Raw genomic sequence first — 277,890 nt, 5'->3', positions numbered from 1 at the left:
CGGAAAACTTAGCGATTTTATGGAACGTTGGCAAAATGACTTATTGTTTGAAACAAGCTGTTTCTTGTCCCTGATCGGTTGTTTGGTTCCCGGGGAAGCCAGCCCGAGACCATCCCCCTTTCTGAGAAGTGAAGGCTTCAACTTGCCAGTGTTGATTTGGGCGGGTGTCATTCCCTCCTTGTGACTTGTTTGTCCTAGCTGGAGGAGCGACCGTGCACAATCTGTAACAGGTAGAAGAATATGGCTCCTCCTTATCATTTTATGTACCAGGTATTTTATTACTGAACTAGCAGCTAGCATTTTTCACCTTTAAAAAAAATCGTGCCAACTTATAATCATATTGTGTACACTTGAAACGGTGCTGTTTGAGAAGGTTGTGTATTTATACAGTATCAGTTTATGAATTAATCTTGTCTACAACTTTGCTACTCTGGCCTTCTGTCTGCACACACCCTGTTTTGCAGTTTGAAAACATTTGTGATGCCGAGATGAAAAGCAGGGCCGAGTGCAGGATTAGCTCACCGCTGCTCATTTCAGGGCTCCCAGGGCAGGAAGCGCTTGACTCCAGCTGGTACCTCTCACGCTAAGTAGAAGATGGAATCTTTGGAGGGCTGGAAGGTTCCACTCCCTGCCAGTTGATGGGGGGCCTCTGGCTTGAAGCGTGAGCAATCCTCAAACCAGAATAAGCACTTGGAAACTGAAGGGTGGGGGTTCTCGTGTGCTTGGGGACCCCCGTGAGTCCAAGCTGTGCCTGCTCTTACCCCTTTGCCAGCCCTCCTCTTCTTGTACAACATGTTTCTAGCATGCAGGGGCATGGTATCATACCAAGAGGTATCACAGTACACCCCCATCTGAAATGAACTGTCTACAGATCCCAGGGGTGTGTGTACGCGGGGCACTAGAGGCCGGACTGCTTTCACACGCATAGCTAATCCCCCCCACCCCCAGACTTGAGCAAGGGCAGGCAGCTCCTCAGAGCAAGGCGAGTGCCCCCACCCCCCAACCCCTTTGGCCTAAAAGCAACCTTCAAACTCCGTAAGAGCAAACGTAGACCCACCCCCTGGGAATCTTCCGATTTGACAGGACCTAAGCTCAAGCGGCCTTATAAAATTGGGTGAATTGTTTTGTTAGCGTTGCTGAAACATATTGTTCTGCTTCAGTTTTTAGCTCAGCAGGAACTCGGCATACTCTCCCGCTGTGTGGCTCCACCCTCCAGGCTTTAGAATCTGTATCTGCCAAACCAGAAGAGACAGCTGGTGCAGACGTCAACTCAGCTACTCACTTTTTTAGGAGTGGGGATCTTTCCAGGTGTCAGGCCCCCGGTTTTAACACAAGGACCCCCACAGCAGTGTGAGACCAGAAGGGCTGTGCTCACAGCAGTTTCATACCGATAGCCAGTCTGCTGGAACAGACTGTGTTGAAGATAGACTTCGGTGAAGGCCTGGATATCTGCAAAGGTAGCAGGGGCCAGCGACAGAGCACTTGTAGGGGGGAGGGGAGCCCTGGGTCTGATGCCTAGCACCCCCAAAAGAAACCAGGAGATTAACAGTACTAATTGGGCAACCATCATTCTAATGTACTTGAAAAGTAGCCTGTCAGAAGCAGAGCAGTGGTACAGGCTGGAGGGCCCTTGCCTTGCACCCGGCAGACCCGGGCTGGATCCCTGGGTGCCCCCCGAGGGTGCCAGGAATGAGCCCTAAACCCTGCCAGGTTGGGGGGGAAACCAAGGAGGACAAAGTAGCCTCTGCTGAGGACGTGGCTGCTGCAGAATGTGGTCTTGCAACTGTGAGGCTGGGTTCAGACCCTGCCCGGACACCGGAGCTAAGGCATCAACAGAGGATGAACAGGTTTCGTTTCTCTACAGTTCTTACAAAGCTAAAATTAGGACCAAAGAAATCCTATCTTTTAGAGCCAAACAGATACTACAGCAGGTAAGGCCACTGTTCCTCGTGGCGGAGCTGGGTTCAAATCCTCCGCACTAGATCTGGTCCCCCAAGCATCCCCAACAACTTGCCTTACAAGTTTAAAAACTAAGGGACCAGACTATAGTACAGCTGACAGGGCGCTTTCCTTGCACGTGACACACCCCGACTGGTTCCTGCCCGTGCCCCCATCCCATGTGACCCCCAGAACTGCAAGGAGTAAGCCCTGAACGTATGGCCCAAACCTAAAAAAATATCAAGATTCCAAGGCTGGAGCACACACTTCAGTCACCAGTGGCCCAGGCTGTCTTTATCACTGCACATGGTTACTGTTACCCCAGGTATGGTCCCCCCAATCATCTGAGCAAATGTGCACTGTGATGAAACTTCAGAGGCATGTGCTGCATTATCTGTCTGGCAAAAACCAAGTGAGGGGGCTGGAGAGCAGTGCAGTAGGGGAGTCTCTTGCCTTACGTGTGACCAACACCACCAGCTGGTTTCCCTGCAGTTCTCAGTCCCCCGAGCAGAGCCACAGTAGCACCTGTGTACAGTTACACCCCCCCCCCACAAATAAACACCAAATGACAAGAGGCCAGGGACATGGCTCCAAATATGACCCCTGGAACCACGTGGTACCCCAAGCACTGATTCACAAGTACCCCAAACCCCACAGGGTAGGCTCTGTGACCCAAAGACCGAATCCAAATGCAGCGAGGTGTGAAGTGTCCAGAGAGGCGCCTGCTTTCCTGTGGCGGCACAGCCTCCAGCTGCCTGCGCTTCCCGGCGAGCCTTCACCGGTGGCTTTCGATTTCATTGAATTCTCATTTTCCATTAATTCCTTCTCAAGGAGCTCCAAAATTAAATTTTATTTGCAAGAAATCTGTAGTAAGTCAAAGTTAAACCACAAAGGGGAAGAAAGTTTCATGTGTCCCAAGTTTCAGGGTGAGACAATACAAGAGTTAAGGCGCACACTTGGCGTGTGGGTGACCCCAGTTAGAAGCGCCCGCCCCGGCCCCCAGATGCAGTACTGAGACCCTTCTGCAGAGAGCTGCGGGGAGTGGAAGCTCCGGGGCACCATGGGGGGAGACCCACGGAGAGGGGAGCAGTGCTCGGCGCCAGCCTACTGAGACTGCTCCCCCCGTCAGCATCAACAGTGTTCGGTCTTGTTAAGGCAGCTTCCCTGGGTCGCCACCCGAGACGCCTCAAGCCGCAGATCCGTCTCTCAGCATCACGGCAACTTCACCCCAGAACAGAAGCACTGTCACACGGGAGCCGTTCCTGACATGCGGGGGCAAGGGGGGAGTGCAGGGAGGTGGGGTAGAGTCTGCCAGGCCTTGGGACGTCCGACTCCCCAAGTACAGAACTTGGGAGAAGACAACGTCTGCAGGAGGGCCTGGGCACTTTCTCACACCAGACACGTACCTGCAACTCACCAGTCTTGTCTGCCATGTCAAAGATACACTGTTTCCTAGTAACTTAAGCCTCTGCACATTTCAGGTCCAAGTTCTTTAACTTGATAAAAAGACTCCCGTTTGCTTGAGGTACAAGTAAGCAAGTAAATGTTTGCTTCCCTCACAGGCTACATGACCAGAAGAGGCTGCATCTGGCAAGGACTGTATTATGTTCCCTCTCATCCCACAGGACACCATCAGGCATTCTTGCTGCTCAACCTTAGGAATCAAGTGCCTGCAAAGCCACTGGAACTCGCCACCTCCATTCTGGGAAAGTGCTATTTCCCTAACGCACCCACCGTCTGTGCATCTGAGCACAGAGAGGATAAACATGGAAGCACCGGGGTACGGGGTCCCTTTCTGAAGGCGGGTAACTTAGTGGAAACCACCCTAGTCGCATCTGCTTTCTGTTTTAAGTTCTGTTCTTTGATACTACATACAGGCTTTGAGACACTGGCACTGGTAAAACTCAAGCAAAAAACTTGACTGAATATGCAAGCTCACTATTACAAACAAAACACTTTCTCTAGAATCACAAATCAACACTAAAATTCTGTAAGTATTTTATTTATCATTGAAGAAAAACCACAGCAGCAAGTTCTGTGTTGGCTTCAATATGACCAGAGTCCATCTTTTTAACATAGCTACTACACTCAAAAATTGAAGGCAACACAGTCATTACTACAAATTACTTGTTCAAAGAAATCTATTCTGGAGAGAAAGAAAATTAGGAAAAAGAACTTAAAACAATCCTCCAAACCACACATTTATAAATATTGTCATATTTAAAATGTTTGAAAGGCATGAATTCTCCATTAATGGAAAAGCAGTTTGCTATTGGCAACAGAAAAAGTTCAGCAATAGTTTACCAAATGCTTTTCAAATTTCAAGGCTGAATTATTTTGGATTCACACTCCAGCAGTAGCCTTGTCACTACAGTGAGCTGCAGCTTGCTTTCTGCTCGCCTTCTCGCAAGCCTGCAGAGAAACCCACTGTATTCAAATGTAATGTTTACTGCAGTTAAGAGTGAACCTAAAAACTTTCTCAATTTATAATAATACCTCACACTATACAGAGGTATGTTTCAATTGCTAATGGTGTGAAAATTGTTTCAGCGCCCTGCTTTTAAAAGTTCTCAAATACTTTTCTAAAACAGAACCTTACCTCATTCCAAATTAATATCAAATATTTTAAAAACAAAACAAAACAAAACAAAAAAAATCAGTCCTATGCCGAGATACAAGTGTGTCACCCATAACCTGAAGGGTTCACATTTCAAATTTATTTTTTAGTTTTTCTTTTTTGTAAACAAATGATTGATGAAACAATGCAACACCTTAAATTCCAGAAAACGGCATGGTATTCCAACCTTCTGTGGGTACGGTGCATGATCAATCTATTATATAGGATTAATACAAGTTCATGCTTTTTGTGTTATGGAGAGAGAACATTAAAAGAATCCAACTGAGACTGGCTGAAGCACAGTATAATAATCCTCGAATGTAATCAAACCTATGTAAGACATGAGTCTGAATCCACTATCTCGAGACTTAACGTCGTACCGTGGTCCATCCTTCTTCATCAGTCTCATTTTTAGTACGACGAAGAGATTCCCTATCTTTGTCACCTCTCCAAGAGGCCTTCTCTTTGTCACCACTTTCTCGGTCTCGGTCTCTCTCCCGGTCTCTCGTGACAGCTGGGGGAGGAACGCGACGAGGGGGGTCCCGCTCTTCTGTCCGGTCATCTTTCCTATCATCAGCGCGTCTCCAAGAACTGACTAGAATGTTGAAAGAAAAGGAAAAAGAGAATTAAGCTCCCAGTGCACTCTACTGGCTGAGATAAACAGAAGTGAACGAAGTCTAACACCCACAACTATTCAGAAATCCTGTAATACAAAAGCAAAACAGAAGCTCTTCCACAGAAACCCAGTAACTATCCTGAATCATTTTCATTCAATTATCTGACAAAAAGTATTGCCACACAAAACGTCAATGGCCCGGGAAGCAGCCCTATTGCAGAATTATTTTAAGACAAGGTCATGATTATCTGGCTGAATGAGAAAGTGAGAAGCAAAAGGCTCTCTGATTAATGTTAAAGAGGCTTAATAATAAATTACCCAGAAAAGTATTCCCAAGGCCAGGGACATGGCTCAGCAGTGTAACATTTACCTCACATGGGTGGCCTGGCTCTGATCCCCAGCACCACCAAGAGTATGATACACTTATGACCCACTACATAGAGGACATGTTAAAAATACTTCAGTGTTCTTTGAGTTTAGTCACCAGGACATGACTTCTAAATAACTCCATTATTTCCTTAATCACGTGCATCTAGCCAATCGATTCTAAGATACTCAGAACTATAGATGTGCTAACTCCCGAATGTGGAATTCTGGACAGTGAGTTTACTGTTGTTTTTGTTCCCACAAACCCCGCTCTTCTCAGAGGAAACGCAGCTGTCCGCCTCGGACATCTCCCGTACCTTCCTCGCGCTCAGAGCGGAGCGGAGGGCCTCTCCGGTCCCTGTCGTCTCGTCGGTCTCTCAGATCACGGCGACGGTCATCCCTATCATCGCGGCGACCTGAATCTCTCCAGCTTGAAGCTTCCTCGGCAGGTCCTTTCCTCCAGCCACCTTCATCCCTAGGACACCAAAATGACAAGTTGCACTGTCAGAGGCACACAGCAGGCACACGTGACCAAGTCCAACGGGTGCCCGGAGGGAGAGGCCTGGGTGACTCTCCTGACTGGGCCAGAATCTGAAACCCGATCCAGTTGCCTTGGCCCCCATGTGGTCAGTCTCTACGGAACCCTCAGGAGTGCTGACCACCTTGATGTATTTGCTCAGCAGCCAAACACACCAAGCGAGTGACTGCGCAAAGCCCCTCTCTGGAGAGGACACTGCCAACGCTCAGCACTCACGGAGTGACGAGACAGGCTCTGCTCAGTGGGAGAGCACAGCGCCTGTCCCTGGCTTTGACCCTCGGCACCTAAATCAGAGAGGTGCCCGGGAGACCATGCAAAGGGCCGGAGTGCACGTTTCTGGCATGTGGGAACCCTGGGGTCACTCTCTGCACTGCAGGTTGTACCCTCCCACCCCCACCCCCAGCCAGAGTTGGAAGCACACAGGCCGTAGTGCCTTGTAAGTGCTCAAACCTGGGCCGCCGGAAGCGATCCTCTCGGTCCATGTCTCGCTCTCTGTCCCGCTCTCTCTCTGGCTCCTTGTCATTTTCATCACGATCTTGATTATCTCTTTCTTTATCTCTATCCCATTCACGTTCTTCAGGTGGTCTTGATTCTCGAGGTGGACCCCAACTCTCTTCTCTGGCTTTTTCTTTCTCTCTCCATCCACCTGTTAAAGTAAAAATTTTTCGGGGCTGGAGCGACAGCACAGCGGAGAGGGCGTTTGCCTTGCACACGGCCGACCTGGGGTCGATTACCAGCACCCCATATGGTCCCCTGAGCACCGCCAGGAGTAATTCCTGAGTGCAGAGCCAGGAGTAACCCCTGAGCATCGCTGGGTGTGACCCAAAAAGCAAAGTAAATAAATAAAGTAAAAAATTTTCTAATCAATAAACAGTGTTGTTGACTTCAACCCACCATTCTAAACTCAACTCTTGTCACCTTGACACTGAACAAACAAAAACGACCCTCCAATCTCGTGTAAAAAAAATACTGAAGGTGGGGTCACAGTAGGTAGGTAAGGCGTTTGCCTTGCACGCCGCCGACCCAGGTTTGACCCCCTAGCATCCTAATGGTCCCCTGAGCACCACCAGGACTAATTCCTGAGTGCAGGGCCAGGAGGAATCCCTGGGCATGGAGGAAAACCACCAACGAAAAACAAAAAGCTCCTTTACAGCTCATTTCACACGCTCCTACTCAGGATTTCTGTTGTTGTTCTACCACACATGCAGGAGAGCTAACAGTAGTTTGGGTGCAGTCCGCCTGGAGAGACTCCAGGGTAAGTCTACGAAGACAACAATACACAGAATCCAACTAGAAGAAAAGGGTGAGGAACAGGGCCGTGTCTCTACTCAGCAGCCCAATTCCAAGTTTCCTGACATCTTACAAGACCTTTCAACCAAGACTCTCCCCCTGGCTACAAGGACTAAGTCTCCTGCCCCTTCCCACCCACGCAATCCTCAAGACAAAGCCTCAGAGCCTCTGATCGATATCTCTCTTAGCCATAGGATGCAGAGAAGTGAAATTTCATAAATATGAAATTTATGTTATGTTACCAAGCATAACAAAATTGCACTTATTAAAACTCTTCCATCCTACTAGTAGTTGTAAAGGTAGGAAGCTGCTTATTTTTGAAGACAATTCTGACAAAAAAAAGAAAAATCAGGAATGGGCCAGCAGCTGAGTTCAAAGTGGAGGTTCAAGAGGCAGGAAAACCGAAGAACAGAAGTGGTCTCCGGTAGGAAGCTGGCGCTTGGCTGGAGGGGGGGTCAGGCCCAGGAGGGGACCGCTGGCCAGGGGAAGGGTGATGCCACAGAGGCAGGCTGGGGGTGGGAGAAAAAGGAAGGATATGGGTGAAGTAGAAACAGATGGAGGGACGGTGTCGGAACACCGCACACTTGAATGTGCTAACTCTGTACCTGTAGTTCAGAGGTACAGTGAAAGTAATCTCCAGCTGGCTCAAACCCCGGAGCAGCACCGGACCCCACGCAAAGCCAGCAAGTGTCCCTAAGTAAGCCCACCCAAGACAACCGTCAGGGAGTTACTCGGGGCTCTCTGTGGAAACAGGGCCGGCCCCAAAGCGCCTCAGACACCTCGGAAGCCGGCCTCCTGCAGGGGGGCTTCCTGAGAGTAACCGCCAGCCCCTCATGGCCCGTCTGCGTCTGCCGTGCACCGGCCGCTCACCTGGCCTGACGAGGGGCCTCCAGGGTCCGGGCCTGCCGTCATCGCCCCTCCTGGGCCCCCGGTCGTCGTCCATGTTTCTCCACGGCCCCCGGTCGTCGTCCGCCCCGCGCCTGGACATCCGCTCGTCGTCCATGTTCCTCCAAGGGCCGTGGTCGTCGTCCAGCCCCCGCCGCGGCCCCCGCTCGTCGTCGGCACTGCGCCAGGACGGCCGCTCGTCGTCAGGGCCTCCGCGCCGTGGGCCCCGCTCGTCGTCCAGCCCCCGTCTCGGTCCTCTGTCCTCATCCGCCACGCGCCAGCTCCGCTCCTCGTCCAGTCCCCGGCGCGGTGGCCTGTCGTCGTCGTGGCGCCAGCTGGGCCGGTCTTCGTCGCCACCCCGCCGGGGCCCCCGCTCGTCATCGGCACTGCGCCAGGACGGCCGGTCGTCGTCCAGGCCGCGGCGGGGAAAGCGGTCGTCGTCCAGGCCACGCCGGGGGCCGCGGTCATCATCTAGGCCGCGCCGGGGGCCGCGGTCGTCGTCTAGGCCCCGTCGGGGGACGCGGTCTTCATCGGGCCTGAGCGCAGACTCCCGCTCGTCGTCGTCGCCCGGGCGCCGAGGCCTGTCCTCGTCTCTCCTGTGGGGCCGCTCCTCGTCCCGGCCCTCTCCGCGCCGCCACTCCCTGCGGGCCGCGAGCAAACGGTCAGGGGTGTGTCACTCACCTCGGCTCGTGCAAGCCTCGTGTGTTCCAACTAGACAGCCACGCAGCTCCTGGGTTAGCTTCTGGATTAGCGAACGGCTTTAGAAGGACATACGCACCATACCTCGACCTACCTGCACGACTTTTCAGAAACCTATCACTAGCAGTCCCTGGACGGAGGAGCTGACCGGAAATTCAGAGGGAAAAGGTGCAAAGGGCTTGCTGCCCTAACACCAAGAGTACCCCAGGAAGGACTACAAAAGCCGGGGCGGCAATTTCTCAACAGTCTCCAAAGTCAGAAGTTACAGCATGGAGGTGTGAAGGTGTCATGGTGGTGGGATTGGTGTTTGAATACTAGATGTAATCAAATATTGTGAACCAACTTATAAAATAAAAAAAAAAAATTGGGGCTGGAGCAATAGCACAGAGGGTAGGGCGTCTGCCTTGGACACGGCCGACCCGGGTTCGATTCCCAGCATCCCACAGGGTCCTCTGAGCACCGCCAGGGGTGATTCCTGAGTGCAGAGCCAGGAGTAACCCCTGTGCATCGCCAGGTGTGACCCAAAAAGAAAAAAAAAATTAAAATGCTACAGCAGTATTAAAGTCAACTATAAACACATTTAAATTGTTAAACACACATAGTAATTCTTCAGTGCTGTCCTTTCCCTACAAAATAAACCAAATCAGAAACCACTCAGCGCCCCAACAGGGAGCTGTGGAAAGCTGCCGTGGTTCCCTGCGCCCCACTTACTTCTCCGGGGGTCCTCTCCGCCACTCAGAGTCCGCCTCGGGGCCTTTTCTCCAGGTGCCTTCCGAGTCCCAACGGGAGTCCTGAGTGAGCAAACAAGAGGCACTCATTGGTAACCTCACAACTACTCGCATCAAACATTTCTGCACGTGTATCTGCACAATCTTAAGGGCGAGAGCATAACAGCAGGTAGGGAGGCGTTTGCCTTGCACACAGCTGACACACAGCTGACCCAGGTTCAATCCCAGTCACCCCAGGTAGTCCCAAAGTCTATCGGAGTGATTCCTGAGTTAAAAGACAGGAGTAAGCCCTGACTGAGCATTGTACAGTGTGGCTCCCCATTTCCCCTCAAAACATAAATGCTTCTATGCTTAATCTGACATCAGGATAGTGGGATAGTAAAATTTGAATTCTCGTGCACTACTGACGGCTTTACAAATTATCAAAATACCACAGGGAAAAATTTGGTAGAATCTCCCATGCAATCGGTAAAATGTCCAAAATCAAATGTTATAAGAAAGTCAAAACTGGGTGATCAACCTTCCACTATATGGTATATAAGGAAAAGCAACCAAAGGAAAACTGACCCAGCACTGAGATGACCTAAGTGGGTAGGATGGTGGTGGACGAACACTGGGATGCGGTAGCAATCACACTGCATCCTAAGACTTATAAATAAAACTGTAAACCAATGCTAATTTCATTTTTAAGAGTTTCCAGATTTTCTCTGAACAAGGCGAGCTATACAACACACAGCCGTACAGAGCAAATGAGATCTCCACAGGAAGGATGACCAGGACTTCCCTCTTCACAATACTGCTCCCTGGCACTGCACAAGGTCAACCGGTGTGGTCTGGCCCTAAAAGCCCAAAATCAAATGGCAAGGTATGAGGAGATAAGGCTAATACCCTAGTCCAGGACAATGTGCCTAGTTTAACCAAGAACACTTTGGGTCCGGAGACAGCGAGTAGAGTGCTTGACTAGTACACGGTCAACCTGAATTCGATCCCCAGCCACCCCATAGGGTAACTGAGCCCCACCAGCTATGATCCCCAAGCACAGAGTCAGGGGAAAACCCCAAGCACCACCAGGTTTGGCACAAAAACAAAAAGCAAAATTAATCCTATCACCTATACAATACGGTCGACATTGGAAGCTACCTATAGGATCACCTCAAGAAATTAGATACAACCGTTGGATGGGCTAACCTAGTCTCAGAGCAGGACACGGAGCCTGTGAAATGAAGGCCGTCCAAAGGAACCAAAGCCAAGACCAGAAAGGCAGTGCAGCTGGCAAGGTGCTGGCCTTGGTTCCGTCCCCACTCAGCATCAGCCCACAGCTCACGGCCGGCAGAGCCAGACCCAGCACACAGCCCTGAGGGTGCAGCCCAGCTGCCTCGCCCATAAAAAAGAAGAGAAGTTAACAAGTTTACTTTTTCTCTTAAAATACGGAGCACAGAACTAAGTATTCCCACAAAGCTAAAAAAATAACTAGAACCCCAAGTCGGTGACTCCTAAGAAGTTCACTCCTTAATGTCAAGTGTCTGGGCAAAACCCCTCCAACGCCGATGAGTAGGAAGCAACTGGAGGGGCCCCCTCTTGAAACGGGCACCTCCTAGGAGGAACCTGCCCTCAAGAAGCGAATCAGCCCCGTGAAGCGGCACGAAGGCCAGGGCCTGAGCCAGACGACAGAGAGGAACCCAGAAGCCACGCCCACACAACGTCCAGAAACAGGGACAGTCAAGTCCTCACCTACAGACCCACTGCATCCCATCCATACCCATCCTGTCAGTCAGTCAAGAAGAATTCAACCAATGGCTTTACCATACGAGAAACGCAGACCCTTAAGAAATTAAAGAAACAAACTGAGCTATTTCTCCCAACGCAGCCACTTTAGCAGGGCTTTCCCCGCACAAAAACCCGCAGGCTCGAAGCACATGGCTGGAGTGCTCTGGGGCCTGGGTCAGCTCACCCCTGGCATGCACAGCCCCAAAGCAGAGCTGGGGACAGTCTTGAAGGCCCCAGCCCCATGCTTTTATTTTCCATTTTTTTTTTTTTGGGGGGGGGGCTCAGTCGAGAACTATATTTAGGGCCAAAGAGACAGGAATTAAGGGGCATATGGAGTTAAGGAGTTAGCCCTGAGCACCACTGGCTGTAGCCCCCAGAACAAAAGGGTGGGGTGATTTATTTAAGTGGGTTCCTCAGGGCCCACTCTTTACCATATACATCAGAAAGCAGTCTTACTGAACTGCAAAAGGATCGAGGTGGAAGAAGCAAGAGAGAACTTTGGGAGGCAAGAATAGATAAAGGGGGAAATGACCCTAGTTTAAAGAAATTTGACTTCAATGTTATGGAATTCATTTGAGAAACTCTATGTTGTTCTTAGCATAGCGATCAATCTTTTCCTTAAAGGTATGCGAAACTAATTCTGGTATTTGATGTTTGAAAGCTGTTAAAGAGGAAATAGCTTTATTCATTGTTTTTTCATTTATTCAGTAGCCATCGATTTGCTCCAGTAACGTCTGCATTCTGAGACTTCTTATTACTGTTTTTGGCACATCAAATACACCACGGGTAGCTTGCCAGGCTCTACCACTCAAGCAGGATACTCTCAGTAGTATTCTTTAATATTTTGGAACAATTTTAATCAATTTTGTTTCTTCAGAAAATTGAGACTTTCAAATGTAATAGTATAAAACTGGTACATGTATTTGATGTTTTTATGCTAAACTCTCTGTATCCAGAATTAAATTTTTTGTCTGTTTCTTATTTTGTAAATATCTGGGAGAGATTTAATAAAAGATTGTCTACTAAAAAATAAAGAAATTTGATCTGCCTAAACTATATATACTGAATTCTCTGAAAGGATAAGAATTCCAGCTTCGGGGCTGGAGCGACCACAGCAGTTAGGGCGTTTGCCTTGCACGAAGCCGACCCGGGTTCTATTCCCAGCATCCCATATGGTTCCCTGACACCGCTAGGGGTAATTCCTGAGTGCAGAGCCAGGAGTAACCCCTGAGCACTGCCGGGTGTGACCGAAAAACAAAAAAATAAAAATCCCAGCTTCCAGAAAGAATAAAAAACACTGGGGACCAGAGATGGTACAGTGGGCACCTGCTTTGCACATGTCAACCCAGGTTTGATCCCTGCCGCTACAAATGGTCCCCAAGTCTTGGTAGAAGTGATCTTGAGCACAGAGCCAGGAGTAAGCCCTGAACATTGCCAATTGTGGCCCTGTAAGAACATACATACAGACAGCATCTAAAGTAGTCTGAGCCCTTTGGATCCGGCTGCGGAGCGAACATGATGGAAGAGCCCAAGGGAGCGCCCTTGGACTCCAGGCAGCCCACTGAACTAATTCCGGCATGGGACCAGAGACCCCACGGTGCGCTGAAACAGTGGGACCCGGGCATCCCCCAATTCTTTTAACCTGTCTCTCTCTCTCAACTCCTCCCTCCTGAGCACAGCGCAGGATCCTCGGTTTTCCTGAGCGCAAAATGGAGCCGGCGATCCAGCTGAAACAGGACGCTTTCGCGCGCTTGCGAGAGACCCCAGGGGGCGGGGGCGGCGACCCCCGCCCACAGCAGATAGATATTTAAACCCACCTCCCCCACGTGTGCTTCCCTTTGGATCCGGCTGCGGAGCGAACATGATGGAAGAGCCCAAGGGAGCGCCCTTGGACTCCAGGCAGCCCACTGAACTAATTCCGGCATGGGACCAGAGACCCCACGGTGCGCTGAAACAGTGGGACCCGGGCATCCCCCAATTCTTTTAACCTGTCTCTCTCTCTCAACTCCTCCCTCCTGAACACAGCGCAGGACTTCTCCATCTTATGAGCACCATAAAAGGGTAAAAGTTTGTAGTGATGTTATTTCTGGTTGTACTTTCCCTGGACTTTATACAGAAACCCAAAACCGCGCGGCCTAATGTCATCTTAGCATCAGCAATATGTAATGATTCGCTTTTAATGGGTCGGACTTTTGTGGGAGATCCTAACAAGAATAGTAAGTCTGTTGCTGAAATATTGAAGGCAATCAAAACGGTAGCCATCTCTCTAGACTAAACTAAGCTATATCCCCACGCCAGCTGAGAAGAAATTTTCTTCTTTCTCGGGAAGAAACGCGGCGTGTCGTCAACTACAGTGTGATGTCCATTAAGCAAACAGACCTGGTGGCGTGGGAATGGGATATAAGGGGAAAAATTATGTACATGGAACAGTGGGACGCTGGTGGAATCTCGAGCCGGAGCCGATACCAGCGCAAGACCTTCGGTTCCAGAAACTGCTTCCAGACACTCTACTAGTCTATCAACTAAGCCAGAGCCCCACGTCTGCTGATGACGGGAAATAACCATCCTTTTCGTTTTTTTCGTTTTTTTTTTTTTTTTTTCCCCTTGTCAGGCAGCGTGGCGATTACTAAACAGGCGTGAACTCGGTGGCGCGGGGCAAGGGGGAAAAAGAAAAGTTATGTAACAAACAGCGGGACTTAATATCTCTATATTCTTAGCAGTGGAGAACTATCAAATGCCTCCTTGGCAATAGGACTGCTTTTCTTTTTTGGGGGAAACCCCAACAACGGTAGTGAGTTGTGTGTTGAAACATGGAATGTAATCGAGATAAGGCATAAATGAAGTGAAACTTATCAAGTACAAGGGTGGGGACTGGGGAGGTGGGAGGGGACGGCAGGTATACTGGGGGGGTTGGTGATGGAGGATGGGCACTGGTGAAGGGAAGGGTGTTTGAGAATTGTATAACCGACATAATCCTGAGAACTATGTAACCCTCCACATGGTGATTCAATAAAATTAAAAAAAAAAAAAAGTAGCAAAAAAAAAAAATTTCTACTTCTGGGGCTGGACCGATAGCTCAGTGGGTAGGGCATAAAAAAAAAAAAAAAAGGTAGTCTGAGTTGAGGGGCTGGAGCAATAGTACAGCAGGTAGGGCATTTGCCTTGCACACGGCCAACCCAGGTTGATTACCAGCATCCCATGGGGGTGCACGGTCCCCCGAGCACCGCCAGGAGTGATTCCTGAGTGCATGAGCCAGGAGTAACCCCTGTGCATCGCCGGGTATGATCCAAAAACAAAATAATATAAAAAAAAATAAAGTCGTCTGAATTGAAATTTCTAAACTCCCTTTTAGCCAAAGAATAAGAAAATTCCAAACACATGTAGGAAAGCAAACTCAGGCCTGAAGTTCTAAGGGAAAAATCTGAATTGATCAAAACTCTATTATGTTTTACTCTAGAGAGAAAATAAGGCCAAAAGGCAAGCATAGACCTTCTAGGAAACAAGTAAGACATATGAAGTAAAAAGTAACTCCACAGAGGAGGAAAAGGGAATACAATTTAGAACTTTTGTGACAGGCCAGGGGCTACAGCAGATTTCAGCACTGTTCCAGTCCACAGCACAGAGCTAGAAAGAGCTCGCAGCACTGCCGAGGGGGCCAACAATCACAAAAGGTAGAGATGGACAAGGGGCAGAGCAAGCGGCCAACTGGGGTTCAACCCCTGCACCCCATACTGTCCCGAGTCCTGCCAGGTGTGATAAAAAATACATGCCTCCCACCCCCAACTCCAAAAAAATAAGGCTTGATGCTGAATGAGTCCCACAAATGTTACAACTGGGAATATGGCTGGCAGAGCAGCTGCCTTCATGTATGAGACCAAGTTCAACTCCTGACACCCACATCTGGTAACAGGTGAGGCAGGCAGACACAACTCACCCTATAGCCAGTTATCTGACCTTAACCTAAAAGCCAAGCAGTGCCCTGTGTCACTAGCCCACCCTCCCACTGTTTTTATCAGCAAATACATTACAGGTCTATAAAATCCCAGTTTTGCAAAATCTGATTTTTCCTCCCTTATGAAGCTCTGTCCTTGAGAATACAAAACATACCTGGTCACAACAGGGTTTGGCCCAAAAATCAACATAAATGTCACCATAACCAATCTGAAACACGTGCTGTGCAGAGAACTGACAAATGTCAATGAATTCATACTCACTTTTCTAGAAAGTGGGTCTTCACCAAGTCGCCGCTCCTCCTCTCGACGCCGTTCCCGTTCCTCAATTTCCAGCTCCCTTTGGCGTTTTTTCCTTTCTACTTCTTCCAATTTCTTGACCCGTTCCTGATATTCCCGCAACTCTTCCTCACGTTTCGCACGCTCAGCTCGCTCTCTCTCTTCCCGCTCTGTACAAACAGTCGTGGTCATAAAGCGAGGCCCCGGGCCGGGGAGACAGTACAGTACTAACACGCTCAGAGTGGGCCCGAGGTCAACCCTTAGAATGGCACAGGGGTCCCAAGCACTGTCAGGAGTGATTCTCGAGCACAAAGCCAGGAATAAGCCTTGAGCATCACCAGAAATGGCCTCAAAATAACAAATAAGGAACAGAGCTGGAGCGATAGCACAGCAAGCAGGGTGTTTGCCTTGCATGCGGCCAACCCGGGTTCGATTCCCAGCACCCCCTATGGTCCCCCGGGCACCGCCAAGAGTAATTCCTGAGTGAAGAGCCAAGAGTAACCCCTGTGCATTGCTGGGTGTGACCCAAAAAGAAAAAAAAAAATCAAATGAAGAACAAATAAGCAAACCAAAAACATTAAGTGTGATTCCTATCCCCATCTTTTCCCCATGTCCAGGTGTAACTTTGTTACTAAAAAGGCAATATGTAAGCCCTTAAGAGTTTCTAAATAGGGGCTGACCCAGGTCAAATTCCCGGCACCCCAAACAGTCCCCTGAGCACTGCCAGGAATGATTCCTGAGTGCAAAGCCAGGAATAACCCCTGAGCATGGCCAGGTGACCAAACAGGAAAGAAAAAAAAATATAAGACTTTCTAAATAATCAGCTACAAGGTAGGATACATTTTAAGAAAGTCTTATGTTATTTACCTTTAGAAATAATAGTAATGAGGGTCTGAAGCAAGTGATTATACAGTAGTGGCAGGGCACAAGCTCGAGTAATTCCTGAGTGCAGAGTCGGGAGTAACTCCTGAGCATTACGAGGTATGGCCCAAAAATCAAAAAACAAAAAATATCTGTCTACATATACAGAGTATCTGGGAGGCTGGCAGAGTAGGGGGCTTGCCCTGCGCGTGGCTGCTCTCCGTTTGACCCCCAGCATCCCATCTGCAGATCCCTGAGCCACCAGGAGTGATTCCTGAGGGCAGAGCCAGGAAGAGAGTGAGCCCTGAGCAGAGCCAGGTGTGACCCAAAACCCGGAACAGAAAAATAATAGTATTAGGGGGCCAGATGGCTCAACAGGCAGAGCACACGCTTTGTATGCCAGAGGCTAGGGCCACAAGAGAGCATTTGCGGGCACCACAGGAGGGAGCCCTGAGCCAGAAGGAAGACTGAAAACTGCAAGGTGTGGCCCAAAAGCCAAAAAAAAAAAAAAATTAAATTAAATTAAAAAGTCCAAACAGTATTGGGCACGTGCCTAGCATGCAACCACTGCTGCGACCCTGACCCAGGTTCGAATCCGGCATCACCCGGGACAGACCCTGAAATAGTCCAAGTTAACAGTATTTTTCAGAGAAAAAACTATTATCAAGGATTATCAAGGTGTGAACAGTCTGGTGCGAATGGAGGACGGGGCTCTTCACACAGTAAAGAACTCCAGACAGCGGGGAGAACGCGGAGGCCGGGCTGGACGCATCGCTGCACTGACTCGGAGCCGGCCAAGGAGCCCCCCGCGCCCAACCCGGCCGCCTGGGGCTGACCTTTCAGCATCTGCTCCTCGGCCCGCCTCTGCTCCTCCTCCTCTTTCTCCCGGTAGTAAGTCACTCTGCGCTCTTCTTTCCGTTGCCTCTTACGTTCTTCCAGGCGATTATGTCTTTCTTCTGCCAGTCGCTCTTCGAACTGCTTAAGTTTTTCCTGCAATTGAATGATTACCAAAGATAAAACTTGAGAAATCAACAGGCTCACAGGTTTTGCGAAATTTAATTCTCTGAGGGGTGGAGAGTGAACCCAGAGCTTAATGTGAGACATATGCTCTACCACCGAGCTACACCCCTGGCCCCAGGATTTTTATGTCTTAAAAAAAAAAAAAAGCTTCGAATTTCTTGGGGCCAGAGATAGTGTAATAGGTACAGTGTTTTACCATGCGCGCAGCTGACCCAGGTTGAATTCCTGGCACCCCGTATGGTCCCCCAGGCCACCAGGAGACACCCCAGAGCAAAGAGCCAAGAATAGACGCTGAGCACCGCTGCGCATGATTCCAAAACCCACAAAGAGTTGCAGGTTTCTTGTAGCCATAGGAAACAACCTTCAAGTAATGAGACAAAACTTCTACATCAGAGAGATGGCTCAAAGGGCCACGGGAAATGCTTTCCACAGGTTTGTTCTCAGATATCATATGGGTTTCAGAGGCAGTTGAGGGACCAACCCTGAACATCAGCCCAGGTAGACCCCAAAACTAAAAATAAAAACCAGAGTTCTGAAGACCATAGGTGGATATAAGCTAGGAAGCCACGTGCCAGGCAGACAGCGTAAGTCCCGGCTGGATTCCTGACCACATGGTTCCCAAGCACTGCCAGAGTGGCGCCCACAAAACATCAAAATGGACAAAAATAAAAGATTTTTTGGTAGACATATACATTGCAATGCCAGGGATCGTACCCATGGCCTCACACACTGAAGGCAGGTGTTCTACTGCTGAACTACATTCCATGGCCATTATCATGAGAATTCCCAAATAACTGGACATTTTCCTCACAAAAATATTTTTTTAAGTTACCAACATCATTTATACCCAGAGCTATTTTATCTCAGAATGAAGTGCAGTATTACTTTAGAATTTGCCATAGATGCTTTTTAACTTACTCAATTAATAAACAAAAGCTTGGGGCCAGAGCGATAGCACAGCGGGTAGGGCGTTTGCCTTGCACTCGGCTGACCTGGGTTCAATCCCCGGCATCCCATATGGTCCCCCAAGCACTGCCAGGAGTAATTCCTGAGTGCAAAGCCAGGAATAACCCCTGAGCATCGCTGGGTGTGACCCAAAAAGCAAAAATAAATAAATAAATAGACAAAAGCTTCTGTCAAAAGCTAGTTTTAGTATTCTTTCACCTGGAGAATTCTACTTATAATTTTCTCCTTATAATACATGGCTTACTAAAGAGAAAGGATAAAAAATTTTCGTAGAAACTTTTGATTTGGGGCTGGAGCGATAGCACAGCGGGTAGGGTGTTTGCCTTGCACGCAGTCGACCCGGGTTTGATTCCCAGCATCCTGTATGGTCCCCCAAGCACCACCAGGAGTAATTCCTGAGTGCAGTCAGGAAGGAGTAAACCCTGAGCACTGCCAGGTGTGACCCAAAAAGAAAGGAAAAAAAAAATTTTTTTTATTTCTACACAAGAGCCCAGACAGCAGAGGGGTCAAGGTGCTTGCCTTTCAAGGGCTCAGCCCAGCTGGATCCTAGCGCCACCTAAGGTCCGAGCCCTGGCACGACCAGGAGTCACCCTGGGTAAAGGACTAGGAGCAGCCTAGGCTTGGTTGAACACTCCACTCTCCCCCAAACGAAAATTAACTATCATCTGAGCAAGAGATCGACAGGTTTGATCACCAGCACTGAGCAAACCCCAAGCCTTGCTGCCAGTCTGGCCCCGAACAAAAACCAAGGGGCCAAATACAGCAGTCAAGAGCTTATCCAGGCAGCCAACTCAAGTACACCAGATTTAATCGATGGTACCGCATACAGCCCGGGGCCTTGGAGATCCGCCCAAAGAAACCCCTATATACAGCCGGGTGCACCCCCAGACCAGTAAATGTATGAAACTGAGTTAATAATGAACAGCTCCCGCCTAAATGTGTCCCCAAAAGCACCAACTTCACCTCATAAACAGATTGCCGTGCAGCCTTGAGTCGCGTTACAAATAAATCTCTGTCTTCCAACATTCGTGACATCCGGCTCTTATGCTCAAGAGCTTTCTCACGTTCCAGCTGCATGGTTGTGATCTGCAAAGACATGACACAAGGGTCAATGTCAGAACATCTATCCGTCTACTTATTGACCTCAAATTCCTGACAGACATTTGTAAATTACAAGTAGGGTCTCCCGGCAGACAGGGGCTCTGCCTCGAGGACACACCCCCACCCCACCCCACTGCCTACATTCTCAGAGCTACAGCCAGGGACGGTCTGGGAGCCACACAGGAATCAAACTCAGGGCCTTGCACCTCTATCATTTGAAAACTATCAACTTCGCCCCAACGTTTGGATGTTGTTATAAAAGTGAAGTGGTAGGCTGGGGGAGGCTCTGCACAAGGGGATCAGAGCTCAGCTTTAAACTGTTCAGTAACAAAAAACATCAAACATCATGTAGTTCCGTATATACGAACAGTCCGAAATACACAAATCGAGACCGAAATGTAGCCAGTGACTGCCTGTCAAGTTGCTAGAGAACAAATGGGAAGTAACCACTGCTAATTGGCACCAAGTCTGGGAGGTAAAGTTCTAAAATCAATGTATTACACAATCCTCTAAATATACTATAAACCTCAAGGTGTATGGAGCCCCAGAGCACTGCCGAGAGCAACATTTTGAGCACTGGAAGAGCTGTCCTTCAGCACCTCCAGACACGGCCCCAAACACCACAATCAAGTACATACTTTGCTTCTATAGCATTGATAACTGTATCGGCTGTTCTTTGCATCTTCTAACTTTCATTTTCTAAACCTTTACCATGAAAATACCTCCCACTGATCTGTTAGCACACACCACTAACAAAATACAAACTAAAACCATTTTACTAAATGTACTGAATTATACCTTACAAACTGAGCAGTATCGAGCCCTGAAAGCTTACCCTTTCCTCCTCCTGCTGCTCCCACAGGTCCATGTCCTTTATTCTCTGTTCTTCGTAAGCACTCTTGATCAACGGGATTTCTTCCAAACGTTTGGCTCTTTCAAAATAGTCAATCTAAAGGACATGAAAACACAGTTTTAAAAGAAAAGTTTCTCTACTAACTTAGTATGTTAAAAGTCTATTATGGGGGGTGGAGTGATAGCACAGCAGGTAAAGCATTTGCCTTGCACGCAGCTGACCCAGGTTCGATTCCCAGCATTCCACATGGTCCCCCAAGCACAGCCAGGAGTAATTCCTGAGTGCACAGCCAGGAGTAACCCCTGAGCATCGCCGGGTGTGACCCAAAAAGAAGAAAGAAAAGTCTATTATGGAGCCGGCAGGACACAATGGCTAGGCACTTGCTATGCATGCAGGCCATCTGGACTCATTCCCAAAGCCCCACAGTCCGCCGTCGCCCCATCAACAAAGCTAGTTCTGTGAACCCTAAACACAGAGCCACAGCAAAGGTATTTGAAGAAATCCAAATTTCAACCCGATTTGAGAAAAACAATTCTCCTAGGCCTAGGGGTAGCACAGGAGGCTAACACAAATGACTGTCCTACGGGAGTGCCAGGTCCGAGCTTCAGCACCACTGGGAGTGCCCCTCCCCCAGCAGTAGCCCAGAGCAATGCCACTAGAGTCCAAAATCCCAGTTTTTTTGAAGGTTACTGGTGGGGTGCAAGAGACAACACAGAGTAGAGCATCTGCATTGCAAGCTGCCAACTGGGTTTGAGCCCAGCACCCCCTGTGGTCGCCCAAGCCTGCCAGGAGTGATCCCTGAGCACAGAATCAGGAGTAAGCCTTGAAAACAGCCAGGTGAGACCCTAAAATAAACAAAAATTTTTAAATAAAGTTTAGTGGCCCTGGGGTCCCAGACACTGCAGTGTGACCCATTTCTTAGTGAAAAATAATGAAGTCAAAGATCAAGTGCGGCTTTGCGTGAAACATAAGGCCTTGCCCACGTGAGGCACTGGCTTCCACACTCTTTACCTTCTTCTCTTGATTCTTCAGGCGTTCCTGAAGTTCTTTCTTTTCTTTCTCCAGTTGTTCAACCTGTTTTGCCATGATGAAATCGGGATCCAATTCCTCAAGATCCTGAAAATAATGCAAACACATCATCATTAATGTATTCTTAACTGTCAACCTGGAGCACTGTTTTCTAAAATTTAATACAATTTTTGGTTACCTGCTGATCTACATATGTGAATGTCATCCTGGTGCTCATCGATTTGCTCGAGTAGGCACCAGTAACGTCTTCACTGTGAGACTTGTTACTGTTTTTGGCATATCGAATACACCACCGGTAGCTTGCCAGGCTCTGCCATGCATGCGGGGGGGATACTCTCGGTAGTTTGCCGGGCTCTCCGAAAGGGGCAGAGGACTCGAACCCAGGTCGGCTGCATGCAAGGCGAATGCCCTACCCGCTGCACTATCACTCCAGCCCATGTGAATATTATTTTACAATAACCTATCTTCATTTTTAACAGAATTATAGGTTAGGATTTTGTCTTATTATGTCTCACTCCTCTAATACACAGCTGCATTTCAGCTGCAGAGAACTTGAGGGCCAGAGCAGTAGCCCAGCGATAGGGCTCCTGCCTGGCACAGCCAACCCAGGTTCCATCCCCAGCATCCCTGGTCCCCTGAGAACTGCCAGGAGCAATTCCTAAGAGCCAGGTATAAGCCCTGAGCACCGCTGAGTGTGGCCCAAAAACCATAAAAAGGGGAACAAATTCTCAATTCAAATAACTAAGAAGAGCCAGCTATACCAAAATGAGCGTAAAAACCCTAATAGCTAACAACAAGTAAACAGAAATAAGCACTTAGAAGAGAATGCGGCAGACTGAGTCCACGCACATCCTGCTACCTACTTCAATGTCAATATCTTTGAATGCTTTGGCACCCAGTTCTGTTTTCTTGATCTGCTCCAAGCGCTCACGGACTGTTTTCTTTTTGATCTGTTCATGTTCCTGTAAGATGCGCTCCTTCTCTCTCTCCTTTGCCTCTTGCCGCAGTCTCTCTTCCTCGGCCTTCCGAACTTTCTGAAGTTCAGCTTCCCGCTGCTCCAGTTCTTCTTTCTCACGCTGAATATTCAGGCTCTCGAGGCGCTCCTTCCTCTCTTCAATTGTCTGCCGACGGGCCAGGATGCGCTGGTGCTCCTTCCGTGAGTTTTTAAGGTAAGCGGTGACAGCCAGCTGGTGCTGCTCTTCTTTCTCTTGCTTCAAGGAGAAATGCATTTTTAAAATGTGTCAGTATTAAGGTATTCAATTATTAGCTCCTGTTAGGCCAGGAAGATAGTACAACAGCTAAGGTGCTTGCCTTGCACAAAGCTAAGCAAGGTTCAATCCCAAGTACCCCTGAGAGTTCTCTAAACCCAGTCAAGACTCACCAAGAAGTGACCAAGCATAGACCAAGAAATGAGCCCTGAGCACTGCCAGGTATGGCCCAAAAACGAAAAATTACTAGTTCTCAAAACAGTGCTCCCTGAAAGCCTCTATTAACTATGTCCCTTTTGTCTTTAGCAAACCTCCTTTCGAGCCCTAGCCAAGGAGAGAGACAGAGGTACTTGTCCTGCACAGAGTAGACCCTGATCCAATTGCCAGCAATGCAGGAATGTCCTTGTCTTGCACACGGCCCCCCAGGAGAGATCCCTGAGCAGAACCAAGTGTGAGAGAGAGGGGGCCTACCAGTATATGAGCAGGCTTGATGACTTCAAGTGCTTTGGCAAGAACTGAGGACATGGCAGTCAGCTGGTTCCGTATCTGCTCGGAAGGCATGCTCTGCAGATGCGGGCCGATAGGGGCATCCTCTCGAGTAGCATAGTTCAAATCCGATCCAAAACTAAGGGTCCGAGAGGTGTGGTCGATCCGAACCTTGAAGAATTAAAGAACCATTATACACAAACATGAAGCCATTGTACAAACTGTCTACTTAAAAAAGGTTAACTGAATAAGAAAAAACAAGTGTTCAGCAGTCTATTGAGCCATCGTCCCAAAAGTTGGGAGGAAAGGACGTGTGTTCATCGAGCCCTTGAAACCCGACTTCTCACACTGTCTATCCCCTCCAGCACATACCTGCAAGTCGCAATGCCGGGCTGCATCTACTATGGCCCGTTCCAGTTGGAAAGCATCAACAAAAGGAACCAGAGAAGTCAAACGAGAAAACTCAATGCTCTGATAAATTTGTGCCACCTGCATAAAAGACACAAGGTCAGTCATATGGCTATTTATTCAGTACTTTTCATGTGCAGTATTTACAGACACACACAACTTTGCATCAGAGGCAGGAAAAAAAAAAAAGGTATCTCAAAACATTTTTATCACGGAGCCAGAATTCTAATCCAAGGACACGAACCCCAAATCCTATGCCTCAATCATTAACACTACCCATGATCCTCAAATACACCCGAAAGGCCAGGTATGTGTGTGGAAAGTTCTGATTTGTGGAGATGTACCACTCAGCTAACTCAGCTGAAACATCTGATGAAACTGTCTGAAGGAGACTGGCAGTATTACTATTTAGTCATACTGCTAATTAGCCTTCAATTATAATGTAGCACATGAGAAATAACACTGCTCACAAGAACATTAGAAAGCAGGTCAATGAAATGTGCACAAATTCCCAAGTGAACATTTAAGAAAAGTTCTTCTGGTAATGCCTAATGTTCGCAGGAGAAAATCTTTCATTCACTATTATTGCAAAGATTCATAAATACAATGCTGTGAGGAGCTACCAACTGTAGTATAAAAAGCTTTAAATACAAAAACTCTGTGGATTTCACTTCTTATGCTACAGAAAAGTCATAGATGCACGTAATGGTACATGTATGAAGGGTGCTCACAGCTGCATTTCCTAATAGCAAAAAGCCTAAAAAGAGATTTCAATTAGTAATATGAAAAATGAATCTTGGTATCTTCGAACAGTGAAAACCCACACAGGTTTAATTTTAAAGAGATGGCAAAGATATATTACTAATAAGGGCAAATGCGCAAACAGTATGCATAAACCAAAGAGGAAAAGTCCTAGATTATGTATAATAATCCTGCTTTCAAAATAAATCTTTTCAAGAAAATCTCTTGTCAGGGGGCCGAAACAATAGTACAGCAGATCGGGTGTGTGCCTTGCATGCATCCAATCCAGCTTTCATTCAGTCCCTGGCATCCCATATGGTCCCCTAAGCACAATCAGCAGTGATTCCCGAGCCAGTGCCAGATGCAGTCCCAAATACAAAGAAAACTAGGGTTAGTTTTTTGTAAACAAAACTATTAAGATACATGGGACTGTTGCTGCAACACTGTGCAACTTTGTAAAGCACAGCAGCTTAATTTAAAAAAAAAAATTATTTTTTAAGAAATGAGGGGGGAAAAAAGGGAGAAATTCCAGCACTGTGGGACTGGGGGTATAATCCAAGGCTGGAGTGAGTACTTTGCAAAATGGAGCCCCAGGCCAAAGAACTGCACGGTCCCCTGAGCACCATCTACGAGCAGCCCCCGATGGGCTGCAGCATGTAAGGTCCAAGCCCAGGAGCACAGCATTCATGGTTCATCTGTACCTGCTGCAGGAGTCGGAGGATGGTGTTATTCTGCAGTTGGGGAACATACTGCTGCAATTCTGGTTCCTTTTCAGGTTGTTCCCGAACCCAATTTAGAACCTATAAAATCCATTAAGTTGAAACAATTACTTTCTGTACAGACAAAGTAATAAAAACAGCTAAAAAGCTTTCCAAATGTCTAGTATTCAAAAACATCAAACAATGCCAAGAAACACAAACGGACTGTGAAGCAGCTGTTACTTGTCTGAAGGTGACTGACAGCGATGGCTACTAAGCCAAGCTGCTAATTTACCTCCACAAGTTAGTCTGGCACATCAGAAATATCTTTCTTCTTACCATAAAGAAAAAAGACAATGAAATGTGCACTAGCGAATGTAAGTGCAAACTACGCCACAGCAGTTTTAGTGACAGGCTAACAAAAGTTCTAACCAAGACAACAGCAAAGCTTTACCTTTGTGACTCTCTCACAGAGTTTCAGTGGGTTGAATTCTACTTCCAGCCAATTGTACAGGTCTTTCACTTCTGGGACCACATACTGCAGAACATTAAATCTGACCTACGGGAAGCAAAATGAAGAAACTTAACAAGTGGAATTCTGAACTGAGTATAAATTAATTTAAAACATAACACTGGGTACAGTAGAGCAGGAAAGACACTTGCCTATACATTGCTGAACCTAGTACCACAAATGATTCCCAGAACACCAAGAGTAATTTCTGAGCACAGCCGGATGTGCCCCGCCCCAAACAAAAACTGGAAACTTTCTTGGATCAACCACCTTCAAATTTGACCCTTTTGAGGGGGCTGGAGCAATAGCACAGCAGGTAGGGCATTTGCCTTGTACGCGGCTAACCCGGGTTCGATTCCCAGCATCCCATATGGTCCCCTGAGCACCGCCAGGAGTAATTCCTGAGTGCAGAGCCAGGAGGGACCCCTGTGCATTGCCGGGTGTGACCCAAAAAGAAAAAAAAAATGACCCTTTTGATATAGTGCAATCTAAAGGACAACTACATCCAATAGTATACATCTACCTAGAGTGAAAAAGATCCAAAAACTCAGAAAATTAAAAACTAAATCAACAGAATAGTTTTAAAGAACACATGGACAACAGCCTACTAAATAAACAGCCTTCACAAGTTAACTATCATCTTCAAAATACACACACATTTGAAGAGCAAGGGAGATGCTTCCATGCTTACATGTTTGAGCACACGCTGTACCCAAGACCACTGAACAGCACCTAACACAGCTGGCGCAGATGCTGGGCATGGCGTGGGTGGCCCCAGAATACCATTAGCCAAAGCCAAGCCAACCCAGGAGATACCGCAAGTTTTTCACTGCTTAAAGCAAGACCCCAGGGTGAGCTCAGTGCTTTACCGACCTGCCACACAAGCTTGAGGTCACCGTGGTGTGAGCACATGCAGCCAAGCAGGTCCCCAAGGGCTGTGACACACCCCTCCACCACCCGTGCCGCAAGTGCTGCACTAGATAGCGCGAGAAGGAGAAGCGCATAATCTGCTCTGGGTTTAAGCCCCAGGACAAGGTCCCTTCAACACAGAACCAGAAACAGTTCCTGGGTACTGATGGGTTTTGCCCCAAAACAAACAAGCTCCATTCAACAAATGAATCTCATGACCTCATCAAAGAAGCAATCAAAACAGTGAGAAAAAAAAAAAAAAACCAACCACTGTTTAATGGTATGAGTTTAAAATACACAAATATAAGGTATATTCTAAGTGGGGCTGGAGCAATAGCACAGCAGTAAGGCGTTTGCCTTGCATGCAGCCAACCTGGGTTCAATTCCCAGCAGCCCATATGGTCCCCTGAGCACCGCCAGGAGTAATTCCTGAGTGCAGAGCCAGGAATAACCCCTGTGCATCGCAAGGTGTGACCCGAAAGGAAAAAAGAAAAAAAAAAACAAGATTATTAGTTCGGGGGGAGGCAATGAGAGAGTGCAAAAGCTAAGGTGCTCGCCCTTCACACGGCCAACCTAGGTTCAATCCCTGGCACCACATACGGTCTCCCAAACCCCACCAAGAAATGATCCCTAAAGACAGTCAGGACTAAGTTCTGAACTGGCACGGTGTGGGCCCCAAAACAACAAAATCCGTGATATTCTAAGTCAAGTAATGAAAACTCTTAGAGCTTAGTTATGGGAGTTTACTGAATAAAATTTATCCTCTCATTTATCAACTTAAAACGCTGTTACCCCTGAGGTCCGCAGGCAGCTCCAAAGGCTAAGTGCTGCTTTGCAGGGGACCCAAATCCAAGCCGCAGTACTGCAATAGTCTCTCGAGTACCACCAGGAGCATAACCCAAGCACCCAGAAGGAGCCTGTGATAACCTCCAAGTTTGGCCAAAAACTCGTTTTTAGAAATTTTCTATTTTAATCATGTGTGTGTGGGCCTCCTGGTTCTGGGATCAGGAATCTGTCCTGGCTTTGCCCCGAGGACCGTATGTATTACAGGGGATGCTTCTATATCTCTAACACCAAAAGATTCTACCTTAACTCAACTTCCTTTCACAGAACAATGCCGCTTTGCATAATCCTCCTTGAAAGGAGACCAAACATTTGTATGGCAATTGTAAATTGCAAAACTGACCTATAAACTAATCCTATTTTACTATGCTTTAACCAAGAAATGTAATTAATTCAAATGATTTTGCTTTCTAGTTACACCAGCGACTCAGGATTTACTCCTGGCCGAGCCCAGAGGACCAGACACGGTGCAGGGACTTGAGCCTGCCAGCCTTACCCACTGTACTGCTGCTCTGGCCACTCAACCTTCTATCCATGCTTTACATGCTTAAAATGAATAAAAAGTAAAGCAAATGCAGGAGCACAGTATGACTGGAGAGTAACACCAGCACAGGCATCCCACAGAGACCGGGTCGGAAGGTGCAGGTCACAGTTGGCATATCGTATTCCCAAGAAATGAGACTAAGTTTAACTCCAACACAAAATGGGTGCATGACTGATATCCAGAAATATCTGAGTATATTTTCCTTCTGTCTTTCTTGGAACGAAGTTAGTGTGACCATACAAATAAAATTACACGAGCTCTAATTTCATCCCTATCAAATTATTCCAGTGAATTGACTCACAACTCCTTCAAATAGAGAATGGGCTAAAATAGGTTATATTTGACCAGAATTAATGACTTTATGATTTAAAATTGGATTCAGGATTTTGTCTGTTTCCGATGAAATTTTCTCATGGTGCTCTCAAGCTAAACAGATAAAGCTCTGCAATTTTCAGGAGAGACCCAGGGGGTGTGGACGTCCACACCCAGCAGTGCTCAGGGTTTACTCCTGGCTGTGTTCAGGGATGACCCCTGAGCAAGCGAGGAAGACCATAATGTGGAGTCAGGGATCAATCAAACCCAAGTCAGCCATTTGCAGGGCCAGAAGAGAGTACAGCTGATAGGGCATTTGCCTTGCACGCAGGCTACACAGGTTCGATCCCCAGCATCCCATGATTCCCTGAGCACTGCCAGGAGTGACTCCTGAGTGCAATCAGGAGTAACCCCTGAGGATCACTGGGTGTGACCCAAAAAGCCAAAAAAAGAAAAAAAACAAAATCAAGTCAGTCACTCTTAAGGTACTTGCTCTCCAGCCCAGGGCCTCTGAGCTATCAAAAGCTGGACGTACGGGTTTAAATATACCTCTTGGGGAACGGCTCATCTATTCAACAGAAATGAACCAATAACTTCTCAAGGTCTACAGTTTGATCTATGGGCACAAGAAGAATTGAAATTGAGTATTTTGACTGCTGACTCAATGCTCTCCCAACACTGACTCCATCAGTACAACAGCCCAACTCTCACATCAAAGGTATATATTCAATTACTAGCAAAGCACTCATTGTGTAATTATCCTACCAGGAAATAATGGATAATCCTTCCAATGTTCCCATTCCTTCAGTTAAAATACAAACCTCTGAAACGTAATTATTGGCATTGCTTTCTATAGACAATGTATTCACTTCATCTAATCTGAATGTAATGCCACAAAATCTAGTTCTCAAAGTTGAACTATGTGTAGTGGCAACGTGGAGAGAAAGCTAGGAGGAGAATGTCCAAGAAAGTGGTCCTGAGGCTGGCGCGATAGTACAGAGGGTAGGGCATTTGCCCTTGCATGTGGCCAACCCGGGTTTGATCCCTGACATCTACTGTCCCCCAAGGACCACTAGGAGTAACTCCTAGTGAGTGAGGAGCCAGGAGTAAACCCTGTGCATCACTGGGTGAAACAGCCACCCACCCCCACCCCAAGAAAAGAAAAGAATGTGGTCTGGAGAAATACTCGGGCCCCCTCCCGGCCCAAGAGGTCGTGTGGTGCTGATACCTACCAGGGATGGGGGCCGGGGCATAACCCCTGTCAAGTATCCCGGTGATGTCTTTTTTTTTTCTCCCCAGTAATATCCACAACATCACCAGCTAACCGGAGGAAATTCGCCTTGACTCAACACTGCTGATTCAAATCTGGTTTCAAACTCATGCACGCATCAAAACTCTTCACAAATGCACCAGAATTCCCAGTGCTAAGCTGTGAAACCTGACCAAAACATTTTCTGTTCCAAGTTACACTGCGGTGAGAGATATAGCTCCACGAGCCAGACCCAGGCTTTTCCTGCAGGCGTTAGGCCCTCAGCATGCCAGAAGCACCGTTCATCAGAGAACCAGGACTGTTTCCTAGTGCTACCACGTATATAACCTCAGAAAAACTAAAATCCTTAAAGCTCTAAAAAAAAAAAAGTTCTAACTTATACCAACCATATCATTTATAAGACCAATTCGTGTTGGTGGGGCCTGAAGTCCCAGCAGGGTTGCAAGGCGACGCTGCTTTTCAACTATGATGCCATCCATGTCCAGGAGCCGGGCAATGTCCGTGCGTTCAGGAGTAATAGGAATGGAAAGAGTGGCCAAGAGAACTCTCGTCGACATTCTGCGGGAGACAAGGTTGGGAATGCTCTAAGACGTGTCGCAGAATATGCCGGTAACACCGTCATGGTAAACTGTCTTTGCAAAGAGCGTTCATCACAGCACACACTTAACTAAGAAAAGACACTGCTAAAAAGAACAGTGAGGGAAAAGACAGCTTCACCCTTCCACTTACTACACCCAGTGTTTCCTAGCTGTGGAATCAATGGCAGAATGAACGCTTTTGTACACTGCAGTCAATGGCTACTGAGGATAAAATACAGCTAAACAGATTAATACTCACTATTCCAATATTCTCTAAAAAGGTGAATGCAGAAAGGGACTGGGGCTACAGCAACAGTACAGTGGGTAGGGCATTTATCTGGCACACACTGAGCAGGATCTGGTCCCCAACACCATCTGATCCCCAAGTAGAGCCAGGAGTTAAGCCTTGAGTATGGGAGCGGATGGCCAAAAACCAAGTAAATACAGCCACATGCAAAGTAGTATCAAATATCCTAAGTATATGATTTTATAACCATAAAAAAAAAACCTCTATGGAAGCATTTTTCTTAATTGTCTAGCTTAATTTCTAAGACTATACTGAACACCCTATCACTGTCATCATGTTGCTCATCGATTTGTTCGAGCGGGCACCAGTAACATCTCTCATTGAGAGACTTATTGTTACTGTTTTTTGGCATATCCAATACGCACGGGTAGCTTGCCAGGCTCTGCCGTGCGGGTGGGATACTCTCGGTAGCTTGCCAGGCTCTCCGAGAGGGGCGGAGGAATTGAACACGGGTCGGCGCATGAAAGGCGAAAGCCCAACCGCTGTGCTATCGCTCCAGCCCCGAATACTATATACACTGACACAAAGCTCAGATCTTGACACCTTGTCCTAATAATTCTTTATTCTCAGTGAACTTCTGGTTAACTGGACCCAAAAGAAATGCAATTGTGGGGCTGGAGCAATAGCACAGCAGATAGGGCGTTTGCCTTGCACACGACCGACCTGGGTTCGATTCCCAGCATCCCATATGGTCCCCTGAGCACCTCCAGGAGTAATTCCTGAGTGCATGAGCCAGGAGTAAACCCTGAGCATCAACGGGTGTGACCTAAAAAGCCAAAAAAAAAAAAAAAAAAGTATATATAGCAGTTGTAACTTCCACACCCCTATATTCTTACCTTTGCATCTCTTCTTGTGTAAGATTCTTTCTCATTTCTCTAGACAAATGGTAAAGACGATGAAGGGTAGAGGCATGGAAAAGAGCATTTCCAGATTTCCAAAACACAGTTGAGACTTTATTATAGTAATTGGCCATCAACTGAGGCTTAGGTGGCTTCTTAGACAAGTTGAACAGCCCATGAATATCTTCCACAGCTTTGAATGCTTCCTAAAATTAATAGTATTATAGTCACAATCATTGGAGTCTAAGCAAACATCTAATTCTCTTAATGAAATCTCAATGCTTTAAGAATAAAAACAGGGGTTGGAGCGATACCATATCGGGTAGGGCATTTGCCTTGCAAGCGGCTGACCCAGCTTCAATTCCCAGCATCCCATATGGTCCCCTGAGCACTGCCAGGAGTAATTCCTGAGTGCATGAGCCAGGACTAACCCCTGTGCATCGATAGGTGTCCCCTCCCCCACCAAAAAAAAAAAAAGAATAAAAACATAGGAGCCAGAAAGAGTACAGGATTAGGGTTCTTGCCTTATATATGGCCAACGCCAGTTTGGGTCTCTGACACCACCATACAGTCCCTAAGCAGAGCCAGAAATAAGCCCTGAGGAACGTTGGGTATAGCCAAAAATATATAAAAAATAACACAATGGGGAACAAACTTGTCTTGCACATGGTAGACCCACATTAAGATCTCTTGCACCCCATATATCCCAAAACCCCACAAATAAAAAAGTATGAAAAGACATACAATACAATCAGGTTTATTTTGTAGTGTTAAGATAGTGAATGAAAAGACCAGAAAGATGAGCACATGATCTGCACGTAGGAGGTCCAGGTTCAATACTTAGCAGTGCCTGGTTTTCTGAGCACACACCAGAGTAACTACCAAGCACAGGCGGAAGTACCCAGCAAGTGTGGCTCAAAATGCCTTGCCTGCCCCTAAGCAAAGACACTTTCAAAAAAAAGTAATATCTTGGGCCGGAGCGACAGCACAGCGGGTAGGGCGTTTGCCTTACATGCGGCCGACCTGGGTTCAATCCCCGGCATCCCATATGGTCCCTCAAGCACTGCCAGGAGTAATTCCTGAGTGCAAAGCCAGGAGTAACCCCTGAGCATTGCTGGGTGTGACCCAAAAAGCAAAAAAAAAAAAACACAAAACAAAAAAGAGTAATATCTGTTCAGTAGTAAAAAAAATGCCAAGTAGGCTCAGAAGAAGCCAGGTGCCACTGGGCTGTCTCCAGGCCACATAATCCCCTAATGAGTTCCTGGCCCAAGGCAATGACCCATAAGCACTTATCACTTCTATCACTTGAAAAAATTAAGAGTGTTCAAGCAGGCCCCAGCCGCCTGGATACCGAAAACCAACCCGGTCAGCCTCCCCTCGGAGGCCACAGGGTGGGCGCTGGCAGCTTCGGTGACCAGATAACCACGGGCCGATCCAACGCCCCCCCCCCCCACATGGCGGCGACAACCCATTCAAATGTCTGCCTTATCAACTTTCAATGTGGTAGTCCCGGTGCCTACCATGGTGACCACGGGTGACGGGGAATCAGGGTTCAATTCCAGAGATGGAGCCTGAAAAACAGCTACCACATCCAAGGCAGGCAGCAGGGGCACAAATTACCCACTCCCGACCCAGGGAGGTAGTGACGAAAAATAACAATACAGGACTCTTTCGAGGCCCCGTAACTGTCAAGAGTCCACTTAAAATCCTTTAATGAGGATCCACTGGAGGGCAAGTCTGGTGCCAGCAGCCATGGTAATTCCAGCTCCAATAGCGTATAAACATTTAAATAAAAATTTAAAAAAGAAAAAAACACCACCTAGTGCCTCTCTCTCAGATATTTAAGAATAAGTTTAGGTCTTTGTTCATTTCCAAACTCTCATTACCAATACTCTAAAAAACTTTAAATGAGGGGGCTGGAGTGATAGCACAGCGGGTAGGGTGTTTGCCTAGCACGCGGCCGACCTGGGTTCGAATCCCAGCATCCCATATGGTCCCTGAGCACCGCCAGGGGTAATTCCTGAGTGCAGAGCCAGGAGTGCAGGAGTGACCCCTGTGCATCGCCAGGTGTGACCCAAAAAGAAAAAAAAAAAAAAAAAAAAAAAACCAAACTTTAATTGGGGGGGCTGGAATGATAGGACAGCAGGTAGGGCGTTTGCCTTGCACACAGTTGACCCAGATTTGATTCCCAGCATCCCATATGATCCCCTGAGCACCGCCAGGAGTAATTTCTGAGTCGAGAACCAGGAATAACCTCTGTGCATCACCGGGTGTGACCCAAAAAGCAAAATAAATAAATAAATTTCAAAAAAAAAAACTTTAATTGGGGCTGAAGAGACAATACAGCAGGTAGGGCACTTGCCTTGCACACAGATGACCTGGGTTCAATTCCCAGCATCCCATATGGTCCCCCTGTACCACCAGGAGTAACTCCTAAGTGCAGAGCCAAGAGTAACCCCTGAGCATCGTTAGGTGAGGCTCCAAAACAACCACCAAATTACCGCCATAGAATGAAAATGGAGTAAGTGCTAGAGATAGTACAGCAGGTACGGCTCTTGTTTTGCACTCACTGAACCAAGTTCAATCCCAGCACCGCATAGGGTCTCTCAAGCATCACCAGGAGTGATCCCTGAGCACAGAGCCAGAAATAAATCCCGAGCACAGCCAGGCATGGCCCAGAAACCAAAAAATGAAATGAAATGAAAGTATGGGTCAGGGATGCAGTTCAGTGGTAAAATCATTTGTGATCTAAATTAGTCCTGGTTTCAATCCAACACCACAACAAAACAATAAAAAACTTTCTGACAAGCCCCAGTGTTTTTGTTATCACAGTAAAGACACAACCTTCCTGTGAAACTGCTACTGGAACACAAACAAAGAAATAAAAAAGAAAAAAATAAACACCAAATACTGAATGGGGGAGAAGTGACAAACCCCCACAAACCAGTAACCAGTAGTTACCACCTACCTGCCATAACTCCATACTGATAGCACTGTCCAGCTGAACAAGCCTGGTTTCCAAATGCATGGACTGGCTCTCTGGATTATTGAGGTTGATTGCAGTGCTTTGGTTATGGTGGCGTTGAATCTGCGACAAGTGCATTCTCAGATTGTCACACAGTTTACGGAATTCAGCCTTTCTGGTATACTGAAGGCAGAATTTGAAAGCTAAAAGCATAATTGTAAAATATATTAGGTACTTTCCACCACCAATCTCAGTATTTGAACAGATTTTATTTCTATATGTTAAGGTAAGCAATTTTTTACAAAACTTATCAAATCCATCAGTTTTCTAGAAATCATCAGATGAGCCCTAACTCAAGATAAGCCTAAAACACCTTTTTGAACCTTGACTAAAAAAATTAAGGAAGTCAAAACCATCAGTTCTGGCACCCTAGGCCTGAAAGTGATTCTCAAAGAGTTTACAAATACCAATCATACAAATCTGGGTCAAGAAAAAACTCACTTTTCAAAATAACCACCTCAAATTTTAAAACCATTTTGAAACCAAAATTTCTGGTCTGGGGGCCGGAGACAGTATAGTCGGTAGGGCATTTCCTTTGCACACAGCTGACCCGGGTTCAATTCTAGGCACCCCATATGCTATCCCAAGCCCCACCAAGAGGGATCCCTAATCAGAGCCAGGTGTGGCCCTCCAAAATAAAAGACCAAGTAGACGGACGGTTCAAAGTGTTTGTGCAGCTGCTTTGCAGGCTGGAGGCCCAGCTTGATTGCCCAGCGACACTAGGTCCCAAACAGAGCTGAGAAAAACCCTCAACACCACCAGGAGTGGCCTGAAACAAGAAAGAAAAAGATCATAGGAACCCAAGGACTGGCAAGAAGGGCATCTGCCTTACAGTGCCGATGACCACGGTTCAATTCCTGGCATTTCAGGGATAACCTCTGAGCATCAGTGGATGTGGCAAAAAAAAATAATAAATACAGGTACTGTTAAGGTAGCTTATCCAAGAATATACAGTAACAGAGTCAAAAGCAGAACTTAAACTTACCAGAAAGGAACAACTTTCCCAGTCACCATAAAAGTCCTAAAACTTTTAGAAGTCTTTTAGATATAGGGCCAGAGAAACAGCTCAGCATGCAAGGCACTTGCCTTGCACGCAGCCGACCTAGTTTCAATTCCCAGCATTTTAAGCCTCCAAGCATTGCCAGGAGTGATTCTAAAGTGCAGAGCCAGGTGTGGCCCCAAAACAGAAACAAACAAAAAAAAACCTTTTAAATATAAATATATTTTTTGGCAAAGTGTCCTATTAAAAATCAATTGTCTAGGTGTAAGAAATAGTAGAGCAAGTATGGTGCTTGCCTTGCATGTGGTCAACCTAGTTTAATCCCCACCACTGCGTATGGAATTATAAGCAATGCTGGGGTCACTCCAGGTCAGAAAATCAGATTCCTGAGCACCTCCAGGTGTGGTCCAAACCCCTAAAATCCCAAATGCTTATGCCATAATTTTTGACTAAACATCAATCAAATTAAACACCAATCAAAGAATAAAAACTAAAATACAAAGTACTATAAAAAAGATCGTTAAATGTAGTTAGTAACTGCAAAACCCATTCAACTTTTCAAATCGGTTATTATTTTACCTTGCTGGGCAATATCATGGTAGAGACGCTCCACTCTAGAATTGTTCCTAAGAAGGTCCAAACACTGCCTATATGATTCCCACAAGAATTTAACCCATGGAGTTAAGAGTAATCTGTCAGTTCGATCCTGAGTGTCTTCACCACTCACAGCACTTAAAAGAACGCTGCAAAAACACAGAAACAAACATGTTAAAAATCATCTTAGACATGGTGTCCCACTTCACCGTATTTAAAAAAAAAAAAATCAATACTTTAAACTACAAGTTCAACTCCAACATCTATTCAGACTATCATTTAGGGGCACACAGTTTCCAATCTATAGGTTGTAATTTCTTCTACAAATTTTAAGTAACAACTTTTTGGTTAAATTGTAACAGATGTTTCTAAGTGTTTACTTCAAATGGAGAGAGAAGTACTTTAAAAGAAAAACCTTTACTAGCACTGGAACCCACATACCTCTCAGGAGTTTGAATATTATCCAGATCTTCTATGTCTAAAACCATCTGCTGGGATTCTTCTTTTGCAGCTTCAGTTTTTTCCTCTGCCAATTTCAGATATGCCCTAACAACATCTTCTAGAGATTTGATGTTTACCTAAGGGCCCAAAACAAAACAGAAACTTAAAAACTTTCCCCAAAGAACCAGAAAGTATTTTAAAAGCAGGGTTTATTAACTATGTAACAGATTTAAGGCATTTCAGCAGAAGCACCCACAGAAACATAAAATCCGACCCTGCGCATACCTGCTGGCAGATGTTCTTATACTGGTATAACCCTTCCTTAGCCAGGTGGCTCTTGCGAAGATCCACACATAGCTCCAAGTATTTCAACATAATCGGCTCGTGTATTTTCTGCCATGTTCTATGTTTCTTACTTTTCATAACATCATAAAGAACATCCAGAGCAGGTTGTTTTTTGCCAACCTCAAGAAATTCTGTAAAGAAAGAATTAAGACCAGTTAATTATGTATAACCTTCAACAGTCCAAATCTTGCTTTTTTAACTGTTTTATAATTTCACCTTTATTCTTAACTTCTAAGGCTCTACTCTACCAAAATTACCTAAGGTAAAACAATGAAAATCTCAAAATGTAACTTAAGTTACAGACACTAGAGCAATGACCAAAGGTATCTTCCCCCAACAAAAACACAGAAAGTTCAGTATGACTTCAGTCACACATTCAACTAAAGAAAGTTCTTCTTGTCACACCAGCCTTGAGACAAAATCATATTCCCTTTGCTCCTTGTAAGTGGACGGTGTTGGCTCTACCTCGGATCTCTAGTCTGAGCAAATTCTTTAGTGATCCATGTGTCTGAGTCTTGGAGCCTACAGCAGTCTCAAGATCAGGTGGTGTGAAAGCTCAAATTGGTTCTTCACTACTATATTGTCTTTTGCCTTTCCAAAGACACATTCGGATTAACATGTAGCTATCTAAAAAAAATTAGTTCACTGGAATCAAACTAGCTCTAATTTAGGAGAAACTATCACTTTGTCTTCTAATCCATAAGTGTGAACTGTGTATCCATGTCCAAAGATGAGAAAAAAAATTAAAGCCTATTTTAGGGCCAGGATTACAGTATAAGCAGATAGTGCATGCCTTGATATAATGCATAGCATATAGCATAGTGGGTATGCCTTGCACGCAACTGACTCAGTTCCTCTCCTGACATCCCATACGGTCCCTTAAGCCCGCCAGGAGTGATCCCTGAGTACAGAGCCAAGAGTAACCCCTCTGAGTATCACCAGGTATGACCCCAAAACCAAAATATATATATAAATAAAGCTTATTTTAAAATTGAGAAATCAGGGCAGAGAAACACCTGCTAATGGGAAATACCTCCCAAACACTGCAATGTGATCCCAAAAGACCCCAAAATTGGGGCCAGAGACAGTCCAACAGAAGGTGATTTGCGGCTGTCTCAAGGTCAAGCCCCCGCACGGGTAGAAGTGACTTCCTGAGCACACCGCATAATCCCTGAGCTTCACCAGGGTGGCCCCTCCAAAAAAGGAAACAAAGCAGAAGACCCGACCCTCAACTACAGGCCATGAAGTACACCAGACTGCAACCCAGAGTTCCTGCGGGAAAGTGTAAGTTCTGCCCACTTGACCTGACCAAAACCTTTTAATAGTTTATGCTAAGTCACATGACTACACTCAACATAAAACTCAGTAACTGTGGGCCAGAGAAGCCGTAATGCCTGGTCTCTGGCATGACAGATACCCAGAGCTGAGCCAGAGGAGCCCTGAGCAATTCAGGGTATAAAGCCAAAATAATTTTCTTTTTAATATTTTTTCAATAATTGACAATTTTCACAACAAAGTCTTTCTACACATTTAAAAAATCTGAGGTGTGGGGCTGGAGCAATAGCACAGCGGGTAGGGTGTTTGCCTTGCACGCAGCTGACCCGGGTTCAATTCCCAGCATCCCATATGGTCCCCTGAGCACCGCCAGGTGTGACCCAAAAAGCAAAAAAAAAAAAAAAAGAAACTGGGGCTCTAAGACACTAGGTTCAAGCCTCTAAACACCACATCCCCATTTTGCTATCTCTGCTTTATTTTGGGGGAGGGCTTGTTTTTGGTTTTTGTTTTGTTTGGAGGCCAAACCCTATACTCAGATCACTCCTGGTCTCACTCAGGAGACCCCCGTGGGGTGACAGGCCTCATGAAAGACAAACACTTTACCCTTCTTTTTTTTTTAAGTTTTTTGGGTCACTGTCAGCCATACTCATGGGTTACTCCTGGCTCTGCTCGGTGAACCATATGGGATGCCGGAGACGGAACCCATGTCGGCCATGGTTAAGCGCCCTACCCATTGTATTATCACTAGCTCCCCAATTTTATTTCAAACAGCTTTCCTCCTAGAAAAAAAATATATTTCGACAAGATATGTATATATATAATATTTATTTTAGGGCCAGAGCAATACAGTGGAACTGGACCTGCTTGCAACTGACCTGGGTTCAATCCCCAGCATCCCATAGGGTCCCCCAAGCCTCACCAGGTGTGATGCCTAAGACAGAACAGTTAAGTCCTGAGCACCAGAGTGACCCCCCAAAATATATATATATATATATCTTAAAAATAAACATGCCTAAAACTGAGCTACCAATAACTTTGTAAATCAGTTAACAGTTAATAAAAAAAAAATTAAGTGAACATATAGCACTATCTCCCAGATGATACTGTGCTCCAAGAACAGTATTATAAATAGGCAAAGGTATAATAGTCACAGACTTTAGTAATTCTCTATCAATGATTTCTAACTACATCTTTCAGGAATGTTGCATCCAAACATTCCTTCCTCTAAATATTCATTTAAAAAAACCACAAATATTCCAACTAGAAGAGAGAGAGAGATTGAGAAAGGAAATTATAACAAGCGAAATCACAAGACTATAGAAATAAGTGTATTTCTTAAAAGCTGGGGCTGACAGTCATAGTGCATATGCTTTGTATTTAGGTGAGGTCCTGGTTCAGTTCCACGTATAAATAATACCAATAATCCTCACTAACAAAATCAAATCCCTTTTCAATATTCCAAATCGGTGATCTGAGTATGAATCCTGCCATTACGGCACACCTTAGGTAATAGGTGCTTCTAAGTTTACCCTTCACATTACCAACATCACTTCCGGGGCAGCAGAGCACACCACCCCCCAGCTCTGCACACTGGTCTCAGCATGAGGCGTCGTGACCCCAGAGCAGAGTCCTGAGCGGCCCTGAGCACTGTGAGCTGTGGCCCAAACCCTCCCCCAAATAAAAATCACTCCAGCACTAAGATACCTTATTTCTAATTCCCAGTATTTTATTGAGAACTTAAATCTTACACTAATAGCTAAGCACGATCAATGTGCTCGTAACAAGGACAGATGCAAAGCTGGTCTCAGGAAGACAATGATAAAATACTACGCTGCCCAAGAGCACTTCACAGTAAGAAAAACCTCTTATTTCAAATGGGAGAATGTGGTGGCTTAATATCACTCCAGGGGGAAAAAAAGCCTGTTTAGGAACACATGGATTTTCACTTCCTAGACAGCCAATCATATTTATGATTCCAAAGAGCAAAATTTCAAAATTTCAAACTCTTGAAATACTTATGTTCCAACCAGTCAAAGCAAATGAATGCATTCTTTATGAAAATGTAGGATAAACACCCACCATGATCAAGGAGGAAAAAAACCAGAAGAATGTTTTTAGAAAGGGAAGGGACTGATCAAGATAACCTGGTGGTAAAAGTGGGTCTTTGCCCTATTATACAGGTAGTTCCTATGATTTACGAAAGTTTCTAGGGCTGATACGAACTATCACACGCCAATGTCTCTGTTTTAATAAGGACAGGCTCATTCTTAGGTTGCTGCTTTTGACACAAAATACAAAAACCTGAAATTATAAACCATTTTCATGAAGTGGCCTTTCCTAGTACTTTTCAAACACAGCGAAGATAACATGTGTCTAGCTCCAAAGGTTTACATCAGTCCTTCATAGTTACTAGTCTTTGTGCAAGCTAATATGTTACACAATTTACTGGCTTAATAACAACTTGAGGCCACAGGTTGTATAGTTAAAGAGGCTGTTTCTGAGAGTCAGAAGCAACCAATTTGGCACACCAAACAATCATCTGGAAAAGGGATTTTGTCCAAAAGATTCTGACAGGCAGGGGTATGAGCCCACAACTCATCTTTCTGAGTAATCGCAAGTTGCCAAAGTTCTAGACTCTCCTACTTAAATGTATTGCGATTTTATTAAGACAGATCTAAAAAGGTTCAGGAGCACAAGAGTTTAGGTAAAAATGTAGAAAAAAATGACACTTGCAGAGAATAAAAAGTTTCTTAGGGGGGGGTCCTGAGCCATTTCTCTGCTCCCTCTGAGCAGGTACAGGAGTTTCATCCCGGGTGGCACGACTTTTTGGTCCGACAATGGAATCAAGAGGAGCAAGTACAATCTTTTTGAGGGGTACCTTTTATTTATTTAATTTTTTTTTGCGGGGTGAGGGGGAGCTACAAACACAGTATTATCCTTTTTTCTTGCCCACTTGAACTTCCGGTTACTTCCTCCCAACCGTCCTCCAAGAATCACATTAGTCTATTTCAGCCCAGGAGCCGTGAAAGATGGCAGGGCGATTGCGTCATGGCTGATAGCCTCAGTTTAAGAAGTTGTTGAGACATTATGCTCCTAGGACCCCAGAGGAGCGAGGAGGAAGGCTGTTTGCAGACCCCCGTGCCCGTCGGGGCCGTGCAAGCGCTCGGGCCCTGGGGCAGAACCGCCGGGCAGCGCGGAGGGCCAGCAGCTATCAGGGACGGGCACGGCGGGCAATTCTGTCCGCACAACACCCCTCCTCCCGCCCCCCCCCCAAAAAAAAAAGTCTTTCCAACCCAGCCTCCAACGACCGAGTGCCCCGACGCCCGGCGGGGCCGTGTGCACGGCGCCCGGGCGCCCCCCCAAGCAGGGCCCCAAGCCTCTCGCGGACGGCACCGGGCGGCGAGAAACGGGCGGGCGGCGGCGCTGCGGCCAGAGAAAAGGAAGAACGAGGAGGAGTTGAAGATAAAAAAAAATGCAGCCGCCGCCAGGTTCCCGGAGCCCCGGCCGGCGTGACCTTGGGCGGCCGAGCCCGCCGCGGGCGTCGGGGTCGCAGGGCGGGCGGCACCTGCCAAGTTTCACCCCGTCGGAACCCGCCCGGCTTCCCGGAACTCGGGCGGCGGGTCGCGGGGGTCGGGGCGGGGACCGCGGGCGCCCGGGGAGAGGAATGTGGGGCGGGGGCCGACCGGGCGGCGGCGGGCGGGTCGCGGGGGCCCGGGGCGGGGGTCGCGGAGGCGCCGGGACGAGGCCCAAGGCCCGGGTCCCGGGGCGGGGCCCGGAGCGGGGGTCGCGGAGCCCGGGGCGGGGGGGCCGGCGGGCGGGCGGTGGGGGCCGGGGCGGGGGTCGCGGAGGCCCGGGGCGGGGCCGGCGGGCGGGCGGGCGGCGGGGCCGGGGCCGGGGCGGGGGCCGGCCGGCCGCGGGAGGAGGAGCCGCGGCCCTCGCGTGCTTTGTCCCCGGGAGGGAGCCATGTTCCTTCCGCCCCGGCGCTCCCAGATGGCGGCCGGGCCGCGGCTCGCAGCGGGCGGACGCGGCGCCCGCGGCCCGGAGCGCCCGGCCCGGCGCGGCGCCGGCTGACGGGGCGGCCGGGGCGGCGGTTCGCGGGCGCCCGCGGGTCGGGGCCCGAGGGGCCGCGGCGGCGGCGGCAGGAAGCAGGCCCGACCCCCCGGCGGCTCACCGTTGGCGCGCTTGAGGGCGTTCTCGGGCCTCTGGAAGTAGGCCGGCATGGTGGCGGCAGGCGCGGTTCACCCGGCGTCGGCGAACTCCTCGGGGGCCCGGAGAGCGGAGCCGGGGAAGCAGCGCGAGGCTCCACGCGCCGCCAGCAGACGCCCGCGCCCAGCCGCCCCGAGACGGAAAGGAAGGGCCACGTGACCGCGCGCCGCGCCGCGCCGCCGCCGCCCGGGCCCCGGATGTAGGGGGCGGGGCCGCCGCCCTCGCCCCGCCCCTCCGCGGCGCGCAGGCGCGCTGGCGTCACGCGCGGCGGCTGACGTGGCGGTGGCGGCGGCGGCGGCGTTGGACCCCGCAGCCCTCGCTGGCTTCCGCCGCGGGCACGTTGGGAGACGGGGCCCGTCCCTGTCCCCGCGGCAGTGGGGCTGGGCAATGGTGAGGTCGGGGTCCGGGCGTCCCCCCGGAGGAGAGGCAGGCGTCCGCACCGGCGCGCCTTCCCCACGGCAGTGCCGCCCGGGTCCCGCGTGCCCCGGCCGGAAGGACCTGGCGGGGATCCGGGGAAAGACCGAATTTAGCCGCTGCCCGAAAGGGGCCGGGGAAGGGCGGCGTGACCTGGGGGGATGGGGCGAGCACGCCGGGCTCCGCGGGCCGCCTAACCGCCTAGCTCGCTGCCATCGGGAAACCCAGCTCGAAAATTGCCCCGGGGGAAGGGGGCGTGCCATTTCACCTCCCCCCAGAAAGTGGGTTTGGACCCCGAAAAACTTAAAGGTGGGTACCGCAATCCGACTGAGAGCGAAAGCCCCCGCTGCAGAAGGGAGTTGCATCATACTTGAGAATACGTGAGCGTGCGCTCGCGCTTTCCTCGGGCACAGATCTCAAGCCTTTGAGTGCAAGGAGTGTTGGTGGGAAGAAACAAGCTAGCAAGCCCTGTTGCTGCAGACTTTTTTTTTTTTTTTTTTTTTTTTTTGCTGGTACGAGGGAAGGCAAACCCTGTACTGAGCCACAGATCTGATCTTTTATTTTTAACACTTGCAAAGAGTAATTACACCTAGAACTTGAAAGCTATCTGATCCAAAGCTAATTACTTAAGTCCTGTATCTGCAATGAAGATGAATTTAGGAGAAAATACAGCCAGCAACAGTGGGAAAATAAAATCTATGACACGTCTTGTAATGCTAGATGGAATATGTGAATTCAGAGTTACACAGTAAAGCAGGAGCATATAATATACATCGTATACCGCCGTGAGCGATTGCCCCCCACTTCCCTAACCCCTCACCCCAAACATTTTCCTACTTAAATTTATCAATTAAGGTTAGCAGAGAGCTCAGTAAGCTGGATGGCATTGAGGAAAACCTGGTTCCTGTCCCTGTCCCTGTCACCACATGGTCCTGAGTACCTCTCATACCCGGAGTAGACCCTGAGCACCAATGGCCCATGGCCCCAAAACAAAATAAAATTAATAATGTATCACAAGGAAATTTGAGGAGCTAGAGAGATAGTACAGGGGGTAAGTTCTTGCCTTGAACGCAGCCAACAGGGGTTCAATTATGACACAAAGTATGGTACCCGGAGCCCCACCAGAAGTGATCCCTGAACATTGCCAGGTGTGCTTCTCCCCCCTCAAAAAAAGACATTTGGATGGCAAAGTGCAGATATAGACCCCCTCCCCAAATACAACTTCTAAGGAAGTTTGCTATAAAATTAATCTCAGAGTTCACCTTCTAAAAGCCTAGACTTTTATGTATGAACTTAACGTCACTCAAAGGAGAGCCAGACAGGGATGGGCCATAAGTACTGAGAAGCTGAAGGAACTGTTTTATAGGGCAGGATCAAGAGGCTCCTTTATGTACGTAATAATTAAGTCAGAATTACAGAGCTACATCCGAGCAAATAAGCTTTTAAGTGCTGGAGATAGGAAACTAGTTAGTAGGTCATGGAGCCATGCAACAACTAAAAAAAGAAACCTGGCCTAAATAAAAGAAAAAGCTTCAGGGTCCCAGTGATAGTGCAGCAGGGAGGGCATTTGCCTCGAGCAGGGCTGACTGGGCACAATCTCCAGCATCCCGCCTGGTCCCCAGAGATGCCCAGAGCACAGTCACATATGCCCTCACCACCCTAAGAAATTAAACGGCCAGGGGCTGGAGCGATAGCACAGCGGGTAGGGCATTTGCCTTGCACGCGGCTGACCCGGGTTCGATTCCCAGCATCCCATATGGTCCCCTGAGCACTGCCAGGGGTGATTCCTGAGTGCAGAGTCAGGAGTAACCCCTGTGCATCGCCAGGTGTGACCCAAAAAGAAAAAAAAAAGAAACGGCCATAAGAGAAGAAAGAGAAGAAAATCCAACACCCTCACATTGCCATACACGTGGCTTAAGTGGTCACATGACCTCTGTTTATTAGACATTATTTGTGAGACCTACAAATTGGGTTTGTGTTTGTTTGGGTTTAGCCACCAGACCCTGCCTCAGGGGCTACTTCTGGCAGTGTTGGGAGATCCGTGCGGTACCAGGAATAGACCCTGGACCTCCCACGTGTAAAGCATGCACCTCAGCGCATCGGCTCATCTCTGGCCTTTTTTTTTTTTTTTTTGGCTGGCTTGAGTTGTTCTATCAGACTTAAAAAATGTGGAGGTAGTGGGGTGCGGTGCTGCCAGCAGGTCAACCTGTGCCCTGGGGGTGAGTGCATCAGCAGCCTGATGGAGTCTTCAGGCTTCCTGATACCCCCAAAATTGCCACTGCACCTCTGGCCAGACCCAAACAACTCTGGACCAAGTTTCCCAAGAAATTAAAGGGCCAAAAGTTAGGTACATGGGAGCCACGCCCTCAAGCCACCTCCTCGAACCACCCAGCTATACAAGCTCATTTATCGGCCTTGATTTAGAGACCCATAAATAAATCTCAAAAGAGATCAAAAGTTATAGTTAATCTCGGGTCCGAGTGCGGCTGAACAGACCAGGGTGAATCGGAGGGGTGTGGGTCAGCTGGTGCCTGCCCAAGCAGAGCCTCTGGCAGCCACCTGCATAATCAAAAACACTGCCAGGGCCCCCGACCAGACTCCATCATCTCCAGACGGACCTCACCAAGATATAATCTGCTGAAAATTCGGGTAAACAGGTTTTGTGACTAAAATCTCAGGTTTTCTCAGGGTCTGTGAGCTACCTCCCCCCACCTCCCCGTACTTCCAGAAGCCTCTGCAGTCACATCCACATCTCTAAGCCGCCACCCAGTTAAAAAGGCTACTCCAGCCTTACCTTCCCAATAAAAATAATGAACGCCCTAAACAGATGCAATGACCTTTTCATACCTGTACTGCAAATCATAGTGCACAAAAGGAGAGAGAGAAAGAAAGAAGAAAATTGCCTGCCATAGAGGCAGGGGAGGGGGGAGGGGGAAGTGGAGGTTTGGGGATGGTGGGAAGGAGACATTGCTGGTGGGAAGTGTACACTGGTGGAGGGAAGGGTGTTGGAACATTGTATGCCTGAAACCCAAACATGAACATCTTTGTAATAGTCTATGTCACGGATAGCCAATTAAAAATATTAATAAAATAAAAAATAAATTTGGAGGTAGAATGAAATCCAATATCTACATCTTGGTTCTTTGCCTCTCAAATCAAAGTACACAAGAAGCATCTGGTAAAATAGCTAAAGACCAATTAAGTGCAACAAGTCCAACTATTTAAGAGTGTGGTATCATCATTATGAATGAGTAAAGTTATAGTATCACATCCAGAGTAAATTTCCCCATTCAGAGCCAGAGAGGTAGTACAGTGAGTGAGGTACTTGCCATTCATACAGACTGCCCAGGCTGTGTAGTGGGTACCTCAGAAGATTCCCCAAACCCCTACCAGGAGTGATCTCTGAGGAGGTCAGTAGTAAGCCCAGAGTACAGCTGGGTGCGGCCCAGAAACAAACAAAAAGTTGTAATAAATTCAAGCAACAGATACTCAGTGCCAGTTAGCAGGCTAAAAGTTAGATGCTGGGTATAAAAGAAGTAAGATGCCGGCTTTCAAGGAGTAGATGATTCACCGGTGAAGAAAGACGAGCACACAATGAACCAGATACTATCTATTCTGGCCGAGAGAAATGTCTAATTACTGCTGCTGGTTAATGCTCACTTAGTAGAACGCACGCAAAACTGAATATGCTAGAAACTCATTTAGAAAGTGCTAAGGGGGGCCGGAGCAATAGTACAGCGGGTAGGGCATTTGCCTTGCACGCGACCAACCCGGGTTCAATCCCCAGCATCCCATATAGTCCCCTGAGCACTGCCAGGAGTAGTTCCTGAGCACAGAGCCAAGAGTAACCCCTCAGCATCACTGGGTGTGACCCAAAAAAGGAAAAAAAAATCAAGAAGACTTGAGAAACTTAAGTAAAATGTCTAACAATAAAATATAAACAAAATTAATAAAACGTAAAAAAAAAAACCTCCCCAAATGTTAAAAAAAAATGTGTTAAGAAGGGACCAGGCTTGGGGCTGGAGCAATAGCACAGAGGGTAGGGCGTTTGCCTTGCATGCAGCCGACCCAGGTTTGATTCCCAGCATCCCATATGGTCCACTGAGCACTGCCAGGGGTAATTCTTGAGTGCAGAGCCAGGAGTAACCCCTGATAATCACGGGGTGTGACCCAAAAAAGAAAAAAAAAAAGGAACCAGGCTGGTGAATATTTTTTCCTGCTCAAGCCACTGGTACAACATGACTAGATGATGTCTCTGATAGAGTGTTTTCCTGAGTTCCCCAGCACCGACCACCACAGTAGCCTCCAAGCCCCACTCCCTCACACCCATTGAGTGGATAAAGAGATTTTTTTTTTTAAATGTAGTTAGGAATGCAAGAAAGTACTTTATAATACATATTTGCAACATATTGCAACTTAAAAAAAAAAACCCTAAAAACTAAAGAGGTAAGCAGCTTACGTTTCTCTCCGCTGACCCAGATTTGATCCCAGGCTCTACAACATATGGTCCACCAGGCCCACCAGGAGTGGTCCCTGAGCACAGAGCCAGGAGTAACCCTGAGCATCCCCCAACCCCCAAAAGTAACGTGTTGAAGCTGGAGAAATAATAGACCAAGTAAGGCATTTGCCTCGCAAGCAACAGGCCTTGACTCGATCCAGGACACCTCATGTGGTCCCCCAAGCCCTGAGCACAGCCAGGTATGAACCCCAAAACTACAGAAACAAAAGTAACATGCTTTACAATTTCCAACCTGTTCTGGCATTTTTTCTGCAAATAAAGGTATTTAGAAGGGCTGGTCCATTTCTGCCGCCAACTAATGCTCAGGGTGACACATTCATTCCTCCAGCCCTTTGCAAGGGTTGGTCACAAGCTGGCAGGAGAGGGAGGCCATGGCAGTGGTCACACCCATCTTGTCTTCTTGGAAACTGCAATGCAGGGAGAGGAAGACCCCAGTCACCAGAACTCTAGGGGAGGGATGCAGTTCCACTGCCCTGTCCAGCCTTCACAGTCCCTCCAGCCCCTTCCCACCCGCTCTGGTGCCATAAGCAGCCCACTCCCACCTGCAGCCAACAGTGCTCAGGGCTCAGTCCTGGTGGTACTCAGGACACTGGTCATATGTAGTGCTGGGGATCGGACCCAGGCCGTGTGCACCTTAACCCCTGTATTATCCTTCCAGACCCGATAACAACCAGTTTCTCTTCCAGGTTGAACTTCCAGATTCTGGGATCAAAGGGATAGTACAGCAGTCAGGACAGTTGCCTTGCCACAACTGACCCTGGTTCAAACCCCAGCATCCCAAATGGTCCCCCTAAGCCCTGCCAAGAGTGAGCCCCAAGCACAGAGCTAGGTATCAACCCTGAGCACCACTGGATATGGGTGGGGGTGGGGGGACGAGGGAATGACAGTTGAGTGTTGGAAGTGTTGGGTTATTCATTTAGAAGTTTGAGGATGTTTTTGTGACTAGAAATATGCTATAGAAAATAATTCATCTATCAATTAACTTATTACCACTATTGTTATATGTTGCCTTGCTCAAAAATTGTGGTTTCTGAGCTAAGAGCTATAGTACGATGTGTAAGCCACTTGCCTTGCACACAGCCAAGCCCTGTTAGATCCCCAGCACTGCACCTGGTCCCCTGAGCACTTCCAGGAGTGATCACTAAGCAACACTAGGTTTGGACCCAAAAAACGAGTAGATAAATATTGTGACTTTAAATAATATGTTCATGATAGGCGTGTGGTGATTTATTGTATATATTGTGTTTTCATATATGTGATTATATTAATAATTAATAATGTGATTATAATAAATTAGAGATTAACGATGAAGGTTTATTGCATATATTGTTTTATATATAATAAAATACAATTAGCACATTAGAGATCAACAATAGTAAGTAGAATATTTTAAAGTCATCTAGGTCGGCTAAAGAGAGCACAGAGTGCTGAGTGCATGCTTTACAGGTGGGCGACTCTGGTACCTCATGGTCCCCACAGCGTTTTGGGGAGTGACCCTGATCTCAGAGCTGGGAACAGCCCCCGAGTACTGTCAGGTATTGCCCCAAAAACAAGACAGAAACGGAGCCCCTGGGGTGACTCACGGGGACTAGAGCCACCTGCCTTCCCAGCTGAGGCCGAGAGGGTCATCTCCGATGCCATGTACCCGTGTAGGACATGGTCTCGGCGGCTCTGCTCTTAAGACCCCTGACTGGAGGCAGAGACATGGTACAAAGGCTAACGCACTTGCCTAGATGCTGCTGCAGTCGCAACCGTGGTTCGAATCCTGCCACTGCACGTGCCTTTAGAGCACTGCTCGGTGTGGCTCCTAGCACAGGCCTAGGAGTGGCCCCTGAGCACCACCACATGGGCCCCCGCATACACACTTAAAGAAAAGACCCGCAATGCACACAAAAGCGCGTACAGTTTTGACTGCAGCCAAAGTTTGCAACCCCTAGCAGGCACCACAGCTAAAGATGCGTGAGCACTGTGGCTGGGAGCATGATCCCCAGCACACACACTGGGAGCACCACAGCAACGCTTAGCAAGCACTGCAACCAGAATGTGTGTGAGCACCAGAACTGAAGGAGACCGGGCCTCGGCAGACACATGGCCAAGCATCGCAGCCAAAAGAAATGCAGCTTCCAGGGGCTGGAACGATGGGACAGCAGGGAGGGCGTTTGCCTTGCTCACAGCCAACCTGGGTTCAATCCCCAGCACCCCCTATGGTCCCCTGAGCACCACCAGGAGTGACTCTGAGCACCACCAGGTGTGGCAAAAAAAAAATATATATATATATATATATACATATATATATGCAAAAAAACAAAGAAATGCAGCCCCCAGTGAGCATTCAGTGATGAGCAGCACTGAAGGCAGGACTGCCTGTCCTTAATAATCGCAGCAGCGGCAACAAAGGGAATGAGGGAAGTCAAGAGAAAGTAATAACCCCAGCACTATGGGGCTTGGCCCCAATTTTGGCCGGGGGGGTTTGGGTCACACCCGATGATACACAGGGGTTATTTCTGGCTTTGCTCTCAGGAATTACTCCTGGCAGTGCTCAGGGGACCCTATGAGATGCTGGGAATCAAACCCAGGCCGGCCGCATGCAAGGCAAACGCCCTACCCGTGGTACCAGAGCTCCAGCCCCAGGCCCCAAATTTTTGAAAAGAATAAAAAACAAAACAGAAAAATTCAAATGATGAATGCAATGAAAATTGCATGAATCATCTCAAAATATCTTTGTTCATGACTTTTTTTGTGCTGAACACCACAGCCCCCAGGGTGCTCAGGGCTTACTCCTGGCCCTGTGCTCAGGAATCATCTTTCTGGTGCTTGGGGGCCCATATGGGATGAGGCAGCCCAAATCCAGGTCTGCCTCGTCCAAGGCAAGTGACCTCACCTCTGTGCTCTTTCTCTGTCCCTTGTGTGTGATTTTTTTGGGTCATAGTTCAGCTAAGCAAACCTAGAAAAGCGAAACTGCAGATAAGCCAGGGGCCACTGTTGTTCAGGCAGACTGAGCCCAGGAAGAGTGACCTTGCTTGTGTCTGCCACCCCTGCGTCCCGCGTACCTGCCAAAGCCAGGCAGACTCAAGCTGTGCTCTCAAATTCGAGGTGCTCTCGAATCTGCTGGGGAGAAGAGCGCGTGGCTGCCCACATGAACAGTCGGCATCTATAACATAAACCAACATCCTGCTCTATTTGCGTGGACATTTAAAACTCCAACAATGTGTGTCTTCTTTAATTATGGAGTATTTGCCAGCTCCCCAGAGTTCTAAATGTACCTGGGTCTTTGGCACACAAAGATGAAAGAAAAAAAAATAACCAAAGCTTCTCATTGCAATGGTTCACTGACAGTTTCAGATGTCAGCGCCCCCTTTTCTCCCACCTTCACCTCACTAACCGTGCTAATAGTCTGAGCCTTGGCTGTAAAACCTTTTCTGCAGCCAGGAAAGTCAGACGGGACCTAGTTGCCCTTTGGTCTGTGCCACTATTGATTCTTTTTTTTTGTTTTCTTTTGTTTTTTTGTTTTTGGATCACATCCGGCTGTGATCCAAAGGCGCGCTTACTCCTGAGCCCAGTGGGCTCAGGGGACTATGGGATGCCAGGAACAGCAACTCCAGATCGGCCACATGCAAGGCTGTACCCTCTGCACTATCGCCCAGGCCCCTGTGCTGTTATTGATTCTATGACTTGAGTGCTCTGCTGCCCCTGAAATGCAACCAAGGGGTGACTAGATCCTCACAAACCTGGGCCCTGGAGAAGGAGGGGGTCAATGAGCAACTGACTCTTCCCATTAGCTCCTTCTAGAACATTCTCTCTCTTCCTTCACCTTACACCATCAGACTCTAAGCCCTGGTCAAATCTGTCGTGCCTCCTTTGCAGCCTTAGATGACTGGAGAAAAATGTGCAGCTACATCGACAAGTACCACCTTCAGCCATAAGCCCCCACGAGTACCTTGTGGCCATCCGGCCCTGTCACCGCACTTCTCTAAGCCCCCTCCCGTCAGACCATTCTCTTGCTCCAGGCCTGTGCTCTCAGCAGATGGCCTCACGCAGCAGCAACGCCACTCTCACAGCAGCTAGAAGAGGACCTGGGCTTCCGTCCATCTCCCTGCCCACCTGCCCTCTGCTCGCAGACTCCGCCTGTCTCCTGGTCCTGTCACTCAGGCGCCTGTCGAGGTCAGCCCACAGCCCTTCCAGCTCCTCTCACTCATGGCTGCTCCCTCCATCCCCATCCTGTGGCATTAAATGTCCACAGTCACCCTGATCCGATTTTCTTCCTGCCTGGTGACAACTCCCTGGGCTCCTTTGTGGTTGTCGCCTCATCTCTCTGACCTCTTTGGTCGGGAAGTCCCAGCTCTCAGCACCAGGACCTCTTTCTTCACGCCACGCCACCGTTGGTTCTAACTCATGGCGAGGCGTCACTGGAGTGCTCACATGTCACAAGACTGCATCTCCAGCCGGGGCCCCTCCTACAGCCAGCCCCACACCTGGACACCTCGCAGACTCTTCCATGAAACGCCTGACTCCAGCATACACCCAGTTCCAACGCCGCAGACCATACCCCCTGCTCCAATGCGTCCACCTTGCTCTCATCTTCCCAGTGGAAACTCTGCCAGCCCAAGTCTTCCAGTTGCTCAAGCTAAAAATACCAGCGGCATCCTTGATTCCCCTTTTTGAAGTTTTTGTTTGTCTTTAGGGGACACATGTGGTAGTGTTCAGGGTTTTCTCTTGGCTCTCTGCTCAGGGGTAACTTCTAGTTGGGGTCAGAGGACCATGTGGGATGCTGGGGCTTACACTTGGGTCACCACAGGCAAGGCAAGCGACCTACCTGCTGTGCTGTCTTCCCATCATTTTTAAGATTCTGGCTTACTAGAGGCTGTTTCACCATCAGTACATTTTTATTATGAGGTTTTTTCACACTATGGTGTTTGGGGGCCCGGACCACCCTCTGCGGTGCTCTGGGGCTATACTGTGCTAGGAATCAAAACCAAGATTTCTCAATGCAAGGCATGTATTCTATCACTTGAGTCAAATCCCAGCCCTTCTGAGGTGGTTCCTTTATTGTCTACCCCTGAAGAATATAGAAAATTTGCCAACGGCAGAAAATTGTGTTTCTTTTGTCCAATTTCTCTTTTTTTAATACCTGAAACAGTGTCTGACACAGAATAGGCACTCAATAAAATTTTATTGCATTTTTTAGTTTGGGAACCATACCAGTGGTACTCAGGGCTTCCTCCTGGCTCTGTGCTCAGGGATCTCTCCTGGCAGACTCAGGGGACCATATGTGTTGCAGGGATTGAGCCCAGGTCAATCCCTGCATGTAAAACAAGTACCCTCCCCACTGTGCAATTGCTCCAGCCCAAGACATTTGTCTTTTTTTTTTTTTTTGCTTTTTTTGTGTCATACCAGGCGATGCACAGGGATTACTCCTGGCTCTGCACTCAGAAATTACTCCTGGCGGTGCTCAGGGAACCATATGGGATGCTGGGAATCGAACCCAGGTTGGCTGCGTGCAAGGCAAATGCCCTACCCGCTGTGCTATTGCTCCAGCCCCGACATTTGTCTTTTTTGAGGGAGAGGGGACACACCTGGCAGAGGGTGGGAGCTACTAGCAGCTCTGTGCTTGGTTGTCACTCCTGGGGGTGCTCAGGGAACTTCATGTGGTGCTAAGGATTGGCCCCAGGTCTCTGGGTAGCAAAGTGTTGTTTGGAACCCGCCTCCTGGTCCAATTCCTCTCTGTGGCCCAGGCAGCCCGGGATTGGATCCCCTGCAACACGCCGTCTCTGTGTCCAGTCTTGCTTGTGGTTTGGGGGTCACACCCCGGGTGCTCAGGGCTCACTCCCAGCAGTGCTGAGGACCGCACAGCTCCAGGGACAGAGCCTGCTGCTCCTGCACACAGAGCGTGCACATTTGCACTTTGACCCCTCATTCTTTGTGTTTGTTTCTTTGACTTTGTCTGTTTTTTTTTTTTTTTTTTTTTGGAGGGGGGACTTCCCCAGCCGTGTTGAGGGCCACCAGGACTACAGGGAGCTAGAGAAACCACACAGGCTAAGTGTTGCCATGTACGCCAGGCACGCCCTATAGTCCTCTGTAGTTTCATTGTTGTTTTAGAGTGATGCTCTGGGGCTATCCCAGCAGTGTTTGGGGGACCTTGCAGCGCTGGGCACCAACCCCAGGGCTCCGGCATGCGAAGCTCGTGCTCCAGCCCCTCTGAGCTGTCTCTGCAGGCCAGCCCTCCGTGTGCGTCACCACAGCCCGTGCTCAGGAAATGTTTGTTCAGTGTTTCAGTGCAACTGCGTGACCAGGTCTGAAAGCTCAGTCTTGGTCCCTGACCAGAGCCAGAGAGTAGCCCAGTGGCCGTGCCCAGGCCGAGTCAGATGAAACTTTTGGAGTCTGCAAATTGAAAGCAGGAAAATTGGAACGCAGATTCAACTGAGAATTTTTTTTTTTTAACAAAAACTGAAGCTGGAGCGATAGTATAGTGGGTAAGGCACTTGGTTTGCATGCAGCCAGCCTGAGTTCAATGTCCTGTACCCATGTGGTCCCCCAAGCCATCCAGGATTGATCCCTGGGTGAGGAAAGAAAGAAAGAAAGAAAGAAAGAAAGAAAGAAAGAAAGAAAGAAAGAAAGAAAGAAAGAAAGAAAGAAAGAAAGAAAGAAAGAAAGAAAGAGAGAGAGAGAGAGAAAGAGAGAAAGAGAGAAAGAGAGAAAGAAAGAAAGAAAGAAAGAAAGAAAGAAAGAAAGAAAGAAAGAAAGAAAGAAAGAAAGAAAGAAAGGAAGGAAGGAAGGAAGGAAGGAAGGAAGGAAGGAAGGAAGGAAGGAAGGAAGGAAGGAAGGAAGGAAGGAAGGAAGGAAGGAAGGAAGAAGGTAGGGAAGGTGGGAGGAACAGAAGAAGGGAGGGAGGGAGGGAAGGTGGGAGGGAGGGAAGGAGACATACAAGCAAGAAAGCCAACCTGACAATATTCGGGTTTTTTTCATTGTACAAAATTCCTCTGACACTCAGGCATCTTCAAGCTTAATTTTATGTCAGTCTCCCCGAGAAGGCCGGGGAGGAAGGGGGACACTTGTGGGAACTTGCACATACACTCCTCACGCCCTTGTCACGTATACTGACCTGCTCTACTCTACTGCTTGGGGATTTAGGAGCTTGGTCCCAGAACTGCCCCGACCAGACAAAGGAAGGCAAAGCCAGACTGTGCTCAGTGTTTCGGGCGTGGTTTTCAAACAGGCCCCTCTGTGAAATGTGTAAAACGTGATTAGAGGCGCTTGGAAGCCAGGGTGTGGGCTTATCAGCCTTTGTGGAGATATTGCACCTTTCATGTAGTATCTTCTCCTGGAGCAGCTGATGTGGCTCCTTAGTGAGCTCTTCCCCAGCCCACCCCCCACACACACACATAGGGTTACCCTAAATGGAAAGACATCCCTCCTTCCAATACTCAATGAGTAGCCACCACTTGTATCATTTGTCATCCCTTCAATCTTCGATTTGCTTGAGCGGGCGCCAGTAACATCTCCATTTGTCCCTGTCGCATGTGAGTGTAGCCCAATGATACCTGCTCACTCCAGGAACAGGAAGAGCCTCAAGCCATTCATTCAGGGTTTTGACGAAGAAGTCTGCCCACCTCGTTGGTGGGTGGCCACGCGGTCTTTTGACGTCCCGTGGAATCCAGTCAGTAACAGCTCTAGTTCAGTGGTCATCTCTGAATCGCATTACGTGTCTGGCCTATCTGATTTTTGATGCCTTGGCAAACGAGACAGCATCCCTGATTCTTGATAATTGACGGAAGTTGGAACTCTGGATTCCTTCTCTCATTTGAGTGAAAGGTGATACTCCTTGCATGGCTCTTTTGATTCCTCTTTGGGATACCCAAATAACATTCTCATTCTGTTTGCGTAGGGCCCAGGTCTCTGAGGCATACGTTAGTGCAGGAAGAACGATGGAATCGAAAAGATGTGCCTGAAGCCAGAGGTTCTTCGTCCTCTTAACCACTTCTTCGACACTTTTGAAGGCGTTCCACGCTACTCTCTTCCTCCTGCACAGTTCTGGCGCCAAGTCGTTCCTCATGTTGAATTCTCGACCCAGATATACATAGCATAGCTGCTGCATTCAGAGATGTTCGTTCCATTGAGAGCAAATGGAACGTCAAGAACTATTTTGTTTTTCATGAACATTATTTTGCTGAGATTCAGCTGCAGTTCGACCTTTCCACACTCGCGGTCGAAGTCGGCCAGCATTTGTGCCGCTTGGCTAATGTTTGGCGTTATGAGGACGATGTCATCAGCGAAGCCCTACCCGCTGTGCTATCACTCCAGCCCACACCACATTTTTTAATGGAGTTCAAAGTCGGAGGCAACCAATCTTAGAGAGAAGTTTTTATTTTTACAGAGATTTATATAAAATCACACAAGGCAGGGGCTGGAGCAATGGTACAGCAGGTAGGGCGTTTGCCTTGCATGCGGCTGACCCGGGTTCAATTCCCAGTATTCCATATGGTCCCCCTAGTACCGCCAGGAGTACTTCCTGAGTGAAGATCCAGGAATAACCCCTGAGCATTGCTGGGTGTGACCCAAAAAGAAAAAAAAAATAAAAGGACACAAGGCTTAACTTCTAACAACATTTTCAGCAGTTTTTCATACCAAACAATACAAAAATTATTATATTGGTTCTGTGTCAGGGCAGGGATTGGGATTCAGGATGGAAACACCCGAAATAAGGTGGTGGGAAGGTGTAATGGTGATGTTTGGTTTTTGAATATTAAATGTAATGAAATATTGTGAACTACTTTATAAAATTAAAAAATTATTTTAGAAGAAGAGCTGCCCCCCATGCCCTGACTCCCCCTCCTCACCCCTATGGTTTTAGCTCATTGCCCTCTGATCTCTGACTAAATTCAATGGTGAAAAAAAGAGGGAAAGAAGAGCTACAGTGTTCCCCGGGCCCTGGGGGTCAGACTGCGTGTGGAAGATGCCAGCGTCCTTTAGGGGGTTCTCAAGTCATCATCGATGCCAGCCCCTCTCACTCGTTCCTGGAGAGCCAACGGTGAGCCAGCTCTGTCTGAGGAGCTCTTTCTTCAGGGAATTCTGCAGGAGCTTGTCCAAGGAGAGGTGCTCAGCAGGGGGGTACTGTTTGCACCTGAGACCCTGGGTTAGACCCCCAGCCACACAGAAGTCCAAGAAGAAACGACGAGCCTGTGGGTCATGTCAGCTGGTGTCTGGAGCCTTGGAAACAGGGAAGGCTCCTGTCGGTCCGAGGATGCAGGGTGCCTGACAGAGCCCGCACTCCCCGTGCCCATGGAGGGCCGGATGCAGACACCCGCGGCCTGCTGAGGGGCTGGCTGCATGCTAGGTGCAAAGAACCTATGTGACTGTCCCCTCTCCCCCCGAGAAAAAGCTCAGGCACAGGGCAGGGAGCTGACTCACTGGACTGACTCAGAGGGCAGGCTCTGCGCGCAGGAGGCCTGGACTCACTTCCTGGTGGCACCACATGGTTCCTCCAAGTGCTGCTGGGAGTACCCCAGAGTCAGGGGAAAGAGCTGAGCAATGCCAGGTGTGGCAAAGGCAGAGGAAGACCGACGGGACAGACAGAGTCAGAGAGAGAGAGCTTCGGGCTGAATCTTCTGAGCTTGAGGGGGTCACAGGGTCTCATGGAGCTGTCTGCCATCCGCTGGAGTTCAGCTCATTCTAGGACCAGATGAGCAAATACTCTGCATAATCCCAGCACTGTGGCCCCCTGAGCACTCCTAGAGCGACCCCTGAGCACTGACTCTGGAGTAACCTTCCTTACCCAACCCCCAGTGCCTCAGAGCATGGCCCCAAAGTAAGGACCTCCTCTGTGACTTCACTGGGAGCTTTGAAGCCTCTGGGCATCACCTCGAGTGTCTGTTGCTGCAGTTCGATCTGTCATAGCCATGAGGAAAGTATAGTTACGAGCTGACTCCCAAGTCCCCTAACCACCGACTCTGTAGGCAGTCTTGGGAACCCCCTCCTCAAGGCTCTCTTAAGAGATAAATAAGCAGAAGGATTTTTTCCATTCAAGCCATTGGGAGAGGCACAGAGGAGAGGCCCCAGGATAATTGGAGTGTGAGTGGAAAAATCGGGGGATGGGGTGAGCTTTTGCATCCATGATGAGCTCGGTTGGACTGCAGCTTAGATCTGCACACACGCTTTCTGTCTGTAAAGAGAGCAGCAGTCTATACTATGGCTAAAGTTTGGGAATGCTCCCGCCCTCACCCTTCACATTGATGAACCAGTCTGGCTGGTCTGACCCGCATCACACCACGCCCAGCCAGCAGTGAGCCCAGTGGTGAAATGGGAGGGCAGCAGGAGGAAGTATTGATTCCAGTCCTCCCAACCACCCAGAGGTAACCAGCCCTGAGCACCACAGGGGGAACCCCTGGCACTGCCTAGGTGACTGGGGGAGCTCCCTAACACCCTCCATCTCTCATCCCCTCTCAACATCTACTTTGTGGGACCTGAGAGATAGTACAGTGGGTAGGGTGCTTGTCTTTTTTTTTTTGGGGGGGGTCACACCCAGCAATGCTCAGGGGTTACTCCTGGCTTTGCACTCAGGAATTACTCCTGGAGGTGCTTGGGGGACCATATGGGATGCCGGGGATTGAACCCGGGCGGCCGCGTGCAAGGCAAACTCCCTACCCACTGTGCTATCGCTCCGGCCCCTTGTCTTTTTTTTTAATTAAAAAAAATTAGGGTGCTTGTCTTGCAAGCTGCCCACCTGAATTTGATTCCTGGTATCCCATGTGGTGCCCTGAGCCTGCCAGGAGTGATCCCTGAGTGCAGAGCCAGGAGCAAGCCCAGAATATTGCCAATCCCAAACAAAAATAAAAAGTATCTGATTTGCAAGGAAAATGGAGTTTGACTGAGCCTGCAGTCTTAGTAAAGGGCAGGGTGGGGAGACCCTCATGCCAACCAGGCCAGTGACTCAGTGCGAGGACCTGAGGATCCAGTTGCTGCTCAGGCCCTGGGGTATGGGAGATTACTCGGTCATCCAGGCAGTGCCAGGGGCTCCCAGAGACGCACCCAGCAGTGCTCAGGGATCAAGTGTCAGGGACGCAGGACATGCACCCTCCCCCTGTACTGTCTCTCCAGCCCCCTATCCCACATTCCTCCTTGTTTAATGGACAGTGGCTCCACAAGTCCACATCCACAGAAAAGTGTCTCCTGTATCTGGGGCTAAAGTCGTCACTCTGTGAGGTTCAGCAAATAAGTACTATAAGGTGCAAGAATCTGGGCTCTATGGATTTAACAGGTCTCCTTCTTTTTTTTTTTTTTTTTGGCTTTTTGGGTCACACCCGGCAATGCACAGGGGTCATTCCTGGCTCATGCACTCAGGAATTACCCCTGGCGGTGCTCAGGGGACCATATGGGATGCTGGGATTCGAACCCGGGTCGGCCGCGTGCAAGGTAAACGCCCTACCCGCTGTGCTATCACTCCAGCCCTTCGTTTTTTGTTTGTTTGTTTTTGAGTGTTTTTTGAGCCACTAGTGATGCTCAGGGCTCAGTGCTTCAGGATCACCCCAGGGGACTGTGCACTGACTCAGGGAACATTCAGTTCTAGGGCTCAAACCCCTGTCTCCTTCATGTACAGCCTGTGCTCCAGCCTGTTGAACCATACCTCTGGCCTCTGCTTTCTCCATTTATCCTATTTGCATGGGTCATCAAATGTAAAAACACCATTGGGGGTCAAGTGTATCATTTTACATACTATTAAGGAAAATAAACGTTCCCAATTATAATGATAGGGTGCATCTCAATAGCAGAGATAGGAATAAGAGTGACTTAGCACACGTATGTCTACCTCATTCTCCTTAACAATTTCACAGAATCCTACAGTATAAAATATATAACTTTAGCTTATACAATGATAAATATATAATTTTAAGTAATTTTCATTGTTGTGGGGGGGTAAACATTGGGCTACACCCAGAACTATTTAGGGCTTACTCCTGGCTCTGCACTCAGGAATCATTGATTTTTTTTTTTTGCTTTTTTGCTTTTTGGGTCACACCGGTGATGCATAGGGGTTACTTCTAGTTTCGTACTTAGGAACTACTCCTGGCGGTGCTTGGGGGACCATATGGGATGTTGGGAATCTAACCCAAGTCAGCCACGTGCAAGGCAAACGCCCTACCCACTGTTCTATCGCTGCAGCCCCTCAGGAATGACTCTTAATGGGGCCTTTTGGACTACCTGGGATGCTAGAGCTCTGACCTGGGCTGGCTGCATAGAAGGCAAACACCCTAATGATTGTACTGTCTCTCTAGCACCCCCACATTCTTCACGGTTACCAGTGACACAGCACAAACAGCCTCATACAAGAATATTTGTGTGCATGTGTATTTTCTAGAAATAAATGAGAGGGGGGTTGGGGAGACAACAGGGCAGGGCTCTTGCCGTGCCTGCAGCCAAACCCGGTTGGATCCCTGGCACACCACCTGGTTTCCAGAGCCTGCCAGGAGCAATCCCTGAGTACAGAGCCAGGGTAAGCCCTGAGCACAGGTATAGCCCCAAAACACAAACTCAAGAGAGAGACAAGAGGAGAGAAACCTCAGAGAAATAGGTTGGACATGGCCTATACATTGAATTAATTTCTCTGTTACCTAAAATAGAAACCCTCTGTTATTTTACTAACACAACTGATTTACTCTGCAACGCCAGATGAGGGGCAATTTGGGAAACTAAGGCTGCAGCAGGCCTGTACCTGCAGTCCTATCGAACCCAGTGATCAATACTATTGTTACGGCCCCAAATCCCGGAGATCAGAACAGCTTATTCTCCGTGTCTTCTCCCCATAGCCTCACCCCTACTTGGTTTACATTGCAGACAGGGAACCACCCCAGAGGGGCTTTTATCATTCATCCCTTGGAGCCGGGGGTCTGCAGCCCACCATTTCTTCCTGTTCTCTACTAGGAAAACGCCTCTGGAGGTGCAGGCAGGGTGGTTGGTCTGAGGACAAATCTGCCACCTTTCAACCTGCCGATGTGCTGCCAATAAAGCTCATTTTTTTTCCCCCTCCACGGGGGAGAGGGTTGAGGTCGCGCCTGGCAGTCGTGGTCAGGACTGCCAGTGGTCAGCAGCGCGTGGGCACGAGCCTTCATCTCTACGCCCCCTGTCGGCCCCTGAAGCTCCTTCCTGCCTCTTGAGCACTGCGGAGCCGAACTTTCACGATCAAAGAGCCACAAGCCAAAGGAGGGGAAACCAAGGCGGGAACGGGCTGCTGCTTTAGAGGGCACGGGGGTGGTGGAGAAGGCGACTTCCGCCGGAAGTGTAAGACGGCCGTTTCCGGTTGGGGCCTGAACCCGAGAGCGCGGGGCGGGGACGGCACTGCGGCAGCGCGCCCCCTGCAGGCCAGTCTCGGTGCGGGTTCCTGAGTCAGGGCTGCTGGTGCAAAGCCCCGCGGGCTGCGGGGGGCGTTGACCGCCTCGCTGTCCGCAGGTGAGAAGCCCCAGATCAAGGGGAGCCGCCTTCTCAGGCCGCTCTTTGGCGCGCGGGTGGCTTCTAGTCCTGCATGAACTCATCTCTGGCGTCTCCAGTTGTAAATCCAAACTTCCTGGGGCTGGAGCAATAGCATAGCGGCTAGGGCGTTTGCCTTGCATGCGGCCAACCCGGGTTCGAATCCCAGCATCCCATATGGTCCCCTGAGCACTGCCAGGAGTAGTTCCTGAGTGCAGAGCCAGGAGTAACCCCTGTGCATTGCCTGGTGTGACCCAAAAAGAAAAATAAATAAATAAATAAATAAACGCTATTATTTAAAAAAAAAATCTAAACTTCCTCTCGCTTGGTGGAGGGGGCGGAGCTCTGTCCACACAGTGCTCCATCCAGAGCCAGGTTACTCCTAGCTCTGTTCTCAGGGTCCCTCCACTGCAAAGCACGAGCTCCCGCCCTTTCAGGAATCTCTCCAGCCTGGAAATGTCCTCCTAAGGACACCCATCAGGTTGAGTTTGCTCAATGGGCTCATTTTGACTCCATCTAACCCTTTAAAGTCCCAGTCTCCATTCAAAAGCACATTGAAACTCTGAAGAACCAGCGATACATTTATATTACATATATAGCACTCAAGTGGCATATATATGTAAATGTTTTATATATGCACATATTTATATGGACTGGAGCGATGATAGCACAGCAGGTAGGGCGTTTGCCTTGCACGCGGCCGACCCGGGTTCAGTTCCTCCATCCCTCTCGAAGAGCCCAGCTAGCTACCGAGAGTATCCCGCCTGCATGGCAGAGCCTGGCAAGCTACCCGTGGCGTATTTGATATGCCTAACGTAGTAACAACGAGTCTCACTATGGAGATGTTACTGGTGCTCACTCGAGCAAATTGATGAACGACAGGACAACAGTGCTACGACAGTGCTACAGTGCTACATATTTATACATGTATACATATATATACAGTTTTGGGGGCCACATCTGGCATGCGGAGGGACTGCTTCTGACTCAGTACTTTGGGGATCATACAGTGGCAGGGATTAACCCAGCCCTACTCCACTGAGCATCTCTCCAGCCCCTCTGTTAGCATTTGGTAGATGATCACCCTAGTCGGTTAGACTGAGAATAGTGCTCGCCAGTGGAAGCAAGTACTCACAAGACAATAATGTCTTATTTGGTAGTTAATGGGGGATTCAGGAGGAACCATTTTTCTTGTCTTTGCTACTTCCGGAAATTCTTTGTTTTTGTTTTGGGGACACATCTGGCTGCGCTCAGGGCTCACGCCTGGCTCTGCACTCAGCAATTAGTCCTGGCAGCGCTCGGGGGACTATATAGGATGTCCGGGATCAAACCAAGCACCCTACCCACTGCATTATTGATCCAGCTCCTGCTTCCGTAAATTATTGATCCACACGCTAAGAACTATGAAATGTGATTACAGGTGGGGTGTAAGTGTTCCAGGAGGCTTCCAAACAGATTCTGAGCCTGCCTAGCTGCCCCTAGTGCCTCAGCACGTTCGGGGAGAACTGGAAACATGAGCTACTGCTAGAGGCCAATCTATAGCACAGTGATCATCAAGGGTCACTTGATCATCATAAATGTAGTGTCAACATGAACACAAAAGTCACTTGACAGGTAAAATTATAGACCTAGATCGTGAGAGGTTTGGGTAAATTATTTTGTCCCTATTGGTTTGAAGGGGTACATTCATCTGTGTTCACAACTTACTACTCATGGCTGTTTACTCAGGGAACACTCCTGGTGGGCCTTGGGGACCTTATGTGGGTGCCGGTTCAAACCCAGGTCAGCCATGTGCAAGGCAAGAGTGCCTTCCTTGCCATATTACTGCTCCATTCCCAGATACATTTTTAAAAATAAGATTTTAAAGAAGAGGGGCTGGAGCAATAGTACAGCGGGTAAGGCATTTGCCTTGCACGCGGCTGACCCGGGTTCGATTCCCAATATCACATATGGTCCCCTGAGCATCTCGAGGAGTAATTCCTGAGTGCAAAGCCAGGAGGTAATTCCTGTGCATTGCCGGGTGTGACCCAAAGAGCAATAATAATAATAATAATAATAAATAAAAAATCTTAAAGGAGAAACAAAATTAGGGCCAGAAAGGTAGTACAGTGGATAAGGCACTTGCCTTGCATACAACCAACCCAGGTTGAATCCCAGGCATCCCAAAGGTGTCTAAAGGCTGGAAGGAGTGATTCCTGAGTGCAGAGCCATGAGTAAGCCCTGAGCACAGTCAAGTGTAGGTAAAACACCAAATAAGTAAAGAAGTAATCTAATACATTATTAAATAAAAATAAGTAAAATAAGAAGTAAAATTAAGCAAAAAGAGCAAGTTACAAAGAAATCCAGTTTGCGGCCCATTGGGAGGGGTACTGTGACTCATGATATGACACCTGTCTGGAACTCCAAACTCCACTGTGGGCACGTGAACCCCTAATGTGGGCGCACACACCCCCACTTGCAAGCTGTACACTCGAGGCACTGCATGAGATGTAGTCCTGTAGACCCCAAGGACCCTCCCTGATTAGTTTTTCTGTGATTTGAGTTGGTCAGATTCCAAACTGCCAGAGTCCTTCCATTATTTACATTGCAGCCTAAATATGCCCTCCTCCGAGGAGGCCTCCTGACACCCACTTTTTAATTTGTATTTTGGGGCGTGGTTTGGGCCACACCCCATAGTACCCAGGGCTCAGGGATCACTCCTGACAGTGCTTGAGGGACCAGATGTGATGCCAGGAATCAAACCCTGCCCACTGCATGCAAGGCGAGGAGCTTACCCTTGCACTCTCTCCGGCCCTCTGACACTCACTTGCACACGGTACTTACTGCAGTGATTCCTATTACACTTATTGCAGTGATTCCTATTACACTTATTGCAGTATTCCTATTACTCTTACTGAAGTGATTCCTATTACTCTTATTGCAGTGTTCCTATTACTCTTACTGCAGTGATTCCTATTACTCTTACTGCAGTGATTCCTATTACTCTTACTGCAGTGGTTCCTATTACTCTTACTGCAGTGATTCCTATTACTCTTACTGCAGTGATTCCTATTACTCTTACTGCAGTGGTTCCTATTACTCTTACTGCAGTGATTTCTATTACTCTTATTGCAGTGATTCCTATTACTCTTATTGCAGTATTCCTATTACTCTTACTGAAGTGATTCCTATTACTCTTATTGCAGTGTTCCTATTACTCTTACTGCAGTGATTCCTATTACTCTTACTGCAGTGGTTCCTATTACTCTTACTGCAGTGATTTCTATTACTCTTATTGCAGTGATTCCTATTACTCTTATTGCAGTATTCCTATTACTCTTACTGAAGTGATTCCTATTACTCTTACTGCAGTGGTTCCTATTACTCTTACTGCAGTGATTCCTATTACTCCTACTGCAGTGATTCCTATTACTCTTACTGCAGTGATTCCTATTACTCCTACTGCAGTGATTTCTATTACTCTTATTGCAGTGATTCCTATTACTCTTATTGCGGTATTCCTATTACTTATTGCAGTGGTTCCTATTACTCTCACTGCAGTGAAGGCTCGCAGCACCAGTGACTGAGGAGGAAGTGGCAGGCTGGGAAACGCCTGCCTGGGAACGACCAGCTCCTCTTGTAGGGCCCCCAGAAGGGCTCTTAATACAGAAAGAAAACAGGGAAGCACGTTTTTAGGCAAACGGGAGGCGATCCGCTCCGGAATGAGCAATAACATCACCTCTCAGCTGCTGGGGGAAGGGGTGGGGACAGAGACAAAGTAAAGGGTAGGCTCCAGGGAGAGGTAAACTGTGGACAAACTGCCCTTGTCTTCCGGGGCACGGACAGTGGTCCTTGTTTGCTGATCCCTGGCCCGTTTTCCTACGGGCTAACCCCAGGACTGCTTCGGCGTTGTTTCTCCCAGAGCGGGTCTCTCCTCCGCCGGAGTGCTCCCTCGTTATCGGACTGAGTCCTGCAATTTTCCTTTGCTCGGCCGGGGGCCAGGCGGGATGAATGATTAATGAGCGGAGACTCTCTCTGCCTCGAGTCTCAGGACACTCCTGCCCCGGAGCAGGAGCGCGGGGCGTGCCGAAGGTCGGAGGGGAGGCGCGGAGAGCGGCGGGAGCGGAGAGAGGACAGCGCGGCGGCCCGAGAGAGGGACGTTGCGGGGCGGGACGGAAGGACTCGGGGCGCTGGGCGGGAGCGGCGGGACGTCGGAGGCTGCAGGAGGCGGTGGGAGGGGCGGGGCCTGCGTTAGGCGGGGCCCGAGGAGGGCGGGTCTAGGAGAAAGAGGGCCCAATGGAGAGCCGGCCCGTGAAAGCCGGGGCCAATGGAGGGCGGGCCCCGTCGCAGAGGCCTGCGGTGGGCGGCCCACGATAGGGTGGGACCTGCGGTGGGCGGGACCACAGGGGGCGGAGCTGGGCGCGGGCGGCGGCGGCGGCGGCGGAAGATGGCTGCGGCCGAGGCGGCGGACCCGCAGCTGATGCTCGGAGTCGGGCTGATCGGTGAGGACCCGGGCGCCCCCCGTCCGCTCCACCTCGGCCCGGGCCCGGGGCTCGCCCTGCCCCGCCGTCCCCGGCGCTTCCCGCGGCCCCCTCCACGCTGGGCCCGGGCCGGGGCGGCGGGGTCCGGCCACCCGGTGCAGGGGCTCGGCCCGCGCCCCGGCCCCGCCGCGGACTCGCACGTGCGGCCGGGCGCGCCCTGGGCGGCCCCTGACGGCCGCGGAGCGGGGCGCAGGCGGGGCCGGGCCGGGGGCCGCGCCCGGGTCCCCCCGGAGCGTGCGGGGAGCCGCGTGACCGCGGGGGCCGCCCCGGGCGGAGGAGCAGGTGGAGGCCCCGGGGGCGCGCGGGCTGCACGCCTGGAGGGCGCCGAGTGAGGGTCGCGTCCTGCTCCGCGTCTCCGTGCGGCAGGGCCGTCTGCACAGTGGCCTTCGGGGGCTCCGGGCTGGGTTAGGGGAATGAGGGTCCCCGCAAGTTACGCCCGGACCTTTGGGCAGCCGCTGCCCACGTCCCGGGCAGTGTAGACCTGGGAGAATGTGCTCTGCAACTGGCGGGGTATCCCTCGAACCACCTCCTTAGACCCCCTGAGCTCTGTGCACCGTCACGTAGAGTTGAGCAAAGTAGCGCAAAGTGGCAAAGCGTGCTGCTCTTTTTCTAAAGACTTTTATTATTATTATTATTATTAATTATTTTGCTCGAGCAGACACCAGTAATTTGGCTTTGGAACCACACCTATCGGTTCTCGGGGCTTGCTCCCTGCTCCGGGATCATTTCTGGTCGAACTTGGGGGACCGCAGTGGGGGTGGGGAGGATGGAACCCAGGTCTGCGGCAGGTAAGGCAAGTGCTTAATTTGTGTACTAGCTCCGCCCCAGCCCCAGATTTTTGCTGCAGGTCCCTTCCTGCTCAGTGCTGGGGCCTCGGGGGTCGGGGGAGGGACCATGTAGTGCTGGGGGTCGAACCCAGGACACGTGCAGGCAAATCCTCTAGCCCATTCTTGCTGCAGCCCATCTTGCTTGCCCTCAACACCAGTTTTTTCTTTTAATTTTAAAAATAAATCCTCGATGTAATTGTAAAAGATCTTCCCAACCAGATTAAATTAAAAAAGGATGTGGGGGCTGGAGAGATGATAGTACAGTGGGTGCTTGGCTGGCCTGGGCTCGATCCCCAGAATCCCGTATGGTCCCCCGTGTACCGCCAGGAATGATTCCTGAGCGCGGAGCCAGGAGTGAGCCCTGAGTGTGGCTGGGTGTGGCCCCCAAACCAAAAATAAATAATGAAATGATAAGCTTCTGAGAATTTAGAGGGAAGACGTGTCAAAGGTGGAAGGTCAACATGTCATTCAGGCTGGGTTGTAAAGCTTTTTACTCGGGGCACCTAAGCCTTGATCCTGAGAGCTAGATCCTGGGGCCAGGAGAGGTAGGTGGGCATCTCCCCTGCTTCGGGTTGCTTGGTCAAGTGGGGTGTGAGGACTGACTCCCTGCCGTGCTTCTGAATCAATTCACGTCCTTGCTGCTGTTTGACATTCTCAGTGACCATCTTTCCACCGTAGAAAAGGACACGAACGGGGAAGTTCTGTGGGCCTGGTGCTACCCGTCCACCACCGCGAGCAAGCGGGCCCTGCTGCTGAGGAAATGCTGCCTGACGGACGAGAGCAAGCTCCTCCACCCCTTCGTCTTCGGTCAGTACCGCCGAATGTGGTTTTACATCACCACAGCCGAGGTGCCGGATTCTTCAGTTCTGAAAAAGGTAAGGCAGCAGAGGGGCCAGGGGCCGGCCGTGCTTTCGTGGGGCAGGGAGGGGGTACCCAGGGCTGGGCGTGTGCCGGGCATGCAGGAAGCCCAGGGTGGGTTTCACTCCTGGCACGGAGTGGGGTGGGTGTCCCCTGTCCCCAATCCCAAATGTTTAAATAAGAGCATTTCTCTCTTTTTTAAAAAGTTAATTATTTTTATTTTTTTGTAAATAGCATTTCTCTTTTTTTTTTTGCTTTTTGGGTCACACCCGGCGATGCTCAGGGGTTACTCCTGGCTTTGCACTCAGGAATTACCCCTGGCGGTGCTAGGGGACCATATGGGATGCTGGGATTCGAACCCAGGTCGGCCGCGTGCAAGGCAAACACCCTAACTGCTGTGCTATTGCTCCAGCCCCTAAATAGCATTTCTCTTAACTCTTGCTTTGGGGGCCACACATGGTGGTGGTCAGGGCTTACTCCTGGGTCTGTGCTCAGGGATCATGCCTGGCAGGGCTTGGGGGAATCCATGTAACATGCCAGGGTTTGAACCCAGTCAGTGCTGTGCAAAGCAGGCACCCTACCCACTGTGCTCTCTCTTTTCTTCAGTCCCTCATTTCTTTTTGTTTCTTTTTTTCTTCTTCTTTTTTAATTTTTTTGTTTTGTTTTTTGTTTTTGGGCTGCAGTTGGCAATGCTCAGGGTTTACTTCTGGCGCTGCACTCAGGAGTCACTCCTGGCAGGCCTTGGGAGACCACGTGGGATGCCAGGGATTGAACCTGAGTCCGAAGGTGCAAGGAAAAAAGCCTTACCAGTGTACTACCTCTCTGGCCCCTCCTGGCCCTCATTTCTGAAACTTCTCACTTTTTTTGTTTGTTTGTTTGTTTCTTGGGCCACACCTGACTCCTGGCTCTGTCCTCAGGCATCACTCCTGGCAGCCTTGGGGGGGATGATGGGGGTTCAACCCAGAACCGATGTGCACAAGGCAAGCACACCTTCCCCACTGTATGTCTCTCCTGCCCCTCATTTCTATATTGCTTAGTTTTGGACATCAACGTTCTTAACATGTTTTTTGTGTTTCATTTTTTTCTTCTTTTTGTTTTTCGTGGTGTGGGAAATAGAACCCAGAGCCTCACGCGTGCAAGGCGAGTGCTTTGTCACTGAGCCTGCTTCCCCGGTGCCAGCCTTGTGGTTTCTTTGCTGCGCTCAGGGATCACTCCTGGAGGGGACCAGGGGACCACAGGGGGCGCTGCGTTGGGTGCGTGCCAGGACAGCGCCCGGCCTGCTGTCCTGTCTCTGGCTGCTGTGCTCTTCTTTTGTGTCCTTCACACAGAGGTGGGTACGGTATGCCGAAGCTCGCACCCTTCATTGCGGTGCCAGGGTCGCTCTTGGTGCTATGGCGCAGTGCTGGCCGCCAGACGCGGGGCCGTCAGCCTTGCCAGGGTCTGCCAGGGGGCTGCACCCCTGGGCCTCTGAGGATGTAACCCCGTGCTTTGCTTCTTAGAAAGGTTTGAGTTTTGGGCCGGGGAGTGGGTACAGCGGGTAGGGACTTTGCCTTGTACACGGCCAACCTGGGTTTGTTCCCTGGCACCCCATCTGGTCCCCTGAGCACTGCCAGGAGCGATCCTATGCATTTTCAGGTATGACCCCCCCCAAGACAAAACCCCCAAAATTTTGAATTTTGTCTCCTGACTAGGCCATGATTATCAGAAATTGCATCTATGATCATAGGGGCATATGCATACAAAGAATTGAATCTTATTTATAAGCTCCTAGGGCCCTTTAAGTTTATAGCAACCTATAGAGAATTGATTATTTCAGGAGTTGGATGATTTTCGTGATAGGAATTTGACTGAGACAGTTATGTTCATTTTTAAATTATTTTTTGCTTAATTACTGAAATAGTTTCTAAATGAGAAGGTCTGGTACAGCGACTCTGGTTTTATTCTAGTGCACTGTGGGAACTTCATTTGTTTGTTTGTTTTGGGGGTCACAGCTGGGTGTGCTCAGGACTTATCCTGGCTCTGCATTAGAAAATCTAATTTCTGCTCTGCTCCTGGTTTAGTGTATCTCCTGGCTGGCTCAGGGACCCAATGGAGTGCGGGGGAATTGAACCCAGGTTGACCGCATGTTCAGGCAAAGGTCCTAACCCTCTTCACTATCACTCCGGCCCCTAAAAAGTGTTCATTTAATGGTATTTTAAGTAGCCTTAAATAGCCTTTTCAAGGTATTCTTTTGTGTTTCTTTTGTGCAGGTGACTCATTTTTCTATTGTTCTGACCGCCAAAGATTTTAACCCAGAGAAATATGCCGCCTTCACTAGGATATTGTGTAGGTCTGTATGAAACTGTATCCAACACTAATACGCAAACGCTCCCCTCGGCCGCTTCAGGGCTCGTCTCTCTCCCAAGGAAGCACATTTCAGCCACTGCTGGCCTTCCAGAGACCGTTTTAGAAAGAGGAACTTTTCTCTTCTGCTTAAGTGATACTTCAGTGCTTTTTTTTTTTTTTTAAGTTGGGAAAATGGTTGAGGGTGGGCAGAAAAAGCAGCGGCTTGCATAATTCCTGTAGTTCCTGAACTTTTTTTTGGCAGGAGGGTGTGGGGAGGGGGGGTCACACCTGTCAATGTAGAGGTTACTCCTGGCTCACGCACTCAGGAATTACCCCTGGCGGTGCTCAGAGGACCATATGGGATGCTGGGAATCGAACCCGGGTCGGCCGCCTGCAAGGCAAATGCCCTCCCCGCTGTGCTATCACTGCAGCCCCTCCTGAACTTCTTTCAGTCTGTTACTTCTACTCACTTCCTTGCCAGTAAACAGAAAACCTTCCTTTTTCTCTTTTGGCTTTTGGGCCATACCCAGCAGTGCTCAGGGCTCATTCCTGGCTCTGTGCTTAGGGATCACTCTTGGTGGGACTTGGGGGACCTATGTTGGGTGCTGGGGATTGAACCAGGTGCCATGTGCAAGGCAAGGGCCCTAGCCACCGTACTATCCCTTCGGCCCCAAGGTTTACCGTTTCTGCAGCCCGCTCTGCTAAGGCAGACTTGGTCCTTCCTAAGTGAAGTCGTAGCTGTGTGGCCCCGGGGTGGTGCTGGATGCTGAGGAGCGTCACCCTGACTCAGGAGATGCTCTGGCTGCCAGGCCGGGAACTCAGCACCCCGCGGGGCCATCTGTGAGCTGACAGGGGGCTCCTGTCATTGCACTGGGCCGGGGTTAGATTACTCAGCTGAATTCTCGTGAAATATTCAGGGGCCCAGAAGGCACAGTTGCTTTGGACCCCGCTGCCTGCCCAGGAAGAAGGCTGGAGGCGGGGGATGGGGAGTTTCTCTGCATCTGCGGTGTCAGCATTATCGCATTCCAAAGTGGCAGTGCTAGGAGGACTCGGCCACGGGCCGCCACTTCCTCTGCCTCCTCCTCGCTGCACGCCTGTTTCCCCTTGTGCATGCACACGTCGGTGGGCGCTATTCCCCACCTCCAGCCACGAGGCGTCTGCATGCACAGGCCCAACGGCGGGACTGGGCGGACTGGAGCACATCAGGGGCCCCTGAGCACCTCCAGGTCTGCCATCTCAGACCCCGGCACCAGCTTTCACCCACACCCAACAACTGCAGTGCAGAGTGTGTGTGGGGACGTTCCCGGCACCCAGGGGCAGGGCTCTCCCCTTCCCTTGGGCCCCCACGGCTATGGGAGAAGGCCGTTCCTTCTGAGGGATCCAGGTGCTGCCAGGACCCCTTCGGCACGGGGTCCTAGTGTCCTGCACATTGTCAGGCGGGGGGCGTGGGGAGTGATCCTTCATGGCCCGAGGTTGTCGATTGTCGGTCCCCATCCCTTCCCCCCAATCTTTGTCTCATCTCTGGCACCAGAGAATGTTTCTATTTTGCTACCTTTGGTTTGTTTGGGGGTTCCGGTGGGGGGAGGGGGGCTCCAGGGACCCGACGTTGCTGGGCTCAAATGTGAGGCTCCTGGCACGTGAGCAGGTGCTCAGCCCTCCGGCCTCTGTCCGGCTTTTCAGTTGCCGTTGCTGGTGCTGATGTGAGCACGGAGGGGAAAGGCAGGTGCTAGGGAAGGGGATGCGGTCCGGTCCCCCGTCCCCCTCATTCCCAGGCTCCCACCTTTTGGGTCACCAGTCGCCAGGGCTCTGGGGACTGTTTTCTTTGGACCCGCCCAGAGAGGCACGCGACTGGGTTTATGGGTTTGACTCCTGCCTTACATATTTGCTTTCACACTTATTGTTCAATCTGTGCATTGAAATAGTGAAAACAGATAAGACTGGGGAGGTAGGGGCCGGAGCTAGCACAGCGGGGAGGGCGTTTGCCTTGCACGCGGCCGACCCAGGTTCGATCCCTGGCATCCCATATGGTCCCCCAAGCACCGCCAGGGGTAATTCCTGAGTGCAAAGCCAGGAGTAACGCCTGAGCATCGCTGGGTGTGACCCAAAAGGCAAAAAAAAAAAAAAAAAAAAAGACTGGGGAGGTAGGACAGTAGTAGGGCACTGGCCTTGCACGCCGCTGGCCCGGGCTTCACCTCCAGTACCTCAGAGGGTTCCCAGGGCTCCAAGCACTGCCAGGTGTGACCCAAAAACAAACCAACAAAAAAAATCATTGATGACTGGGATATAGGTAAAAATATTGGCTTTCCCTCCACTTACCTATACTAAATGTAAGCATTGAGTATCACTGTATCACTGTCATCCCGTTGCTCATCGATTTGCTCGAGCGGGCACCAGTAACGTCTCCATTGTGAGACTTGTTACTGTTTTTGGCACATCAAACACGCCACAGGGAGCTTGCCAGGCTCTGCCATAAACATTGGGTAATCTGTAAGTAATGATTTTTATTTACTTCCCAGTTTTCTATCCCATCAGCTACCGAAAGACCCAGTTGTGCTTCTTGAGCACAATTTGGATTCAGTTACTCACAGGAAGGGGCTCTCAGGGAGGGGCAGAGGGGGCCGTCAAGAGGGAACTTACCGCCAGAAAGGGAAGGAGTTGGATTTCTTAATGACCCAAGTGCAGCATCCTCTGGGGGCTCCGGGGCTGAGTGGGGGCCGACACCTGATTCGCTCCTTCCCCGGGACCACGGCAGTTGTCACGACAGTATGCTGCTAGTGCGCGTCAGGCGTCAGCGGCCCAGTGGACAGCGGCCGGGAGCATGACGGGGCCCCCCAGAGTCACCCGGGGGCCAACTCAGAGAGCCGTTCCACGGGTCTCTCGAGGCTTTTTTTGTTTGTTTGACTTTGGGGTCACACCCGGCGGTGCATAGGGGTTACTCCCGAAGGTGCTCGGGGGACCCTATGGGATGCCGGGAATCAAATCTGGGTCGGCCGCCTGCAAGGCAGACGCCCTCCCCGCTGGGCTCTTGCTCCGGCCCACTCTCAAGGCTGCTTTGCCGTGCTGTGAACGCTGTCCCCACCCACAGTACAGGCCGTCCTGTCACGCACAGACCCGGGCTCAGGCCCTCCCGTCGGGCCCCAGCTCTGCCCGCGCGTCTCTCCCCTGCGCTCCGGGCTCCGGGCTCCGGGCTCCGGCGAAAGGCGAGCGCTCGGCCTCCTGTCCCTGCAGGATGTATGTGAAGCACGGGACCCCGGTGCGGATGATGGAGAGCTACATCGCCGTGCTCACCAAGGGCGCCTGCCAGAGTGAGGAGAACGGCTCTTTCCTCAGCAAGGACTTCTCCGCCCGCAAGGCCTACCTGGCAGGCTCCGTCAAAGGTGAGCCAGGCGCTGGCAGGGAGGAGAACTGAGCCCCTAAGCACCATTCCCCAGCCCGCCCAGCCCCGCCCCGCCCCAGCCCCCAGCAGCGTCTTCCCACAGGTTCTTTGCATCTCGGGAAAACTGCTTTCCGGGGCGGGCAGGAGGGAGGGGAGTTAACTGCATCAGCCACTGATGCTCTTTTTAATTAATTTTTTTTTTCTTTTTGGGTCACACCTGGCGATGCACAGGGGTTACTCCTGGCTCTGCACTTGCTCAGGAATTACCCCTGGTGGTGCTCAGGGGACCATATGGGATGCTGGGAATAAAACTCGGGTCGGCCGCATGCAAGGCAAACGCCCTACCCGCTGTGCTATCGCTCCAGCCCCTAGATTAATTTTTGGTTTCACTAATTTTTAGTTAATTTTTGAGCATCTGGGGTCACACTGGCAGAGCTCAGGGCTTACTCCCACCTCTGCACTCAGGAATCTCTCCTGGAAGTGCTCAGGGTGCCCTATGGGGTGTGGGGGATCGAACCCGGGTCGGCCTCATATAAATCCAGCACTCTCCCCTCTGATTTCCACAGTGTCGGTCTCCTGAGACCTGGGCAGTCGCTTCCTTCTGCAGAGCTCAAGCTCCCGACCCACTTCTCTTTCTTTTTCCCTGAGTGGGGCGGGGCGCGGTGGGCCAATTGAGCCATGCCGGCGGTGCTTGGGGGCTACTCCTGGCTCTGTGCTGAGGGGACGGCCCCTGACTGATTTGAGGCCGCTCTCTGCAGTGCTTAGCAGACCGTGGGATTCCCTGGGTGGAACCCGGGTCAGCCGCACTCGAGGCAAGGGCCTTAACTGGGGCCCCTCAACTCCCTGCTCTTCTCTTGCTGGAAAGTCCAAAGTGACAGCCCACAGCTAAGCCACCACCTGGAGTTCAATGGGGGTCTCAGTGACACTGTGTCATCCTTGTCCCCCTTTTGGGTCACACCCAGCAGTGCTCAGGGGTTACTCCTGGCAGTGCTCGGGAGACCATGTCGGATGCCGGGGATTGAACCCGGGGCGGCCGCATGCAAGGAAAGAGCCCTGCCTGCTGTGCTATCACTTTTTTTTTTTTTTTTTTTTTTTTTTTTTTTGCTTTTTGGGTCACACCCAGCAATGCTCAGGGGTTACTCCTGGCTTTGCACTCAGGAATTACTCCTGGCAGTGCTTGGGGGACCATATGGGATGCCGGGGATCAAACCCGGGTCGGCTGCATGCAAGGCAAACGCCCTACCCACTGTGCTATCGCTCCGGCCCCTGCTGTGCTATCACTTTGACACATCCGGCCAGTCTGATTGACAGAGTCAGGTGTCTGTCACCTGGCCGCTGGTGACAGACACCCGCATTTCTCATCTGCTCTCTGAAGGAAAAAGCCCTTTGTGTTTAAACAACAAAGATTCTGGGGCCAGAGAGACAGGGCAGCGGGTTGAGGGCTCGTGCCTTGCGCAGGATCCATCTGAGCTTGCTCCCCAGCACGCCAGATGGCCCCGAGCACTGCCAGGAGTAATTCCTGAGTGCCACCAGATGTGGTCCAAAAACAAACACAAATTTTTTTTTGGAAGCAAAACCCTATTTTTTTCTATCTGATGTAGTGACGTGGTAATTCCTTTATTTTAAGACATTGTATCCCAGTTTGGAATGGAAACCGTTATCTTACATACCGCACTGATGCTCAAGAAAAGGATCGTCGTCTATCACCCCAAAGTAGAAGCCGTCCAGGAGTTTACAAGGTCTGGTCCCCGGTCATTACAGCGTCAGCTCCGGGGGGCTGCCTGGAAGAGGGGCCTCGAGGTTTCCATGTGCCAGGTTCAGTTGTTCATGGGGTGTTAAGTAGCGCGTGTTAGGCCAGGGTTTGGAACCTCATCCCCGAGCTCAAGGCTTACTCCTGGCTCCGGCTCTGGGACCCTCACCCTCCAGCCCCCCTTCCCTGGGGTTGGAGGGAACCTTTTTTTTTTTTCAGGGGTGGGGGCTGGTGAGGAACAGAAGCTCTTCCAGCTCTGTGCTCAGGGGTCGCTCCCAGCAGCGTAGTCACTGGACCCCCGTGTGCTAAGCAGGGGCTCAGCCCTTGAACTGTCTTTCTGGTTCCTGGAGGAGGCCCAGACGTTCCCTTGCTTGGGTTAGACGTCCGGAGGTGTGGGCACAGTTCCCCGTCCTGGAGAGGGGAGAGGGAGGCCGGGGGCCCGTCAGCGGACACTGATGATGGGGCCGGACCCCTCGCTTGGCTCCCCAGGACTCTGCCTGCCCTGGTGTGGCACCGGCAGGACTGGACCATCCTCCACCCTTTCGTGCACCTCCAGGCGGAGGAGCTGGAAGCCCTGCAGGCGTGCACAGGTATGTGTGTGCACACACGTGTATGCATGTGTGTGTGTGCGCATGTGTGCATGTTTGTGCATATGCATGTTTGTGTGTGTGCGTGCACAAACTCTAAAGGGCAGTTCTGAGCATTCCTTATTTCTTTGGCCAACAAATTCTTTGCCAAGTATTCTTCCACTGAGCTACCGCGACTCTTAAAATGTTCTTCCTTTTGGGGGTGGGAGCAGCGAGGACCTCCCCTGAGATGCTCATGTCGGACAGTGCTCGGGGCCTGCGGTGTTTGGGGGTAGCAGGGCTCTGCCTGGCGCGCTGCCTGGGACAGGGCCAGGGCCTGCTGTGTGTGAGGCCTGGGCTCTCGCACTGGTGCCCCAACCCCAGTTGCAAGTTATTTTGGTGTTCAGGGGCCACACCTGGCGGTGCTCGGGGGCTGTTCCCAGCTCAGTGCTCAGCGCTCAGTGGTCACTCCCAGAGTGCTGGGGGGATCAGGCCCAGGCTCTGCCCCTCCAGCCGGGCTCCAGCCTGCCTGCCGGGTCCCTCACTCAGCAGCTCGTGTTCAGCTGGGGAAGGTCCCATCCGGAAGTCTCCGTAACGGGCTGGAGAGATAGCCATGGGGCTCAGGGCGCCTGCCTTGCACTCGACCTACCAGGGTCCCGTCCCCAGCAGCTCATCTGAGCAGCGCGGGCATGGCCCCCACACCGACAGAAGGGAAGAATCCCTCCGGCTCCCACAGCCCGTCTCTTGGGCCCGGAGGGCAGGAACCGCGACGGAAACACTTTCCCGCAGCCTCCTGCCGGGTGCTTGAGTCTGCTCTGGGAACGCATGGAGTTGGGGGGGGTGGTTATTTCTGGGGGCGCAGCACCTGCCCTGGTCAGCTGAGCAGGGTAGACCGTGGTCGGGGGCTGCGGCCCAGCCTCGCTCTCTCCCAACCCACGCCGGGTGTCCGTGTCCCGCGTAGGCTACGTGGCCGGCTTTGTGGACCCCGAGGTGAGCCGCCGATCAGACCTCTACGACGTGTTCGTGAACCTCGCAGACCGCGAGATCTCCGTCGCGCCTCCCGCCAAAGGTGAGAGCAGAGCGCCGGGCGCCTTCGGGCTCTCCTTCCCCCTCGCCCCCCTTCCCTAGCTCTGCCGGCTCCGAGTTCGGGAGTAAGACGGTGACGTGGGCGTGGTGCCACCGGCTTCGGGGTCGTTCCCTCTGTCACGGCCTGCTCCAAGTTCCCGACTGTTCACACAGCCTGTTCTTCCACCCCCCAGAGGCCATGACCATGGGCAAGCTGCACAGAGAGGTCGGGCAGTTCATCGTGGAGTCCGCCGAGGACCCGGAGAAATCCGACGGCGAAGTCATCCAGGTACCCGGGGCTCGCCATGTGCCCGTGGGGACAGAGGGCGGCAGAGCACGGTGGGAGATCTGGGAGAGGTGCCGCGTGGCCCACGGCGACCCGGGGAGACTGAGCCACAGCTTCCCGTCCGCCCGTGTCTGTCTGGGCCCGCCGTGCCGCTCCAGGACCAGGCCTCCCTCGGGCCGCGCTTTCTGTGGGAATGAATGCGGCACTATGTGAGGTTTGGATTTGGTGTGGGGGCCACACCCAGCAGTACTCGGGATCGCTTCTGGCCGTGCTCGGGGGGACCCTGCGGGGTACCGGGATCGAGCCCGAGGGCGCAGGAGCTCAGAGTACACGCCACCCCACGGGTCCCGGCTGCCCGCAGGGCGAGGCAGGGGCCTGCGCGCTGGACTGTCCCACGGCCCGTGTCCATTCTCTCTGGCTTCTCTTTAGCCCGTGTCGGGAATGTGGGTTTGTTGTGTTTCTCTCACACTCTGCCCGCTTCTCTTCCTTGTCATTGTGTGTCCAGGCCCACAGCTTGGTTGTGGTGCTCATGCACTGGGCGCCGTGAGCCGGAGACGCACACTTAGGCGCTGGGGACCCAGTGGCAGCACCACCCCGCAGCGTGGGGTAGAGACAGGAGGCCCAGCTTAGGCCTCAGCTGGCTCTGCAGGTCCCCCGGGCCCGTTTCTTATGCTTCCTTTTTTTTTTTTTTTTTTTTTTGCTTTTTGGGTCACACCTGGCAATGCACAGGATTATTCCTGGCTCTGCACTCAGGAATTACTCCTGGTGGTGCCCTGGGGACCATATGGGATGCTGGGAATCGAACCCGGGTCGGCCGCGTGCAAGGCAAACGCCCTCCCCGCTGTGCTATCGCTCCAATCCCTGTTTCCTTTTTTATTATTATTTGGTTTAGTTTTGGTTTCTGGGTCACACCCAGTGCTCGGGACTTACTCTTGGCTCTGTGCTCGGGGATCACTCCTGGCAGATTCGCAGGCCCATCTGGGGTACTGTTGCTCCGGCCCCCTCGCAGGACCATCTGGGGGATGCAGGGGATCCGGCCGGGTCAGCTGCGCGCAAGGCAGTGCCCTCCCTTCTGTGCTTGGCTCCAACCCCCGTTTGTTTTGTGCTCGGGCCACACCTGCAGCATGCAGAGTACTCGGGGCTGACTCCCGGCTCTGTGCTCAGGGGCCTGGGGACCATATGGGATGGAACCTGGTCATCAGCATGCAAGGCTGCCCTGCTCGCTATACTATCTCTCCGGCCCCAGTTTCTTCTTTTTTTTTTTTTTTTTTTTTTTTTGCTTTTTGGGTCACACCCGGCAATGCACAGGAGTTATTCCTGGCTCTGCACTCAGGAATCACCCCTGGTGGTGCTCAGGAGGCCATATGGGATGCTGGGAATCGAACCTGGGTCGGCCGCGTACAATGCCCTACCCGCTGAACTATTGCTCCAGTCCCCCCTCTGGCCCCTATTTCTTTTTTTCTTTTTTCTTTTTTTTTTTTTTGCTTTTCGGGTCACACCTGGTGATGCACAGGGGTTACTCCTGGCTCATGCACTCAGGATTACTCCTGGTGGTGCTCAGGGGACCCTATGGGATGCTGGGAATCGAACCCGGGTCGGCCGCGTGCAAGGCAAACGCCCTACCCGCTGTGCTATTGCTCCAGCCCCTATTTCTTAATGCATAGAGTTAGTCTAATCACCTGTAAATGGTTCAAACCGAGACCGACAGAGCCCATTCTCCTGCTCTCTTAAAGGACATTTCCCAAAAGACCCGGGAAGTCCTCGCCATCCTGACGCCGTTCTCGGAGGCCTCGGGCGACGGAGGGAAGCGGGTGCTCAGCGTCGAGGCGCTGAAGCAGAGGCGGTTCCCGTCGGCCACAGAGAACTTCCTCTACCACCTCGCAGCGGCTGAACAGATGCTGAAAATCTGACGGCGCCCAGCCGGCCCTCTCTCGCCGCGCTCCCGAGACCGTGTGACGTCAAGGAACACAGGAAGGTCCTCGTTCCCACGATCCGTTGGCAAGAATGGCAATCTGACTTGAGAAGAAGCACTGAAACACGTATGAAAAACACTCTCGGCTCTCTGGCGGGGGCTCCCGCCTCCCCCCGGGGCGATCTTCCTGCGGACGCCCGCAGACCCGGAGCCTGCCTTGCGCCGAAGGGTCCCCCGTGTCTCTGCCGACACAAGCCAGCGGTTCATTTTCAGAAAGCTGCCTGAAATTCTGCTTTGTATTCTTCTAGGAAGAATTTTTAAATTCCTCGCGAGGAACTCTCTGCTCTGAGCCAGACCGACGCTTCCCGCAGAACTGTCTGGAGACCCGACAGCCGCACTTTCTTGCAAAAAAAAAGAAAAGAAAAGAAAGAAAAAAAATTTTTTTTTCTTGGCCTTTGAATATTTTGCCTAGGCGGGTTTTGCATAGATTTTTATACTTGAGTAGACAACTTTAATAATCCATATTTATACTGTCGAGGGCTCCGCCGTTAACCCCGCCGCGCTAACCCTGTTGCTCGCAAGTTCTCGTGGAGAAAGACATTCTGTCCGCACACGGGAGAGGGAAGCACGCCCACTCTGACGAGAAAGGCAGAGCTTCCTGCCGGGGCCAGCCAGAGACGGTGTTCAGTCACTTCAGTAAAAGTAAGCTGGCCGCGATGTCGTTCATTCGGACCGTGTTCACGCCTGCAGACCGGGGAGGATTCGCTTATGCACTGGTCACTTCACCCAGTCACAGTCCTTATAAGAGACGGCTTTGTTTTGTGGACCACACTTAACAGTACTCAGGGGCTGCTCCCCGCCCAGTGCTCAGGGCTGGCTCCTGGCAGTTGCTCGGGGCACCCCAAGGCCCAGGGCACTGGCCCTGCACGCCAAGCGTGTGCGCTTCCTGCTGCGCTGTTTCTCCAGCCCTCAGAAGATTGTCTCCTCACCAGTACTGTTCTCCTGAGAAATCTTACCCAGAAAAACACTCTGTAAGCTCTTCCGTCTGTCAGATCTTGCCTTTCCCCTCGGTGTTAGATCCTTGTTTCTTCTTTAGCTCTGGGGTCATATGTGACAGTGCTCAGGGGACCCGGTGGTACCGGCGATCAAACCTGGGCCTCCGGCACACACACTGCCCTTCGCCGTCTCTCCCAGATGCTGTTGGGCAGAAAGGTTCAGAGGAGGCCTGCGGGCAAGAGCGAGCACAGTGGACAGGGCACTTGCCTTGCATGCAGCCGGCCTGGGCTCAGCCTCCGGCACCCCCAAGTGGTCTGGAGCCCTGCCAGGAGGGTTCTCCTGAGCACAGCCAGGACTAAGCCCCGAGCACTGCCGGGTGTGGCCCCCAAACACAACAAAAGTTCTTTTCTCATCCTTGGGTAGGGCCAGGGAGGGTGGGAATGATGGCGTGGCCTTGGGCAAGCAACTGAAAATTCAACCTGCACTTTATGAAAATTAATACTAACACCTTTTCTCCCTCATTTTTTCTTTCGATATTAGTTAATGATCAACCTTGTTCATGACAAACTTGATGCAGAAATAAAATGGAAATATTTCATACTCAACAGGGCAGAGGAAGCACTGTGACCTACTTCTGGAATTGACTCTCGGCGGTATAAGAATCCCTTTCTGGCCCTGCCCAGAGACCCCTCTGGCAGTTAAGGGGTCCTGTCCACGCTCCTGTGCCACCGGCTGGCTCCTGCCCGCACTGCCCAGAGCTGACCTGAGCTCACCTTCCCATGCCCCCTGCGGGGCCGGGCAGTGCAGGAGCCCTGGCACACTGTGTGCGGGGCTGTCCAGCAGGTCGCTGTGGCCCTCCAGCTGTTGTGAATCCCCCTTATTTTTGCAGGGCTCAAACCTGGTATATCGGGAACCACGCAAGCGCGTGCTCTGGCCCCGAGGGCTCTCTTCCCCTTTCAGCAGACTTGGAATTAGCCCTCGCGATGGCCCAGGGACATTGAGGGTGGGTCCCGGGTGCAGGAAAGGTCCCTCTGGTCCACAAGTGTGAGCTGTGTGTTGTGCTGTACCAGAACCAGCGCGGCACAGGGACCTCATGGCGACCTCCAGGGACACCGGATTCACCCATAAGTGGGAGGACATGGGTGGGTACCTCGTCCAGGATGGTGACTCCTGGAAGGCTTCCCGGAGGAGTGGTTGTTACCCAAATGCAATCTGAGGCCTAAGCTGGAGTCAGAGCTGAGGGAACAGCAGAGGGAAGTGGACACAGGCCCAGAGACCATAGCTGCGAGGGGACCTGCGTGCTGGTCCGGAAGGCGAGAGCAAGGCTCTGGGCAAAGGCGCCGGCACTGGGAAACTGCAAGTCTGAAGCAGGCCCCAGAGAGCAGCGGCTGGGGTGATGGGGCAGAGGGGAGGGCAACCCCCAAGACTTGCCGGGAGTGGCCCCCGAGCACGGCTGGGTGTGGCCAAAACGAAAGTGGCTTTCATTGTTTTGTCCCCTGGGGGTGACTAGACCTGCTTTCTTTTTTAAAAACATTTTTTTTTTTTTCTTTTTGGGTCACACCTGGCAATGCACAGGGGTCACTCCTGGCTCATGCACTCAGGAATCACCCCTGGCTCATGCACTCAGGAATCACCCCTGGCTCATGCACTCAGGAATCACCCCTGGCGGTGCTCAGGGGACCATATGGGATGCTGGGATTCGAACCCGGGTCGGCCACGTGCAAGGCAAACGCCCTACCCGCTGTGCTGTCGCTCCAGCCCTTAAAAACTTTTTTTAAATGAATCACCATGAGATACAGTTACAGACTTAAAACCTTCGTGCTTACGTTTCAGTCATATAGTATTTGAGTACCCATCCCTCCACTAGTGCCCATTCTCCACCACCAATGTCCCCAGTATCCCTCCCACCAACCCCACCCCCAGCCTTCCGCCTCTGTGGTGGGCAGATTCCCTTTTCGGACCTGCTTTCTAAGGGCAGGAAAGACTATGGGGGAGCAGGGCTGCAGGCCTCAGGCAGTGCCAGCAGGGGGCGCCGTCGGCCTGAGCTGGGCTAGCCCACGTGGCCCTGCAGATGTGTTTTGGAGCCCAGGCCCTGTGGCAGGGGCGTGTCAGGGTAACGCTCTTTCCATCCGAGGGGTTTGGGTGGGCTGCAAGGGAAAGATGGTCTCCATTGGACAGAGTGCCCGGACAGCAGGCGGAGGCTGTGCTCCGGGCAAGGCTGACCCCGGCGCAGGGAGGGAGCTCACGGGTGGGAGCAAATACCCAGACCATGGCCCGAGTTTGGGTCCTGGCCAGGAGTTGCCCTAGAAGCATGCAATCAGGTGTGACCCCAAATGAAGCATTTGGCAATGCAGGGGCTTTGCTTTTAAATTTGTGTGGAGTAGGGCTGGAGCGATAGCACAGCGGGAAGGGCGTTTGCCTTGCACGTGACTGGCCTGGGTTTCATTCCCAGCATCCCACATGGTCCCCCAAGCACCGACAGGAGAAACTCTTGAGTGCAGAGCCAGGAGTAACCCCTGAGCATCGCTGGGTGTGACCCCAAAACAAATACATAAAAGTGTGGAGGGGGGAGGGAGCTGAAGGGGAACAGTTGGGGTCCCAGGCTGGTGGAGGTGGAGGGCTACTTGCAGCTCTGTGCTCGGGCCCACGTGGTGCAGGACTGGACCAGGGTCGGCCGTGTGCAAGGCAAGTGCCCAATCTCCTGTACGTGCTCCAGCCCCCATTTCTGCCCTTTTGTTTTGGGCCCACACCTGATTACGCTTAGCTGGGCGCTCAGGGGTCACTTCTGGCGGGGCTTGGGGGACCATATGAAATACTGGAGGTTGAACCTGGGTCAGCCTTGTGCAAGGCAAACCCCCTCGATATTCTCTGTGCTCCCTCCCCCCTGCAGTTTTGCTCTTTTTTGGTTTGGTTTGCGGGTCACATCCAGCAGTGCTCAGGACTTACTCCTGGCTCTGCACCCAGGGAGCACTGGTGGACCTGAGTCAGCGTGCAAGGCAAGAGCCCCCCCCATCCCCGCTGTTCTCTCCCCAGCCCCCCATTTCTATTTTTAAGTGAGGTAACAAATCAAGCTGCTTCACGGCTGCAGGCTGGAGGCCACAGGGGTGTGGAGACGGGTCCGTCGGGGAGACCGAGAGCCCGGTCCGGGCTGAGGGGCTGGTGGTGGCACTACGGCCAGCAGCTGAGAACAGGAAGGAGCCAAGTGGGGGTGGACACAGCTGTGCTCGTGCTGCCCTGGACAGTGCCCCCGTGACCCCTTTATTCATCCAAATCAGGCCCTTGAGACAAGTTTAATGGTCGTTTCCAGGGTCCTGCCAGAGGTCAGAGGACACACAGCAGAGGTAGCCTTCGCGCCCCTCAGCAGCCCCGGACAAGGCACCCACAAAGGCTGAGGGCACCCCACTGGCCGTGGGGCACTTGGGCGGGCTGGGGCGAGCGTCCTGCAGTCAAGGCCCCGGGTGCTGGAGATGGGGCCGTGGGCTCCGGGCGCACAGCCCCAGAGGCGGGTGCGAGGCCCGCCTACACCCCTCTGTTATAGAACAGCTCCGCCTCCTCCGTGGCCGCCTGGATCTCCTCCTCGAGCTGGCTGCTGGGGATCTGCAAAACACAGCGGAAGGTCACTCTGCAGCGGCACCCAAACACCGACTCAAATCTGAATGGGGTTGGTTTGGGGGACATTCTCAGCAGTGCTCTGGGGACCCTACGGGGTACCAGGAATCAAACCAGGGTGGGCTGTGTGCAAGGCAAGCTCCCGCCCCAGAGACTCATGGCTCTGGCCCCTATTTTAATTTCGAGATGAAAGTTTTAGGAGGGAGGGGGCTGAGGCCCTACCTTCAGGCCCTACTCTTGGCTCTGTGCCCACGGGTCACTCCTCGGTGGCTTTGGGGTTCCACTGGGGCCGGCCACATGAGAGGTCAGCGCTTTCAGCCTCGTACGTACTATCTCTCTGGGCCCTAAATGTATCTCATGAAACTGGATTGATGAGTCACTGACGTTAAGTGCCGCCTAGGTTTCAGAGGGGGCCGCCTGACACTGCTCAATATCCCGCCTGGAACGCCAGTGCCACTGTCCCGTAAACAAACGAGGGTCTCTGGGTGCGGGGACGGGCAGGCCGGACAGCCCTGGGAAAGCCTCCTCACAGAGCCGACCCCTCGCTCACCGCCCCAGGCAAAGTGGGGAGGTGGCGCCTCACCCGTGCAGACCCCCATGCGGCCCCTCCCTGCCAAGCCCACCTCGGACGTAAGTTCAAGATCCAGCAAACGCCAAACCTGCTGGGCTGGGGGGGGGGGTGGATGGAGGAGGCTCCAGGGAGTGGGGTGCGTGGCTCTGGGTTCGAGCCCCCAAGCAATCCTGAACTCCATTTCCTGCTCCACTCTGGCCTCTGAGATCCTGTCCCCCATCCAGCCGGGCACTCCCCTCCCTGCGTCTTGGTGGTCAGCCCCGGGGGCCCGGTTTACAGTGTGGTCCCCAAGGACTGAATGTTGGGGTATGCATTCCGACTGAGACCCTCGGCATGAAATCGGGGCCACGGTTCATGGGTTTGATGGCGACAGTGGCTAGCAGCTCCCAAACATGACAGAAAGTTCTAGAACACTGCCATAGAGAAAGAACTGCTGGACAGGGCATCCCTACAGGACATTATAAAACACCTTGAATCACTGTCACTGTCATCCCGTTCCTCATCGATTTGCTCGAACAGGCACCAGTAACGTGTCCATTGTGAGACTTGTTGTTACTGTGTTTGGCATATTGAATACGCCACGGGGAGCTTGCCAGGCTCTGCTGTGCGGGTGGGATACTCTCGGTATCTTGCCAGGCTCTCCGAGAGGGGCGGAGGAATCGAACCTGGGTCGGCCACATGCAAGGCAAACGCCCTACCCGCTGTGCTATCGCTCCAGCCCAGAAAACACCTTGAATATCACTAAATAGTTTTAATTTAATTTGGTTCTGGGGGCCACACCTGGCGGGGCTCAGGGGACCAGATGGATTGCCGGGGATCGAACAGGGGTAACTACCTTCACCTGCTCTCGCTTCCCGCTGTTACAGGTTTACGGGAAGGAAACCTCGGGCTCTGGTCCTGGGGGAGAGGGGAGGGGAGAGGGGGAGGGGGGAGGCGGGCGGGGCCTCACCTGTCCGATCTGCGGGTACATGCTGAAGGACAGCGGCACCATCAGCCCCAGCACCAGCACCGTGCACGACAGCTTCAGGGGCCACAGCGACCACGGGAACCGCACGAAGATCTGCGACCTGGAGGGGCAGCGGCCAGCCCTGAGGGACCCCTGCGGGCACCCCGGGAACACTCACCCCCAGCACCCGGTGGGGAGCACGCGTGGGGCCTCCTCTCCCAGCCCCGCCCCTAGGAGACTCGTCACCCCCTGGGCCCACACCGGAGGCGGCAGTCACTCTCACCAAGTAGCTCACCCTGTACCCCAGGGCTCCCAGGCTAGGCCACCGCAGGCAGCTGGGCCTTATTCTGGGCAGTGATGTGACCTTGACCTCTGACCGTAACCTTGACCTCTGACCATGGGCCCTGGGTCAGAGATCTGACCCCTGTGGTGGGGAGATGCCAAGAATTGCAGACAGGAGCAGGAGTCCCTTCCTGGGCTGTTAGCCACAGGACGATGACAGGGTTGAGTGACAGGGTTGGGGGACACCCCGTGGGTCACCCCCGGGGCCCTAGGGCAGCGGGCAGTGAGCAGCTTCTCTCCCCTTGCGGGCTGGCAGCAGCGTCCCGCCCAGTGAGCAGCCACGGAAGGGACAGTGGGTGCCTTTGGCTCTGCTGCTCCCTGGACACCAGCCGTGGCGTCCCCGTGGGTCCCCAGACTGCCAAGCAGGACACGGGGCCACCAGCTGGACTCGGTGGCCTCCTCCCCCGGGGGGCCTCGGGCCAAGGGAAGACCTTCTTGTTTGTGTAGGGGCCACACCCAGCGGTGCTCTGCGCTCAGAAATCACGCCTGCTGGCCTCCACGGACCGTCTGGGGCTCTGGGGATCGAGCCTGGGTCGGCCGCGGGCAGGCAAGCGCCCTCCCGGTGCACCCTCGCGCCAGCTACCACTCACTTTTTTTTTTTTTTTGCTTTTTGAGTCACACCCAGCAATGCACAGAGGTCACTCCTGGCTCATGCACTCAGGAATCACCCCTGGCGGTGCGCAGGAGACCATATGGGATGCTGGGATTTGAACCCGGGTCGGCTGCGTGCAAGGCAAACGCCCTACCCGCTGTGCTATCGCTCCAGCCCCAACCACTCACTTTTTCAAGAAGACGGAGAAGACTTCGGGGATGAGCGCCGAGGTCCCGAAGAGCAGCACCCTGGACGTCGCCGTGTCCTTCACGGCCTGGTGGGGGAGGGGTGTGGGCGGTGGGCCGGGACCAGGTGCATCCCTGCATCCCTGCACCGCCCGGGGCCCGCGCCAGGCAGGCGGCAGCTCTTGTCTCTCCCACAGTCACACAAACACGGGGGTGGCGCTGGCGTCAGACATGGAATCCCCTCCCGTCTCCGCCAGGGTCTCTGCAGATGCCCCCCCCACCCCACATCAACCAGCACAGGCAAAGCGGCTTCACTGGCAATGCAGCGAGCAGCCTCGAGGAAGGCCAGAGAGCCGCCGAGGGCACCCCCTCCTGTGGGTGCCCCCTAGAGCCCAGCTAGGAGGGCCTGGCCAGGTCGCTGCGTGCATGCAGCTTTGATTCATGGAGTCAAGTTTGCTGTAAACCCCAGTTGGACCGAACACGTACAGTTTGTAACAAACTAAGGGTTCCCTGGGCCCCAGCCTCCAAACACAGACCCACAAAACAGCCTAGAGCAGTAATGAACAATCCAAAGATAACAGGCCACAACTGTGAATGAACTGAAACTTTTTTTGTACTTCCTCCCACCCCTGCCGCCTTGGGCGACACCCGGCGATGCTCAGGGTTCATTCCTGGCTCTTCACCCAGGAATTCCTCCTGGTGGTGCTCGGGGGACCATATGGGGTGCTGGGGATCAAACCTGGGTGAGACATGTGCAAGGCACATGGCCTACTCCTGTGCTCTCTCTAGCCCCGAAGTCAAACAGGTTAGCCAAACATTAAGAAAATGAAAGAAAGAGGTCAGGGAGACAGGAGAGAGGGAGTGACCGGCCTGGGTTCTACCCCCAGCGCCCCCTCCCTAAGGTCCCTGGAGCCCTGCCAGGAGAGATCCCTGAGCACTGAGCCAGGAGTTAGTTCAAGTATTACTAAGTATAGCCAAAAAACAAAAAACAAAACAAAACAAAAAGGAATCGCAGAGTTGAACATTCTACCATCTTCTCTCTAACATCATTACACCTTTCACTGAACTGATTTGAGGTTGGGCCACTGGGCCACCCCGTGGTGTTCAGAGATCACTCCCTGCTCAGTGCTCAGCCTGTGGGGCTGGGGTGTGGTGTGCCCGGCCCCTTTCCTGTACTGCAAAACAAGGGGGCCTGGGGGGGTGGTCTCTGCTCAGAGTGGGTGCCTACTGCACCCTCCTGGCCTGAGCCTCCCACCTCCGGCCTCCACCTACCTTCCTGGCTCCCCTCTCTGCCCAGGCCACCAACGTGCCCCTCAGTTCCCTCACCGGGGCAATAAACAGGCGCTTCCTGGAGCATCAAAGCAAAGCAACGTGCTCAGTGTCAGTGAGAACATCAGCGGAATCAAGGGGTCCCTGCTGCGGGGGCAGCCAGCGCCCCTGTCTGTCTGTCTGTCTGTCTGCCTGTCTGTCTGTGGGGCTGATGTCACGTGGCCCAGGATGCAAGCACGCAGCTCGCCGGGCCCGCCCAGGAGGACAGCGTGGACTGGCCATCTGATCAGGGGCCGTGACCAGCAGATAGCTCAGATAGCGCAGTTACGCATTCCTGAAACCATAGCTGAGCCTCGTCACACGCCCTGCGAGGGACCAGCTGCTTACACACGCAGGGCCATGCACAGCAGCCACAAGGGTCTTGAGGAACTGGTTATCTAAAAAGATAACTTTCCGGGGCTGGAGCGATAGCACAGCGGGTAGGGCGTTTGCCTTGCACGCGGCCGACCCGGGTTCGGATCCCAGCATCCCATGTGGTCCCCTGAGCACCGCCAGGGGTAATTCCTGAGTGCATGAGCCAGGAGTAACCCCTGTGCATCGCCGGGTGTGACCCAAAAAGCAAAAAAAAAAAAAAAAAAAGAAATAAAAAGATAACTTTCCCTATCTTGTTTTTCTTCTTAAAGCAGAGCAGCAGAAAAAAAAAAAAGAGCCTTTCTTTTCCCCCTCAATTGGCCTTCCTGCAGCAGACACGAAGCGCTGCTGGTGAGAACGGGGTTATCCCGCTGGCAGGCTGGGGCTCGGGGGCGGGGGTGGAGGGGCTTCCAGTCCAGGGACAGAGACGGCAGGGAAGGGACAGGCAAGGGCATGGCCAGAGGGTGGTGCCAAGGAAACACCCGCAGATTTCAGACTTGCTCCAGCCTTGAAGGCAGAGAAGCGGCTCCATCCCTGGCCCGGCCCGGCAAATGGACCGTCTCTCGCCTGGTCCCAAGTGCCCGGGCAGAGCCTGGGTGCCTTCCTCCTCTCCCCCCAACGAAAATGCTCCTTGACTTTACAACAGGGATATTCAACCAGCAGACACCAGACCAGAGCCAGGGGTGGCCCAGAAGACAAAAATTCACTTGGATTATTTTTTGTTTGGGGCCACACTCAGCAGTGTTCAGGATTTGCTCCTGGCACAGTGCTCCGGGCTCACCCCTGGAGGGCTCAGGGCACCAACTGTGGGGTGAGGGACCGAAGCCAGGCTGGCCACGTGTAAGGCATGCATGTCCCCTGCCAACGCCTCCAGACCCTCACAATTAGTTCTTAGTTTTCTTTTTTGTGCTTTTTGGGTCACACCCGGTGATGCACAGGGGTTACTCCTGGCTCTGCACTCAGGACTCACTCCTGGCGGTGCTCGGGGGGCCCTATGGGATGCTGGGAATCGAACCCAGGTCAGCCGCGTGCAAGGCAAATGCCCTCCCCGCTGTGCTATCGCTCCAGCCCCCAATTAATTATTAAAAAAATAAATAAATAAGGGCTCTTGCTGATGCTAAGCCGTGGTCATCGTGGTCATCAGTTCCGGGTCCACGTGGCTGGTTGTTCGTCTCCACACCCCAGGCCAGGACAGACCCTACCGTGCGGGAGGGTGTTTCCCAGCTGGGGCGGCCACCCACAGTCATTCTGTTGTATTTACTAGTTTCTTTTGGGGTGGGGGAGGGGGCACCCAGACCCGGCACAGCTCAGAGCTTACTCCTGGCTCTGCACTCAGATCACTCCTAGGGGGCTCTGAGGTCTACATGGGATCCCAGGGATCGAACTCAGGCTATAGATCACTCACCGGCCCCGGACAAGAGATGAGCAAGCACTAAGGCCAGGGTGCGACCCCTCGAGCACAGCAGTGACCCTGGGGGAGCACCACATGCCTGGGACACGGCAAGAACATGCACACAGCATCCCCGGAGTGAGAGTCCTGGTCACGATAAACACACAAACAGCGGGGGAGGGGGGTGGAGAAAAGGAGGAAGGGAAGAAGGAAGGAATGAAAGAAAACACAGGGAAGGGGCTGGAGCGATAGCACAGCGGGGAGGGCATGTGCATTGCACGAGGCCAACCCAGGTTCGACCCCTGGCATCCCATATGGTCCCCTGAGCACCACCAGGAGTAATTCCTGAGTGCATGAGCCAGGAGTAACCCCTGTGCATCGCCGGGTGTGACCCAAAAAGCAAAAAAAAAAAGAAAGAAATGAAGGGAAGTCAGGAGGGAAGGAGGGAGGAGAGAAGGAATGAAGAAAGGAGAGAAGGAAAGGGAGGGACAGGAGGAGGGAGGGAGGGAAAGGTGGGAAGGGAGGAGGGAGAGGGAGGAAGGAGAGGAAGTGATGGGAAGAGGGAAAGGGGGGAGGGAGAGAGGGAAGGGAGGGGGGAGGCGGGGGAGGAAGCCGAGGGTAGAGCACGCCTGTCTGTCGGGCAGCTGCAGCCCGGCTCCCACCTTGGTCCCGGCCTTCCGGGAGTAGCCGATGATGTTCCCTTCTCTGTCCATCACCTCGATCCCGCGCATGGGCTCCAGGCTCCGGGTGGCGACCACGTTCATCCCGCTGATGTACGCTGGGGCACGGAGACAGGCGTGAGGATAGGGCCGGTCTCGGCCGTTACGTCACGGGCGACGGCTCGGGGACCCCCAGCTCCCTGCCCACCGCCCCCTTCTCCACCCTGACGTCACCCACCCGGGATGCACCCGGGTCGGGGGCGGGGGAGAGATGCCTGAGGCCACCATCCTTGCTCCCCGCTACTCTGGCACCCCCCAAACCCAGCCTGGCTCCCTCCCACCCAGACTCTAGAGACCCCAGGACCCTGGAGCTAACCCCCAGCCCTGCTCTGCTGCAGCTGGTTTGACCAGATCCCTGGACGGTCACTTCCAAATATCCCCACTGACATCATCACCCCATCACTGCTGAGGCGGGGTGATATCAGTGAGCACCCCGGAATCAGAACCCCGGCTCATGGGGGCGGGGGCATGGCTTGTGAAAGGGGCGACAACGAGGCCGGCCAGCCCAGAGTGTTAGCACGAGCCCCTGCACTGTCACCTGTACTCGAGGGGCCACGCCAGCCCTATGGTGGCCTCTGTCCCCAGGCTGGGCCGAAGGAAGCTACCAGGCAGAGCTGCAGAGCAAAGGTCGCCCGGGCGACCCAGGGCGGGATCTGGGCATCTGCAGCCATGACCCCTCCACACGGGGCGGCCAGGACGAGCGGGGCCCCGGGCTTACCCAGGAGGAAGACGGGCAAGGATTTCCTCAGCAGAGAGTTCTTCAGTGGCGCCTTCAACACCCAACGAGGAATCAGCTGCCAACGAGACAAGAACCTTCCTGGTCTGGGACCAAACAAACCCGCCCGCTGGGGGGCTCAGGCGCAGAGAGCCGGGCCCGTCCAGCAAGGCCCCAGCCCGGCCTGCCAGGGCTCCTGGGCACCCTTAGTCCTCACGCCCGCTGCCTGGGCCTCCTCCCTGGCCTCGGGTGACAAAGCCCGGCCGCACGGCCTTCACCCTCCGGGGACAGAGAGCAACAAAGAGTCCCTCAGCTCAGTGCCAGGCCTGGATGCAGGTAGCTTCCTTAGGGATACTGTGTACGTGTGTGTGCGTGTGTGTGTGTGTGTGTGTCCCACACCCACAATGCTCAGGGCTGACTCCTGGTTCTGTGCTCAGGGATCACTCCTGGTTCTGTTCAGGGAGCCATATGAGCTGCTGGGGATCGAACCCGGGTTGGCGACGTGCAAGGCAATTATACTCTGAGTAGACCCCAAGGCAGCGCAAATAGGAATGGGGGAACCCCCGAAGTGGGGGTGACATGCTTCATGGCAACGCTCACTCTACTGGAGAGGTGTCTGCCCAACCCGCGAGAACTGGGCCAAGCCTTGCCAGAACCACTGGCCACTGAGCATTCGGGCTGAGAAGCAATCCAGGCTTATTGGACGCTAAAACTTCCATGTTTAGGGCCCGGAGAGATGGTACTGGCCTTGCATGCGGCCCAGCTCCGTTCAGTCCACTGTCCCCAGGGCCCCGAACACGCAGGAATCACCCAAGCTCACAGCTGAGCAGTTCCCGGGCACACGGCCCCCACCCCCCAACAAACCCGTTTAAGAGGGAACGTTCCTCTGCAAGCAGAGGAACTAGGGTTCTGGGTTCCGGTTTCCGAACGCAGCAAGGGGTGCTGGGGGTCAGCCCGGAGCCCCAGGGCTTTGAGCATCTCCCCGGACGAGGAAAACGGTTTAAGGATGTGAGGGGACACAGTCAAGGCGCTTTTCGAATACCTACTCCAAAGAAGGTGCAGGACGCCGTGACGCCTGCCCCCAGCAGCAGGCTCTCCACCGGGCCGCGGTTCTAGGGAAGAGCAGAGGCGTCTCAGGAAACACAGGAGGCGTCTCAGGAAACAACAGCTCTTGGGGGGGGTCCCCAGGACGCACAGGGGCTGCACGATTCCCAGCCAATCAGTCTGTCCGGTCGCACAACGGTGCAAAGACGCAAGGCTGCCTCGCCCTGCAGGTCCCCAGGTCCCCCTGCCAGTGCTCGGTCCCCAGGAACCCCTGCCAGTGCTCAGTCCCCAGGAACCCCCGACAGCGCTCAGTCCCCAGGTCCCCCGACAGTGCTCGGTCCCCAGGAACCCCTGCCAGTGCTCAGTCCCCAGGTGCCCCTGCCAGTGCTCAGTCCCCAGGTGCCCCTGCCAGTGCTCAGTCCCCAGGAACTCCCGACAGCGCTCAGTCCCCAGGTCCCCTGCCAGTGCTCACTCCCTAGGAACCCCTGACAGTGCTCACTCCCCAGGAACCCCTGACAGTGATCAGTCCCCAGGTCCCCCGACAGTGCTCGGTCCCCAGGAACCCCCAACAGTGCTCGGTCCCCAGGAGCCCCTGACAGTGCTCACTCCCCAGGTCCCTCCGATAGTGCTCAGTCCCCAGGTCCCCCTGACAGTGCTCGGTCCCCAGGTCCCCCTGCCAGTGCTCAGTCCCCAGGAACCCCTGACAGTGCTCGGTCCCCAGGTCCCCCTGACAGTGCTCAGTCCCCAGGTTCCCCCAACAGTGCTCGGTCCCCAGGAACCCCCAACAGTGCTCAGTCCCCAGGTCCCCCTGCCAGTGCTCAGTCCCCAGGTCCCCCTGCCAGTGCTCAGTCCCCAGGAACCCCTGACAGTGCTCAGTCCCCAGGTCCCCCTGCCAGTGCTCAGTCCCCAGGTCCCCCTGCCAGTGCTCAGTCCCCAGGAACCCCTGACAGTGCTCAGTCCCCAGGTCCCCCTGACAGTGCTCGGTCCCCAGGTCCCCCCAACAGTGCTCAGAGACCCAGGTCACACCCAGTGATGTGTGGGACCTAGCATACCGGGAATGAAGCCCAGGTCGGACGCACGCCAGGCAGGAGCCCTGACCACTGTGCTACCTGCCAGCCCCAAACACCACAGTGCAGCCAGCGAGGGGAACTGAAAGCAAGCGGCAGGCCTGGCACAGGGCACAGGGCCTGGCACAGGGCACAGGGCCTGGCAGAGGGTGGCAGCACCGCCGGGCCTCCCTACTCACGTAGCTGGCGTTGCCGTTGACCAGGTTGAAGGCGGTGCAGTAGGTGTACAGGGAGGCCTGGGGGAGGGACAGGACACGGTCACGGTCACACGGGCCTCCCCAGGACGCAGGGGCCAGGACGCGCGATCGCAACCAGGGCCAGTACCTGAGGCAGAACCATGGACTTGAGGGTTTTCGTGGGCAGGAGTGACAGAAACACCTTTGAAGCAAAGAGAACAAGAGCAGAGTGTTCAGAGCCTGCGGGGGGAGCTCGCGGGAACAAAGCGGCAGCCCGGGAGATGGCGGGGGGTGCCCAGGAGGCCGGGGACGATGGACACCCCAGTCCCAGGGGCGGGGCGGGCCCAGCCGTGGCAGTGCGGGTGTGTGCATGGGGCGAGCGGGAGGGTCAGCACGGGGCTCCCTCACGACCGTGCAGGTGTCCGGGACGGGGGCTCAGAGCAGCGGGACCCTGGCCAGGAGGTGGGGGACCGACTCACCATGGGCGCAGTGAAGGGCAGGAACGCTGCGGGGAGCAGAGGGGAAGTGAGAGGGCGCTGAGCCCACCCTCCCGCCACCCCGCGTCTCCCCTCCTCCTAGAAATACCCGCCTGGGGGCCAGGGAGATGCGCAGGCCCCGAGTTCGATCCCTAGCCACAGGGGTCCCTCCCTTTTGCCCCCCAACACCACCGGGCCCAAGCACTGAGCCATCCTACCCTGAGCGGGCCCCGGGGCGTGGGTGCTGGGATGAGCCCGGGGGTCTGGTTCTGGGACACGCCACGCCGTGTGTCCAGGGCACCCAGGACCCAGCCCCCGCCCCTGTGGGCAGTGCTCGGGCCCGGGCACCCGGCCCTGACAGGCCACCCCACACACGGCCGAGCGGACGATGCTCGAAGTGGCCCCGAGACCCCATAGGGGCAGCTCTGGGGGCCTGGAACAAAGGGCTCACTAGTGGCTGCCACCTTCAGCCCAGGCCCCCGACCTCTGACCCCCGACTCCTGACCCCCCCCCCAGCACCGTTGATTCCAGTTTTGGATTTTTTTTTTTTTATTTGTAAGAATTTTTTCCTAACTGTGCTGGGGATCGAACCCAGGTAAGTGCTACTGAGCCATGAACGTGGCCAATACCCAGAATTTTAGTTCAAAGGATCCTCAACAATGGATTGTCTTGTTTTGTGGCCACACCTGGCGATGCTCAGGGGGTTCCTCCTGGCTCTGTGCTCAGGATTCCTCCTGGTGGTGTTCAGGGGACCATATGAGATGCCAGGGATTGAGCCCGGGTTGGCTGTGTACAAGGAAAATGCCCTCCCCGCTGTCCTATCTCTCTGGCCCCAACAACAATGGAATTTAATTCCCTTGTTGCAGTGAGATCAAAATGTAATGCCCAATGCTTGCACTGATGAGTGACAAGTCCGGAGCCCTGGCTAATGACAGGCTTTGGGGGGGCGTCATGAAGCGGGTGGGATTCAGTTCAGTCGGCCCCTCTTCACCAACGCCGCAAACGGGTAGACACGGCTCAGGGCCCCATACTTGCTTTTCTCCACCATCAGCCCGACACCCTTCAACTCCTTTGAGGGGCCTGGGGGATGGCTCGGTGACAAGGAGCACTTGCCACGTGAGCATGTGACCATGGGTTCGCCCTCCCCGCCAGTGCTGCCCATAGGTACCGAGCACGATCCTAGCAGCTCTGCTTGTGGGGGGACTCCCGTTCCCCCTGAAGGGTGGCAGTGTCTGTCACGGCCAGAGTGAGTGGGCAGAGACACGAGCACTTTAGGGTTGGGAGTGTGGCCCGGGTGAGTACCGGGGTGAGAGCCCCCAGCAAACACGAGAACCAAGCCCCCAGAGAGGACACGTGCAGCAAACAAGTGCACCCCGGAAACTGCCACGACAAGACGGCAAACACAGTTGCCCCATCAGCACCACCACGGAGGGGGAGGAAGGCATCGAAGTCTCTTTCAGGCTGTCTCCGCTGCCAGGCGTGCTTCTAGGAATGAGTGGGCCCGGAGCTACGAGGGCGAGCGTCTGTGCTGGCCTGAACAATGCCAGCAGTGACCCCAGACCACCACGTCTGGAGGGGCACTTCCAGGCGTGGCCCAAAATCCCAAAGTAAGAAATTCTGCGAGGAAACAAACATTGAAGCAGGGGCTGTGAAGACAGCGCAAGGGGATGAATATAAACTTCGTGTCAAGAACAGCCACCTTCGGGCTGGAGCAATAGCACAGCGGGGAGGGCGTTTGCCTTGCACGCGGCCAACCCGGGTTCGAACCCCAGCATCCCATATGGTCCCCTGAGCACCGCCAGGGGTGATTCCTGAGTGCAGAGCCAGGAGTAACTCCTGTGGAGAGCCAGGTGTGACCCATAAAGAAAAAAAAAAAAAAATGAACAGCCACCTTCAAAGCTGGCACCTCCCGGAGCAATGCCAGAGCACAGGTTCCGGAAGAGCCCCCCCAAGCACCGCTGAGCTTGGTCCCCAGTGAGCCAAGATGAACTAAAAGAGTGGCAGAGGGGCTAGAGTGACAGCACAGCGGGTAGGGCGTTTGCCTTGCACACAGCCGACCCAGGTTCGAATCCCAGCATCCCATATGGTCCCCTGAGCACCGCCAGGAGTGATTCCGGAGTACAGAGCCAGGAGTAACTCCTGTGCATCAACAGGTGTGACCCAAAAGGCAAATAAATAAATAATAGAAGAACAGTAGAGTTGTCTACGGCGGCCTCACTGCCGCCCACTCACCTGCAGGCCGGAGGGGGACGGGGATGAGCCTGCTGCTGTCGGGGTGCACCGTGGACTTCAAAAGGTGAACACCAAGGTTAGTCTGCGGCCTGGCCTTACCCAAGGGCAATAATCAGGAAGGGCTGACACTTACGAGACTTCTCTTCCAAGCTTCCATGATCTAGAAAGAAGACGTTACATTCGCCGGCTGGCAAAGGCCACCGGGCAGTCTCTCCTCGCCGTCTCCCTCCCGGCCACCCACTGCCCCTTCCACAGTTGCCGGCTGGACCGTGTCTACCACACGCAAAATGAACCTGAATCAGTCGAGTCCCTCAACACCAGGCCAGGGATGAGTCACAGAAAGAAAAGAACCCAGGGCTGGAGCCATAGTCCAGCGGGGAGGGAGTTTGCCTTGCACGCGGCGACCAGGGTTCGATCCCTGGCATCCCCTACAGTCCCCTGAGCACTGCCAAGTGTAATTCCTGAGTGCAGAGTCAGGAGTAACCCCTGAGCATCGCCAGGTGTAATTCCTCAGTGCAGAGCCACAAGTAACCCCTGAGCATCGCCAGGTATGACCCCAAAACAAAAACAAGAACAAAACAAAAAACGAGAGAGAGAAAGAAAATGACCCAGGGCTGGCACTGACCATGCACATGGCCAACCCCTGTTTGACCCCAGCACAAGAGGGTCCCCCCAAGTGCCATCAGGAGTGAGTCCTGAGCACAGAGCTGGGAATAAGCCCTGAGCTCCACCCCGTGTGGCCCCCAAAACAAAAGAAATTAAAAGGACCAGAACATAACAAAGACCTAACCCGCGGCCTCAGGTCCACACCAATCTGAGGCTGAATCCAGCCCGCCGGGTGCCCGCAAGAGGCTGCGTCTGAGCAAACACCAAACTAGACGTCATCTAGAGCCCCGGTAAGTCTGCAAAAAATATGAAGACAAGGGGGCCAGAGGGAAAGCCAAAGAGGGAAGACCGCAGCTGCGGCCTTGGTTCAAATCTGCGGCACCACACACGGTCCCCCGAGCACTGTCAGGAGCCACCCCTGAGCACAGAGCCAGAAGAGCCCGAGTACCACCCGGCACGGCCGCATCCCAGTACCGCCCCTCTGCCCAAAAGACTAAAGCTGAGTGCAGGCCGGAAGGATGGCGCAAAGGGCTGGAGTGCTAACTGTGCACGAAGGACCACGTGGCCCTCCAAGCAGGAGCAGGCCCCAGCCGCACCCAGAAACAGCTCCTAAGCACTGCCAGGGGACCCAAAAATCACTGCCAGGGGACCCAAAAATCAAAGCAACACTAATGCAGTTCTCTTATTTATTTATTTTTTTTGGCTTTTTGCGTCACACCGGCGATGCTCAGGGCTGACTCCTGGCTCTACACTCAGGAATCACTCCTGGCGGTGCTCGGGGGACCATATCGGAAGCTGGGAATCGAACCCGGGTCAGCTGCATGCAAGGCAAACGCCCTACCCGCTGTACTATCGCTCCAGCCCCAGTTTTCTTCTTTCTTTCTTCTTCTCCTCCTTCCTTCTCCTTCAGCTCCTCCTTCTCCTTCTTCTTCATCTAAATTTTCACTTTTTGGGTCACACCCGGCTGTGCTCAGGGGTGACTCCTGGCTCTGCCCTAAGGAATTACTCCTGGTGGTGCCTGGGGGACCATATGGGGTGCTGGTGACTGAACCTGGGTCAGCATGTTGGCAAACTCCCAACCCGCAGTGCTATCTCTCCAGCCCTGATCCAGTTTTCAAAAGCTGTATCTCTGGGCCGTGCTTATAATATCATAATCCCACCTGATTTTGGATCATCTCAGGCCAGATCAGCCGGTGGGCCCAGCCCGCCCACCCCAACATACCCCAGGAACATACCCGGGGGTCTTCCGAGTCAAGTTTGAAAGCCTCTTCATTTGTTAACAGTATTTGCCGTGATTTTTCAATTTTTTCCTGCAGATAAGAAAAGAATCAAGAAGGTTTCATCGCTCAGATTGTCCCAGATTTAGGAATGACACGCGCGCTCACACTCACTGCCACAGGGGACCCAGGCTCCACACAGCCCGGCCTCCCAGCCCGTCTGATGGGCCCCACGACCTGCCTGGTCATGGCATGTGGCCGGAGGGGACCCCGCTGCAGAAATGGGGCTGGCTAACAGGCCCCTCCCTGGGCTTTGTCCCTTTCCTCCTGTCCCCCTCCCTGCCTCTCCTCCAAATGCTCCCCAAAGTGTGCTCTGCCCCCAGGGACATTCCCCCCAAATGCATCTGCCAGTCGGTCATGTCTCCCAAGTAAAAACAAGAGGTCAAGACCACTCGACGTCAAGGCTCTCAAAAGAGAAGTCTCACGTTCCAGAACCAAACGTAAGTAAGATTCACTCTGTCCCGAAACAAGAACATACTTACGATGGAGAGGACCAGATTGGTAGGGTCCAACAGCTCTGTCCACTGAAGAAACCTCTGGAAAAAGGACTTGAGAGGGGAGAGGACCAGAGAGGTCAGTGGCAGTGGACACCAAAAGGGCTGGTGCTTCAACAGGGCTAACTTCTCTCTGGAGACCCTCACAGCGCTCTGGGAGCCTCTGCTTCTACCCGCGCATCTCCCAGGATCCTCACTGCAGGCCCGCCTCCGACGGGCGGGAAACTGAGGCTCGAAACGGCTCGTGCATGCATTTTCCACCCTGGAAAGGGCCTCTGTCCCTGCTCTCGGCAATTCTGACACCAGCTACTTGATTACGGCCCTGTGGAAAGGTCATTATTCTGCTAATATCTGTTCAGAATCCCCGGGGGCTGCGCGCTCAAGCGCGCGGTCTCTCCTTCCCGGTTCGGCGGTGCGGAGGGTCCTACGGGGCTGGGGCTGGGCCTGGGTTGCCCCACTGGGCAGTTGCGGCGGCGGGGCTGCAGGGAGGGCGGCTCCCCCCTGCCCCTCCGCCGGGACGCAGACCGGGGGCCCTGGGTGACAGCCCGGGCGGCCGCGAGCAGCGGGCGTTTCCTCCGCGTCCCCTCCCGGGCGCCGAGGAGGGCGGGCGGCGGGGGCTGCGACCACGTGCGCGGCTCAAGGTCAGCAGGGTCGCCCGGGCCGGCGGCCGGTCCCCGCGCCCCCCGGCCCCTGCCCCCGGCGCGCCGAGCCCGCGCGTACTTGGCGCTCGACGATCCCGAAGCGCACGTTGGGCTCCATGCGGGCGGCGGCGCTGCAGCCCGGGGCCGGCGGCCGGCGCGGCCACCTCCTCCCGCTCCCCTTCCGGCCCGGCGCGGCGGAGGCGGAGCCCGGGGCCGGCGGGGCGGGGCGGGGGAGGAGGAGGAGCTGCAGGAGGAGGAGGAGGAGCTGCAGGAGGAGCTGCAGGAGGAGGAGGAGGAGCTGCAGGAGGAGCTGCAAGAGGAGGAGGAGCAACTGGAGGAGGAGGAAGAGGAGCTGCAGGAAGAGCTGCAGGAGCTGCAGTTACTGCACGAGGATGCGCCGGAGGAGGGGAGAAGGTGGAGGAGGAGGAGGAGGAGGAGGAGCAGGAGCAGCGGCCCCTGCCGCTCTTGCCCCGCCCCGGGCTCCCTCCTGCAGCTGCCGGGATGGTTCGGCTGTCCTGGGCGCTCGGCCTCCGCCCCGGCCCAAGCACTAGGCTGTAGGGCCCCGCCCCGTCTGCCTCTACTTCTGATCTGTGCTTGGGCGTCCTTTCCCTCCCTCGGGGCTGGGGCTTCGGGCGGCGCTCTCAGTGTCCACTCTGGGGCGCTCATACGCACCCCGCGGGCCCGTTGGTTGCCTCCTTGGCCCTCCCCTCCCCAGCTGGAATGCGGCCTTGGTTGCTCCCCTGCCACGTGATGCGGCGTCTGCAGTTCACGGTTCCCGCTCGGCAGCTCACACGCTTCCCCAGCGTCCAGGCTCCAGCCCTGCGGCCTGCGGCTGACTAGGGGCCCGCGCCTTGGGTTCCTCTGGCCTGGGGAGCGCGTCTGCTGTGCAGGCGGTGCCGTAAACGGGCACCGGGAATGGTGAAGCGCAGCTTTTCCACACAAGAGGCCCGGCTCTGAAACTAATTTAGCTACTTAGAAAAGGAAAATTATCAAGCTCCTACCTACATCCCCCCACCCCACCCCCGGTCGGTGATGCAATGGGTCAGGGCGCTTGCCGTGCAAGGGGCCAACCTGAGTTCCAGCCTGAGCATCCCTGGGTCCCTCCAAGAGTGATCCCTGAGCAACGCTGTGGCTCCAAAACAGAAGCAAATGAAAAAAACAATCCAAGTTCTCTGCTTCCAGGCACAAGGCCTCTTGAACCCGCCCCCTCCCGCTGGCCTCTGCCCCCAGCATCCAGCCTCACCCACTCTCTAGAGGTTGTCACTGAGCCTCCTAAGCGGGACAGACACCATGTATCTGCAGCCTCTCTAGATCTTCCTTCCCATCAGCCTTTGCAGTTTTCCACTCATGCAGTTTTGGTTTTTGCCTTTTCCGTTTGTGTCTCTAGAACAATCACCGGTGCTCTCCAGGGCTGGCTTCCCTAAATTGACTTTATTTTTTGCTTTCTGGGTCACACCCAGCGTTGCTCAGGGGACCTCATGGGACCACATGGGATGACAGGGATCACACCCGGGTTGGCTGCATGCACGGCAAACACTGTATGTTCTTTAGTATGGCTCGGACCCTCTAAACTAACTTCTTCGGTTTCGAGTCCACTACTAATTTTTTCTTGTGGTCCCTGAATTAAATGCTACAATATCTTTTCATTTAATTATAAGGGAATTAAAGTGCAACATATAAGTTGAGACAACAGTGTCAATGTAAGTATTTTACAGGGGTGACCCGCAGCACAGAGCTGGAGAAGGCCCCACGCATCAACGGGTATGGTTGAAAAACACAAAAATGAAAGAGGGAGCAGAGACAGTACAGGGGTTAAGGTGCTGACTTAGATGCAGCGACCTAGGTTTGGCCCTTGGCACTGCATATGGTTCCCTGAGCACCCCCAGCAGTGACCCCTGAGCACAGCCAGGAGTAAGCGCTGAGCAAAGCTGGGTGGGTATGGCCCAAAGACAAGAAAAAAACGAGCGCAAATATTTTAAAATATCTTTATTTTTTCACTATATGTTTATTTTTCAGGAAAGAAAATAATTACAATGATTTCAAATATAATCCCTGGATTCAATAAATATCTTTGATAACTATACTCAATCAATAGCTAGAAATACATGGTAAGTCGGTTAACAAAGTAAGTAAAATGCCTAGATAAACGCTCAGCGGTGGCAACATGCAAGGTCAGTAGAGTCACTCTGCCACTGTGTTTCTCTAAAACATGATTCACATTTGTTTTGATCACATAAACATTCATTGCGAAAGTCCAACTACTGGTGCTAACATTGATTAAAGAAAATGCAGCTTTACATAAAGAAGAAGAGGTGCAAGAAGACAATTTCAGGACTTGATCAGAGGCCTCCGAGGCTGTGTCTGGCCGGGACAGACTCGGGCAGGCCAGGGAAGAGCATCTCCTCTCCCACTGAGGGCGTGACCCACAGAGTGGGAGAAGCAGGCACCCCAGCGGCACGGGATCCGTCTTGTTACCCGCCAAGATTATGAAGCCTGCACCTGCCCGGGGCTGGGTCTTAGCGGTCAGGCAAACACAAGACCTAGGCTCAATCCCCGTTAGGCAAGACAAGACCGAGAAAAAAAAAAAAAAAAAAAACTCAAGCAGTATTAATTACAGAAACATAGCGCGGGATTCCTGGATAAACCTCTAGAATGCTGTCGCGACTGCGGTTCCGTGGTGGCGGGAGAAGCTGCGGGGTCCGTGGGGGCTACTGGTTCACCTTCTCAAAGTACTCTTTGGAATCCGTCGGGTGCGGCTTGATCTGAAAACACAGCAACAGCTAAGTGGGTCCCTGCCAGGACCAACGTCTCGAGAGGAGCGGAATCTCTCCAGCTTTCACCAAAGCCTGCGCCTGTGCAGTGCCTGGGACCGACGCCCCGCCACCCTCCCGCGGGCGGAGCAGGGACTAGTCCTCTGAGCGCAGCCGCAGCCCTCTGCTAACGAAGCGTCTGTTCCTCTAACCCACACGGGGACATTCAGAGACAGGCACAGGCTCTGCCCAGCTCAGTCCCTAGCATCGCACTGGAAGTAGTGCCCACACACACACAGGCATGTGGCAGGCCTGTGGCTGTGATGCACACACACCTCAATGTGAGGGCCTGGGTCTCAGCAACCCAAAGAGAAGAAAATGAAAACTCCATTAACAGCCCGTCCAGGGGCCAGGGCGGTAGCTCAGTGGTCAGGGGCCTCAGCCCTACAAGTGCAGGGAGCTGCAGTGACCCCTGCATACTGCCCAGGGCAGCGCCTCTGGGCACCAGCTGGCTTAGGCCTCTGGAGCAGAGTTTGGAGGCAAAACAAACAAACAAAAAAAGGCAAACCAACCCCACCTAACTCGTGCCCTGGCCCCCTGTGGCCCCGAGAGAGACTGACCGTAGGCGAATCCGGCGTCCAGTTGGCGGGGCAGACCTCTCCGTGGGTTTCCACGAACTGGAACGCCTTCACCAGGCGCAGGGTCTCTTCCACGCTGCGGCCCACGGGGAGATCATTGATGCTCAGGTGCTTGATGACTCCATTGGGGTCGATGATGAAGAGGCCTCTGGAGTGGGATTTGCCTCATGAGCAACACCCACAATGGAGCACAGCCCCCCTCCCCCCCCACACAAAGCACGTATTCAGCCTCCCTCTCACGCTCAGAAAGGTTTCCTTCCTCACGCAAAGGCTCTCATCCCTTCCTGTGAGACGCTCTGCCGGGGCAGAGGGGAATCAGTGCACCACGGAAAACAGGCCCCAGGATCCCGTTTGGAGATGACCCCATGTCACACAGACTCGAAGGCGCTGGACCACAGAGAGCAGAGACTGACTGGGATCAGCAAGCATTCTTTGGGCCACTGGACCAAATCTTGGCAAGGAAACGCAGGCAGACGGGAAGGGCTGAAAGCACGTTTCTCTCCAATCCGTAAGCACCGGTGAACTGAGTGGCCGCTTGGGCACACGAGAGAAAAGGCCCCTGGGAAAACCCAAACAGGGGCAGCCTGCCCTCTTAAGCACTGGCTCATGGGTCTGAGGCCCTGCCCTGGGGTCTCATGTTGTCTGCAAGCTGGCGCTGCTGGCCTGCAGGGCTGACCTGTCCACCTCAAGGGCACACAGCAAATGCGAAGGGCAGGTGAGAGAAAAACAGTAGGAAAGGTGCCCGCCCTCCGCCCGGGCCTGGAATGTCACTGGGGCGAGGTCCTGGAGGGCTGGCAGGGCCCCTGGGCCCCAGAGAGAGCACAGCCACAAGAGGCTCCACCCCCTCATCCCTAAAGGCGAACCCTAACATCAGCCACACTGCATCGGCCCGGAATGGACCTGGAGCCAGGGGCAGGTGACCAGGGCCAGGCGCAACCCAGCTGAACAGCAGGACAGCACAGGGGCCACTGCAGGCTCCTCGAGGACACCTCGGCCGAGCCCTAAGCACTGACTCTTCCAGCAGAGGCGGCTGAGCAGAGCATATACCTTGCACGGGGCCGGGGGTGGGGGGGATGGGGACGACACCGGGGTCAGCCCCGAAGCACCAGGAGAAATAAAGACAGAAGGGCCGCGCTTGGCCAGGGTGCGTTCTGCACTCGGGGACAAGGGCCGGGCGCGGAGCGAATGACGGTCTGGAAGTTACCAGACCTCCCGTACTGCCACCTCACAAGCAGCCTGGAGGCACCTGTCCTGTCACTGAGTCAGCCAGGCCCAATACCCTGCTCACCCAGTCAGACAGGGGCCAAGCCGTACCCCGACCCGACCCCCTGCCCCGGTACCTCAGCGCGAGCCCGGGCCCTTCCAGCAGCACGCCGTAGTCTCGGGAGATCTGCTTCGTCAGGTCCGACAGCAGCATGATGTTCATGTGGCCCAAACCGCCGCTCTGAGGAACGCAAACGGGGCACTGGTCACCCTGGGCGCCCTCCCGGCCTAGCTGGCCGACAGGTCATCTGAGACGCGGCCCATGACCGTGTGTGAGCAACGAGAAACAGACGAAACTGAGATACGCATGGCCAAGCAGACAGGGAGGCTCAGATCAAACCAAGGGCCTAGATCAAACACCTCCCCCCAATTCTTTGTTGCTGGGCCACACCTAGTGGTGCTCAGGATCACTCCTGGCAGGGCCAGTGGGGAGGGGGCCATATGGGAAGCTGGGGATCTAACTGAGTCAGCCACATGCAAGACAAGTGCTCTACCAACTGTACTATTGCTCTGGCCCCTAACCACCACCCACTCCACACATTCTTTGAGTATTCTTCCAGTTGGAGATTAAATTTTTTTTTCTTTTTTGGTCACACCCGGTGATGCACAGGGGTTACTCCTGGCTCTGCACTCAGGAATTTCTCCTGGCGATGCTCAGGGGACCATATGGGATGCTGGGATTCAAACCTGGGTTGGCCGCGTGCAAGGCAAACGCCCTCCCCACTACGCTATTGCTCCAGCTCCTGAAGATTAATTTTCGATGCACAAAGGTCAGTCATAAGAAAAAATACTCTGGGGACCAGAGAGATAACATAGCCAGTACAGTGCTTGCCTTAAATGAGGCTGACCCGGGTTCGATCCCCAGTGTCCCATATGGTTCCCCAAGCGCTGCCAGGAGTTAATTTCTGAGTGCAGAGTCAGAGTAAGCCCTGATCAGCATTGCTGGGTGGGGCTAAAAACCAAACAAACAAAAAATACTTTGAATAATTTCACTGACAGTCTGGCAGCGGAGCACAACATTCTAATTCTCCCACACAAGGTCTCAGGCAAGAATACTGCCCCCTGCAGCTGGAGAGCACACAGCACCCTGGCGCCGTACATGGGCCTCTAAGCTCCGTCAGCAGTGATCCCTGAGCAGAGCCAGGAGCAAACCCTGAGCAAGCCAAGGGTGGCTCCTCTAAATATACGAGACATAAAAAATACCACCCCTGCTCCACAGCGGTACAGAGCGGGAAGTGCTGGGCCCTGCCGTGCGGAGCCCGTGGGTAACCCCGTGGGTAACCCGGGCACAGCAAGAGCACACAGTTGCGCCCGCCGGTCAAGCCTGAACCCCGGCAAATACAAGGAGTGGGGAGCAGCCACGCGTGCGTGCGGGGAGCTGGGCAGAGCTAAAGGGGCCTCCGACAGGCTCGCCAGCGGGCAGGCTGGTCCTTCGGGCTCTGTCTCGTCTCCCTGGGCGCAGGGCAGGGATGGACAGAGGTGTGGATACCTTCCGGGGTGTGTTTATCCAGGCCAGATGGCAGAAGTGTGAGTCCACCGACACCGCGACGACCTCACAGTTCACGTCGTGAAACTCATTAGCTTTGTCACTGAAAGCCACAATCTCTGTAGGACACACAAAGGTGCTGGAAGAAGGCAGAGAGGCTCATCAGAGGGCGCCAACACAGGGGCAGGTGCCAACCGCCCAGCGGGGGCAGGGAGGGCCCAGCACTGACTCAGCTCCAAACAACCAACGCAAGGGCCATAGGGACAGGACAGCGGGGAGGGCGTCTGCCTTGCATGCAGCCGACCAGGGCTCAATCCTCAAGTCCCATAAGGTTCCCTGAGCACTGCCAGAAGTAATTCCTGAGTGCAGAGTCAGCGGTAAGCCCTGAACATTGCGGGGTGTGACCCAAAAAGGAAAAAAAAAAACCCAACCGCCCTAAGCCCACCCACCCACAAATGAGCTCAAAGGGCTGGTAAATGATGTGTATGCAGGAGAATCTGATCCCCACAACATTAAGGTCTCCACAGCACCACTGGGAGTGACCCCGGAGCCCTGAGCCAAAAGCAGTGCCAGCACTCCCCACCCCCACCCGTGTTCTGTGTCAGGTGTGGCCCCAAACCAAGTAAGAACAGGACCGAATGGAAACATGCAGGTGACACGGCTGTGCGCATCCAGGAGCCATTCTGGAGACATCCACAGCCCGACCTGGGCCGCGTGACTCCTGCCCCTTTACGGGGCCCTCACTACTTCCCTAGGCCCTAAGTAAAAGCATTTTACTGAAAAAACCTTCAGGGGCCAGAGAGATAGCACAGTGAGCAGAGCATCTGTCTTCCATTCAGCCAACCCAGGTTCAATCCCCAGCACCCCATGGGTGCCCCATAGGGTACCCCTGAGCCCTGCCAGGAGTAAGCCCTGAGCACTGCTAGGTGCTGCCCCAAAACAAAAACACGTAAACCAAAAAAGAATTATACCAAAAATTGGGAATGGGGAACATAATCTAAGAATCAAGAAAGCATTTTTCTTAATTTTAACCAAGTAGCTTCATGAGAAAATTAATGTTTGGCTCATTTTCCTCCAGACCAGTATGTTACAGAACCCCTGGGCACAAGTCATTTTAAACACCCTCCTTTGGGGGCCAAAAGCACAGCCCAAAGGCCCAGGTCAATACCGCAAGGTCCCCGGAACACTGCTGGGTGTGACCCATGAGCACTGAGTCGAGCATAAAGCCAGGAGCAATCCAAAACCGGGGGGGGGGGGAATTATGAAAAATCAACAGTCCCCCTTAAAAAAACTGCCAACACCCTCCCCACCACATCCCCACGGATGGCACCTCAGAAATGTACTGCGACCTACAAGGCCCTGGGAAGAGAGAAGCGGAAGGGAGGGGAGCGGCAGGGAGAGGCGGAGGGGAGCGGAGAGGAGCAAGGAGTCCGGACCCTTCCTGGCCGTGGCTCCCTGCAGGACAGGGCCATCACGGGAGGGCAGATACTCACAAATCCAAAGGGTAGAAGAAGAGCACCAAGTATTTCCCCTTGAAGTCATCCAGGCTGATTTCTTTGAACTCTCCGTTGACCACGGCTGTGCCCTTGAAATGGGGCGCGTGCTGGGTCACGGCGGGAGCACTGTACGAGGAGCCTGGAAGAAGCAGGGATGGGGCTTACCTGCTGCAGCCGCACACATCTCCCAGGCAACCGGGGAGCAGAGTCAGTCAAGCACAGGGGCCCGCCCAGCTACACACCGAAGATGATTTTCTACTGGCCTTCGGGATGCCGAGTCGCCCGGAAATGCTAGCCAAACCAAAGGATTCCGGGGAATTCTGGAAGACGCCGCAGGAGATGGACTCTCCGTCTGGGTTGTGGCAGGAGACAGCTCAAAGCCATGCACACTTAGACCGCAAAAGGCCCAGGCTTGACCCAGCACCGCAAGGACCCCCCACAGTGCTGGGAGCAGCCCCCAAACAGGCTCCGGTGTGACCCAAGACAAAATAAGTCTGCAATTCTTTTAATATATATATATATATTTTTTTGCTCTTTTTTGGGTCACACCCAGCGATGCTCAGGGGTTACTCCTGGCTTTGCACTCAGGAATTACTCCTGGCAGTGCTTGGGGGACCATATGGGATGCCGGGGATTGAACCCAGGTTGGCCGCGTGCAAGGCAAACGCCCTACCCGCTGTGCTATCGCTCCGGCCCCTGCAATTCTTTTAAAAACTAAAGGGCTGGAACCCCGGGTGGGGGAAGGTGTTTGTACCTTCCGCCTTTTCCTCCCCGGCAGCACGGTGGCTGCCACCTTTTCAGAGCCTACTAGACAGCCAGGTATGAGACTGCAGTAATGAGACACGAGGGGCCTCACAGGATGGGGGGTGGAACTGGCCCTTCTCCCCGCCCCAATGAGGCCCCGAGTTGCCTCCCACAAACGGCTGTTGGCTCCTGAACGGTCATGATCCCAGAGGCACACAAACCAATCTTGGAACCCAGCGTCTTTTGGCAGAAATGCCTCCAGACTTATTACTAAAATATCAGAAATCCAAAATCTTTGCAGCCGTGTGACATCATAAGCTCTTCATAATCAGCAATAGAAAACAAACTGCCTAATGATGCCTTTTCGGCAGGTCTGAATGTTGGGGAAAATTCCAAGTAATAGTGGTGTGTCTTTTGTCAAAATATTGAATATGATCAAAGTGGAGAGAGAGTAAAGTGGAAATCATCTGCCACACAGGCAGGGGGAGGGGTGGGAGGGGGGTACACTGGGGTTCTTGGTGGTGGAAAATGTGCACTGGTGAAGGGATGGGTGTTTGATCATTGTATAACCGAGACTTAAACTGGAAGGGTTTGTAACTGTTCTCACGGTGATTTAATAAAATAATAATAATAAAGGACTGGAGCGATAGGAGATAAGACACTTGCCTTGCATGCAGCCAAACCCAGTTCAAATCTGTGGCCCACATGTGGTCCCCGAGTAGGCCAGAAGTCACCCCGAGTGCAGAGCCAGTGGTGACCCTCTGTGCCAGGATTGAGTCTGAGCATCACTGGGTGTGGCCAAAGAACCAACCCCCCCCCCAAAAAAAAGGAAATACTTTTCAATTTCAGGGCAGTAACACTATGAAGCTTTTCAGAGTATTTCACCCACAAAGATTTTTAAAAAGAATTTATTGATTCACCTTGAGAAACACAGCTGTCAGTTGTTCATGATTTAGTTTCAGTCATACCATGAATATTCTGGCACCCATCGTCACCAGTGTCCACTTCCCTTCACCAATGTCCCCAGTTTCCCTCCCCATCCCCCACCACAAAGGCTCTAGAAATGGAGGGGCAAGGTCCACACAGCCTCCAGCTCCCGAGGTGGACCCACCCCCTCCCCAAAGTCCTCAAAACAGGCGGGACAAATCTGAAGGAGGGGTGTGTGAACAGCTCTCGCTGATCTCGGCAGAACCCACTTTCTAGGATGTGGAGTGTAAACCTCGAGAAACAAAGCTGCCTTCCTCAGACCAGGCCAGACCGTTCGATCAGCCCATGGTCCGCTGCGGCCAGCACACAGATCTCATCCAAGGGCCTTGGGAGGCGGCAGACACCCCATTATCTCACTCCCGCACTCCCAGGCCCAGAAGAGAGCAGAGATGTCCCTGCCCCACCCTCGTGTCCCTCAGCACAGGAGATAAAGCCTCTGTCATCTCCCAGAAAGCCCAGACACAAGGACAATGATCAGAAACTGTCCACGCCCTGGTCTGGCCCGGACCGACTTGGCAAGTCCGGGGCCAGCGGGGGGCATCTGGAAGCTCCCGGTGAGGCGGTATGGCAGCGAGGGCGCCTGTCCTTGCACACACCTGGTCCCGGGCACCCCCTAGGGTCTCCCAGCTCAGGAGGGATCCCCGAGAGCAGAGCCAGAATAAGCCCTGAGCACCTCTGGGTGTGTCCCTAAAACCAGGCACAAATGAAAAAGGAGCAGCAGCTGGCAGTGAGTGAAGGGAACATCCGCCCCCCGGCAGGAGCAGGCCGTCCTGTCCTGGGCACCCCAAGGCACAGCACTTACTGGTGCTAAAGGTGTATTTGGCTTGTCCCGAGGCTGACCACAAAGCATTGGTCAAGCAAGTTCTTCCAGAAGTGGCAGGTCTTAGGGCCGCAGAGGCAGAAACAGCCCATGGGAAGGCGCTCAGGTGTCGGGCAACCTGGAGAGAGAAAAGCTCTGTGACACCAAGGACTCCCGCAGCAGTGGCTAAAGGTGGCCCCGCACCCCCGTGAACCAAACACTCCTGTGAAGCAAATGCCCTAAACTCCATGTGGGCTAAATGGAGTCTCTAGCCCTCTGCTTCCTTCAAGAAAGCCTGGAGGGGCGGGGCTGATTAGAAGACTCAAAGTAATCAATAGTATAAGTAGTTTGGGGTTGGAGCCATAATATAGCTAGCCGGGAGGGCGCCTACCTGGCGCCGGGCTGACGGGGTTTGATCCCCAGCACCCCATATGGCCCCCGGAAGTGGCCAGGAGTGATCTGTAAGCTCATGGCCAGGAGTAAGCCCTGCCCAACACTGGATGGGGCCCTCAAACAAACAAAAAACAGTAACAAGAAGCAAAGTGATAGTGAATGCACTTTAACAACGGCAACAAAAAAGATACAAAGTTGCTATCAAAAGGAGGAATCGGAGGTAAGATCAACTAGCTCAATGAAGACCGCCTTCAGGTGCACCCACCGCAGACCCAAGAGGCAACTATGTGTCACTAGAGTGACCATTTCACTACCTCCCAATCAACTTCAAAGTATCTCTTTGAGTACATACAAATTTTATTTTAAAAGTATAAATGGGTGTTTAAAAAAAGGCAACAGGATGCTGCTGAGGTGTGGCGTGGGAAGAATATGAAAACTCCACACTCGGAAGGACAACACGGGGCTGGGGAGACAGTTCAGCGCGCACATGCTCGCGGGGCCTGGGCTCCCTCCTCCGCGGCCCCCGCACCTCCACGCGTAGCCCCCCAAGCAAGACAAAACCAGAAACAGCAACACACGGGGCGCCACCAGCAGCGGGCACCTGGCCAGACCCTGCGGCTTTCCGGGCATGCTAAGTCAAGGTTTTCCTTAGGAAAAAAAAAGTCAAAAACCACAAAAATTCAAGGCCCACCGCCGCGCAAGCGAGTGGAGCAAAGTTCGGGCGCTGGGCAGCCTTGGACGCGGCTCAAGGGAAACGCTTGCTCAAGCCCGGGGTCCGGCCTGAGTCAGGAGGAGCCCGCGGGGTGGCCGGGGGCCCGCGCAGACGCCCAGCGGGGGTCCGGGCGGCGAGGACCGCGAGCCCGAGGCCGGGAGAGGCCGCGGCGGGCACGGAGGGGCGCCCGGGTCGGGGCTCGGCACGCGCCGCGGCGCCCGGGAGGAGGCTCCGCGCAGGCGCACGGGGCCGCGCCCGGCCCGGGAGGCCGCTGGGCCCGCTACCCGCAGACCCCCGCCCAGCGGGCCGACGGGGCGCCTCGGCTGCGGCGGGGCACGCGTCTGGGCAGCACGTTCCCCGGAGCCACAGCGGCGTCTCCGCGCTCGAGAGCGGCGGCCACTCACCGAAGCCCGGAGTAACCTTCCAGCAGCCGCCGCCATCTTCGCTGCGCGCGGGAACGCGGGAACCCGGGAACGGGGGCGGGGCGAGACCTGGTAGGGGCGGGGCTGAAGGGGGCGGGTCCTCATATTGGGGCGGGGCCTAGAGAGGCGGGGCCTTCGGACACGGGGCCTCTTAGCTGGACGAGGCCTAGGGCGGGGCGGAGTCTCGGGGGCGGGGCCTGGGGGACAGGCCTCGGTGGGTGGGGTCTCGTAGAGGGCCCTCGGTGGGAGGGGTGGGGCCTCAGTAGGTCGAGCCTGGTTGGGGTGGGGCCTCGGGGCGGGGCCTCGGGGCGGGGCCTCTGGAGGGGCGGGGCCAGGGGCCGTCCCGAAGTAGTCTTGCTTTAGATGACCCTCCCTCCATGTGTGAAAATGTCCCAAGGTTCTGATTCTGAGGGCTATATTCCCATAGTGATTTCTGAGTAGCTGGGTGCGTGAGAAAGTGGTCCTTTGGTCTTCTCTCCCGCATGAAAAAAAAAATGGGAACTAAAAATTTCTGCATTTGCTACTGACTTGTGTGTGTGTTGAGATGTGTGCATTACTGTTTTATCATTTCTATGCACATTCCTAGAAAAGTAGGGAGCTAAATATTTCTTAATTTGGTACTGATATTTTTTTGTGTTGAGATGTGTGCATTTCTGTTTTACCATTTCAGCCTCAGGCAAGTATCTTTCTATTTCTTTTTGTTTTTGTTTTTGGATCATACCCAGCAGTGCTCAGGGCTTACTCCTGGAGGGCTGGGTACCATATGAGATGCCAGGTCGAACCACAGATTGAAGCCAGGTCAGCAGCATGCAAAGCAGATGCCCTCCCCGCTGTGTATTGCTCTGGCCTCAGTACCTTTTAGTCTCTGCACGGAACGGAAATAACTTTTAATGCAATCTTAGTTTCTAGTACGCCAGCCCGTGTGACATCAGGTTTTGCTCTTCTGAAAACCTCTGTGGGGGTATGCGGGCTTCCATTTTGCTCTCTTCCTAATGTCAGGAGAATGGGGACAAATTGAAGATTTGTTTTCTGGCCACGAGGAAAGCCAGTGTTACTCATGGTGCTTTGTCTTGTTCTGTTTGGGGCCCACACCCCAAACAGTGCTGGGGGAGAGCATATTACCTTGAAGGAAGCTCATGAAGCAGGTTGAAATTGGCGGAATCTACCAAATCTCAAGGAGAGATGAGTAGGTAAGGTGGGAGGTCCATTTTGATCCTCAAAGCACCTCCGGGAGCAATTCCAGACAAAAATAGTCCCTGGGTGTGGCCCAAATGTCATAGATTACAGCCTCTGAAGGGGTAATTTCCAATCACCAGTCTTTTAAATGTCAAATTAGTTTCTTGAGTTTGTGTATTCAATCACCTGCATATTCTTTGCTATTTTCTTTAAATGGGGGCCAGAGATATCGTACAGCATCTAGGGCACTGTCTTGCACATGGCTGTCCTTGGCTCAATCCTTAGTACTGCATGTAGCATCCCGAACCCTGCCAGCAGTGACTCCTGAGCACAGAGCCAGGAGTAAGCCCTGCTGTCCAAACTGACTCACTTTTAAAAACTAGGGATCTCGGGGCTGGAGAGCCAGGACAGCAGGCAAGGAGCTCGCCTTGCACATGTCCGACCGGGGTTTCATCGATCCCTGGTGTCCCATAGGGTCCCCCAGTCTGTCAGGAGAGATTCCTGAGTGCAGAGCTTGGAGTAAGTCCTGAGCACTGCCAGGTGTGGTCCCAACACAAAAACCAAACAAAATACAAAAACAAAAATCAAAACAACCCTAGAGACCTAGCATATGCCTTTCGAGCTAGAGGTGCAGGTTTGGTTCCACCCCAAACCCCTGAAGTGCCACGAGAAACCAGCACAGAGCCGGAGTCTTCGGGCACTACAAATGTGTGCATCTCTTCTTGAAAAGAGGTTAACGAATTTATCACTGTATCACTGTCATCCCGTTGTTCATCGATTTACTTGACTGGGCACCAGTAACGTCTCTATTACACTCAGCCCTGAGATTTTAACAGCCTCTCCTTACTCGTCTTTCCCAACGATTGGAGGCTCTTTCAGGGTCAGGGGAATGAGACCTATAGTTACTGTTTTCAGCATATTGAATACGCCATGGGTAGCTTGCCAGGCTCCGCTGTGCGGGTGGGATACTCTCGGTAGTTTGCCAGGCTCTCCGAGAGATATGCATATCTCTTTTACTGTATTTTGGGATATGAATACACGATAGGAAGCTTGCAAGGCTCTCCCATGAAGGCAATAAGCTCTTGGTAGCTTATCAGGTTCTCCAAGAAGGAGAACAAGGCTATTACATGTCCAGGAGCTTGATCTTATAGTCTCTGGATGTTGGCTGTTGGTGGGATTACACGGTGCGGGGGGTAGTTTGTGACTGTGGCTGCCAAGCTACTGGAAAATGAGGGGTCTGGCTGGAGAAGGCCCAGTCCCAATCCAAGCAGACTTGGAGATCTCAGCCCAGGTCCCGCACACCTGGGTTCCTCTGCCCTTCCCTTCATGCTTGAGGCTCGTTCAAGTGTGGTACATCTACACAATGGAATACTATGCTGCTGTTAGGAGAAATGAAGTCCTGAAATTTTCCTATACGTGGATAGACATGGAGAGTATCATGCTATGTGAAATGAGTCAGAAAGAGAGGGACAGATGTAGAAGGGCTGCACTCATTTATGGAGTATAAAATAACACAAGGCCGAAAAAAAAAAATAACACAAGACCGACACCCAAGGACGGTAGATAGAAGGGTCAGGAAGATTGCTCCACAGCTAGAAGCCTGCCTCACGAGCAGGTGGGGAGAGACAGCTGACCCTTGTTTCTGCAGGAGCTTCTGTTGGAGGGGGCTGGTCAGGTGTCAAAGGAACAGCTTTGGAGTTTCTGGTGAATCTCTCTCGGGTCCTTCATTGGTCTCCATTTCTTCTGCTGTCATCCCTGTAGGCGTCCAGCCTCCGCAGGGTCTGTCACAGACTGGCGGACTGGTGCCATGAGGCTCCCCATGAGGTCAGGGTTATTGCTTCCCAGGAGATTTACTTCCCTTGCCTTGGGAAGGGCCGTCCCTATCTGCCCGAGACATCACAGGTCATATGTCTTGGGGACCAGGAGCAGCCCAGGCCACCACCAGAGGCCCAGCTAACGTCCTCTCCTGCCTCTGTCAGCTGAGACCGCCCCGCCTGCGCCTCAGAGCACGCTGGTGAGCAGAGCAGTGAGGAAAGCTCACAGAGATCTTCCAGTGCTCGGTCTGGGGTGAGATTGCTGCTGTGTGCTGTGTTGTTTTAAGGCCACACCCAGAGGTGCGCAGGGCCGACTCCTGGCACTCAGGATTCACACCTGGTGGGGCTCGGGGGACCCTATGTGGTGCTGGGGATTGAACCCAGGTCGGTCGTGTGCAAGGCAAACGCCCAGCCCCCTGCACCATCTCTCGGCCCCAACTGTGACGCAGCTCTTAGCTGTTCTTCTGCCCATAAGCGGACACTCTCTCTTTTTTCAAACTGGTGTCAGCTCTGCGTATGTTGTTTTTCTCTAAGAGATTCACTTCTTCGTCCTTTCCTTTTCTTTAGGGCTGAGGCCTTTGCACCAACACTGATCTCCAATAGGTTCAAATTGGAATTCTGGAATCTCACAGACCGTGAAAGCCGGGAAAGGAAGGGGCCTCGCTGCAGTCTGCCGGCCTCGCTCTTGCCCCAGGCTTGCTCCGGCGCTACACTCGGGCTCGGGGAACCTGGAACATTTTTCTTTTAAAGCTAACTGTGGGGGAAGGGGGCGCGCTGGAGAGACAGTATAAAGGGGAGGGCGCTTGCCTTGCATGCAGCTGACCTGGGTTCAATTCCCGGCACCCCATATAGGCCCCTGAGCACCGCCAGGAATGATCCCTGAGCACAGAGCCAAGAGTAAACTCTGAGCACTGCCAGGTGTGGCCCCAAACCAAAATGAATTAATTCTTTTTTTTTTTAATTTAAAAAAAAATTTTTTTTAATTAATTCATTTTGCACTTGATCTTAGCCAGAAGGCCAAGACACGAACCATGATTGATTTTAAACTATGAAACCCGAGCTTGGGTCAGGGAGCTGGGTCAAGCATATGATTTGCACACAGGAGGCTCAGGTTCAATCCCTAATGCCCCGTGGTCCCCCGAGAACCTCAGGAGTGACCCCTTACGACATACCAGGAGATGTCTTTGAGCACTGTGCACTGTGGCTCCCCAAAACCAAAATAAATAAAATCAAGGGCCAGGAAGATGGCTCATGGGCTGAGTGCTTTGTACATGAGAGGCCAGGATTTGCTCTCTGGCACGGCACGGTCCCCAGAGCATTGCTTATATCAAGCTTCAAGTTCTGAAACCCTGAGCACTGCTGGGTATGCCCTCCTCAAAACAACAACAACAACAACAACAACAACAACAAACAACCCAAAACCCTAAAGTAGGGGCCGAAGTGATATACAGCAGGTAAGGCTTTTGCCTTGCATGCAGCCGACACAGGTTTGGTCTCTGGCGTCCTGTATGGTCCCCCAGCACCTCCAGGAGTAATTCCTGAGTGCAAATTCCTGAGTGATGCTCGAGTAACCCCTAAGCATCACTGGGTGTGACCCCAAAAAAATAAAATCCTAAAGTAAGACCAAATAAAAAAATTCAAAGCTGATCTTCCTTGACTTAAAGGGGATTCACCTCTAGAACCTGGGCCAGCAGAATTTCCCCCTGGTCTGAGGAGAGCTGCCAGGAGGGGGAGCGAAGGGGGGAGATGCCTGGCCCTACCCTCAGGCTGTACCTTCGGCTGCCCAGAAGGGACAGCACAGTCCACCTCCCGTGCCTCCGGGGGACAAGCGCCCTAGTGCTCGCTCCCAGCTGCCGCCTTCCTGCTCGCCCCTCTGGGCGCCTTCCTGCCCAAGGATGGCTCCTGGGATTTGGCCTTTTTTTTTTTTTTTTGCTTTTTGGGTCACACCCGGAGATGCACAGGGGTCACTCCTGGCTCTGCACTCAGGAACTACCCCTGGCGGTGCTCAGGGGACCATATGGGATGCTGGGAATTGAACCGGGGTCGGCCGCGTGCAAGGCAAACGCCCTACCCGTTGTGCTATTACTCCAGCCCCTGGCCTTTTTCTTTTTGTCATCGCTCAAAACTTTATTTAAACACCATTATTCACAAAGCTGTTCATAATACAGTGGTTTCAGGGGTTCCGTGTTCCCACCCCAATCCCAGCCCCGGAGTGACCTTCCCTCCACTCAGGTCTCCAGGTTCCTGCCCCACCCTCAAGCCTGCCCGCTTAGCAGGCACCAAAAATTTTTACCTTTATTGCTTGTTACAACTTATATCCTACAGTGGCGTGACTAACGTCCTTGTCTGAGCAGTCGCTGAGCTGTGTGGTGCTCGTTGAGCCTTCCGTGCTCCTGTTTCCCCTCGCTGAGTTGAGTGGGCTTCTTCGAGACTCTCCCATCGTTCCTGTGCTCCTCCCGGGCTGCCAGTGCGGTGACATTTGGAGGGGTCTTGTGGCACTGGAGCTGGGACAATTCAGCAGCTTGGCAGCGCTCTGGGCGTAGCCGTGGCTCTGTGAAGCTGGGTCGTTTGCATGCTGGCGGCCGTCAGGTGTGGGCAGGGTGCGGGGCCTCAGCAGGGCAGGACTCTGCCCACCCGCGTCCCTGAGAAGGCTCCAGACCCCTCGGCCCGGAGACGGGGCTGGCCTGGGACAGCTCAGCAGCCGCCTTTGGAGGTAAGTCCGCACTGGCCTTTTTTTTTTTTTCTTTTTTTGGGTCACACCTGGCAGTGCATAGGGGTTACTCCTGGCTCATGCACTCAGGAACTACCCCTGGCGGTGCTTAGTGGAGCATACGGGATGCTGGGAATCGAACCTGGATCGGCCACGTGCAAGGCAAATACCCTACCCACTGTACTATTGCTCCAGCCCCCGCACTGGCCTTTTTATCATTCATCACACGCTCAGCCTGACGCCTCTCACCGCCTTGTCCAGGGCTTAGCTCTCCTGCGAGGGGAGGCTGAGGCTGACCTCCTGCCCTCCTCATCTCTGTGGTTCCAACAGCGAGGCCAGAGGCCTGGCTCCGGAGCAGCTGCTCAGAGAAAAGATTGTCGAGCACATGAAGAAGCTGCAGCCGAGCCAGGAGCCAGGCTGTTCTTTCCATGCACGTCTTGGAAAAAATCACATCTTTCTGTTCGGCTTTCTCGAGCTGCCACAGCAAGGACACGCTGTGTTCCCCTAAAGGAAAAAGACAAGCTGACCTTGTCCTCCTTACCAAACAGCCAGGAAAGAACTGAAATTCTCCCTGCTGACTCCAGGGGATGAAGTTTTGGACCAAGTTGAAAAAAAAAAAAAGGCAAATGAAAAGATCTCTGCGCCTTTTTTATGATGATTAGGAAAATACCTCCCTGGAACCACAAGTTAACATTCTGGTAACCGGGGCTACAATTAGAGATGGCAAGCGTTACTCTGGGTTTTGCTGTGTTCTTCCTCTTTGCCTTCCCATGGCAAAACACACACACACACACACACACACACACACACACACACACACACACAAACAACCAAACAATCTCCCCACCTCATTTTTTTACTTTTCCCACTAAACTCTGCGTTCAGCTCTCTCTGGGTTGGGGGAAAAAGGGCCTCTCAAAGGTGCCATGGAGCCCACATTGTCTCCTGGACAGCCACCAGTGCCTGCTGAAGGAGCCCATGCTGTCCCTAACTGCAGAAGGCCAGCACAGGACCCCAGCGGTAGTACATTGGGGAGGGCGTTTGCCTCGCATGTGATAGACCCAGCTTCGATTCCCAGCATCCCATGTGGTCCCCCAAGCACCACCAGGAGTGATTCCTGAGCCCAGAGCTTGGAGTAAGCCCCGAGCACCACCAGATGTGGCCCCCAAACTAAAAAGAACAGGAAGTCAACCCAGTGAAAGGGAGGCTGACTGGGGCCGGAGCGATAGCACAGCGGGTAGGGCGTTTGCCTTGCACGCGGCCGACCCGGGTTCGATCCCCGGCATCCCATATGGTCCCCCAAGCACCGCCAGGAGTAGTTCCTGAGTGCAAAGCCAGGAGTAACCCCTGAGCATCGCTGGGTGTGACCCAAAAAGCAAAAAAAAAAAAAAAAAAAAAAAAAAAAGAAAGGGAGGCTGACTGATTGTGGATTCGAGCCTCCGGGGACTGACCCACCTCTGTTGTTGAGGTTGTGACGACCAGGGCCACACACTTTAATTGTGCAGCTTTGGGGCTGGAGTGATAGTACAGCGAGTAGAGCATTTACCTTGCATGAGGCCGACCCGGGTTCGAATCCCAGCATCCCATATGGTCTCCTGAGCACCTCCAGGATTAATTCCTGAGTGCAGAGCCAGGAGTAACCCCTGAGCATCACCGGTGTGACCAAAAAAGCAATAATAATAATAATAATAATAATAATAATTGTGCGGCTTTGCATGCTCCCTCAAATGCTTTTTGGCGCTCTGGAGACCTCACACTTTGCTGTGGCACCAGAGATCCAACAAGGTGAATCCTCTGGGATGTTATTTCATGTTCGTGGGGAGGTGCCTGGGGACCAGACGTGCGGCTGCAAGCGTGCAAGGCAGATGCTCTACCGCTGAGTTAGTCCCAGGCCAAAAGCTGGAATTATTTTCTGTCTGGCTACTGGGATTTTTGCAGCTGCTCGCCTCGACCTTCTGGTTCCAGCCTCAATCCCCGAGCCTGGCAGGCCGCAGGCACGCCATGCGTGCCTCAGTTTCCCAAGGCTGCCACCTCCCCGCCTCGGAGGCCTCTGCCAGTTATCATCTCCCAGACTCCTCTGGTGATCAGTCTTATGTTTTATCACAAATCTTCTGTTGCCTTGAACTATTGCTTAGAACATATTTGGTTTCTTAGTCATTTCTGATGGCTTTCCTGCTGAAAAACTTCACTGAGAAAATAAAAACAACTCAACACTTGAGTCTCTCTCTCTCTCTCTCTCTCTCTCTCTCTCTCTCTCTCTCTCTCTCTCTGCTTATTTCTTCCTTTCTTTCTTCCTTTCTGTTTTGGGGCCACACCCAGCAGTGCTGGGATTCCTGGCCCTGTCCCCAGGGGTCACTCCCAGGGTTCTTGAGGTGCTGGGGATTGAATTAGGCTCAGCCTTGCACATGCTGTAACCCTCGTACTCTCTCTCCAACCACAGAGCCTGGTGTTTTCTGACTGCCCTGGTTCACGTGTTTGCTCTTTCTTTATGATTAGATTTCAGAATACTGCTGAAATTTTCTCCCACACTTTACTTTACCAATGTCTACTGGCAGTGGAAACTTGATTGATCTCAAAATGTGTTCTATTATAGCCACTGCTGTGAACCTGACACATTCCTGTAGCCAGATCTTTGAGGGCAGTTCATCTCTTGTTTGCAGATATCTATCCAGAAGTGGAGCTATTACTGTTAAAAGCTCTGTATATATTTATTTTGCTGGGGGGGGGAGGTGGTCTACTTGTATTTGGGCCACACCCAGTGGTGCTCAGAACTTACCCCTGACTCTGTGCTCAGGTATCACTCCATGTACTTTTTGGAGACCACGTGGGTAAGGCAAGGGTAATAAAATTGCCCCATCCACTGTACTATTGCTCCGCTGCCTAAAATGGCTAGTTTTGGAGGTGGAAAGATAGTGCAGCCAGTATGGTGTTAACTGGCTTCAATCACCAAGCATTGCCAGGAGTAATTTCTGAATGCAGAGCCAGAAGTAACCCCTGAATATTACTTGGTGTTGCCCATATAAGTAATTCACTGTATCACTGTCATCCCATTGCTCATCGATTTGTTCGAGCGGGCACCAGTAACATCTCTCATTGAGAGACTTATTGTTACTGTTTTTGGCATATCCAATACGCACGGGTAGCTTGCCAGATTCTGCCGTGCGGGCTCCATACTCTCGGTATAGCTTGCTGGGCTCTCCGAGAGGGGCTGAGGAATTGAACACGGGTCGGCAGCATGAAAGGCGAAAGCCCAACCACTGTGCTATCGCTCCAGCCCTATAAATAAATAAATAAATAAATAGACAAATAAATAATAAATAAAGTGGTTAGTTTTAGGGGGCCGTAGAGGTAATAGAGCAGGTGAGGCATTTGCCTTGAGAGCAGGTGATCGGGGTAAGCCCTGAGCAGAGCTAGATGTGGTCCCCAAATGAAAAAGAAATAAATGCTCAAGAGCAGCAAAATGGTTAGTTTTTCATGAATGACTTTTATGTAAGGTGGATCTTCATAAACATCCTCTGTGGTGTCACAGGAAGCCCCTCAGAGAGGGGCTTGAGCCTTTCCTTGGAAGAGGCACAGGGGCTCCGTGACCCTGTGAACTCTTCTGGTGATCAAAAGTGTGAGCACTGCTGGGACCTCCAGCGAGCACCAGGGTCCCTACTGGCACCGCAGCTAAAGAGCCTGGACTTTGGGGACCAGCACTGCAGGGCCTGGGTGCGGCATCTGGTCATCACGGCAACAATCCCTGGAGACCCTCCTGTGAGGGACCCAGAGGATGGTGCCGGGAGATAGGCAGCATCCCCAAGAAGGTTCTGGAGCCAGGGTAGGAGAGGTCCAAGCTGCTGCCCAGGAGGCCCGAGGGCAAGAGCTTGGCAGGATCAGGGCTGGAGAGAGATACAGAGGGGAGGACTGACCCACGTTCCATCCCTGGAACCACCTGTGGTCCCCTGAGCACTGCCAGGAGTGATCTCTGAGTGCAGAGCCAGGAGTAACCGCTGAGCATTGCAGGGGGTGGCCCAAAGTCCAAAAAGAAAAAAAAAATAAGTAAGTCAGGATCTATATAGACAAACTGAAGATTCTCTCTGGTTGCGGAGAGGTCCTGCCAATGTGGGCGGTGAAAGGCTGGACCCAGTTGCAGACCTGGGCTGGTGAGGCTCTGGGCACTGACATGGTGATGCAAGAGTCACTGTTGGCAGCCCAGCTCGTGAGAGTGCCTGTCATCACAGAGACGCCATCTGAGTGTCTCTCAAACAGGAAGCCACTGGCCCACCTGAGAGCCCCCAGGCAGACACGCGAGTGTCCTTTTTGGTCTGCACTGGAGCCACACGTGAGTGCTGGCCGCTCTCTTGGTTGGGAAGTTGCTCCTGGAGTTGTGTCATGTCAGGGATCAAACCTTCGCTCCGGGAGATGGTGCGATGAGTAAGGGTTTGCCTTGCATGTGGCCGACCTGGATTTGATTCCTGCTCCCTGATACAGTCCCGAATGCTCCTCCTGGATGACTCCTGAGCTCATAGACAGGAGTAACCCTTGACCATCGCTGGGAATGGCCCAAAACCAAAATACAAACTCACCATTTTATTTATTTATTTATTTTTTTCTTTTTGGGTCACACCTGGCTCTGCACAGGGGTTACTCCTGGCTCTGCACTCAGGAATTATCCCTGGCGGTGCTCAGGGGACCATATAGGATGCTGGGAATCGAACCCGGGTCGGCCGCGTGCAAGGCAAATGCCCTACCCGCTGTGCTATTGCTCTAGCCCCCAAAACTCACCATTTTAAAAGTGAACAGGTTGGGTGGGCTGGAGTGATAGCACAGCGAGTAGGGTGCTATCTAAAAAAGCAATTTGCCTTACACATGGCCGACCCGGGTTTGAATCCCAGCATCCCATATGGTCCCCTGAGCACCGCCAGGAGTGATTCCTGAGTGCAGAGCCAGGAGTAACCCCTGTGCATCGCCGGGTATGACCCAAAAGGCAAAAAAAAAAAAAAAAAAGTGAGCAGGTTGGGACTGGAGGGATAGTACAGCAGGTTAGGGACTTGGTTTAGGTCAAATAATCAAGCCACAGAATCAACAACACTCAAGAGACTCAAGTTTTGGGGCGAGAGCAATAGTTCAGTGGGTAGAATGTTTTGCCTTGCACGTAGCTGACCTGGGTTCAATCCCCGGCATCCCATATTGTCCCCTGAGCACTGCCAGGAGTGATTCCTGAGTGCAGAGCCAGGAGTAAGCCCTAAGCATCTCCAGGCATGATCCCAAACCCCGCCCCCATTTTTTTTTTTTTTTAGAAAAAGAGAGACTTAATTTTTAACAACAGAACTTAGAAAGGTGCCTGTCGAGAGGGCAGGCTGGAGGGGGCAGGATTTGGGCGGGAACCTGGGAACACTGGTCAAAGGAAGGTGATGCTGGAGGTAGGATTCAGTGCTGCAATAGTGTATACCTAACACCCAATGATGAATAACCTTGTAAATCACAGTGCTCTAATAAAAAATATATGTTCATTGACTTTTTAAAAATCTATTATCTTGGACTGGAGAGCTAGGAGGCTTATGGCTGCATCAGGCGGAGACCCTGATTCAAATCCCTCATCACATATGATCCCCTTGGCAGTCAGGGGTCCCTTCTAGGCATAGAGACAGCAACGGTCCCTGAGCCGCCCTGTGTGACTCGACCCTCCCCACCCCTACCCTTGCCTGAGCTGGGGATGTAGCTCAGCAGAGCACAGAAAATGTCTGTTGTTTCACTGTTACAGTGAAAGATCAAAATAGGGGAAGCTAAAGCTGCTTCTCGGATGAGTGACGGTCTGACCCCGGGGAATGAGCATTGCTGAGGTGAGGCCGCTTGTTCCAGACCAGCCCCGTGGAAGGCCACCAGACTGCTCCACCTGTGCCTAGAAAGGATGTTTTATTTATTTATTTATTTATTTATTTATTTATTTAATCTATTAATCTATTTATTTATTTTGCCTTTTGGGTCACACCTGGCGATGCACAGGGGTCACTCCTGGCTCTGCACTCAGGAATTACTCCTGGCGGTGCTCAGGGGACCCTATGGGATGCTGGGGATCTAACCCGGGTCGGCCGAGTGCAAGGCAAACGCCCTACCCGCTGTGCTATCGCTCCAGTCCCAGTGCCTAGAAAGGATGTATGTGCACCTGTTTGTGGGGACACAGACCGGTGCTGGCTTGACAGAGAAGAAACAGGACATCCAGCAGCCTGTGGCAGGGAACAGTCAGAGCTGAAAGGTGTGGACACTCGTTTGCCACTGGGTGGGCCCCGGGCCCCCAGTTGTGCCTTTTGATCTGAACTAGGGCTTCAGTTCCCTATTTCACAAACACCTGGAGCTCTCTGGGGGGGGAGTGTAACCCCCTGTGCTGTCCCCAGACACTGGCCCAGCCGGGTGAGGAGAGCTTCCTGGCAGCCCCAGGCGGACCCCCGGATGCACTAGGCGTGTGGTGCTTGCGGTCCAGGCGAGGGAAAGACAGGTCGGCCCAGGAAACACTTCCTGAGCCGAGTCCCCGCGCAGCCCGGGCCGCTGTGGGCACTGTGCCCGCGATGCACCAGCACTCACCACCGAATCCGAACGTGCCCTCTGTTGTGTGCGGAAAAGCCTGCAGCTCCTCGGCACCGGGCTAGGTGGCATCCTTGCTCTGTGGAGGAGAGCCGAGACCTCAGCAGGGCCTGCCAGCCTGCTGGCTCCCGCCCAGGCCCATTTCCTTGGCAAGGTCGCTAAGCCTCGCCTGGGCCCTTCCACCAGGGAAATAAGTGGCCCCAGACCTGCGGGGCAGAGGAGGGAGACACTCCGCTGCCTTTCGGGCACTTGTTAGCAAAGCAGCCTGCGTGGAGGACGACGCTTTCAAAACCCAGAGTAGGGGTGAGGTGCCATTTGGCGTGTGACTGGCTCGCCGAGTCTTCTAGCTGGGAGCAAGTGGCCTCCCTTAACTGGGTCAGAGAAATGCTCACCTTCCCGGCCGCCTTGCTGGGACCATCACAGTTTCATGGTGCCGAGGCTTTAACTCAAATAAGCCTCATCCCCAAGGTTTGAGCGATAGCACAGCGAGGAGGGCGTTTGCCTTGCACGCGGCCGACCTGGGTTTGATTCCCAGCATCCTGTATGGCCCCTAGGCACCGCCAGGCGTAATTCCTGAGTGCAGAGCCAGAAGGAAGCCCTGTGCATTGCTGGGTGTGACCCAAAAAGAAAAAAAAACAACAACAACCTTGTCCCTAGTTTTTATTTAATTAATTTATTTAATTATTTTTACTTTGAGGCTATTCTCAGCAGTGCTCAGACAGTACTCCTGGCTCTGTGCTCTGGAGTCACTCCTGGTGGTGCTTAGGGGGAACCACACTGTGTCAGGGACTGAGTCTGCCCTCCAGCCGCTGGAGCAACCTCTTCCGCCCATGCTAAGACCTTGGGGATCATTAGGTCCAGAGTCAGCGGGGGCAGAGAGAGCTGGTGTGGTTGCGGCAATAAGGCGGCCCGGAGCACTCGTGCCGGCTCGCTTCTCTGAGTCATCTGGTTTTCAGGGCGCCTCCCCGGTGTGCCTTCCAACCCCGCTCTCCTCCTCCTCCTCCTCCTCCTCCTCGCTTGGAAACAATCTGACCTTTGTTATTAAGGTCTCAGCCACATTGCCATCACGGGCGCCTCTGCTCGTACCAATGACCCCGGCTTCGGAAACGCCAGCTCCTAGTCGATGCGAGTCATTAGAAGACTCCAAGAGATGCTTTGGGCTCTTCTCCTCTCCCCACTAACAGAAAATCATTGACTTTTAAGTAGATTATGGAGCAGAAGAGGCGGTCTTTCCTCCTCCTCCTGAAGAGCATAATTAATTTTAATACTTTTACAGTGCCATTTCCTTACAGTCGGAACATTTTACCTCCATTTAAATCGACCCAATTGCTCAGCACTGACTCAAGCGAAACACACCCAAGTCTCCCATTGTGATTTCCAGGCAGGAAATGTAAGTATCTTGTGTTTCAGGCACCCTCCGAAGCGGACATGGAGCGAGTCCGTATGTTTTTCCTTTCAAATTGTGTTAGGGGCCCAAAGGACTGCTCTGTGCCTAGAAGCACTTGCCCTGCAGGCTGCAGGTCCTGAGCCAGATCCCGGCAGCTCTGCACCATGGGCTGCCCCAGTGCCGTCACAGAACGTGGGTCCCTGGTGCAAGCGTGAGCGAGCACGGCAAACTAACGGTGTGCAAACCCCAGAATGGAAAGATTGGTGAGCACTGTGGCCAGGAATGCGACCGTCCAGCGAGCACACACATGAGCACCACGGCTACCTGGGTGAGCACTACCACATAGAATGTTCCAGAACACCACAAGCAGCAGAGGGCCGTCCTGAGGGCGCCAGAAAGATGATCCCCCACAAGTAGCGTGACTGTGTGTGTGTGTGTGTGTGTGTGTGTGTGTGTGTGTGTGTGTGTGTGTGATGCCCAGTGCTCAGAACAAGAGCAGCAGCAGAGGGAAGAGAAAGGGAGGAAATAAAACAGTGTCTCGTTATGGGCTGGCGGCAGGCGGGCAGGACTGAGGACGGAGGTGTGGTGGTGGTGGTGGTGGGTGGGGGCGGCTGCAAGTTCCAGGAATCGAGAAGTGTCTGTGGCTGTGTCTGATGCTGACCTCTGACACTGGGGGTCATGCCTTTTACCTTCCTCTTTGTTATTTGGTTTTAGAGCCACGCCTGGCTATGTCAGTCTTACATCTGACTCTAAGCTCAGAGATTGCTCAAGGTCTGGGGGACCATATGCTGGCTGTGGGCAAGACAAGAGCCTTCAACCAGCTGCAGAGGTGCCTCAAGATCTCATGCCAGGTTGAATCTCATTTGAGGCACCCTGGGAAGGGGCGGGTGAGCCCACCACCCGCTCAAACAGAGTCCTGGCAGCTGAAAACCTCCAGAACCCAATCGTCGCCATACTCATGGTCAGACTACACGGGCTCGGGACGAGCCTCATCCAGGAATGAATCTGTTGAAAAACTCTGGTACTCTCCAGACTCTCACGGAGTTGGGGTTGGGTGATTACCCTCATCCCCCTGTTCTTTCTGGAGCCTGGCAGTCACACCCATGAACTGCCTTCGGCGCCATATAAGCTCATTAACCAACCATGATTCAGAGACTCCAACAAATCTCTAAAAAAAAAAAAAAAAAGGGGAGGGGGCCGGAGCACTAGTATAGCACGTAGGGTGTTTGTCTTGTACACGGCCAAACCAGGTTCAATCCCTGGCATCCCATATGGTCCCTGGAGCACCACCAGCAGTAATTCCTGAGTGCAGAGCCAGGAGTAACCCCTGAGCATCACTGGGTGTGACCCAAAAAAGTAAAAATAAATAAATAAATAAATAAGTCTCTCTAAAAGATATCAATAAGCTGCAGAGATGCCTCTGGACCCCAAAGTCATCATCCAGTTGAAAATTCAACTGTAGGGGCTGGAGCAATAGCACAGCAGGAAGGGTGTTTGCCTTGCACTCGGCCGAACTGGGTTTGAATCCCAGCATCCCATATGGTCCCCTGAGCACCGCCAGGGGTGGTTCCTGAGTGCAGAGCCAGGAGTAATCCCTGTGCATCGCCAGGTGTGACCCAAGAAGCAAAAAAGAAAAGAAAAGAAAAGAAAATTCAACTCTAGCTGCATCCCTGCGTCAAATTCCCAGAACGACATCTCATATTCACCACTGATACACCAGGAGTTGCACACCACACTGGGCGGGATGTGAAGTGGAAGGCAACCCATCTTGATGAAGAAAATGGGAAGACACAAGGTTTAACCTGTAACGACACACTGGTAATCTCTTAAATAAGGGTTTAATTGCTCCAGGGTGAGACACAACAATCTTCAAGCACTTTTTCTAAGAAAATATTTTTTGGACCATTTTTAGTGAATTATTCATAACAAGCAATGCAAAATAAATTACTTCGGGCCTGCCATTGGGGCGAGCGTGGGTGGTGGTTGGGAAAATTGGGAATAATAGTGGTGGGAAGGTGGGATGGTGGTGGGATTCGTGTTGGAATGTTGAGTGTAATAAATCATCATGAAGGACTTTAAAAATAAACTAAACAAGGGGCTGGAGCCATAGCACAGCAGGTAGGGCGTTTGCCTTGCATGCAGCCGACCCGGGTTCTAATCCCAGCATCCCATATGGTCCCCTGAGCACCGCCAGGGGTAATTCCTGAATGCAGAACCAGGAGTAAACCCTGTGCATTGCCGGGTGTGACCCAAAAACCAAAAAAAATTAAAATAAAATAAACAAGAGCCTTAGCCCCTACATTATCGTCCCACTCCTGCAACGTCCCACCCCCCTCTTAGAATCTTTGATTGCGGCAGGCATGTGGAACTATCTTTCTCTGTATGATAACTTGGTGGGGCTGGGAATTGAACCCACGGCCTCACACAGACAAGCAGGTAAGTGCTCTTCCCCCTGAGCCCACGCCGGGCCTGTGATGTGGGACTTTTGCTAGTTAAGGAGATTGGAAGAACAGGCATGTCGGAGGCCTCCGAAGGGCTGAGTCATGCCCGGTGGGGTATGAGTCAGCAATCGTTGCAATGCCTGCAGTGCGTAAGGCGTGCACAGTGCGAGGGCTTGCCAGGTTCTCTGGAGGAGGGGACTGAAAGACGAAAAAGACACATTTCCGGTCTTCCCGTAGTGAGGGGTGAGACTTCCCTAGAGGGCTAGCCTGGCCATGCCCTTGTCAGTCGATTGACCTTGGGCACCAGCCTTCACTCTCCACGGAGGCAGCCTGTCTGAACAGGTGCTGCCTTGCAGGGCAGGGGAGGATTCGTGGTCTGGGTCAGGGAAGGGGTGCGGACTGGAGAAAGATGGGCCCAGAGAGATGGGACGGGGGAGGGAAGGTGCTTGCCTTGTAGGCTGCTAATCCAGGTTTGATCCCCAGCACCCGAGATGGTCCCGAGCCTGCCAGGAGTGATCCCTGAGCACTTCCAGGTATAGAAAAGAAAAAAAAAAAAGAAAGAAAAAGAAAAAAAAAGTGTGTGTGTCGGGAGCGGGGGACGCTGGGGGTAGTGCTGGACAAGGATTTAAAATGCTGACTGGGGGGGCTGGAGCGATAGCACAGCGGGGAGGGCGTTTGCCTTGCACGCGGCTGACCTGGGGTTCGATTCCCAGCATCCCACCGGGTCCCCTGAGCACCTCCAGGAGTAATTCCTGAGTGCTTGAGCCAGGAGTAACCCCTGTGCATTGCTGGGTGTGACCCAAAAAAAACAAAACAAAAAATGCTGACTCGGGCTAGGCATTAAGACAGAGGTTAGGGCGTGGCCTGGGCTCAACCCCTGAGCACCCCCGGGAGGCCCTGAGCATCGCTGCCCCTCTCCAGTGTCCCTCGCCCTTGCAGAGCGGGTGCAACACCCCTGCCAGCCCTTGCAGTGACCCCCCCCCAGCTCCAGCAGGCCGAGAATTGCAGATGGGGCCTGTTCCCCGCTGCTCATTCAGCTTCGCAAAAACCCAGGGTCTCAGTCAAGCCACTTGGGGGTGACGGGAGGGGGAGGGGAGTCCTCCTAACAGACAAACCAGCCTTCCTCCCCACTGGCTGCCCTGAGGACTGGTGCAGGAGAGGCAGTGGGGGTCGGCCGTGCGCTCTGCGGGAATCGCTTCTCCGTGCCTTCGTGCCTCCGGGGATGGGGGCGATGGACCTGACAGAGGACCCCGTCCAGCCTCATGCCACGCCGGGCCGCTGGCTGCCCTCCCGTCGCCATCTGGCGAGTTCAGGGAGGAGGCTTCTCGGCGCATCGGAGGGGCCCGGCCAGCTCATCTGGAAACCAAAGGCAGCTCGGCCTCCACGTGTCGCCTGGGATAAGTTTTTCCCACAGTGATATTTCTAGTACTCACATTTCACAAATGTCACTGGCTGGGATGAGTAAGAGGCTTTTTAAGCGGCTTGACTTTAAAGAAAAATATGCAGTGAAAACAGACGAGCGAGAGCTTTGGGCCAAGGTTTCTCATGCCCAGTCTGGTGGCCCCTGGAGGCCGGGAGGGCAGAGGCGCTGGGGCTGGGGACTCCAGGCTGCCAGCCCCGTATCTCCCCTTGGGAGATGCCCAGGTGCCTGACATCACCGTCCCCACGGGCCTTCGTGCAGGTGTCCACAATGGCCCCTGTTCCTGTGGACCCTTGCCGGCTGCTCCCGTTTTGCCTTTGCCCTCCGGGGAGGACGGCCGGGCGCGCCCCAGGAGCCTGGCATCTGAAGGGCAAACACGGAAGGAGCGAATAGCACAGAACTGCAGCCCCACGCCAGCTGTTTCCTGCTGATCAGAAAGCCGGGAGGCAAGGACAGGACGACAGCCCCAGCCCCCGCATGATTCAGAAAGCCCGACGGATTACTCAGACCCACCCGGACCACGCTGGAGGCTGCAGATAGCTAGCGCTGTGACTCTCCAGAAGGGCCGGTTTTTATTGGTCAGAACTCCACGGAGCCGGGTCACGCCGAGCATCCAGGTGCCCCGAGGAGAGAGCCGAGCAACCGTTCCCTTGGCATTTCGGGCACCGCCGGTCCTGCGGAGTTGGCCCTCAGCAGTCTCCAAGGGCACATTCCTGGGCCTGTCTCCCTCCCTCGGCCTGCGTTCCCATTCCTGCTCCCAGGCAGCCGTTTTCCCACTTGTCTACGGAGATTTAATCACTTGCTTGTCCTTGAGTCAGATCCATTTTTCAAGGGGCGGCACGCGGACTGCAGTTGGTGGGGAGGAATGGCCTCTCAGGGGGGCAAGGCCCTGAACTCTTCAGCATTCAGCCCGGCGCTGGCTTGGCCTTCTGACAGGGTGGCTCAGGTTCCCTCCCCGAGGGGCTGGAGCGAGGGCACAGAGGGGAAGGCGTTTTGTCTTGCATGCGGTCGACCTGGGTTCGATTCCCAGCATCCCATATGGTCCCCTGAGCACCGCCAGGAGTAATTCCTAAATGCAGAGCCAGGAGTAACCCCTGAGCACCGCCAGCTGCTGGCCGAACCGTTGGCCAGAAGCCAGAGCTCAGATTGTGCCCAACGGCCGCTCCAGATCCCTGGTCTTCATCCTATGGAGTGACCCCAGGCAAGTTACAAATCACCATTGGTCAGTCCCAGTGATGGTATACAGCGGGGAGGGCGCCTGGCTTGCATATACGGTGCCTGAGCACTGAGCCTGGAGCAAGCCCTGAGCACCACTGGGTGTGGTCCCCAAACCCAAACTGAAAACTTACAACTGGTTGCCTGATCGCTTTATCCAGCAAGTGGCACTTCTGTTCTCTGTCTCACCAGGATGCTGTATCTGATGAAAGAATTCTAATAGAGCACACAGGACAGGACGGGCTGCCCAGGTGAAAATCTGGCCATTTTCAGTCCATTTTGGCCCTGCAACGTCCCCATGTCCTCCGTGAGGCCAGATACTTCCCAGCTGTTGATTCTGGAGAAAGAACAAGCCCCAGCGGAGTGAACAGTTGGGCCTTACTCACGGAATGGATGCCGGCACCCGCCCACTTACTTTCTGAGTCAATGTCCTAATTCGCCCAATGACGGGGCCAGGCAGGGCCTCCCAGGTTACCTAAACTCACACGCTGCTGAGAGCCCAAAGGGTGAAGTGGCAGGTGACTTGGACGGTCTCTCACAGCAGTGAGCTCCAAGCGTGGGCTGCAGAGCCTTGGACCTGTCAGATCCTGTTTCAGGCGGCCTCAGACCCACCTCAGACCCAGGGAAACAGAAGTTGCCTTTGGACAAGACCTCGGGGGGCATCTCCTGGTTCCTGAAAGGTGGCCTTGGGTCATGGACCTTTCTCTGGCCATATTCCCGGTGCTCAGGGGATCCTGCGGTGCTGGCCATGGGCCCTGAGGACTCCCTTTGGTTAAAGCACGACTCAGCCCTTTGGGTCATCTCCCCGGCCCCTGCACAGACCGTCCAGCGTCTGCAACACGCCTTAGGCTGCCCTCTGTAGTCGCTGGCGATGCGGCCTTACCTCCTGCATTCTCTCTCCCGCCCTGAGATCCTTCCATTCTCACCTGGGCTCTGGGGACCCGCATGCACAGGCCGAGCCTGTGAACCAGTCCCAGGGTGAAAAGTTCCTGAGCTGGGGACCGTTGGTTCCATCCCCAGCCATCTGAGCGATCACTGTTACTGCCCAGCGCTGCCTCACAGAGGAGGCCCGGAGCCGAGGCTGCGGGGCTGCGAGGGAATCCCCCAACCCAAGCGGGCAGTCGGAAGTGGAGGTGGTGGACAGATTCCATCAGGAAACAGGCCGGCCCTGGGCAGCTGCAGCCGGCAGGCCGGCCTGGGTGTCCGCGCCGGGAGAGTCTACTCAAGTCTTTATTTTCTCCAACGCACAGTAATTGTTCTCCCTTTCTCGGCACCTCCCCACCACTTCCTGGCAGCCCCGGGGACAGAAGGTTTCCTCCTTTTGGACAGAGGAGGCCCAAAGCCTTCTTCTGAACGGAAATCCGCCTGCAAAAAGCCGAGGAGGCAAAGGCCTCATTGTTCCCAGGGACCAGTCGACCCCTCCCCCAACCTGGGGGCCTTGTGTCGAGGACCCCCCACCCCCACCCCGCACCCCTAGACGGAGGAGGACTCTTTTTCCAGCGGTAGCAGAGGCGAGGTGCAGATGTGGAGTCGCGCGCCCAGGACCTGACTCCTGCGAGCCCCAGGAGAAATGCGCCAAGGATCGGGAGACGCATCTCCAACCGCGCTCGGCGCTGCCTGCAGCCTTAGAAATTTTCCTGCGCGTTGGCGGTAACGAGGGTCGCGGGTGCGCGGCTCCTGCGCGCCCCGGGCCGGCTCCAAGGAGCGTCGGTCGCTTCCCACGCCCGCAGCGCCCGCGAGTCCGCGTGGACCGGCCGCCCCGTCCCCTGCACCGCGCGGCCGCCGGGGGGCGCTCGGGCTGCGCGGCCGCCGGCGCCGGGACCCCCTGGGCGTCCCGGGAGGGAACAAAGTGCACCTTTGTCCGCCGCCAGCGCGTGCGCCCGGCCCGGGCGGTGGGGACCCGCCGCCGAGCCGCGCCGCGCCTCGCGCCTCGCGCCCCGGGGCTGCAGCCCCCCGCAGGGCGCGCCCCGGGCCGGGCTCGGCCGTGGCCTGTAGGGCAGGGCGGGTAGAGGGCGAGCCGGCGCCCAGGGCGTGGACGTGCTAGTCCCCGATCCACGACTGGGCGGTCCGGCTCGGCCGCGCGGCCGCTCCCTGCCCCCCATCCCCCGCCGGCCGGGGCCGGGACCCCCGCAGCCGCGCTGCCGCCGCGCGCCCGCCCGCCCCGGGGTCCCAGCGCGGCGCTCGCGGGGAACTACAAGTCCCGGCAGGCCCCGCGGCGCGAGCGCGGAGGCGGGGGGCGGGGCCCGGGCCGGCGCCTGCGCAGTGCCGCAGTCCGAGCCTGCTAGTACCACACCCCCGGGAGGGACCGAGGGGAGGCAGAAGCATCCGAGGCATTAAAGCATCCGAGGGAGCCGGAGGGGAGGAGAATGGAGTGACAGAGAAACGCGGAGGGTGGGGGGTGGGGGGGAGAGTGTTGCGGGAGGGGGGGAGGGGGGACACAGAGGGAGGAAGAAGCGGCGGCGCCTCTTTGCAGAGGGCAAAACTCCGAGGGGCGAGAGCAGGAATAATGCGGTAGGCGAGGCGGGCTGCTGGCTCCCGGCTCGCGGCTCCGGCACAGCGGCGGCGGCGGCCGCCCGAGCAGCGGCAGCAGCAGCGGCAGCAGCACCCGCAGGCGCTGACAGCCCCGCCGGCCGGCCCCCTCGCTGACCGCCGGCTGTCAATGGAGCTGGAAAACATCGTGGCCAACACGGTCTTGCTGAAAGCCAGGGAAGGTAAGAGGCCGGGCGGCGGCGGGGCTGGGGATGCCCGGCGCGCGGCCGTCCCGCGGCGGGACCCCCCCCCCCCCCCAGTCGGAGCGCTGAGCCCCGGGGCGCATACACCCCGGGGGTCCGGGCCGGGGCGGGGAAGGAGGAACGCGCCGAGGCTGCACGGGGTGGGGATGCTGAAATCCAGCCCTCCAGTTTCCAGCTCCGTCCCTGTGCACTTCGTGCCATCGCGGCGGCAGCTGTTGAAAGGTCAGTTGGAAAAAAAACACCCGTCCAGGAAGAGATGGGCGAACGGGCGAGTCCAATCGCTTTTCCAGGCGGCCCGGGATGGTTCCGCGAGTGTGTGTATGCGTGTGCGTGTGTGTGTGTGTGTGCGCGCGCGTGTGTGTGTGTGGCGGGGTGGGATCGGCAGAGCCCGAGTCTTCGCCTGCACAGGCTGGGAGTGAGTGGATAGAGGCTCTTTGGAAACCGTCCGCTGGGAACGTTTCTTAGGGAAATCCCGCCGAGAGGAAGGAAGCCTTTGAAAGACGAAGTGAATGGTCGAGGACCGCTCCTGGCTGGAGGAGAGCACGCCCACGCCCCCCCCCCCCCGACCCCGGGAAGCGGCGGCGGCGTTTGAGGAGTGGGTTTCTGCCCGCTTCCTCCCTTCGGACGCTCTCGAGAAAGGCGTGTCCGACGCGCTTGGGGTGCAACTCTCGGTAGTTGGTAGGAAACAACCTAAGTGGAACGGGGGAAGATTCTGAGTCAACGCTTTGGAGGGTGGGGTGCGGGGTGGTGGTGGTGGTGGGGGGGGACGGGCAGGAACTCTTTGCTGAGATGAGAAAAAAAAGAAAAGAAAAAAAGTAGCCGAGAAGCGGAGATGCGCCCCTAGAAAGCGGCTGCGTGGTGCGCGGGCGAGCACGTATTTAGGGGCACTGGGATGCACTGCAGGTCGCGCTGGCCGAGGACTGCGCCCGGGGGCCGGGCGGGGGCCGCGCGGGACACCCCAGGTGCGGGCGGCGGGAGCGCGGGGACCCCGGGGCACGCGCGCAGCGGCCCAGGGACGTGTCTCCCCCCCCTCCCCCGCTGTCCTCACCCAGCCGCGCTGCTGAGTGAAGGGGCGCCCCTGGCCGGCAGCGAGGCGGCCGCTGTTTACCCAGCCCGTGCCATCACCTTGCGGCGGGCACGCGCGCCCCGCGCCCCCCGGTCACTTGGCGCTGGGCAGCAGCCGCCGGGCAGGTCCACGCCCGCAGCCCGTCCGACAAAGGCGGTTACTGGGGTGGGGAGGGGTGTGGGGGGGAGAGCTCAGGTCCCGAGGCCCGAGTTTTGTTTTGTTTTGTGTCTTTGCTGTTTCTTTCTTTCCTTCTTTCTTTCTGCCGGCTTTCCAAGGACCGGGCATTTGCGCAGACCGCAGCGAGGCGGGGGCTGGCGGTGGGCTTCCCGCCGGCCCGGGGCAGCGCGGTCCTGGAGGGGAAGCGGCGGAGAAGACGCCCCCCCTCCCCCGCCCCCCTCCGCCCACCCCCGCGGGCCCAGCCCCGCGCCCGCGCCCCGCGGACGGGAAACCTGGGCACGCGCCACCTAGTGGCGGGACGGGGCCCTGCAGCGCGGGGGTCGGGGGCTGGGCGAGGTTTCGGGCTCCCTCCCTCCCTCCCCTCGGAGAGGATTTGTTGTGAAATCGCAGGATCCGACGGTGCTGGCGGCTCTGCGGGTCGCACTGGTTGCTCCTGTAGCCCCCCTGCCTCTGCAGCGCCGCACATTGCTTCGCCCGGGGCGTGCTTTTTGCTTCTTTTAGGAGGTTTTGCTTCGAGAGGGGGCAACGCGTGGTTAAAGACCCCCTCCCCTCCTTCCCCTTTGGTCTCCCCAGTCTTTCCTCCCCCCCAGCTAAATAAATTCACTGCCCGATATTTCTTGTTTGTTATGTCAGCAGGGCTATTTTCCTTCCCCAGAAGCCTGTGGACAGCGATCCGATCCTCTGGTCCTCTGGAGATGGGTGTGGGATGACCCAATCCACAGTGAATCAGGTCCAGGAATGTGCCTCCCTCTTTATTTTCCCGTTAAAGGCTTTCCAGTTTCTTTTTTTTTTTTTTTGCTTTTTTGGGTCACACCTGGCGATACACAGGGGTTACTCCTGGCTCATGCACGCAGGAAAAGAATTACTCCTGGCTGTGCGCAGGGGACCATATGGGGTGCTGGGAATCGAACCCGGATCGGCTGCGTGCAAGGCAAACGCCCTACCCGCTGTGCTACTGCTCCAGTCCCGAAAATAACAATTTTTTTTTTTTTTGGCTATGGGGGCGGGTGTGATTTGGGCCCCACCCGCCAGGCTCAGGACTCCTGGCCCTGCCTGCTCTCAGCGATGACTCCTGCAGGGGCTCTGTGGGGACCATTGGGGGTGCCCCGGATTGAACCCGGGGTGGGCCCTGTACAAGGCAAATGCTCTGTCCATTGCACTGTCCTTCCAGGCCCCCAGCAAAATAACTTTTGGCCATGCCTTTGAGTGGAGAGGGCTTTGTAAGAAGACACACTCACATTCGAGCAAGAAAAATGAATCGCTGACACAGGAAGCTGCCTTCTAAATTTGCATTTCTCCCCGTGCAGAGGGAACCCACGATTTTAAGTGCTTCCGTTTTTGTTTTTTTTTTCCTTTGTCACACCTGGTGGTGCTCAGGCTCTACTTCCAGTGCTGGGGGTCATTCCTGCTGATATTCAGGGGCCCTGGAGAGCCGGGGATCAGGCCTGGGCCACAGCCCGCTGAGCTATCTCTCCAGCCCCACAAGTGCTTTCACTTTCTTTTGAATCTCTGTTACAGATTTGAGCAGGTATATTCCAAAGGATGGAAGTTGCCTTTCTTTATTTTTGGTGTTATCAAATCCAGGACATCTACTGCCGAGTATATCCTTGGCTCTTGTCTGGGGGTTTTTGTTTTTTTCTTTTTGGGTCACACCCAGCAATGCACAGGGGTCACTCCTGGCTCTGCACTCGGGAATTACTCCTGGCGGTGCACAGGGGACCATATGGGATGCTGGGATTCGAACCCGTGTTGGTCGAGTGCAAGGCAAACGCCGTACCCGCTGTGCTATCACTCCAGCCCCTTGTCTGGGAGCTTTAAGAAATAAAAGCAGTTTCGTTTTCTCTGCTTGATTCTCGTCTATTTCATGTTATTTAAAAGAGGGTGGGATCAGGGGCCAAACCCAGGGAATCTCCTACATGTAAAACATGTCCATCTACATAGAGTGCTTCCCTGTCGTCCCAAACTATTCCTCTAAATGAAGTCAGCTGTCAAATAATTATATTCCCCAAAGTAGAATTGAAAGTTCTAGTTTTGTAATCTAGCTAACATAAAATGTAGATAGTACCTTAAAACCCTGAGTGGTTTAGACTGTGTAAAAGTTCTTACTTGAAGCGTCTTGTGAATGGTTGCAGATGAGAAATATAACTGGCAAATGTGAAATTTAATTTAGTCCACTTAACGGAGTACATTGTAAACAATTTAAAATGTGGCTTTCAAGTAAAAGTCACATTTGTCCCTAACAATTGAGAAGCAGACCTTGAAGAAAGACAGACTCACTCTGCAAATGCTCCGAAGGAATCTGTCGGTGTCCACGTTCCCGAGCGACTCGGGGCCTATCTTTTGTTATTATTATGCATTCTTCAAGGCAGATGGCTTCTAAATTCACTGTAAAGTCAAATTCTTACCATAATAAACTATGTAATGGAAAACATGAATGTGGCAATAAAATAGAGAATATATGTGGGCGTGAGTAAAAGTGATTCATAGTAATTAGAAAGCAGCAAGGAAATTGTGCTTTTGTGGCAGTTGTTTTGAAGTAAGAGAAGATAGTGATCTGGGTTCAAAATTTAAAGCCATCAAAATGCGTTTTGTAGGCTGTTTATTTGTCCTGGTCTCATGAGAAACCCTCTGCTTGATAACTCTTGGGAACTTTACTCTCCAGCAAAAAGTGGTTAAGGGAGAAAAAGAGAGAGAGAGAGAGAGAGAGAGAGATTGAATTCTTGCCAATCCGTGGAAATGAGCTAAGTGATTAAGCATTTAACGAAAAGTTCCAGACAAACTCTATCTATCTATCTATTTACATTTCACGATCTCAGAAAATTGGCAGGCTGCTAGCGTGGAATTAATGGCAGTGAGAAAGCTCGATTTGTGCCTTTTCGTTTGTTTCTTTTCCGTTTGACTGCTGCCTCTTGAGGTTTTTGTGCTTCTCTGACATCCTCCTCACACTTGAGTGACCAGCGGTGCTAAGAGTCTTGCATGGGCCCTTCCCTCCTTCCCTTTCCTCCCTGCTGGGCACTGCCAGATCTGATGGACTCAGAGGTTCCAGGGGCTTTTGATCTCATTTCCTAAGCACACCAGGCTGAAAAGTTAGAACTCCAAAGACCGGCAGGAACCCTGAGTATGCGAGAACCGTTTGCTCAGATAATTCTGTGACTTGCTGGCGAGGCTCTTCAGGGGGACCAAGATTAGGGACGTGTTGCCTGAGGCTAGCAAGGCGAGGTGGGGCATGGGCAGGCTGCTGGCCGCGGGGAACCTGGCCCCGGTGACATTCCACAGCTGGCCTCAAGTCCCGGGCCCCCTGATTTTCTGACCGTGGGAGCAGAACAGCCCTGGTTCACCGTCACGAGCCCCAAACTGTGTTTCACATGATCTGTCTTGAAGCAGAAAGTCCTTTTCCTTCTAGCGTAGCACCCAGAGGGGGCCAGTTTTCACGCCTCAAATATCCTCCTCTCCAGTTTGGACACCCCCCCACCCCCTCTGGCAAGGACCCTCTCCAGCCCCGTGTGGGGAAGCAGCTAATCCCGGGACTGACAGCAGGTGAAACTGCCTTTTGGACTTGCGGACAGGTTTCTTCTCAGCGCTGACAGCTTGAAGGTAGAAAAAACAAGGTGTTCTCAGAAGACCCTCCTCTCCCTCCCCCCATCCTCTTCCCTCCCTCTCATTACCTCCGTCCCCTTCCCTTCTCTCCCTCTCCTCTCCTTCCTTCCTTCCTTCCTTCCTTCCTTCCTTCCTTCCTTCCTTCCTTCCTTCCTTCCTTCCTTCCTTCCTTCCTTCCTGCCTTCCTGCCTTCCTTCCTGCCTTCCTGCCTTCCTGCCTTCCTGCCTTCCTTCCTTCCTTCCTGCCTTCCTGCCTTCCTGCCTTCCTGCTTCCTTCTTTCCTTCCTTTCCCACACATGTGTCCAGGGCATGCTCCAGGCTCTGTGCTCAGGGTCACTCCTGCTGGGGCTCCATAGTTGAGGCCATCTGGGGCGTTGGGGATGAAACATGGGTCAACTGCGTGCAAGGCAAGTGCCCTCCGCGCCGTACTATTGCTCCGGCCCCCAGAAGGCAGGAAGGTTCCCGGTGGTGGTCTATATTTCTGTATTAATCTAACGGCCAGTTTGAAAAATCAGATAAGTGCCCGCAAGACTGTCGTCTCTGAGGAGTGGCCGTCACCTCCAGTCAGATTCCCTACTGCTAAGAGCTTGGTTCATCTTGGGCCCCGGAGAACCCTTGTTTGAACTATGTCCGGAGGAGCCGGGGTCTCGGAGTGGTTGCTGAGTGCTGCCTGTTGGGTGTGGGCTGAGGACTTCAGTAAAGCCCAAGTGAGTTTGCGGAAACGGTTTGAATGATGGTCACCTTGGCCTTTACCAGGAGCTGGTGGGTCTAGACCTGGGAATTGTCATTGTTCTTTTTCTTTTTTTCTTTTTTTGGGTCACACCTGGCAATGCGCAGGGGTTACTCCTGGCTCTGCACTCAGGAATCATCTCTGGCAGTGCTCAGAGGACCATATGGGATGCTGGAAATCGAGCCCGGGTTGGCCGCATGCAAGGCAAACGCCCTCCCCTCTGTGCTATCGCTCCAGCCCCAATTGTCATTCTTCTTAAAAGCATCCCAGAGCTTGGGCGGTGTTTAAAGTAAATATTCATCATCGGTCTATTTGTGGCTTCAGAGGAAACATTACAGAATCTAGGTTTTCTTGGGGGCGGAGTGGGAGGAAAGAGGGGACATACCCAGTGAGCTCAGGGCCCTGGGCGTGGGGATCACTCTTGGGGGCACTTGGGGGGCATATGTGGTGCTGGGGATCAAACCAGGGTTGGCCCCAGGCAATGCAAGTGCCTTATTAACTCCCGTCCTGTTCACCTGGCTCCGGTTCTAAAGGTTTTGGAAATTCAGAAAAGTCTTACTGCCAGGGCAGTAGCTGTAGCCATTCAGAGGTGAAATCTGAGAAAACAATAGGACGTCACAACAAATGGGGACACTCAGAGGAGGAAACCCGGGCAGCTGGACAGTCTTACTCCACACCCCAGTGCCCTTGCTGACTGCACGTGGCTGGAAAGAGCCACTTTCCTTGGCCCCAAATCTTTTTTTTTTTTTTTTAGCTGCACCCAGTGGGGCTCAGGGCTTACTTCTGCCTGTCTCTACACTCAGGGAGCACTCCTGGTGAGTCTTGGGGCACCTTACGGGATGCCAGAGATCGAACCTGGGTCGGCCTTGTGCAGGGAAAGCACCGTACCTGCTGTGCTGTCGCTCTGGTCCCCTGTGAAGAGACGGTACGGGAGTCCTGCCTGGCAGGTGACTGTCCCAGTTTGCTTCCCAGCTCACTGTGGTCCCCTGAGCATCACCAGAAACCCCTCCTGAGTACAGAGACTTGGAGTGTGTCAGCGGCGACCCAGATGCCCCCAAAGAAAGGAAAAATTAAAATACTCAAGTAAGGGTGCCGTAAACCTACAGAAGTAGAGGCCTCTCATCGAGGACTTCAGAAGGTGTCTGGGCCACGAGCGATGGGTGGACACGCTGGGTGCAGGCTCGGCCTGCGGTGGGTCTGTGGAAGGCTGGGGAGTGGTGGAGGTAAGGCGCTGGCCTTGGGGGCTGCCCAGGCCAGAACCCTGGGTTCGAATCTCTGCACCATCGGCCGGCGGGGGGGGGGTTCCTCTGGAGCACAGAGCCAGGAATAGCCTCTGAGCACCCCCAGGTGTGGCCCCCAAACCCAACCCTGAAAACCAAGGCAAAATAAGTGAAAAGGTTTCCAGAATTAAACATTGATAAGGGTTTTCATTTCTTTCTTTTTTTTTTCTTTTTGGGTCACACCCGGCGATGCACAGGGGTTACTCCTGGCTCTGCATTCAGAAATTACTCCTGGCGGTGCTCAGGGGACCATATGGGATGCTGGGAATTGAACCCCGGGTCAGATGCGTGCAAGGCAAATGCCCGACCCACTGTGCTATCGCTCCAGTCCCAAGGGTTTTCATTTCTAATGACGAGACCAGACAGAACGAAGTAAGAGGAAGATAGACATCAAACAAGCAAAAATAAGCCCAAACGCCACCCAAACCAGGGATTTTGTAGCCACTTGAAAGTGATTCCGTGGGGCCTGGAGAGACGGTACCGCCCAGTATAGCAGTAGGGTGTTTGCCTTGCCTGCAGCCAACCGGGTTCGATCCCCACCATCCTATAAGGTCCCCCGAGCACTGCCAGGAGTAATTCCTGAGTGCAGAACCAGGAGTAACCCTTCAGCGTTGCTGGGTGTGTCCCCTCCCAAAATAAGAGAACTGATTCCCTGGGGGCCAAAGTGACAGTACGGCAGGGAGGGCCTTTGCTTGCATGCGGCCGACCTGGGTTGGATGCCCGGCATCCCGTATGGCCCCTGAGTACCGAGGAGCGCCAGGAGTGGTTCCTGAGCCCTGAGCCCAGAAGTAAGCCCTGAGCATCACCAGCTGTGGCCCCCAAACAAACAAACAAACAAACAAACAAACAGAAGAAGTGGTTTCCCGTGCGGGAGCTGAGACCCAAGGCTGGGAAGCTGTCTAGCTCTTCTGAGTCTGATGCTCTGACGCCCGGTACTCGGAGTTTCTCCCGGCACTTAGCGGAGACTCGGCCCTTACCCTCCGGGTCTTGGAGGAGCGTCCCTGCGGCCTGGGAGACAAGGATGAAATGTCCTCTCGGGACACCTCCTGGGTCTGTAGGAAGCAGAAAAAAGAGCCCGAGAGAAGCGGAAACGTTCCCGGCAGAGAGCGGCCGCCCTCAGCCTCCTGCCCTGCCCCACACGCTCTCGAGTGATTCTTCTAGATAATCTCCGGTTTGGGAGATGGGGCTGAGATGAAAGCAGGCCCCGCGGCTCTGCCGGTCAGAGGTCACGCGAAAGGCGGAGGGCTCTGGAGCAACCCTTCAAAGTCCTTTTAAAATGTTTCCCAAGAAATCTGGCCCTAGAAGAACAAACAAACAGGCCCAGTGGTCAGGGCACATTATTTTCTGAATGTAAAGGAGACTGCGTTGCTTTTTTTTTTTTCTTCTTCTTCTTTCTTTTGAGTTTGTTTTGGTGAAGCAAGATAGTTTTGTTCTGTTTTGCTTTGGGGTCACACCCAGCCAGGCTCAGGGCTTCCTCCTGGCTCTGCACTCAGGAATCACTCCCGGGGGTGCTTGGGGGACCCCCCGGGAGGCCGGTGATTGAGCCCAGGTCGGCAGTGTGCGAGGCAAACGCTTTATCCGCTGTGCCATTGCTCAGGCCCCGGAGACAGTTTTTATTGGAACTTGTCTAGAAAGACGTGAGGGGAGAGAACGGGAGAAGTGAGTTCAAGAGCAAACACAGAGCGCTCCAGAGTGGGAATGGGCAAGCGAAGGAACGTGGAGTCAGGCACGCAGGAGAGCGTTCGGGGGGACAGGGGCTTACAGAGGGGGCCGGGCTAGCAATTTGGGAAGAGAAATGAGGTTTGGGGGCCTCGGGGGCTAGCATGCCGTTTTGAGAGAACTTGGATCAATTCTTACTTGGTTGTGAGTGGCCGACAGGTGACTTCTTGGCATTTCTGCGGAATAAGTGGAATTATTTTTCCGTGGGCGGTTGGACCACACAGGTGGTACTGAGGTGGCGGTGGGAAGAGACATTCGTGGTGGTGCTAAGGTGACACTGAGGTGTTGTGGATCAAAACCGGGGCTCCCACATGCGAATCCTTAGTTCCAGCCCTTTCACCCTTTCTCTGGTCCAGAAGTAGGGATTGTAGCCCTGGAGCACTGTCGTGACATTGTTCATCGATTTGCTCGAGGGGGCACCAGTAATGTCTCCATTGTGAGACTTGTTACTGTTTTTGGCCTATCGAATACGCCATGGGGAGCTTGCCAGGCTCTGCTGTGCGGGCGGGATATTCTTGGTAGCTTGCTGGGCTCTCCGAGAGGGATGGAGGAATCGAACCCAGGTTGGCTGCGTGCTATGTATTTTGTTAAAACTCACAAATCTTAATAAAATGCTTTAATTCCTAAAAAGAAAAATTAAAGACTAGTTGGAGTAGGAAGAGGTTATTTATTTATTTATTTATTTATTTATTTTTTGGGGGGGGGTCACACCTGGCAATGCACAGGGGTTATTCCTGGCTCTGCACTCAGGAATTACTCCTGGCGGTGCTCAGGGGACCATATGGGATGCTGGGATTCGAACCCAGATTGGCCTCATGCTCCAGCCCCTGGAACAGGAAGAGTTTCGGATAAGACAATTCTAGGTTCAAATTCCAGTTCTGATGATCTGAGACCGAGATCTTGTTGTTATATGTTTATAACGTCACTGACTCTCAATTTCTTCATTTCTCCTTAGGGATATTGGCACCTAATTATTTTTATTCATCAGGGTTTGATAAAAGGGAAGCTTACTTGTTTGAATTACATATAACACACAAGTAAATGTGAAAGCCCCGACCACAAGGCTGGTGCACAAATGTGAATGGGTCATATGAACAAGAGCAGTTCAGATGGCATTCACTGTAGGATTGAAAGAGGAAAACTCCACCCAAATGAATCTGCTTCCTTTTTTTTGGGTTTTGCTTTGGTGCCACCCCCAGCAGTGCTCAGGGCTCACTCCTGGCTCTGCACTCAGGCATCACCCCTGGCAGGGCTCGGGGGACCAGGTGGGGTGTCAGGGGTCGAACTCTGATCTGCCGTGTGCAAGGCAAGTGCCCTACCCTCTGTGCTCTTGATGCAGGACCTCAAATGAATGTGATTGTGGGGGGCGGGGGGGGTCCATGACCTAGCTTGTTAGGCTGCGGGCCGTGAACGGGATCGGAGACAATCACAGATGACACTGGCAGCAGTCAGAGGTCTCTGACTGTGCAGCCTCCAGAAAAATCAGCTGAGAGCTGCAGAGAGACTGGGAGGTACTTGGGGCAGTGTGCGCTGCAGTCCTCCTCGCGGGGAACCGGCGATGTTTCCTGCTGCAGCCACAGTCCTTGCAGGTGTCCCGTTACCTTTATCCTCCCCCCTGTGGGTCCCCAGAGCCCCCCGACCTCCCACATATCAGAGGAGCAAGATCAGCGCCCCCGAGTGCTCTCGATTGAAAAACCTTTAAGATGACGGACAGAACCAGCGTGTGTGGGGGACCTCAGCATGTGGAGTGATCCTGGGCGGGGGGTTACAGGACAGGTCCGTCCCTCCGGAGAGAATGTGTGAGCTGACACCCCAGAAAGGCTCTCAGGTTTTTAGGGGTGACCTTATGTATGCAAATTTGCTTGTATAGGAAACATTCCGTGATGGATGGAAAATGGATATGGTTTTGAAACCGTAGCAGTTGGTGTGCGCACACATGTGTCTGCATGCGTGTGTGTGTGTGTGTGTGTGTGTGTGTGTGTGAATACTTAAGCAGTGTTCCTGGCACCTGGCCTTGCCTGGGGTCGCTGTGAAACTTGCTCGGAGGAGGCAGGGCTGGGCGGAGGGGACAGGACGTCAGCCTCTGCTCTGCTTCCGCAGAGAAGGTGAAGGAGCGGAAGCCCCTGCCGAGGGGCGCAGGGGAAGGGGCTGTTGTTACTAACCGCAGGGCGGAGAGAACGCGGCCGGCTCCCCGCTCTGCGGATCTGGCCAAAGGTCTTGAGAAACCGCATCTGAAGGTGGAATTCTGTCCCGCGGGGTCACAGCCCCCCTCAGGGAAGAGACCGGCTGGAGACGGAGCCGGGGGAGGTCCCGGAAAGCAGCTTTGTGGGGTCGAGGCCGAGCCGTGCGCTGTTGTCCTGCCTCCTGAAAGCTCTCCGTGGGGCCGTGTTCCCCCCCCCCCCAGAGGGAAGGTCACGCCCTGGGAGACCGGGCATGTGAGGGGGGGACGCAGGATTGGGCTGGCGCCGGAGGGACAGGAAGGGGTTAAGGCATGGCCTGGACTGGAGTGGTCGGACAGGGGGGAGGGCGCTGGCCTAGCATGCAGCTGACCTGGAGTCAGTCCCAGCACCGCCCCCCCCACACACACACCACGTAGGGTCCCCTCAGCCCGCCAGAAGTGATCCCCGTGCACAGAGCCAGGAGCAGGCCCCGAGCACAGCCGGGTGTGGCCCCCAGACAAACAAACAAGCCCCCTGGCCTGGCACAGGCCGAACACAGTTCCCTTCCACCCCTGGCACAGCACAGAGCTAGGAGGAACGCCCAGTACCGCCGAGTGTGCGTCCCCCGACTCAAAAAGCAACCGGGGGTCCGGAGCCAAAGTACAGCAGGGAGGGTGTTCGCCTGACACACGGCCGACCCGGGTTGGGTTCGATCCCCGGCATCCCATAGGGTCCCCCCCCCCCACGAGTACCGCCAGGAGTGATTCCTGAATGCAGAGCCAGGAGGGAGCCCTGAGCACCGCCGTGGGCTGGTGCACTTGATGTGGGGGGACTTGTGTCATCCCCCAGTGCTGGGGACAGAGCCAAGGGCAGCCGCTTCCCTGGTGTGGCCCTGGGCCTGGGCCTGGGCAGCGAGCTCCGTCCTCTCAGTGATGCCCGCAAGCCCACAGCCGCGGGGCTGAGATTCGGGAGGGGCATCTGTCCCCGGAGGGTGGGCCTGGGACAGAGTACGTGTGGAACAGATGTTCCAGAAACATCTGACTAATCCAGCATCTTAATTACTGGGGGGGCAAGAGGGGGGCACGCAGTGAAAGTCAGTTCCTTAGCAGTGGCCTTGCTGTCAGGAGACCGTCAATTAGGAAGTGATTCAGCGTGAGGAGGAAAGAGGGACCGAGGGTCCAGCGCGTTGGAAAACGCTTTGAAAGGGTTCGCGTTGAGCTGTGTGTGAAACATGTCTGCCGGCCCTGCAGACCCCCCGCTCCCCCACGTTGGATGTGGCTTGTTGACTCACTTGGGAAGAAATAAATGTTTGTCTGAAGGCAGAGGCTCAGGGCACAAAGCCCAATTCTTTGCAGCCCTCGGGGGGTTCCTCGAGACGCCGCCGATAACATGCAGACCTTCCCTGGTGAAACGCAAGCTCTTCCCGTGCTTCCTGACCTGCCTGGAGGGGCCAGCAGGATGCACATTCAGTCGCCAGCCGGTGAGCTGTCCAGACCTGGGGGCGACCGTGGCAGAGAAACGGTCTTTGTGCTCCGGAGCCGAGACTGAAGCCAGCTCGGGCGGGGGGCCGCCGGGGAGCCCAGAGGAAGCCTTTCTGAACGCCCGGTTCCCTAATCCTCCCTGGGAAGGCAGAGGCCGGCGTGCCGGGGCTGCGGGGCGGCCGCCAAGCCCTGTGATATATAATAATTAGTAACCACCGGTTCTCCTGCCACACACTCATTCTCCAAACCGCCGGCCAGGGCCTGGGCACGGAATGCACCCGCGGCCTGCCCACCCGCACTGCCCAAGGAGCGGGGTTTCTCCCGGGGAGCGTAGTCCGCCCTCACCTATAGCACACTGTAAATTAAAGAAGGAAAAACCCAATTTCCTCGATGGCGCGGCGGCCGGCCGCTCTGCCTGTCGTCGGGGAGCCGCGGGGTGACAGCCTGTTTTCTCTCTCGGTGCCCAGGGTGCTCCCAAGATTTTTGCTGCCTTGGTCACTGTTGTTGTTGTTTAGTGACTTATTTTTCTCTGTCTTTTTTTTTTTTTGTGGGGGGGGCGGGGTGCAGCCTAAAATCCTGGGGAGGGATTGTGACGGGTGGAAGATCTGAGAGGCTCCTTCACTGTCCCGGGCAGGTATCTGGGTGCGAACCTGAGTGGGTGACACTTTATTTCCTTCTCCCAGGCCGGGCTTCCTTCCTTCCTTCCTTCCTTCCTTCCTTCCTTCCTTCCTTCCTTCCTTCCTTCCTTCCTTCCTTCCTTCCTTCCTTCCTTCCTTCCTTCCTTTCTCTCTTTCTCTCTCTCTTTTTTTTTTTCTTTTTGGGTCACACCCGGCGATGCACAGGGGTTACTCCTGGCTCACGTACTCAGGAATTACTCCTGGCGGTGCTCAGGGAACCATATGGGATGCTGGGAATTGAACCTGGGTTGGCCACATGCAAGGAAGGCAAACGCCCTCCCCGCTGTGCTATCGCTCCAGCCCCACGGGCCGGGCTTTCCTGTCTGAAGATCTGCCTCTGGAGAGATGCTCCACTGGCCGTCCTGGGCTTTGCTTGTCGGAGAACTGACTTCGGGCCCGGCTCCGCGTGGTCCCCCAGCCAAGAGCCAGGAGTAGCTTTCCAGACCAGCCCCGCAGGCTGTGGGCCCCGAATTTAAAAGACACGAGCACTGAGCACTGGGGGCGATGCCTGAAGCAGGCGTTGGTCGGAGTCGAGCTGGCGGGTGCAGCCCCTTCCCCGTGTCAGGAATCCAGCATTTAGTGATCATGACCGAGTCCTGGCCAAGGTGGAGACGGGGTAGCTATGCAGGCCTGATGGGTGGTTCGGGGGCTCGGGCCGGGGGGGGGGGGGGCGGGTACTACACACAGTCCCATGGTGCTCAGGGGCCATTTGGGCAACACCTGGTGATGCCCATGGGGGCTGTGTGTGTCGCGGCCCATGATGGGAGAAGGGATTTCGCTCCCTGGCTCCAGAGGTTCTTTCCTTCTTTCTTTCTTTCTTTCTTTCTTTCTTTCTTTCTTTCTTTCTTTCTTTCTTTCTTTCTTTCTTTCTTTCTTTCTTTCTTTCTTTCTTTCTTTCTTTCTTTCTTTCTTCACACCTGGAGATGCACAGGGGTTAATCCTGGCTTTTCACTCAGGAATTTCTCCTGGCGGTGCTCAGGGACCCATATGGGATGCTGGGAATCGAACCTGGGTTGGCCTTGTGCAAGGCAAACGCCCTACCCGCTGTGCTATTGCTCCAGCCCTCCAGAGGTTGTTTCTGAAAGAGGAGACCCAGGGATGTGTGAAACACTGTTTCTTTTTCCCTTTTGGCCACACCTGACGGTGCGTGCGGGATGTATGCACCCACTCCCAGTCTCCTGAAGAGTGTGTTGGGGAGAGGTGGTTGCTTAGGGTATGGTGTCAGGGATTGAACCCTGGTCTGCTGCGTGCCAGGCAGGAATATATGGAGCCGTAGCACAGCGGATAGGGCGTTTGCCTTGCACGTGGTCACCCCGGGTTTGATTCCTCCGTCCCTCTCAGAGAGCCCGGCAAGCTACCGAGAGTATCCCGCCCACACGGCAGAGCCTGGCAAGCTCCCCGTGGCGTATTGGATATGCCAAAAACAGTCACAACAAGTCTCACAATGGAGACGTTACTGGTGCCCGCTCGAGCAAATTGATGAACAGTGGGACAACAGTGCTACATGATGATGATGATGATGATTCTTTTTGGGTCACACCAGGTGATGCACACGGATTATTCCTGGCTCCGCACTCAGGGATTACTCCCAGTGGTGCTGAGGAGACCATATGGGATGCTGGAAATCGAACCCGGGGTGGCCGCGTGCAAGGCAAACGCCCTCCCTGCTGTGCTATTGTTCCAGCCCCAGGCAGGTATAATAACCCGTGTTCTCTCTCTGCAGCCCCCAAAGCATCTTTTGGTTTGTTGTTTCTGGCTGGCCCAGGCTCCTGCCTTGGGCCCGGCAGGGCTGTGGGCAGTCAGAGCGCGGCCTCTCACACGCAAAGCATCCGAGGCATGTTTTCTTCATGAGAAAGCAACATCATTCCCACCTCACTCACCCCTGCGCGGTGACCTCTCTGGAACCTTGGGGACTCGGCCTCCCCGCGCCCACTGCGTCACTTCCCGGCAGGCAAAACTCCACTAGGGAAATCGGCTTTAGTCAAAGCTCAGCGTGGCACTGACCCGGCCTGGCCTGGGGTTTTTGCATGCGCGGATCCGGCCGGGAGCCCGGGCCCTGCTGAAGGGCAGGAGGCCCCTGGGGTGGTCTCTGGCCTTGAGACAGGTCCGGTGGCGCCGGTTGTCATCATCCCGCTCTGACACAGAGGTGCAACCCTCCCGGCGTCCCGTCACACAGCAGAACCCACAGCTGCTGTTCCCAGGCCGGCTGACACGGTGCCTTGGCCTGTCTCCGGGGACTGCTCCGCTCCGGGCGGGGGGCGCTTCGGGCAGCTCAGGGGTGCAGGGGGTTTGGAGAAGTTCCTTGGGGCAGGGTACCCCCACCCACTTCCAGTCTCCTAAGGTGGGGATGGTGGTGGTGTTGGTGCCACTAAGTCTTTCCTGGGGCCCTTCTCTACGCTGAGTCCTCTAGGCCCTTCCGTCCCTATTTGACTAAAGTTTTGCTTGTGATTTGCCTGGGGAAGTTTTCTGTGGTTTCCCCTCGGGGGATCACAAATAGAATCCAGCCCGTGTTCTCCCTTGAGCACGGAATCTTGTTTTCCGTCTCTTTCTGCACTTGCTCTTTAAAAAAAAAAAACAAAAAAACTTTGGCCTTTTAAAAAAATTTTGGCCTGAGCACCCAGCCATGCTCAGGGCTTACTCCTGGCTCTGCAGTCAGGAATTGCTCCTGACAGTGCTCAGGGGACCCTCTGGGCTGGCAGGGATCAAACCTGGGTCGTCCACATGCAAGGCAAACGCCCTCCCCGCCGTAGTCTCCCTCTGGCCCGGTGCTTGCTCTTTCAAGCTCACGTGTCTCTGGGAAACCTATTCCTTTCCTTCTCCCCCGACCCTCATCTTCCTTAGTAAGTTTCATTCCATAAAACTATCTTCTTCACTTGAAAAAAAAAAAAAAGAGCATCAGTCCAGTCCCTGGTTCTGGCCCGCTCTGCTCTCTGAGGTGACCTGGGCTCAGGGCACAGGACAAGGGCACTGGGGCCGGGTGGGACCTTCCTTCTCTGCAGGGCTTGAGGTTCCCGCATGTCCTCCAGAGCCACAGCATATCGGCACGTCAGGGCTGGGCACAGGGGACCAGTTGTTGTGGGTCTGTGCATCTGCATCTGCATAACTGTGCATCTATGTCTGTGTGTCTGTGTGTCTGTGTCTGTGCGTCTGTGTGTGTGTGTGTCTGTGCGTCTGTGCATCTGTGCATCTGTGTTTGTGTGTCTGTGTCTGTGCGTGTGTCTGTGTGTCTGTGAATCTGTGTGTCTGTGTCTATGTGTCTGAGCGCCTGCGTCTGCGTATCTGTGTGACTGTGTGTCTGTGCGTCTCTGTGTCTGTGAATCCGCGCTGGTGACTCTGTAGGTGTGTACGTCTGTCCTGCGCTCCCTCTGAACTCAGCGTGTGGCCTGAGGGGTCCCCAAGGGGCCACAGCCTCTAGCAGCCCTGGCTTTGCCTCTCTGGTCCCTTTCCAAGCCCCCAGGTAGCACTGGCCGCCTGAGAACAGAGCCCTGCAAAGTGGGTGCCTTCTGAGTCGCCCAGAGATGTCTCCGTTCTGGAGGCCGGCTCTGCTCTCCCTTCTCTCCCCTTCCACCCAGTCAGGGATGGGGAGTGGGGGCGGGGGGGGGGGCAGGTGGCAGTGACTCCGTTTGAACTCACCAAGCAGGGCACATTCTGAGACACTGGCAATCTGGACGCACACACCCAACCTCGACCGCAAGCCGCACTCCTGACTGGGAATGGGTGGGTTGTGTCTGTGAATCAGGATTTCAAAAGCTCCCCAGTCGGGGCGGTGGGGGGTGGGGTGGGTGTCAGAGAGCTAGTACAGAGGTTAAGACACTTGCCTTGCACATGGTGGGCCCAGGTTCAATCCCCGGCACCCCACGTGGCCCCTCGAGCCCCGCCAGGAGTGATACGTGAGCACAGAGCCGGGAATTCCCACTTCGTGTCACCTGGCGCCTCTTGGAAAACCGCCTCCCTGTTGAATCCGGGCAGGCTGAGTCTCTCTGAGCCTCGCCAGGGGTCTCCTTCGTCCCCCTTATTCAGGCAGGCCTGGGGTTCACTGGCAAAGTGCATGCATGCCCGGTGTGCGTGAGTGGGACCGTGCGCCGGGTCCGAGAAACGGAGCTAACAGCTTCCTGCCCTCGCTGCCCCCGTAGCACAAGGCTTTTCGAGGACCTGTGCGATTCCTCGGGGCCTCCCCGCGTGAGGAGGGTGGGCCGCAGCCTGCAGGCCAGGCGCAGGGACGGTGCTAATCCTTTAGGCCTGGTTCGGCTCCCCGATGCTTCCAGAGTAAACTCACCCCCCAGCCTGGGCAGCGGGGGAGGCAGCCGTGACGCCCGTGGGGAAAGGGCCGTCACGGCCTGGCCTCTGGGCCCCCCCGGCCACTGCTTCTGCTTGTGTGGCACATTCAATTTGCAGCAGGCGTCTGCCTGGGTCGCAGCCTGTCAGCAGCTGGCCGCGTTGCTGGAGGTGTCGCAGGACCCGCGCGGGGGTGCTGCTGTTTTAGAGCAGTGGGTGGGCGCGGGGCCTGCTGGTGACGCTCTTTCTTATTCTGAGGGGGGCGGTGGGGAGGGGGGCACATCTGGCTCAAGGCTTACTCCTGGCTCTGCACTCTGGGATCACTCCTGGAGGGCTCGGGGGACCATCTGGAGTGCTGGGGATCGAACCCGGGTCGGCCGCGTGCAAGGCAGGATGTGCTGTGGATGCAAAGAGCGAAATGCGACATGAGAATGACCCCGGGTGGCCAGAGCCATAGCACAGCAGGTCGGGCAGTTAATCGCCTTGCACTCAGCCGACCAGGGTTCGATCCCCAGCGTCTCAGACGGACCCCCGAGCGCGGCCAGGAGTGATTCCGGAGCCCAGAGCCAGGAGTAACTTCTGAGTGTTGCCGGGTGTGGCCCCCAAACAAAACAAAGGAAAACAAAAAAATGACCCCCCAAAAGAGAATTAGATCCAGGACTGGTTACTTGTATGACAGAAACGGGGCGGGTTGGGCTGAGGGTCGGGGGAGAGAACCGAAACCCTAAAACATCGCTGCCGGGTCCCGCCATCCGAGAAGGGCCCGTGCCTGGTTCTAGTGTTTTCGTTAATGGATTAAAGAAAGGAAAATTAAATCAAAAGTCAAAAATAAACAGTTTGATTGTTCTGCATGGCATTATCTGAATAGACAGTCTTCCTGCAACGTTTAAAAATACACAGTGCTCTGTCTGGCCAAAGAGAACAGTTAGTAAATATTATTGAGAAAACGAAGAACCGTACATCTCGGCACGAGAGATGGGAAGACGGTCCCGGGGCGCGGGAGATGCCCCAAAGGAGCGAGGGGTGGCGTACAGGCTCTCCCCAGGGGGGGAGAGAAGGGAGAGCTGCGGGCTGGCCCCTTTGGGCTGTTTTCTCTCTGCAGGTGACAACGTTTCAGAATCTCGGGGCATGCGGAGATTTCGCTGCCGGAGGCCGCCGAGGGCAGGGGCTTCCCTCGTCTTCAGTCACGGCTGGAAGGGGAAGGCAGGGCTGGAGCTGGGTGACCGACAGGGTTCTGCGTCCCTTGGTCGCTGATTGGTTTCTGTTCGTGAGGCTGCTCTTTGCCTTCCCGTGTCTCTTTCGGGGGCGATTTGGGGAGCTGGCCATACCTGGCGATGCTCAGGAGCTACTCCCGGCCCTGCCCGCCGGCACTCCGGGGTCCCTTCCGGAAGGGCCCCGGGAACCACACATGGTGCTGGGGGTTGAACCAGGCTTTGCCTCACGACGGGCAAGTGCCTTAGCCCCTGGACTGTCTCTCCAGCCTCCCTTGGGCATTGATCAGCACCCAGACACGAATCCGTCATCCTCATAGGGACCCACTGAAGACCGGATTGATTACCAAGTTCAGCAGTCGACCCACGTGTGTGTGAAATCTGCATCTGTTATCAAGGAGGCAGTTCGAGTCAGTTTACCTCGAAAACGCTGTGCCACGCTCAGGCGCTTGCACTGCATGCAGACGACCCCCAGCACCCCCTCTGGTCCCCCCAAGCCTCTAGGGGAGTGATCCCTGAGCACGACCGGGTGTGATGTATCGCCCCAAAAAAGAAAGAAAAAAATATGAGAGAAACAAACATTGTGCGGATACTCGGCCGACTAATACCAGAATGCCAAGTTGCAGGAGACTGGATAGATATTTTGTTTGATTCTGACCTTCTACTAATTAAAAATAAGTGATAACTTCACTGAAGTTTTTTTTTTGTGTGTGTGGGGGGGGCGGGGGGACACTGGGTGATGCTCTGGGGTTACCCCAGGCTCTGCACTCAGAAATTACTCCTGGTGGTGCTCGGGACACCCTGTGGGGGTACCAGGGGTTGAAGCAAGACAAATGCCTTACCCACTGTACTATCTCTCCCGCCTCCAAAGCTATTGATTTAAACAAATGAAATAGAAAATTTTCTAGAAGAAAACATAAGTGAATATTTTTCTCTAGTCTGGGTCCACAAGCACGTGAGGAGTCCTGTAGTGGCTAAATAAAACAGTTCTCTGACAGAGGTTACAACAAAGAGCTGAAGAGGAGTGACACGCTGTGACAAGAACCTTCATTTGGGGACAGGAAGCTGGAGGGTCGTACCCCGCAGTGCTCGGGACCCCTGGAGGTGTTTGGGGGGGACCATCTGCAGGGTTGAGGATTTGAACCAGGGTTGGATGCGTGCAAGCAAATGCCGTAACCCTGGCACTCTCTCTCTGAGCCCAGTCAGCTTAAAATGTTTATGATGTTCTTACAGGAAAAAAAAAAAGAGGAGGCCTGGGGTAGGGAAATGAGCTAAGAAGTGAAGGGGTTGTTTACACAAGAATAAACAATTAGTAATGGAGAGACTGAGTGAGGCCACTGTGTCTTGGGTGCAAGGGACAGATTCAGCCTGAACTAGTCTTGGCAAATACTCTCCCCCCGGGGGATACTGGGGCGTGTCACGGAGGAAGGAAGGGTGGACAGTGCAGACTGCAGATGGCCTGAGCACCACAGCCACCGAGTCTGAGCCCCAGCAGCCCTCCCACCCCCTGCCCGCCCCCCCCTGCCTCGCCCTTTCTCACCGCTCCCCCGTGTTTGGGGAAACGGCGTCAGAGGAGAAAGACTGGCATTTCTCCCCAGAACTGGGATTTGAAAAAAACCTAAAGAATGACTCTGATTGTCTTTTTCTTTCTTTTTTTTTGGGGGGGGAGGGGTCACACCTGGTGATGCTCAGGGCTGTACTCCTGGCCCTGCACTCATAACCTCTGGTGGTACTTAGGGGACCCCAGAAGTTTCAGTGTGAGGGTTCAGGTTGTACAGATGTGGGGGGGGGGCGGGCTAGAAGTGGGAGGCAGCTTCTAAAATGTGAAATGTGGTTGGATAAAGGGTCAGTTGGGATCTGCTGCTCATCACCCCATTCACATGCAGAATCATTCCTAAAGAGGCAGCTTCAGAGAGAGAGAGAAAGAAGAAAAGTACCTGCCATAGAGGCAGGCTGGGGTGGGGGGTGGGGGGTGGGGGAGGGAAACTGGGGACATTGCGGGGAGGGATGTAAACGGGTGGAGGGAAGGGTGTTGGAACATTGTATGACTGAAACCCCATCATGAACCGTTTTGTAACTGTGTATCTCAAGGTGATTTAATTTAAAAAAATAAAAGGGGGGCAGCATCTTAAGTTAGCAAACACGGCCCTATCCAGGAAGTGTGGGTGCATTGCATTCCGGAGCCAAGAGCGGTGCAAGGTAATGTCTCTCTCAGAGTTTGGGAACAGAGACATCACACAGCTTAATGCTATGCAACTCTTGGGCATTGAGAGGTAGTACAGGGTTGCCTCACTGCTTGCACACAGCTGACCTCCGTTTAGTGCCCGAGCACTGCCAGGAGTAAGCTCAGTCCCGGCAGACGTGCCCCCTCGTCCCCAACCTTTGTAGAACCATTTGCCTGAGATTCTATTGTTATTATTATTATTATTATTATTTTGCTTTTTGGGTCACACCCAGCAATGCTCAGGGGTTACTCCTGGCTCTGCACTCAGGAATTACTCCTGGCGGTGCTTGGGGGTCCATATGGGATGCTGGGGATTGAACCTGGCTTGGCCACGTGCAAGGCAAATACTTGACCGTGCTATGGCCCTGGCCTCCCATCCCGGTGTCGACAGACAGCCTACACTAGGTGGGGATGGCCGCTCATTGGCTCTATCACCGACCACGTGACATAGCTCTGACCAATCGGAGTTCTGCTTCTCTCTCGGCCCTCAGGGACCGGGATGTGATTCTTGGTCCAGGAAGGACCACTCTGGATTGCTGATGTTGCCAGCTGGGAAAGTTTCTCATCATGTTGTTTGATTGTTGTCCTCTGGCTATCTGGGAGTGGACAGCCCCTCCCCAGTGGTGACTTGCCATTTAAGTCAAAGGTCCTGAGTCCATCAGGGTTAGAAGCCATGTCATTACACCTGCCTTAAAGGGCCCGAGAAGGCTGGCCAGGAGGGTTTGGGGTGTGCCCGGGGCCCTAGAGTCAAGGGAGGCCTGTGAGCGTGGGCCAGGCTCTGCCCCAGCACGGGGCAGGTGCATTTGAAGTTCGCCACAGACAGCACAAGCGCCAACCTAGTTTTTCTTGTGGGACTTTTGTTGAAGGGGGGAAAAAATAGACAAAGAAAGGAAAAGAGTAAATAAACTTGCTCGTTACCATGGGAACGTGGACCCAAGGTGTTAGGAACAATTGCTGTGTGCGATCCGGAAGTGGATGCCGTGTACACAGACGCCGCTTTGATCCTGGCTCTGTTTCCTTGGAAGGGCCTGGACAAGTCATTATAAGTCATTATACTGCCAGTGTCCCCAGGGAAGGGGACAACTCCTGTCAGCCTTGATTTCCTCAGCACTCACAAGGCATCAGTCTAGTCCATACCTCTGCGAGCTGGAGCCCTCCCTGTCCCCACCCACTGCCTTCCCATTTCCGGAGGAGAAATGGAGGTTCAGCGAGATCCTGGATTTAAGATTAACAGTTGGTCAGTTACCATGCAGAAGTTGGGGTTTGAACCTGGGTCCCACCATGTGAACCATCTTAACCATCATGTTCTCCATCGTCCCACATTGGTGTTCAAACACATATGCATTTGGGGTGTGTGTGGGAGTTTGGGGACCACACCTGGTGTTGCACAGGGGCTATTCCTGGCTCTGTGCTCTGAGGTCCATTATGGTGCCTGGGATTAAAACGGGGATTGGTAGATGCAAGGCCGTCCCTTAACCCCTGTACTGTCTCTCTAACTCCAGTGTTAAAAATATTCACCAAGTCTGGGGCAGGAGCAATAGCACAGTGGGTAGGGCGTTTGCCTTTCACATGGCTGATCCAGATTCAATTCCCAACATCCCCTGAACACCCCCAGGGGTAATTCCTGAGTGCAGAACCAGGAGTGCATTGCCGCGGGTGACCCAAACAAACAAACAAAATTTTAAAAATTCACCAAGTCTTATGCTTACTTTACATATCTTACTTCATTTAGTGTCTGTCACAGACCTGGGAGGTGGGTACAGCTGGTTGATCCCAGTGTATCAGAGAGGAAACTGAGTCATAGAATTTCCAAAAGTCATGGGTAGAAATATAAATTTTGAGGTTTTCTTTCAAAGGGGTTGGAAATACCTTCCATTCAATTTGAAGGAGCACGATGGTGATAATTCCACGTTCTAAGTCTGGCTTCCATTGAGTCTGATGTTCTTTCTGTGTGGAATTACATTAAAGAACAAATCAGGAGTTGCAAGCATTCCTGCCAGAGAATAATTGCAACATAATTTGTTGTCACGGAAAACAGTTTCCTGAACTTCACTAACATGTGAGTAATTGAAAACTGTTAGAGCAGAGAGGGAGATTTCAAAACAAGGTCACTCATCTAAGTCTGTGGGAATTAGAGAGGTCTTCCCAGCAAGGGAGAAAACCCTGGGAACTGTATGTGGGGACAGCTGGATGTGGCACAAACGCCGTCAGGAGGATTATGGGCCAAACGATTTTCTTGGGGTCTTTATTATTATTATTATTATTTTGGGGGATCGCACCTGGTTATGCACAGGGGTTACTCCTGGCTTTGCACTCAGGAATTATTCTTGGCGGTGCTCAGGTGACTATATGGGATGCTGGGAATTGAACCCAGGTCGGCCGCGTGCAAGGCAAATGCCCTACCCACTATACTATTGCTCCAGCCCCGAGGTCTTATTATTATTACTATTATTTAGTTTTGGGGGCATGCCTGGTGATGCTCAGGGGTTACTCCTGGCCCAGCACTCAGGAGTCACTCCTGGCAGTGCTTGGGGGACAGTATGGGATGCCGGGGATTGAACCTGGGTCGACTGCGTACAAAGTAAGTACAGCCTACCTGCTGTACTATCGCTCCCGCCCCTCTTGAGCACTCTTTAGAAGACATGTTTGGCTGCTAAAAGTCCCCCAAGCTCATGCATTCGTTCAAGAACAAAAACTGTGAATCATTATTATGTGAAGGTACACGCACGTAGGCGAGCAATTTCTGATCGGTTTCCTTTTGCAGAAGTATGTTTAGGGTATGCTTTCGGAATAAAAGAGGGCAGGCAGGTCTGTGACCCAGGGAGCCCCGCTTCCAAATGGGTGACCCCTGGGCAATTTAACCGCAAATAACGAAAAGCAGAGCAGGAGGGATGAAGTAAATAACAGTAGTGTTTCCAGACCCCCAAAGAGCTGCCGAACCCTGCTCCCTGGGAGGGTTGTCCTTTCGGATGGCAGAGGGACCTGCCTTGGGCCGGTGCCAGCCTTCACCCCCTTTCACGGTGAGGACACAGAGGTGAGCCAAGGGTCAGTGGCTTTGTCCTGCGGCTTGTGGCTTCTCAGCTGACAAAACGCACTCGGGGGAAACAGCAGGATGTCCCCCTGCTTGTCCCGATCGGCTGCCTTGAGTCAGGGAGGGCGTCGGAGGCCGGCTCACTGGGCTTCCCGGCTTTTGGCTTGATCACAGGGGCCTGGGAGCCAGGGTCCCGCTTCATGCTCGGGGGAATCTGGCTTGTTTTCCTCTGAGAAAAGGCCACCACGCATTTTGCTGGCTGCAGAAGGAAAATTCTTGTTAAATAAACTCATGGATTACAGTCAAGTGAATCCGATTTTCTGATCATTTCCTGCCTAAAAAAAAAAATAAGTTCATTCCAGGAAAAGTCCTGGAAGCAGCTGCAGCTGGGACGGGTCACGGTTCCGTTTGTCCAAATGGCCAGAGTCCGTTTGTCCGGTTCTGTGCCCGGCTGCCCCTCCACCCGCTTACTGGGGCTCGGTCATTGCGGGGGGGCCTGGGTCTCATTGAGGTCAGGGCCGGTTCACTGCTTGGCCCCCATACTGTTTCATTCAGGAGTAGAGTTTGAAATGTTCACAATGCAGATCACGGGGCCGGGGAGATCGTTCAGTGGTTAAGGTGCTTGCCTGGCACACAGCCCACGCGGACTCCATGCCTGGACTCCCATAGGGTCCCCGGAGCACTGCCAGGGGATCCCTGAGCACAGAGCAGGACATCCCTGAGCATCACCAAAAATGGACTAGAAAGCAGAAACAGAACAAAATTCCACCCCCCCCCCAAATGCAGATCTTTTTTTTCTTTTTGGGTCATACCCGGCGATGTTCAGGGGTTACTCCTGGCTTTACACTCAGGAATTACTCCTGGTGGTGCTCGGGGGACCCTATGGGATGCTGGGAATTGAACTGGGGTCGGCCGCATGCAATGCAAATGTCCTACCTGCTATGCTATCGCTCCAGCCCCTGCAGATTATTTTATTTGTTCACTTTCCCCTTCTCTTGGCTGTTGATGGTGGTGCGGGGGACACGGCAGGCTGTGGTGCCCTGGGGACTCTCCTGTCACCCCAGGGCCCACCGGACAGCCTGCTATAGGCCGTGGGCAGCAAGGCAGGTGCTCCTCTGGGGTCCCCCTCACCGCACCCTGCTCTAAAACCCAGACCTCACAAAGCGCCCCCGGTTTAAGATCTGTCTGCGAGGAAAGCTCTGGAGCTCGTGGGTGAGAGGGTCTCTCGCGTTAGTCTCCACCCGGCCGTTAGTCGCTCCCCTCCCTCGTTCTGCGAGGTCGTCACCTCACGGTCGTCACCTCATGCTCCCAGCCGCCCCCGAGGGCCCCGGGTCTTCTTCATCATGTTTGCTGGCCAGCTGGGCCCTTCATGAGACAGAAACAAACACTTCTTTAAAAACCAAAAGCCGGAGCGAAGCCACCCCCGTCCATTCTGCAGGCCTCGGGGACTTGGCAGGACACACACTTGGGTCTGCTGCTGATTTTGCTCCTGTGGGGGGGGGGTGGGGGGACTGGCAGGGATGCGAGGGGGGGCATAGCCGGGGCCTGCACAGGAGCCGGGGGCCCCAGGAGGCTCCGGAGAGCGGCAGGGCTCGCTCCGGAGATGGGAAGAGACAGGGCCGGCCCCGAGGAGCCCGGTGCGAGGGGACATGTGGACTTCTGGCAGGCTGGCAGGGAGGGTGCGTGGGGGTGTGTGTGAAGGGGGTCCTCTCCCCGGCCCCCTCGCCTGCCCTGTCCAGGGCAGAGGCAGAGAGTGGCAGCTCAGGATGCTGTTGACTCTTCTTACAGGAAGATTTGCAGGGGAGCTCTTAAGGCCAGGTGCCTCTCGCATTTCCTGCCTTGCCCTTTCCACTCAGCGGGGGTCAGAAACAGGGGTGCGGCTTGCTGAGCCAGGGAGATTGGAGATGGCATCCCTGAGTACGTGAGGGTGTGTGTGTGTGTGTGTTGTGTGTGTCAGTGTGAGTGTGTGTGTCTGTGTCTGTGAGAATGTGTGTGTCTGTGTGTGTTTGTGTCTGTGAGTGTGTATGTCTGTGTGTGTCTGTGTCTGTCTGAGAGTGTGTGTGTCTCTGTGAGTGTGTGTCTGTGTGAGAGTGTGTGTGTCTGTGTGTGTCTATGAGAGTGTATGTATCTGTGTGTGTGTCTGTGTATATATGTGTGTGCCTATGTATGTGAGTGTCTGTGTGTCTGTGTGTATGTCTGTGTATGTGTGTGTGACTCAGTGTTTGTGTGTGTCTGTCTGTGTGTGTGACAGAAGATCATGTCTGAATTGCGTGTTCTGAATATCGTGTGTGCCTGTGTGTATCTTTCTGTTTCTGTTTCATGCTCAGGGTGCTTGTTCCGGGCCCAGGGAGGGCCTTGGGCTCTGCAGAGGAGAAGTGGAGGAGGCTGGCGGCATCTTTGGTCTCCTGGGTGGGGGGGCCTGGAGATGCCGATTAAACTTTGGACTGGTCGAGTCAGGGAGGTGCCACGCTTTCCTCTGGAGCTTGGAAACAAAGTGCAGAGACTCGGCTCCGTCTGGAGCCAGGGTGTGGCCCGTCGCCTGGTTCTGAACCTCGCCCGCACTCCGCCTCACACCTGCCTGAGTCTCCGACCCACACGCTTGACCCGGCACGTTCGGGTGACTGTGTCAGAGACAAACCCCTCAGGGCCCTCTCGGGCTCCCGGGCCGACGGACCCGCCTTCTGTGCCGTGTGCAGCCACGCCTGCTGGGCACTGTGCGGGCGTGGAGCAAGGAGGACCTTATTTTGAGGTCAGCGGCCTGCGGGGGTGCCGGCCCCCAGGGCAGGGATGGAGAGAGCCCGGGTGAAGGCTGTCTGGGGGTGTCGTGGCTCTCTGAGGAAGGTGCCCCCTGCTCGGGAGGGGACTCGTGTTGCTCGTCTCCCCCCGGCAAGGCCCCTCCTGGATCCGGTGTGACGCCTGCGGCCAAGGGATGGTACAGCTGGGAAGGCTGCGCTTGGTGCGGCCAGTTTGGGTTCACTCCCTGGCGCCACGTCCAGTGCTCGGAGCCCCTCCAGGAGGGACCTCTGAGCAGAGAGCCGCTAGGAGCCCTGAGCACTGTTGGCTGTGGCCCCAGAACCAAGCGCTGGGAAGAATAAAGACCCCGTCACTTACTGCGCAGGGAGGGCTGAGAAGAAAGCTTGGCTCTGGGAAGACCCCCAGAAGCCAGAAGCCCCTGAAAGGTAGACTCTGTCCGAGTGCACACAGCCACCCCCAGCCCGTTCCACAGCCTGCTCCGCCCGGCTAAGTGACATGTACAGCCCCGGGGCCCGCCTTGTGTGGGACAGAGACGGAGGGAATCTTGTTAGTGAGAAAGCTCAAGAAATCCTAGAGGACTGAGGTCAGAGACATGGGAAGTCGTGTGTGTGTGTGTGTGTGTGTGTGTGTGTGTGTGTGTGAGTGTGTGTGAGTATGTGAGTGTGTGTGAGTGTGTGTGAGTGTGTGTGTGTGAGTGCGTGTGTGAGTGCCTGCGTGTATGTGTGTGAGTTTGTGTGTGTGTGTGTGTGTGTGTGTGTGTGTGGCCAGGCCCCATTAGGGCCATGGGTGGTGGCCGCGTGGGTGACTCAGCTCACAGGGGCGGGGATGGGGCACCAGACCCCGCTGTGCCCCTGCCCGGCCCACCCAGCCGCAGAGCTGAACGGAGGCGCGGGAAGGTGTGAGTGCAAATGGGTTCTGGTCTAGCACTGCGGACAGGAGCCCGGGCTGGCCGGAATCCCAGAAGGTTGAGAGGTCAGGAGTGCCCCCCCCAGCACCCCCCACCCCGGGTGTCCTTCCGTCTGGCCTGGAGGTGTCTGTCGGCTCCAGTGGGCTCTGCAGGGGAGGCCACAAGGGCCTCAGGGCCCCTCAGTGCCAGGCTGGGGGTTAAATCACGCAGCCCTGGCCAGGGGCTGCCCTTTCTGCCTCATTTTCTCACTTGTGACATGGGGGCAGGGACCACCGCCCCTCCCCCACGCAGGGCACCCTGAGCTGCGGTGGGTCCTGCCACCCCGAGGGCGTGGCTGTGCCCCCACCCGCTGTGGGCTCATAGGGTTCCCTCAGAGGGGGTCTGTCCCTGAGCTCATGGGCTCGAGGCCCGAGAGGTCGCAGCCTGGTGTCCGGCGTAGGCAGATGTGGCCAGGCCGCTCGGCCTGTCCCCCACGCAGGTCCCGAGGACACCTCCCTGCCCCTATTCCCGCGCCGTCTGCTCGCCTCCGGAAACGACGGCCGGGCCTGCCCCACGCCGCGCGCTGTCTCGACACGTTCCCGTCCTGACGTCTGCACCTGGAAGCCGGGGCCTGAGCCCCTGGCTGGCACTTCCTGCCGGGACCTGTCGCTGGGCCTCCCCGGCCACACCCAGCGGCTCCGGCTGCCTTTCCTCGTCCCCAGCACGGGAGCCCGGCTGTCCTGCTGTCCTGCCGTCTGTCTGAGCAGGGGGGTGGGCCCCCCCCCCCCCTGCCCTGGCCCACCCCGTGCCCTCCCTCCTGGGGCCAGAGACCTTTTTTGGCTGTCGAGATTTAAAATAGCCAACTAGGTTTTCTATTTTGTCACTTGAGAGCTAGAAACAATTTTCATAGCTTAATTTTTTTTCATGTCCAGAATTTATGTTGGGTTAAGTATATTTATAAATGTTTCTCATATCCTGTCTACGTTTTACAAAATGTTATTAAACTATCATAAGAATAAAATTTAGAGTCAGAATCAAGACGGTGAAATTTTTCATTAAAAAAGAAAACATAAAATAGCGGGTGAACTCGTGCGAGGGCTGAGCCAAGCATAGCGGCGGCGGGGGGGGGGGCACTCGCCTTGCGCACGACACCCCGTGTGGCCCCCAGAGCCCCACCAGGCGAGACCCCTGAGGGCAGAGCCAAGAGTAAGCCTGAGCACTGTTGGCCGCAGCCCCCAAACACCCCCAAACAATAAAAAGAATCTCCTTTGCGTGGTGCCCCTCCCATCCACTCCCGCCATAGCGATAGGACTGTGGGGTGACCGCCAGCGCCCGAAGCCTGGGCCCTGCCGTCCCAGGTTGGGGGACAGGTGGCCATCGGCCCCTTTCTTTCTGGCCCTGTCCGCACCCCCGGCAGGTCCAGTGAGGCTCCTGCCCCGCGGCCACACTGCTTTTCCTGACATGACCCTTCTCCGCGAGCCGTCTGCATGGCTGACCACCAGCGTCCCTGGCCACAGGGCCGGAATAGCGGGGGAGAGAGGCGGAGGGTGAACACTGGCCGAGGGGCCAGGGCAGGGGGCGCACCTGGAAATTCATCCATGCTGGCCCAGAGTGGCCCCAGGGTGGGCGGAGAGCAGGGGGTGCTCTGGGCCCTTGATCAGACTTTGGCCTTGCTGGTCACTCCTGGCCTCTGCCTTGATCTCGAACCGGGCCTCCCCGAGGCCTAAGTCTGTCATGACACAGCTGTCACCTGCAGGGGTGCGGGGTTGAGAGGCGGCCCAGTGTGCTGTGTCGGGCGAGGGGTGGCAGCCGCAGGAAGGGGCCGGGACCGTCTCAGCAAACTGCCCCCAGCCTGGGAGGGCTCCGCTGAGGGCCAGCGCCTGACTGCTGACCCCGGCTGGCTGCCTGAGATGCTCTGAGTACGGCCAGGCCTGCCCGTGGGCAGCCTCCTCCTGTGCAGGGGTTACTTCCCTGTCAGAAGGTCCTGACACGCTGGCACGTGGTCAAGTATTAATAGCCAGCTGTATGTTTAGACTAGAGTTTCTGCACCATCCATCCATTCTAGAACATTCCATCTCTCGGCTAATGCAGTCCTGCTACCATCAGCACGGGGGGTAAGGACACAGAAACCACTTCAAGATCCTGTGTGGGTTCTTCTGGATAAATGCCCAGGACTGGGCCCCCCGGGTCATAGGGCAGATCAAGTCCTAGCGTTCTCAGGAACCCCTATCCCATTTTTCCCGTGGTTTCACTGGTTTTATCTTCCCATTCACAGTGCAGAAGTCTTCCCTCTCCCACACCTTGCCAGAGGCTGTCACTATTGTTTTCTGATGTTGGCCATTATGAGGTGATGCAAAGCCAATGGTTTGCGTCTGCATTTCCCCGATGGTCACTGAGGCTGACCTCTGCCCATAGCTGCCGGGCGTGTATCTGCAGAGATATCTTCAAGTCCTTCTTTTTTTGAATCAGTGTCTCTTGGGAAGCAGAACATGATTGCTGGTTTTGTCTCTTTGGTATTGAGCCTAGGGAATCCTTCAGTAGCAGGCACCCCGAACGCTCTACATGCTAGTTTCCGTCATTAGCCCCCGAGGCAGGTATGCAGTTTGCAACTCTACCGGCTTCTTTGTAGCAGCGTCTTCTGATCCTCTCCCGGGTCAGCAAGTGAAAGCACGGAAACCAGATCTGAGCTGACGCCCGTTATAAATAAAGCTTTATTGAGACCCTGTCTGGTCCACGGGTCCAGGGCCAGGCTGTGGCGGCTTTCAATCTGCCACGTAGAGTTCAGGAGTTACAACAGAGACCACATGACTCACGGCCTAAACTATTTACTATCTGCTCTTGACAGGAAAAGTCTGCTAAGCCCCTGGTTTATAGGATCAAAGCGTAGGAGCAGACGTCTGCTTGGGCCCCCTCGTAAGGTGACAGGAAGGACAACTCTGGGTCAGATTGTTCTCCTTAAAACACGGTGACATTTGTCCGCGCAAACGAATTTCAAGGCCAGGCTCCTACCACCCAGGCCTGTGAGTGACGGCTGGGGACAGCCTGGCCGGTCTGGCCTCCTCCCTCCCCTCTTCACTCCTTCCTCCCCTCCCCGTTCCTCCCCTTCCGACTCCTTCCTCCTCTTCTCATCCCACTTCCCTGGCGACCCTCCCCCAACTTCCCTCCAGCTCCAGTCACAGTTCCGGGAAGTGATGACAGGTCCCAGAAGAAGTCTCCCAGGACACTGCAGCTGGTTCTCATTGTCCCAGGCTCGCTAGAGAGCCGCAAGGGGCCCCGAAGAGTGTGGGGAGATCAGCAGGAGGAACCCCAAGGCCCCGAAGGACCCCTGGGCCCATCAGTCTGCAGCGGGTCTCGACCCCGAGCCTGAGGCCCTGAGTTCTCGTTTCTGTCAGGCTCTTTGGACACACTGCGGCCTCCCTCCCGCCACCCGGGGGTCCTGAGCCCTACAGCTGTGACTCTTCTCATGTCTGCTCCCTCCTTTTAAGAGCCAACAGTTTCGCACGTTCCTGTGTCACCTTTTTTGTGTGGAAGGGGGTTGCTGAAGGCCCCAGGCAGCGGCACCCTGGGGGCTACTCCCAGCTCTGTGCGCCCCACAGTGCTCCGGGACCAGGTAATGCCAGGAACCAAACGGGGTAGGCCGTGTGCAAGGCAAGCGCCTTGCCCCCTGCACCCGCCTCGCCAGTCTTTCTCCCTTAGCAGCATCGTCACGAAGGAGCGTGGAGGCCTTTACCTGGGCTGCCCCGCGCGCACTCACAGATTTCTGCAGATGCCGTGATAGCTGCCAGGTGTCTGCGCAGAGCTGGCGCGCACTGCCAGGGTGGGCCAACAGCTGTCGTCTAGTCAAGAAACAGAAGGCAGAATGCTGGTTCAGTGCTCAGTATCGACGAAGAGGCCTGATCATCACGTTAATTATTTTCATCACACACACATTTCTCTTCTCCCCACCACCAACAGGGCATTTTGGGGGTGTGGGGTGTTTGGATCACCCCCAGCAGTGCTCAGGGCTCCCTCCTGACTCTGCACTCAGGAATCACTCCTGGTGGTCTTGGGGGAACATATGTGGTGCCGGGAATTGAACCCGGGTAGGTTGGTTGCATGCAAGGCAAGTGTCCTGCATGCCTGAATATCACCCAGGTCCCAAGCAGGGCATTTTGTCTTTAATGTCTAATGTCCACGACATCAGCCACTAATGCCTGATCTGCCTGTAGTCCGTCATCTACAAGTTGTTCACTCGAATCATCCTGAATAGGATTGGCAGAACACTAGACGAAGGACAACCGTGTGAGCAAACCGGGTTCCGAAAAGGATTAAGTTTGATCGACCATATCCACACAGTGACTCATTGAAGTTTCTCGAGAGTTCAAGAGGCCGCTCTGTCTAACGTTCATTGATTTAAAGAAGGCCTTTGATTCTGTTGAGACTGAAGCGATCATCGAAGCCCTAGCCAAACAGGGCGTTCAAACTCAGTACATCAGGATCCTCCCTGAGCTGCTTTATGGATTCACCACCAGGATCTCACCATTCTACAAAGAAGTGATCATTGATGTAAAGAGAGGGGTTTGGCAGGGTGATACCGTTTCACCGAAACTCTTCAGTGCCACCCTCGAGAACATCATGCGACAATTGGAATGGGAAGGAATGGGAGTGAAGATAGATGGTTGGCAACTACACCACCTCCGCTTCGCTGATGACATCGTTCTCATAACACCGAACATTAGCCAAGTGGCACAAATGCTGGTCGACCCTCAGTGTGGAAAGGTTGGTCTGCAGCTGAAGCTCATGAAGACAGTGTTCATGAGAAACGGGCTAGTTCCTGATGTTCCATTTGCTGTCAACGGAACGAACATCTCCGAATGTAGCAGTTATGTGTACCTGGGTCGAGAACTCAACGTAACGAACGACCTGGCACCTGAGCTGCGCAGGAGGAAGAGAGCAGCGTGGAACACCTTCAAGAGCGTCAAAGAAGTGGTTAAGAGGACAAAGGACCTCCAGCTCTGGACACATCTTTTCGACTCCGCCGTTCTTCCTGCACTAACATATGCCTCAGAGACCTGGACCCTACGCAAACAGGATGAGATCGTTATTCGGGTATCCCAAAGAGCAATTGAAAGAGCTTTGCTTGGAGTATCACGTTTCACTCAAGTGAGAGAAGAAATCCAGAGTTTTGACTTCTGTCAACAATCAAAAATCAGGGACGCTGTCTCATTTGCCAAGGCGTCGAAAATCAGAGGGGCCTGACACATAATGCGATTTGGAGATGACCGCTAAACTAGAGCTGTTACCTACTGGATTCCATGGGATGTCAAAAAAACTCCTAGCTGCCTACCTACGAGATGGTCAGACTTCTTTGTCAAGACCCTGAACAAACGGTTTGCGGCCCTTCGTGTTCCTGGAGCGAGCAGACGCCATTGGGCTGCACTAGCACGCGACAGGGATGAATGGAGACGTTACTGGCGCCCGCTCGAGCAAATCGATGAGCAACGGGATGACAAAAGTGATACAAGTGAATGTCTTGGGGGACTTTGTTGGGGGACATGTGTTTTAGGAAGCATACCGTTGAGCCCCTCACAAAGGCCAGGAGTCAGAGTTGGCCTTTCTACGCGGGGCGCTAAAGCTTTATCACACATTCATCTGTGGAGGGGGTCTAGCACGGAGAACCACCCCAAGGTGATCGGGTCCAAGCTCCCCGTCCACCTTACCCCACTGTGGTTTTTTTTTTTTTTTTGCTTTTTTTTGGGTCACACCCAGCGATGCACAGGGGTTACTCCTGGCTCTGTACTCAGGAATCACTCCTGGCGGTGCTCAGGGGACCATATGGGATGCTGGGAATTGAACCCGGGTCGGCCACATGCAAGGCAAACGCCCTACCCGCTGTGGTATTGCTCCAGACCCTGCGCTGTGGTTTTATCCCACTGCTTAGAGCAGCCCAGAAACTTGGGTCATGTACCTGGCGTCATGGGCCCGGCTCGTTGAGGTTTAAAGCTCCTTGGTACCCTCCCAAGCAGGTGTGGATTGAGAACACTCACTGTTTGGCCAACAGCAGACCCACACATCTGGGCCAGAAAGGTCACTTGAGAAGGAGCCACCTTCCTGCGCCTGTGTTCGCCGTGGAGGCCCCTGCAACCAGCTGCCACCACCGGGGGGATCCTGGGGCCGGGTGGGTGTCTGCAGCGGCTGAGAATGAGGCATGGCACGATGGAGGTGGGTCTGGGAGCCTTGTGTTTGTGGGGACCGTGCGGGGGTGAGCACCCCGTTTGCAGCCCTCCCCGGGCCTCCGCGCCGGGCCTGTCCTTCCCCAGGCCCGAGAAAGGCAGACAGGTACCCCGAGAGGGCATCTGGGAAGGGATGTACTTTAGTCAGAGCAATGGAGACGGTAGACCTGGCTGGAGGAGAGGGAATGTGCTCTTTCCTGTAAAACAAACACACAAAAAAATGTGAGTGTGGGAAGCATCCAGAGGAACGGATGACCCGGGGCTGGATTCGAGCATGGCCATGGAAGGAAATCTCGTTTCCCCCACCCGCTGTGTGCGCCCGCGCCCGTCAAGAACCCAAAATAGCTTCATACATGAAAGTGTGTGCCAGCCCAGCACTCTGCCCGGAATATCACTCGCCAGATGAGGGCCTTGAAGGCTGTTTACAAGTGACATCCTTGGCCTGAAGGTCACGGTGTCGAGAGGAGGTTAGGTTATGCGCAGACTCGGTGACAAGAAAATCAAGTCGGGGTTGGGAGCCGGCCCTGTGTTGACTTACTATAGTGCAGGCACCTTTGTTTGCTTGTTTGCTTTCCCCTCTGGAAAGAATGTCTTTGTCCGGCCGTAATTAATTGCAGCCAGCTTTTGTTTAGATCAGGAGTACATGGAAACTCTGAGAGTTCAAAGTAAGTTGGCAAGTAGAATCTTGTAACTTGGACCTCCGCGTTTTCTTCTTTCATTATGAAGGACGCGCTGGGGCTGCGAAAGGTTCCGATTGTAGAGCAGCGTGTGGACAGGAAAGCTCAAAACTTCCTTTGTCTGCCCTGCCCTTCTGACCTCCTAACGCTTCCTGTTCTTTTGAGACCCCATTCTGATGGTACGTACACGAGCAAGTGTGTGTACACACACACACACACACACGCACACACACACGTATATACATGGACACCATTTTATTGTCTTTTCAATTTTGGAGCCATACTTGGTGTCCTTAGGGGTCACTCCTGGCTTGTGCTTAGGGGTTCATGCAGTGTTGGGGATTGAACCCCGGTCTCCTGCAGTCAGAGCTTGTGTACTCCAACCTTGTGAGCCATCTCCCCAGCCCCTAGTTGTATTTTGTTTTGTGTCGAGGCCACACTGATACCACCCAAGCTTACTTTTTTTTTTTTTTTGCTTTTTGGGTCACACCCAGTGATGCTCAAGGGTTACTCCTGGCTCTGCACTCAGGAATTACTCCTGGCGGTGCTTGGGGGACCCTATGGGATGCCGGGGATCGAACCCGGGTCGGCCGCGTGCAAGGCAAACGCCCTACCCGCTGTGCTATCGCTCCGGCCCTCCAAGCTTACTCTTGCTCTGGGCTCAGGGAGCACTCCGGGATGGCCTTGTGGAGTCATACGCAGTCCGCAGTGGGTGCTGGGATCACTCCGGTGGCCGCATGCGTGGCGAGCACCCTCTTTGCTCTGTTATCTCCCAGCGCGCCCCCCTACCCCCACTTGCAATTTTTGTTGTTGTTGTTGTAGGGAAACAAAATACTTTTTATTGAATGAAATTAGTTACAGAAGTGTGAGAGGAGAGAGAGGAGAGATACATGTTCCGGGGAGAACACGGGCTTCTCCGGAGGGAACAGAAGCCTCTCGGTTGGATATACCGTGGTGTGGCGAGTCGGGGGCTTGCCTTACACATGGTGGCTGGTGGCCGAGGCTCCCTCCCTGGCATTGCACGTGGTCCCCCGAGCACTGCCAGCTGGGATCCCTGAGTGCAGAGCCAGGAGTAAGCCCTGAGCACAGCCGGATGTGGGCCCCAAACAAAAACAAACAAGAAACCCCAAAAACCATGGGGAAGGTCAGAATTTGTACACTGATGCACGACTCCCCTTTTTTTCCACTTCACATATCCACATCTGCTTTTGTGTCTGTGTGTACGAATGCGTATTTGCCCAGCTCTGTGCTCTGCGTATACTTGCTCTTTTTGTTATTAAGTGAAGTCATGAGCGGATGAGATTCCCAAAGTGCCTTTTGGAGCTAGGTTGCCTGGCTTTGAAACAGAAACTCAGCAGCTGTGGCTGACCTAGGTCAGGTCAGATCTGCCCTTTTCCTTGTTTTGGATACTTTTCTTATCCAAAAGATAAAGAAAAGCCAAGAGTACTTTCATTTTAATTACTTTTGGGTGGGGGCACACCCAGCCGAGCTTAGGGGTTACTGCAGGTTTTGCACTCAGGAATCACTCCTGGTAGTGCTCTGCTCAGGGGACCCTATGGGGTGCCAAGGATCGAACCCGGGTTGGTTGCATGCAAGGGAAGCACCCTACCTGCTGTACTGTCTCTCTAGCTCTTAGTTTCCTTGTTTTGAAAAGGTTAAAGGGGGTTGATGGGGAGGGCCAAAGCATAGTACAGCAGGTAGGGCGTTTGTTTGCCTTGCACACGGCCGACCCGACCCGGGTTTAATCCCCGACTTCCCATATGGTACCCTGAGCACCGCCAGGAGTAATTCCTGAGTGCAGAGCCAGGAGTAACCCCTGAGCATCGCTGGGTGTGACCCAAAAAGAAAAAAAAATAAGAAAAAGAAAAGAGAAGATAATGTTTCCTAATATGTGAAATGGGCTGGAGCGATAGCCCAGCAGGGAGGGCATTTGCCTTGCACACGGCTGACCCAGGTTTGATTCCTCCGTCTCTCTTGGAGAGCCCAGCAAGCTACCGAGAGTATCCCACCCGCACGGCAGAGCCTGGCAAGCTCCCCGTGGCATATTTGATATGCCCAAAACAGTAACAAGATGTTACTGGAGATGTTACTGGTGCCTGTTCGAGCAAATCGATGAACCACGAGACGACAGTGTTACAGATATGTATATATGTATATATATGTAAATATATATATATTACAGATATATATGTATAAATATATATTACATATATATACACATATATGCACACAAGGTTCAATATGTAAAATATGGGAGCTTCAAAATTGAGGGCTCCCAAATCAAGCATTGCTGGGGCTTCGCCAGGCTCGTTTGTTTGCCCGTTGTGTGCGGCCGTTTCCCGCTGCTGCCCCAGCGTGCCGGGACACAGACCATCTGGCCCACCTGCAGCATTTACCATCTGCTGCCCCCGACCCGGGGAAAGCGCCTCGTTCCCGGCTCGGCTGCCTCTTCTGCAGCTCGGAGCTCACGGCTGGGGTCACTCCGTGCTCCTTAGGTCAAGCCCTTGTCACTGGCGTCTGTCTGTCTGTCCTCTAGCCGATGCACACAGAGAAATGGCTCTGGATTTTGGCTTGTTTCTGGCTAGGGACACGCCTGTTGGTACTCCAGGGCTCCTGGAGTGCTGGGGTGGAGCGGGCAGGGGTTGCCAGGGGGCAGACGTGGGCAGAGCCCACATGGCGCTTTGAGCTGTCTCCCTGGCCCAGCACGTAGATCTTTTTATTTTTTCGGATGGGGTTTGGGGCGCTGTGCAGCGGTGCTCAGGGCTTACTCCTGTTTCTGTGCTCGGGGGTCACTCTTGCGGTACCTAGGGGATCATCTGTGCTGTGACAGTTGAACTGGGGTCAGCCGCATGCGAGGCAGCGCCCCGACCCCTGACTCTCCCCAACCCTGAGCCTTCGGTTTTGTTGTTGTTCGGTTTCTTGGGCCTCACCCAGCACTCAGGGATCACTCCTGGCAGGCGCAGGAGACCCTGTGGGGTGCTGGGCATGGAACCTGGGTTGCCCGTGTGCCCGGCAACCGCCCTGCCCGCTGTTCTCTGGCCCCAGCTCCTAGCATTTGGAATTTTGACCGTGCAGTTCAGGTTAGCTGTGGGTCAGGCGGTCACTTGTCGCTGCGGCTTTGTACAAGGTCTCTTACCTGGACATGCTACCGAGTGGCAGTTGATAAGCATCAGCCGTTTGCCCTCTAGAGCGGCTCTCCCCAGGCCGTGCTCCCCGCTGCGGTGCTCTGCCTTCTGCCCCTGTGGGGCCTCTGGGCAGGTGAGGAGGAGAATGGCACAGAGACAGGAAGACCCTCTGCCTGCAGTGGCCAGTCCTCGGGGTCTCTCTCTCTCCTGGCAGGTCCTGGCAGCTGAACTCGTACCTCTCTCAGGCGGGGCCAGTACATCTCGTTGTTAGTTTTGATTTGGGGGCCACACCCGGCCATGCTCAGGGCTCACTCCTGGCTGTCTGCAGAGCCCTGTGCAGTGCTGGCAGTCGGGAGGCAAGCACTCTTTTTTAAAATAAATTTTTTATATTTTATTTTTAATAAAGATGTTCACGATGATTTATTACGTTCAGTATTCCAACATCAACTCCACCACCATTCCACCTTCCCACCACCGTTATTTCCAATTTTCCCAGTGACTGCCCAAGCCTGCCCCTAGAGCAGGCCCTAAATGATTGATTTTGTATTGCTTACTATGATTGATTTGCTAAAACCGATCAAAAAAGATTTCCTGAGAAGAAAATACCAGGTCTTGGTAGCTCCCAGGGGCGATGCCAGGCTAGCCCTAAGCCCATGCATGACCTCGCTGGCCCCATTCTCACTTTTTGCCTGGACAACTGGCTCTTTCCCGGATGCAGAAACGGACGGACTCGGAGAAGAGAAGGGGCTGGCTCGAGCCTGTCGCCTGTGGTCCAGAGAAGGCCAGGGTCCTGGCTGGGGGGACCTCCGTCCACCTTCTCCTGGCCTGTTGCAGTGGCCCGGGGCCCAGGAAGGAGTCGGGCGGGGCCAGACGGCCTCGGCTCCTCCGTCCTCCTTCCCAAGGCAGCGTCTTGGAAATGAAGTCAGAGCCAGCCGGACTTGGCGGGGTGTGAGTCTGTCTGGGCCAACTCACGTCTGTGCTCGGGCCAGCGGATTTGTAATGGAGCATGTTTCTGAGCTTCCCAGGCCCGACCGTCCCCAGTGCCTCGGAGACGGACGCGGTTCTTATAGAAGAACACCCCGCTGGGGAGCGGGGGACTGTCTCGTTTGGGGGCGTCTCCCCGAGCGCCGGCAGGGGTCTCTGTGCCCGCGGCCCGTCTGCAGAAGGGGAAGCGGGTTTGCCCCGAGGTTCCTGACCTCGTGCGTGGTGGTGGCGCAAATGTTTCTGGTTTTGTGTGTGCTTTCAGTGACGACTGTCTGCATTCTTTCCTCGCCTTGCCCGCCCCCCCCTCTCCCCGCCCCTCGCTCCTGGACGTGAAGAAACAACAACAGCACAACAGCACGGACGGGGCTCACCCCAACGTTCAAAACTTGGGCTCTCAGCTTGCACAGTTCGTTATCTCCCAGGAATGCCAGATGTTCAGCAGCGTGTCCGCAAGGAACGAGGGTCCCGACCCCCCTGATTCAGTCCGTGCTCAAACAAGATGCAGGCTCTGCCCCAGAGATCTTCTTTCGTTGTTGTTGTTTTGTTTTGGTGGGTCAGGGGTGGGCTTCGGCCGCAGGCGAGACAGGCACCTTCACCCCTGCATTGCCTTTTCAGCCCCCCGAATGGTTTTTATTTTTTATTTTTTTGCTTGTTTGTTGGTCTGGTTTTGGGGTCACGCCTGGCGCTGCTCAGGGGCTCCTCCCGGCTTGCAGTCAGGAATTGCTCCTGGCGATGCAGGGGGGGATGGTGGAGGGTGGCAGGGAGTGAAGCCGGGTCAGCTGCATGCAAGGCAAACGCCCGCCCCCTCCCTGCTGCCCTGTCACACCAGCCCCTCCCCTGGCGGATCTTTAAGACTGCTGCTTCTTCCTTTTTTTTTTTCCCCTTCCTGTTTTTGGCCCACACCCAGCAGTGCTCATGGCTTACTCCCGGCCCTTGACTCAGGAACCACGGCTGGTGGACTTGGGGGACCATGTGGGATGCCGGGGGTCAAGCCCAGGTCGGTTGCTTGCAAGGCGAACGTCCTCCCTGCTGTACTGTCCTCCGGCCCCTAAGGCCGAATCTTACACTGGGCCAGCAGCTGAGCGTGGTTGTTTATGGCACTGCAGAGACCGGCAGTGCTCCGGGGACCCTATGGGATGCTGGGAATTGAACCCGGGTCGGCCACGTGCAAGCCCTACCCGCTGTACTATCGCTCCAGCCCCCTGTCAGTGATTCTTTCCTTTTCTTTTGGCTTTTTTGGGCCACACCCAGTGGTGCTCAGGGCTTATTCCTGGCTCTCCACTCAGGGGTCACTCCTGGCAGACTTGGTGTCCTGTGGGATTCTGGGGACTGAACCCGGGTCAGCTGCATGCGAAGCAAGTGCCCTTCCTCACTGTTCTAACACTCCGACACCGTTGCTTTTCTTTCTTCTTTTGGTTTTGGGGTCACATCCTGCAGCACTCGGGGTTTATTCCTAGCTCTGTGCTCAGGGGTCACTCTTGGCATGCTCAGAAAGTGATAAATGGGGCCGGGGATCGAAGCAGGGTTGGTTGCACGCAAGGCAGGCGCCCCCTCTCTGAGCCCCGCCTGCACATTCTCCAAGAGCGGCCTCAGCACTGCCCGCTGCACCCGCTGGCTTGCAGCGAGAGCTACTGGCCGAACCTCCCTCCCTCCCTCATGGCCACGGGGACCGGTGCAGAGCCAAAGCTTCCTGCCCGCCTGGCTGCCGACTCTTCCTCGGAGTTGTCATTGTCACACTTCCTGACTGTCTCAGGTCCGAGCGGTAGTACAGTGGATGGTGACTTGCCCTCACCCCTGAAATAGAAGGCAAACCCGTCCCGCCATGACGTTGGGGTGTCGTAACAGCCAGCCTGTCCAGTAGAGGAGCTGAGGCGTCCGAGCTGACCACTGGGACAGTCTGGACACTGCGCAGGCAACGGTGGCCTTGGAACCCCTCGAGCTGAGGAGAGTGGGGGGGAGGGGCGTCGGAGCAGCCATGGGCGTCTCCGGGCCAGTCTGGCACCAGGAAACAGGCCCCCGGCTCAGCTGAGCCTGTAGCCCACAGGGCCTGGCCGCCCGAGGCCAGAATCTAGGGGCACCCCCACGCTGCTCTGTTTGATGAGCCCGGGACTGACCGCGCCCCGGGCCTCACCCCTGGGTGTGCCCACAGCCTGGGCTCAGCCCTCACACCCCTCGGGAGTCAGCGATGCCGGGCAGGAAGGGGGTCGTGTCCTTGTTCTCTGCCCACCAGCTCTGGGCAGCCCGACCAGCGCACCCTAGTGCCCCAGTGGGGGCCGGGCCGGGAGTGAACTTCGTGGGGAATAATGACACAATTTCCCAAGAATGCAGCGTCTCTGCTGGCAGGGTGAGGCCTGTGGGGAGGGAGGGGGCCCCTGGGCGCCTGCTCCGGGCTCTCTGCCCCAGGGAGTGTGCGCTTGCCTGCGCACATGTGTGTCTGTGTGTGCATGTGTGCGTGTCCCTGCATGTGCACACGTGTGCATGCATATGTGTATGCATGTGTATATATCTGTGTGTCTGTGTGCATGTGTGTACACATGTGTGCATGTGTGTGTTTGTGTACACATGTGCATGTCTATGTGTGTCTGTGTTTATGTATATGCATGTGTGTGCATGTGTATGTTTGTATATATGTGTTTGTGTGCATGTGCGTGTGTGCATGTGTGTATATATCTGCATGTGTCTTATCTATGTGTGCATATGTGTGTCTAAGTGTGTTTGTGTGTCTCTGTGCATGTAGGTGCATGTATGTCTCTTGTCTATGTGTGTCTTTTATGTATGCATGTGCCTGTATGTTTGCACGTGTGTCTGTGTGTAATGTACATGAGTGTGCCTGTGTGTATGTGCATGCGTGCTTGTATGTGAGCACTCTCGTGCTCTTCAGGGCCCCCTCAGCTGTGTGGATGTGGCGGGCGCTGCTGCGGGCTGGAGAGAGCCGAGTCTGTGAGCCTGGGGGGTATATCCGCCCCTCTCCCGATGGGCGCTGTGTCTCCAGACCCTCCCAGAGAGGATGGTCTCGGGCTGCACAGCCCCGTCTTCCTTCTCAGCGCCTTGGGGACACTGTCGGTCATCTGGGAGGCAGAGGGGTGGCCGCGGAGAGGTTATCTGGGCCAGACGGTTCGTTTGCAAGGAAGCGGAAATTGCAGTGGCCGGGTCAGGGTGGTCCGTCTCCGTGTCCTGCAGCGGTTCTGGCTCCTTGTCCCCGTGTAGGTGGCCGGCAGTCAGCATGTCCGCAGGCGTTACATCACGCGTCTGTCTTGCTCTGGTCGCCACTCAGCAGCTCTGTCGTCACAGACACGGGTCACGGCACTGTGGAGAGCGGACAGCTGGCTCCGGGCGTGGCAGGCTCCCGCCGTAGTCTGAAGAGTCTCAAGGGGACAAGGGCTGGGATGCGGTGAAGGGCCCGTGGCCCCACCTGCGCCCCTTTCTCGAAGGGCTTCTTCAGGGCCAGTTGCCCTGAAGGTCAAGGACTATGGGCAGGGCTGGACACTGGCCCAGCACCTGCCCCCCCCCCCCCTTCCTCTGGGCTGCTTTCTTAGCGGCTGAGATCTGGAATGAGCTTACCTTGAAGTTCCTTTTCCTGGGGGCGGGGAGGGGGGGAAGGGGAGGTACAAGGGTCTCAGGGACTGAACCTGGGGCTTCATACACGCTAAGGGCGCCTCACCCCTGAGCTGCCTTCACGTGACTCACGTAAAACATTTGGCGGTAGATTGGTAGTAGAGAGCAGGCGGTAGGGAAGGCGCTTGCCTGCATGTGGCTGACCTGGGTTCACTCCCCAGCACCCCGTACAGTCTCCCACGCCTGCCAGGGGTGACCCTGAGCACTGCTGAGTGTGGCCCCAGTTCCCCCAGCAAAAATAAAAATTTCCCCTAACTAAAGATCTGCCATTTTGCAGTACATGATTTTTATTTTTTTTTTTCTGGTGGGGGTAACCACGCCTGGTGGTTCTCTGGGACTACTCCTGGCTCAGTGCTCAGAAATTACACCTGGTGGTGTGCAGGGGACCAAATGACACACCGGGAATTGAACCTGGGTTGGCGGCATGCAAGGCAAATACCCTCCCCGCTGTACTATGGCACCAGCCCAAGCAGTGCCCGTTTTAGTGCAATCACAGTAGCATCCGTGTGCCCCCTCTCACCTGGATCCAGAGTGGCCACCCCCTGGAGCAGTGCCGCCGACTGCACCCCCACCCCTGCGCTCTGCGAGCCGCACATTTTGCACAAGCAGGTCACACAGCATGAGGTTCTGTCCCTTTGAAGCCCGTGCTCAGGATGCTGCTTGTGTGTGGCACCATATGCCTTTCGTGGTCCTGTTATGTGGCTCTGCCACATGTGGCTCGTTCCTCTGTATGCAGCTCTACACGTGTGGCTCGTTCCTCTCTGTGTGGCTCTGTCACGTGTGGCTCGTTCCTCCATGTATAATTCTGCCACATGTGACTTGTTCCTCTGTGTGTGATTCTGCCACGTGTGACTCGTTCCTCTGTGTGTGATTCTGCCATGTGTGGCTCGTTCCTCTGTGTGTGATTCTGCCACGTGTGACTTGTTCCTCTGTGTGATTCTGCCACGTGTGACTTGTTCCTCTGTGTGATTCTGCCACGTGTGACTTGTTCCTCTGTGTGTGATTCTGCCACATGTGACTTGTTCCTCTGTGTGTGATTCTGCCACATGTGTATGTGTATGTATAGTGCCTTTATTTATAATCGTTCTGTGTATGTGGCTCTGCCCTGTGTGGCTCGTTCTCTGTGTGGACCCTTCATCCCCGCAGCCACAGCTCCTCCTGTTTCAGCAAGGTCTTCATTGCATGTTTGGGAAGTTGTTTCTTTTGGGACTAGACCCAGCAATGCTCAGAGGCTGCTCCTGGCTCCGTGTTTGGGGGTCCACTCCTGGCAGGAGCAGTAGGGGCACCATGTGGGCCCCGTCTTCCTGATGCAAGGGTGTGCTTCATCCCGCTAGGCTATCTCTCTGGCCCTTGTTTTTGTTTTTTTTTTTTTTGCTTTTTGGGTCACACCTGGCGATGCACAGGGGTTACTCCTGGCTATGCACTCAGGAATCACCCCTGGCCGTGCTCAGGGGACCATATGGGATGCTGGGATTTGAACCCGGGTCGGCCGCGTGCAAGGCAAACGCCCTACCCGCTGTGCTATCTCTCCAGCCCCTGGCCCTTGTTTTTATCGGGAGGCGGGACGGGGCAGGGGAGGGAGGTGCTCAGGCCTTACTCCTGACTCCACGCTCGGGGGTCACTCCTGCTGGGGCTCTGGGAACTGTATGCAGAGTCGGGGTGCAGCCTGGGCCAGCTGCACGCTAGGCTAGGGGCTGACGACGACCGCCCCAGCCCCGAGCCTTTTCTGGCCTGTGTAATGGTATCTGGAGTCCGTATTCTCTACCTGGGCTGGCCCTAAAGGCAGGTCGTTCCCGTAAGCGTCTCAAGCTCCTTTGCTTTTATGGAAGAGCTGTGCGCACACCTGCTCTTTGCTGACAGAGAAGCCCGAAGCGGAAGGATGGCGGAAGGGTGGGACAGAGGAAGGCCAAAGTGCCGCGTCACGCCGGCTTGTCATCAGGCTCTGCAAAGGCGCCGGCCCAGCTCCGTGCAGGAGTCAGTCACGCAGAATGGGGATCTGTCGTCTCCTCCCTCCTTCCTCTGGTGTAGGATTTTTGCTTAGTTTGCTTTTACTCCATTAGTGTGATTTAAGTCTTTCGTTTGTTTCCTGGTGTGCCTGGGGAGGTCATTTTTCAAGTCTCCAAAAATTCCAATATAATTTAATTTTTTTTAGCTTTTTGGGGCAACACATGGCAGTGCTCAGAGGCTGAGGGGTGACTCCTGGCTCTGCACTCAGGAATCGCTCCTGGCAGTGCTCGAGGGACCACCTGGGATGCCGGGGATCGAACCCAGGTCGGCCACGTGCAAGGCACTTTAGTTATCTGCTGTACTATTGCTCCGGCCCTCCCCGTCATAATTCTTGATGACTGCTCCTTCACTCTTACCCCTTTGGCTTATGGGGTACCCTGCCTCCTTATTAGGGGGACGCTGGACTCCCAGGTAGTCTGAGGAGAAGCTAAAGCAGCGATTCTGGAATGGAAGGAGAATGACCTCCCACCCCCCACGGCTGGCCCCCCAAATCTGATAGACTCCCCTAAAGGTCTGTGACACGTGGGGGTGTCCTCTCTCAAGAGTGATAGAGCACAGTGGCCTCGCTCATGAACCTGTGAGTAGGGTGGGCTGCCAGACCCGTGGGAACATCCTCACGTCTTTTAATTTTTTTTTTTATTGCTTTTTGGGTCACATCCAGCAATGCTCAGGGGTTGCTATTGGCTCTGCACTCAGGAATTACCCCTGGTGGTGCTTGGAGGACCATATGGGATGCTGGGGATCGAACTCGGGTCAGCCGCGTGCAAGGCAAACGCCCTCTCCGCTGCGCTATCGCTCCGGCCCCCCTCTTGTCTTTATTAACTCGATTGGTTGATGGGCTGGGCCCGGTGGTCTGAACGCAGGCTTGGGGTCTTAGCTCAGGGTATTGTCTTTTTTTTTTTTTTTTTTAATTATTTATTTATTTATTTATTTATTTATTTATTTATTTTTGCTTTTTGGGTCACACCCGGCAATGCACAGGGGTCATTCCTGGCTCATGCACTCAGGAATTACCCCTGGCGGTGCTCAGGGGACCATATGGGATGCTGGGATTCGAACCCGGGTTGGCCGCGTGCAAGGCAAACGCCCTACCCGCTGTGCTATCACTCCAGCCCCTCAGGGTATTGTCTTCAAGCTCAGGAGTCACTGCTGGAGCTGCTGTCGGGATCTTGTGGGATGTTCTTCCCCAGAGCACGTCCAGTTGAGGCAGAGACTCTCGCCCAGTGCTCAGCAGCAAACATTTGAATTCCTCCACTTTGGATCTGTCCCTTTCCTTCCTTCTGTGGTGGGTGTAGTCTGTTGTTTGTTGATCTGTTCCCCGGTTGAAGGACATTTGAGTTGCTTCTAATTTGAGGCGATTATAAATAAAGGCGCTATAAATATTTCACGAAGAGCCTTTTGTGCAAATGTACGTCTTATTTCTTTCCCTCGGGTAACTGTCTGGGAGTGGGATTGCTGGGTCAGATGTTAAGTGTATGTTTAACTTTGTAAGAAACTTCCAGGCTGTTTCCTAGAGAGCCTGGGCCTTGCCCCTCCCTCCCTCCCTCTGATGGGGGGCACTCACGATCTCCTGTTCTCCCTTCTGCGTCTCTGGGGTGACTCCAGTGGCGGGTTCCAGAGACGCACTAGCTTGCGGACCTGCTTTCGTTTGTCCTGGGCCCTGATGGGAATATTAAGTGGCTTATTTGGGGGCTGAGGGTCCCAGGAAACTCAGACAGGGAGCAGGAAGGTGAGGAAAAGGAAGGCAGGTGAGAAAGGAGTGCTCTGGGGGCTGGCCGGGCGGCCCCCACTGGCTCCCTGGGGACAGTCAGGAGCCTGGGGCCGGGAGGCCTGGAGGGGCTCCGGGCCTGTCCCTGATCCAGGTGCCTCTCAGGGGTCTCTGCCCACCTGCTTCTTCTGTTCATTTCTTTTTTTTTCTTTCTTTTTTTTCTTTTTGGGTCACACCCAGCGATGCTCAGTGTTTACTCCTGGCTCTGCACTCAGGAATTACTCCTGGTGGTGCTCAGGGGACCCTATGGGATGCTGGGAATCGAACCCGGGTCTCCCGCGTGCGAGGCAAACGCCCTCCCCGCTGTGCTATCCGCCCAGCCCCAAGCTCAGTCATTTTTGTAGCGTGCAGTCCTTTCGGTTGAGTCCAGGCTCTGTAATGAGAGAGGAGTTGGCCAGGCAGCTCCTCACGGCTTTTCCCACGAGCAGAGCCCCGTTGTACGTCCTCCTGGTGGCAGTCACAGTGCACGGGGTGGCCAGGGGGGCCGTGGGTGAAGGGAGGGTGCTGGGGCAATGCCGCGCGTGGTCGGGACCGGAGCGCTCCCCGGTGGCGTGTGCGGCCGTGTGTGCTGGCGGAGGGAGGGGCGGGGCCCAGGCTCGTGCTTCCAGAGCGTGAGCTTGACCACGAAGCCACATCCCGGGCCCACATCTGACGGGCAGGCAGTGAAATGTGGCCCGTGGCGTTTGGAGTTAGCGGAGACGCCGATCCATCCCCTGGTTTGCGGTTACAGAGTGCTGGGCCCTGTGGTTCCCGAGGGTGGGTGTAGAAGGGGCCGTTCTCTCTGCAGGACACGGCGCGTTCTTTCATGCTCTTGAAAATGATGATGACGACGATGATTTCTTTAAAGCCCTTAAGAGCTGCTTCGAAGATCCTTGTGTTTTCTTTTTTTTTTTTGGTTTTTTGTTTTTGGGTCACACCCAGCAATGCACAGGGGTTACTCCTGGCTCTGCACTCAGGAATTACCCCTGGCGGTGCTCAGGGGACCCTATGGGATGGTGGGATTAGAACCCGGGTCGGCTGCGTGCCAGGCAAACGCCCTACCTGCTGTGCTATCGCTCCAGCCCCGATCCTTGTGATTTTTGCCTTCTTAATTTTGTTCTGCAGTCACACCAGCTGGGCTCGGGGGTCAGTTTATTTATTAGCTCCTGTGTGTCCAGAAATCACTGCAGGTGGCTCTAAGGCTGGCTCTCACCACATGAGGTGCCAGGGATCAAACCTGGGTTGGCCGTGTGCAAGGCGGGCCCCTTACCCATTGTAGTATCCCTCTGGCCCCAATTTCTGCATCTTTAAAACTTTTTTTTTTTTGGTTTTGTTTTCGGGCCGTACCCAGCAGTGCTCAAGCTTTACTTACTCCCGCCGGGAGTGCTCCCTGAGCACTGAGCCTCTGCTGTGAGCCCCCCTGCAGGCACCCGTGAGCCCCCTCACCCCCAGGCACCCAGCTGGAAATCACCCTTTGCACCCCTGGCCATGACCTCCAAGCAAAAGCACAACTCCTCCTCGCAGTCAGCAAATGCAAACTGGAACCTCCGATGTGGCAGGCAGAGAGTTGACACTGACCAAGGGCCGTGTGGTGTGACCTGCTAGCCGCTGCCTTCGACATAGCTCCGTTCTTCTATCAGAAATGCTAATTCTGCAGCTGACTCCTGTCCTACACCTCTCTGGTTCGTGAGGCACCATTGTTGCTGATTCCTCCTGGCACCTGGAGGCCGGTGGCAGCTGTGGGTGCCCTGAGTGCTGCCGTCACCCCTCAGCCCTGGGGATTCAGGTGCTGGGGGCTTTCCCCGTGGCTGCTTCCCTGTGGGATTCCGAAACAGCCCCTGCAGTGTTGGTGCTGCCTGAGGGTGCTGCGGAAACGCCACAAACTTTGACTGACTAGGACTTTGCTTTGGCTGCAGGGAGTGGCCAGAGGGCCTGGTTCTTTGGTGTCTTTACTGGGAGCTGGAACTTCTTCAATTTCCAGTGCCTGGGGTGGGGGTCAGGGGATGGGGCTCAGGGGATGGGGGATCAGGGGATAGGGGACAGGGGATGGGGGTCAGGGAGCAGAGTTTTGGGGGGCTGGGGTCCTGAGCCACGCTGTGAGCCTCTGCAGGGCGGAGCTGCGTTGTCCGGAGGTGCCGAGTTCCTTGTGCCGTGGAGACTCGCGTGGGAAGAGCTGGCGGGTGTCAGAGACACAGGACTCTGTGGTCCCCTGTGGACCGTGCTGTGAGCGTCCCTGCCTGCTTCTCCCGAGGGCGCCCCATGCATGCACCTGTGAGGCATGAACTATTGCTGCCAGTGCCCCAGCTGGCCGTGCTCTGGGGGTGGACCAGGCGCATGGCCAGTGCCCCCCCCCATGCTCACTGGCCCCAGTGGACATTTCTAGATCAAAAACCCCACACAGTCCTGTGGGTCATGAGTCTCTTTTTTGGGGGGCGGGGGGTCACACCCAGCAATGCACAGGGGTTACTCCTGGCTCTGCACTCAGGAATTACTCCTGGCGGTGCTTAGGGGACCATATGGGATGCTGGGAATTGAACCCGGATCAGCCTCGGGCAAGGCAAACGCCCTCCCCGCTGTGCTATCGCTCCAGCCCCAATAAGTCACTTTTTATTGTCCACATCATGCTTCTAAAAAAAAATCATTTGTGCGCGGAAGCCTGCTCTTTATTATGTAGTGCCAGGGGGTAAACCCGTGGCCTCCCTTGTCAAGGCCGGGGCTCTGCCTCAGACCTGCATCCCGAGCCACTATTTTATTGCTTTTTGTTTTGTTTTTTGTTTTTTCGTCACACCCAGCGATACTCAGGGCTCACTCCTGACTCTGCACTTAGGAATCTCTCCTGGCAGGGCTTGGGGGACCCTATGGGATGCTGGGGATTGAACCCGAATCAGCCGCGTGCAAGGCAAGCACCCTGCCTGCTATACTATTGCTCCAGCCCCCCAACCCCCCGCAACCATTTTTTTTTAAAAAGTGCTTAGAGTTCTTAGTTTCTCTTGGAACACTTAAAGTCCTGCAGACTCACGAGCTCAGGTCGGAGGCTTACAAGGCCCCTGCTTATTGCTGAGCTGTGTTCCTCGCCGTCCTCTCTGCTGGCCCTTGCTTTTTTTGCTTTTTCTTTTGTTTTTGGTCTTTATCTGGCAGAGCTCAGGACCCACTCCTGGCCCTATGCTCAGGGATCATTTCTGCTGGGGCTCAGGGGACCGTATGGTGGCTGTGTGCAAGGCTAGTGCCTCAGCGCTTGTTTCTCAGCTTTTCTTGGGCGATTCTGACTCGAGCTTTTCTACTCCAAAGTCTGAGCACCGGCTAACGCGACCGTGAAGAGGCCGCGTTTCCTGTCGTGTGCGCTCGTCCCTCCAGCCCCTTCCCTGGCCTGGCGCTCCAGGACAAAGCCTCGCCTTGATGGATTGGGTCTTTTCCTGTGTCACATCTTCCGAGAGCCGGCGGGAAGCCGCTCCCCCAGAGACTCCGAGCGGAGCTTCTCTCAAAGCCCCGCGCCCCGCGAGGTGCTCAATCTGTTCTCCAGTTGAGCTGCTCTGTGCCGCCTGGAGTTGTCCCTCGGCCCCGTGTCGCTTTGGGTCTGGATTCCAGGAGGGTGACTGTGACCAGGTACGGTGAGCCACAGAACTGCGTCTCCAGCTAACTCGGGCAAAACAAACACACACCCCCGTGTGCTGGCAAGCGTGTCTGGGAAGCTGGGTCCCGAGGGGGCGCAAGTGATGTCATGTGTGATGGTCCCTCTTATTTCCTGTCTCCCCCTCGCCCGAAGAGCTTGGCCGTGCGCCTCTCTGAGTCTTGGCCTCCTTCCTGCCACAGCTCATCATGTGAGAAAGCGCCAGCTGCTGTCTGTGCTCATAGCGGCCGGCCCTGCACTCACAGCTGATGTGTCGGCCGCTGCACTGTGTGCGGAGCAGACCGCGTTCCTGTGTGAGCCACCGGTGGTACACGCTGGCCTCCGCATGTTCACACACGCCCATCCTTTGCCTGTGCTTCCTGTCCACTCCCGGCCTGGGTCATGGTGAACAGGAGCTGGGGTCTCTGAGGCCTGCGGGGGGAGCCTGGTGTGGGGGCGGGACATTTTTTTTTCCCATTTATTTTTTAAAATTGAATCACAGGATTGGAGTGATAGCACAGTGGGGAGAGCGTTTGCCTTGCACTCGACTGACCCGGGTTCGACTCCCAGCATCCCATATGGTCCCCTGAGCACCGCCAGAAGTAATTCCTGAGTGCAGAGCCACGAGTGACCCCTGTGCATCGCCGGGTGTGACCCAAAAAGAAAAAAAAATGGAGTCACAGTGATATACATGTTTACAAAATTGTTCATGATTGGATTTCAGTCCTATAATGTTCCCACCCCTGTCCCTACCCCAGTGTTTTTCCCACCACCAATGGTCCCCCTGTCCCCCTGCTGCCCCCTCCTCCCACCCCGGTCTCACCGCCCGCCACCATGGCAGGCAGGCAGGCACTTTTCTTCTCTTTCTCTTTCCTTCTGGGCCTTATGGTTTACAATACTGATAATGAAAGGTTGGCAGTTGACCTTGACCTTGACCTGTGGCCTTCACCCTTCACACTCTTGTGGCAAGCTCCCAACCATTCATCTGCCCTCCTGGCCCCTGTTAGTCTCATACACTCACTCTCTCTCTCTCTCTCTCTCTCTTTCTATATATATATATATATATGTGCATATATATCATCACTGTTATCACTGTCATCTCATTGCTCATCTCATTGCTCGAGTGGGCACCAGTAATGTCTCCATTGTGAGGCTTGTTACTGTTTTTGGCATACTGAATATGCAACAGGAGCTTGCCGGGCTCTGCTGTGTGGGCGGGACACTCTTAGTAGCTTGCTGGGCTCTCCAAGAGGGACAGAGGAATCATCCTGGGTCGGCCGCATGCAAGGCAAATGTCCTACCCACTGTGCTATCGCTCCAGCCCTGTGTGTGTGTGTGTGTGTGTGTGTGTGTGTGTGTGTGTGTGTGTGTGTATCATCATCATCATCATCATCCCGTTGATGGTTGAATTTCTCGAGTGGTCTCAGTAACGTCTCCATTTGTCCTAGCCCTGAGATTTTAGAAGCCTCTCTTTACTCATCCTTCCCAACGATGCCACATTGTAGGCTCTTTCAGGGTCAGGAGAATGAGACCCAGCTTGTTACTGGTTTTGGCATATTAATACACCATGGGGAGTTTGCGAGGCTTTCCCATGTGGGCGGGAAACTCCTGGTAGTTTGCCAGGTTCTCCCAGAGAACCTTATATCATATCTTATCTTTATCTTATTATGTACACATAATATCCCACAAATGAATGCAGTCATTCTATACCTGTTCCTCTCCTCCTGACTCATTTCACTTAACGTGTTACTCTCCATGTCAGTCCATTTATAAGCAAGTTTTATGACTTCATCTTCCTTACAGCTGCATAGTATTCCATTGTGTAGATGTACCATAGTTTCTTTATCCAGTCGTCTGTTCTTGGGCACTCGGGTTGTTTCCAGATTCTGTCTGTTGTGAATAATGCTGCAGTGAACATCGAGAGCAGATGACTTTTCTGCTGTATGTTTTTTTGGGGGTGGGGGCAGGATTCTTCTGGCAGAGGAAGCCCTGGCGGATCCCCAAACCTTTCCCTCCAGCCTCAGCCCCTCCCTCTCTCTCTCCGTGTTCAGGGCCTCTGGCCTGTCTCAGGGTTGCCGTCACCGCGGCTGGGGGCCTTTAGGTGTGCGCCTCTGTCTCACGGAGCCCTCTCAGTGGGTGATTTGTGCAGCAGTGAGTCCTGAGGTGTTGGTGGACCAGCTCTGCTGTGGTCCCGTCTCCTTGGGGGTCAGTATTTGCGTTACCCGCTTTGCTCGCCTGACGTTGTGCGGGGAGATGGGAAAAGTGTTCGCAGTTTGCACCAAGCACCTGGGGGAGAGGGACCAAAGCAACAGAAACGCGAGCGTTTGCAGGGCTGGGAGGGGAAGCTGGTGCCTCTGCTTTGGACACCCCAACCCCACTCCGTGGCTGTCTAACCTCATGAGCTCAGTTTCCTCGTCTGGAAAATAGGGAGGATATTGATGTGGGAGGTGGCTCAGTGCCGGCTACTCCTATAGTTGTATCTCTCTCTCTCTCTCTCTCTCTCTCTTTTTTTTTTTTTTTTTGCTTTTTGGGTCACACCCGGCGATGCACAGGGGTTACTCCTGGCTCTGCACTCAGGAATTACTCCTGGCAGTGCTCAGGGAACCATATGGGATGCTGGGATTCGAACCTGGATCGGCTGCGTGCAAGGCAAACGCCCTACCCGCTGTGCTATCGCTCCAGCCCCTCTCTCTCTCTTTTTTAATAGATTTTTTTTCTTAATTGAATCACTGTGGGCTGGAGCGATAGCATAGTGGGTAGGGTGTTTGCCTTGCACACCACCGACCCGGGTTCGATTCCTCTGTCCCTCTCGGAGAGCCTGGCAAGCTACCGAGAGTATCCCGCCACACAGCAGAGCCTGGCAAGCTCCCCGTGGTGTATTCGATATGCCAAAAACAGTAACAACAAGTCTCACAATGGAGACGTTACTGGTGCCCGCTTGAGCGAATCAATGAGCAACGGGATGACAGTGACAGTGACAGTGATCGAGTCACTGTGAGGTAGACCCTTACAAAGCTCTTCATGGCTAGGTTTCGGTCATACAGTGTTCCAACACCCATCTCTCTGCCAGGGCACATTTCCCAGCACCAGTGTCCCCAGTTTCCCTCCCATCACCCACCCCCCACCCCCCAGCTGGCAGGCACTTTTCTTCTCTCCCGAGCAGCTAAGTCTCACTGGTCATTCCTGAGCATCGGTGAAAGTTTATTTCAGATGCTGGGAACGGAGGAGGGAAGCGCAGGTCGGACCTGGGTGGCTCAGCGTGTGCTTGGAGGAAATATCCCGGTTCCTCTGAGTGGGCTCGTGGGGGTGGTGGGTGGGCGGGCAGTACCCCGGGGGCCCAGGAGCCTCCCGCCACGAAGCCAGCGCCTCATCCTGAGCTGGGGACTCCCCGGAATCCAGGTCTCAGCCTGTGCCAGGCTCCGTGCTCCCCGCTCCGGCCGAGTCCTCGGGGGACCAGAAGACGCCAGACTCGTTTGCGCCGGGGAGGCAAGTGACGTCCGGGACGGAGCAGGGTTTCGCCCGGGCTCCGGGCGGGCGAGGGGCAGAGCAAGGGCGGTGTGATAACTCGGGTCCCAGTCCACGCGCCGGAGCCTTGGACCCGCAGGGGATGTTCTCTGGGCCCTGGGAGGTGCCGAGGGTTTGGGTTTGGACCCAGTTGTGCTCTGAGGCTGCTCCGGACTCGGCTCTTGGGGTGCTCAGGGCCCCAGGAGTGTGTGTGTGGGGGCGGGGGGACGGGCTCTGGGGCTTGTTGGTGCCAAGCTCAGGCTCAGCCCCTTTCCCATCCCAGGCTCCTTGGTTTGTTTTATTTCTTTATGTTTTGTTTTTGGGCTACTCCTAGTGATGCTCAGGGCTGACTCCTGGCTCTGCATTCCGGGGTCACTCCTGGCGGTGCTACGTGGGACTACGTAGGGGACTACGTGGGGTGCCAGGATCTAGCTGAGGTGGGCCACGTGCAAGGCAAGCACCCTCCCCGCTGGACTGTGGCTCTGGCCCCCCCGCCCATAGGTTTAGATGAGGCCCCAGAAGTGGGTGCTCACGTCCTGCCAGCCACTTGGGCTCTTTTCTGGGGTGTGGAGCGGAGCGAGTCCCCTTCTCATATTCCCGGGGGTTCCCACATGCTCTGGTGTGGGTGGGGGGCCAGGGCAGGACCCCCGACTCTCCCATTGTGGGTTTGTGGGTGCCTTTCTGCGCCCCCCCTTGCGGAGGACCGAGCCCATCTGGCCTGGTGTCCCCTGGCAGGGGGGAATTCCGTCAGCTCCATCCAGCTCCAGCGCAGGGGGCTCACACCCGGATTCGGGGACCAGAGGGGACAGGACGGGAGGTCCCAGACTTCCAGTGTTTCACTCACCGGGCCTGCCAGACTGAGTGTCCAGGGGCTTCTGCCTCCACGTCCCCACGGCTGGGGCAGGAAGCGCGTCTCTGGTCTCCAGGCTGTGCCCGAGGGCGGGAGGCGGCAGGCGGGGTGTCCCGGGGGCAGCGGGCGGGCAGGGCTGGCTCTGGCCCCTGCCTCCCGCACGTGCTGGGGTCTTTGGGCTACTGGACAGGGCCGAGGAGCCTCGTCCACCGCACTCGGGGGCTGACCTCGGAGGGAGCCAGCAGCAAGGCAGCCCAGCAGCGGCTTGTGGGGGCCGGTGTGTCCCCGCAGAGTCCAGGGTGTGGCCTCTGGGAGGGTTCGGGGCTCAGCCCCACGAGGGCTGACGGGAGGGTCCGGCCGGAAGGTCCATGCTGCCTGTCAGCTGCCTACACCCCAGCCCGCGGGAGCACCCTGCATGCCCCCCACCAGCACTACCAGAGTGGCCCCAGTGCTCCGAGCCGGTGGGAGCCCCTTGGCACCGCCAGCGGTGGCCCCCAGGTGCTCGTCTTTGCCCCTCAGGAGCTGGAGTCCCCCGAGGCCGTGCGTGGACGCTGGCTCAGCCTCTGCCGATGGGGTCAGGGGGACGACCGCTGCCCCCCCCACCGCTGTGCTGACCCCGGGCGGGTGTCCCCGCCGACGCCCCCAGAGGGCCGCTCGGGAGAGTCTGGCTGTGTCTGTCTCTCCCCCGCCCCTGAGGCAGCAGACGGGGAGACTGAGTCAGCGAAGCCAGCCGGCCTCCGTGTCCGTGAGCGAGCGTGCTGAGAGGAGGCGCGGCAGCACCCGGCGCTGCTGCTCTGTTTCCCGGTGCCAAGAAGTGGGTTTGCTGCCGGGGAACCTCGGCTCAGGGCTCCTCCCCCGCCCCCCCAGCTCCCGGTCAGAGAGCCCAGGTCCCGAGGCACCCTGGGGCTTGCAGCCCCTCTTACCCCTCCCCGTCCGCCCCCCTCTAGCTAGCACAGAGGGGCTCTGCGCTGGGCCCCCCTGAGCCCTTGTGCCTGTGCAGAGCCGATCTGGGCGAATTCTTCTGCTTCTTCTTTGGCGCCTGGGCCCTCAGCCTGCTTGCCAGCCACTGCCATTGGACTGGCTCGCAGTGGGCGCCTGCAAAGTGCTCAGTGCGGGCACGGCTGGGGGAGTCTCGAGGCACTCTCTGTCCTCCTCCGCACCTGCGTGGTCAGTGTCGTGTGCTAGGAGACTGGGGACGCTGCGTGGCCGTCCCCGAGCCATCCTGCCGCCTGCCCGTTCTCCGGGCTGCCTCCTCCCTCTGTCTGTGCTCTGGGAGCGGGTGGTGGGGGGCGAGGTCTGGTGCAGGGGGGCCTGGCTCTCCCCCGGGGGAGAGGGGGGTCTCCTGCTGGAAACTGTGGAGGGAACCGGGACTTTTCCCAGGAAGCCCCCCGCTCCGACACCTTCTTTGACTCGCGGGAGAACAATAGACAATGGTCAGGGCCGCTTCCCGTGGGACGGGAGAGTGCGCACAGGTGGGTGTCTGGAGCGGAGCTGTCCCCCTCACTGCCCCGTCCCCCGGGAGGGAGTCTGCACGCCCCCTGCCCCTGCTTTATCGAGCTCAGGGCCTGCTCCGGGGTCTGTGCTCAGTGATCACTCCTGGCCGTGCCGGGGATTGAGCTGGGCTGGCGGCACGCGAGGCAGAGGCCCCCGTCTGGCTGTGCGGGGGCTCTGGCCCCCTAATATCCAGAGCCCCTTTGACACCCGCCCGTGACCCCTTGCTTGCTGCTGCTCAGCCTTACCCCGGGGTGCCGTGCGCAGCTACGTTCTGATCTCCGGGCCGTGAGCTCCGAGCCGTGGCTGGGAGGTGGACCCTATGGGAGGGAGTAGGGGTGACGGGCAGGGGGCTCCACCTGCCGCCCACCCACCACGCCTCTCTGACCGTGGCCTCCCTAGAAGCGGTGCCCACAGCTGCAGCCCCGGCCCTGCCATCGTCCTTCCCTGCTGACCGGCTCAGCCCCCGATGGAGCGAGGGGGACCTTCACCCTGGCCTCAGCAGCCTCCACCACGCCGCCCCCCGCCCCCCACAACCCCCACCCCGTGCCTCCCCGCCTCTCCCAGGCCTCCGGAGAGGTCGTACATCCGTGGGTGGACTTTCTGTCTTCGCCCAGGCCTTGGTAGAGTTTCCACACCCGCCTGGCCCGAGTGCCGGGTGATGCCTGAGCCGGGGGGAGGGGGGTCTCGGGAGGTTTCCGTGGTGAGGTGTGGCGGGGGGTGGGGGTGGGGCGCTCAGGGGGTCTGCTCGAGTGAAACAACAGGCATTTCCCTCCCGCGGAGGCCCCGGGAGCTGGCAGCGCTCATTCCAAGGGGGGTGGGGGGAATATCTTCCTCCGTCCTCCAGAAGGTTCTGGAAACTTCATTTCCTCGGAGGGGGGAGCTGGCACGCTGCGCCCGCCCCCGAAGCGCACACACGTGGAATTTGAACTCTGCCCTACCCCGCCCGCCCTCCCGCGCCAGGCGCGCTGTTCCGAGCCGCAATCTTATCTGAGCCGGGGCCGTCGCGGGCCCGCCCTGCCCCGCGCCGTCAGCGGCTCCTCCCGACGGCCCCGCGCGCCCGGCAGGCACCGAGGGCTCCCACCCGGGACGGGACTGGACGGCGCGCTGGCCGGAAGCCCGCCCCAGTCCCACGCGGTCGGTCACACCCTCCGTGCCTGGTGGGGCGTTGGGCCCCCGGAAGGAGAGGCACCTGCAGGCCCTCCCCGGCCCCGCGCCTTCTCCCCTCTCCGCCGCTTCCTCCCGCGGCCCCGCGGCCTCTCTGGTCCTCGCCGGCCGCCCCTCCCGGCCCCCCGGCCCAGCCCAGGTGTTTCCTACAGATTGGGGCGGCCGAGGCTTCTTTGTTCCGCTGCAGTAAACAGACGGTGGCACCCACAGAGCCGTGGGCCAGGCTCGGACCCTCGGATGGCGGCGGCGGCGGGGACCCCCGACAGAGTCAGTCTCGGGGCTGAGGACCCCGCGGGGGAGCCGGGGTTCTGTGCCTGGGCTGGGCTGTGACAGCGACTCACCCGTGGCCCCTGGGGTCCGTGGCAGTTGGGGGCTTGAGGAGCTGAACGTGGAGCCCCCCCACTCCACGTGGGTGCCCCTCGGAGCCCCTGTCGGGGACAGGGAAGGTGTGCCCGCCCCTTGCCCCAGGGGGTCAGCACTGTGACCTGAGATGACCCTCCTGGGTGCCCGGATGTGGGGTGCCTCTCCCGGAGGTGGCTCAGCATGCTCTCCCTCACGGGGGATGCCTGGGTGCTGGGCAGGAGGGTGTTCTGCGGGTTTGGCCAGCCAGGAACGTGTAATAACACGCGGCCGGCACTGTGGTGGCACTCGGGGTCCTGTCATGCCCTGAGAGCCCTCTCCTCCCTCCCTGCTGAGCCCTGGCAGCCCCCCACTGCTTCTGACTGCCCGCGTGCGGGGTCCTGTCCTTCCCACGGCGGCTCAGGGCTGGGCGGGGCAGTGCTCAGCCCCTCCAGACCGACCTCATCCCTCTGCAACCTGCATCTCCGTTTCCTCCGTCCTGGGATCCCTGGGTAGCTTGTTTCTTTCATGGGGCCTGGGTGGGGGGGCCTCACCCGGTAACTGGGCTCCTTGCTGGTGGGCCAAGCCTGGGTCCCATGCACGTAAGAGCACGTACTCCTGCTGGTTTCTTCTCTGCACTGCCCGGGAAGCTGCGGTTGGTCTCTTCTCCTGCCGAGGCCGTCCTGGTGCCGGGCCTGGCGATTGCCGAAGAAGCTGCTGGGTGTGCCGTGGACAGACCTGGGTGTGGACGCCAGGTTTGGGCTCCTGTGGGCAAGTGGCAAGGGGTGTGATTGCCAGACTGGAGCCATAGCACAGCGGGGAGGGCGTTTGCCTTGCACTCGGCCGACCCGGGCTCGATTCCTCCGCCCCTCTCGGAGAGCCCGGCCATCTACCGAGAGTATCCCGCCCGCACGGCAGAGCCTGGCAAGCTCCCCGTGGCGTATTGGATATGCCCAAAACAGTAGCAAATCTCACAATGGGGACGTTACTGGTGCCCGCTCGAGCGAATCAATGAACAATGGGACGACAGTGCTACAGACAGTGCTACAGTGATTGCTAGGTGGGATGGGGGCGGGTCAGTGTGCTGAGACCTGCGAGACCACCCCTCTCTGCTCCCCCTCCCCGCTTCCTACCCTGTGCCGTGCTCACCAGCATGTGGCACCGTCAGTGTCCTGGAACTGGGTCATCTCGGTCAATGTGTAGCATCCCCCCCCCAGTCCCCCGATTGCTTTATTCCTGTTTAGTTTTATGGGGCTGGAGCAACAGCGCAGCAGGTAGGGCATTTGCCTTGCACATGGCCCACCTGGGTTTGATTCCTCCGCCCCTCTCGGAGAGCCCGGCAAGCTACCGAGAGTATCCCACCCGCATGGCAGAGCCTGGCAAGCTCCCCGTGGTGTATTCAATTTGCTCAGAACAGTAACAACAAGTCTCACAATGGAGACGTTACCGGTGCCCGCTTGAGCAAATCGATGAGCAACGGGACGACAGTGACAGTGACAGTGATTTTATGGGGCCTTTGGGATACCCTGGCAGTGCCCAGGGGCTATTCCCAGCTTTGCGCTGGGGCTCACTCCTGGCAGTGTTTGGGGAGCCAGGCGGTGGCTCAGATGGAACCTGGTGGGCCGCCTGCAGGGCTCGTACACCCCCACCCCCCCCACCCCCGTGCCGTCTCTTCAGGCCGCTGCTGGCGGCTGTGATTCGCACTGTCCCGGTGACCTAACAGCTCGCACTTTCGTGTTTGCTCACCAGCTGTGCATCTTCCTGGGCAAGGCGCCTGTCCAGTCCTCTGATTTGTGTTCTCACGGAGTTCTCTCACTCGTTTGTCCTTTTAGGTGACAGTTCCGGGGGAGACGTGTCTTGCGCATCGTTCTCCCGTCCCTCTCTGGACCGTCCCCTCCGTCACTCGCCTTTTGCGGGGTGCGGGTGTATCATGGTGGGGCTGGAGCGATGGTGGAGCAGACAGGGTGTCACCCTGGCACGTGGCCAACCTGGGCTTGATCTCTGGCACCACCCACAGACCCCCGAGCACTGTCTGGAGAGATCCCTGAGCACAGAGCCAGGAGTGAGTCTTGAGCGCCACTGGATGGGGTCTTTATCCCCCCCCACCCAATTGTCATTTTTTTTTTCTTTTTGGGTCACACCCAGCGATGCTCAGGGGTTACTCCTGGCTTTGCACTCAGGAATTGCTCCTGGCAGTGCTCGGGGGACCATATGGGATGCTGGGGATCGAACCCGGGTCAGCCGCGTGCAAGGCAAATGCCCTACCCGCTGTGCTATCGCTCGGGCCCCCCAATTGTCATTTTAATCAGGTCCAGTTTAGCGATATTTTTCTTTCTTTCCCTTTTGGGCTTTAGGACCGTTCCCAGCAGTGCTTCGGGCTGCTCCTTGCTCCGTCCTCACGGGTGTTCAGGGGGCCACTTGTGGTGCTGGGGGTCAGACGGCCCTGGCTGCACGCGGAGGGGGTGCCGCCAGCCCCGCTGTCTTGCCCTGGCCCCCAGCCTAGCACTATTCCTTCTGGTCAGTGTGTTTCTGCTGCTGTGTTGAAATATTACTGGCTGGTCTGGGCAGTGCACAGGACCAACCCTCGGTCCATCCCCGGCACCACTTACGCCCCCAGAACCCTGCCAGGCAGGAGCAAGGCCCGAGCATCGCTGGACGTGGCCCACCTGCACCCCTCCCTCCCCTCGATAATAAATAAAAACGTCACGGCCACATCCGCTCTCCTCTAGAATCTCTGTTACCTTCTAGTTCCTCCTCCTCCTGCCCAAGGGTGTCACCCTTGTGTGTCGTGGACGTTTTCAGGGAACTGGTGTCAGTCCTCTTCCTTCATAGCCGAGAGCTGGCGGAGACCGTGCAGGGCAGACCTGAGGGTCAGGCTCCAGGACGAGGCCTGCAGGGCCCCTGGCACCGGCTTGGGGACTCGCTCCCACCTCCCCCATCCTGCCACGGAGGGCCCCCCGGCTCTGGCTGATGCCCAGATTCTACTCCGCCCTGGGGCCCGGGTGCACCCAGTGGTTCCTCGACTTCCCGGAGTGCAGCCCCCCCTTACCTTGGACATGGCCCCTGTGGCCGGGTGGGGGAGGGGTGGGAGCACGAGGTCGTGGCCTGCGGTGGCTGTCGTCGGGCTGGAAGGGAACCCTGGGAACAGGACCAGGAGCCTGTCTGGGGGACGCGTGTCTCCTTGGGAGACTTCCTGAGTTCTGAGCCACGGAACTTCCTCCTCGAGCCTCGAGTCTCTGCAGGCCTTGGAAGAGGCCGCGGGGCAGTCGGAAGCCCGGGAGACGGGCCGGGTCTCTCCGTGCGGCTGCCTTGGGTGGGTCTGTTCTTCCTCTGGAGACCCCGGGGTGCTTCCTTGAGCCAAGCCAGGGACGTTTCTTCCCAGACTGGTCAGGGTTGGGGGGAGGGCAAGGGGCTTCTTTGCTGGGTGGGAGGGGGAGCGACAATCTTGGGTTGCTCTGCCCCTGGCTGACAGGCTCTCGAGTTCTTGAGCCCAGCAGGTCCCCCTGGGTGGGCTGTGCCCCCCCACCCGACCCCCGGGGACTCCCTCCTGGCTTCGCTCGCCGAGGCTCAGGGGCCACAGGCTCCATTGGGACAGGGTGTCGGTGTAGAAATGCAAAGACCGTTTTAATGTCAGAAATCCCAACCAATACTTCGGGGGTGGGGAGAAAGAACTTGGCTTTGGAGGCAGCCAGACTCCTGACGCTGTGGCGTGACCCCTGAGATCCATCCCGGCACTGTCCCACACGGTCCCGTGGCACAGCCCCGTGTGTGGTTTCTGGCACACGCCAGGCAGGTGAGTGGGCAGCACCGCTCAAGGCCGCAGCCCTGGTGAGCTGGAATCCAGGTGTGTGACCCCCAAGGACGCTGAATGAGCACCGCCCCCCCCCGCCCCCCAGAGAGGGTCACCTCTGGCCAGGCCTTGGTCATTACCGTATTAACAAAGGGAAGGCAAGGGGAACCCCCCTTTTCTTTTCCCCCAATTTATCTTTTTTTTTTTTTTTGCTTTTTGGGTCACACCCGACGATGCACAGGGGTCACTCCTGGCTCATGCACTCAGGAATCACCCCTGGCGGTGCTCAGGGGACCATATGGGATGCTGGGATTCGAACCCGGGTTGGCCGCGTGCAAGGCAAACGCCCTATCCGCTGTGCTATCACTCCAGCCCCTCCCCCAATTTATCTTTTGGCCAAACCCTGCAGTGTTCAGGGGCTGCTCCTGGCTCGGTGCTCAGGGGGCCGTATGCATCTGGATCTGGATTCCGATCAGGCCGCCTGTGTATCGTCTCTCCGGCCCGGGGAATCTGTTTTTGTTGTTGCTGTTGTTTGGGGGCCTCGACAGTGCTCAGGGCTTACTTCTGGCTCTGCACTCAGGGATCCTTCCCAGTGGTGCTCGGGGTATGGAATGCTGCGGAGGGAACCCGGGCCAGCTACACGCAAGGCAGGCACCTGCCCCGCCTGGGAATCCATTTGGGGAAAAATAAAATAAGGAAAGAAGCACATCTGGGCGGTGGCCGGCTTCTGCAGACTCAGTTTCCCCTCCTGTCACACGGGGCTGCCGATGGCATCTCCATGGCCCTGTTTGGGGTGGAGGGAGCAGGACAGAGACTGGAGCGGCCCCCAGCACAGGGGCCCCACGGCCCCCCTCTCCAGCCAAGTGACCCTCACTGGGAGTGGAGTGAGGGGCCCTCGCGCCCCTGCAGCCAGCCCGGAGAGAAGGGACCAGGACCCGCGGTGCCCCTGGGCTCCCGGCTCCTCCGCCGCCAGCGGGATGCTGGCCACCCCCGTGAGTGACGTGCCCGTGCCCGGCCTCTCTGACCCTAGCAGGGACGGGCCAGGGGTGGGGTTCGCTCAGCCCCAGCGGGACGGACTCGGGGGCCCAGGATCGCGGCCGGCTTCCTGGAGACAGCCTGTCCTTTCCATCTTGTGTTTCATTTATTTCAGCCTTCCTGAGAAGGAGGCTTGATAGGGAGGAAGAAAAACAGATGGTGAAGCCGGTACTTCCTGCGATAAACGCTGACCTTTGCACCCGGCCCCAGGGCCGGCGGCTCCTCCGAGGCACAAGGAATGTTTCTGGGGCTTGAAAGTCAGGCCCATGCCGTGCGTTTTGGCTGCGGCTTCTCTGGCGGACGGGCCCCCAGTGAGGCCGAGAACTTGGACGGCTGCTCGGGGAAGGTTCCGGAATTATAGCCTGTGCAGGGGCAGGGAAGAGGCCGCGTGTGTCGGAGCGGGGTTTGCGCCCCCAGCCTTGGCTGCCGCTGGCGCTCTGCCCCCATCCCAGCTCTGCCCCTCCGGGTGGGACTGGGGGTCCGGCAGTGCCGTGCCCGGGGCAGACCCTTCGCGGCAGCACGCAGCCTGGGTCCCGCTGGACGGAATAAGTCTGTGAGGTGAACTCGGGCCTCTTGGGTTTTCTTCGCACCTCGGCAGGGTGCGAGGTGAGTCCTCGAGAGTCAGCGTCGCAGGAGGAGGTCGGAGGCCTCCTTTTCTGTAGGAGAAAGCTGAGGCCCAGAGAGGGTGCCTCGGAGGCCTGGCAGCACACAGCAATGAGCACCAGCTATGAGCACTACCTGGGACCTAAGTCTCATCGGGGGGGGCACCATAGTGTGGGCCTGGCACCTGCTACTGTTCAGGGGTGGCCCACGGAGCCAACGTCCCAGCCCTGCGTGTGTGTGTGTGTGTGTGTGTGTGTGTGTGTGTGTGTGTGTGTATGGGGGGGGATGTTTTCTTTTTCAAAGGGACAGTCCACCAGTGGTTAGCGTCCAGTGTGTTTCCAGTCTCTGGGGCTAGTGCCCATGAGGGAGAGGAGAAGGACGGTTCCAGAAGGGGAGTGCACGGGCAGCTGGAACCGAGGTCCCTCCCCAGAGGCCGGCTGTGTCGCTGACCTTGAGGCTTCCTGGAAGCGGAGCTGGTGAGTCTCTGGCCTCTGCCCGACGGCAGTTTGCACCCTCCGTTCCCGTGACCTGGGGACGCTGCTGAGTCCCCGGCCAGCCCTCGGGTCGGGGGCCAGGGTTCAGCCTCCTCCTCTGAACCTCACCCGTCACGGGGATTGGGGGAGTGACAGAGACTGTGTGACACAGGCCCTGGGTTCCAGCCCCGAGCCGAGAGGTCCCTGGTGGCCCGGTGGGAACCCTGCTGGATGCCGTCTCGGGGTCTTAGAGTCGGGGGTCCCTGCAGCCAGGCCTCAGCCGAGTCAGGCCCCGAGAGCATGCGGGGCTGGGGAGGTCTGCGTCCTTGCCCTCGGGGGCACCTGTCTGTCTGTCTGACGTGCGGGCGCCTGGGGCCTTTGCTGTGCATCTCTGTTCTGTGTTGGAGAGACCCGTGGTGCTCTGCCCCGTCGAGCCCCGCCACGCCCGCCGTCCCCGGCCTCCGCGCCCTCGGAGGGAGCAGGAATCACGTTCTGTCCTGTCTGCTCCACGGGGGCCGGCAGTGGAGAGGGCATTAGTCTTGCACGAGGCCAGCCTGGGTTCAATCCCCGGCATCCCATAGGGTTCCCCGAGCACCGCCAGGAGTGATTCCTGAGTGCAGAGCCAGGAGTCACCCCTGAGCATCGCTGGGTGTGACCCCCAAAAACTCACACACACAAAAAATAAATAAACAGCAAGTCTGCTCCATGGAGATCAGCGCGGTCAGCACACAGTCACTGCACCTGCTCAAATGACGTGGCTTGAGGGGTTGGGCAGCCCAGCGGGAGGGCGCTCTCCTTGCAGGAGCGACCCAGGTTCGATCCCCGGCATCCTTTATAGCTCCCCGAGCACCACCAGGCGTGATTCCTGAGAGCAGGGCCAGGAGCCAGCCCCGAGCATCGCCGGGTATAACCTGAAAAGAACAAAACCTCAAAACTGTGGCTTGAGATATTGCCATGCCCGTGAGACACCCCCAGAACCCCTGGGGGACTGTCCACCACCCCTCAAGCTCCCAGCTGCCCCTGGCCAGTCCCTCTCTCAGCCCTCCCTCCCCCGCTCCCCCGTCCCGTCCTGCCTTTTGTCCCTGGGGATGGCTTGACATTTTCTAGGTTTCTATAAATGCCCCCCGCCGCCGCCCCCAGGAGGTCCTGTTTGGGTGTGTGTGTGTGGTGGGGGGTTCCGGCTTGCTCACTCAGCAAGCCGTGTCCCCGCGGCAGTTCACGCCTCGTGGCTGAGGAGGCTCGTGACCCCAGTCCCCGTGACGGGTGAGGTTCAGAGGAGGAGGCTGAACCCTGGCCCCTGACCTCGTGACCGTGTAACCCACTCACCCATCCGGACACTTGGTCTTTGGGGACACCTGGTGCTGTCACTCACCGTGTGTGTGTGTGTGTGTGTGTGTGTGTGTGTGTGTGTGTGTGCATGTGCGTGGTCGGGAGCAAGTCCTGAGGCGTGTTGTGGGCGGGAAGCCCCGCTGACTCCCGCCTTCTTTCTGGGGTCTATCCTGTGCCTCGACTCCCGTGAGTGAGCTGTGGTCGTCACGGGTGTGGCCCTGAGTCCCTGGCCTGAGCCCGGCTGGGTCACCGTCCCATGTGGTTCTTCTTCAGGGGCTGCCCTGCAGCGTGGCTGTGGGGGTCTCCCTGGAGCCTGGCGAGACGGAGAGCTGAGCGCTGCGTCCTCCTCGTCCTGCAGTGCCAGGGCCACGGAAACGGCACGTTCACGGCACCCCCTGGCGTCCCCTGGGCGCGGGGCAGTGGGTGTTCCGTGCAGGGGCCGGGAGAGCGCGAGTCTAGACCAGGAAAAGGGGCCCACCTGGGGCGCGGCAGCTACTCAGAGACAAGGCGGACCGGACCATGGGTCAAGTGTCCAGGCCTGAGCTGGCCGTATCAGAGTCATCGCGAGACTCCAGCCTTGTGTTTTTGGTTTGTTGCTTTTTGGGTCACACCCGATTATGCACAGGGGTTACTCCTGGCTCTGCACTCAGGAATCACCCCTGGTGGTGCTCGGGGGACCCTATGGGATGCTGGGAATCGAACCCAGGTCCACCGCGTGCAAGGCCAACGCCCTCCCTGCTGTGCTATAGCTCCAGCCCCGGACTTCAGCCTTCACGTTAGGAAACAGAGAGGGGCCAAGAGGCAAGGCCGGGGACAGGCGCGGGCCTGGCCAGCTCCAGACCCGGCTCCCAGCCCGGAACCACCCCGAGCAGCATCGCAGCCTCCAGTTCCCGCACCAGACATACGCCCAGTTGCCCAAGAACGGCCAGGGGGGCCCCCAGGCTGCCCGAGCTCCTCTCTGGGGAACCGCCACTGCCCGCAAGAACAGAAACGTCATTAGAGAGACAGCCAGGCCTCGTGAATATTTTACTTAACGCTTCATATGCAAGATATCATTTTGACAGGTGATCTCCATGAAAGTGACCAAGTGTGGAGTTTCTTTTCTTGGGGTGGGGGGAAGCCCTAAGATGCACAAGGTTTGCTCCAAACTCTGTGCTCAGAGATTGCTCCTGCTGGTACTTGGGGGGGATTGAGCCAAGGTGGGTACGGGCAGGGCCAGCGCCCACTGAATTAGCTCTGCCTCCCCATGAGCTCAGCTTTTCCTCATCCTCAGCTTTACATACCCGGTACGAGGTCCCTTTTTTGTGGGGGGCGGTGGGGAGGGCACACCTGAGGTGCTTCCTCCTGGCGCTATTGCGGGCGAGTGGGATGGAGCCTGGTCAGCCGTGCGCGAGCAGGCGCCTTCCCCTCTGTCCTAGGCTCCGTCCCTCAGTGCCATCTTGACACCCTCCGCTCCCAACCGCCTGGCGTGAGCTTGGTGGCTGCTTATCCCCGGGATGCCGCCCAGGTGCTGGGCTCCCTGGGCTGGTCCCTCAGGGCTCCTGGGCCGTGATCCCTTGCAGTGCGGGGCGGCCGGAGGGAGTGGGAGGGAGAGTCGCACTCAGAGCCGTAGAGGCCCCTCGAGCAGGGCTGAGGGTTCCTGAGGACACTTGGGGCTGTGCAGGTGTGTGTGGGGGACACCCCCCCTCCCCAGAGCTCTGGGCTCCTGCCGGTCCCCCTGGGACTCTCGTCTCAGGCGGAGGGGGCACCCCCGCCCCCAGCTCCCGCGCCCCGGGCTGTGGCGAGCCCCCACTCAGCAGTGTGTGGCCCTGCCCGGGGCGCCGTGTTGCTTTTGGCCAAAGGCAGCTGCCAAACGCCCGGAGCCCAGGACAGGTACGACGTGTTCTTGGGGAAAGGTTACGAGCTTTCAGACATAACAGAGCTGAGTGTACAAACGGCGGGAGTGAGGTCATCAGGCCCATCCGTCACGGGTCCGCTCTGGCAGGCGCTGGGTTGGGGGCCAGGACCCGAGGAGCGGGGAGGTGACAGAGACCGAGGCAGGACAGGGGCGGCAGGACAGGGGCGGTGGGGACTGGGGTGTTTTCTCAGATGGGGCCGTGGGGAGAGGGAGGCAGCAGATCTCCCCCCGCCCTGGGATTGGCCCCCCGCACTGCCTGGGATGCCTGAGGGTGTGAGAAGGAGGTTCCCGGGGGCCGGGACCCCCCCTACTCCCGCCCCCACCCCCCAGCCGGGCTCCATTCCTGATTGGGGTGGGGGTGGGGCCTGTGGTCAGCCTCTGCCCAGACAAGGTTTCCCTAAAGGTCCTTCGGGGTTTGGAGGACTGACCGGCGTGGGGGGAGTGTCCCGTTAGCGGCGACTTGATTTATGCCGCAGCAAACATTCTAGACAGAGCACTGTCCGCTGGCCAGACGAGCATCCGGGGGAAAGGTCTAGAAGGAAGATGAGTGCTGGGCTGAGGCCGAGGCCCGACCAGAGAGAGGATGAGTGGTCTGGGGGGGCAGCTCGGCAGTTCCCGCGCAGGGGGGTGGCAGGGGAATTGTTCCCGAGTTATCAGGGAGTAGGGAAGGGGCCGGGGAGACGGGCCGGGGGACAGGCTCAGGCGCCGTGAGCAGGCAGACCCAGGCCCCGTTCCGGGAACCACCTGGCTCCCCGAGCACTGTCCGCCGTGAGCCCCCGCTCCCCGGCACCCCCAGGTGTTGCCCCCTCCTCTGAGTGATTTGGTGCTGGCCACAACCGCAGTGCCAGGAGCCGGGGAACTGGTGCGAGCCCCCGTGGCGCGGTGCTGGCGGAAGGGAGTCGCGTCCTCGTCTCTCAGCTCCCTGATGGACATTCCTGGCACCAGGCTGAGAGGGCCTCAGCTTTTCCCTCTGCAAAATGGGCCTGTCCCCGCTCCACCCGCCGAACGTCGAAATTAGACATTGTATATGTGGAAGCCCTTGGGAGATCAAAACAGGTCACAGATCTGGGGGGAGGGCCATGGTTTTATTGACTCCCCATTATTATTATTATTATTATTATTATTATTATTATTTGCTTTTTGGGTTATACCTGGTGATGCACAGGGGTTACTCCTGACTCATGCGCCTAGGAATTACTCCTGGCCGTGCTCGGGGGGATGCTGGGAATCGAACCCCAGTCGGCAGCATGCAAGGCAAATACTCTACCTGCTGTGCCCCAGCACCTGTGCATATTATTATTATTTAAAAAAACTCTCCCACCCTGCGGCCTCGAGACATGCTCTCCTCGTAGTAGGAGGTCTTCGACTTTATCTTCATAATCCAACGTGAGCACTTAGAGTCATACCTCTAAAATGTTTTTGTTTATGTATTTATTTTGGTGCTTGGGCCACTCCCGGCCGCGCTCAGGGGGTACTCCTGGCTTTGTGCTCGGGGATCACCCCTGGGGGCGGGGCTTGGCGGACCAGAGAGGGTGCCGAGGCGGCGTGCAAGGCACATGCCCTCCCCGCTGTGCTATCGCTCTGGCCTCAGGCTTTCTCAGACTTCAGGAAAACGCTGAAAGGTCCTTGCAAATGGAGCCGCCAGTGGCCTGCACCAAGGGTGCCCCGCCGCCGGCTTCAATGACTTATTCTTCCATCAGGGGACGCGGAGGTCACTTAATAATACGCCCTTTCACTAGTTCCCTTCTCCGAGGACTCCCCGCTCTCGGCCGAGAACTTACAGGACACGCTTCTGGTGCGGCTGCCTCGGCGCAGAGAAGGACGCTGTTGTGTGTTCGCTCCGGGAGGCACCTTTCAGCAGCACCTCCTCGTTAGGGGGCAGTGCGGGCTCCCACCCGGGGCCTGGGGCACCCCTGGGCCCACCTGCCCCGAGGCAAGGGCGGGCTCTGTGCGCCAGGCAGCCTGGGGCCTCTGTCATCTGTTTTGTGTCTGGCTGCCATTTGAAGGTGGAAGGGGCTCTGGTTTGATGGTTATTTACGGGGCTGCCTGGACGGGGCTGGCAGGGGTTAACGAGGGACCCTTGAGGTCCAGCCCACTGGCGTCCCTGCCCTGGCAGGCGCCCCCTGCAGGCCATCCCTGGGGGGCCGTGACCTGGCTGCCGTGAGAGGTGGGTGGGACAGGTGGGGCTGGGGGCTTCGGGACTGGCTCGTGTTTGATTTGAGGTGTGAGTGTGGGTCTGCTGCAGCCCGAGGTGCTCAGGGAGCACTTCACGTGGTGCCAGGGACAGGCCTGTGTTGGCCCGGTGTGCTGGACTATTTCTCTGGGCCTGGCTCAGGTTTCTAAACTCCAGATTTCTTTTCTTTTCTTTTTTGGGTCACCCCTGGCGATGCTCAGTGGTTCCTCCTGGCTCTGCACTTAGGAATTACCCCTGGTGGTGCTCAGGGGACCCTATGGGATGCTGGGAATCGAACCCGGGTAGGCTGCGTGCAAGGCAAATGCCCTCCCCACTGTGCTATCGCTCCAGCCCCTCCAGATTTCCTTTGTATTTGTTTTTGTTCAGGAGTCACCCATGGCCATGCTCAGGGCTCACCTGTAGGAGCCCAGGGTTGAGGGACCCTGTGGGAATGAGGGCCTGAACCCCTGGACTATTCGTCCAGTTTCAGGCTTACTTTCTCACCTCGGCCCAGGAAGAGCGATGTATGTTTATCTATTAACTTCATCTTTTGTTTTATTTCTTTCGGCCACACCCTGCGTGCTCAGGGGTGATTCCTGACTCTGCTCATGCTCAGGATCACTCCTGGAGGTGCTCAGGGACCAGAAGGGATGTTGGGGATTGAACCCAGGTCGGCCACGTGCAAGGCAGACGCCCTACATGCTGCACTATCTTTCCAGCCCCCGTGTGTTGTATGTTAAAGTAGATGCCCCTGGCTGTTGCCACCACCAGTCTTTCGTTTTTGGGATGAGGAAATGGCCTGAAAGGCCCTCAGGAAAAAACCCCATTCCTCGGGGCTTGGAATATCCTCCCTGCTTGCTCTTCTTGTGAAAATTGCATTCCTGCTGGGCTGCCTTGGGATGATGTTTCATCTTTGGAAATGTCGGGGTTTTCTCTGGCAGGACCCCAGGCACCTGCGCTGTCCCCACCACGTCCAGCCCGGCTGGGAGAGGGGATGCTCCGCCAGCTCTTGCCAGGGGGCGCCCGGCACAGTCCTGCAGTGTGAAGCCAGTCAGAAGAGGGGACACTGAGGCAGACAGGTGCAGTGACTCGCCCCGGTGAATAACTCCAGTAACCTTGGATCTAGACGGAGCCTCATCTGATTCTGAAATTCTGCTCAGTCCTCCTTGCTGCTCCTTAGTGCTCTCCACTGCTCCTGAGTGCTCCCCCACTCCTCTGGGGTGCTCCCCATTCCTCCTGGATGCTCCCACTGCTCATGAATGCTTCCCACTGCTCCTGAGTGCTCGCCAGTGCTGGGTGCTCCCCAGTGCTCAGTGCTCCCCACTGCTCCTGAGTGCTCGCCCACTGCCCCTGAGTGCTCCCTCACTCCTCTGGGGTGCTCCCCATTCCTCCTAGATGCTCCCACTGCTCCTGAATGCTTCCCACTGCTGGGTGCTCTCCAGTTCTGAGTGCTCCCCCCACTGCTCCTGGGTGCTCCCCACTCCTTTTGAGTGTTCCCTCTCCTCCTGGTTGCTCCCACTGGCCTCAGTGCTCTGCATTGCTCCTGAGTGCTCCCACTGGCCCTGAGTGCTCCTTGTTCCTCCCGACTGTTTCCTGCTCACATTCCTCCTCTTCCCTACTTCCCAAGTGCTCCCCATTCCTCCTGGGTGCTCCCTGCTCATAGTCCTCCTGCTGCCTCTCCTGATGCTCCTGGAATCCCCTGCTGCTTTACTGCCCTCTGCCCCCGGCCCCCAGACCTGTCACCTGCCTAGCCCCTCGTCCCATCTGTGCCAGGCCTGTGTCCCCTGCCCCAGGTTGTGCTCAGAGCTGTGTGTGCCTGTGCAGGGGCTGAATGAGCTACACCCACCCTGTCCCCCGCTGGCCACAGCAGCTCGGGGCGTGAGTGACAGTGTGGCGTCTGGTTCCGCCCCCGCCCGGCCACTGCTGACCATGCCCCCTCAGGGAGTGTCTGAGCCCAGGGGCGAGTGTGGGACTGGCCCCAGCCCGCCCAGCCCTGCGGGGACGGGACCGGGTACCCCAGCTGCCCAGGTCACCACACCTGCTGTGGCCCCGACATGCAGGGGCCTGAGTGACCGCCCAGCAGTAGGCTCAGACGCAGAGAGGACTCGTGAGCCACCCGCCCCGCACTGCCCTGTGGTCCTCCAGGAGCCCAGAGGCTGAGGGCCGGGGGTGGGAGGGTGGGAGGGGGCGGGGAAGTGTGTCCCTGTGACCATGTCCCCCGAGGGCGGCTGCTTCAGGGGACTCCCCCGTGCACTGTCCCCCAGCAGGGCTGGCTCGGAGCAGCCTCCGGGTACCCCGGAGCCTGGCCCGCTCCGCCCGGGCAGCCCGCTGTGCTCGCCCCTGGGTTCTCGCTGTCTCGGACACGTGTGGCGAGAGCCGGCCGTCTGGTCGCCGGGGAAGGGACGCGGTGTCCCAGCTCCTAATCCCTCGCCTCAGGCCGGCCCGACCTTCCCTTTGAACAGGGCCGACCCCCCAGACCCGAGAGCCCAGGGCGGCCAGTGTTTATTCCCCGAGATTCCGGAGAGACAGGCCTTCCCCCCCGACCTTAAGCCGAACCCTTTTCCCTCCCGGCCTGTATTTTTAACCTCATGAGAAAATGCGCTACAGGAGCCCGTCCTCCGCGCACGGCGGTCGCTTTGGGGAGATGTTTCCGCGGCAGCGAGTGTTGGGGAGGGGGAGGCGGAGCGGTCTGGGGGGCTCCGTGCTGCTCTGACATCGCTTTCTGCCCCCCCCCCGCCGTCTCGCAGGGAGAATGAGAGGTTCCCGCCGCTGGAGTGGTCACGCCCGGATGGCTGGGCCCCCTCGTTCAGGCCCAGGCTTGAGGGGGCGTGTCCCACCCCGAAGGATGCTCTGAACTGCTCTGGGGGGCTGGGCCTGCCGAGGGAGGGGCAGCGTGGCCTCCCTGTGGTGGGTGAAGGAGGGAGCAGCCCCTAGCTTCTCTGAGGGTCACGGGCGTGAGGCCCAGAGAGGGTCGGTGACTGGGCTGTAGGCACACAGCCTCACCCCACTCCTGCAGGAGCCCTCCCGGCCCCCTTTCCCTGGAGTTGGGGTCTGGGAGGCCTGCAGCCCATCCCTGATGGACTTCCTGGAGGTGGCGTCCCTTCAGGCCAGCTATGTCATCTGTGCCCTTCTGGGCCTCCCGTGTGGGGTGCTGTGTTCAGCCCCTGTCAGGGCTGCCTGCAGATCCAGAACTTTCTGTCTGTGCAGCCCCGGATGGAGAGATGTGCTGGGTGTTTTGTCCCAAAGTTGCTGCCCTGTGCTGGCCTCCGCAAAGGGCCAGAGGCCCCCTCCCTGCTGATGAGCACTTTCTCTGCGGGGAGAGTCTTCCTCCCCAGCCCCTCTTGTCTACACCCCTGCATACGCCACCCCCCGCCCCCTCCTGCCCAGCCTCTGTCCAGCCTCCCCTGTGGGAGCCTCCCAGAGCCACTCGGGAGTGAAATATCCGAGGTGGGGGGCGGGTCTGACCCTCCAAGTGGTGGGTTCTGTGTTCAGAGAGGGAAGGGGAGGCGCAGGAAGACCCCTGCTGTGGGCGGTTCTGCATTCTCCGGAGACCTCGCCTGTCCCTGGTCCTCCTTCTCGTCTGTCTGTGCATCCGAGTTTACTTGAGCATTTACTGCGGGCAAGGTCTGTTCTTGGTGCTCGGGAGGAAGCCAGAGGGACGGACGGACGGTCAGGCAACAACAGCGGAATAAACAAGGCAGGTGGAATGTCCCCGACTGACCGTGGGATGGAAATTCCTGCGAAAGTCAGGGGTGGAGGGTGAGGGTGTGTGTTCAGGGTCACGGCCAGGGTGGAGGGAATGTTCTGGAATCAGAGGGGATGAGAGCCAGCCTGGTGAGAGTTCTAAGTGCCATGGAAACGGCCCCTTTGATTGATTGATTGATTGATTGATATATTGCTTTTTGGGTCACACTCAGCAATGCACATCAGTTACTCCTGGCTCTGCTCTCAGGAATTACTCCTGGAGGTGCTTGCGGGACGATATGGGATGCTGGGAATCGAACCCAGGTCGGCTGCATGCAAGGCAAACTCCCTACCTGCTGTGCTATCGCTCCAGTCCCTGAAATGGTTCCTTTTAAAGGGGCTAATTGGGTGCAGTGCTGGCTCGAGGCTGGAGCTCGGGCTGTCCATGCCGTCATCCCCTGTGCCCCGCGGGCCCCTGAGTCCTGCGCCGGACCCTGGTGTGGGTCCCAGGCCCAAGCTAGCCCCAGTGTGTCAGGCACAGAATATGACTCTTGCTTCAGTAAATAATTAGGAAGCAGAGGGGAGCGGTGCCACTCTCTGGAGCACGTCCTGCGGGGGCAGGCGTTCGCCCTTGAGGTCCAGCCACACGAGCGGAAAGAAGGAACGGCTGAGGGGGGCTGAGTAGCCCGCCCCCACCGAGCTCGAGCTGTCTGGAGCCTGGCCCCTCGCCCTCCCCGTGGGGCCGGGTCACCCGCTGCGCCAGAGCAAAGGGCCTCGGGGTGTGTTGGGGAGTGCTTGGGGGGCCGGTGGGTGGAGGATGGGGAGCACGGGGTGTCAGAGAGCCCCCCCGCCCCCCCACACCGGCGGATGTCTGGCACTGCTGATGGAGGCTCGGGTAGCTTAGAGCGAGCTGGGAAGCCTAGTGGTCAGGTGAGTGAGCTGGAGGCGGGGGCGGGGACGGTGGGGACAGCAGGGAGGCCGGGCCCGTGAGCCTGTGCCCTCGCTTTCCCCAGCGGCAGAGTGGGTGGGGGATGGGGAGGGCAGTCATGTCGGGTTGGGGGGGGCTGTGAGCGGTGGCCCTGCTCTGCTCCCTTGCAGTCTTGGGTCTTTGATGCGATGCATGGGGATGACTCCCGGCTCTGTGCTCAGCGATGACTCCCAGTGGGACTTGAAGGACCGTGTGGGGTGCTGGGGATCGAACCCTGGTGGGCCGCGTGTGGGGCCAGCATCCCGCCCCCTCCCCGCCACCTGGTGGTCTCATGGCAGCGCAGAGGGCGTTGGCGTCTTTGTAGAAAGAAACGTGTGGGGACCACGCTCACCCCGCCCCCGCCCGAGGCTGGGCCCTGCTCAGACTGGGGGGAAGGGGGAGGGCCTGGGGCGGGCCAGGCCACACATTCGGGGAGGGCCAAGGCGCCTGGCCCGGGCCTGGGCTGGGCTGGGTTTGGGTTTCCTAATTTGAGGTTGTGGGGTGGTGCTGGTGACGGCTGAGGTCTCTCTGCTGTGGGGAGCCGCCCGGTGTGGGCCGCGAGGGGGCCCGGAGCTGCCGGCTGTGATCCCGGCCCTCGGCGGGGGGGGGGGGGGCGCCTTCCCCACCCACTGTGGCTTTCGCCCTTCCCAGTGAGGGGGCGGTGCAGGGGGCCCGGCCCCTGCCCTGGGCGTGGAGACACCCCCCGAGCTTGTCGTCCGTCTTGGCTCCTCCTGGTAGCAGGGCACAGGGACCCCCGCTCAGTGCCCAGCCGGAGGGTCCCGGGCTGGGGCTCAGGGAGCAAGCTCTGCGGGTGGGGGGCTGCAGGGAGGAGGAGGACTCAGATGGGGTCACAGAGACAGCACGGGCCCCGGGGAGCAGGGAACCCCATTCCTGGCCCCGAGGAGTGCCCGGGTGCCGGCTGGGTGGGGGTGGACGGGACACGGGCGGGCGGGGGTCCTGGGCCAGCACCCCCCAACCACCAACCTCTTCCTCCCCGTCTCTGCAGGGGGCGGAGGGAAGCGCAAGGGCAGGAGCAAGAAGTGGAAGGAGATCCTGAAGTTCCCGCACATCAGCCAGTGCGAAGACCTCCGCAGGACCATCGGTGAGCGGGGGCCCGGCGGGGGTGGGGTGGGGGGGCAGGGCGGGGACACGCTACCCCGCCACCGGGTGCATCCAGGGGGATTAACGAAAATGCGAGTCACTTCAGGCTAACCTTGGCCGGTCGCAGGATTCCTGGGAGATGGGCAGAGATCTGATCTCCCAGTTCCCCGGCAGGGCAGCGGCGATCCTGGGGAAACTGAGGCACCGAGCAGTTCCGTGACTGTGCCTGCGTGGCACTGTGCCCGTCTCTGACCCCCACCTGCCCACGGCCGTGGCTCTTCTGGGTTGCAGCAGAGGAGGCAGGGGAGACCCAGGAGGGTTTGGGTCTGTCCCCTTCTTGGCGGACACCCCCCCCCCACCCTCACCCCTCCAGGCTTCGAGAAGGCCACTTCCCTGTCCCGCCTTTCGCCCACGTCACACTCAGATCCCCCACGCCCTGGCTTGAGGGTTCCCGTGACCCGGAGTCCTCAGGCCTTCGGCCTCGGCCTGGGAGAGGCTGGGGGGTTGCTCCCCAGGGCCGGGCCTCTGCTGGCCTCCCCCCTGCACTCACTCACTGCCACCCTGCTCCAGGCCAGAGCCACTCTTGAAGCCCCCCAGCGGAGGGGCGCCCCAGCAGGGCGTGGGGCTGCCCCCTCAGTGCCTGCGAGTGACGGGGAGGCGGGGGCATGCTGAGCGGGGCATGCCGGTGTGTGCGGGAGCGGGGCTCGCCCTCCCGACTGCCGGCCGTGTACCCCAAACCCGTGCGGAGTGAAGGTTGGCGCGGGACCTGGATTCCAGAGAGATGGAGCGGGTGCCTTGGCCTTGGTCTTGCCACCACGGTCAAGGTCAGCTCTCTGGATGCTGTGGGGACGGGCAGTAGCCGTGGGGACGTGGGTTGGGTGCCGGGTCCTGGCAGGGGATCCCGTGTCTCTTCTTTGTCCCCCTTTAGCCCCAGGGATGCCAGCGGGTGTAGACAGGGCCCCTCACAACCCCAAAGCTCATTCTCTTGGGCCAGAGGCTTGGATCAGGGGAGCCCCCGGCCTCGCTGGCCACTCCTGTCCACGCCGGTCCCAGCCGCCTCTCCCTGCATTGCCCACAGAGGTCCAACTCCACGATCCCGGCCGCCGTCCCCTGCGTCTCTCTGGCTCCGTGTCGGAGTGCCCTGCTGGGGTCCCTGCCCTGCTGTCTGTCCTGTGTTGCGCCCCCAGCCCAAGGCCTGTCCCTAGAGGCACGTGCCCTAACCACTGTGCCGTCTCTCTGGCCCGCTGCTGTGACTGAATTTTCTACGAATTTCTGGGACTCCATGTTGCGTCCCCAGCCCAAGGCCTATTCCTAGAGGCACATGCCCCAGTGGGTAGGGCATTTGCCTTGCATGTGGCTGACTCGGGTTCGATCCCCGGCATCCCATATGGTCCCCCAAGCACCACCAGGAGTAATTCCTGAGTGCAGAGCCAGGAGTAATCCCTGAGCATCGCTGGGTGTGACCCAAAAAGCAAAAAAAAAAAAAAAAAAAAAAATAGAGGCACGTGCCCTAACCATTGTGCCGTCTCTCTGGCCCGCTGCTGTGACTGAATTTTCTGTGAATTTCTGGGACTCCGTGTTGCGTCTGGTATTAACGGCTGAGAGGTATTGGACGGTGTTCCTGTGGATGGTTAAGGTGGTGCCATGTTCTGCCAGAGGGTGTGGCAAAGATTCTCCTCTCGTCTGTGTCCAGGGCCCCGACAGCGCCTCTCTGCCCTGGGCCCTGTCTGGGTCCCTCCCTCCACGCTGCTCCCCGCGCCTCAGGGAAGGTGTCCCCCGATTTGTCCCCCGACTTGTCCCTTGGCACTGAGCTGGGGCTTGGCCCCTCGACTGCTGGTTCCCAGGTAGCCTGTAGGTCTCAGCTCTCCTAGCTGCTCTCTCGAGAAACTTCCAGAAAAGACCCACACTCTTCCCCCTCTCTGCCGCCTTTCCCCGAGTGGTCTTGATGGTGCCTTTGCCGGCCGCTCACCCCACGTTCCTTCCGTCCATCTGCCGACGAGCGTTTTTCCGTCTCTCCCACTGAGCTGGCAGTCCCGTGATGGGAACCTGGGGTCTCGTCCCGCCCCGTCCTGGAACCGTGCCCGGCACAAAGGCAGGGCTCCCACCCCGCGGGGAGTGAGAGGAGGGAGGAAAACTGTCCGGGGGGGCTGCCACGCCAGGGCGGCGGGGAGGGCGCTTGCCTTGCACGGGGCTGACCCCAGGGTCCGTCCCCCGCATCTCTGATGGCCCCCCGAGCCCCGCCAGGATTGATTTCTGGGAGCAGGACACCCCCCCAGCACCGCTGGGTATGACCCCCCCAAACCATAAACAGACCAGCGACAACAACAAAGATTTTTTCCAAACCATTTGCTATAAGGTCGCCACCCCTCAGTTTTGACCTCAGCCGGTGACTCAGACGTCGGGGCAGGACGGTTCGACTCTGCTCTCACCCTCCCAAGTGTCCAGCCAACAGCCCCTTCCGCATCTGGCCTCCGCAGACAGGGACACTGTGTGGAGGCCCGGCCGGGGGCCGCTCACGGCCCCGAGTGTCAGCTCAGGGCTTCGCGCTCTCCCCAGACACCCCCATCCTGTCCACCTGTACCCAGTCACCCGAGAAGCAACTCCTCGTGTTTGTCTCCGCCTCAGGCCCTCCCGGAGGGGGGCTCCGCGGCTCCTGGTGGGCGCACTTGTCTGAGTCGAGTCCCCGTAGACGACGCTTAATGGAAAATACCTTTCCGCTTGATCTCTCTGTCTATTTGGGGGGCGCAGGCTACGTCCAGCAGTGCTCAGGGGCCACATCTGGCCGTGCTTGGGGGATCTTATGTGGCGCCGGGATTTGCACCGGGGTTGGCCTCGTGCCCGGCGAGCGCCTTCATCCCCGCTGCAGTGTCTCACGAGTGCAGTGCTCCCGTGCTTCCTCCTCTCGTATCGACCCCGCCCCTTGGAGGCAGACCTCGGTCCCGCTCACCGGAGCCCGTTCAAGGCTTTGTGTCAGGAGACACACACGGTAAAGGTGTGAGAACAATTCCAGAACGTCCCCAGGGGACGGACGAACAGGCTGCTGAGCTGGAGAGCAGCGTGGGGTCCCCAGCCAGCAGGAGTGTCCCTGGAGGAAGTGGCATCACCCTGAGCCTCCCAGGGCCCCTTTTTGTATGTGAGTCCCATGGGGCTGTGGACTGCATCTCTCTCTCTCTCCCCGCCCCCTCTCTCTCTCTCTCTGCAAGTGTTTGGGGGATTCATAGACAAATGGGTGGATGATGGCTGGCAGGCCGAGTGGTGGGTAGGTGGCTGGTTGACTGGATTGGTAGGTGGCTAGCCGGGTAAGTGTATACTGGTGGGTGCTGGAGCGATGATGGGTAGATGGTGGGTGGATGGATGGGTGAGTAGGTGGGTAGATAGGTGGGTGAGTTGATGAGTTGATGATGGATGGATGGATGAGTGGGTATGTGGGTGAGTAGGTGAGTTGATGGGTCGGTGGATGACGAGTGAGTTGATAGTGGATAGGTGGGCAGGTGGAGGGGTGAGTGGTTGAGTGGATGATGGGTGGGTGGATGGATAGGTGGGTGGGTAGATGGGTGGGTGAGTGGATGGGTGGATGGCTGGATGGATAGGTGGATGGGTGAGGGGGTGGTTGAGTGGATGATGGGTGGCTGGATGGATAGGTGGGTGGGTGGATGGGTGGGTGAGTGGATGGATGGGTGGATGGATGGATGGATGGATGGGGGAGTGGATAGCGGGTTGGGTGGCCGGGGAGATGTGTATTGTGTGGGTTGGTGAGAGGCAGGGTAGGGTGCTAGGGAGGTGGATGGATGCGTGCACAGGTAGTTGGATAAAGAGGCTGAATGGCTGTCACTCTTCCCTCCTGGTCCCGATTCCACAGTGAAGACAGACGTCCCTAGCACACAGAGCTACTTCCAGGGTGAGCCCCCGGCACGGCCTGGATGCTAGCTAAGCCCCTCGGGGTGACTGGAGCCTGAGAGCAGGAGGGTCTCTCTCCAGGGCCTGCCCACAACGGGCATTATTAGTTAATAAGCTAATTGTTCACAGGAGCTAATTGGAGAGACCAAATCAAAGACGTTCTCAGAGCGTCCACGGCTGGGAAAGCTATGCCGTCATCGCGGAGATAAAAGATTGTTGAGGTCTGCAAATATTTCTCAGTGACGCAGGCAGTTCTGTTGGGGGGAAGTGTGGCCTTTTTATTTATTTAGCTCAGGCTCATTGTGCACTTTCTTCTTTCGTGAGAGAATGAGAAGTCGAGGGGGCTCGAGTGGAAGAGTTGATTATTCCAGCTTGGCATTCTCTCCATAGGAATCGTCCAGAAGCTGTAAAACAAACCCCAGCCTCCTCCACACCCCCTGCAGGGGCTGACGTGCAAGAGGCTGTCGGCGACAGCACGGGGCGGCTCCAGGGCCCGGTCCCCTCGGTGCGGGGACAGGACAGGGCCGCGTCCGCGGGCCTCGTGGCAGGGCCGTCTGCCAAAGCCTTAACTCTTTCCAGGAGCCGGAGCGCTGGGCCTGGGGGCACTCCTAGAAGAAAGTGTGGAATCGTAGCATGAAAACACAAACATCTCCAGCGCCTGGCAGGGGCCCGGGGTTGGCTGCGTCAGCGCCGCTCCTTCCTGAGAGAAGGAAAGGCAGGCGAGGGGGCGGGCGGGTGGGGGAGGTCACCCCGCATGTGCCACAGGCCAGGGCCGGCCCGGGGGCCTCAGAGTGGGGGGCTGTGCTCACTCCAAGGTCCTCGTGGTGGGCTCTGAGCCTCCGGGGGGCTCCCCGGCTTCTCGCCAGGGGCTGTGTGTGGGCGACGGGGCCTTCACTTCCCAGAGGGGCTGGGCTGGCTGCAGACTGCTGGGTTGGACTCGCTGTTCTCTGCCGACGTTGCCTGGGTCTGACTCCCGCGGCTTCTGTCTCCGTCCCTCCGAACCCCGTCTCCCCCGGAGGCCGACCCTCACTGCTCCCTCCCTTCACTTGGAGTTCCTTGCAGGAACGGAGGAATGTTCTGGAAGGAAGACTCTACCTCGGGGTGGGCCTATATGTGGGTTATCCCTGGGGAAGGCATGAAGGTGAAGGGGATGTTTTATCTGTCAGGTGAACTTGGAGGTGACCTCGCCAGCAGTGCTCAGAGGCCTGGGGGTGACTCCCGGCAGGGTTTGTCCCGGAAACGTGGGCCTGGCTCTGCGGGGCTGCTCAGGCCCGGCTGCCAGGGACAGGACTCGGGGCCTTGCGCCTCCCAAGCCCTTCGACGTATCTTCTGGGCACCGTATTTACTGTGTCACTGTCATCCCATTGCTCATTGATTTGCTCAAGCGGGCGCTAGTAACATCTCCATTGTGAGACTTGTTGTGACTGTTTTTGGCATATTACTAGCTAATGAAAAACATGCACACACACACACACACACACACACACACGAGCAGATTGGGACTGGAGAGATGAACCAGCTTTGATCCCCGGCACCACATCTGGCCCCCCAAACCCCCCAGGAGTGAGCCCTGAGCACGGCTGGGTGCAGAGACCACAGGAAAGGTCGAACCACCAAAGTGACGGTTCGTGATCCAGCTGCAGGGCGGGGCCGACCAGGCCGCCCCTCGAACCCCCTTGTGTCGGTTCCTGGAGGGGGGCTGGCTCAGCATCCGGAGGGGAGCAGCCTCGGCGCCCCCAGGGCGGTCAGCAGGTGGGGTGCGGGCCAATCCGGGGAGCCGCCTGGGGCCGTGGCCTCGTTTCCGTGGCCTCCTGCGGGGCTGCTCTGTGGCCTCCTGCAGGGGGTCTCCTGTCTGGTGCCTCGGTGCGTGTGGAGGCTCCTCTCAGAGACCCAGGGGGCTGGTCCCTGCTGCACGCTGACCCCCGCTCCTCTCCTCTGCTCTCCCCCCTCCTCCAGGGCTCCTGCCGCCCCCCTCCCCCCCGCCAGGTGGCCCCAGGCCGGCATCAGAGTGTGCCAGGACGGGCCTCCGGGCTGCATGCATGGGCGCTGCACTGCCCCACCCAGGACCCCGCGCGACCCGATGCCGTGGGCCTGCCAGGCTGGCACGGGCACTGGCGCTCACCATCAGGGAAACCGAGTCTCCGGGCCCGCGTCATTCCCGACCTTGGGGTGATAAGGGCGGCCGCGTTCTGCCACTCGGTGCTGATGATAAGGCACGGTCCCGGCGCGGGCCTGGGGAGCCAGATAAATTTAGCTGCCGGAGGGGGAGGCCGTCAGGTGACTGGCGGCAGCTGGAGCGTGCAGGAGGGGACCGTGGCCTGGCTTGGCCACCTGCACCGCCCTGGGGGGCCAGGTCACCTCTGCCGAGAGCTGCGGCCGCTCCTGCGCCCCGGCTAGGTCCCCGGCGCCCAGCATCCGCCCTCCCGCGGTCGCCGTGCTTGGCTGCCCTCGGCGGGGGTTTGTCCGTGCAGGTGCCCAGCATGGGCACCGAGAGGGACGTCACCGGCCATCTGGAACCGGCTTTGCAAAGGCCGCGCTGCCCTTTGCGGAGGGCGTGCAGAGCTGGCCGCCTCCTGCCGGGCCAGGCTGCCCGGGCCTGTGGCGTTCCTCAGCGCTCGCTGCCGAGGGTCCTGGCCAGGCTGTTCCCCAGCGTGGTGACAGGTGCGGGGAGCCCTGGGGTCCTACAGCTTTCAGGGTTGCAGACTGTCACTGTCACTGTCACTGTCGTCCCGTTGCTCATCGATTTGCTCGAGTGGGCACCAGTAACGTCTCCATTGTGAGACTTGTTGTGACTGTTTTTGGCATATCGAATATGCCAGGGGTAGCTTGCCAGGCTCTGCCGTGCGGGCGGGATACTCTCGGTAGCTTGCCGGGCTCTCTGAGAGGGGCGGAGGAATCGAACCCGTGTCGGCTGCGTGCAAGGCAAACACCCTACCTGCTGTGCAGACTGGGGGGTCTTAAACAAATAGGCACAGCTTTCTTTGCTTTGGGGGGTTGGGAGGTCCTCCTGGTGGGACTCGGGGAACCGTATGTGGTGCTGGGACCCACCCCGGCGTGTGCAGTGCAACCCACTGCAGTGTCTGTCTGGCCCGGGTGTGGCTTTAGAGACGTATTTTTATGATTTGACTGAATTTGTGTTTCCTGAAAAGAATACCTGCTTCCAGTGCTGTTTCATTCTCCATTTTTGTGGTTCGGGGGCCAGCTCCGTGCTGGGGGGTTTCTCATCTGAACATAGCTCGGATGGCCTTAGTTCCAACCCAGGGCTCACGGGGGAACGGAGCTTTCTCTGCGTGGGGTTTCCCAGTGCGACCCCCGATCCCCACCTTCTGGTTTGGTCTGTGGAGTTTAGGTCTCGAAGGCTGGGGAGCGTTAACTCCAGTGTGAGCTAAGGGCCACCCCCACCCCCTCCCCTCGTGCTCCCAAAGTGGTGGTGACTGTCCCAGAAGTCTGACCGACCCTACCCCCAGCTGATGTCACTTCTCTGTTCTTTCTCCCCACGCCGGTGCTCACTGTTCCAGTCATTGGAATTGGTCAATTACTTTGCTGAAAAAAAAAATACAGAAAATGGGGCTGGAGTGATAGCACAGCGGGTAGGGCGTTTGCCTTGCACGCGGGCGACCCAGGTTCGATTCCCAGCATCCCATATGGTCCCCCGAGCACTGCTCACTGCTAGGAGTAATTCCTGAGTGCAGAGCCAGGAGTAACCCCTGAGCATCGCCAGGTGTGACCCAAAAAGCAAAAAACAAAACAAAACAAAACCAGAAAATTGTATTTATTTTGGTTTAGGGACCACACCAGCTGGTGCTCAGGGCTTGCTCCTGGCTCTGCACTCCAGGATCAACCCGCAGGCTCAGAGACCGTATAGAGTCCCAGGGATCGAACCAGGTCAGCTGCACAGGAGGCAGACACCCTCCGCACGTACCATCCCTCTGGTCCCAGTACAGAGAAACTGAAGGCGTCTGTCCTTGAAATGATGTGTCTCAGCTAGCGTGCCAGTTAACCCTTTCTTGCAGTGCCTTCTAGCGATTTCTCCGAGGCTTACGCCTGTGGTTGCGTGTTTTACCTTTTATCTGAACACAGCTTCAAAAACAGATTTCTGGGCATGTTTGAAATTCCTGGGCTGTAATTCCTGACTCAGGGCTCAAGCTCCCGCCTTGCAGTCTACGTAGAAAGAAGGTCCTGGGTTTGATCCCTAGAATCTCAGAAAAAAATAATCGTTAAAATTCTCGAACCATAAGGGGCTGGAGTGATAGCACAGCGGGTAGGGCGTTTGCCTCGCACACGGCCGATCCGTGTTTGATTCCCAGCATCCCATATGGTCCCCTGAGCGCCGCCAGGAGTAATTCCTGAGTGCAGAGCCAGGAGTGGCCCCTGTGCATCGCCGGGTGTGACCCAAAAAGCAAAAAAAAAAAAAAAAAATTCTCTAACCATGAATCTGTTTTCTACATGTCATTTATAGCGAGACATGGGGGTCCACCCACGACCCAGACTCCGTGGTTGCCGCTGGCTCCCCTTACGCCCTGCGCCCACCACCCCGCCGACACCCAGCCTTGCCCCCGGCCCTGCCTTGCCCCCGGGACAGTCTTTCCTGACACTGTCTGGGAAACAGCCTTTGCCCAGCCCTTCCTAGCCTGGTTTTCTGTCCCCGCGTCTCTGTTCTCGCTCCTCCTTCGGGCCAGGCCCATTAGCCTTTCGGGGACACCTCTGGGCTCCACTGTGGCCTTTCGCGCTCCGTCTCAGAGGCGAGAAAGGCACCGTCTTTGTTTGTTTGTTTGACGTCTGGGGTCATGGCCGGCGATGCGCAGGGCTTACTCCTGGCCCTGCTTGGGGGGCCGTAAGGGATGCGGGGGCGCGGGGGATGCAAACGCCCTACCTGTCGGCCCTGCCTGCTCCGGCCGACAAGGCGCTGTCTTTGGGCAGGTGGGCTTAGCTGAGCCTGACTCTCCTGGGCAGACCTCCCCCCTTCTTTTCTTTCTGGAATGTTCTGTCTCGGGCTCTGCGCCAGCCTCTGTTAACAGGGATGCAGTTAGCCTGGGTTGCCTCGGGGTGCGCAGGGCCACCTGGCAAGCCCTGTACCCCGCGGCCAGGCGCCCCAGGGGCGGCTGCAGGCGCGAGAAGGCTCATCGCCGAAAACAGAGAAAAATAAGTTTGTTCATGCTGCAATGGGGAGGCCAGGCAGCCCGAGACGGCTGAGTGCAGGTCAGCCAGCGTGTTCCGCTCTGTCTGTGGCAGCACCTGGGCTGGGGAGTGTGTGTGTGCGCGCATGTGTGTGTGCGTAGCATCTGGGGTGGAGAGTGTGTATGTGAGTGTGTGTGTGTGTGTGTGTGTGTGTGTATGTAGCATCTGGGGTGGAGAGTGTGTCTATATGTGTATGTGAGTGTGTGTGTGTATGTCTGTGTAGCATCTGGGGTGGAGAGTGTGTATATATGTGTGTATGAGTGTGTGTGTGTGTGTGTATCATCTGGGGTGGAGAGAGTGTGTGTGCTGTGTGGTGTGTGTGCATGTGCTATATGTGTATGTGTGATGTGGTGTGTATGTATATAGCATCTGGAGTGGAGAGTGTGTGTGTGTGTGTGTGTGTGGTGTGGGGGCTTGTGTGTGTCATGTGTGGTGTGTGTGCATGTGCTCTGTGTGTGTGGTGTGTATGTGTGTATGTGTAGTGTTGTGTATATGTGATGTGCTGTGTGTATGGTGTGCTGTGTGTGATATGCTCTGTGTGTGCTGTGTGTGATGTGCTGTGTGTGTGGTGTGCTGTGTATGATGTGCTCTGTGTGTGCTGTGTGTGATGTGCTGTGCATGTGGTGTCCTGTGTGTGTGTGTGATGTGCTGTGTATGTGTGTGTTGTGCTGTGTGTGTTGTGTTGTGCTGTGTGTGATGTACTGTGTATTTGTGTGTTGTGCTGTGTGTGTGTGTGTGTGTGTGCGCACTCGGCTGTATCCTCTCTGAGCCCCACTCTGGTGCCTTCCCCAGTGTGCCGACTGTGCCGACCCCCTTTAGAATCTGGTTTGTCTTTGCTTGCCTGGCTCCCTCCCGGAGGTGACAGAGGTGAAGAAGCATCCCTGCCCCAGGCCTGGACCGACACGTGGCTGTGGCTGTGTCCATGTCCGTGTCCTGTTTCTCTCGGCTCCTTTCAAAGGCCCGGCACATAGTGTCACTTGGCTCTATAAACAGTGGCCCAGCTGCGGCTGGAGAGAGGCTCGGGGTCAGGCGCTGGCCTTGCACGGGCTCCCCAGGCTCACCCCCTCCCCCGCCCCGGGAGTGGTCTCCAGGCAGAGGCCTGGGAGTAGCCCCCCGCCCTGCTTCGTTCCACGGCCCCCATTTCTCTCCCCTCCTGGGCCCAGCTGACCCCAGGGGAGGCCTGGGAAAGCCCGGGGTGGGTGCATCCTGCCAGCTCGGTGGCCCCCCCCCCCCCGGTCAGAGCCTCCAGGCCGGGCAGCTCTAGGACAGAGGGCAGCTGGCTTGGGCCCGAGCATGGCATGGCGCAGTGTGGCTGTGACGCCGATGTCCGGCCCGGTGTCGGCGAGCCCCGAGAGGGTCCCGGCCTCGCCCGGTGGCTGGAGATCCCAGTGTGACCGGCAGAGTCAACCCGCCTGGCCCGTCCCTGCCAGCCGGGTGAGAACCCGGGAGGGATAGTCCAGGGGCAGGCTGTGCCCTGCGCGAGGCCCCGTCCTCCCCTGCCCCTCACCCTCTCCGTCCTCCCTCCTGGGCGCCTGATAACAAGCCCCATTCAGGACAGACCTTTGTGTCCTGCAGCTCCTGGGCCGCCGTTGCCAAGTCCCGCTGGGGTTCAGTTGATCTGTTCATTCATTCGTTCATTCATCTGTTTAGCCTTTGCTCTGTGCCAGGGCCCAGGGAGCTGCCAGGTGGTGGAGCGGGCGCGGCCCTTGGCAAGGTCCGGGCCCCAGCGTGCGCCTTTATGTAACCCAGACGCTCCCCCTTTTCTGGGCACCCCAGCTCTCGGCGTGCTCTCAGCAGCCTGAGTTCCAGAGCAGCCCCCCATCTGTCACCTCAAGGCTCTGTCCCCAGGCTGCAGGTCCCCAGCTCAGACGGGCGGGGACCACCAACCCATTCTCCAAGTTCTGTTCCGCGTCCTCTTGTTTACTTGTTTTGGGGCCACACCTGGCAGTGTGCAGGGCTGACTCCTGGCTCTGTGCTCAGGGATCACTCGCTGTGGTGCTCTGGGGGACCCTGCGGAGTGCTGGGCACCGGGCCCTGGTCAGATGGTTGCCTCACCTGTTGGAGACCTCCCTGGCCTCTGCCTTCCCTCCGGGTATGGGGGACGTGAGGGCCACAGCCAGGAAGACGCAGCTGACGGCAGGGCCTGTCACCGGGGCCTGACGTAGCAGCTATGGGCCTTCCTGCTTTGTCCTGGGTGTCACTGAGTGTTCAGAGGTGGCGGCGGGGCAAGGTCCAGGGACGTCTGTGTGTGTGTGTGTGTAGGGGGGGTTCCCAGCCAAACAGGTGGGAGGGAAGGAGACTCTTGGCTCGGCAGCGTCCTGCCAACAGGCATTTCCTGGGTGCTGGCCGTGCCAGGCTCCGTGGGCATAAGCGCTTCCGCTCACGGTAACAGCCCGGGCCTGGCACCGTTTGCCCAGCCCCGTTTTACGCACACAGATGCCACCCTGCGGGGCTATCAGATTGCTGGGGGCGGGGGCGGAGGGTGCATCTGGATCCCTGGCCGCGCTGACGGGGGGGTCACTGCCAAGGAGGTGAAACCGTGTGGGACTGTGCGGGGGTCACGTGGGCACAGCTTGGGTGGACTTTGTCCCGGGAGAGGTCACAAGGGAAAAGTTTCAAGAGGCCGACGGAGGGTAGTACAGTGGGTAGAGCGCTTGCCCCACACACAGCCCACCCGGGTGGATCCCTGCGTCCCACTCGAGCCCCGCCAGGAGCCAGTCCTGAGTGCAGAGCCAGGTGTGGTCCGGGAGGGGGGGAGGGAGCGAGCACGCACTTGTGTACAGAGACGGGCTGTGTGTGTCTGTACGTGCAGTGCGCACTAGTGCGTGTGGGCGTGACACAGAAGCCTGCAGAGCTGAGCAGTACCTGTGCGCGCACGTGGAGCTCAGTGCTCCGCGGGAGACGGTCCCCTGGCCTCCTCCTGACGCTCCCCAGGCCTCTGCCGTGCTGTCCGTCCCTTGGTCACCAAGCGGAGCCCTCGCTTCCCTCCGTGCTCAGCCGCACCCCTGCGCAGTTGGTGCCGCAGCCTCGTTCGGTGAAAAGCGGGGCCTCACCCCAGAGGCACCTCATCCAGCCTCGCTCACTCACCCCTGCACAGAGAGGCACACACACAGACACGCACAGGGCACACAGACGCATACACACACACACCCCCCCATGCATACAGACGCACGCACTCACACACAGACACACTCACAGACTCACACAGACACATTCACAGACACACAGACACACTCACACAGACACACACAGTCACACAAGACACACAGGACACACAGACACAGAGACATACGCACATACACACACATAAACTCACACACAGGCACACATACAGACATACACATTCACACTTGCACAGACACACACTCACACATAAACTCACACACAGACATACACAATCACATATACACACATAGGGACACATACAGACACACACACTCACACACAGACACATACGCTCACACATAGACTCACACACTCATACATAGACTCCCACACAGACACACAATCACACACAGGTCACACACAGACGCACGCAGGGCACACACACAGACACACACACATAGACTCACACACAGACACACAATCACACAGACACACATACACTCATACACAGAGAGACACCCTCACACAGACACACACAGAGACGTACACACACTCACACAGAGACACACACACAGACACACTAACAGATTCTCACACACAGACACATTCATACAGACATACACAGATACAGCCTTACACACACAAACACAGATACAGACTCAGAAATACACACATACACACACACACACACACACACACACACACACACACACCCCTGTGTCAGAGGCCTCGCCCAGAGCCTGGTGGCTGGCAGCTCCCTGGGTCACATGACCGCTCCTCTGGCCCAGCCGAGGCACAAGGACCAAGTGTCTGCCCTGCCTCACCGGGACCACTGCAGGGCGGGCCAACAGCTGCATTGCGGGGCAGGGCCATGCCCTCCCTCCCCCCCCCCCCCCGGGGCTGCCTGGGGGTCCTGCCCCCAGCAGAGGGCCGGCAGCTCCGGCGCTGCTCACACCCAGGGCTCGGCGTGCGGGAGCAGCCTCGGGGCCCGGGGCCTGGCGGGAGCCGGGGCGCGAGCACAGTCCGCCCGCGGCGGGGGCAGCGGTGGCTCTGGGTCAGCAGTGCGTGTCTCCCTGCCCGTCCCTCTGCGCTGCAGTGCCCGCCACACGCTGTCTCGGTGGCCCGGAGACCGCACCCTTCGTGTGGCTCCAGGGTCGCCCTTGGCTCCTGGCTCGTTGCCGGGGCTAGCCATCTTAGGCCTCGGACACTTGCCCCAACACCCAGCGGTTCCTTGGTCCCCTTCCCCACAAAGCGTCCTTTTAAATTGGGGGGTCCACACCCTGCAATGCTCGGGGCTTGCTCCTGGCTCTGCTCAGGAATGACTCCTGTAATGTGGGCTGTGGGCACAGCTTGGGTGGACTTTGTCCTGGGACCATGTCCTGGGGACCATGTGGGATGTCGGGGATCGAACCCTGGTTGGCCGCGTGCAAGGCAGACGCCTCCTCGCTGTCCTGTGGCTCTGGCCCCGTAGCCTCTGTTTTGGGGGGCGGGGGTTGCCTCCCCCTGATGCTCAGAGTCCCAGGCACCAGTTGGTGATTCTTGGCCAGGTGTGGGTGCTGAGTGAGCCCCAGGGCATGGCACGGCTGGGCCCCGAGGTGCTCGGGGACCAGTGCTGCCACCCAGGGTCCAACTCGGAGCCCCGAGGTGCCGGGGACGGAGCAGGGTTGCACGGATGATCTCCCTGGCCTTCTGGCGCTTGCACCTGGGTCACCTTTTCAGGACCCCCTTCGGCCGTGGAAGGGGAGTTGGCAGAACTGAGTCCGTTCCAGGCGGGGTTGCCCCGATCTGCCAATCATGCCACTCTCTGAAGGCTGAGAAGCCCTTCCAGTGGTCACGGTTTCTTGTTGTTGTTGTTGTTTTTGCGTTTTGGGTCACACCCAGAGATGCTCAGGGGTGACTCCTGGCTCTGCACTCAGCAATTACTCCTGGCGGTGCTTGGGGGACCCTATGGGATGCCAGGGATCGAACCCGGGTCGGCCCCATGCAAGGCAAACGCCCTACCCACTGGGCTATCGCTCCGGCCGCCCCACGTGGTCACTTTTGAACTGGCCCAGCACGCCGTTCCCCGTGAAAGCATTTCCGTCGTTCTGGACTGTCTGACACGGGAGTCGGCCTGCCGTGCCCTGTTCAGTGGGGGAGCTGTGTGTTCAGGGAGTCACTGCTCCCGGCTAGGCCTGAAGACAGTTGTCCCTCAGAGACGGCCGGGCAAGAGGGGCTGGAGGGGTCGTCCCTGGGGTTGAGGTGCTGACCCTGCACGTAGCTTGTCATCCCAGGCACTGCACAGGGTCAGCTGAGCACTGTCGAGACTGACCCCAGAGTCAGAGTCAGGAGTAAGCCCTGAGCATTTCTGAGTGTGCGCCCCCCGCCCCTCCCCTTGCTGACCCCAGAAAAAAAGCAAAACCAAAGAAGAAGAAAAAATATCGGGCCAGAAACTTTTCAGGACTAAAGAGATAGTACAGCAGTACTTGCCTTGCACATGGCTGGCCCACGTTAAGTCCCGGGCAGCACGTTACTTCCTCGGCCAGGGCTCATCTCTGAGCACAGAGCTAGGAGTCCAAGTACCTCCGGGCGTGACACAAAACCAAGCAAAACAAAAGGTTAAAAGGGAAAGAAAAGGAGAGTGTTCAGCTGCAGAGGGGACAGACTGCCACCTCGTCCAGTCCAGAGGCTGACCTATCTCCTGACCCCTGGCCGGGACGGGTCTCACCAGGTCACCGGTGACATATCCCATGCCTGTGACGGCAGGAACCATGTCGGGCCGGTGGGAAGGGCCCGGAGCGCAGCTGCCGCTGGGCGTGTGCCTGCTGATAGCGCGGCCGCCCTTGGCAGGGCCGAGGAATGTGCTGGAATGGAATCTGGCTGTGCCCTTGGCGCAGGTCTCCGATACGGCAGGGGGAGAATGTGCCGGCGCTCGGCAGAGAGTCAGGCCTCCGTCCACGTCCCCAAGGCCAGCGCCCCGGGCACAGACGGGCCGTCCTGACGTCAGTGCCACGCCGGGCGGGAGACCTCAGTCCCGGGATGGCGCCGTGTGAGGCGGGGCCGACCCCACCTGCACCAGGTGCTCAGTTACCGCTTAGGGAGGCTGACGGGGGTGGGGGGCGGCGGAGAAAAAGGTGAGAGTCTGTTAAAGAAAAATGCCGAGGGGGCTGGAGCGATAGCACAGCGGGGAGGGCATTTGCCTTGCATGCGGCCAACCCAGGTTCAAATCGCAGCATCCCACATGGTTCCCTGAGCACCGCCAGGAGTGATTCCTGAGTGCAGAGCCAGAGCCAGGGGTAACCCCTGTGCATCGCCGGGTGTGACCCAAAAAAAGCAAAAAAAAAAAAAAAAAAGAAAATGCTGAGACACAGCTCCATCTGTGCTTGGTCCTCGATTCACGCACGGGCGGGGCGGGTGGCTGAGCCTAAGTGGACCCATTGTCCATGGTCCAGGAAAGTCCAGCTTGTGTGTATGTGTGTCTGTGTGTCTGTGTCTGTATGTCTGTGTGTGGTTTGTGTGTGTGTGTCTGTGTGTGTGTCTGTGTGTGTGTCTGTGTGTGTGTCTGTGTGTGTGTGGCGGGGGGTATGGACCATTTGCTGTCTCACCACCCTGGACTCGGGAAACGGGGGGCTGGCGTCTTAGCAGCCCCCCCACAGCAGATAGAGCTCGGGCTTCAGGCAGAAGCCATGTGGCCAGGGTCACGTGACCGGGATGTGGAAGAACTTGCACCTGAGCCCCGGCTGTCCAGGCTTCTGAACTGGAACTCTTTGCTGTTGTGGTTTTGTTTGGGGTGGGGGTGGGGGGGCAAACCCAGCGATGCTCAGGGCTTACTCCTGGCTCTGTGCTCTGGAATCAGTCCTGGTCGTGCTCTGGGTTCCCTCGGGAATGCCGGGGATCGAACCCAGGTCGGCCGTGTCCAGGGCCAGCTCCCTGCCCCCTGTCCCATGGTGCCGGCCTCCCAGACCCGAACTCTTACCCTGGTGGGTCAGGGCAGAGGCTTCGGCCCGCAGCCCCATTTCAGGAAGAACAATAAAGCCAAGTCATGCGGTGTCCCCCCGCCTAGAAATCTACCTTCCTGCCGTGATGCACAGCACCTGAAAGTGCATCCGAGGTGCCTACTGTGCCGCCCCCCGCGCCCCCAGGTCCCTTTCCTGATAGCTTCGCCCACTTAACTAAGCGTCACCCAGTGGCACTAAGCACTGCAGCTGCCGCAGCAAAGCAGTGATGACCCAGAGATCCCTCAGTGGCCCGCAGGGCACCGGCCGGTTTGATCGCCAAGCCCTGCCCGGCGTGGCCCCCCAAACAGCGGCAGTGACTACTTCCTGACTCGGTCTCAGTGCAGGAGAGCTTCCCGAGAAGGCGGTCTTGACTCAGGGTGGGCTTGAGCGAGGCTGGTGGAGCCTGTAGGAGGGTCCTCACGGCCCGACCCCGGCCCCCTCTTCTGAGTCTGCAGTCTCGTCTCGGGAGCTCTGGGTGCCCGTCCCATCCTGTCTGGGCCCGGGCTCCTTGCCCTCTGCCCCGTCAGGTGGTTCCGGAGCCCAGGTTCTGATCTTATCCCTGGCAGGGGGGAGGGGGGCACGCCTGCTTCTCCAGCTGGCCCCCTGAAGGTTTCCTAGAAGCAGAACCGTCAGCTGCGCCTCCCTCCTGGGCCAGCCCTGGTGCTGTGGGGGCAGAACAGGGCCCAGGTCCCCGCGGTGCTGCCTGCGGCGGCCGAGGAAGGGCCCTCCCTGGGGCAGGAGGGGGTGCAGGGCCAGCCTCGGACCACGCTCAGAGCCCGAGGTCGCAGGGCTTCTGTGGGGCTGCAGCCAGGTGCCTGGCACTGCCTTAGCCCTGCACCACCCCCCTGCACCTCCACCAACCCCCCTGCACCCCTCCCCTGCACCTCCACCAACCCCCCTGCACCTCCACCAACCCCCCTGCACCCCTCCCCTGCACCTCCACCAACCCCCCTGCACCTCCACCAACCCCCCTGCACCCCTCCCCTGCACCTCCACCAACCCCCCTGCACCTTCACCAGCCCCTCCTGCACCCCTCCCCCTGCGCCCCTCCCCTGCACCTCCACCAACCCCCCTGCACCTCCACCAACGCCCCTGCACCTTCACCAACCCCCCTGCACCCCTCCCCTGCACCTCCACCAACCCCCCTGCACCTCCACCCCTGCACCTCCACCAACCCCCCTGCACCCTCCCCACCCTCTGACCCCTGAGATAGAATCGCCTTGTCACCCTCTTGGGGCTCGGGGCCCCACAGATGGCTGCGCACAGACAGGTGTTGCTGAGGCGCCCCCCCAGTGGGGGTTGACATCTGCCCCCGCCCCAGGCACGGTTTTCTTCCAGGTTCTCTGAGGACTTTGATCGTCGGGGCTGAGCCTCTTTCCAGCATCAGCCGACCCTGCCCGCCCCCCACCCCCTACCCCCCTCCGAGGTGCCGCCTCCCCAGCCCTGTTTCGTGCTTTCTTCCCGGCGCCTCTGCTGGGAGGCAGACCTGGGCCGAGCACCGTGCAGGGCTGGAGAGGCCTCCCGGGGCCCCGGCGAGCCGGCGGCTATTAATACCCTCATCACAGCCGCTCCCGCTTATCTCTGAGTGGGCCTGAGAGCGGCTCCCGGCTGCTCCGCTAGGCCCTTGGCTCCTGAAATAGAAACGCCAGAGTGGTGTTTAATGGGAGTGCCATATTCGGGCTCTCCTGAGGCCCACCCAGCCTTGCCCTTGGCTCAGGGACGTGCCCTCTGGCCCCTGCTGGGAGCCCTGGTGGGCCAGGGTGGAGTGAGAGGGAGGCGGTGGGTGCGCTTCCCTGGTGCATACTGCGAGTGTCATTATCCCTCATCATCCTCCTCATCCTCATCATCATCATCCTCATCCTCATCATCAGTGTCTGTTCGGGGGCCACACCTGGTGATGCTCAGGGCTTAGCCCCACTTCTGCACCCGGGATCGCTCCTGGCGGTGCTCGGGGGACCCTACGGGACGCCGGGGATGGAACCCGGTGGGCTGCGTGTGAGGCAAACGCCCTCCCCGCTGTGCCGTCGCTCGGGGCCCCCAACACCGTTTATAGCCGTGGCCGGCTCCCCGGCTCGCCCGGCTTTGGGTCTGGAGGGGACGATGGGGGTGCTCCTGGGAAATGCTCTTTCCTCCTCACATCACTTTGGTCCTGGAAGTCCAGCGAGGAAAACAGAGTGGCCCCGGGTGACACAAATATTTGTTTGGGAAACAGGGATGAGGCCCTTGTTTACTCTGAGGGTGGGTCCCCGGAGGCAGGAAATGGGGTCGACCGCACCCCTGTGCCTCTGTGGCTCTGGGCCCGTGGCCGCCGTCTCGGAAACGGGACGCCCTGGCCAGCAGGAGACAGCTGTTGCCCCAGCCAGGCTCCAAACGCCCCACAGCTTTCTGCAGAGTCAAAGTCTGATTCAGGAGAATGTCCCAGCTGATGGGAGGTGTCATTGTGTGTGTGTGTGTGTGTGTGTGTTGGGGGGAGGGTGTCAGTCTAAGGGATGCGGTAGGCCCCGCTGTGGGCCGGAGCCCTGTCTGCACCCCTTGCCCTGCTGTCCAGTTGAGTCCGGCCCTGCCCACAACCTCCTGCTTCTCCGGGACCCCAGTGAGGGCCTGTGCCGACAGCCGCCCACCCAGCAAAGTCACGGCCTGGTGGCTGCCCCACCCCCACCCCCCACTTGAAAGGGCTGAGGCCGGAGTCGTGATCTGCAGGTGAGGCTTGTTTATGCTCCAGAGATAAAGCCACAGATGGGAGTGGCCGGGCTGCGGCTTTCCGCTTGGTCTGGGCCCGTCCTGCGGCCAGGCCGGCCAGATGGTCCCGGCGCTCTGAGGAGGGGCTGCCTGCAGCTCTGTCCCCGCCTGGACACACAGGGGCCTTCTGAGGAGTGTCCACTCCCGCATGCGGCACACACCGCCCTGTGCGCTCGGGCCTGGGCAGTCTCAGAGTCTAGCGCAAGGCCCCCAGGACCTCGCGTGTGCAACAAGGAGATTGTCACCAGTTGTCCCGCACAGACTCAGCCCTGCAGATTCAGCCCTGCACAGACTCAGCCCTGCACAGACTCGGCCCTGCACAGACTCAATCCTGCAGACTCAGCCCTGCAGACTGAGCCCTGCATAGGCTCAACCCTGCAGACTCAGCCCTGCAGACTTGGCCCTATACAAACTCAGCCCTGCACAGACTTGGCCCTGCAGACTTACCCCTGCACAGACTCAACCCGGCAGGCTCAGCCCTGCACAGACTCAACCCGGCAGGCTCAGCCCTGCAGACTCGGCCCTGTATAAACTCACCCCTGCACAGACTCAGCCCTGCACAGACTGAGCCCTGCAGACTCAGCCCTGCGCAGACTCGGCCCTGCACAGACTTGGCCCTGCAGACTCAACTCTGCAGACTTGGCCCTGCATAGACTCAGCCCTGCACACTCAGCCCTGCAGGCTCAGCTGTGCCCTCTGTCGCCACTGAAACAGCTCTGGGTGCATTTCCTCGCAGGCCAGCAGCCCTGTTCCTCCCCACGTGTCTCCTGTCACCTTCCCCCTTAGCCCCTTTGCTGTCTAGAGTGGCCGTCCCCAGGCTGAGAAATGCGGCTTCTCCCGGGGAGATGCTGTCTGTCCTCCCTCTGGTCCCCATGGGCCGGTCCCCTGGGGGTTCTGGGGATGCATGCCAGCCTCCCCAGTGCTCAGGAGCCCGTTTATGCTCACTGGGGCCGGGGGTCACGTGAAGTGAGAGACGGAGTCGGAGCGGAAGGAGCCTCCGAACACACCCTCACTCACTCCCCGTGGGGGTGCTGGCCGGGGGTGGGGGGCTGGGCGGATGCCCACACGTGCTCCCCTGCGGCCTCGTCTTCATCGGGACTGGCCCCACACCCCTCCCTGCCCCCGGCACTCACCCCCGCTTCTCTCCGTCGATCCTCCATGTGCCGGCCCTGGCCTTGGGTGCCAGGAAGCCGTCCCGTGTACAGAGGACCCGCTGCGCCTCCTCCAGGCTGTCAGACGACCCGCTAGGCAGATGGCAGAGGTCAGCTCGGGGACAGAGGTCCCCGTGGCGGGGAGGCGGCAGGAGCCGGCCGTGCTCGGGGCTGGGGGGCCGGGGGTCCACGTGCCCGGGGAGGCTCCGAAAGGCAGCCTCAGCCCTGGCTGGGTTTGGTGACCACGGGTGCAAGGACCTTGCGAGAAGGAAGTCACTGTTTAAAATAAGGAACGGCCGGCGGCGGCCCCGTGGAGCCCTTTGGACGAGCCGTGTTTGGCCTCTCCAGGCAAGCTGGAGCCGGGGTCAGAGACCGTCCAGCTGTCCCTGCAGGAGCCGCACGTCCCCCAGCCCCGGGGGGGGAGTCTGTGTCCCCTCAGGTGCCGGTGGGGGCTGCTCTTGCCCGGGTCCTGGGGGAGCCCGCGCCCCAGGCCTGAGCTGGGAGACCAGGGCAGTTTCCCTCAAGCCCGGGTCCTGGGAAAACAGACGTGGTTCCCAGGGCGCTGCCTCGTGTCCCTGGAACAGCGTGTTTATTTTTGGGTAATCTACAGCAAAAACAGGCCTGTGGGTCTCAGAGCCATCCCGACGGCCTCTCCCTGACGCTCCGGGCCAGATGCCGTGTCGGGACGCTGCCGTCGGGGCGGCGGGGGAGGGGGGGCGAGTGTGCGGGGCGGGAGGAGGGGCTGTGCGTCTTGTCACCATCTCGGGACGCCAACATGCGTCCTTGGCGACTGGGGGCCTCCGGGCCTCCCGGGGCGGGGGGGTGTGGGGGGACACCGGGACCTCGGGCCAAGGGAGGTCAGGTGGGGGACGCGGGGCCCGAAGCGACACCCCCACCTTCCACGCTCTCGGAGGTGCACCCGACAGGCCCGCGGACTTAGCAGACGCCCTTGGTCCCAGCACCCCCGTGGTTGGCTGTGACCGTGCGCTCGGGGTGGGCAGTGCGGCAGCTGGGTGTGGGGGTGGGGGGGGGCTTGGCTGTGCTCTGCAATAAAGTCGAATAAAGTCACCGGGGGGTTGCCACGGGCCAGACTCTGCACCAGCACCCTGGCGGACCCGGCCGTCTTACTGGGGGCTCGGGGAGGGAACGGGGGACTGTGCTCAGGGTTTACTCCGTGCGCAGGAGTGACCGCTGGCGGTGCTCGGGGCATGGTGCCATGCTGGGCCGGGCACTTGCCCCCGGGACTGTTCCTCGGGCCCCTCCAGGGGGGGCGTTGGGGCAGCGTGAGGGGCGGGAGGTGCTGGGCGTCGCCCTGCGTGTGGCCCGGACACAGCACGGCGGATGGCGCTGAGCCCCTGCCCAGGCAGGTGCTGAGGAGGAGGAGTGAGTACGCAGCAGAGGTGCCAGTCTGCAGCCCTCGCCGTTGCCCTTGGCGCGGGATCCTGGAAAACAAACAGCTGCCCTGGGCAGGTTCCCTCTGCGCCCAGTTCGGAGCTGGGAGTCTGCGCGAAGGCCCCCTCTGAATCGGCCAGTCTTCTCCTCCTTCTCCTTCTCCCCAGCCCGCCCCCCACCCCGAGCTGGCGCAGGACCCCAGAGGAGACCCCAGAGGTCCGACACGTCGTTGTCGGGAGCTGCAGGCTCGAGAGCAGCAGGGGCGGGGGGGGAGGAGAGCGTGTCTGCAGCAGCTGGCTTCGCCCCTGCATCTGTGGAGTTTGAAGGCATTGTTGGGAAGGAGGGGGGGGGTCTGGCAGGGAGCGCCCCCCGCCACACGCACACACACACACACACACACACAGTGCAGTGGGGAGCATGTGCTGTCTGCGCCCCACGCTGATGGAGAGCGTCTCCTTGGCTCCGGGCAGAGACGGGAGCTGCCGGGCGAGGCGCCCGTCCCTGCCCCGAGCACCCCCTGCCAGGTCGGGGAGCAGGTTTGCAGGCCGGACTGGGAGTCTCTGTGCCCCAGCAGGCGTCTTCGGTGTTTACTGACTGGCCCCGCACCCCTGCTCACCGAGTTCTGGGTCCACCCCCGGACCTCGGGCCTGACACCCCTTCCAAGGCCCTCCTGCAGAGAGAGAGAGAGAGAGAGAGAGAGAGAGAGAGAGAGAGAGAGAGAGAGAGAGAGAGTGTTTGTGTGTGTCCATCCATCTCCCATGTGGCAAACCCCCTCTGTCCCAGGGCCAGCATTAGGGGACAGACGGGCATCAGTGTTGCTAGCGGGCAGCCGTGGACGCCGTGTCCAGGCCTGTCTGGATCCCCTTGGCTGAAGGAGATACCTCCCCGAGGCCCCTCAGCCCCGGAATGTGCTGGAAGCCGAGGACTTCTGTTCTGATGTTTGAAACGTGAGCTCAAGCCGGTCGTTTACAGGGTCGTTCACATCGTCATTCCGGGCCTTCGGTGTCTCCGCAGCAGCGCCCCCACCAGGGACCGGCTACCCGCTCACCCCCCAAGCCAGCCCCGTAGCGGGCACAGGACAGTTCACTGCGTATTGCTGGTTCCTGAAGCGTGGGTGTGCGGAGCTGCTTGGTGCCAGCTGGGCCTTCCGGGCTACAGTTTTCGCTCACGGATCCCGGTGGGCTTCTCCGCAGCCGCCCCTGTCTGAGCAGCTCCCGTGGGTTGGCAGCGCCGGGAACCTTGGAGATGTTGGGTGCACAGATGCCGAGAGCCAGAGGTGGCTCAGAAGCCTGGCATCTCACTGGGTCCTTTACGTGCCAGCGGAAGCTGGTTCCGGGGGGTACAGGGCCTTCGGGCGGGTGGGGCTCACCCACCCCGCCCATCTCGAGCAGGCTGCAGGGGCCAGCTTGGGCTTCCGGCACGAAGGACAGAAGGTCTCTACCTCCAGGGAGCAAGGGCTTGGTGGCTGGGGTTTGCTTTCTTAAACGGATTAAAACTACGTGTGGGGTTTGGGCTGCATCAGACGCTGCGTCAGGGGTCCTTCCCGGCTCTGTGTTCTGGAGTCTCCACACCCCCCGCCCCCACCCCCACCCCGGCAGTGCTCGGGAAACCACGTGTGGTGTCAGGGGTGGAACGGGGCTCGGCCTCCAGCAAGGCAAACGCCTTTGCCGCATCCGATCTCTCCAGCCCTGCATGCGGTTTGTGTGCCGTGAAGGTCAGCGGGACCCCAGACACTGCCACCTTAGGGCTGGTCAGCTTTGGTCGCTGGAAACCGGTTGGTTGGTGGCTGGAGGCGTGGCACGCCACACGCTTGCTGCCAGTTTCTTGGGAGGATGCGGCGGGGGGCGGGGGTCAGGCTGGGGGCGAGGAGGACTCCCAGCGGGGCAGCTGGAGGACCAGGGGTGTAGTCTGATGGGGGCGGCTCCACATTTGCAGAGCCGTGGAGGCCTGTAGCTTCATTCTCCTGCACGGCCCAGCTGCTGCCCGGCCCCGCGCTGCCCAGGCCCTCCCACGGGTAGCCCTAGGCCTGAGGGCCAGCGCCGGAAGCACCTGGGGGTCCTGGGTGCTTCCAGGTCATGGGGGCCTCTCCCCGGCTGCCCCTGGGGGTGGCCCAGTGGCAGAGCTGCGTCTCCTTCTCGGGGCCCCAGGTTCTTGCCCGCTGCCGCCAGGACAGCCCCGTGAGACTGGGAGCTAAGAGAGCGCCCCCCCCAGCCCCCCACCTGCCAGAAGGGCCGAGGTCACATCTCTGGCACGGCTCTTTCCTGGGCACCCGAGTTGTGGGCATCTAACAATGAAAGGGGCTGAAGGGGCTAGAGCGAAAGTGCAGCAGGGAGGGCGCTTGCCTGCCACACGGCTGACCTGGGTTCAGTCCCGGGTACCCGCATGGTCCTCTGAGCCCTGCCAGGAGTGACCCCTTAGTATAGAGCCAGGAGTGAGCCCTGAGCACAGTTGGATGTGGCACAAAAGCAAAAAAAAAAAAAAAAAAAAAATTAGGGGGGAGCGGAGTGATAGCACAGCGGGAAGGGCCCTTGCCTTGCACAGAGCTGACCCGGGTTCGATCCCCAGCACCACACTCAGGGTCCCCTGAGTCCCCCCAAAGTGATCCCTGAGTGCAGAGTGAGCCAGGAGTGAGCCCCATGCACCACTGGGGGTGCCCCCCGAATCCAACAGAACAGGGTGATGAGGGATGGGGAAGCGGCTCAGAGGGCTTCACGCGGCCTCCCTCCCGCGGCACCCTGGCCCCGGCCGGGAAGACGCCTCCAGGACGCCGGGTGTAGCCCCCAAACAGCAGAATCCATGACTCAGTGACGGGAAGGCAGAAAGGTCCTGAGTGCCCAGCACAGAGCCGGGCAGGGAGTGGGCGCTTGGGGCCGGCGTGGACAGCGGGCACGTGACGCCGGGCAGAGGGCAGGGTCCCCCCTCCCGGCTGCCCCTCCCCCCCGGCTCTCAACCGTCCTGCAGGCAGCACCTCGGGGCCCCCCGGGCCAACCGCAGGGTCACCCCCTCTTTCCGGGAACTGGCTGTGGCGAGCTGTACCAGTCCACCCCGGAAAGCCCCACGCCCCCTGCTGCGCCTCAGCCCAAGGCCGCTGCTCCTCCTGGGAGTCCTCCCGCTCCCGGCCCACCTCCTCCCCACGCCGGCCCCTGGGGCCAGGGCTGTGCTAAGCAGAGCTGACTTCCTGGAGGTGGCGACGTGTTTCGTCACGAGCCACCTGGCCTGGGCAAGACTGGGCCCGTGGGGTCTGAGCTCTGCTTCCCGGGGAGGGGACAGCATTTCCCCCGGACCTGTGGCCGGGCTCCCGGGAACTGCAGGAGAAAGTGGGGGATGGGGCTCAGACAAGACTCTGGAGCACTGGACGCTTGTCCTCTGTACCCTAAGACGGAGCCCCCGGAGCAGAGAGACAGGCGTGATCTCAGAGATCGACGCAGCGGGCAGGGGCAGTGCCTGTCCCCACACGCCCACAGCCTGGTCGCTGGGGCTGGGGCTGGGACCGTGGCGGAGGCTGGCCGGGGCGTCGGGCCCACGCACTGTGGGGCCTGGGGGAGCTCCCAGCCCGGCACCCCCAGGGTTGCCGCTTTCTCAGTTGCTTTTGGTCGTCCCAGCAGGGAGTGGGCTGGGCTCTCTGGCCAGCAGCCCGGAAAGAGGCAGGGCCGCCCCCCTGCGCAGCTGCCGCTGGCCCCGGCCCCCGCCCGCCCGGCCACTTCCTGGCCCGTCCTCCTGTGGCTTTAGCTTCGTTAGCTCAGAGCTCCAGGTGAGGCGAGTCCCGGGCCTGGACGGCGACGCAGGGCGGCCTCCAGGGAGCACCACGTCCGCCACCTTCCCGGCAGGCCTGGGCGACCTGCCTGGCCGCGCCCTCCCGAGGGGAAGCACCTGAAGCCCTGGGTCTGGGCGAGGGGCAGGGCTGCGGTGAGACGGGGGTCCGGGCCCTCACCCCGCGCCTCTCCTCGGCGCCAGCCTGCTTCCGGCCTTCCCGGGCCGCAGCGGAGGGCCCGACAGTCTGTTTGCAGTGTGTGGGGGAAGGGCTGGGGCCACGCCCGGCAGTGCTCAGGGGCCAGCCCGGTGGGGCTCGGGGAATCGCGTGCAGTGAGACCCCGCTGGGCGTCAGGGAGCCAGGCAGACCCCCCCCCCCCCAGGCGGCCTCACCAGCCCCCAAACCCCAGCAGGGTTTGGTCCTTGTGGTTTGTTGTTTGGTCTTTGGGGCTACACTCGCTCTGCACTCAGGAATCACTGTTGGCAGTGCTCAGGGGACCCTGTGGGATGCTGGGGATTGAACCTGGGTCGACCATGTGCAAGGCAGTCACTACCCATAGGACTATTGCTATGGCCCCTTGACCCCAACAGTTTTGTTTTTCTTTTTCTTTTTGGGTCACACCTGGCGATGCTCAGGGGTTACTCCTGGCTCATGCACTGAGGAATTACTCCTGGCGGTGCTCAGGGGACCCTATGGGATGCTGGGAATCGAACCCGGGTTGGCCACATGCGAGGCAAACGCCCTCCCCGCTGTGCTCTTGCTCCAGCCCCAACAGTTTTAACTCTCGCGGGTGCCCTGATGCTGGAGAGAGGCCAGAACACGCTGCCCGTGGAGAGCGGGGGCATTTACACCCCCACGTTCACTGCCTTGTTGGGTAACAGGGGAGCCGGGGGCCCGAGGAGATGGGGCTGGGGTCCCACTGGTAGGAGGAGCTGGACCCTGGTGCCCTCACCCCACTGGGCTCCCGACCAGGCATGGACCTCATGGACCTCCCAGGGCTCTGGGTCCCCAGTGGGCGGCTCTGCCACTGAGTTGCTTTGGGAAGCCCGGGGGCTGCTGAGGGCGGGGAGAGCGCCCCCACCAGGCTGCGCCCAGGGTCGGGGGTCAAGCCCCCACTGTGATCTGGGCCAGGTGCCGACAAGTCTGGGGGTGCGGCTTCTCCGCTGCGGCGGGTTTGTAAAGCAGATTCTGCTCCGGAACAGGAGCAGCAGGAGCCGAGGGGACACCTGGGGGTTACCCAGCCCTCCCGAGGGGCCCGGTGCCCTGATGGGGTCCCCGTGTCTCCGGGACAGGGAGGAGGGCTCCGAGTTTGGGGTGGGCTTTCATTTAAGCCCGGAACCCGGGTCCCAGCATGACCCTGGCCGCCCCCACGGGCTCTCCCCACCATGGGCCAGTGTCCACGTGGACCTGCTCTCCCCGCACGGACCCACCTCCTCCGTCCAGTGCTCCCGCCCGCGCAGATGATGTGTTTTGGCTTTTCTTGGTCTGGAGAGCTAGGGAGAGGACACCGCCTGTCCCAGGATGACCCCGTCACCCGTGCCCTGTCCAGCCCTGCCCTCACCCCTGCCCCAGACACCCGGAGGGCTCCCGGGAGCTCACGAGATTCAGTGAGTTCAAGCCAGAGACCTGAGTCCTCACCTAAGAGGCGTTCTGGGGGCCAGGGAGGTTGCTCAGTGGTGAGTGCTTGCCTTGTATGTATGCAGCGTTGGCTTTGACCCCCAGCACTATAAACAAACGAGCGGGGGCTGGTAGGAGCAGCTTCTCTGGCCCCCAGCCCGTCTCTCTCTCTGACACCCCCCGTCATACCTCCACCCTTCCCCTTCCTCCTCCCGCCCCCGCCGGGCAGCAAAGGCCCCGATGCCGGCCAGGTCGGTGGTTTTTACATGTGGCTTGTCCGGGTCCTGCTGACCTCCGAGGGATCCCGGCTCAATAGGTCTGAGCCCGTGGTAATCAGTGACCAGTGCGAGACGGAGGAAGGGAGGCCGGGAGGCGGGGGGGCCCCCACGGAGGCCGTTTGGGTGACGTCGTTCCCAGCCCCAGGAGAGCGTCGCCCTTGAAGCATTAGGAGCCCACTCAGCTGTTGCTAACTCTACACCAACTGTTCCCCTCGCCTGGCTCCTTCCCTGGCTCCTTCCGAAAGGCGACTGTGAGGAACGGCCGTTCCCGTGATGCTATCTGGCCTCGCCGACGTCAGAGTGCTTTTTCCTCAGAGCAAACGCCCGATTGTTTTTTCCAGCTTGGGCAGGGAGTTGTTTTTTTTTTTTTTTTTTTTTTTGAGAAAGCTGTTTCCAAATCCCTTTTCTGTTTATTGTTTTAGACCTGGAGGAGGGCCGTGCGAAGGGCCGATGGCCTCTGCCTGCTCCGTCTCCGGGAATCTATTCTCATAAACATCTTTTGCAACCTCGCAGGACACCCCCCCACCCTATCCTATTCCCCTTCTCATCCCACCACCCCCGCCCTCCCCCTCCCCCGCAAAAAAAAAAAAAATCCAGGCCAGATAGTATAGTGGGTAGGGTGTTTGCTTTGCACACCACCAACCGAGATCCCTGGAACCTCACATGGTCCCCTGAGCACCACCAGGGGTGACCCCTGAGTGAAGAGCCAGGAATAACCCCTAAGCACCGCCGGATCTGGCCCAAAAAGTTAAAAAAAAAAATTAGAAAACTCATATAAAAACCCCACAAACAACAACAATAATAGCAAAACCCAAGGAATGAACAGACCCTGGCATTTTCGTCAAACCTTGCTAAATAAAATGAAACGAAACCCGGGCAAGCGGGCCCTGGAAGGGAGATGCCTCAGGAATCGCCCCCCCCTTACCCCCCCCCAGCCTCTGCCAATAAACATGTGGCCTGGTTTCAAGGGCCTTGCTGTTCGAGTTTCCATTTCCTCAGGAAGCTTCATTTCTTCTCGCCCTTATTTCTGGATCATGCATTTGAGCTGGCGCAAGTTCAGGGGCAGAGCCTGGGGGGCCACGGAGCAAACAGTGCCCGGCGGGTCTCGGCGGCTGGGTCGGGGGGGGGGGGGGCGCCCGCCCGCCCCCGTCCACTGTGCTGGGTGGGTGGGCACTGGGACTCCCGCCAGGCCCGACGTGAGCCCCGTGCGTGTGCGGGCCGGAGCACGGGGCCCCAGAGACGGCCCCTCCTGTCACTGCGGAGGAAACTGATGGTGTTTGTGTCTCTTGCGGGCCTGTCTCAGCCCTCGGGGGGCTCTTGTGTCTCAAAGGGGCGGACTGTGGGCCTCTGGCCTCGGCCCCGTGCTGCGGCGCATGCGGGCTTCTCTCTGGGAGCGGAGGGGGGCGGCTGGACGTGGCCGGGAGAGGGGCCTGGAGCCCAGCCCGGGGCCCTCCCTCACTGGGTGTCCTGCCCACCTCTGTTGGGTCCCCCCTCCCAGTTCTCTCGGAGACGGCAGGCGCTCACTGGGACAGCTAGGGGACAGTGAGGCGCCCCACTCACGCCTCATTCTGGCCCCCCTAAAACAGCGGGGCCCAGGGCAAAGGGGAGGCGTTTCCGTGGCCCCACGCCCCATGGCCCGTTGGAGCCTTGGGGCTGTCTCAGAGCTGTGTGCTGGCGGGTCTGGGGGCAGCCGCTGTTGCTTACAGTCCTGGGGAGGGAGGTGAGGGCAGAGGCGGGGCCCCCTGGGGTTCCCTGAGGAGCACCTCAACTCTCGCCAACGCCGTCTGCAAGGCTCTGCCTTCTAGCACATTCCCTGGCCGAAGGCTTCTCCGCAGGAATTCTGAGGGGCCCAGACATGTCATCCATGGGGCCCCTGGCTGGGCTGAGGGGTGTCGGGGCCAGTGGCTCATGAGCCCCTGCTGGGAGGCCCAGGGATGATGAGTAGCCTTGGGGGGGGGTCTGTGCCCTGTGTTGGTTGGTGCTGGGTCAGTGGCGATGGTTTCCCCGCACCTGCCCTAGGCCTGCATGCGTGTGTGTGTCAGTTCACATCACCAGCTGGCAAGGGTAAGCTTGTACAATGGAACCTTCTAGAACCTTCTGGAACCTTCCCACTTTCAAACCCGTTCCTCTGGAACAGGCTTCAGTCGGCCACTTCCTAGACCATGGGTGGGTGAGGGCCCAGACTGAAGGTCCCATGCCCAGACCACGCCCCCTTCTTTGGCTGGTCGACTCTAAGTCTGTGACTGGTAATGAACTTGTCGGTGAATAGGGCGGAGATGGCGACCTCTGAACGCAGATCCCTGAAGAACATTCTCGAGAAGAGAGTCTGGAGCTGGAAGTTTGCTTCAGGGGGGAACCGACCAAAGGACCTGAGCCCTCAGAGCGAAGGGCGTGAGTGAAGGAAGTTGGCACATGCACAACGGGTCTGCCGCAGTTTGAGAGACCAGACAGGGATGGAGAGAAAGCAGAGTTCATGCTCTGGAGGAGTGTGTGTGTGTGTGTGTGTGTGCATAGTATGTATGTAGAGTACTGCTGTGCAGAGTGTCATGTGTTGTATAGTGCATATAGCTTGTGTATGTGGGTAGTTTATGTAGCATATGTAGTATGTGTATGTAGTATGTAGTATGTAGCATATTTTAGTATGTCACTGTCTGGAGTGTGTACTATGTGTTATGTGTAGTTAGTGGTATTTATTTGTCTGTAGTATGTCTGTGTGTTACTTATGTGTAAGTGGTGTGTGTATGTATGTGTTTATGTGGCGGTGGTTTGCGCAGTGTGTGGTATTTGTGTGTACGTGGTATTGATGTGTATGTAGTGTGTATGTGTATGTAGTGTGTCTGTGTGTGACATTTATGAGGATATGGTATTTATGTGGATGTGATATGTGTAGTCTGTGTATGTGTACAGTGTGTGTATGTAGTGTGTTTGTGTGGCTGTGATGTGGGTAGTGTTGTGTATACTGTGGCTGGTGTGTGTGTGTGTGTGGTTGCCTGTGTGCAGAGCGCCCCGGGCCCCCAGGAGGCAGAGGATGCGGGGACAGAGCATCTGCCTGGTCCCCTGGGCCCGGCCGCCCTGTCGTCCAGCCTGCGGCCACACTGGCAGGGACGGTCCAGCTGCGGTTCAGCAGATGCTCCGTCTGCTGAACACCCAGGAGGGTCTGTGGGGCTTTCAGCTGCAGCTCCACTGGCTTCCCAGAAGCCTCCGTCCGTCCATCTTCCTGTTGGCGCCTCAGCGTGATTTGTCTCTGCTGTCACCGGGCGCTCCCGGATTCCTTTCTCCGCGCTCCGCCTCCGTTTCTAAGGGGCTGTGAAACGGTGTTGACTTTCCCGGGGGACGTGCGCGGTGCTCAGCCCTCCCGCCAGCTCCCCTGCGCCTGCCCACTCCTCCTTCCCGGAGCGGAGCCCCAGTCGCTGGTGGCCGGGCCCTGGCGCCCTTCCCGGGATGCTGGCGGCTCGGGCTGGCACCCTGCAGCGGTCGCTGTGCTGTGCGTGTGTCCCGGCGGGGGGGGGGGGGGCAGCGAGGGCTCGCCATACGGTGCTCGAGGTCTCAGGGTCGCTGTGGGAAGTGAGGGGGCCCCGGCTCGGGGCCCGAGAGGAGCCGCCTCCGTTCCTTCTGTTTGCTGGGGGTGGCGGCGGCCGGGCTCTGGCCTTGCTCTGTCCTGCCCCCTCCCCGGCTCCCGGCCCCGGCAGGCCCCCCGCAGCCCCCTGACCTTTATGTGCTGTCACTTGGGATCTTGTCCGCTCCATTACCCAGAGCCGGGCCCACATCCCACTCTCTCCGCCCCCCCATCTGCTGCAGGCCGTGTAGACCGCCTCTCCCCCCGGGGAGAGGTGAGTTCAGACCCCAGGGCCAGGCTGGCCTTGGGATCCAGTCCTCGTGGGGAGAGGGCCGGGACGGGCCTCCCCTGTGCTGATGGATGGTCCTGAGTCAGATCCGGCCTCCTGAGCACTGCCAGGTGGAGCCCCGGAGGCCTCAGAGACTGCTGGGGCTCGAACCCAGGTCTGGTGCAAGCCAGGCAGGCCCTCTGCCGCCGAGCCCTTACCCTCTCGCGGTGGACGCGCCGTGCCCTGAGCGACCCTGCCCCACTCCGGCCAGCCGGGGGCCCGCGGGCAAAGCTGGGAGTGCGGGCCGAGAGGCGCTGCTTCAGGGCCTCCCCTCCTCGGCCTGGGGGGGCTCTGTGTGGGGGTCGCCTGCGGGACCTGCCCCGAGACCCTCTGAGACCCCCTCCTGCAGGCCCTGCTGTTCTGAGCGGAGCCCGCCTCTCGCCCGGGGGCATGAATGCCAAGTCCCTGCCAGGTCCACTAAGGCTGCCTGAGGCCTGCTGCCCCCTCCCCCCACACCAGGAGCTCCCTGATGCCCAGGGGTCAGGCCCAGGTGGGCAGTGCTCTTGGCAGGAACGGAGCTAGCCCTGATCCCCGCTTCTTCTGTGGTCACGACGAAGAGCCCCCGGAGAAGACCAAAGTGAAGTGAATACATTTCCTTAGGAAATATCCGACAGACAGACAGACAGACAGACAGACAGACAGACCTAGATCCTGACAAGACCCATACAGTGAGGGCGAGAAATCGCGCCCCCGTGGGGGGTGGGGCAGTGACCGCTGAGTGGGGTGCCCCGAGGCATTCATGACACGTGAGCGGATCAGCTCGCCCCATGGTTTGTTCCCACAGTTCTGGAATTCCCAGCCCCCAGTGGGTGTCCGCCTACCTGCCCCGCCCCACGCTCCTCTGCCCAGCACCCACCCACCCACCCACCGTCTGTGTCTGCTCCCTCGGGAACTGACGCCCGTGACCCTTCTCCAGTCCCCGTCACTGGGGCAGGTGATGTGTGACCTGCCAGGGCAGAGCCTGACCTCGGGACTGTGAAGTCGGACAAGGAGTGGCCAGGGCATGCCCGTGGCCTCCTCCACGCTCACCGTGACCCCTCTTGACCACCCCTCTCCCTCTCGCCCCCAGACAGGGACTACTGCAGCCTGTGTGACAAGCAGCCCATCGGGAGGCTGCTCTTCCGGCAGTTCTGTGAGAACAGGCCCGGGCTGGAGCGTTACATTCAGTTCCTGGACTCGGTGGTAAGTGTCTGTTTGGGGGGGGGGGGGCATGGAGGTGTCCCGGGGTCCTCAGGGATGCATGATGGTGCTTTGTCCAGATGGGACCCCAGGGGCTGGAGCGATAGCACAGCGGGTGGGGAGCGAGCTGGTAGGATGCTCCCTGGCCTCCATGGAGTCTCTGAGCCCTGCCAGGAGTGACCCCGGAGTGCAGAGCAGGGAGCAAGCCCCAGGCGCCCCCAGGAGTGACCCCGCAGTGCAGAGTGGGGAGTAAGCCCCGGGCGCCCCCAGGAGTGACCCCAGAGCAGAGTGGGGAGCAAGCCCCGGGCGCCCCCAGGAGTGACCCAAGAGCAGAGTGGGGAGCAAGCCCCGGGCGCCCCCAGGAGTGACCCCGGAGTGCAGAGCGGGGAGTAAGCCCCGGGCGCCCCCAGGAGTGACCCCGGAGTGCAGAGCGGGGAGCAAGCTCCGGGCACCCCTAGGAGTGACCCCGCAGTGCAGAACCGGAATAAGCCCTGGGCCCCCCCAGGAGTGGCCCCCCAAGCAAACACACAAATAAATGAATGAACAGGAAGCTCGCCCCGAGGCAGGTGAAGACTAGAAGGTGGCGACAAAGCTTGAAGCTGCTGGAGAATCTTCCTGTGCTGACCTGGACAGCTGTCACCCGGCTGAGGCCCACAGGGCACCACTACAGAGTGTGTGTGTGTGTGTGTGTGTGTGTGTGTGTGTGCGTGGGTTCTTTCTAATCAATCCAGTGGGGTGGAAATTTAGTCTGTGTATGGGACCAGAGTAAGCCCAGAGCATAGCTGGGTATATACGGTCGAAAAACAAGAGAGAAGGAGGGAAGGAAGGAAGGAAGGAAGGAAGGAAGGAAGGAAGGAAGGAAGGAAGGAAGGAAGGAAGGAAGGAAGGAAGGAAGGAAGGAAGGAAGGAAGGAAGGAAGGAAGGAAGGAAGGAAGGAAGGAAGGAAGGAAGGAAGGAAGGAAGGAAGGAAATTCAGTGTGTGTGTGTGTGTTCTGTGGTGTGTGTGTGTGTGTGTGTGAGCGTGTGGAGCCTTTCCTGTTTTTTCCCCCTAATCAGTCCCATCAGGTGGAAACTCAGTGTAGGGTGTGGGGGGCTGGAACTGGGTGGCGCTGGAGCCCAGCCCCGGGTGTCCTCTCCCCTCCACGTCCTGGGCAGGAGGGAAGGAAGAACAGATTTCTGAGACGTGCAAGAGGGAAGGAGAGACCGTTCCCGAGACGCCCTCGCCCTGCAGAGCCTCTTCCTGTCCCTGTGCCCGGCCGATGCAGGGTGCGCCCGGGGAAGGCCTCGCGGAGCCCCGGGTGCGAGGGGCCAGCCGGGCCGGGCCGCATGGCCATGCTGCTTCCTGAGGGCTCCGCAGGCTGTTGACCGCGTCCACAGGCAGCCAGACCCCCCCCCCCTCCTTGCCCAAACAGCTCCTGGCCCAGGCCCAGTCCCAGGGGTCGTTGGCAGGAGTGGAATGAAAACGGCGCCTGTGACCGCTGCCCGCGTCTGCCCCGTCCACCCCTCGACGCTCCCCACAGCTGCCGCGGCCGCCTCTCCCCGGGCCCCGTCTCGGCCCTCACGCCCGGCCCCGACACACCAGGCGGACACTGGCAGCCCCAGGCCGTCCTCGGACACGGGAGCTGGACGGGGCTTGGCCCGGCCCCACCGGCCAGTGACGGGGGTGCGTCCTGCAGCCCCGTTACTGCCAGTCCAGATTCGGAGCTCGTCCCCGGCGTCCTCTCACCCCAGTGCTCAGCGGCACCGCAGCCTGGCCCTGCTCAGCCCAGTGCCCCGCCCCCTCCAGGCAAGCCCGTCACAGCTCTCCTGCACCCCTCCACAGCTTCCCCAGGGGCGCCCTAGGCCCGGGAGAGGGTCCGTACAGCAGGCGCACAAGCTCTGCACTCGAGAGCCCCAGGTCCGATCCCCAGCACTGCATGTCACCAGGAGTGACCCCAGGGTACCAGGCCAGGAGTAGCCTCCGAGCACTGCTCAGGTGGGCTCCCAGAACATACCATAACCGTAGCATAGTCTCTCTTGGGTGCTGGGTGATAGCACTACAGTGATGGGGCTGAGCACTGAACCATGAGTCCACACACCCACTAACCACAAGTGAGCACTGCCCGGGAGACTAATAATAATCATGTTGGCAACTTTCACAAGCTCAGCTCAGAGCCGTGATGCTGATTCCCACCCCGGGTCCTCCGCTTCCTTTCAAACCCTGCAGCTTGGGGGCGGGGGGGCGGGCTCCGGAGATGCCAGGGGAAGCCAGAGCCCACACGGACAGCGCAGTCCGGGCCCTGCCAGGACAGGTGGAGCCGGTGTTTCTCCAGCAAGGGCCAACCGGGCGTGTCGCTCCTTCCCACCCCCACAAGGCCTGGGACAGCACCGGGGCGCTCCAGAGCGACCTTAGAGCATCCTGGCCTCATCTTCCCGCCAGCCCGGGGGCCAGGAAGGGACGTCAAAGTGCCTGAGGGCCACGTGGGCCCTGAGCCGGGGGCTTGGCCGGACCTTGCCCATCACTGGCCTGTCACTTTCCCGCAGGTTGGCTGCTCTTGGTTTGGGAGCCACGCCCAGAGGTGCTCAGGGCTGACTCCGGGCTCTGTGCTCAGGGATCACTCCTGGCGGGGATGAGCCGGGTGAGGTGCCGGGGGATGGAACCCGGGTCAGTGGCGTGCCAGGCCAGCGTCCTTCCTGCTGTACTGTCGTCCCGGCCCGTGATCCGCTGTCACATCTCTCGGGGGGGCGGTGTTGAGGGAGGGGTCCCCCCCCTCAGGGCGTGTTTTCACGGGCACCGTCTCAGCTAAGTGGTGCTGGCCGGGAAGGGGGCAGTGGCGGGCGTGGGCCGGGCTGGCACAGACGGTGCCCGGAGCAGGGCCCCTACCCGAAGCCCAGCCTGCCGTGGCCTCCCGCCAGTGCTCGGGGGAGCATTATTCACAGGGGGGCAGAGAGGTAGCCCTCGCGGCTTCAGCCCCCTCACCTGGCCCCAGGGACGGGCAGTCCCCTCTGGGTTGTGTGTGGGGCGAGAAGAGTCCCAGTGGGTCTCGCCAGGGGGTGCACGTGCAGGCAGGCCCCAGAGGACTGGAGATCAGGGGCCGCCAGCACCCCCCCACCCCCGCCCCCGTTTGGAGGGTGGAGCCCGTGGCCGCGCTGCTCACGGCCAGGGGCCTGGGCTTCCCATCGAAGTCCTTCGCTGGCCGCTGCCCGGGCCAGCACTAATTGCAGATTCCAGGCCGCGGGCCGGCCTCGCCTTGGCTGCCGGGTGCCCGTTTCCGCTGCCTCTGCCCCCCGCTGCCTGGGGGTCCCCGGTAGGTCCCCTTCTTTCTGGGGAGGAGGCTCAGATGCAGGGCGTGGGCCCCCCCCCCACTAGGCCGCTGTCGGGGGTGGGGCTCAGACCTCGCTCCCCTGCCCTCCAGGGTGAGTGCCGCCTTGGGGGGGGGTCACTGTGGAAACAGGGCTGTCACTCGGGGTGACTTAATCAAGGCTGGAGCCCAGCTGGACGCCGTCAGCTGCTCGGCCTCCTCCCCACACGAACGCCGTCCAGGTTGCGGTGACCTGACGTGGACTCTCAAAGAAAGGCCTTTTGAGCCGGGGCGAGGCCTGTCCCCGCATGCTCCCGGCTGCCTCCCCGGGCCACGGCAGCCGGCCTGAGAGTGATGTTATTTTTTTTAGCGTGGGTTTTAGTACCCGGAGCAATAATATTTTCAGCCGGTTCCTGAGGCCGAGCCACGAGCCCGCCTCGGGCCCCCGTCTGGTCAAACAGCTGCCTGCACGGATGCATCTGGGGACAGCAGGGCAGACGCAGGCACGGGCGCTGGGGCTGAGGGATGCCCGCGGGGGCCCACCCACCCTCCAAGGGGACCTGGGCCCATCAGCCGGTTCCAGGCGGCAGGCTAGAGCGTCCCAGCCCAGTGTGCTCGGGCTCACCCCTCACCCCTGCCCAAGAGTCAGCCCCACCTCCCCCTGCCTCTGTGAGCTCTTTCCACCCTGCATCCTCTGCCATCTGTACGCTGGGGACAGTCACACCTTCCAGTGCCTGTAGCCGCGTTTCTTGCTCGCAGGGGTGAGTCGCGAGGTGAGGAGGGGCAGGTGTGCACCCCGTGTGTTAGCGCAGAGGGGAGAGGGGAAAGTTTTGGGAGGTCATCCAGAGGGAAGCACCAACGTCTCTCTTAAAACGGCGTTAGGAAATCATGAATGGATGGGGCTGGAGCGATAGCACAGCGGGTAGGGCGTTTGCCTTGCACGCGGCTGACCCGGGTTCGATTCCCAGCATTCCATATGGTCCCCTGAGCACTGCCAAGAGTAATTCCTGAGTGCAAAGCTAGGAGTAACCCCTGAGCATCGCTGGGTGTGACCCAAAGAGCAAAAAAAGAAAAAAAGAAGAAAGAAAAAGAAAGAAATCATGGGTGGGGGCCTAAGAGGGCACAGCGTTGGGAGGGGGGGGCGGTTTGCCCTGCACATGCCAAGCTGGTGTCGATTGCCCACATGCCATATGGTCCCCTGAGCCCTGCCAGGAGCAAGTCCGGAGTATCGCCAGGTGTGACCCACCAAAAACCCCAAATAATGAATCAAGTCATCAGTCCTGTCCTGGCACCGGAGGAATGTGCCTGTGCCACGGGTTCGAATCCCGGGGTGTTCCTTCAGTTCAGTGCCTGTCCTAGGTGTAGTCACGGGTTCGAATTCCGGTGTCCCACGTATTCAAAGCAGCTCTGCTGTCTGTGAGCCCTGACGCCCGCAGTCGGGTCCGCGTACGTGTCATGGGGGAAGGAAGGAGTGTGCCTCCCCGCAAGCCACATGGCCAATGCAGCGAACCAGCGACACGGGCGCCGTGGCCAGGAAGTGCCATGGCTCGGGAGCGTGTGCCGGAGGGCCCCAGCCCTCCCCAGCAAGGGTGGCCAGCAGCAGCCGGGGTGGGCCTCACCCGGAAGGTGGCCCCGGAGCTCGTGTGCAAAGTCTGCGGCTCGAGGGGTGCAAGACCGTGGCCGGGTGTGGGGGTACCACTCCCGGCTATGTGAGCCCAGCGGGTGGAGGAGCACCGGACAGGGAAGGGCCCAGCGAGCACTGCAGCCACTGCTGGAGCAGCAGCCGACAGGGGAGCACCACAGCCGACAAGAAAGGGGCAGAGGAGGGGGGTGGAGGAGGGGGATGCGCCAGCCCCAGGCGCTGCCCACGGGGAGAGGGTGTGGCCGCAGCAGCGAAGCTTTGGTGCTTCGGGGGCCAGTGTCCGGTCCTGGCTGTGCCCAGGCCTGCGGTGTCCAGCCCCGTGCACGGGGTGGCTGGAGTCCCCGGGGGCCCTCAGATCCAGACGGTCCCACTTACTGGTTGACACGTCCCCAGGTTTTGCTTCCCCGCCAGGAGGGAGCGGGAGGCCCGTCCCGCTGGGAACGTGCTCAGCGGCCGCCTTCCTGGGGCGACCCTGGCCTCTGCATCCTGACTCGGGGTGAAGGTGTGGGCAGGGGGCAGGTGTTGGGGCCACACCCGGCAGTGCCCTGGTGGTGCTGGGGGCCTCCGGGGTGCCAGGGCTTGGCCCCACCCTCCCTCTGTGCCACTGCTCTGTCCTAGCTGGCTGCGTGGTACTGGCCGGCCGGGCGCTCGCATCCCCTGGAGCCGCTGCCCTGCACTTAGGGCTGCCCCCGCTGTGGTTTCGTTCACTTCTGTTTGCTTTGGTTTGGGAGCCACATTGGGCAATGCCGAGGGCTTCCTCCTGACTCTGCACCTAGGAATCACTCCCGGCCCAGCTCAGGGGACCGCACGGTGCAAGGCAAGCCCTTGACCCGCTGTGCTATCGCTCCAGCCCCTCCCCGCTGCCTTTGGTCTGGGGGCTGGGCCTTTGCACGAGCTTGTCTCCACCACCACCACCGGGGCCTTCTCGGCACAAGCTCCTGTTTCCCCTGTCCCATTGGCTCAGTCTCGGGGCTCAGCTCCAGGGCCCCAGGCCCGGCCTGCAGCATGGGGAGGGGTTTTGGCTCATCAGGGCTGGGCCCAGCACGGGAGCTGGCCCCCCAGGCCCTGTGGAGGTGCCAGGAGGCAGGACTGGTCTGTGTCTCTCCCCCCCCGCCCCCGTGGGACTCAGCTGGACACCCCCCAGCTCCTGTGACTCTTGAGCACTTGTCATTGCTCTTTCTCTTTTTCCCCCCTGCTCTAGGCAGAATATGAAGTTACGCCAGATGAAAAACTGGGCGAGAAAGGGAAGGAGATTCTGACCAAGTACCTCACCCCAAAGGTAAGAGGCCACCGGGGCCCCGCTGAAGGAGGTGGGGGCCCGGACATGGGTGGGACTCTTACCCCGGAGCTGGGGAGGGCGGAGGGTCGGCGACTTGGGCCGGGGTTCAGCGAGGTGCTCCGAGAGACAGGAACGGGGGTCTGGGTGCGGGTGGGCCGCTGATGATGTGGCTCTGGAGCCCGCTGGAGGGCCTCAGTTTCCCTCTCCTAAAAGCGGGGCCAGGTGCAGCTGGCGGGGGCTCCTTCTGGCTCCAGCCTTCGCATGCTCAGCTCAGCGCTTTGAACCGTCTCCTCCGTTTTCACGGGTTTCCGTGTCAGGCTTTGGAAGTCCCTGGAGGTGCGTAAGCCTCGCCTGGAGGCTCCTAGCTGCAGTGCCCGAGGCTGAGGCTCAGCCCTGCCCCGAGGCTCTCACCCTAGGGGGACCCTTGCTCCCCGCCAGCTGTGCCGTCTCAGCTTCTGCAGACGTGTCCGCGGGGCTCCCACGTGTCCCCCCTCTTGCTGGAGGTCCCTATGCCTCCCCGCGCACTTTCTCGCGTCTCTTCTCCGGGTGGTTCCTGTGAGCACGGAGCCCCGGGCCCTGCGGGGAGGTAGGGGAGCCTGTGGGCTGCCTTCCAGGGCCCCCCTGCGGGCCACGCCCTGCTCCCAGCCCCGGTGGATGGGAGATGTGTCGCCATCCCCTCCACCCCCCAGCCACTGACGCATGGGGAGGCCGCAGGACTGCTGTTGGATCTCCTGGATTGAATTTGGAACAGCGGGAACGCCCAGGCACAGTCAGATGTCCCGGGCTCAGGGGGGCCCTGCCCCGACGGGTGGGCCCCCAGGGAAGGACCGCTCCTGGGCCGAGTGCCCACAGTAGGCACGATGCCGCCTGGGCACGGTGAGGAAGATGAGAGCCGGGCAGTGATGTTTACCTCGGAGCAGACAGTGAGCTGCGGAGGGCTGCAGCCAAGGGGGTCGGGGACCCACAGCCGAGGGGCTCGGGGGACCCACCGCTGCAGTTTCTGCAGCTTCCCTTGGTGAAGCAAAGGCCGTCACGGCGAGGGTTCAAATGTTCCCGGCCCGTATCAGCCCTCCCAATACGGCTCATTCAGGGCTGCGACCCACTCAGGTCCCCTCCAGACTCAGTGATGGACAGGTCTCGGGGCCACCTGCAGGGCCACCCCCAGTTGTTCTTGCTGCTGCTGGTTCTGTCACGGCAGAGAACGGGCAGCTGGGGTCTGAGTCCAGGGCTGATTGATTATCTTCGGCAACATCTGACCCCTGATGGCCGGTTGGAGGGGTCTGGAGAGGTTGGTGGGGCTCCCAGCATGGCCACACCCCGTGGTGACCTGGACACACCCCGTGGTGACCTGGACACCACGGGCACTCAGGCCCCGGGGCTCCTCAGCCCCCACAGAGCTGGCGAGGCTGAGAAATGGACCCCAGTGTGGTGGCGGGAAGGGGGTGAGCAGTGAGGCGGGGACGCGTGGAGGGGGTCCCCCGGGGGGTGACACGGGAGCTGGTGGAACTCCGAGTGCTGTGAGCTGACAGAGGGGACTTGGGGAGGTGACAGCCACTGGCCAAGGTCGCTGCCTGTGGGAGCCTCTGGAAGGAGGTCAGGGCATGCCAGGGCAGCTGTCCCCTCTCCGAATGGTCCCCCCTGAAGCTGGCCGCTGGCCTGGCGTTTGTGGGTGTCTGTGGGGCCCAGGGGAAGCGCAGGCCTGGCGTGCGTCCTGCTGAGGCCCCCTGGGCCTCTGCTGCAGGATGTGGGGGCTGTCCAGGGCAGGCGCTGGGGGTATTTCTGGCTGGACCCTGTTCTCCGGGTCCTCCTGTTTCTAGAAGCAATGGTGAGGCAGGCCCCGGAAGTCTGCACCCCGAGCGGCCTGCTGCACCCAAGCAGCCTATTCCGAAGGCATAGGCTGGACGAACAGCCACCGTAGACAAAGTCAGCTGCCCTCGTGAGAGGAGATGATGATTTCCAGTTCCTCCTTGCCCGGGTCCACTGCGGGGGCCGCAGTCTGAGCAGCTCCTGGCCTGGCCGCTGGCCCGGCCTGTCTCGAAGATCTCCACGGAGCACGTGGCACCCCGCTTCCGACCTTTCCCGTGGAACATCATTGGAGCCTCAGTTTCCCCTCTGAGTCTGGGCTTCCTAACAGGCAGTGCCTGGGGGGCTGGGAGTGTCTGCCATCAGAGCCCCTTCCTGGGGTTCCACCCGCCACCCCAGCAATGAGTCACATGACGTTCCCGTTAATCCGCTGCGTGGAAGTGCCCCGGGTTCTGCGAGGGAGCCCGGCACTGGGCAAAGCCAGCACTGACCCGTCGTGGAGGAGGACGCAGAAGGGGCCAGGCCAGAGTGCAGGCATGGCCCCAGGAGCCTGGATTCAGCCCCCTGCTCCCCACCCCCACCCCTGAGCACCCCGGGGCACCCTTCAAGGTTCCAGCACTGCCAGGAAAAAAATCTGGAAAAATCAGCCTTACATCCCAGCTCCATCCCTTTGAGCCTGCAGAAGGGACCGGACCCTGCGAGGCGCAGTGGCAAGCCAGGGGCCAGGCCCGGAGGCCAGAGGGGGTCCTGTTTGCCCCCTGTTTCCGTGTTCCATCAAGGGTCCCAGCACCACCCAGTGGAAGATGCTAGAAGTCACGCTTACTCCCAGATCCACCTTTCTAGGGTCTGTGGCCTTGTGGGAGCTGCTTGGCGTCCCCCCAGCCATGCAGCTAACCCGGGTCTCCGGGACCTGGATGCTGGGTGACTCGGAGTGGACCCCCTTGCCCTGCGGGTGGACTGCCAGCTGTCCACTCCATTTTTCTTTTAATTGAGTCACCGTGAGATACAGTTACAAGCGTTCATGTTTGAGTTTCAATCATACAATGATCGAACACCCATCCCTCCACCAGTGCACGTTCTCCACCACCAATGTCCCTTTCCCACCCTCCCCCTGCCTCCACGGCAGACAGTTTCCCCCTACTTTTGGGTATCATGGTTTGCAATACAGATACTGAGAGGCCATCACGTTTGGTCCTTTGTCTGCTTGCAGCACACATCTCCCATCCTGAACGATCCCTCCAACCATCATTGACTTAGTGACCCCTTCTCTATCCCAGCTGCCTTCTCCCCCAGCTCATGAGGCAGGCTTCCAACGATGGAGCAATATTCCTGGCCCTTGTGTCTGCTGTCCTTGGGTGTCAGTCTCATGTTATTTTATACTCCACAAATGAGGGTCCACTCCATCTTTCCTCTCTCACTGGGCTGGCACGGTGAGTTCCCAGCCCCTGACGATGACGACGACTTCTTCCTATGTGCAGTGAATCACTTGACCCCCGCCCCCAACAGGGTCTGGTCTGGTTGGGAGCCAGGGGGCGAGGCAGGGGTGGGGGGCAGCACTGGCTCTTCCCACCTCCCATCACTTCCTGCAAGCAGCCGGGAGCACATCAGAGGCATGAGAAGTCTGAGAAGGAAGTTTCTGGAGTTTTCTCAAGCAGCGGCGAGGGGCGGGGGCTGGGCCTCTGCCACTCGCGTTTGGGGGCGCAGCCAAGATCGGAATTCCAAACAAATAGACGCGTGTTTGTGCTCTCTCTGTTGCTGGCCTGCCCGGAACTCTGCGGTCTAGGGGCCGCTGACCAGCCCGCCAAGGATGGGAAACGTCTTGGGGGGGGGGCGGGGGCGCTTACCTGGGGGTCTGGAGCCAGAGTCATGGGAAGCCCCAGAAACTTACCTTCCCCCGTGGGGCCAGCTGACGTGCCCCCTCGACTCGCCCCCACCTCACCCGCCTCAGGGATGGGGCGGACGCGGCCCGGGGCCAGGACACTCGATGAAGGGGGGGGGCTGCGGACTCGGGGCCTCGGGTACTCCTGCGGGGGGGCTTCCTCTCCCCCAGGAGCCCTGGCAGGGCCTTCGAGGGCCATCCTGTGTCCAGGAAGATCTGCCATTCCGGCTGCCCCTGCAAACCCCCGACTGCCCTCAATCAGAAACCCTGGAATGCCAGGAAAGGATCAGGAGCCCGTCCTTGGGGGCTGTTCCTTCCGTTTGCCCCCAGGGTGGGCCCAGGGGGCCCTCAGGCTTGGGGCCTGACTGTTTGAGTGACAGGGTGCCAGAGCCCAGACACTAAGAGCTGCCATCGTCCACTGGCCTGGCAGCCTGAACCGCCTTGGTCAGCCCAGCAGCCCCCCCCAGCCCCCACGTCCCTGCCCAGACACACCCCCTCTTCTTCCCCGTGCAACCAGCTTGAGGCCACAGCCGGCTGCACTCAGGGCATGCTCCTGGCTCTACACTCAGTGCTCACTTCTCCAGGTGTCCTGGGGACCAGCTGAGATGCCAGGGATGGAGCCCAGGTCAGCTGCACGCAAGGCCGGCGGCCTCCCTGCTGTACTCTCGCTCGGGCCCCCCATACAGCCAGTTGGAAAACGCCCAAGCTCAGCCGAGTTCCTCATTCCTCAGTTTCCCCCATGAGGGCCTGGACCTCAGGGCTGCAGGGCTGGACAGGAGGCTGGAGCCTTCCTGGCTGGGCTTTGCACAGCCCCGGGCTTGCTGGCCGTGGGGGGAAGTGACCCCGCAAGGAGCGGTTCCTGACTCCATCTTCTCCTTCCCGCCGTGGTTGGCCTGCAGCTGGGCCTGAATTCCTTGGAGGCCTCATTCTTCAGGCCGGTACGTGTTTCAGCCTCACCCCTTTGCGGCATCCGTCGAGCAAAGAGAGGCCACCGGGGCCGGAAATTCCGCCATGCTGTATCCCAGCTCGCTAAAGCGGAGACGATCTTGCAGGCACCGCGCAGAAGTCTTTTAAGGGGAAAGGTGGAGAAGGAGCATTAACTTAGCACCTACTGGCTTCTCTGTGCTTTGCACCTTCATCTCAGTTTGTTTGACTGACAGTCCCTAGCCAGTGAGCCTTAGCTGTGTAGCAAAAGCTGGAGTAAACAGGCTGGGGTGCTGGTGTGCAAGTGTTGCACATCACCGAGAGTTGGAAACAGTTGCATGTCCGTTAAGAACAAGCTATAGAAGTCACGTGGTCTGGCTACAGCTAGGAATGATCCCCTCAGCACAGTGCAGACACCTTGAAAATGCTAAGAAGCCAACATCCAGGCCACATCCTGCCTGGTTTATACAAAATGCTCAGACAGGATAACAACAAAGAAAGTCGATTAGGGAAGGAGAGTCGTGACTTTAGGGGCGCAGTTCCACTTGGGGTGGCGAAAATTGGGTAGCTGACATTGTGAACGTAATGAACGCCACCGAATGATAGCCTTAAACTTGCCCGTTTCAGGAAGGACACCACAAACGGGACATTGAGTCTCACTGTCTTTCTCCTCTGAGCTGTTGTCCCCAAAGTTAATCAGAGACAGTCCCCCCAAAGTTAGTCTCGGAATCTACTTCCCGGATGCGGCTTGGATGAGCAAGTGTGGAGCGGAGGGGGTCGGGGGGGGGACACGAGGCTGAGATCTGGGGCTGGACCCGCTCGGGGTGCCCCAGCCTCTGTCCAGTGTCCAGCTGGGACCATCCTTACGTACTGAGGCGGGTCTGTTTCTTCCTGGTCCATGTCCCTCTCACTGGCGTGTCACTTACTGTCTGTCCTGCAGACCAACCTTTCGCCCGCTGCCTGCGGTCTGGTTAATGGGGTCACGCCTGGCGGTGCTCAGGGGCTCCTTGTGTGCAGATGTTTGGGGGTTGTTCCCAGCAGCACTCGGGGGCCAGGTGGTACAGGGGGCGGGCCTGGGGCCTCCCGTCAGCCCCTTGGCATCTTGCAGACCCCACTGCAGGTTTTTTTTTTTTTTTGGCGTCACACCTGGCATTGCACAGGGGTTACTCCTGGCTCATACACTCAGGAATTACTCCTGGCGGTGCTCAGGGGACCATATGGGATGCTGGGAATCGAACTCGGGTCGGCCGCGTGCAAGGCAAACGCCCTACCCGCTGTGCTATTGCTCACCCCCATGCAGGTTTTTTTTTCCCCTCAGCTGTGGACATCTGTGAGGCTGAGGCCCCCGTGGCCCCTCCCCCTTCCTGCCCCAGCTTTGGATGCACTTTTTTTTTTTTTTTTTTTGCTTTTTTTCGGTCACACCCGGCAATGCACAGGGGTTACTCCTGGCTCATGCACTCAGGAATTACTCCTGGCGGTGCTCAGGGGACCATATTGGATGCTGGGAATCGAACCCAGGTCGGCTGCATGCAAGGCAAACGCCCTCCCCGCTGTGCTATCGCTCCAGCCCCTCTGGATGCACCGTTGAGGCAGGTGGGGCCGGCCCTGCTCTGTTTCTTGGGCGTGCACCTGTGCACTGCCCCAGGCGGTCACAGTAGGGCTCCCATGGACCTGTGCTGGCCACTCCGGCTGCAGCCGGCCTCGGCCTTGCCCCCAGGGCCGGGGGCAAGGACGGGGCTCTCTCAGTCGCGGGCTCTGGGTCTTGGGGGATCCCGGCCCAGCGCTTCCAAGGCCAAGCACTCTCCTCCCGGTTTCAAACTGAAGCAGGGCCAGAGCCGCACAGCAGGAGGGGGCGGGCTGTTCTGGAAGATGCCAGAAGATGCAGCGTTGGCTGGCCCCAGCTGGCCTCTCAGGAACCAAGGATGAGGGACACGGCCAGAACATTCCGCACCCAGCCCCTCAGCCCCTGCTCCGCCGCTCGGGGTCACCTACCTTGACCCCAGCAGAGCTTGGAAGATCCCAGGACCCTGGCCCTGGAGTGAGCTGGGCTTTGCAAACAGCATCACCCCCTGCCCCGGCGCCCCCCAACCCGGGGTACAGGAAACCGGGGTCAGGCTGCGTCTGAACCTTCCAGCCTTTTCCACCCCAGGAGCCCCCAGACTTCAGGACCTCTGTCCTAGAACGGTCAAGCAGAGTCGGGGTGGTGGTGGGGCTGGGCCCGGACCCCCCAGAGACCGCCCCCTGTTGAGACTGGGCCTAGGGCGAAAGCTCAGATAATGGTGGGAGGCACTTTCCACGGGCCGGGCCCCAGGTTCTAGCCCAGGGGCCATATGGTCCCCCAGTACCACCAGGAGTGACCCCTGAGCACTGTCACTGGGTGTGCCTGCCCTACCAAAAATAATGCGGGTGTGTCTGAGTATACGTCCACCAGGAAGGAGAAAAGATCGGTGGGGACAGATGACAGGCCCTGGGGAGATCTGAGAGCACTGTTGGCCGGAAGTGCTAATGTCGGAACAGTCCTCCCCTCTCATCCTTTCCCCCCAACACACACACACCTAGAACATTCTGTAGGTCCCCATCTGCATGGAAAGGGGCCCAGAGCTTTAGTTCACTGGAGATGGTGCCCACTCTGGGGGGGGTGAGGGCGCTGGCAAGTGTCACCTTGCACAGGACTTCAGGGACAGTGACTCCAGCCCCTCCCACAGCCCCCCTCCCTCACCCCCGGATGTCTGTCCAGCTGTGTGGTCGGACCATAGGGCTGAGGCCGGCAGCGGCCCAGCCCCCAGCCGTGTCACCTCTGCTTCCGTTCCTCTCGAGGCCCTTCCTGGTGAGGGGGAGGTCTCCAGATGGGCCAGGGTGCGTGGGCGCCGCTCAGGATGGGAACTGGGGCCTTCGTGCTGAACTGGCGCGCCAGGGTTCCCTTAAGCACTGCCAGGAGCGAGTCCCGAGCAGAAGGAGCTTTCCCTTCCCGCCGGCCAGGTCGTGGGGCCAGCCGGGAGCGAGGGCTTGGGTCTGGCCACGGCCGTCGCTCCGTGATCTCTCCTCTGCCTCCTTCCTGTCTCTGTCCCGGCAAGCTTCAGCCAAAGCAGGCGGGGGCTGGGAGGGTCCTCGCTTGGCCCCCCTCCTGTCCGTCCTGCTTTCTCACCCAGGCCCGAGTCGCTGGGCCGAGGCATGGCCAGCTGGAGGGAGGGGAGAGGCAAGAGGAAGAGGCGCCGTTGGACAGAGCTGGAAGGGGCTCAGCCCGCGGGCCTGACTCTGCCCCGGGAGAACCGTCTAGAGCTTCGGCAGCAAGGGACTGTCCCCGGTCGCAGCAGCTGCCTGCCAGGCGGGTGTCTCGGAAGGTTTGGCATCAGGGTCCCATGGAACGGCAGAGACGCAGCCGCCCAGCACTGAGGGGCTGTGCTGCACCCCCGGCACCCCGCAGCCCTGCGGAGAGACTCCCCCAAGAACTCAGGGCGCGGGTAGACCAGATGGCCGGGAAGGTGCGTGTCCACCGCCGCCCTTCTCTCTGGGAAGGTGCCTCCACATGGACACAGCTGGCTGCTGCCCAGCTCCCATCTGGAGCCTGATGCAGTGCCCGCTGCCCGGCTCTCTGTTCTGTGAGGTCAGCAGTGAGCAGCATTCCCCCCCGCCTCCCTCCCCCCAAGAGTTCTCCCCGCTCAGTGTCCACGTCCCTGCCCTGGACCCGCAGACCCCACTGGGGGGCCTCGTCTGGGCGAGCGACAGAAGCCCGGATTCCTGGGAAAATTCTCAGTGAGGGGCCACGGCTGCCTCCAGCCCAGCTCCTGTGGGAGGCCTGCCCCCCCTCCCCTCACCCCCCCACCAGCCCTCCAGCCCCCACCTCCTGCTGCTCTTCCCACAGCTGACGCACATCCCCTCGGGAAGGGTCAGGGGGCAGCCGGGGTCTGACTAGGGCATTGCTCCTCCCTTGTTCTCGTCCTGGAGGAGACACGAGTCCCCCGGGCCACCCTTCCCCCACCCCCGAAACAACGGTCAGTCGGTCTCCACCCTGCCATGGGCGGGACGGGTCAAGCCTCCCCCCCCCCCCCCGCAGCCTTTTCCGAGAAGGCTGGAGACCCCCTCGGACCCCGTCCCGCCTCTCCCCCGCTCGGTCCTTCCTGAAAGCAGAGCCTGTCTGTCTGCATTGGGAAATGGCGCGTCGTTTACGTGGGGAATGTCAGCCGCCCACATGGGAAAACATACACATCATTAGGCCTAAGTGCTTGCGTCTGGAGATAGAGCGGCCGGACGGTCTCCCGGGCCGACCTTTTGTCCACTGACGGCACCAGTGCTAATGAGCCCGAGCGCTCGGTGGGATGTTTTCCTGTGCTGAGGCGAAGCATCTGTGGGCCATTAGCCCCTGCGAGGGGGGCGGGGGGGCGGCCCCTGCCCCAGCGCTGTACAGAGCGCGTTTGCCAACATGCGTCCGTGCAGCTCATTAGCCAGCCCCCTGCCCCTGCCCCCGCCCCGCTCCGGCTCCCACGGCGGCCCCCTCCCAGGCCCACCGCCTCCAGTGAGCTGAGCACTCCGGGTGCGAGGAGGACCGGGTGTCCCCCCCCCCTGCTCCCAGCCCCCGGGCTTCTCGGAGCCCCTCTGCCCCAGTGCTCGTGGGGCTCATCCTTTCGGGAAGCCGGCCTGAGGTGGGCGCCACGGGGGACCCCGAGGTTAAGTTCCGAGGCCCGGCGGAGCGTGTGGGTGCTGCAGGAGGGGGAGGCGCGCGTGTCACCCGGGAGGGCTGCGGCTCTGCAGGGCCGAGGCTATCCTGGACGCGGGCCCCGGGGCTGGGTGGGACCCAGCAGTGGTGCCATCTCGGGGCGGCAAGGGCTCCCCGCCAGCCAATGAGCCCGGGCCCGGCGCTGCCGAGCTGGAGCGGGCCCAGGTGGTGGCATGTGTGGGGCCTGGGCCTGGGCGCGGGCAGGGAGGGGGCGCGGGCCGGGCCCCCCGACACGTGCTCTGGGTACTGAGCTGCGCAGGGCAGAGCCGCCGCCGGGGGCAGCCGGGGGATTGAGGTGGCCGCTGAGCTGTGCCCCCGGGCCCTGCTGCTGTCTCATCACTGGGCGGTACAGGGGTCCCGGCGGGGGGGAGGTCAAGGAGAATCAGTTTGGCCCAGGCCCTTCCCGGCTGAACCCCGGGACACCCCCTCCCGCTGGTGCCCAGAACCTGTGCAGAGTGGGTTGGGCCCGGGGGAAGCTGGGAAGCTGGTGCGCGGGGGAGGGACCACAGGTTCGCCCTTCCGGCCCCTTCAGGGCCTGGGCCTCGCATGTGTATGTGTGTGTGTGTGTGTGTGTGTGTGTGTGTGTCGGGAGGGGACTGATGCCGCCAGCTGAGAGAGAGTGTATGTCGGGAGGGTACTGTGTGTGTGTGTGTGTGTGTGTGTGTGTGTGTGAGGAGAGTACTGTGTGTGTGTGTCGGGAGGGTACTCTGTGTGTGTGTGTGTGTCGGGAGGGTACTCTGTGTGTGTGTGTGTGTCGGGAGGGTACTCTGTGTGTGTGTGTGTGTGTGTCGGGAGGGTACTCTGTGTGTGTGTGTGTCGGGAGGGTACTCTGTGTGTGTGTGTGTCGGGAGGGTACTCTGTGTGTGTGTGTGTCGGGAGGGTACTCTGTGTATGTGTGTGTGTGTGTGTGTGTGTGTGTTGGGAGGGTACTGTGTGTGTGTGTGTGTGTGTGTGTGCCGGGAGGGGACTGATGCCGCCAGCTGAGAGGCCAGGTCCAGGAGGAGATGGCTGGGTTGAGAGCCCCACAGGCCTCAGGGAACACCAAGCCCCTTCTCAGACACACACAGCCAGGACAGGCCCCGCTGCCTTAAGCTGCCCCAGGAATCGGCCGCAGAGTCACAGGGTGGACTTTCGAGCCCAGCGGGGCACAGAAAGCCTGACCAGGTGGTGGGCTCCAGTGACCGGACCATCAGGAAGTGGGGCGTCTGTGGTGGTGCCTAGCATGGCGTACTTATCTTCCCCAGTACACGTGCCGCCCCCTCCCCCCCACCCCGCCCCCCAGCCCTTGGAAGCAGCGTCCCAAGAGCTGAGTGTGAGAAAGGGACCTAAAGGCGGGCGGCAGGCTGGAGCTAGCGGAGAGCACCATCTGGTGACCGAGGGGAGGAGGGGAGAGAGGAAGGGAGGAAGGAAGAAAAGAGGAGGAAGGACGGGAGTTAGGAAAGAAAGAAAAGGAGGGAAGGAAGAGAGGAAAAGGAAAGGAGGAAGTTGGGAAGAATGAAAAAGAGAAGGGAAGAAAGAAGGAAGAGAAGGGGGAGAGAAGGAAGAGAGGAAGGAAGGGAGGGAGGAAGGGAGGAGAAAAGTGAGGAAGAAAGGGAGGGAGGGAAGGAGGAAGGAAGGAGCATCCAGGAGGTGGAGAATAAGACACAGAGCCTCTGTTTCCTTCCTTGCGTCCTGCCAGGTTCCCTCTGCTGCTTCACCCCTTTGCTGACCCCCGCGCCCCCCGCGGTGCTTGCCGAGGTCTCAGCCCACAGCCCCGTTTCCTTGGCCGGGAGAGAAAGCAGCGTTCCGTACTTGCGTGTCTTAGGGAGAAAGACGTGTCATGCCCCGTCTCTCTGAGCCCGCTCCCAGCGAGTTTCCCAATTATCCCTTATGAACCCCCCCCCCCCGCCCCAGGACCAGCTGGAGAGGTAATAGCTGGCAGAGGGGGTGTGGGGAGTTGGCAGGGGCCCTGCCCCAGTGTCCACGCAGAAACTCGGAGCTGCCCTTTAAAAAAAAGCAAGAGAAAAAAAAAGCTAATTGGGTTTTTGGGCCACACCCAGTGATGCTCAGGGTTTCTCTGGCCTCTGTGCTCATGAATTACTCCTGGCCGTGGCTGGGGACCAGCTGGACGCTGCAGATTGAACCCGGCTCAGCCACGCGCAAGGCGAGCGCCCTACAGGCTGTCCTACCCCCCGGAACTGCCCCGGGCCCCCAGCCCAGGGGCCACTCTGGAGAGATGCCGTCCCGACCTGCTTCCTTGGTCGGGCCCCCAGGCCCCCGAGACCAGCCACCCCCAGCAAGGCTGCACCCCCGTGCCTCCCCTTCCCGCTCCAGACCCTCTGGCACAGGCCCTGAGGCTGGCCGGGGGCAACCCGTGTCCCCCGAGCAGCCTCGGGACCCGGGAGGCTGGGAGGGGCCCCGGGGGGCCGCCGGCATGTCCGTGTGCGCAGCTGAGGGCCGTGAAGGCGGGGGCTGGGGTCAGCCCGGGTCTGGGCTCCTTTGCCACCTGCCAGGGGGCAGAGGCCGTGTGCCCGCCCCCTGCCCACTAACCCCCTTTTCTCTGCCTCCCGCCAGTCCCCCGTTTTCATTGCACAAGTGGGCCAGGACCTGGCCTCGCAGACGGAAGAGCGGCTCCTCCAGAGACCCTGCAAGGAAGTGTTCTCAGCCTGCGCCCAGTAAGTGCCTGGTGCCCCCGGCCCGCGCCCGGCAGCAGACGGGCCCCGCGGCCAAGGGAAACACGCTTCAAAGGGCGATGACAGCGGCGGCTCCCGGGCCCGCCAGGTGGTTTGGATCCTTCCCCGGCCTCCGGATCCCCACCAGCCAGCAGCCTGTGGCTGCCCGGGCACGCCTGGGGCCTCCTCCGTCAGACTAGCCGTGCCTGGGCCGCCTCCTCCATCACACCCACCTGGGCCGCCTCCTCCATCACACCCACCTGGGGCTCCTCCTCCGTCACACCCACCTGGGCTGCCTCCTCCATCACACCCACCTGGGCCGCCTCCTCCATTGCACCCACCTGGGCCGCCTCCTCCATCACAGCCACCTGGGTCCCCTCCTCCATCACACCCACCTGGGCCGCCTCCTCCATCGCACCCACCTGGGTCCCCTCCTCCATCACACCCACCTGGGCTGCCTCCTCCATTGCACCCACCTGGGCTGCCTCCTCCATCACACCTCACCTGGGCTGCCTCCTCCATCGCACCCACCTGGGCCGCCTCCTCCATCATACCCACCTGGGTCCCCTCCTCCATCACACCCACCTGGGCTGCCTCCTCCATCACACCCCACCTGGGTCCCCTCCTCCATCGCACCCACCTGGGCCGCCTCCTCCATCGCACCCACCTGGGTCCCCTCCTCCATCACACCCACCTGGGCTGCCTCCTCCATCACAGCCACCTGGGTCCCCTCCTCCATCACACCCACCTGGGCTGCCTCCTCCATTGCACCCACCTGGGTCCCCTCCTCCATCACACCCACCTGGGCTGCCTCCTCCATTGCACCCACCTGGGTCCCCTCCTCCATCACACCCACCTGGGCTGCCTCCTCCATCACACCCACCTGGGTCCCCTCCTCCATCACACCCACCTGGGCTGCCTCCTCCATCACACCCACCTGGGCCGCCTCCTCCATCACACCCACCTGGGGCTCCTCCTCCATCACACCCACCTGGGCCGCCTCCTCCATCACACCCACCTGGGCTGCCTCCTCCATCACACCCCACCTGGGTCCCCTCCTCCATCACACCCACCTGGGCCGCCTCCTCCATCACACCCACCTGGGGCTCCTCCGCCATCACACCCACCTGGGCTGCCTCCTCCATCACACCCACCTGAGCTGCCTCCTCCATCATACCCACCTTGCCCGGAGGCAGCAAGCTGATGAGTTGGGAGACAGCCGGGTGTCACATGTGCGCCCCAGGCAGCTGGACGCCTCCCCCCTACCCCCCCCCCCCCCGCCCCACACACCCAGCAGCCACTCCTTGCCCTGAGTTCAGTCCGGTTGCTGCAGCCGCCTGCCCGGCAGTGCTGGGGTGCCGTGGGGACCCCGCCTGCCTGCACGGAGCCCCAGGAAGCCAGCGCCCAGTGCTGGGGGCGGGGTGGGGAGGACTGGGCCTGCGGGGCCGGCCGTTCTGTTTCAGGTTTGGAGGACACGCCCCACGTGTCCCCTCCGGCCGCAGTGCCGAGCGTTGGGCCTGGGCACCGCACGCTGCCCTCTCGGTCTGCTGGAGACCCCTTCTTTGGGGCCTCCCTGCCCGCCGAGCCCAGGTCCTGGATGGTTTATTTGGTGTGTCTACCTTGCCAGCAGTGACCTTGGCCCACACCAGAGCCAGCCGCCAGCTCCTAGCTGTCCCCTGGGGTGGGGGATTTCTGAACTCCTGCCCCTGCGACCCCCCGGACTCATGCGCCCGCCGGAAGCCACTTTTCCGTGTGCGTTCACTCACCGGCGGCTGCCAGGTCCTCTGTGACCCCGACAAGGGCGCGAGGAGGCCCGTCTAGGTGGCCCCCATCAGGGAGGCGGGCCCCCTGGGCTGGGGCTCACGCCCTGCCCGTCCCGCAGGGCAGGGCCGATGACCTGCCTGTTCCCTCCGAGCCAGGTCCGTGCACGACTACCTGCGGGGCGAGCCGTTCCGGGAGTACCTGCTCAGCATGTACTTCGACCGCTTCCTGCAGTGGAAGTGGCTGGAGAGGTGAGCGCTGTGCTCGCGGCAGTGCCGTGCGTGCCCGTGTACTGCTCGTGTGCTTGTGTGCCTGTGTGTCCCTGTGTGCGTGTCATTGCGTGCCCGTGTGTGTGCCTGTATGTGTCAGTGTGCCCATGTGAGCCAGTGCGTGTCTGTATGTGCCAGTGTGTTTCCATGTATGTTCCCATTTGTGTGTCAGTGTGTGCCTGTGTGTGTACCTATATGTGCGTGTGCCAGTGTGCATTCAGGCATGTGCTTATGCCTGTGAGTGTGCCCGTGTGCGTGTCAGTATGTACGTGTACCCATGTGCATGCCTGTATGTGCATGTGCCAATCTACGTGTCTGTGTGTGCCCGTGTGCCTACTTGTGTGTGCATGTGCCCATATGTGTGCCTATATGTGCATGTGCCTGCCTATGCATGCGTATGCCCATGTGCGTGCTTGTATGTCCCCGTGCATGACTGTATGTCCGTTGTGCCGATGTGTCTGCCCGTGTGCATGTGCCCATATGTGAGCCTATATGTGCATGTGCCTGCCTGAGTGTGTGCCTGTGTGTACATGCCTGTGTGCGTGCCTATGTGTGCGGTGCCCATGTGCGTGCCTGTATGTGCACGTGCCCGTGTGCCTGCATGTGTGTGCATATGCCCACGTGCCTGCCTGTGTGCGCATATACCCGTGTGCACGCCTGTATGTGTGTGCACCCATGTGCCTGCATGTGTGTGCGTGTGCTTTCCGTTTTGGGGGGGGTGAAAGTCCATATGGGAAAGTCCATCTGCAGCTTCCGCAGGGCTGGAGCGACTCAAAGACCCACCGTCCTCGTGCTGTGGGGTTACTGGGCGTCCCAGAGAGCTGCCTGCTGCTGACACACATGACGGCGCGTGCCCACATGCACGAGACCCCCTCATGTGCACGCAGCGGCCCCACAGCCCCTTCTCAGGGGCTCAGGCCCTACTCCCGGCTCTGTGCTCGGGGATCACTCCTGGTGCCCTGCAGCGCTAGGGACTGACACAGGCGTGGCTGACCCCGTGTTCTCTCTGGCCCAAAGTGCCAACTTTAGCTGGGGGGCTCGCCAGGGAGTGTGGGGCTCACGCACAGCCGTGCTACAACTAGAGTCACTTTCAGTGCGGGGGGGTCTCAGAAGCACTGCCAGGATCTCTTGTGGGGGCACTGGGGGTCAAACCCACAGCCTCCTGCCTGAAGGCAAAGTCTTGAGGACGCTGTCGCCAGCTTGAGTGTAGGGGTGAGTGTAGGAGAACCACCCTTTGGTTCTCGAGTTCTAATGCTATCGGGCACACACAGCCGTGCCCTAAGGCCATAGGCTTTTCAGCATCTGCATCTTTCTGAAGATGCAAGGCCCAGAGAGGTTGATAAATCAGCCCTGGGTCACACAGCATGGGCTGGGGAGGTTGGGACCTGAGCCCAGAGTCACTCAGTTCCTCCTCCTGGACCTACCTAGTGCTCCGAGTCTCCTGGAACTCTTTAGCTGTCACCGCTGGCTCATTCAGCTTGGCCATACCTAGCGTGTGGAGTGGCCGGACAGAGCAGGGGACTTGACCTGAGTGGGCCCTGGGCTCTGCCCCAAGCAGCATCAGCCTTGGCCCCCAGAGGGTCCCGGCCTGCTGCCCCTGTAGCGACCCCTCTCCCCCTCCCCCACCCCCCACCAGACCGTGGCCTGCCCGGGCTGTACAGCTGAAATATTAAGGGATTATTTTCCCCCTCCCAAGGTTAACCGAGGAATTCCTGGGAAATTGTATTACACGCGTTCCCCCGGCAAGGGGCTCTGCGGCCGAGGGCCGCCTGTTTGTTCCGTGTGTATCGTAAACTGCCAGCCCGGCCGCCTTCATGTGGTTTCCGGGGCAGCCCTGGGCCGCGCTGCCGGGCCGCGTGCGGAGGGCGGGCGGCGGGCAGGTCCCCGGCGGGCCGGCAGGGTGGCCGCTTCCCAGGGAGCGGGCAGGAAAGGGCGTGAGTCAGAGCCCAGGCGGCCCAGACGGGCAGCGGGCCCAGACTCCGGGGACGGGGCGTGCGCGGAAAACGTGATTTCCGACGCCGGCGGTGCCCTTCCGCCCGCGGGCGGGGCCCGGCCCTTCTCGGTCGGCCGACGCCTCCCTGGGCGGGCATGGTGCCCGCAGAGCCCCGAGACCCCGGGCCGGCGGGGAGCGGTTCCGCGGCCGAGAGGGGGGTGAAAGCATGGGGGGCTCGGGGCTGGGGGCCGAGCAGAGGGCAGGGACACGGGGGTGCCCCAGGTCCCGCCCTCTGGGACAGGTGCCCGGGAGGGGGCAGCCACAGGTGGGTGGGCGGCAGAGTGAGCCCCCTGCCAGCCTGGCCTTCGGAAGCAGAGACTTGACGCCACAGGGAACTGCCCCCGGGACGCAGACGCTCAAGGACTATCTGGGTCCACAGGACCTGCTTTGCTTGTGCCAGCATTGTAGGGTGTTGCTGAGACCTGCGTGTGTGTGTGTGTGTGTGTGTGTGTGTGTGAGAGAGAGAGAGAGAGAGAGAGAGAGAGAGAGAGAGAGTCTGTGTCTCTGTGTGTATTTGTATATGTGTGTCTGGTGTGCGTGTGTGTGTCTGTGTGACTGTGAATGTATGTATGTGTGTCTATATGTAAGTGTGTGTGTCTGTGACTCTGTGTGTGTGTGAGAGAGAGAGTGTGTCTCTATGTATATTTGTATATGTGTTTCTGGTGTGCGTGTGTGTGTCTGTGTGACTGTGAATATATGTATGTGTGTCTATATGTATGTGTGTGTGTCTGTGACTCTGTGTGTGTGTGAGAGAGAGAGAGACTGTCTGTGACTGTGTGTATTTGTATATGTGTGTCTGGTATGTGTGTGTGTGTGTGTGTGTATGTCTGTGTGACTGTGAGTGTATGTATGTGTGTCTATATCTATGTGTGTGTGTCTGTGACTGTGTGTGTGTGTGTGTGCATGTTTGATCACATGCCTGCGCAGTGGGTGTTTATTGAGCCTTTTAAAGGGAGGGAGCCGGGGGGACGGGACCCCGGGATGCCAGGCTGGTGATGTCAGCCAGACCCCTGCGGCAGGTCCTGCGGGCCCTCTCGGCAGTGTGGGGTCTGAAGTCACTCCAGCAGCGGGTAGCGGGTGGGGGGACGCGGGGTGGGACAGTGGGGAGGGCGCTTGTCTTGCACGCAGCCAGCCTGGGGTTTGGTCCCCGAGCCCCCCAGAGTGAGCCCAGAGCCCAGAGCCAGGAGAGAGTCCTGAGCACCACAGGGCGTGGCCCCCAAACAGACAAACAAACCGAAAACCAAAACCCAAACCCCGAGAACCGAGGAGCAGAGTCGGTGGCCGTGAGCAGCGTGGGGAGGTGGGGTGAGGACACGGGCAGAGGTGACCCGGGACAAACTTTTCCGTTCCGTGTGCAGAGCTCTGCGGGCCTGGCAGGCCGTACACCTGATGCCTAGTTAATAGCACGGACACAGGGGAGGGGAGGAAGAGGAGGGAGGGGAGAGGAGGGAAGAGGGAGGGGGAGAGGGGAAGAGGGAGGAAGAGAGGGGGAGAAAGCACGGAGAGGGAGAGAGAGGGAAGAGCTGAGGGAAGGAGGAAGAGGGGGAGGGGGAGAGGGAGGGAGGGAGAGGGGGAGGGGAGAGGGAGGGAGAGGGAAAGAGGGAAGAGCTGAGGGAAGGAGGAAGAGGGGGAGAGGGAGGGGAGAGGGAGGGAGAGGGAAAGAGGGAAGAGCTGAGGGAAGGAGGAAGAGGGGGAGGGGGAAAGGGAGGGAGGGAGAGGGGGAGCGGAGAGGGAGGGAGAGGGAAAGAGGGAAGAGCTGAGGGAAGGAGGAAGAGGGGGAGGGGGAGAGGGAGGGGAGAGGAGGGAGGGGAGAGGGAGGGAGAGGCGTGTGAGTTCTGAGACGGCGATGTCAGCAGCCTGACGGGCGCGCGAGCGTGTGTGTGTGTGTGTGTGTGTGTGTGTGTGTGTGTGTGTGTGTGTGTGTGTGTGTAAATAGCTGACTTGGGCCCATCCATTCCGTGCCAGTCAATCCGGGGGAGCTGATATTCTCGGCCTGCCGGCCCAGCAGTGAGCAGCCCAGACAGCTGCAGCCTGATGTGTCCAGATGTTTGCCTGGGAGCCCCCTCGCCTGTGCCGCTGGCCTGGGCTGGCCGGTGGCTGTGTGGGTCAGCCACGGGGGCACTGGGCAGACAGCACGGGAGAGGCAGGGCGAGCCCCCGGGGCGGGAAGGCAGAATGACCCGCCCCGGTGGCGGAGACACGCAGCAGCCTCTCCCTGTCCTTCTTCGAGGGACCCCAGGCGCTAGAGGACGCAGGGAGACGGAGGGAGACCCCCACGGGCCCCCAGCCTCTACCTGGCGGCCTTCAGCCGCTTGTCACCGGGAGACCAAGATTCTCGCGTTTCTTTTCCCCGCAGGCAACCAGTGACCAAAAACACTTTCAGGCAATACCGAGTGCTTGGCAAAGGGGGCTTTGGGGAGGTGAGTGAGCGTCGCCCCCCCCCCCCACTGCCCTGCCCAGTGTCCCCTACCCCATGGCGCGTTGTTGCGTTGCGCCCCCTGGTGGAGAGGAGGGAGGGTGCAGCCTGCCCCCCTGGTAAGCGGCGGCTGGTGGGGAGGTGGGGGTGGGGGCAGTCAGTCGGGGTGCCCCTGCGGGACAGTCGGTCCTTCCCGCCTCGGCCCCTGCAGGAGTGGGGTCCCCCGGGGCCCTGGCCGGGTCTGGCGGGCGAAGCCCGGGGCGGCCGGGTCCTTGAGGCGTGTCCGTGCGCGGGGCCGAGCAGTGGACGGGGCGCCTCTCGCCCTCACGCGCCCCCCCTGCCCCCAGGTCTGCGCCTGCCAGGTGCGCGCCACGGGCAAGATGTACGCCTGCAAGCGGCTGGAGAAGAAGCGCATCAAGAAGCGGAAGGGCGAGTCCATGGCCCTCAACGAGAAGCAGATCCTAGAGCGGGTCAACAGCCGGTTCGTGGTACGTGGCCAGCGCAGGGCCCTGGGGGGTGGACGGCGCTCAGGGGGGCCCTGGGGAGGCGGTCAGAGCCAGCGGGGTGCCCCCGTGTCTCCTGAGGGGTGGGCTCTGCCACGAACCCCCTCTCGCAGCCTCTGGGTGACACTCTGGGGGCTCACTGAGGGCCCCGTGGGGTGGGGGTGGGGGCCACTTCCCTGTGTGTCCCCCCCTTACACCCCCGCTGCGGGAGGCCGGGCAGCAGGGCTGCGTGTGACTGTCCTCAAGTCCAGCGTCTCTGCCGCTTGTCCCTGGGGAGAGAGTCCCCGCACCCCCCATCCTGCGGGGGACTCTTCAGCCTCAGAGCCGAGAGGGGGTCCGACCGCTGCCCCACGTGGGGATGGGGCTGGGGGCTTCCCTTCCAGCGAAGCTTCTTCGAGCCTGGGGCCGCCCACTGCCATAGTCCTGGGGTCCTGCCTGCATCCCCATCCCCAGACGCTCTCCAGGTACCCGCAGCGGTGTCCACCCGCACACCTGGCACTGCCGTCATGCCCGGGGTCAGCAGGTGCCCTGGGGGCTGCAGGGGGAAGGGAAGCCTGCTGGGGGCAGCGGGCGAGGCCAGCAGCAGCCCCAGGTGGCCCTGGACCACGTGTATTTTGGTCTTTTTTGTGTGTGTGTCTTTTTGGGTCACACCCAACAGTGCTCAGGGGTTACTCCTGACTCTGCACTCAGGAATTATTCCTGGCGGTGCTGGGGGACCATATGGGATGCTGGGAATTGAACCCGGGTCGGCCGAGTGCAAGGCAAACGCCCTACCTACCGGCTGTGCTATTGCTCCAGCCCCCCCACTTTTTTTACTTTTAGCCACACCCAGCAGTGCTCAGGGGGTCACTCCTGACAGGGCTCATTAGGGCCACACTCAGGGGCTTGCACCCAGCACCCCTTGAGGCTTACAGGAACCTTCTGGGCTGCTGGGGGTCAAACCCGGGCTGGCCGTGTGCCAGGCATGCCCTCCCTGCTGTCCTCTGCTCCAGCCCTACGCCCTGGACTGTGTGAGCCCAGCCCCCGCTCCACGCTGCCAGCTCCCCACGGCCCTGGCGGGGTCCCCTTGGGGAGCTGCTGGCCTTCTCCAGACCCCCTGGGCAGGGGTGGGGGGTACCCATCCCCGCTCCCCAGACAGGGCCCTTCTGCTCTGTGCCAGGACCGGGCCCAGCGTGGCCCGTGCTGCCGCCAGTTCCCGGGTGCCGCACCCAGAGTGGGTATCCTGGCACTGCCCGGCGTCCCCCCTCCCCCCAGCTCCTGCCGTCCCCCCCCCACCTGGCGGGGGGGGGCGCCCCCTCAGCACAGATCTGGTGCTGCTCTGGGCTGGGCCAGTGGCCCGGGCGTGTCCTGCCCCTGCGAGCCGATGGTCTCTGCCGAGCTGTGCCCTGCGCCCCCGCGACGCGCCTCTCCCTGCCCACCCCCGGGCACTGGGGCTGCAGCCCGAGGCCCCCCGGACTCAGCTGTCCTGGACGGGCCAGCGAGGCCGAGGGGGTGTTTTCCCAGGGGTGACCCCCGAGCGATGCTGGGATCAAACCCAGGACGCCCAGGGGTGAGCCTGGGGCTGTCCGGCCCCCCAGCCCCCCCACCCGCACGGCCCGAGTCAGGGCACCGCCAACCTCCCGCCCCCGCCGTGCCCCCAGGTCAACCTGGCTTATGCCTACGAGACCAAGGACGCGCTGTGCCTGGTCCTGACCATCATGAACGGGGGCGACCTCAAGTTCCACATCTACAACATGGGCACCCCCGGCTTCGAGGAGGAGCGCGCGCTCTTCTACGCGGCCGAGATCTTGTGCGGCCTGGAGGACCTGCACCGCGAGAACACCGTGTACAGGTGGGCGGGGGCAGCCCACCCCGGGCCCCGCTGTCGGCGGGTGTGGGGGGGTCCGTCGGGGCGAACAGGAGCCAAGGTTGGCATTTTGAAGTCGACCGAGTAGAGCACTGTGGAGGGGGGACTCTCAAGCGGTGGTCAGTCGGCCCCGGGTCCCTCCTGTTCCTCCAGACCCCCAGGCCTGGGGGTCTTCGCCTTCCTGGGCCACACCAGCCAGCAGGCAGGCTGCGGGCAGGCGCCGGGGCTGGGCTCCGTGATTTCCTGGCCTCGAGCTGCCCCCGAGCTGAGTGGACCCCACACCTGGGCGCCACCCAGGAAGCCCCCCACTGCAGTTCCCGTCCGTTGGGAGGGCGCCACCATGTGGCGTATCATTTTTTTTTTCTTTTTGGGTCACACCCGGCAATGCTCAGGGGTCACTCCTGGCTCTGCACTCAGGAATTACTCCTGGCGGTGCTCAGGGGACCATATGGGATGCTGGGATTCGAACCCGGGTCGGCCGCATGCAAGGCAAACGCCCTACCTGCTGTGCTATCCCCCCCCGGCCCCCAGGTGGCGTATCTTGTGCCTTGAAGCTTTTCACTTGGTCCTGAAAGATGTCGCTGGACCCATATATGGTTTATTTTCCATTTCTTTTGAAGCAGGTGCCTGGCAGGGCCCCGCGTTTGAGCCCAAGCACCCCTGGGGGTGGCCCCGATGACCCCGAGGCCCCACCAGACCGAGCTCTCGGGGCTGAGCCCTGTGATATGTGCCCAGCTGGCTGTTTCCTGTGGCCACGCGGCCCTGCCCGCCCGCCTGGGTCCTCCCGTCCACTCTCCTTGGTGGGCACTGGGCAGTGGCTGCGCGTCTCCCAGAACTCGGCGCTTTCTCACGGCGGGGACTGGGGAGGGGAGACTCGAGACCTAGTGAGAAGGGGCAGCTGGAGGGGACGGCCCGCAGGGGTCAGGCTGGACGGCTGGAAATGGAGCTCGTGGACACTGCTCGTGGGCGGGGGCGGGGGGAGCCCCAACGTGCCGGCCCACGGCCCCGCTCACCCACGCAGCCGCCCGCCCCATGCAGACTCTGGCTGGGAGCGTCTGGGCAGCCAGTCTCAGCCTTTTGTCATTCGAGTGAGGAGAGTCAAAAAAATTCCCCACCAGATTGAAAGAAAGCCAGGAATAACGACAAAGAGAAGCTCCGCTCCGTAGCCTTTCACCTGAAAAACTTGGGGGACCCCCAAGCTACAGCTGCTCGGGGCGGGAGGACGAGAACCCCAGGGCCCCCCTCACGCCCAGCACCGGCACCCCCGGCTGTCACTGTTGGTCGTCACGATGGCTCCTGCCTCGCGTGGGATTGTTGCCGCAGCAGACACATGCCAGGGCTTGAAGCAAAAGCAGCCAAGTACCAAGTACCAAGTACCAAGTCTGAGCCCCGCCCGACAGGGACCGCGCCTCCACTTAAACACACGGAGCCGTGGCCGTGGCCGTGGCCGGGGTCCAGGTGCAGAGTTTGCCGTGTGCCTGGCCAGCTGCACGTGCCACCTATAGGCTGCGCCCATATCCCGGAGACGATGTCCACCTGCCCCTCGGGAGGGGACGTGCTCCCAGTGGGGGGCTGTGCTCAGCTGGCAGTGCTCTTTCCCAGGCTGCAGTTCCGGGCAGCGGGGGCGGCAGGGGGCACTGTGCTCCAGCCCAGGGCCCGCTCCCCAGAGGCCCTTTCTCCTGGGGGTCGCCGTCCTCACCCCGGCAGCCCTGCGTCCCATTCTCGGGTCCCGGTCACCGCACTCCCAGCCCTGGTCTGTCTCCTCCTTCCCGAGCCCGGGGCCAGCCATCCCCCCCCCCCCATCCTCCCTCGTCTCCTCGGCCCCCACCTGACCCCCGTCTCAGCCCTCTCCAGGCTTGGGAAAAGGCCTGCGGCAACCGGCAGCATTTGTTTTAAATTACCGAAAGCAGAGAAATGAGCCCAGGACTCTTGACCCAGATCGAGGCCAGACGGCTCGCGCCAGGAGGGCGCAGGCGGGGCGCGGCACTGGGCCCGGGGGCGCCCCCCGATGTGCGTGCCAGGTCTCACGGCTGTCCTCTTTCCTCCCAGGGACCTCAAGCCCGAGAACATCCTGTTAGACGATTATGGTGAGTCAGGAGCGGCGGTGTGCGACTGTCGAATCAGAGGCCCAGGGGCCCGGCGGGGGGGATGGCGGTCGGGGGGCGGGGGTCGCTGCCTTCGCCAGTGTCACAGGGTCCCGGGAAGCAGCGGGCGCGGGGAGGCTCCTCTTGCCAGAACAGAGCGGTCTGCAGGCTGAGAGGCCGGGAGCCTGCCCGCTGCAGTGCCCCCTCCCTGGACGGGAAGAGGAGCGGGGGCTGTGCCGTGCCCTTTCCCGGGGGACACGGATAGGGGGGGCAAGGTTCTAGCAAGAACCTTTCAGAGGCCACAGCGCAGACCCCGGCCAGAGGTGACGGGATCCGCACGGCTCCACTCGGAGCTTCTCGTGTGTGTGCACACATGTACGTGTGTGTACATTTGTGTGCACGTCGTTTCTGTGTGCCTCTGTGTGCAGATGTGCACACAAGTGTGCGCTGTGTGTCCATGTGTGAATGTGGTGTTTATTTGGTCAAAACCACACCTGGCAGTGCTCAGGGATGACTCCCGGCTCTGTGCTCAGGGATCACTCCTGGTGAGATTCAGGGGACCGTGTGGGGTGCCGGAGATCTAACCCAGGTCAGCCCCGTGCAAGGCCAGCGCCCTCCCTGCTGTGTGTAAGAAACCCCAGTCCAGTGCCTGGGTCTTTTCGTGCGTATGTGTGCGTGTGTGTGCACATGTTTGTGTGTGCATGGGTATACGTACATGTGTGAATCTGCAGTATGTGTTCCTGGGTGTGCATGTGTGATTGTAAATGTGTGGCATGTACTTGTGTGTGTGCATGTGTGAGAATGTACATGTGTGCATACATATTTGTGGATGTGCTTAGTGAGTTCGTGTGTGTATGTGCTTGTGTGTATATGCAAGTGTGGCCTGTTCATGGGTCTGTATCCATGCGTGTGAATGTGCACATGTTCATAGGGTTGCATGCATGTGCAAATGTGTGCTTTGTGCACATGTTCATGGTGTGTGTGTGAATGTACTGCATGTGTATGCATGTGTTGCATGTGCGTGAATGTGCAGCATGCATGTGTTTGTATGTGCATGTAAGTACATGTGCGTGTGCTGCACGTGTGTGAATGTGCGGTGTGTGCAAGTATGTGTATGTGCATGTGTGAATGTGTGCACATGTCCATGTGTCGTGTGTGAGCTGGCCTGTGGTGTGTCCCGTCCTGCAGGGCCTGCTCTGGCCATGACCCTCCGGGGGAGCCTCAGGCTGAGACAGAGCTGGTCCTCCCGTGTCCCCTCCTGGGGCCCATTCTGGATGGTCCCACTCCCCTCTCGGGGCTCCACGGCCCCGTTTTCCCTTCTCCTAGGAGCAGCCTGATGGGCCCAAAGGCCAGGGCCCACCTCAGAGTCCCCCTCAGATGGAGGTCGGGGCACACGGGGGTCTCTCCCTCTCCCTCGGAGCAGCCCCTGAGTCAGCGAGGGGCCGGCGTCTCCCCGCCTCGGGCGCCTCTGTGCCTCTGAGAGTCAGTGCTCCTCGCGTCTGTCTCCCCCGAGGTCTCCCAGTCACCCCGGCAGGCAGGGGGCCCCAGGACAAGTCAGGACCTGCCCGGGGTGGGGGGCACAGATGTGCCAGGGTGGAGCCAAGATCTCTGACCACCCCCCACCCCCAGGCCACATCCGGATCTCTGACCTGGGCCTGGCCGTGAAGATCCCGGAAGGAGACTTGATCCGGGGCCGCGTGGGCACCGTGGGCTACATGGGTGAGTGTGGACACTGGGCTACATGGGTGGGTGTGGACACCGTGGGCTACACGGGGGGTGTGGACACCATGGGCTACACGGGTGGGTGTGGACACTGGGCTACATGGGTGGGTGTGGACACCGTGGGCTACACGGGTGAGTGGACACTGTGGGCTACACGGGCGAGTGTGGACACTGTCGGCCGTGTGGCGGGCTCCCTGGAGGCGGTGTGGTACTTAGGGCAGGTGGGGAGCAGGAGCTCGCAGTGACAGAGGCCCTGCCCTGATTCTCCGAGCCTGCGGATGCCGCCCTGGGCGCAGGCCTGTGAGGTGGCGGGAGCGGCTGTCCCGCCCTGTCTCACGGCTCCCTGCCGCCCTCCGCCCCCAGCCCCAGAGGTCCTGAACAACCAGCGGTACGGGCTGAGCCCCGACTACTGGGGCCTGGGCTGCCTCATCTACGAGATGATTGAGGGCCAGTCGCCCTTCCGCGGCCGCAAGGAGAAGGTGCGGCGGGAGGAGGTGGACCGCCGCGTGCTGGACACCGAGGAGGCCTATTCTAGCAAGTTCTCCGAGGAGGCCAAGTCCATCTGCAAAATGGTGCGTCCCGGGGCCCCGACCCCCGACCCCTCGGGCACCAGCTTCAGGCCGCCCTGGGGACAGCCGGGACCCCCTCCTGGCCGGCCCCCGTGTGGGCAGACGGTCACTTCCTGCCCCTGCGGCTCCTGGGGCCTCCTCGCCCCTCGGACCTGCCCCCACCCGGGCCGGGAGCTGTGGGGTGGGGGTGACGGGGCAGAGGCCCAGGAACTGGGCTTCAGGGCACCGAGGGTGGAGGGGCCGGACGCAGGATCCACACTCGCTCCCGGCCAAGGGGACGAGGGAGACTCTCACCCAGCCCTCAGGTCTGCCAGGTGGTGACTGAGAGTCAGGGTGCCCGGGGGGTTTGAGATGGGGGTGCAGGAGGAGCCAGAGGTGCTCGGCCGCGTCCTGTCCGTCCCGTGGAACAGGCAGAGGGTCCCCCCATCTCTGTGGCTTTGGGGCTCCAGGCCAGAGGCACTGCTGTTCCTGCTGCCCCCTGGTGGCCACCATGGGAGAGGAGTGGCAGGGGGGTACCTGGTTTGTGGGGACAGTGTCAGACCCATGTCCCCCCCCCCCAACCTGTCCCTCTGCGCCTGTGACCGGCTCCACCCTCACACAAATGGCCGGAGGGGGTCGGCGCTTCTGTTCTCGGGCTTCCTCTGTGCCCTGACCCCGCAGACGCCACGAGCAAGGCTGGGACGGGGACCCCGCCCCCACGGTCCCCACCCAAGGAGCCTGGCCCGAGCCCCAACCCACTCCCCTCTGCCCCATGGCGTCCACCTGCTCCGCCCAAGCTGCTCCCCCTGTGTCCACTCCCCTGCCCGCTGCCTTCCCCAGACCCCGAGGGGCGGCCCCTGTCCCACCCCCCACCTCAGTGGGGAGCAGCAGGGCTGAGGGCAGCCGTGGCGGGGGGCTGCAGGGGGGCGGCTGGGAGAGGGGTTCGTGGGGGGTGGGAGCTGCCGCCCCTCATGGACCCTCCCCACAGCTGCTCACCAAAGACCCCAAGCAGCGGCTGGGGTGCCGGGAGGAGGGGCCCGCCGAGGTGAGGAGACACCCCTTCTTCAGGAGCGTCAACTTCAAGCGCCTGGAAGCGGGGATGTTGGACCCCCCGTTCGTCCCCGATGTGAGTGTCCCCTCGGTGCCGGGGGCTCCTCCGCCTGTGGGGCCTTGTCCCCCGCCCCGCAGCGTTGGGGGGGGAACCCCTACCCTCTGCCCGGAGCCCCCCCCCCAGAGCCCCAGCGGGGGGCCCGGCACCAGCTGCCAGGGGAGGGGGGCTGGGGAACCCCCACAGGGCTCCTTCCTGCCCGTGCCGGCTCGGGGGGCTCTGGGAAGGGCTCCGGGCGGCGGCCAGGGCGGGGCTGACGTCCTGCCCCGCAGCCCCGGGCCGTGTACTGCAAGGACGTGCTGGACATCGAGCAGTTCTCCACCGTGAAGGGCGTCAACCTGGACCACACGGACGATGACTTCTACTCCAAGTTCTCCACCGGCTCCGTGTCCATCCCCTGGCAGAGCGAGGTGCGCGGGGCCGCGGGGGGCTGCCGGGAGGGGGGGGTGCACCGGGAGGGGGGGTTCCAGAGGGCGGGACGCCGGGACCCGGGAACATCAGGATGAAGGACACCAGGATGGGGGCACCAGGCCGGGAGGCTCGGCTGAGCGGGGAGGCCAGCCCGGGTTGCAGGGGTGGGCTGGGGGGGGTCTCACGCCGCGCCCCCGCCCACAGATGATTGAGACGGAGTGCTTCAAGGAGCTGAACGTGTTCGGGCCCAGCGGTGCCCTCTCGCCCGACCTGAACAGGAGCCGCCCCCCGGACCCCCCCAGGAGGGGGCTACTGCAGAGGCTCTTCAAGCGGCAGGTGAGCCCCTGGCCCGTGGCTCCTGCCCCCCTCCCACCCCGGGGCTCTGGGAAACGGGTGCGGAGGCCTGGCCGTTGGCATGCAGACCCCCCAGGACCCTGGGCCTGCCCCTTTCACAGTCTCCGTGTGCAGGAGGAGCTGGGGTCAGGGCGGCTCTGGGGCTGGGGTCAGAGGTCGGGGGGTGTGGGGACCCCCGAGCCGGCCCTGCAGGGACTCAGTTGCTTTCTCTCGCTCTCCCCCAGCACCCGAACAATTCCAAGAGCTCGACCAACTCCAAGGCCAGTTTCAACCACCACATACATTCCAACCACGTGCGCGCCAACTCCGCTGGGAGCAGCTAGTGCCCGCGCGGGCCTGACAGCGGGCGCCGGCCCGGGGGAATCGGGGCGTCCCCTCCGCCGTCCAGCGTCCAGCCTTCTCCAAGAGACTCAGCTCAGGGCGGCTCCCCCGGCGGCGGCCTCCGGACCCTCGCAATACGGCCCCGCCGGATACGACTTGCACGCGTTTTCACAGCATCCTAACTAGAACTGACTTTCGTCTTTATTATTTTTAAAGAAAAGTTTTGTAAATTTCTCTATTGTCTCAGTTTACATTTTGTATATTTGTATTTAAATGAAAGACTGCCAGGGTGTATATTTTCTGTGTAGCCACTGCTAAGCCATGTGTTTTCAGACCTTTGCGGGGGCGGGGGAGGGGACAACTCACAATGTGACTCGGGACTTGCCGCGCCTCAATGAGAAAATGTTTCTATTAAATGAGGAAAATGACTCACGTTTCACCGTGGAGGGGCGCCCCAACCCCCGCCCCGCCACCCCCTGTGAGCCCCGAATCCACTGTTGCTCCTGGGCTGGGGGTGCCCTGTGGGGTCGTGGACCTGACTCGCTCTCCTTCTGGAAGGTTCTGCGCATTCACTCACTCTCCTTCTGGAAGGTTCTGTGCACTCACTCGCTCTCCTTCTGGAAGGTTCTGTGCACTCAACTCGCTCTCCTTCTGGAAGGCTCACTCGCTCTCCTTCTGGAAGGTTCTGTGCACTCGCTCTCCTTCTGGAAGGTTCTGTGCACTCACTCGCTCTCCTTCTGGAAGGTTCTGTGCACTCACTCGCTCTCCTTCTGGAAGGCTCTGTGCACTCACTCGCTCTCCTTCTGGAAGGTTCTGTGCATTCACTTGCTCCCCTTCTGGAAGGTTCTGTGCACTCACTTGCTCTCCTTCTGGAAGGTTCTGTGCATTCACTTGCTCCCCTTCTGGAAGGTTCTGTGCACTCACTTGCACACTCTCTCTCTCTCTCTCTGTCTCTCTCTCGCTCTCTCGCTCTCACTCTCTCGGTTTTGGGAGTGCTCAGGGCCTACTCCTGGCTCTGCACCCAGGGGTCTCTCCTGTGTGGCTCAGAGGACCTTATGGGGTGCTGGGGGTCCGTCCAGCCCGGGTCGGCGCTTGCACGGCCACTGTCCTTCCTGCCCTCCCTCTCTGGCCCCTTCGTTCTCTGTGAGAAGCAGATTGGGCCGGCCAGCCTGCCTCGGCACCTCCTGGGGGAGTCTGAGCGGGACAGCCCCCGGACCCAGGCAGGCCCCCTTGCTGGCCCGGGTCGCTGGGTCTGGCAGGGCTCACTGCACTGACCCATGGCCCCTGGGGTCGACTCTGCCCCCCGGGGTGCCCGAGGACATACCAAGCCACCAAGCAAATTCATGGTCGTTCCCGGGACGGGAGCCAGGGCCCGTTCTCATGGGGGTCCCCCAAGGCTCAGGCCCACGGAGCCCCTGGCGGGTTTGGCCAGACTAGGGGTCCCCGGGCCTTTTGAGCATGGTGGCCCTGTCCTGGGGAGCCGCCGGCCCCCCCGCCCTGTCCCTGGGCACCAGCTCAGCCCTCTCTCGTCCCGAGCGGCACCCCAGTGTGAGCCCCGGCTCAGAGGGGCTCCCGGAACCTGCTTCTTTAAAAGCCTTGTGTGCGGACAGAAGGTTCCAGAGAGGGAGGGTCACTGCCCACCTCAAGGTATGTCTGGGGCCTGACCCTGGGGGACACAGGCAGGTCAGCCCAGTGCCCGGCCCCAGTCCTGGGGCTGCAGGGGACCCTGGCCTCTGCCTGCCCCCCGCCCACTCTGAGGTGTGAGTGCAGGAAGGAACTGGGGTTTGTGACTGGTCCTTCAGAGACAGCGCAAAGCCCAGTGCCCAGTGCTCCCTGCCCGGCGGGGTATGTGTGCATGTGTGTGAGCGTGTGTGTGTGTGTGTGTGAGACCATGTAGGTATGTGTGTACATGTGTGAGAGCATGTTTGTGTGCATGTATGTGTGAGTGTGAATGTGTGTGTGAGCACATCGGTGTGTATACATATGAGAGAATGTGTGCACATATGTGTGAGTGTGTGTGAGTATGTGAGCATGTGGGTGTGTGTACATATGAGAAAATGTGAGCATGTATGAGTGTGAGCATATGGGTATGTACACATGAGAGAATGTGTGTGCATATGTGAGTGTGTGTGTGAGCATGTGTGCAAGCATGTGTGAACATGTGAGCATGTGGGTGTGTGGACATGTGAGAATGTATGAGCATATACGTGTGTGAGTGTGTGTGAGCATGTATGAGCGTGAGCATGTGTATGTGAGAACATGTGGGTGTGTATGTATGAGCGTGTGTATGTATGTGTGAGTGTGTGTGTGAGCATGTGTATGTGAACGGGGGTCTGGGAGTGTGAATGGGTGTATAATATGTGTGTGTAGGTGTGTGTGGGTATCTGACTGCATGCATGAGTGTGTGTGTGTGTGTGTGTGTGTGAATGGGTGTATGAATATGTGAGTGTGTGGGTGTCTGAATGCATGAGTGTGTGGGTATGTGTGTGGGTGTATGAATGTGGGGAGGTATCTGCGTGGGTGTGTGTATGAGTGCGTGCGTGTGCACGTGTGTGTAAGTGTGCATGTGTGTGTGTGAGTGTGCATGTGTGCGGGGATGGACCCAGGGCCTCCTCCCTGCAGTCCTCCATGCTTCCACCGAGCCACACCCCGCCCTCTGATTGGAGAGCAGGACGGTTTTTGGGCGCTGTTCTGGCCGCTCCCCGGGCATGTGGCATCCCGGGCGGTGCTGAGACGTGGCCTCTGTCCCCCTGCCGCCCGGGGTGCAGGTCCAGGGGAGCAGGACAGTCTCCGCGGCCGGCTGGGGCTGGGGGTCACGGGCACCAAGGTTCGGCTCCTGGGGCGCCTGTGACCCCTCTGGGTCCTGAGTGACCAGAGTCACTGTCCAGTTCCCCCCCTCCCCCGCTCCCACCGGTCATGCCGCCCTGGGACAGTGTTGGGTCCCCGCACAGCCACGCCCGCCCGTTCGCTAAGCTGCGCTTTGGAAAGCAGCCTTGCTCAGGGCTCACTCCTGGCTTGGTGCTCAAGAATCTCTCCTGGTGGGCCCCGGAGGACCATATGGGGTGCTGGGGATCGAACCCGGGCCAGCCGCGTGCAAGGCAAGTGCCCTCCCCGCTGGATCATGGCTCAGGCCCCTATGGAGATGTTTTTGCACGGGGAAGGAAAGAGCTTCCTCCTTCCCCTCTGCGAGGCGAGGCCAAGACAGGAAGTGGACGGAGAGGAGACGCAGGGTGTGGGAGAGGCGGGGCCTGGCAGAGGGTCTCCGCTCTCCTCTCCAGGAGGGGCGGCTGCCAGGGTAAGGCAGGGGCCTCCCCAGGCCTCCCCGCTGTGCCCGTCACCAGCAGCCATACCCCAGCAGGCCCTTCCCCAGAGGACGGCACGCGTGCTCGTGCCCTGCCAAGGCAGCGCGGCCGAATCTCCCAGCAGGACGCAGTGCCGGGGCTACAGGACCCCCCGAGACGAAGTGGAAGCACCGTCAGGGAGACCGGGACTCCCCTCTCGGCCTACTGTGCACTCCAGCCCGCCGGGACACCCCCTCCGCTCCTGTGCGGCTCCAGCCCCTTTCTGCAAGGCCAGACCTCCCGGCCTTGTGCTGGTGCTGGTGCAGGGTCCAGCCACACCCTGAGCCACAAGCCAAGAACTCACTGGCCGGCACCCCCCCACCCCAGGGCCTGTTTCCAGGCTCCAGTCTCGGGACTCAGCACCAGAGCCCACCACCCTCTGCAGTCTGCAGGGGAGCTCTCGGGAGGGAAAGACGCCTCCCAGGGAGAAATGGAAGCATCTCCCCGCATCCTCCCCGCATCCTCCCCGTATCCTCCCCGCATCCTCCCCGCATCCTCCCCGCATCCCTCCACATTCTCCCCGCATCCTCCCCTCATCCTCCCGTATCCTCCCCGCATCCTCCCCGCATCCTCCCACATTCTCCCCGCATCCTCCCCGCATCCTCCCCGCATCCTCCCCGCATCCTCCCCACATCCTCCCCGCATCCTCCCCGCATCCTCCCCTCATCCTCACGCTGGTGGGTGTGTAGTAGCTCTGCAGGAGGGCACTTTGGCCGTCTGTGTTAACACAGAAGCATTGGCTGTGCCGGGGTGGGGGGGGCCCGAGGTGCCCGCTGCCGCTCTGCATCTGTCCCCTCCACTCTGTGGCGTGCTGCTATGCTCGAGCCCCTTGCTGCTGTTGTTCTGAGAGAAATAAATCCCTCCCTGGGAACCACTGTCTCTCCTGTTCAGGCCTTTGTTTCCTCTGTGCTTGAACAGCCACCAAGGGTAGTCCCTTGAGCTCACGGTGACATTTCCATGGTGCTGGCCCCCCTCCGATGGCCCCGTCCTCAAGGCTGCCAGTGGCCCAGACCCAGCCCTGCAGGGTAGGGGATGCCTGCACCCACCTCAGTTCCGCCAGGCCCTTGTTCCAGAGCCAGGGAGTGCTCCAGCTGGGTGACCCCAGCAGACACGGGCTGAGCGGACCCCGGTGTCCCCTGCGTGCTCAAGAGCCTGAGGCCGTGGTGCAGGGACAGGCCCCTCCCTCAGCCTCTGCACCCCAAACCTGGCCCCGCAGGACCCCATCCACCCGCATGGGTCACGCCCTCCTGCACAGACTGCGCCCCCTCTCAGCAGTGTCCCCGGCACCTGCTGCCTGGTGCCACCATGTCCCAGTTCATGGTCCAGCCTCAGCCCCAGCTCAGCGTTAGCAACTCTCAGTATTTGGGATGGCCTGCAAGGGCCACACGACACGGGCCAGGGGCCCCGGGTCCCGGGCTGCTGACAGGAGCACTGTGTCCACCCGGCACCACTGGGCCCGGACACCATGATTTCACGGGACCAGTGTAGCGTGAGGCTGGACACTCCCCAGCCCTGAGTAGAGAGAGAAGATCCCCTCGGCCCCCGGGCAAGCCTGTTTCCAAGGGGTGCAGGCCAGGCCGGCTGGGCTGGGGTGGGCCTGGATCGGGGAGAGAAGCAGGGAAGCTGACCGACACGCGGGGGCACCCGTGGGCCCCAGGAGGGCTACATCGGAGGGGCTGTGTCTGGCCTTGTCTTGGGGCATCGGGGCATCTTGGGGGCTGTGCCCAGGCTGGGGGTTGGGAGGCAGTTTGGGGAACAAACTCTCTCTCCAGAACACCCAGGGACAAAGGGGGATTCTTGGAATCAAAACCGTTTTCCAGGTGCACGGGTGAGACCCAGCAACACGACATGTACATGTTCTAGATCATCATTCCAGGGAAGGAGAGCACAGCGGCTCCCGCACTTGTCTTGCACACACCAGACCCGGGTTCGATTCCCAGCATGGAGGGAGGGAAGGAAGGAAGGCAGACGGGCAGGTAGGCAGGCAGGAAGGGCCTAAACTCCAAAACCAAGATTCTAAAAGCATCTCTAAAGCTCCCATCCGAGGATGCAGTGGGTATAAGGAGGCCTGGGGCATGTTGCCAAGGGCTGAGAAGGGAGAAGGGGACCGTCCCTAAGGGCTGGGGAGTGGCAGCTCCCTGCCGCCCGAGCGTGCAGGGTCAACGGGATGCTGTCAGCTGCAGCTCTGCCCCTGCTCCGTATCCTGTTTATTGCCATTATCCATACATTCTGCTGCAAAACAAGTGGTTATGCTGTTTTTATGTTTTGGTTTGGTTTGTTGTTGTTGTTGTTGTTGTTGTTTTGGTAGTCATAGAGTTCCATTGCGTCTCATTATCACAAACAGGTGTGAAGAGTCATCCTGTGTATTCTGCTTTCTGTAGGCAGAGATCTTGGATCTTATTCGTCAGCCTGCAGCCCAGTTCCCTTTTCAGAAACGCAGACACCATCCCCAAACTTTCGGGTTTCCTTGGTTTCCACTGTCGTGGCTTGCTGAATCAAAGCAGCTGAGTTTGATACAAGTTCATTGTCATCTCCTTCAAGAATCAACTCATCTTGGGGCCGGAGTGATAGCACAGCGGGGAGGGCGTTTGCCTTGCACGCGGCCGACCCGGGTTCGATCCCCGGCATCCCATATGGTCCCCCAAGCACTGCCAAGAGTAATTCTTGAGTGCAAAGCCAGGAGTAACCCCTGAGCATCGCTGGGTGTGACCCAAAAAGAAAAGAAAAAAAGAATCAACTCATCTTTCTGGGCCTGAGAGACAGAACAAGCAACGCCTGACCTCACACGAACCCTGCGGATATATTATTCATCCAAGGAATTTCGGATTTCAACGAGCGACCCGTTCTCCCGAATAACCACGTTGATAGGGAAGTGGGCAGACCCAGGTCTCACCCTGTAGCGGGGGCCCAGTGTGACCCCCCGATCATGTTCCACACGTGACTGCAGATGGTGCGGACCGTCGCCGGTCCCGTTCGATTCCCCCCACCTCATTCGTCAACCCGGAGCCTCTTCCTCTTCTTGCCGAGGAGGCTGAGCCCCTCGTTGATACGGTGAAGCCCCTCCTCAGGCCTCGAGGGCTCTTCCGTGTGGCCCTTGAGGGAGATGCCCACGTCCTTGGGAATGTCGGCGGTCCGGTCGCTGAGGGTGGTCTTCATCCTCGCAGTAGATGCGGCCAAGAGCGGTCATGTTGTGATGAGCAAAATTTTTCATCAAGATTTTTAATTTTGTGAGAGGAAAAAAAATGAAGTGCTGCAATCAGAGACATTATCTGAGGCCTTGTAAGCCATCACCAAATAATCGTCCTCTTTATCAAATATGCACAGTGCAGGGCTGAGGGGGGCAGTGCAGGGTTCAGAGCACCTGCCTAGCACACACAGGGTCATGAGTTCAAATCCCTGGGGACCCCCAGTTTTTTTTAAAAAAAAGTTAAATACTTAGAGATCGATGGGACCCCCCAGCTTGCAGAATGCCACAACACTAAAACTAAAAGGTTGCTTGAAATAAATTAAGGGACATAAAAAATATTCACGCACAGTAATATGAAATAAATTTCCTAGTATATCCTGCCAAGGGGATAAGCGTGGGGTAGGAGGGAATTTGGGGACATGGGTGGAGGGAGGGGGGCACTGGTCATGGGACGGGTGTTGGAACATTGTATACTTAAACCAACTCTATTATGAACAAGTTTGTAAATCACAGTATCTTAATAAAAATTAAAAGGAAAAAAAAAGATTCGTGCTTGTGAATTGGGAAACTCAGTGTTATCTGGATGTCAGTTGTCTCCAGATTGAATATCAATCTCACATAGTGCAGAGCCAAGCCCCAGAAGAAGTTTCATATCAATTGATCATCCACTAGAAAAACACAATCTCCTTCAAATAACCGAAACAGTGCAGGATCGCAATGAAGTTGGGGGCCGGCACAACCCCTCTGGGACTTACTCCAAAGCGGTTGTCTGACTGATCGCCCACCTCTGGCATTCTCGAGATAACAGACACGTGGGACAGTACAGACGGTCCAGAAATAGACCCGCATTTGTGCAACCAATTGATGGTGACAAAAGCAGGCCGGCGATTCTGCAGGGAAAGGGAGACCTTCCCGGCCAGTGAGCCTGGCCCACGGAACATCTGCACTGGAAATGGGAAAATCAAGTGACTATGGGGTTTTTCAGTTGTCTTTCAGAAGTATTGAGTTATTTATGGACGAAACGGTACCATGCCTTGCTTTTGCTTCAAAGCTTTTGCTCCCCTTCGAGCTGGAAGGGGAGCTGGGAGCAACGTGGGTTATAAATACCACCCAACTGGTCACGGGTGTTTGACACTAGGGGACAGGCTTGTGACACTTTCCTCAGCTTTCGTATGTTTAACATTTGCCACACAGAGCTTTGCTTTCTTTTCCTTCCTTCCTTCCTTCCTTCCTTCCTTCC

At 57.2% G+C, this 277,890-nt stretch overlaps 6 protein-coding genes, 2 non-coding genes and 2 pseudogenes across 10 annotated transcripts in view; 3 read left to right on the top strand and 7 right to left on the bottom strand.

Moving 5' to 3' along the window:
• The window catches only part of NANOS1 (nanos C2HC-type zinc finger 1), a 1,693-nt gene extending 1,268 nt beyond the window's left edge, over window positions 1–425 (top strand). Inside the window, exon 1 of the mRNA XM_055119106.1 lies at window positions 1–425. This exon is cut by the window's left edge and continues 1,268 nt beyond it. The gene's annotated coding sequence lies outside the window, so the exon portion shown is untranslated.
• A 3,487-nt stretch (window positions 426–3,912) lies between these two features.
• On the bottom strand, window positions 3,913–42,203 carry EIF3A (eukaryotic translation initiation factor 3 subunit A). Its single transcript, XM_055118965.1, has 22 exons — window positions 42,009–42,203; window positions 36,503–36,693; window positions 36,218–36,354; window positions 35,762–35,925; window positions 34,126–34,325; window positions 31,155–31,363; window positions 29,820–29,991; window positions 25,499–25,603; window positions 25,048–25,146; window positions 23,570–23,686; window positions 23,183–23,368; window positions 22,367–22,714; window positions 21,486–21,590; window positions 20,457–20,570; window positions 19,484–19,606; window positions 17,371–17,524; window positions 15,659–15,843; window positions 9,661–9,740; window positions 8,236–8,891; window positions 6,526–6,721; window positions 5,855–6,012; window positions 3,913–5,150 (listed from the first exon to the last, which is right to left on the bottom strand). The coding sequence occupies exons 1-22, from the start codon at window positions 42,055–42,057 to the stop codon at window positions 4,924–4,926; spliced, it is 3,975 nt and encodes a 1,324-aa protein (XP_054974940.1). The 5' UTR covers window positions 42,058–42,203; the 3' UTR covers window positions 3,913–4,923.
• Window positions 23,982–24,110, bottom strand: LOC129399484 (small nucleolar RNA SNORA19). Its single transcript, XR_008627120.1, has one exon. It is a non-coding gene; the product is annotated as a small nucleolar RNA SNORA19 (small nucleolar RNA).
• LOC129399485 (small nucleolar RNA SNORA19) lies at window positions 25,286–25,413 on the bottom strand. The gene has a single exon (XR_008627121.1). It is a non-coding gene; the product is annotated as a small nucleolar RNA SNORA19 (small nucleolar RNA).
• Window positions 42,204–64,810: 22,607 nt separating the features above from the next.
• DENND10 (DENN domain containing 10) lies at window positions 64,811–78,341 on the top strand. 2 transcript variants are annotated; one of them, XM_055118872.1, is made up of 9 exons: window positions 64,811–64,912; window positions 66,457–66,653; window positions 68,886–68,965; window positions 72,190–72,338; window positions 73,965–74,076; window positions 74,577–74,677; window positions 75,615–75,722; window positions 75,913–76,007; window positions 77,738–78,341. In XM_055118872.1, exons 1-9 carry the CDS (start codon window positions 64,858–64,860, stop codon window positions 77,912–77,914), a joined length of 1,074 nt encoding a protein of 357 aa, XP_054974847.1. In that variant the 5' UTR covers window positions 64,811–64,857; the 3' UTR covers window positions 77,915–78,341. The 2 variants fall into 2 exon arrangements, with proteins under 2 accessions (XP_054974847.1, XP_054974848.1); XM_055118873.1 differs by lacking the exons at window positions 64,811–64,912; window positions 68,886–68,965 and having other exon boundaries at window positions 66,518–66,653.
• Window positions 78,342–82,188: 3,847 nt separating this feature from the next.
• On the bottom strand, window positions 82,189–97,904 carry SFXN4 (sideroflexin 4). The gene is made up of 14 exons (XM_055119620.1): window positions 97,754–97,904; window positions 97,022–97,087; window positions 96,498–96,572; window positions 94,790–94,816; window positions 94,657–94,711; window positions 92,428–92,453; window positions 92,097–92,150; window positions 91,952–92,008; window positions 90,708–90,773; window positions 89,665–89,740; window positions 88,890–89,005; window positions 85,161–85,246; window positions 84,042–84,159; window positions 82,189–82,509 (listed from the first exon to the last, which is right to left on the bottom strand). Exons 1-14 carry the CDS (start codon window positions 97,790–97,792, stop codon window positions 82,432–82,434), a joined length of 939 nt encoding a protein of 312 aa, XP_054975595.1. The 5' UTR covers window positions 97,793–97,904; the 3' UTR covers window positions 82,189–82,431.
• Window positions 97,905–99,645: 1,741 nt separating this feature from the next.
• PRDX3 (peroxiredoxin 3) lies at window positions 99,646–109,440 on the bottom strand. Its single transcript, XM_004611889.2, has 7 exons — window positions 109,347–109,440; window positions 107,841–107,976; window positions 105,305–105,446; window positions 103,815–103,950; window positions 102,403–102,506; window positions 101,045–101,210; window positions 99,646–100,436 (listed from the first exon to the last, which is right to left on the bottom strand). The coding sequence occupies exons 1-7, from the start codon at window positions 109,380–109,382 to the stop codon at window positions 100,383–100,385; spliced, it is 774 nt and encodes a 257-aa protein (XP_004611946.2). The 5' UTR covers window positions 109,383–109,440; the 3' UTR covers window positions 99,646–100,382.
• A 3,784-nt stretch (window positions 109,441–113,224) lies between these two features.
• LOC129399531 (U2 spliceosomal RNA) lies at window positions 113,225–113,383 on the bottom strand (annotated as a pseudogene).
• A 17,138-nt stretch (window positions 113,384–130,521) lies between these two features.
• GRK5 (G protein-coupled receptor kinase 5) lies at window positions 130,522–270,550 on the top strand. 2 transcript variants are annotated; one of them, XM_055119541.1, is made up of 16 exons: window positions 130,522–130,802; window positions 204,372–204,467; window positions 236,505–236,617; window positions 242,739–242,816; window positions 254,690–254,790; window positions 256,707–256,799; window positions 261,166–261,229; window positions 261,573–261,713; window positions 263,369–263,559; window positions 265,624–265,661; window positions 267,288–267,377; window positions 267,744–267,952; window positions 268,917–269,054; window positions 269,309–269,446; window positions 269,652–269,783; window positions 270,026–270,550. In XM_055119541.1, exons 1-16 carry the CDS (start codon window positions 130,751–130,753, stop codon window positions 270,122–270,124), a joined length of 1,773 nt encoding a protein of 590 aa, XP_054975516.1. In that variant the 5' UTR covers window positions 130,522–130,750; the 3' UTR covers window positions 270,125–270,550. The 2 variants fall into 2 exon arrangements, with proteins under 2 accessions (XP_054975516.1, XP_054975518.1); XM_055119543.1 differs by lacking the exons at window positions 130,522–130,802; window positions 204,372–204,467; window positions 236,505–236,617; window positions 242,739–242,816 and having other exon boundaries at window positions 254,726–254,790; window positions 256,703–256,799.
• A 4,455-nt stretch (window positions 270,551–275,005) lies between these two features.
• On the bottom strand, window positions 275,006–277,039 carry LOC129399402 (60S ribosomal protein L9-like; annotated as a pseudogene).
• Window positions 277,040–277,890: the final 851 nt, after the last annotated feature.

This window comes from Sorex araneus, chromosome 11 (genome assembly GCF_027595985.1).
Source record: "Sorex araneus isolate mSorAra2 chromosome 11, mSorAra2.pri, whole genome shotgun sequence".
Taxonomy (NCBI): Eukaryota; Metazoa; Chordata; class Mammalia; order Eulipotyphla; family Soricidae; genus Sorex; species Sorex araneus.
The sequence above is the reverse complement of the archived record's forward strand: the minus strand, read 5'-3'. Positions and strand labels throughout refer to the sequence as shown.

Bases quoted from the DNA above. Each gene is read 5' to 3' on its own strand.
- EIF3A (XM_055118965.1), bottom strand. From the start codon at position 42,057: ATGCCGGCCTACTTCCAGAGGCCCGAGAACGCCCTCAAGCGCGCCAAC. The intron at 19,607-20,456 runs GTAAGCTTTCAG...ATGTCTTTGCAG, and splicing joins AGCAGCAGGAGGAGGAAAGG to ATCACAACCATGCAGCTGGA. The intron at 8,892-9,660 runs GTAAGTGGGGCG...CGCGGCCCGCAG, and splicing joins CGGAGAGGACCCCCGGAGAA to GGAGTGGCGGCGCGGAGAGG.
- DENND10 (XM_055118872.1), top strand. From the start codon at position 64,858: ATGGCTGCGGCCGAGGCGGCGGACCCGCAGCTGATGCTCGGAGTCGGG. The intron at 66,654-68,885 runs GTAAGGCAGCAG...TCTTTTGTGCAG, and splicing joins ATTCTTCAGTTCTGAAAAAG to GTGACTCATTTTTCTATTGT. The intron at 74,678-75,614 runs GTATGTGTGTGC...TGTCCCGCGTAG, and splicing joins AGCCCTGCAGGCGTGCACAG to GCTACGTGGCCGGCTTTGTG.
- SFXN4 (XM_055119620.1), bottom strand. From the start codon at position 97,792: ATGGAGCCCAACGTGCGCTTCGGGATCGTCGAGCGCCAA. The intron at 96,573-97,021 runs GTAAGTATGTTC...TCTTATCTGCAG, and splicing joins CCAATCTGGTCCTCTCCATC to GAAAAAATTGAAAAATCACG. The intron at 94,712-94,789 runs GTAAGTGTCAGC...CACCTTTTGAAG, and splicing joins AAGCTTGGAAGAGAAGTCTC to TCCACGGTGCACCCCGACAG.
- PRDX3 (XM_004611889.2), bottom strand. From the start codon at position 109,382: ATGGCGGCGGCTGCTGGAAGGTTACTCCGGGCTTCG. The intron at 101,211-102,402 runs GTACCGGGGCAG...ATCCCACTCCAG, and splicing joins GGGCCCGGGCTCGCGCTGAG to AGGCCTCTTCATCATCGACC. The intron at 100,437-101,044 runs GTCAGTCTCTCT...CTGTGTTTTCAG, and splicing joins GGACGCCGGATTCGCCTACG to ATCAAGCCGCACCCGACGGA.
- GRK5 (XM_055119541.1), top strand. From the start codon at position 130,751: ATGGAGCTGGAAAACATCGTGGCCAACACGGTCTTGCTGAAAGCCAGG. The intron at 254,791-256,706 runs GTAAGTGCCTGG...CCTCCGAGCCAG, and splicing joins GTGTTCTCAGCCTGCGCCCA to GTCCGTGCACGACTACCTGC. The intron at 267,953-268,916 runs GTGCGTCCCGGG...CCCTCCCCACAG, and splicing joins CCAAGTCCATCTGCAAAATG to CTGCTCACCAAAGACCCCAA.